Source organism: Plecotus auritus, assembly GCF_963455305.1.
Source record: "Plecotus auritus genome assembly, chromosome: 8".
Classification (NCBI taxonomy): domain Eukaryota; kingdom Metazoa; phylum Chordata; class Mammalia; order Chiroptera; family Vespertilionidae; genus Plecotus; species Plecotus auritus.
In genome coordinates, this window is record NC_137782.1 from 532,200 (window position 1) to 811,129 (window position 278,930).

The window sequence follows — 278,930 nt, forward strand, 5'->3', positions numbered from 1 at the left end:
GTGTGTGTGTGTGCACATGTGTGTGTGTGTGCAATGGTCATTCCTGGGTCCCACGCCTCATCACCTTTGGAAGGTGGAGCCTGGAAGTCTGCGTGCACAGGCCGGTGGCCGATGCTCGGCGCCCAGACCTCCTTACTCAGGGAGACGAGGCCCCGCCCTGCACCGCAGGAGCTTGTCCTCGGGCCCAGGTGGGCGCCCTCCTGGGGAGACACTGGGTTCCCCAGGGTTCTCTGGAGCCGATTCGGGGCATGGAAACTCGTGTCCTCCTTCAGAGACACGGGGGACGGAGAGACCTCGGATGGTGTGTTCGCCGACGTCCACACCATCTTCCAGGAGCCGCGCTCACAGATCAGCCCTGCTCTGGGTGGAGAGTAATCGCCTGTCGTCGTCAGTAACGGTCCTAATAACCACGGACACTTACAGACACCAGCTCTGGGCGAGGCTTCTTCCCCACGCCGGCTTCTTCATTCTGATGGCGGCTCAGAGCGAGGCTGTTCTGTTCCGCGTTTGCTTTCGGAACTCCCCTTAGGTTCGTCCTTGGTGACCCCCAGTTTTTATTAGTTTTAAAAGACGTACATGAAGCCCAGCCAGTGTGGCTCCGTGGTTGAGCGTCGACCTATGAACCAGGAGGTCACGGTTGGATTCCTGGTCAGGGCACAGGCCCAGGTTGCGGGCTCCATCCCCAGTGGGGGGCGTGCAGGAGGCAGCCGATCCATGATTCCCTCTCATCGTTGATGTTTCTCCCTCTCTCTCTCTCCCTTTCTCTCTGAAATCAATAAAATAGATATATATGCAAAAAACAATAAAAGGCCTATTTGAAAGTCATTTTAAAAAAGGAGCCCCACGCATTTACACACATGTTTACGTGGCTGTGAACGGCCTAACCAGGCCCCGCCTGCGTCCTGGACAAAGGCTCCGCGGAAGTTGCAGCTCCAGTCGCTCCTCAGATCCCCACCACACGGTGGACCGGGGAGGGGGGGGGGTCAGGCTGGTCCTGAGAGGAGGAGCTCCTGGGGGCACGGAGGCGGGGACTTAGGGGACAGCATTAAGAAATGACCACCCTGCCCGCAGGAAGCTGTGACTGTGGGAGAACAGCCCCACCCTTTAAAGGCACGCCTGCAGCCCGGCCCCTGTGCACACGGCCGCTTCCAGGCCTGCTCACGCGAAGGCCCTTGTTTCCAGCCGACGCCTGCGTCATCCTGGGTGCTCGCCGCGGCTCTCCGCATCCCTTTGACATGACTGATGGGTTCCTAACGGAGCCGGTCTCTCTGTCCATCCTCCCCGGCTGCCTGCCATGGGACGACTTGGGGCTCAGGTGAGTTGAGAGCTGAGGATTATGGCTCTGAGGCTCTGCTGTTGCCATGGTGACCTTCTTAGTACTGTTTAAACAAGAAGCCCCATGCTTTCGCCTTGCAGGGACCCCACGGAACACGTAGGTGTCGGGGCCCCTGGTTATCCCGGCCGTCCTAGGAGGTCAGCAGGGACTTCATGATCGTTTATGTTTGTTGATGATGAAACGGAAGCTGAAAGAGGTTAAGCAACGTGACCCAGGCTAACAGGACTGTCCAGAGCCGAGGCCAGGACTGAGGTTTCTCATGCCATGACCTCTGGGAAAGGTCAAAGTCGGTGGTGTGGGCGCGGGCAGGTAAGCAGCCATCTCAGACGGCGATGAAAGAAAATGGAGTTTATTTAGGGAAAAGGGGGTGGGGGTGGGATATCCAAAGGGAAGGGCTACACAGGACCGAGCCAGCGGGTACAGGGTCCATGATGGCAGCAGAAATATGCTTGGGACAGCGACACGCTGGGACGTCAGAGAAAAGGGGGCCTTGGGGACAGGGTCGGGGTGAGCCCGGGACAAGCTGCCACTGCCCATTGCTCCCCTGGTGGCAAGTCTCAGGGGGTCCCTGAGGGGTTGGGGACACGTGCCTGGGGGAAGGACCCGGGCGTGCTCCCTGCAGAGAGCTCGCGCGCGGGGTCCTTCATCCGGAGCGAATTTCTCTCCCTCTTGCGGGTGGGAAGCGTAGGGCCGGTCTCAGGGGAGGGTCTCCACAGAGTACCCACCAGCTCCCAGGGTGCTCGCTCAGCATCAGGGCCTCCACTGATGGGTCAGTGCCGGGGCTGGGGCCATCAGTCAATGCAGCTGGTCCTGGAGCCGAACTACACCTGAGGCCGCGACGTGATCTTTGGGGAGGAAAGGGCAGGGGTCTAAGCTGCAGGGCCGGTGACATGCTGGGGAGGAAGGCTACCCTGGGGCGAGGTGCTTGCTTTCCCGTTTTGCCCCTCGCTAGGCATCGGGCCTTTCTGCCTGTCCCTGGCCCATCGCCATCGCTCTGGGGCTGTCTACACTCTTACTGCCCCCAGTTTTGGGGGTTCTGCAGCTCTGGAACGCATCTAGACAGTGAGAGAACTTGGAGGCATGTTCCCTTTGGGTATCCCACCCCCACCCCCTTTTCCCTAAATAAACTCCATTTTCTTTTCTTTTTTAATATATATATTTTATTGATTTTTTTTTTACGGAGAGGAAGAGAGAGGGATAGAGAGTTAGAAACATCGATGAGAGAGAAACATCGATCAGCTGCCTCCTGCACACCACCTACTAGGGATGTGCCTGCAACCAAGGTACGTGCCCTTGACCGGATCGAACCTGGGACCCTTCAGTCCACAGGCTGACGCTCTATCCACTGAGCCAAACCGGTCAGGGCTAAACTCCATTTTCTTTCATCACCGTCTGAGATGGCTGTTTACCTGCCCACGCCCGCACCACCGACTTTGACCTTTCCCAGGGGTCATTGCATGAGAAACCTCAGTCCCGGACTCGGCCCGGGCAGTCCTGTTAGCCTTGCCTTCCCACGGTGTTCTGAACTGAAGTTTAACCGTGAAAGCAGGCTCCAGGTCTTGCATGAGGCTGATGGCCTGGCCTTCCGGCTAAGACGTTCCTCCACCAGCCTCACTGGCAATGCCGTGGTTTTACCAGCCCTCTCTGTGGTTTTACCAGCCCTTTCTGGTCCGCCTTCATCTGGGCTCGCCTAGCAGAGTCCTGGCCGGCCTGGCGCCCTGGTCCACCTGGCCTGGGTTCAGCTGGAAACTGCTGACCTCAGGCCCTGGGACCTGTCCCCCTCGGTCAAGGACCTTGAGAAAGGTCGTCAGGAATCAATGATGTAACCGACTCCTTGGATCTAGACAGTCTGCCTCCTCTTCTGGAATTATCTTCAAAATTTTATTCCCAGTGTTTTACCTGTTTTCAGTTACCATGGGTCTTTTGAAGGTAAATAGGAATGTGATCAACAAGAGTGACTAGCTCCCTTCGATGACTCAAACTGATGAATACTATTCTGGGGCTCAAAAATCAAGGACTGGCACTCTGGCTGGTGTGGCTCAGTGGATGGAGCGTCGGCCTGTGGACTGAAGGGTCCCAGGTTTGAATCCGGTCCGGGGCACATGCCCGGGTTGCAGGCTCGCTCCCCAATAGGGAGTGTGCAGGAGGCAGCCAATCAGTTGATGTTTCTCATCATTGATGTTTCTATCTCCCTCTCCCTTCCTCTCTGAAATCAATAAAAATATATATTTTAAAAACCAAGGACTGGCTGTAAATTAGTAACAGGCATTCTGGGTGGCCCATACGTTAACCCTGAAGGTGTGAAAAAACAACAACACATTCACAGAAAGCCAGTGACCGTCAGTCCCTAAGTGTTTCATTTGTTGTAGTCATTTACAGAGTCAATCCAAGGATGACACCGATTCCAAAACACTTTGAGTCAAGGTCACGTGGCCTTAATACCTACAGGAGAGCAGGGAGTGTGCATCTGGCTCCGTGTCTCATCGGCAGTAACTGGAGGCCTCGTGCTGTTTGTCCAAACATTGCCAGCACTTTGCATCCCCTGTCTGACCGTGGCAACGCTCAGCAAGCATCCTGGGAAAAGCAGGGTCCAGACCAGGGGTGGGCAAACTTTTTGACTCGAGGGCCACCATGGGTTCTTAAACTGGACCGGAGGGCCGGAACAAAAGCATGGAGGGAGTGTTTGTGTGAACTAATATAAATTCAAAGTAAAGGAGTGGAGGGGAGAGCAAGAGAACCCTCCGCTCTTTCGGCTCCACGGGCCGGATAGAACAGCCAAACGGGCCGGATCCGGCCCGCGGGCCGTAGTTTGCCCACCCCTGGTCCAGACACTCAGCTCGGCATGTCCGCGCGTGCGCACAGGCAGTACCTCTGTGCGTTCCCTGCACCGACAGGAACGTTCTCTTCAGCTAGTTCCCTAAGTGACTGGGGGTAGTTGAGTGGTGCTGAGTTCTGGTTGGAACATGGGCATTGCTAACTTATATGTTTATTGTTGTTGTTGTTTTGATTTCAGAAAGGAAGGGAGAGGGAGAGAGAGAGAAACATCCAGGATGAGAGAGAATCATGGATCGGCTGCCTCCTGCACGCCCCACACTGGGGATCGAGCCTGCAACCCGGGCATGTGCCCTTGACTAGAATCAAACCCAGGACCCTTCAATCCACAGGTCAGCGCTCTATCGACTGATCCAAACTGGGTAGGGCAGCATCGCTAACTTAAACCCGGATCAGAGCACAGGGTTTCTGAAGAAAGCGTTGTTTTATATGTGATACACCTCTCCTTGCAAAGACGGACAAGAGCTGACTGGGAAACACGTTACGCATGCAGGACATAGAAGATGCATTTTAAAAATCTTCATGCCAGCCCTAACCGGTTTGGCTCAGTGGATAGAGCGTCGGCCTGCGGACTGAAGGGTTCCGGGTTCGATTCCAGTCAAGGGCATGTACCTGGGTTGCGGGCACATCCCCAGTGGGGAGTGTGCAGGAGGCAGCTGATCGATGTTTCTCTCTCATCGATGTTTCTAACTCTCTCTCCCTCTCCCTTCCTCTCTGTAAAAAATCAATAAAATATATATAAAAAAAAATCTTCATGCCACAGGTTATCGATTTCCTTGTCCAGCCCTTCAGACCGTGTCAAAAACATAAAAATGGATTATTAAAGAGGAAGCAGGTTAGAACCGGACGAAGAACTCCAAAACCTGGGTATGCGTACTTTGACTTCTCTTCCACGTTCTGAAGGAAGTCTCCACTGCTTCCTCGGCTGGAGTGTAACAGCACACGTGTACTGCTGATGTTGGAAGTGGTTTAAGCTGATCATCCCCACATTGCCTGGACTCTCCCGTGGCTGATATCAGCTGAGATAGGCATGTGGACAGAGGGACCACTGGGTGAACGCTGTTAGAGAACTCACTGTACAGAAGCGGATCCTGCCTGCTATCACAGCCGTGAAGCACTTCCTCCTGCCCTGTAGGTGATACACGGGGTGGGGGCACGGAGGCTGAGGGAGGGGACGTAGCATCGCTGCAGGTCACAAAGTGAAGGCCGTGCAGAACCAGAACCGTAATCTACGGTCTGGACTCGGGGCCCAGTCTCCCTCGCCCCACTTCCTCCTCACCCGCTGGCAGCTCGCCCTCGCCACGCGGCGTACACACAGGCATGGAGCACCGACGGCACGCCCTACGCCGGCGACTTTCAACCCGGTGCCGCCAGCACGTCTGAAACACGCCGTGCCTGGCTGTTTACTCGGCACTGGCCTCTACGCCCCTCGATGGTCAAATAACAAAAAAGTCAACAGCCACTAGATCAACAGTGAGGAGATAAGCAGTATAGCTATTTCTTATTAGGTCGGCAAAACAAGGTACGCGTGGTGTGCGCCGAATGTTAGCAACAGCTGGTGTGCGCCCTGGGGCGGGAAGGGTTGGCTATGGCGCTCTGGGCAGCCCCAGGGAATCTGACTCCACTTTAAGGTTTGGAAACAGATCCACCTGGGCCGCCAAGGCCAAGGCTGCTGCTAGTTCCCCCCGAAACAGATCCACGTCGGTGGTGAGGTAACCAGCAAGGCGTCCTCCTCCTCCCCCCCCCAACCGGGTCGGGGAGAGCCTAGTGGTTAGAGCAGCCTTGGGCAAACTACGGCCTGCGGGCCGGATCCGGCTGTTCTATCCGGTTCTCTTGCTCTCCCCTCCGCTCCTTTACTTTGAATTTATATTGGTTCACACAAACACTCCATCCATGCTTTTGTTCCGGCCCTCCAAGTCCAGTTTAAGAACCCATTGTGGCCCTCGAGTCAAAAAGTTTGCCCACCCCTGTGTTAGATGCACGCCGAGAAAGGCCACAGCGCCCGGGACAGGATGGGACTTCCCGTGTCTCTGTCACCTCTCCCCAGACCGGAGCTCCGCGCCCCTCCCCGGGGACTGGGCAGGCCCAGACCTGAAAGGAGAGACGGCCTTGCCCTCAGAGCAACAGACCGCGAAGCGAGGACAGGGAGGGCCCCCGGAAGCTGCAGGGTGTGCTCACCCTGAGGAGGCCTGGGGGAGGGAGACGGTTCTTTCTGGAGGAAGGAGAAGGGTCAGTGGATCTGCCATGGGGAAGCAGAGGTGGGTTACAGGGAAGGGGTGCAGGAAGGAAGGCAAAGGGGATGGGAGGGGGCGGAGGAGCGTGAGAGAGAGAGAGACCCTCTGAGGCGGAGAGGCAGGGCCGCACTGCTCACTCCCCTGGGAGGCAGGTACCCCGAGGGGAGGAGGGCTGAGGCCGTCTCCCCAGTCGCACCCCTGGGTCCATGCAGCAGCGGAACAAAGAGCTCAACCCAAGCTTAGCCCCAAAGTCGCTGGGGCTCTGGTTTGGGGAAAGGCCGGCGGGAGGCGTCCTACCCAGAGGGAACGGTTTCCCGCCCCGAATAGAAACTTAAACCCGGACCCAAACACACGGGTGGGCAGTGAGTTTCCGTGGGGCCGTCGCTCCTGCTGGAGAAGAGCCAGGTGAACCCTGTGGGTCCCCACTCCCCCCGCCCCCCCCCCACCCTCCCAGGCCGGCTGGTGACCCACCGAGGAGAGCAGGGCGGACCAGCCGGGGTTGCTCAGCCTTGGACCCAGGTCCACCAGGAGCAGCTGACCTGCCCCCTCGCCCCCAGTGGGGTCGGAGGCTGGGTGGCTAGCAAAGCCCGTGAAACGTGAAAATCAGGGACCTCACGCCCCGCTCCCCCGCTTTAGGATCCAGGCCTTCTGGGAACCCGCGTTTGTGTCCCCTGATCGCGCAGGCAGTTCACGAAAGACACGGGAGGGCACGGCAATGGGCATCACTAACGTTTTCATGCAGCCTCGCCGCACCCGCAGGCTTGCCCGCAGGTCACACATTGTCTGAGGCGCCGCATTGTCACCCCCAAACTCAGGAGGCGGTCAGGAAGGCCAGCGCAGAGGGCATGGGGTCCCACACCCACTGCTGTTCCTCTTCCCACGGCCTGCAATTCCCAGCCTCGGCCTTTGCACCGAGTAGGTTCCGCCTCCCGATGCAGGCGCAGCTCCGATTGGCCGAGTCATCACCATGGGCCGCCTCCTAGCCACCTTGATTGGCTCAAGAGTGAGCACCTGGCGCGTCAAAGCCAATGAGACTCGACTCGGGGATCTTGGTTAAGATTTGAGAAGTGATGCCGGGGATAGAAAGGGGGTGGCCTGGGGGCTCCCGGCTGACCTGGGATGGGGCGGAGGGACCACCTATGGGGGCGGAGGGCCCACGTGGGATGAGGGGGTGGAGGGCCCACCTGGGATCCTGGATCGGGGGCGAGGGCCCACCTATGGGGGCAGAGGGCCCACGTGGGATGGGGCGGAGGGCCCACGTGGGATGAGGGGGCGGAGGGCCCACGTGGGATGAGGGGGCGGAGGGCCCACGTGGGATGAGGGGGCGGAGGGCCCACGTGGGATGAGGGGGCGGAGGGCCCACGTGGGATGAGGGGGCGGAGGGCCCACGTGGGATGAGGGGGCGGAGGGCCCGGGTGGGATGAGGGGGCGGAGGGCCCACGTGGGATGAGGGGGCGGAGGGCCCACGTGGGATGAGGGGGCGGAGGGCCCGGGTGGGATGGGGGGGCGGAGGGCCCACGTGGGATGAGGGGGCGGAGGGCCCACGTGGGATGAGGCCACCGCACCCCGTGGCAGCACTAGAGGCGGGAGGCGAGGCGGGGCCCTCCTGCTGCAGCCCCGGGCAGCCCCGTGTGGGGAAATGCCCTTCAAAGTAAACCAGGGGACTCTGAGACAGTGTGGGTTCGTGTTTCTGTGACTCGAACCAAAGCATTTCCGCTTACAAAAGTCTGCGCCTTTTCCCTGGTCATTTAGACGGGAGTTGTCTTCATGCTGAACTCTCACGGAGACCGCAGCACGCTGACCGTGCCCACCGGAGGGGTGTGGAAAGGAATGGGTTCTTCCCTTCACTCCAGCGTCGTCTCTTTTCTTCTCCTCCCTCCCCTCCCCCCTCCATCCCCCTCTTCTTTCCAGCCTCTCCCCTCTCCTTTCCTCCTCCTTTCCCTCTCCTTCCCCTTCCTCCCCCTCCCCCCTCCTCTCCTCCCCCCCTCTCCCTCCCCTCCTCCCCCCCTCCCCCTCCCCTTCCCCTTCCCTCCCCTCCTCCCCCCTCCCCCTCCCCTTCCCCTTCCCTCCCCTCCTCCCCCCTCTCCTTTCCCTCTTCCCCGTTTTCCTCTTTTCATCCAAAAGAAGCTCTTGGGTAAGGACTGCACTGGACTGGGGCCAAGTGCTTGCAGACAGCATTAGCCTGGGAGGCGCTGAGAAACTCGTGTGTGGTCGGCAAACTGCGGCGAGTGGTTGGCAAACTGCGGCTCACGAGCCACATGCGGCTCTTGGGCCCCTTGAGTGTGGCTCTTCCACAAAGTGCCACGTGCGGGCATTGAAACTTTGTGGCCCATGCGCAGGTGTCGGTTTTTGGCTCTCCAAAGAAATTTCAATCGTCGTCCTGTTGATATTTGGCTCTGCTGACGAATGAGTTTGCCCACCGCTGCCCTAATGTGTTCGCAAGTAGATTCACCTTCCTCTTGTCGGCAGTGCAGCCAGGGCCGCTTCAACATCCATCCTCATCTGCCATTATTATCTGGCGAAGCAAACACCACCAGCCTCACTCCCCATCGGCCAGGTGAGTCTGGGCCAAAGGTCAGTGCCCACCGCAGCTGTGGAGCATGAGTGTAATTCCTGGTTCCTGCGTGGTCTCTCCAGGATCCCCAGGCCCAAGGCCCACGTTCCAATCCTCTCTGTGTCCCTTATCACAGAGCAAATATTTGAAGCTGTCCCCGATGCTGTTGCTAATGCGATTGTTTTGGTGTCTGGTTAAAGCGGATCTGGCACATAGCTGGTGTACAGTTCCTGGCAGTGTTATCCTGTCCACATCACGCCCCCACTGCCCCCCACTGTCCCCCACCACCCCCACTGTCCCTCACTGTCCCCCACTACCCCCATAGCCCCCACTACCCCTCACCTCCCCCAACTTCCCCTCACCGCTCCCCACTATCCCCCACTGTCCCTCACCACCCCCCACTGCCCCTCACCACCCCCACTGTCCCTCACTGTCCCCCACTACCCCTCACTACCCCCACAGCCCCCCACTACCCCTCACCTCCCCCCACTTCCCCTCACCACCCCCACAGCCCCCACTGCCCCTCACCACCCCCCACTGCCCCTCACCACCCCCCCACTACCCCTCACTGCCCCCCACTGCCCATATATAGGGGTGCTGGGCAGTTGCACTGGACCTCACCCCAATCATTCAACAGTTAGATTTCAGTAAGTCTATGTAACCATAACCAACGGTGCTAGATTCTTTTTAAAAAATATATTTTTATTTTTAGAGAGAGAGAGAAACACCGATGAGAGAGGGACATGGATGGATTGGCTGCCTGCTGCACGCCCCCACTGGGGATCCAGCCAAAACCCGGGCCTGTGCCCTGACCGGGAACTGAACCTTCTATCCTTCGTGCGTGGGTGGACGCCCAACCACTGAGCCACACAGGCCAGCTGGGCGAAGGTGCTAGGTTCTGGAGACAAATCCAGGCCCACAAAGGTTGCTTTGATTTTGCGCACCCCTCCGGCCATTGTTAGCTGCAGGGCCCCAGGTACAACGTGTTAACACTGCCCCTGGCGCCCTCAATTTCTGGACATTTTTCTCCCTCTTCCCGGTAATAGGAACAGAGAGAACGGGCCCGGCTGCCTCCTCCTGGCCGGGGAGGGGGGTGGGGCTCCAGGGCTCCAGGCCATCGGCTAAGGTGGGTGCTGCTCTCTGTCTTCCCTCCCTCGTTGACTAGATTGTTTCACGATTTGGGGGTGGGTGGTTCCACAGATCCAAAGTTCAGGCAGCTGTGAGCGCCGGGCACGGGGCCAGCTCCTGTGACCAATGGCAGTGGTGGCCAGGGCCCCCTCACTGGCGTGGCCGGTACGGAGCCTGCATCAGCGGCCCGAGAAAACACACACGTAAACGCATTAAAGAACATGCGGCCCCCTGCCCCTCAGGGTCTGGCTCTCAGTGCCGCTCAGGGGCACCTAACCCACCCAGCACCCATTGCCATGTTGACCACTGCACACGCCCAGGGGCCTGCTTCTCCCCTCACGCTCCGCTCCCTAAAACCCACGTCACAGCCCTACCCGGTGTGGCTCAGTGGATAGAGCGTCGGCCTGCGGACTGAAGGGTCCCGGGTTCGATTCCGGTCAAGGGCATGTACCTTGGTAGCGGGCACATCCCCAGTAGGGGGTGTGCGGGAGGCAGCTGATCGATGTTTCTCTCTCATCGATATTTCCAACTCTCTATTCCTCTCCCTTCCTCTCTGTAAAAAATCAATAAAATATATTTAAAAAAAAAAAAAAACCCACGTCACAGCTTCTACTGCGGTGAAGGTCTGTGGCCACGAGGCTACTGGAAACTAACGCTATTTTAAACCCAAGAGTGCTTGGATAAAAAAAAAAAAAAAAGGTCAACATGTCAAATTCTTCTCAGATTGCAGGGATGCAATGGCTCCTGCATTTCCAGGGGCGAGAAGCATCCCTTTTGTTGCGTCTTCAGGTGATTTGTGGCTCCCGAAGCACAGGGCCTCAGCATGGATTTGTAGCAGCCACAGGGATGCTGAGAAGGGACCGCGATCCACGGGGCTTTTCAAGTTGAAGCTGAATGTGGGGACCACGGTGCGGGTTTGTGGGAGACGGCTCCAGTCACAGATGCTAGCAACGTCTGTGATAGGATTCTGTGCACGTGTCATCTCTCCCGTGTCCATTTGTTTTATTGATTGCTTTATAATGGTGGGCATATTTGAAACTCATGGCCTATCCCCTGAATATGGCTTTAAGTGTTAAAAACCATTTCAGTGGCAAATTTTCTCCAGATCGGCATGCATCAAGTCCGCCCTAAGAACTGCCATGATTTGCAAAAGGGGGTTAACATTTAAGGCCATCGTCGTCTTGATGGTAACACCACGTTAGCGCTATTGCTAAAATAAAGGCAAGAAACAACTTTAGAGAAAACCACAAATAATTTACGGGTTGTTTGTCTCCACGACGTTCCCCGCCCAGGAATCCTAGCAAGCGCGCCCTAGGGACGGCGTTCAGCCACCTTTGACCTGGGGTCACAGCCTCCCCGGGGTCTCTCCCCTCGGAAAGACAGTACAGCTGTCAGGGTGCGAGTCCAAGGCGCTTGGGCAGATTATGACTTTTACGCCTTTCGGTCCATGCCACACGGGTCTCCACCCATCCTCCTGTCCCCCTGCACCGACCAGAGAGGTGGGTGCAGCGGGACAGGAGCAGCTCCAGTTCCTCCGCGCTGGGCGCTGGGCAGCGATGGGCGGGCGTGGGGGGAGGGGTGTGTGTTGGGGACCCCGCCCCCCGCCTCCACGGGGATTGGCTGCCACCCGCTGGTGGGCTGCCCAGGAACAGGATCGGGTTAGGGGTCGCGGGCGCCGGCCGCGTGCGTTTCGGGCGGAGTTCCCCGCCCCCCCTGCAAAGCCGCTAGCCCTCTCCGGCTTGGGGACCCCGGGGTCCGGCCCTTGGGGAGGAAGGGGTCACGGTCTCGGCCTCGGGGTCTCGTGGGTGTCCGAGCGGGCTGGGCGCGGGGGGCGCCGGAAGGCAGGGGCGCCGGGCGCAGGAAGCGGCGGCGTTGGGACCCGGGCTCCAGGGTGACAGACACCCGGAAACGGATTCGGCTGCGGTGCCCCCGAGCCGGGCGGCTGCTGAGTAATCCCCGGCGGGAGGCGGCGGGCGCGCCCACGCTCCCCTGCGCCGCAGCCCCGCCCCCGCCCCGCCCCGCCGCCCGCCCGCCCGCCCGCCCGCTGCGCCCCCGGCAGGTGAAGCGCGGATCCGGGCGCTCGGGCCGCACGGCTGCACCACCTCCCGGCCAGCGCAGGCCCCGCGCCCATGGCCGGCGCCGAGCAGCAGCGGCCGCGCGGGCGGGAGGACGCGGACCCGGCGGCCGGGGCGCCCCTGCAGGACGCGGAGCTGGCCCTCGCCGGCATCAACATGCTGCTCAACAACGGCTTCCGGGAGTCGGACCAGCTCTTCAGACAATACAGGTGACGGCGCGCCCCCCGCCCGCCCGCCCGCCGCGCGCCCCGGTCCCGACGCGCCCCCTCCCCGCGCGCTCCTCCCCCCTCCGTCTTCACGGGATTCAGGCTGCGGCTGGCCCTCCCCTCCCGAGGGCCCCTAATCCTCGGCCCGGGCCCCGCTTCCTCCCCCTCGGCCTGGGCTGCAGCCGGCTCTGCGCCTTCGCCACACCGTCCCGTTCCACCCCCACCCGGTGCCCTTTCTCCCCGGGACCCGCGGCGCGACCTCCCCGCGCGCTCGCTCTCTCCCCTCGCTTCCCCGGCCTCGCCCTCCGAGAGGGGCGCCCTCTCCCCGGATCCTGGGCCTGGGGACCTGCGGCCGGAGCCGATTGGAGGCGGCGGGAGCCGGGGGCTTGCAGGGCTGTGACCCGGCTCGCGTGCGCCCGCGCAGCCTTTGTGGCCGGAGCGCCCCGACCGCCGGGGCCTCCCCTAGGCCGGTTGGCGTCCTGTGCGTTCCAGGCGCTTTTGCTGATGGATGGGCATCCTCGCCTGGCCGGGCAGCGATGGCGAAACTCGGCCAAACTCCCTGCCCGCCTCGGGTGCCCGTCTTCTCACGCTCCGCCCGCAGCCGCGCGCCCGTGCCTTCCCGCGAGCACAGTGGTCCTGGGTGTCTCTCACCTAAAGGAGGGGGAACATGGAGGGTTCTGAACACACGTGAGGGCGGAAGGGGCCACACGTGTGCGGGGTTGACTATTTTTTCTCCCGTCTTTTAATGGGGGAAGGAAGGGAAGAGCCGAGTCCTGGTCGCGTTCTCCCAGGGGGGGAGGGGCCTCGCGTGGGGGGAGGCGCATCTGCCTGGGCGGCTCCGGGAGCAGGTGGGTGGTTTGCCCTTTGCCCGGGGGCAGGCCTCCGGGATGTGGGTTAGCTGCTTCCTGTGCGCGGTTCAGGGGCACGTGGCTCACACTTCAGAGCCGCTGGTGGGGCAGGAACGAGAGGGAAGGTGTGCAAGTGTGATTGAGAGCCAGGCTGCGGGAAAACGAGAGAGGAGAGAGAGAGAGAGAGAGAGAGAGAGAGAGAGAGAGATGCAAGAGAGAGAGAGACAGAGAGAGAGAGACAGAGAGAGATGCATGCATGCATGCGGCTGCTGCAGATTTTCAGACTCATCCAGGGGTGTTCTCTGCGGGCTGGAGCGCTCACAGCCCTAAACCCCTCCCACGAAAGACACGTTTCCTCCAAGTACGTGTTTTAACCTGGAAATGAGAACTTCTCAGCTTTACGCAGAGCGTTTCCTTTGTAAAGCGTTCTCTCCAGGCTGCGCGGGCAGAGCAGATGTGGAGACTCAGGTTTCTCTCTCTCTCTCTCTCTCTCTCTCTCTCTCTCTCTCATAGATGTGTGGCCCCTGGGAATGCGCGTCATGAACCAAGAGCAAAATCTGAGTGTCCTACCGTGTGCTGACCTTTCTGTTCTCAACCCTCCCCCGAGGATATTCCCCACTGATTCTTAGAGAGTGGAAGGGAGCGGGGAAAGAGAGAGAAATATTGCAGACGTAGGTGGGTTGCCTCCTGCACGAGACCAGGGCCTTGGCAGGGAGGAGCCTGCAATCCAGGCACGTGCCCTTGACCGGAATCGAACCCGGGACCGTTCAGTCCACAGGCCGACGCTCTGTCCACTGAGCCACACCAGCGTGGGCTGTGCTTTTTTTGTGTGTGTGTGTGTGGTAGAGAGAGGGCTGGAGAAAGCCTCAGAGTCCAGCAGACGCTCTGTGGTTGCTGACCGAGATCCGTTGTTCGTGCGTCTCCATACCACTTGCTCTGAAATGGCCTCTGCTGCTTATTTTTAACTAGAGGCCTAGGGCAGGGATTCGTGCACCGGTGGGGTCCCTTGGTCTGGCCTGCACCCTCTGGTCATCCGGGGCCCCCTCAGGGGATGTTGGATAGCCGGTTTCGGCCCGATCCCCGCAGGCCCGATCCAGACAGGAGGGAGCCCCATCCCGTGCATTGAGCGTCTGTCCCCTGGTGGTCAGTGCGCGTCATGGTGACTGGTCGACCGGTCATTCGGTCGCTTAGGCCATTATATATAGAGATGGTCTTTTTTTTTCCTAAACCGCCGTAGTATCCTGCTTAGGTATGATCCCCTGGTTCTTGTCTCCTGAAAGCGTGAAATAACTGGTTTTTTTAAAAATATATTTTATTGATATTTTACAGAGAGGAAGGAAGAGGGAATAGAGAGTTAGAAACATCGATCAGCTGCCTCCTGCACACCCCCCACTGGGGATGTGCCCGCAACCAAGGTACATGCCCTTGACCGGACTTGAACCTGGGACCCTTCAGTCCGCAGGCCGACGCTCTGTCCACTGAGCCAAACCGATTAGGGCAAAATAACTGTTTTTGCTGTTAGGTTTTATCCAGACGATGGTATGCAGTGGTGATAAGGGCAGGGGGTGAGTTACAGGAAGACTTTTCCACAGCTCCCCGCCAAGAGACCCCCTTGAAAGGTGTTTCTGTGGGGCCGAATCTGTGGGGGGGCAGTGAGGGCGGGGGGAGGTGTCCAAGGAGGATTTGCGTTTTGTAGATAAGAGCTATCGGCTAGCGTTTTGTTATTCGGTCACCGTTGACGTATGATGTTTGGTGCACGGCGCGGCGGCCGGACGCTTGCGTACCTTGTGACGTGATCCCCCGTAAGCCCCGCGCCCCTCTGACACCTGGCGTGGTGATGGCGGTCCTGTCGCTGTGTCCCCCTGCTGTCCTTGTCTGCTTGTGTTTGGAAATGGGACCGGAAGACAAGGAAGGAACCAAGTATCGTGTGTGTTCTCTGCCAAGTGCGCTATTTTCCGTATGTTCCCAGCGTTCTGGGCATGGCTCTAGTGGGGTGCTGCTCTCGTGGGGTGCCTGACCCCATGAGTTTCCCTCAGGGACTCGTGTCCATGTTTGTCACGGGCCAGGATGCAGGCACGGTGGTTCCAGATCCAGGGCTCTCTTCTCGTTACCCCGTTCTGCGTGTCTCCCCAAGTTGGTCAGATTTTGTACTTTGCCCCGCGGCCTGGTTTCCCAGCGGCTACACTGCCTTTAGGGGGAGGACAGGCGCAACCGTATCCTCTCGGCACACCTGCCGTCCGGCCCGCAGCCCGCGTTCTGCCGCTTTTGTGGGGGCTGCTGGGGTGTCTCGGTGGCTTCCTGGCCGGTAGGACGGGCGTAGAGGCATCATGGGGTGTGGTTAGAGTGACAGGAAGAACCACGGGAGCTGGTGCAGTGGGAGAACCGGGCAAACACTGGCCTGCTTTGTACCCGGAGCCCGCCCTGCACTTCCTGTTCTCTCCTGACGATACAGTTTGCGGAGGAATAGAGTGTCCCGCGGAGGCTGCTTTGACGTTTATAAAGTTGGCCCGGCCGGCGGCGTGGCTCAGCTGGTTGAGCATCCACCCGTGCGTGCACCGGGAGATCGCTGGTTCGGTTCCCAGTCAAGGGCACAAGCCGGGGTTTCCGGGCCTGATCCCCAGGAGGGAGCGTGCAGGAGGCAGCTGATCTAGGATTCTCTCTTGTGTTGCTGTCTCTCCCTCTCCCTCCCTCTCTCTGAAATCAGTATTAAAACCTATTAAACAATACAGTTAGCGTCCCCTGTTGCCTTTGGAAGATTCAGATCCTGTTACGCATTAGGAGCTTGCTGTTCCCTCGATGAATGGCTGCTGCAGAACTCCGCGGGGACTTCCGGAGGGAGGTGGGGGTGGGGGTCTGGGAACCGGGAGAGCGAGCAGGGGTTACCCCCTTTCTTGGGCCGTTCTGTGACAGTCCACCCCCTTCCAGGATCCTCGTAAACCTTCCAGGATCTCACTGCTCAACTCGTAACAACAGGAACCCTTGTGTCTAGAGGGACAGTAACATTTTTATTAAAGGGTGAGGTTCCTTCTTTCTGCCACGTGACTAGGAAGGTAGAGGTTTCAGCGCTTCCTGGTGAGAAATGGTGCCTGCGTAGACGCCGGCTGTCCTGACGGCCGTTCTGAATTCGTGGGAGGTCCGAGCTGCCTGACTCGGACGTAATCCCCGCGGGAAGTAAACACGTGTGCCTAATGGAGGCGCTCATGCCATCGGAGGGATTTCAGGATGCAGCCGCCATCCCCAGGGTCCTCATGCGGCCGGCTGTGGATGCTGAACCCATCATGCACTGGGTCCCGGAGGTGGGACAGCTTGGGGCTGCCGGGGGCCCACGGACATGCACGCCTTCATAAGCTCATGCTGCCGAGCACCTGACCCAGCTCCTGGTCCCGGTCTTAGAGCTCAGAGCTCTAGTCCACGCTTACCTCCGACGTACACACTCTCACGCCTGCACGGCGGCGCCTGTGCTGGGAGGGCCGGGGCATACGCACAGCCAGGAGCAGGTGGGGAGGCTGGGAGACCTGTCCGGGGCCTGCAGCCGGCAGCAGTGGGGGAGCAGCGGGGGGCCCGCGAGCATCGTCCCGGGGTAGGAGTGAGTGAGCTTCATGGGAAGGAGGGGGGAGGGTGGGGAAGGGGGGGGAGGAGAACGGGGAGGGGGGGTGGATTCCCACTGATTCCTGGTGTAGATATCTTATATAATAAAGAGGTAATATGCAAATTGACCCTCACACCCTTGCACAAGATGGCTGCCCCATGTGGTCAAAGATGGCCAGCAGGGGAGGGCAGTTAGGGGTGATCGGGCCGGCAGGGGAGGGCAGTTAGGGGCGATTGGGCTGGCAGGGGAGGGCAGTTAGGGGCGATCGGGCCGGCAGGGGAGGGCAGTTAGGGGTGATCGGGCCGGCAGGGGAGGGCAGTTAGGGGTGATCGGGCTGGCAGGGGAGGGCAGTTAGGGGCGATCGGGCCGGCAGGGGAGGGCAGTTAGGGTCAATCGGGCTGGCAGGGGAGAGCAGTTGGGGGCGATTGGGCCGGCAGGGGAGTGGTTAGGGGCAATCAGGCAGGCAGGCAGGTGAGTGGTTAGGAGCCAGCAGGCCCGGGTTGTGAGAGGGATGTCCGACCACAGGGATCGGGCCTAAACCGGCAATCAGACATCCCCCGAGGGGTCCCAGATTGGAGAGGGTGCAGGCTGGGCTGAGGGACACCTCCCCCCTCCCCCCCCCCCACCCCCCCCCCCCCCCCCGCCGCATGAGTTTTGTGCACCGGGCCTCTAGTTATTAATAATGACGTGTCTTGTCCGTGTCAGCTGAAGCAAGAAGCATGTCGTGGTTGTAGTGAATGTTCGTTGAGGAGAAATGGCATGAAAGGATACAGAATTAGCACCTGGTTGGTGCTGTGAATTGTCATATTTTCCTTTTCCGCTGTACTTGACGAACATGGCAACAGTGTATTAAAAGCAAGAAAAATGGATGGTAAGCCGCGTGTGAATATTTAACATGAAGGCGTGGGTCCTCAATGGTTCAGCACTGTCCATGGCACATACAACCCAGCCGTGTGGCCAGGCCCTTCCCCCGGCACGTGAGGATGGAGCCAGCCTCTCGGGGAAGGCAGCCTGCGGCCAGCGGGCCAGAGCCAGCCTCTCGGGGAAGGCAGCCTGCGGCCAGCGGGCCAGATCCAGCCTGCCGGCTCCCGTAGAGCCGTGCTGGGACGCAGCCACCCTCGTGCGGGTGTGTGTGTTCAGTGGCCGCTTGCGCGCTGTGACAGCAGCCGTGAGGAGCTGTGACAGCAGCTGTGAGGAGCTGCGACAGCAGCCGTGAGGAGCTGCGACAGCAGCCGTGAGGAGCTGTGACAGAGACCTGTGCGCCGAGGCCTAGGATGCTTCCTCGCTGAAGAAGCTGCTGGACCCTGCTTCCGACAGTGGTTCTCCTGGAGGAACTGGGTGTGCGTGAGTGGCCGGGGCTGTGGTGTCTGTCGGAACCGCTCCCGTGGAGACCAGCTAGCAGCCGCTCACGATTTCTCCGTGACCTGGCCACTGGCCGCGTGTCCCCGGAGAGCCCGGAGGTGCAGGCACAGCAGGGAAGGAGGAGCTCGGAGAAGCAGAGGTGGCCTGAGGGAGCTGGCCGGGGAGTCTCTTTTCAACTCCGTCCTGGGTTTGGAAAAAAGGCTCAGCTGTTTTTTTCAACTACTGCCCTGTCTGAAAAGGTCCCGCTTAAATATTCATGAAGGACTCACGTGCCTGCCTGCGTGGGGAATCTTTTAAAAGGGCAGCTGCCGCCGAAACCGGTTTGGCTCAGTGGATAGAGCCTCGGCCTGCGGACGGAAAGGTCCCAGGTTCGATTCCGGTCAAGGGCATGTACCTTGGTTGCGGGCACATCCCCAGTTGGGGGTGTGCAGGAGGCAGCTGATTGATGTTTCTCTCTCATCGATGTTTCTAACTCTCTATCCCTCTCCCTTCCTCTTTGTAAAATATCAATAAAATATATTTTAAAAAAATAAAAAATAAAACGGCAGCTGCCTTGGAATAGTGGGAATGCAGGTACAGGAAATGGTCAGGAAAAAGGGGGAGCCTGTGCAGAGGGGGGTGCACGCAGAGTGGGGTGTGCGCGGGGGTGGGGAGGGGGACGCACGCAGAGGGGGCGCATGCGCAGAGGGGTTGTGTGTGCAGAGGAGGTGTGTGCGGGGGTTGTGTGCGTGCAGAGGGTGTGTGCAGAGGGGGGTGTGTGTGCAGAGGGGTGTGCGTGCAGAGGGGTGTGCATGCAGAGGGGTGCGTGTGCAGGGGGGGTGTGTGTGCAGAGGTTTGTGCGTGCAGAGGGGGTGTGTGCAGAGGGGTGCATGTGCAGGGGGTTGTGCAGAGTGGGGTGTGTGCAGGGCTTGTGTGTGCGCAGGAGGGAGTGCGCGCGCAGGGGGGTGTGCAGAGGGGGTGTGCGTGCAGAGGGGTATGCGTGCAGAGGGGTGCGTGTGCAGAGGTGGGGTGTGCAGAGAGGGGGGGTGAAGAGGGGTTGTGTGTGCAGTAACACGTTCAAGGTGTCGCCCTTAGAAACGGGGTTCCGGGCGTCGTGCGTGCTCGTTGACAAGAGATGGCATGTACCACCCTTCTCACGGGAGTTGTGAGCAGATGGGAGGGAAGTGGGTGTGGGTGAGGGTGAGGGTGAGAAAGGGCAGAGAAGGAGCATGAAGCCTGGGCCACTCTCTGCTCTGGTCACACGCCATGTGTCCAAGGTCTACCAGGCGTCCTCAAACTACGGCCCGCGGGCCACATGCGGCCCGCCGAGGACATGGATCCGGCCCGCCGGGGGCCGCTGCCTGTCCTGCTTAGCAGCCAACGCGTCCCGGGCCCGCAGTGCGCATAGGAATGTGTTCATAGTTTTTTTTTAAAACTATAGTCCGGCCCTCCCACGGTCTGAGGGACAGGGAGCTGGCCCCCTGTTTAAAAAGTTGGAGGACCCCTGGCTGCTGCAGGCCCTAAAGTACCATTTTCCCACCCAGGCTCCTGGGCCAGGGACCTTTCTCCGTTGCCATGGCAGCAGGGGGACTAGAGGGGCTGCTGGTGGGGAGGGCCGGAGCAGGGCGCAGAAGAGAGAGAGACAGGAATTCGGTGAAGGGGTCGCACAGAGGAGTTTCTCTGTTATTTCAAACCGCTGCCTGGCGCTCTATCCCCCGGGAGGGGCTGGGTTGGCGGGAGGAACTTGGCCCTGGTGTCTCTTCGCCTCTCGGTCTGCCCGGACGTAAGCCCCGGTGTGCCGTTCGCCAGCGTGCTCCCATCTGGGGCCCAGTAAGGTCGTCCGGGCTAACCCGGGGATCGGTCTGGTCCCCACTTAAACCCTTCTTGTTCCGGGGTGCCATTCATCCCAAGCTCTGAACGGCCCCCTTTGCCTGCCTGCGTGTTGCTTTGAATTGAGGGGTGGACGCGTAACGTTAATGCTCCGGTGTTTGTATCTGCTGTGAAACAGAGTAAGTCTCGTTAACGTCCATCCCACACACAGTTGCAAAAGCATGTTTTTGTGTGAATCCACTGGGACCTTTGCTTTGGGAGGAGAGACGTTGCCCTCGGCAACTGGATCTGAAGGTTGAGGTGTGGGCGGGGTGGCGGTTGGCACCCCAGCCCTTGCCCCAGCCAGGCGCTGTCCCCATGCCTTCCTTCTTGCTCAAGAATTTCAGAACCTCAGAGAGGGAGGGACACAGCGGTTCCTCCGTCCGACAGGAAAACGGTCCGTTATTACCGAGCGTCGGCCGTGGGCGGGACGCGGGTGAGGAGCAAGGTCCTTCCTTCCCGGAGGGGTTGCTTGCCGCATTTATTTTATTTTATTTTTTAATATATTTTATTGATTTTTTACAGAGAGGAAGGGAGAGGGATAGAGAGCTAGAAACATCGATGGGAGAGAAACATCGATCAGCTGCCTCCTGCACACCTCCTACTGGGGATGTGCCCGCAACCCAGGTACATGCCCTTGACCGGAATCGAACCTGGGACCCTTCAGTCCGCAGGCCGACGCTCCATCCACTGAGCCACACCGGCCAGGGCCGCATTTATTTCTTTATCTGTTTAATACATATTTTTATTGTTGATAGTATTGCAGCTATCTCCCACTTCCCCCTTTACCCCCCTCCTCCCGCCCCCCGCCCCCTCAGGCCTCCACCAGCTTATTGCCCGTGCCCATGGCCATGCCTATACGTATGTAAGCCCCCAACCCCACACCGAGGCATGTCCGTCTGTTCCATGCCTCCCTGCTTCCGGTCTTATTTATCGATGGATAATCCTCACCCGAGGATATTTTTCCATTGATTTTTAGAGAGAGAGTGGAAGAGCAGGGGTCCTCAGACTTTTTAAACAGGGGGCCAGTTCCCTGTCCCTCAGACCGTGGGAGGGCCGGACTATAGTTTTAAAAAAAACAACTATGAACAAATTCCTATGCGCACTGCGGGCCCGGGACATGTCGGCTGCTGAGCAGGACAGGCAGCGGCCCCCGGCGGGCCGGATCCATGTCCTCGGCGGGCCGCAGGTGGCCCGCGGGCCGTGGTTTGAGGACGCCTGGTGGAAGAGAGAGGGAAGGACCGAGAGAAACATGGAGGTGAGAGAAACACATCGATCAGCTGCCTCCTGCACGCCCCGGACTGGGGATCGAGCCCAGCACCTGGGCGTGGGCCCTGACTGTGAATAGAAGCAGTGACCTCCTGGCTGCTGGGTCCATGCTCAGCGGCTGAGCCACACGGGCGGGCGGGCGGGCGGGCGGGAAGGCTCGAGGTTGTCGATAGCGTGGTTCGGACGACCTCTGCGAGTTGCTCTCAGTGCTGTTCCACCTGCTGTTGGCATTTAATGGAGACGATGGAGGCGGTTTCTACGTGCACGGCTTCAGAGAAGGAACGGATGGAAATCTAGCCCTGGCCGGTGTGGCTCAGTGGATAGAGCGTCCGCCTGCGGACGGAAGGGTCCCAGGTTTGATTCCGGTCAAAGGCACAGGCCCAGGTTGCGGGCTCGATCCCCAGTGGGGGGCGTGCAGGAGTCAGCCGGTCATGGATTCTCATCATGGATGTTTCTGTCGCTCTTTCCCTCTCCCTTCCTCTCTGACATCAATAAAAAAATAATAATAATAATAATATTTTTTTTGCCCTGACTGGTGTGGCTCAGTGGATAGAGCATCGGCCTGCGGACTGAAGGGTCCCGGGTTCGATTCCAGTCAAAGGCATGTACCTTGGTTGCGGGCACATCCCCAGTAGGGGGTGTGCAGGAGGCAGCTGATGGATGTTTCTCTCTCATCGATGTTTCTAACTCTCTCTCTCCCTTCCTCTCTGTAAAAAATCAATAAAATATATATTTAAAAATATATATATTTATTAATGTAAATCTACTTCTGCCCACCCCTGCTTATACCGCCGTCTCTCTCCTCCGCCCTCTCGGGTTGCTCCGCCTTTTGGCTTTGGGGAACAGGGGTCTGTCCGTCCAGTGTTTAATGCCCCGGAGAAAGGTCGTTTTTCGTTTCCACGGGACGGTTAATACGTCTAGAAACAGGCCGTCAATTGCTTCTTCGTCTTCTCCGCAGCTTTTCCACCTCGGGAAAGACCTTACACGGAGAGAGTTAAAAACAGAGCCGTTTTATTACTGATGGTTCCTGGGCAAAAAGGAGAAATCAGAGGGCTCCAGAGACACATTGGGGGGCTTCTCTATTTATACGTTGGTTTTTTAACGGTTTATTCTGAAAAAGAGCCCGCACCTTCCAAAGTACGTGACATTGTTTAGGCCAGCGGTCGGCAAACTCGTTAGTCCACAGAGCCAAATATCCACAGGACAACGATGGACATTTCTTTGGAGAGCCACATTTTTTAAACTTAAACTTCTTCTAACGCCACTTCTTCAACATAGACGTGCCCAGGCCGTGGTATTTTGTGGAAGAGCCACACTCAAGGGGCCAAAGAGCCGCCTGTGGCTCGCGAGCCGCCGTTTGCCGACCACGGGTTTAGGCGATTCCCGGGTCCCGTGTTTCCACAGGACCCGTGCGTGACTTAGGTAATTCAGAGGCTGGTAAAATTATTTCCCTTTCCGAAGGCAGCGACAGCTTGCCTGCCCTTTCAGTGTAGGGATGTGGTTGTGAGGTTACAGCAGAGCGGGTGTGCGCCTTCCATGGAACGGGGAGGGGGGGGGTGGTTTGATTTGCTTTCCGATTTGGCTCACACGGGGAATGAGGAAATGGACGGGCGCTCCCGTGGGGGCCGGCTGACTCTGAGAGTTCTTTGGAAGGGAGCGTGGGTTGGCGGGGTGTGGACCTGTGGTAAAACCCTGCAGTCCGCTCGAAGAATGGTCCTTGTTTTTTCTTTAAATATATATTTTATTGATTTTTTACAGAGAGGAAGGGAGAGGGATAGAGAGCTAGAAACATCGATGAGAGAGAAACATCGATCAGCTGCCTCCTGCACACCCCCCACTGGGGATGTGCCCGCAACCAAGGTACATGCCCTTGACCGGAATCGAACCCGGGACCCTTCAGTCCACAGGCCGATGCTCTATCCACTGAGCCAAACCAGTTTTGGCAGCTGGTCCTTGTTTTATGTGTGTAAAGTTTTGAACACGTTTTGACTCTTTTTTTTTTTTTTTTTTACTTTAAAAAAAATATATTTTTTTTATTGACTTTTAGAGAGAGAGAGGAAAGGAGAGGGAGAGAGAGAGAGAAACATCGATGAGAGAGGAAGTCATGGATGGGCTGCCTCCTGCACACCCCCTGCTGGGGATGGAGCCCACATCCCGGGCATGTGCCCTGACCAGGAATTGAACCATGACCTCCTAGTTCCTGGGTCAACGCTCAACCACTGAGCCACGCCAGCCGGGCATTTTTGCATTTTTAAAATGAATGTTAATCACCTCGGTTTGGGCCCTGACCGGTGTGGCTCGGTGGATAGAGCGTCGGCCTGCGGACTGATGGGGTCCCGGGTTCGATTCCGGTCAAGGGCATGGACCTTGGTTGCGGGCACATCCCCAGTGGGAGGTGTGCAGGAGGCAGCTGATCGATGTTTCTCTCTCATCGATGTTTCTAGCTCTCTATCCCTCTCCCTTCCTCTCTGTAAAACATCAATAAAATATATATTTTTTTAAAAAATCACCTCTGTTTGGGCATGTATTTGCGGATGGTGGGTTGGCTCAGGAAGGCAACCTCTCTTAGGATTCGACTTTCTTGTCCCAGTCCCCCCCACTCCCCCCACCCCCGCTCTGAAGGAGGGGGCGGATGCGTCTCCACAGACCAACCAGGACCCCCCTGCGTCTCTCCCTTTCCTCTGCTAGAAGCCCTTCCCTTCTCTCCCGTCATCGGGACTGTGTCACGATCCCTGCCGAGCACATGTTGTTAATGATTCCTATTTTGTTTTTGTTTTTTTTGCAGAAATCATAGCCCCTTAATGAGCTTCGGAGCCAGCTTTGTCAGTTTTCTGGTAAGTCGGCGTGGGGAGAGAGACCGCGTGGGGCGGTGAACATGTAACGTATGTTTCCGTGGCTCCTGCCCGTGTGGGTTCACGCGGGTAAAGGACCCTTTAGAGCTCAAAACTGGAGTAAAGATTTTTGCCTGTTAACCAACACCTGGGAGAAACCGTCTTCTCGCCTAATTTTAAAAAGAGGTTGCTTGTAGGGCATTCTCGTTTGCCCAGCCCACATCCATTTTAAGTGAAAATGCGCAGTTACTGGAATATCCTCCCAACGATGAAACCTGCATTGGAATGGAAAAAAGCATCAGGCTTTGACTCGTTAAGGTCTGCTCTAAAATGACGGCATAAACGTGGGCTGGAAGGCAAGTGAGGCCAGCAGAGCTGGGGGGTGGGGGGTGCCGGGGCGGCCCCGAGTGTAACTTAATCTTCGGGCGGGGAGGGCCCAGGGCGGTCGCCGTGAGGTTTGAAAGCAAACCGGGCAATCTAGGCAATGCGATGCTTTTATTTTTCAGAATCATCCTATAAGCTGCTTTCAGACTTAATTTCTTTAAAAGCCATCATAGAATTGTAACAGAAAAAGACTAAAAAAAAAAAACCCCAAGTAGAGACCAATAGGAATGAAACAGAGGAAGCCTTTAGATCCGAGGTTTTAGGAAGACAGCACCCTCGGGCGCAGGGTGCGGGGCTGGGGCCTGGGTGGTGTTCGTGTGAGCGTTGTTTTCTCCTATTGCCAGGGAACACAGCCGTTCCCAAGGTCTTCTGGTTGTGAGAAAACAGAGTTGCCTTCTCGCAAACACCAGGAGCTCGGCGAGGGGGAGAGGGGGGCGGCCGAGGTGCGTGGAGGTTGGTTGGGAAGGGGCGTGGGGTGGGGACCCTCGGGCGCGGGAGGCAGTGTCTGGTTTGGCCGGATTTGGAAACGTGGGTTGGTCGTGCCGCGTTGGCCTGCGATGCCGGGCGGACTGGTGTGTGTGACCGGGACTGGAGAGCTCACGGATTCGCCTCCTTAGATCCTTCCAGAACCCTGTGCCTTGGCTCTGCCCCCGTGGCCCATTCATCTCGGGGACCTCAGCCCTACGGGGTGGAAAGAGCAGGTGTCCCATGGGGACGGGATCGCCCCCACCCGGTCACCGGTGGCCTAGAAACCTGTCCGGGGCGTGTTCGCCGAGGACAGGCCGAGTTCCGTCACGTGAGTCCGTCACGTTGGAACGGCTGTCCCTGGAAACCCTGCTTTTCACGGAACACCTGCTGGCGTGCTGCCTGCGATGGGGCCAGCGTCCCTGTGGGGGGGGGGGGGGGAGAAGGTGCTTCTCCGTGAGACTGAGACTCTGTGATCAAAACGGAGTTCAGTGGACCAGTCAGAAACGGTGCAGGGCCTCCGTTACCGCGTTTATAACTGAGAAGAAAACCGCAGGACAGCAGGTGCCGGGGCATTTATTCCCACGTACTTCTTCATGCCGGTGCCGCAGAGGCCTTTTCCTCCTTCATGCTGAGACGATGGTGGTGGTGCTGTTTCTGAACGCGTAGGGTATGACGCAGCGTTCCGATGGTTTTACTCGCGGCCAGCGATGCACGTGTTTCTGGGGTGTGGGGTATCGCCGCCGCCCGTGGGTGTGAATGTCCACGCGCGCACTGGTTCATCCGTGCTTTCCTCGTTTCTCTCGCAAGAATGCCATGATGACGTTCGAGGAGGAGAAGATGCAGTTGGCGTGTGACGACTTGCGGACGACGGAGAAGCTGTGCGAGAGCGAGGAGGCGGGCGTGATCGAGACGATCAAGAATAAGATCAAGAAGAATGTAAGCGCTGGGTCTGCAGTTGGGGGCGTCGCTCGCTTAACCTGGGTCTGGTATTTAGAACGTGACTGAATGCATTCATTGTTGCCCAAGGCTTTTGGTTGTTATAAAACGTATTCCTTGTTTTTTTGCTCTTTCCCCCCTTTATTGATTAAGGTATTACAGATGTGTGCTTATCCCAGCCGTGGGCAAACTACGGCCCGCGGGCCGGATCCGGCCCGTTAGGCTGTTCTATCCGGCCCACGGAGCCGAAAGAGCGGAGGGTTCTCTTGCTCTCCCCTCCGCTCCTTTACTTTGAATTTATATTAGTTCACACAAACACTCCATCCATGCTTTTGTTCCGGCCCTCCGGTCCAGTTTAAGAACCCATCGTGGCCCTCGAGTCAAAAAGTTTGCCCACTCCTGGCTTATCCCCTCATTGCCCCCACCCCCACCCCCCAATCCTGCCCTCACCCCCACCCCCTGTTGTCTGCGTCCATTGCTTATGCTTATATGCATACAAGTCCTTTGGTTGATGTTTTGTTTTGCAGGGTTTTTTTTTTTTGTGTGTATGTGTGTGTTTTAGGATATTGTTTCATTTATTTTGAGAGAGAGTGGAAGGAAAGGGGGGAGAGAGAGAGAGAAACATCGATGTGAGAGAGACACATCTGTTGGTTGCCTCCTGCACCCACCCCAACCTGGGGCCAGTGTGCATCCTTGCCCGGGAATCGGACCCGAGACTCTTCAGTGCGCGGGCCAGCGCTCTAACCACTGAGCCGCCGGCAGGCAGGGGCGTTCTCCTGCCTCTGAGCTGGTGTGTGCTCGTTCCTCCTCCGAGAAGTCGTTTCCTGCAAGGCCTCTTGCGCGAGCCCCAGGCCGTGCTGAGGGTGCCTTCTTCAGGCCCCACGGGTCCTGTGCTTCATGCACGGCAAAGCGGTCAGCGTCCCCTCGCGAGGCGGTACGCGGATTTGCAGGTCTGTCTGCATGCCTCGTACCATGCCTAGCGCACGTGTTAATAATGAACATCGGTGATGGCTCCTCGCAACCGAAGAAGCTTTTTCACACACACGGTAACTCCTTAGCCCTTCCAGCAACATGCAGAGGAGATGTTAGTACAAGCAAAGCAATAGACTGACCTTTGCCTGAGCAAACAAAAATAATGGATGCTGGGCCCGGCCGGCGTGGCTCCGTGCTTGAGCCTCGACCTATGAACCTGGAGGTCACGGTTCGATTCCTGGTCAGGGCACAGGCCCGGGTTGTGGGCTCGATCCCCTGTGTGGGGCGTGCAGGAGGCAGCTGATCCATGATTCTCTCTCATCATGGATGTTTCTATCGCTCTCTGTCCCTCTCCCTTCCTCTCTGACGTCAATAAAAATATGTTTTAAAAAAGTGGTTGCTGGGCCTAGATCAGGAACAGCTGTGGCCGGGATGAATTACGCTGATCCTGGAAAAGGGCCAACTGGTCGTTCTGTCAGGCACACTGTGTGCACCGTGGTCACATTTGGGAAAATTTCATCACCTCTTTTATCATTGTGAAAGCAGATGGAAGCTATTTTGCTTCTTTTGTTCCAAGTTTACTTTGTATTTAGAATGTCTTCATTTCAGAGTCATTTTTCTTCACTTAGAAACATTCTTTACTATAAAGAACAGGGTTTTCTGGTGTTACTCTTATTTCTTTCTAGGCCTGCAATTATCGAAGTGCTGAGCACACGTTTCCTGATACACTTAAACTAGAGGCCCAGTGCGTGGATTTGTGCACCGGTGGGGTCCCTCGGCCTGGCCTGCACCCTCTCGCAATCCGGGACCCCTCAGGGGGTGTCGGAGAGCCAGTTTCGGGCCGATCCCCCGCAGGACAGGCTGAGGGACCCCCACCAGTGCACAAATCCGCGCACCGGGCCTCTAGTATGGATGTAAGGTCTTTGGTTAATCTCTTCCCGCCCTCCCCCTCCCGCCTTGCCTCTGAGATTCATCAGGCTGTTCATGTTTCCATGCCTGTGGTTTCCGCTCCTGCGCTGCCTGCCTGCCTCCTGGTGGTCAGTGCGTGTCATAGCTACCAGACGGTCAGCTGGTCGCTTAGGGTTTTATATATATAGCTAATGTACAGTTTAGCAACTTTTAGCAAGGGACATAAACTATTATTTTATAGAGACAATCACCTTAGCGTATGACTTAAATTTCAGGTTCTATTTGTGATTCAGCCCAAGCTACTTTTTAATTCCAGGGCATTCTCTCCTTCACACATGTAGCCAGTTTCCATCCCATCTCGGTTACGGGCACCTAAGAAACGAACCCTAATATCAGTCCCATCTGACGGTGGGTAGCTACCTTCCGGCTTTCTACGTTGGGGAATGTTTTGTACCTTTAGTGATTTTTATTTTGGAAAAGTAGGAATTCACATCTACACTAAGAAAAGAGAAAGATGCAAATTGACCGTACCTCCGTGACACCCACCAGCCAATCAGGAGTGAGTATGCAAATCAACCCAACAAAGATGGGTTAATTTGCATACACAGGCGCCGAGCAGCCAGGGGCGGGACGTTTGCGTCATTGCCATGGTGACGACGCAGGCGTTCCGCACCGTCCCAGCCGCTCCGGGCCTCTGGGCAGCGTGGGAAGGCGGAAAGGCAGCTCCCACCCGCACGATGGCGGTGCCGGCAGCCAGGGGAAGGAAGGCCCATTCTTGCACGAATCTTCGTGCGTCGGGCCTCTAGTGGTTTTATACCAGGTAAAACCCTACCGTTCTGTGCTGGCTTCCCTTGTCCCCGTGAACTCGGGGTTTTTATCGGCTAGGGCAGTGATTGGCAAACTCATTCGTCAACAGAGCCAAATACCAACAGTACAACGATGGACATTTCTTTGGAGAGCCACATTTTTTAAACTTAAACCTCTTCTAACGCCACTTCTTCAAAATAGACTTGCCCAGGCCGTGGTATTTTGTGGAAGAGCCACACTCCAGGGGCCAAAGAGCCGCCTGTGGCTCGCGAGCCGCAGTTTGCCGACCACTGGGTTGGGGTGGCTGTCAGCTCGTCGCAGCTTGGAGGGAGTGTTCTTGGGGGAGTCTCACCCGTGCGCCTTCTTCCCTCCGCGCAGGCGGACGTCCGGAAGTCCGCGCCCTCGATGGTCGACCGGCTGCAGCGGCAGATCATCATCGCGGACTGCCAGGTGTACCTGGCCGTGCTCTCCTTCGTCAAGCAGGAGCTCTCAGGTACCGGAAGCACCTTGTGAACGGCTTTCGCTAGTCGGGGTGCACCATCCATGGAATTCTTGTTTTTTAGAATGCCTGCCTCGAAGTTCAGCCTTTGAAAGGATGTGGCACCTCCCTGTCGGGTGTGGCTCAGGGGATAGAGCGTCAGCCCGTGGACCAAAGGGTTCCGGGTTCGATTCTGGGTCCAGGGCACGTACGGCCCGTGTCTGAAGTTGCAGACTCCTCCCCGGCCCGGGCCCTGGTTGGGTGTGTGCAGGAGACAACCCCTCGATGTGTCTCGCTCACGTCGATGTTTCTCTCTGTCTTCCCCTCTCTCTTCCACTCTCTCTCTCAAACTCGGTGGAAACATATCCTCGGGTGAAGATTAACAAAAAGGAAAAGAGGGAGTCCGCCCTGGCCGGTTTGGCTCAGTGGCTAGAGCGTCGGCCTGCAGACTCAAGGGCCCCAGGTTCGATTCCGGTCAAGGGCACGTACCTTGGTTGCGGGCACATCCCCAGTGGGAGGTGTGCAGGAGGCAGCTGATGGATGTTTCTCTCTCATCGATGTTTCTAACTCTCTATCCCTCTCCCTTCCTCTCTGTAAAAAATTAATAAAATATGTTAAAAAAAAAAAAAAAAAGAAAAGGGAGTCCATGGCACCTCTTCGGGGCGTGATACCGGGTTATTCCTCGGGAAACTGGGACCACGGTTCTGAGTTGTGTTCCATGGGTCCTGTTAGTCTGCTCATCCTCTTGTCTCAAGAGAGTGGCCCTACTCGGGAACACCAGTGCCACCGACAGACGGGCATTTTCTTGGTGGGAACCTACCTGTGATAGCACCTTTACGGTGAAATAGAGCGGGTTTAATTTCAGTCGTGTGTTTTTGTTTTTTCCCAGGAAATGGTTATTGAAGGCCCGAGCACATACTAAGATTTTCTAGTAGTCTTGAATGGCCTACATTTTAACCTTTAGAGAGAGAGAGAAACTAATTTCTTAATTAGTCCAAGAGAAACGGTTTTTTAAAACTTTGTAGCTTTAACATGTTGAGTGGTAAATAATGGCATATTAGTTTATCACGAACATTCTGTAATTTAAAAAAACACACACATTTTTATTGATTTCAGAGAGGCAAGGAGAGAGAGAGAGAGAAACATCGATCAGCTGCCTGCTGCACACCTCCTCCTGGGGATGTGCCCGCAAATGCCCTTGACCAGAATCGAACCCGGGACCCTTCAGTCCGAAGGCTGACGCTCTATCCACTGAACCAAACCGGTTAGGGTGGCGAGTCTGTTTTGAAGAAGTGGCGTTAGAAGAAGTTTAAGTTTAAAAAATCTGGCTCTCCAAAGAAATGTCAATCGTATAGTTGTCCTGTTGATATTTGGCTCTGTTGACTCATGAGTTTGCCGACCACTGGCCTAAGATATCCTGCCTATCAGATATTTACATGATGATTCATAACAGCAGCAAAATGACAGTTATGAAGTAGCAACGAAAATAATTTTGTGGTTGGGGGTCCCCACAACATGAGGAGCCGTATTAAAGGGTCGCGGCATTAGGAAGGTTGAGAACCGCTGCTGTAAAGGGTTTACTTCCTGCTTTGCCGAGGCCCGTTTCTCAGGGAACATTTTTGTGGATCATTGTCTTGGGGGGAAACCTCCTTGGACGGTCTCCTGCGAGGGGGACCCGGGTCGACCAGATGTCCGCAGCCCGGACGGTCTCCCGCGAGGGGGACGCGGGTCGACAAGATGTCCACGGCTGACTTAGTCTCCTGTGAGGGGGACCCGGGTCGGCCAGATGTCCGCAGCCCGGTCGGTCTCCGCGAGGGGGACCCAGGTCGACCAGATGTCCGCAGCCCAGACTTAGTTTCCCGCGAGGGGGACGCGGGCAGGGTCTGTTATAGGCGTCCCCCCCCAGCCCTGCAGTGGTGGGCACAGAGTGAGGGGGGCCCGCGCCTGCCTGAGCTCCAGGTGACGTCAGTCTGTGAGTGTCGTTGGTGCCTCACCCGGCGGGCGTCCCGACCCGGAATCGAACAGCGACCTCCGGTTCGTGGGTTCCTCGCTGCCATCATGGACGGGGCCGGGAGAGTCTCAGTCCCCCCGGCCCGAGTACCTGGGATGGTTGGGTTTTCTCACCACCCTCCCCAGCGGGAGGGTCATTGTTAGGAGCTCTTGCTGATCAGTCCCTGAGTGTTGACGGTGGGCGAGCTGTGACAGTGATGAGGGTGACGTTCCCATTACACCCCACCCTCAACCGAGGTGCTGGTTCTCAGAGGCTTTCTCCCAAGCTTGTCCCATGTCCCCCGGGGGAGGGGCGGGCGTGCAGGAGTCAGCCGGTCAGTGATTCTCTCTCATCACTGATGTTTCCATCTCTCTCTGCCTCTCCCTTCCTCTCTGAAATCCATAACAACATATTTTTAAAAAAGGACTAAAGTATTTTTCACGTGATCTGCAGCCCTGTGTTGTAGAATGGCCGATATCAGTGGTTGGCAAACTCATTCGTCCACAGAGCCAAATATCAACAGGACAACGACTGACATTTCTTTTGAGAGCCAAATTTTTTTTTTTTAATATATTTTATTGATTTTTTACAGAGAGGAAGAGAGGGGGGGAGGGAGAGGGAGAGAGAGCTAGAAACATCCATCAGCTGCCTCCCACACACTCCCCACTGGGGACGTGCCCACAACCAAGGCACATGCCCCCGACCGGAATCGAACCCGGGACCCTTCAGTCCACAGGCCGATGCTCTATCCACTGAGCCAAACCGGTCAGGGCTGAGAGCCAAATTTTTTAAACGTAAACTTCGTCTAACGCCACTTCTTCAACATAGACTCGCCCAGGCCGTGGCATTTTGTGGAAGAGCCACACTCCAGGGGCCCAAGAGCCGCCTGTGGCTCGCGAGCCGCCGTTTGCCGACCACGGGCCTATATAAAGCCCTCCGAAAAGAGAAAGGATGCCGTGTTGCTCGGGGGTGAGGTTGCTCGCGCGCGCCCTCGGGGGTCCGCGCGGGCACGGGGCTCGGCGCTCACTGTCCGCTCTTCCCTGCCCAGCGTACATCCGAGGCGGCTGGATCCTCAGGAAAGCCTGGAAGATCTACAACAAGTGCTACCTGGACATCAACGCGCTGCAGGAGCTGCACCGGGGGACGCCGACGGGGCAGCCCTCGCCCGCCGATGCCGCCAACGACAACCACGTGGCGGCGGAGGGGGTGTCCGAGGAGACCCTGAGCAGGCTGAGAGGCGCCGTGAGCTTCGGCTACGGCCTGTTCCACCTCTGCATCTCCATGGTGCCCCCCAACCTGCTCAAAATCATCAACCTGCTGGGGTTCCCCGGAGACCGCCACCAGGGGCTGTCTTCACTGATGTATGCGAGCGAAAGTAAGGACATGAAGGCCCCTTTAGCTACGTGAGTAGCTGTGTTGCACTGCTTTGTAGATAACGTAGTGTTGAGAGTGAGGGGCCAGCAAGTCGGCCCGGGAAAGGAAGCGTCAGGTAAACACCCGGGTTTGGTGGACATGATGCTAGTGTCTTTTTTTCTTGTTTTTGTTTTTGTTTTTTTTTTTTTTTAATATGTTTTTTTTTTTTTAATATATTTTATTGATATTTCACAGAGAGGAAGGGAGAGGGATAGAGAGTTAGAAACATCGATGAGAGCGAAACATCGATCAGCTGCCTCCTGCACACCTCCCACTGGGGATGTGCCCGCCACCAAGGTCCATGCCCTTGACCGGAATCGAACCTGGGACCCTTTAGCCCGCAGTCCGACGCTCTATCCACTGAGCCAAACCGATCAGGGCTTTTTTTAATATGTTTTTATTGACTTCAGAGAGAAAGGGAGAAGGAGAGAGAGAGAGAAACATCCATGATGAGGAATTAGGGATCGGCCGCCTCCTGCACGCCCCATACAGGGCATCGACCCCCACCTCGGGCCTGTGCCCTGACCGGGAATCGGTGACCTCTGGGTCCCTGGGTCCATGCTCAACCGCTGAGCCACGCCCAGCTGGGCGAAGCTCATGACTTTCAACGCCAGGCCGACGACCGTGGTGCGGGGCTTTGTAGAAGCTGTCTTGGGGAGCCGAGCACGGTTCTGAGGTCTCACAGACGAGGCATGCGTGGAGACAGGAAAACGATCCTATTTCCCAGCCTTAAATGAGGGGGTAAGCAATGTTGGTGACCTTGACCTTGGCCACAGTCACCGAGATCCCAATTCTGGTTTTTATTTTTTAAATATATTTTATTGATTTTTACAGAGAGGAAGGGAGAGGGATAGAGAGTTAGAAACATCAGATGAGAGAGAGACATCGATCAGCTGCCTCCTGCACACCCCCCACTGGGGATGGGCCCGCAACCAAGGTCCATGCCCTTGGCCGGAATCGAACCTGGGACCCTTGAGTCCACAGGCCGACGCTCTATCCGCTGAGCCAAACCGGTTAGGGCCCAATTCTGGTTTTTAGATTTAAAGGATAAAAATCGGATAGGACATTTCTGTGATTATGAATTTTTATTCTTTTGTCCTCATCTTTTTTTTTTTTTTTTTAATATATTTTATTGATTTTTTACAGAGAGGAAGGGAGAGGGACAGAGAGTTAGAAACATCGATGGGAGAGAAACATCGATCAGCTGCCTCCTGCACACCTCCCACTGGGGATGTGCCCGCAACCAAGGTACATGCCCTTGACCGGCACCGAACCTGGGACCCTTCAGTCCACAGGCTGACTCTCTAGCCACTGAGCCAAACCGGTCAGGGCTTAACTGGCAATTATTTAAACATGAGAGCGCTGTTCAGAGCAGGGACCACTCCTTCCTCCATCAGTAAAAAATGGTGTGATTTTTTTTTCCCCCAATTTGGTAAATATCTGCCATTTGCGATTTGAATGCTTTTATCAGACACTCGATTTCCTTGGATGTCATACCGCTTGTCAGGATTCTTCCCAGTAATGTTGACATCACAGGGAGCGTTTGAGAGCTCTATTTCTACTCATGTCAGAATTGAGGCATTTGGAGATTTACTCTCAATATGTGGCGGCTATTAAAGAGATCGTTAATTTTCTTATTATATTTGATTGATTGATTTCAGAGAGGAAGGGAGAGAGAAACATCAATGATGAGAGAGAATCATGGATCGGCTGCCTCCTGCACGCCCCACATTGGGGATGGAGCCCTCAACAGGGCATGTGCCCTTGACCGGAATCGAACCCGGGTCCCTTCCGTCTGCAGGCCAACGCTCTATCCACTGAGCAAAACTGGCTAGGGTGAGGCTGTTAATTTTTCATTTCAAAAATGTGCCTCCCCAAACTCATTAAATGGCACAAACCGTGGTCCTTCGTTAATTTGACTTAACAGATTTGTAACTTGTGATAATTTGTCTGTTGACAGGTGAATACTGTTTTCTGAGAAAGGAATCGTTAGAATTATTAATGTACATTAGCCTGGTCTCTAAAAGGGAAACAGATGTATGAGCGTGCCAGGAGCACACGTTTGCATGAACGTATTGGTTGTGGGTTAAACATTTCTGTTCATTAAGGCAGATCCCAGTGCGTCTCTGGAGGGGCCTCCTTTAAGATGGCATTTTTCCTGGAAGGGATGGCTCTGCAGTGACAGAATGTTTAGTAATTTACTTCTTCGTTTTTGTAAATGGAGCCTTTTCAAGGCCTGAGAAAGGCCTTTATCTGGTCCTCTCGTTTATATAAAGCAGGGGTCCTCAAACTTTTTATTTTTATTTATTTATTTATTTATTTAATACATTTTATTGATATTTTACAGAGAGGAAGGGAGAGGGATAGAGAGCTAGAAACATTGATGAGAGAGAAACATCGATCAGCTGCCTCCTGCACGCCCCCCACTGGGGATGTGCCCGCAACCACAGTACATGCCCTTGACCGGAATCGAACCCGGGACCCTTGAGTCCGCAGGCCGACGCTCTATCCATTGAGCCAAACCGGTTTTGGCGGGTCCTCAAACTTTTTAAACGGGGCCAGTTCACTGTCCCTCAGACCGTTGGAGGGCCGGACTATAGTTTAAAAAAAAAAAATTATGAACAAATTCCTATGCGCACTGCGGGCCCGGGACGCGTCGGCTGCTAAGCAGGACAGGCAGCGGCACCCGGCGGGCTGGATCCATGTCCTCGGCGGGCCGAAGATGGCTCGCGGGCCGTAGTTTGAGGACCCCTGATAAAGTGTCGCTTTGCCTGTGGCTCCTGCACTTAAACCCTGACTCTGAGACCCACTCCCCAGTTTGTGAACACAGCGGAAAGCAATGTGTTCCTTTTTCAAAAAAGTAACGCCTTCCTCGGGAGGGACAGGACATCCTGGCCCCCAGTCCCTGTCTCTCGTTTGTGCATCGGTGAGCAAGGCGTGGCGTCACCTGGATGCCTCGAAGCTACATGCGTCACCTGGGGGCGTGGGCTGATCTGTGAGCTGGAGTTGCCGCTTTCCAAATACTGATAACGCTAAAACGGGGCGGCTGCTCTGACGAGGCAGCGAGCTTGGGGGGCGTGCACACGTGTGCCTGTGTTTGAGAGCGGGAGCCGGGGCGGAGGTCCAGGCTCAGCATCCTTCCCTCCTGCAGGTTGGCGCTGCTCTGGTACCACACCGTGGTCCGCCCCTTCTTCGCCCTGGACGGCAGCGACAACAGGGCGGGCCTGGAGGAGGCCAAGGAAATCCTGTGCAGAAAGGAAGCCGCCTACCCCAACTCCTCCCTCTTCATGTTCTTCAAGGGCCGTGTCCAGCGACTCGAGGTACCGTGCCTGCGTGTGATGGTCGGTAAAGCCTCCTGCGGGCCGCCTGGGATTCCCGCCTGGGGCCGCCTCTCCAGGAGCCGGTGTCCCGGGGCCGGGAACGGTTGGTGCCTTCCGGGTGTCGTTGCCGCGAAGCCACCGCTTCCAGGAGCCCAGGCCGTCAGCCCGCTGCCTGCTCCTGAGCCGGAGCCGTGGCGGCGCAGGGGAGGGTCTAGGCCAGCCGTGGGCAAACGACGGCCCGCGGGCCGGATCCGGCTGTTCTATCCGGTCCTCTTGCTCTCCCCTCCGCTCCTTTACTTTGAATTTATATTAGTTCACACAAACACTCCATCCATGCTTTTGTTCCGGCCCTCCGGTCCAGTTTAAGAACCCATGGTGGCCCTCGAGTCAGAAAGTTTGCCCGCCCCTGAGCTAGGCGGTGAGCCGAGATTGGCGCCTATGCTGCGGGCAGAGCGTTAGAAAGTCTCTTAGATGAAGACACAAAACACACACTTTAAAAACACACACGGGTGACAAGGAGAGCTCTCGTTTTAAAACGCAGACGGCATGGCTTCAGACACGGAGCCACTGCACGAAAACAGGCCAGCCATCTTTACGTTCCGTTTTACGTCACGTCATCTCATCATCTCGCTCTTCTACACACACGAGACGGGGGCAGTGGTGTGTACAGGTCGGATGCTGGCCTGTCGGCGCGTTGTGACGAATGAGGAGCACAGTTCATGTTCGTAACCCGACCCTTCCCTGTGAGAGCTCCGTGGCGTCGTCCCTAAAACCAGAGCGGACGGAGCTGTGTCTCCGTACGCCGTAACCATGGCATCGACAAAAACGGTGCAGCGAACTCTATTTACTGCTCAACGTTAGGGCCTCCGTGTGCAAGGTGGGAATAAAGCAACGACGCCTCGCGGCCGGCGTGGCTCGGGCTGAGCGTCCACCTAGGAGCCAGGAGGCCGTGGCTCGATTCCCGGTCAGGGCACAGGCCCGGGTTGCAGGCTTGATCCCCCGTGTGGGGCGTGCAGGAGGCGGCCGGTCCATGATTCTCTCTCACCCTGGATGTGTCTCTCTCTCCCTCTCCCTTCCTCTCTGACATCAATACACATAGAAAAGAAAAGCAAGATGCAGCCGTGCTTGCTGACACTCGCTATCCTATCTGGTGTTCCTAGCCGATTACGTGAGCCGGTCGTAAATTATTTTTAAACATTGTGAAGTAACGGATTCCTTACAAATGATGTGAACGTCTCCCTGGAAAACCCAAGGGTGAAGAGGACGCAGTGACGAGAATCCCTAAGCGTGTGATCACGTGACACGTGAAAATCGCTTAGCAAAAACCCAGTCCCCCTCCGCACCGGCGACGCCCACTTAGTCCCATGAAGGAGCCACTGCCTCCCTCCCACAGGGGCCACCCAGGGCCCGGGCCCCCGTCAAGGAAGAAGCCCCGATGACGACGGGAGAACGTGCTGGGTCTCCGCGGTAACGGTGTCCGTTACGCTGGTTTGAATTTGGCAGTAAGTTGGCTCCGTTGAACGGGGCGAGCACTGCGCCTGTGTTCGTAGCGCTTCCTCCAGAGCCGGTTAAACCAGCCAGCACTTGGCTTTTCGCGTTTCACCGGCGGGGAGACGGAGGCTGTAGGCGGTCGTCGTGACAGCCGGTCGGGGCCTCGCTCACGAGACGGCGTGTGTGTTGGAGGGTTCTCGACGTCACGGCTTAACTCGTGCAGGCCCCGGGGCATCATTCTCTAAGGGCCAGGGCGAGTCTATGTCTTTAAAAACTAAACTGGGGAACAAGTATCAAGTGGAGGATAATTCTCCTTTCTCTGCTGTGTCGTGGATATTTTATTAAAAACTCCCACAGATCATTTTTTTTTTAATATTTTTATTGATATTTTACAGAGAGGAAGGGAGAGGGAGAGAGAGTTAGAAACATCGATGAGAGAGAAACATCGATCAGCTCCCTCCTGCACACCTCCTACTGGGGATGTGCCCGCAACCAAGGTACATGCCCTTGACCGGAATCGAACCCGGGACCCTTGAGTCCGCAGGCCGACACCCTATCCACTGAGCCAAACCGGTTTCGGCCCACAGATCATTTTTAAAAAAATTTTTTTTTTTTTATTGATGGCAGGGAGGAGGGGAGAGGGAGAGAGAGAAACATCAATGATGCGAGGATCACCGATCGGCTGCCTCCTGCACGCCCCACCCTGGGGATCAAGCCTGCAACCTGGGCACAGGCCCTTGACTGGAATCGAACCCGGGACCCTTCAGTCCGCAGGCCAACGCTCTGTCTACGGAAGGCAAACCAGCCAGGGCTCCCCAAGATCGGTTGTGTTTTAAATGATTTGGGTGCGAAATAAGGGAGCCGTATTCCCCCCGTGGCCGTAACTGCTCAGGGTGATTCCTCAGGGAGCGATCGGAACGGAACTAGAACTGGTTTGGGAGCGATGCTCGCTCGTGGGATCATGTCCTTACGCCCTGATAATGGCCTCAGCACTTCCTGTTGGAGTGCCTCTCGCAGCAAAAGCGTGGTGCTTCTCCGTTTTTGAAGAAATACACCGTATTACCCTTCTAAAGCCGACTAACCAATTACCGCAACTCCGGTGGCTGAAAAGCAACGGGAACTAATTTTCTCCTAGTGCTGGGGCCAGGAGTCCAGCCAGCTCCCCGGGGATGACATCGGGGGTTCGGGCTCCGGGGAGAATCTTTCCTTGCCTCTTGCACGCACGGGTGGCCGCCTGCATTCCTGGGCTGTGGCCCCATCACTCAGTCTGTGCCTCTGGATTCACCTCCTCCTCTATAGTACGTGTGGCGACACTCTCTGCCTCCCCCCGCCTTTTTTGTTATTGCTTTTAAATATATTTTTATAGATTTCAGAGAGGAAGGGAGAGGGAGAGAGAGAAGCATCCATGATGAGAGAGAATCATGGATGGGCTGCCTCCTGCACGTCCCACATGGCATCAAGCCTGCAACCCTGACTGGGAATCGGACCGTGACCTCCCGGTTCACAGGTCGACGCTCAACCCCCGAGCCTCGCCGGCTGGGCTTCCCAGGAGCCTTTGAACCACGCTCGTCCATGCGCTCGGCCGGGTTTGATGGCTGTGTAGGAGACATTGGTGGCACGATGCACGTGTGGTGTGATGACGGGGTCAGCGGTGACTCACTTCCTGTCCTCTCCCCTCAGTGTCAGATCAACAGTGCCTTGGCCTCCTTCCACACGGCCCTGGAGCTCGCCGTGGACCAGAGGGAGATCCAGCACGTCTGTCTGTACGAAATCGGTGAGTCCGGGGCCGGGCCGGCTCCTGTCCCCCGAGTGACCCCGCTTTCCTGGGCGCGTCTCCTTTAAGGGCTGCTCCGCCTGTGTCTTTACCAAACGCCGCTGCCTCTTTGTCGTCAGAGGACGCAGCTAGCGTAGCACAAGCAGTGCCACTTGTCTCGGGGATTCGCGAGGTTTCTTTTTAAAGAAATACGTTTTATTGCTTTTAGAGAGAGAGAGAGGGCGAGGAGAGAGAGAGAGATCGATGAGAGAGAATCATGGATCGGCTGCCTCCTGCACGCCCCCCTGCTGGGGACGGAGCCCGCCACCCGGGCATGTGCCCTGGCTGGGAACGGAACCCGCGACCTCCTGGTTCATAGGTCGATGCCCGGCGGCCGAGCCCTTCCCGCCCCCCCCCCCCCCCCCCGCTGAGCTCATTATTTCTTTCTAATTGATTAGGAGATTCTGAGTTTAGGATAATGGGTGTTGTCGGGGTTCACTGCACGGACTGGCCCGCTTTGTAGATACCGTATTCGCTTGCACCTGAGAACTGGACACGGTTCCCTGCTCCTGCCGCCGGGCCCCTCTGTGACCTCGTGGCGTGGCTGTCCCTGTGCCCGGGTTCATCTCGCCCTGTCGGCGACACCCTGTTGGAGTGTTAGATAGAGATCTTTGCCTCACATTCCCTCTTTATTGCGTCACCGGCTGTGAAACCTTAAAATGGCACACTGAAAATATTTAAGAGAAAAAAGTTCATTTTTACTTATTTATCTTTTTCATCCTTGCATTGATTTTGAGAGAGAGGGAAAGACAGAGAAACATCGATGTGAGAGAAACACATCCATGGGCTGCCTCCCGCACACGCCCTGCTGAGAGGTACATGCCTTTGACCAGAATCAAACCTGGGACCCTTTGGCCTGCAGGCCGACGCTCTGCCCACTGAGCCAAACCGGCCAGGGCGAGAACAAAATAATTTTGAAAGAGTTTTCAGGCGGTGTGCACACAGCACTCAGGAGGCATCGACGGGACGGAGGGTGTCTCTGGGCCGGGCTGTGGGCGCACACGGAGCTGGCGGCTGCCCTGAGCCTGCTCTCCCAGGCGGTGCAGGGTGATCGAGCTACCCTGAGCCTGCTCTCCCAGGCGGTGCAGGGTGATCGAGCTGCCCTGAGCCTGCTCTCCCAGGCGGTGCAGGGTGATCGAGCTACCCTGAGCCTGCTCTCCCAGGCGGTGCAGGGTGATCGAGCTGCCCTGAGCCTGCTCTCCCAGGCGGTGCAGGGTGATCGAGCTGAAATGAGCCTGCTCTCCCAGGCGGTGCAGGGTGATCGAGCTGCCCTGAGCCTGCTCTCCCAGGCGGTGCAGGGTGATCGAGCTGAAATGAGCCTGCTCTCCCAGGCGGTGCAGGGTGATCGAGCTGCCCTGAGCCTGCTCTCCCAGGCGGTGCAGGATGATCGAGCTGCCCTGAGCCTGCTCTCCCAGGTGGTGCAGGATGATCGAGCTGCCCTGAGCCTGCTCTCCCAGGCGGTGCCGGGTGATCGAGCTGCCCTGAGCCTGCTCTCCCAGGCGGTGCAGGATGATCGAGCTGAGCCTGCTCTCCCAGGCTGTGCAGGGTGATCGAGCTGCCCTGAGCCTGCTCTCCCAGGCGGTGCAGGGTGATCGAGCTGCCCTGAGCCTGCTCTCCCAGGTGGTGCAGGATGATCGAGCTGCCCTGAGCCTGCTCTCCCAGGTGGTGCAGGATGATCGAGCTGCCCTGAGCCTGCTCTCCCAGGCGGTGCCGGGTGATCGAGCTGCCCTGAGCCTGCTCTCCCAGGCGGTGCAGGATGATCGAGCTGAGCCTGCTCTCCCAGGCTGTGCAGGGTGATCGAGCTGCCCTGAGCCTGCTCTCCCAGGCGGTGCAGGGTGATCGAGCTGCCCTGAGCCTGCTCTCCCAGGTGGTGCAGGGTGATCGAGCTGCCCTGAGCCTGCTCTCCCAGGTGGTGCAGGATGATCGAGCTGCCCTGAGCCTGCTCTCTCCCAGGCGGTGCAGGATGATCGAGCTGAGCCTGCTCTCCCAGGCGGTGCAGGATGATCGAGCTGAGCCTGCTCTCCCAGGCAGTGCAGGGTGATCGAGCTGCCCTGAGCCTGCTCTCCCAGGCGGTGCAAGATGATCGAGCTGCCCTGAGCCTGCTCTCCCAGGCGGTGCCGGGTGATCGAGCTGCCCTGAGCCTGCTCTCCCAGGCGGTGCAGGATGATCGAGCTGAGCCTGCTCTCCCAGGCGGTGCAGGATGATCGAGCTGAGCCTGCTCTCCCAGGCGGTGCAGGATGATCGAGCTGAGCCTGCTCTCCCAGGCTGTGCAGGGTGATGGAGCTGCCCTGAGCTTGCTCTCCCAGGCGGTGCAGGGTGATCGAGCTGAGCCTGCTCTCTCCCAGGCGGTGCAGGATGATCGAGCTGCCCTGAGCCTGCTCTCCCAGGCGGTGCAGGGTGATCGAGCTGCCCTGAGCCTGCTCTCTCCCAGGCGGTGCAGGATGATCGAGCTGCCCTGAGCCTGCTCTCCCAGGTGGTGCAGGGTGATCGAGCTGCCCTGAGCCTGCTCTCCCAGGCTGTGCAGGGTGATGGAGCTGCCCTGAGCCTGCTCTCCCAGGCGGTGCAGGGTGATCGAGCTGAGCCTGCTCTCTCCCAGGCGGTGCAGGATGATCGAGCTGCCCTGAGCCTGCTCTCCCAGGCGGTGCAGGATGATCGAGCTGCCCTGAGCCTGCTCTCCCAGGCGGTGCAGGGTGATCGAGCTGCCCTGAGCCTGCTCTCCCAGGCGGTGCAGGATGATCGAGCTGCCCTGAGCCTGCTCTCCCAGGCGGTGCAGGGTGATCGAGCTGCCCTGAGCCTGCTCTCCCAGGTGGTTCAGGGTGATCGAGCTGCCCTGAGCCTGCTCTCCCAGGCGGTGCAGGGTGATCGAGCTAATCTGAGCCTGTTCTCTCCCAGGCTGGTGCAGCATGATCGAGCTGAGCCTGCTCTCCCAGGCGGTGCAGGGTGATCGAGCTGCCCTGAGCCTGCTCTCCCAGGCGGTGCAGGGTGATCGAGCTGCCCTGAGCCTGCTCTCCCAGGCGGTGCAGGGTGATCGAGCTGCCCTGAGCCTGCTCTCCCAGGCGGTGCAGGATGATCGAGCTGCCCTGAGCCTGCTCTCCCAGGCGGTGCAGGGTGATCGAGCTGCCCTGAGCCTGCTCTCCCAGGCGGTGCAGGGTGATTGAGCTGCCCTGAGCCTGCTCTCCCAGGCGGTGCAGCCTGATCGAGCTGCCCTGAGCCTGCTCTCCCAGGCGGTGCAGGATGATCGAGCTGCCCTGAGCCTGCTCTCCCAGGCGGTGCAGGGTGATCGAGCTTATCTGAGCCTGTTCTCTCCCAGGCTGGTGCAGCATGATCGAGCTGAACTTCCAGGACGCGTTCAGCTCCTTCGAGAGGCTGAAGAACGAGTCCCGGTGGTCGCAGTGCTACTACGCGTACCTGACCGCCGGTGAGTGCGACTGCAGAACACGCGCTGTTTCAGGCGGCCTGTCCCTGCGGCAGCAGCGTCTCCTCCCCGACGCGCACGCTCACACTCACACCGTCCGCGGATGGAGAATCCCCGAGGGAGGAGGTGGGGCTCTGTCCTTCCTCGGTGTCCCCAGCGCGCCCCGCGGGACCAGCAGCCTAACGCCCGGCGCACTGACCATTTCAGCAGCACACGGCCCGCCTCCCTGGGGCTGGTCACGTCCGTGTCTTGGGAAGCTCGTTGCCCGGTTCGCCTGGTTCTGGTGTGTGTGGCCCTAAGCAGCCTCTGCTGACCTTACTCTCTGCTCTGTTTTTCTGAAATAGATTTGCTTGCTGGGGATTTAAATAATGTCAGGAATCCAGCACGTCTTTCTGGTCGCGTTTCTCCTTTAGGGGGCACCCGCTCGCTCCCACCTGTGTTTCCTGGGGACCCCGTTGCGTGTACAGTGTGACTTTGCAGAACGCACGCTGTTTCAGCACGGCTTGTCCCCATGGCAGACATGCCTGTCATTTCTGGAAGGACTGAGGCTCTCTGGCCTGAGGAGATAGATAGATAAATGATAGATAGATGGATAGATAGATGAGATAGATGATAGATAGATAGATAGATAGATAGATGATAGATAGTAGATTAGATAGATGATAGATAGATGATAGATGATAGATAGATATAGATAGATAGATGGTAGATAGATAGATGATAGTAGATTAGATAGATAGATAGATGATAGATTGATAGATGATAGATAGATGATGGATAGATGATGGATAGAAGATAGATGATAGTAGATTAGATAGATGATAGATAGATGATAGTTAGATAGTAGGTAGATAGATGATAAATAGATGATAGATGATAGTAGATACATAGATGATAGTAGATAGATGATAGATGGTAGATAGATGATAGATAGATAGTAGATAGATGATAGATTGATAGATGATAGAGTGATAGATAGATAGATGGATGATAGATGGATAATAGATAGATGATAAATAGATGATAGATAGTAGATAGGTGATAGATAGATGACAGATAGGTAGATAGATAGATGATAGATAGATGATAGATTGATAGATGATAGATAGACGATAGATTGATAGTAGATGATAGATGACAGATAGAGCTGTGCTGCCACCTGGTGGAGCCGCCTGGGAACAGCTGTTACAGCGAGGCCTGATGGCCTGCAGGATGGCGCATCCTCTGTGTCACCGTCTCTTAAACTGTCTGCGCCCGTTGGTTGATTTGGAAACATTTCCAAGTGTCGCCAGCCTAGGTCACCCTGAGGCATAAACGGCGGTTTCTCAGTCTGCCAGGGGGCCACCGGCGACGCGGACGGCGCCCAGGTCATCTTCAAGGAGGTGCAGAAGCTCTTCAAGAGGAAGAACAACCAGATCGAGCAGTTCTCGGTGAAGAAGGTGCGTGGGCCCGTGCACGGGGGTTGCTGGGAATGGGGCATGTGCAGCCGACACCACCTCTCGGGTCCTAGGGCATCAGATTGGCAGCGGGCCACCTCCCTGCCCAGCATAGCGCGGCTCGCCCCCGGGGGAGCTCACGGCCCGGCCGGACGCCTGCTCCGAATGCAGGGCGTGGTGTGCGGCGGGTCACGGAACAGCGGTGGGGGGTTGAGTGCGCGGAGATCTCGCGGACCCTCCCGAGCTGCCGAGCACACCTGGGGGAGAGCATCGTCTGGGGAGCTAGGTCAGAAGCCAGGTAGGCAGGCCCCGGCCAGAGGTGCAACCGTTGGTTCTCAGGACAGCGAACACATCACGTTCTTGTGGGGAAAAAATGTGTTTTTATTGATTTCAGAGAGGACGGGAAAGGGGGAGAAAGAGGGAAACATCCGTGATGAGAGAGAACCATCTATCGGCTGCCTCCTGCACGCCCCCCACTGGGGATGGAGCCCACAACCTGGGCCTGTGCCCTGATGGGAATCGAACCGTGACCTCCCGGTTCATAGGTTGATGCTCCTCACTGGCCAGATCACAATTTGACCTAATTAAAAAAAATTACGCACATCCCGTGTCAGACAGAAGGCCTAACGCACCCTGTCCCTTAAAGAGGAAGGTTTGGCTGAATGGCCGTGGGCCCCGTGACTCCTGGCCACGTCCCGAGTGTCCCGTGGTTTTCCTCGCGTGCGTTTTTGAATGAGCGTCCAGTGACTTGGTTTGATGATAAGCTACCAGCCGTGGGCAAACGACGGCCCGCGGGCCGGATCCGGCTGTTCTATCCGGTTCTCTTGCTCTCCCCTCCGCTCCTTTACTTTGAATTTATATCAGTTCACACAAACACTCCATCCATGCTTTTGTTCCGGCCCTCCGGTCCAGTTTAAGAACCCATGGTGGCCCTCGAGTCAGAAAGTTTGCCCACCCCTGGGTGTGCGAGGCCCCCAGAGCACTGAGATTGGTAGGAAACGAGAAATTCCACAAGCGTCACTAGCCAGCTCCCCGGCTCCCTCCCCGACACCCACCGAGCCCCCCTCCTCCAGGTCTGTACGTTTCCGGGGTCCCCCCCGGGTCACGATCGCGGAGTGAGGTGGAGGAGGAGTGAGAGAGGCACCGTCTGCCCGTAGATTTTGGAAACTGGAGAGCGAGCGTTTCTGACCGACGGGCTCGCCTTGCAGCCAGCTCTGTGGGAGGGGCGGGCCCACGCGAACCCGAGCGGCTCCGGGGAGATGTCTCCGAGGCGTGCGCTCCCTGCCTGAATCTGCTCGGGAGAGAAGCGTGGCCTGACCGTGCTGCCTCCTCGCAGGCGGAGCGGTTTCGGAAGCAGACGCCCACCCGCGTGCTGTGCGTGCTGGCCTCGGTGGAAGTGCTGTACCTCTGGAAAGCCCTCCCCAACTGCTCCTTCCCCAGCCTCCAGAGGATGAGCCAAGGTAAAAACAAACAAACAAAGCACACAAAAAACCAGCCCGCCCGCGGGGCTCGGGGGTGGAGAGTCGACCTAGGAACCAGGAGGTCACGGTTCGATTCCCGCTCAGGGCACAGGCCGGGGTGGCGGGCTCGATCCCCAGCGTGGGGCGTGCAGGAGGCGGCCGATCTGTGATTCTCTGTCATCATTGATGTTTCTCTATCTCTCCTCCCTTTCTCTCTCTCTAAAAAATCCATGAAAACATTTAAAAACCTCTTGCCGGTTTGGCTCAGTGGATAGAACGTCAGCCCGGGGACTGAAGGGTCCCAGGTTTGATTCAGTTACAGGCTCGACCCCTGGCCCTGATCTGGGCGCATGCAGGAGGCAACCAATCGATGTGTGTCTCTCTCCATCTCTCCCTCCTTCCCTCTCTCTCTAAAAATCAGTGGAAATGTATCCTCGGGTGAGAATCAGCAACAACAACAAAAGGTGGGTTTTTAAGGGCAGAAGGGTTGCTGTTTTTCGAGAGTTGCTGTATTTCGAGCAGTGGAACTTTCTAGCACATGGTGAGTGCTCAGGCAAGACTGCAGCCCCCTCTGCAGACCGCTGCCGCCTTAGGGTTAGTGAGTGTTTTTTTTTTTTTGTTTTTTTTTTTAAATAAATTTTATTGATTTTTTACAGAGAGGAAGGGAGAGGGATAGAGAGCCAGAAACATCGATGAGAGAGAAACATCGATCAGCTGCCTCCTGCACACCTCCCACCGGGGATGTGCCCGCAACCAAGGTACATGCCCTTGACCGGAATCGAACCCGGGACCTTTCAGTCCGCAGGCTGACGCTCTATCCACTGAGCCAAACCGGTTTCGGCGTGAGTGTTTTTTTTTATTTTTAAAGGGATTTTCCCCTATTTTTTAAAAATATATTTTTATTGATGTCAGAGGAAGGGAAAGGGAGAGAAGCATCCATGATGAGAGAGAACCATGGATCGGCTGCCTCCTGCAGGCCCCCCACCAGGGATGGAGCCCACAACCTGGGCGTGTGCCCCGATCGGGAATTGAACCCTGACCTCCTGGTTCATAGATCGACCGACGCTGAACCCCGCCGGCCGGCTCACCTGGAGCTGTTCCCAGCCTGGGGTTGGGAGGCAGCTGCTGCTTCTCTCGGCCCCGGTTCCCTTCTTCACGTTCATGCCCCGCTGTTGCACCCGACTCCCCCAGGGCCGTCCTGGTACTCGTATGGGCGAGGCCTAATCGTGCTGACGCCTTGCGTGTGTGCGGCTGTATATGCATGCGTGTGTGTGTGTATATATGTTTATAAAAGCTTCCCAGTCGCTGTCTCTTTATTGGTCCGTGGAAATAATTCCTTCTTGTCCTCCTCTGTTCGCTGCACTGTGTCCCCAGTCCCTCCTTTCTGGTGTCCTGGGAAACCGGCATCGCGCCTCCGCCGGTGCGCCCTCCCCCCCAGTGGGTGGCGAGGTTGTTGAGGTGGAGGGTCCTCGGTGACTAGGGCGGTGCCCACACAAGCATGGCCAGTGCCCACGGCAGGGGCAGGGTCACGAAGTCAAGATGGTGCCATTAAACACGTAACTGGGCTTTATGTTTTAGGGCCGTTTTAGGTTCGCGAGACCCGCATAGCTCCCCTCTCCCTCCCCCATGCAACCCCCCCCCCACCATCGGCCTCCCACCCGAGTGGAGCATTTGGGGCAGCTGATGAACCCACACCCACACGTCACTATCACCCAGTTTACGTGAGATCCACGCTCGGTGCCGTGCATTGCGTGGGTTTAGACACGCGTGTAATGGCGTGCATCCACTCTTAACAGGTGGTATCGTGCAGACAGTCACGGCCCTCAGATCCCCCGAGCCCCACGCCCCTCCCCCGGACCTGTGGAGGCCACGGGACTGGTCCTGCCCCCATGGTGTTCCTTTCCAGGTCACGCAGTTGGGGTCACAGTGCGTGGCCTTTCGGTGTCTCCTCCCGCGTAGTTTCAAAGCAGCACGTGTCGCCTCCCTGGCCCCCGCTCTGCGTCGCTGAGGATCTTCGCTGAACGGCGGAGGAGGGGACCCTCCGGGGGGTTGTTGTTTTTTTGTTCCTCACCCGGAGGACATGTTGCCGTTGATTTCAGGGAGAGGGAGAGACGGAGAGACACATCGCTGTGGGAGGGACACGTCCATGGGTTGCCTCCTGCACGCGCCCCGACCAGGACCCGGGCCGGGGAGGAGCCTGCATCCGAGGTCCGTGCCCTTGACTGGAATCGAACCCGGGACCTTTCGGTCCGCAGGCCGACGCTCTGTCCACTGAGCCACGCCGTCGAGGGCCCTTCTGGGTCTCGGGGAGGAACTGAACTGGGTGCGCGTAGACCGCGGAGGACGCTCTGGGTGGTGAGGGGGGAGCTGAGGGACGCGTCTCCGCCCCTGCTCCTCTCCAGCCTGCCAGGACGTGGACGACGCCTCGGCCGTGGGGCTGAAGCACCTGCTGCTGGGGGCCATCCACAAGTGTCTGGGGAACACGGAGGATGCCGCGCAGGTAAGCGGGCGGCGTGGCGGGGGCGGAGCCGGGGATCAGAAGAGGCACACGCACCCAACACACCCCGCCTCCCGCCGCTGGGCCTCCCCCTGCGCTGCCCGCCTGCGGGTTGGTGCCCGGTTCCGGGCAGCCCCGGGTTCCCGCACCGCCCTGGACACGCGGCCTCCTTCCCGCCCACGCCCTGACACGCGGCCTCCTTCCCGCCCACGCCCTGACACGCGGCCTCCTTCCCGCCCACGCCCTGACACGCGGCCTCCTTCCCGCCCACGCCCTGGACACGCGGCCTCCTTCCCGCCCACGCCCTGGACACGCGGCCTCCTTCCCGCCCACGCCCTGACACGCGGCCTCCTTCCCGCCCACGCCCTGACACGCGGCCTCCTTCCCGCCCACGCCCTGACACGCGGCCTCCTTCCCGCCCACGCCCTGGACACGCGACCTCCTTCCCGCCCACGCCCTGACACGCGACCTCCTTCCCGCCCACGCCCTGGACACGCGACCTCCTTCCCGCCCACGCCCTGGACACGCGGCCTCCTTCCCGCCCACGCCCTGGACACGCGACCTCCTTCCCGCCCACGCCCTGGACACGCGACCTCCTTCCCGCCCACGCCCTGGACACGCGGCCTCCTTCCCGCCCACGCCCTGGACACGCGGCCTCCTTCCCGCCCACGCCCTGGACACGCGGCCTCCTTCCCGCCCACGCCCTGGACACGCGACCTCCTTCCCGCCCACGCCCTGACACGCGGCCTCCTTCCCGCCCACGCCCTGACACGCGGCCTCCTTCCCGCCCACGCCCTGGACACGCGACCTCCTTCCCGCCCACGCCCTGGACACGCGGCCTCCTTCCCGCCCACGCCCTGGACACGCGACCTCCTTCCCGCCCACGCCCTGGACACGCGACCTCCTTCCCGCCCACGCCCTGGACACGCGGCCTCCTTCCCGCCCACGCCCTGGACACGCGGCCTCCTTCCCGCCCACGCCCTGGACACGCGGCCTCCTTCCCGCCCACGCCCTGGACACGCGGCCTCCTTCCTGGACACGCGACCTCCTTCCCGCCCACGCCCTGGACACGCGGCCTCCTTCCCGCCCACGCCCTGGACACGCGGCCTCCTTCCCGCCCACGCCCTGACACGCGGCCTCCTTCCCGCCCACGCCCTGACACGCGGCCTCCTTCCCGCCCACGCCCTGACACGCGGCCTCCTTCCCGCCCACGCCCTGGACACGCGGCCTCCTTCCCGCCCACGCTCTTTTTTTTTTTTTTTTTAATATATTTTATTGATATTTCACAGAGAGGAAGGGAGAGGGATAGAGAGTTAGAAACATCGATGAGAGAGAAACATCGATCAGCTGCCTCCTGCACACCTCCTACTGGGGATGTGCCCGCAACCAAGGTACATGCCCTTGACCGGAATCGAACCCGGGACCCTTCAGTCCACAGGCCGACGCTCTATCCACCGAGCCAAACCGGTTTCGGCTCCCACCAACGCTCTTGACACACGGCCTCCTTCCCGCCCGCGCCCTTGACACACGGCCTCCTTCCCGCCCACGCCCTGACACGCGGCCTCCTTCCCGCCCACAACGACACTCTCAGTTGGAAGAGGGGGAGTGTGAACACAGTGTTGAAGGAGCAGAGTGACTCTCATAGTTAGAGAAACACAAATGTGTGTTTATCAGCCCTGGGTGGTGCTGCTCAATGGTTAGAGCGTCGGCCCGCGTACCAGAGGGTCTTGGTTTGATTCCCGGTCAAGGGCACATGCCTGGCCGTGGCTGAGGTGCGTGTGGGAGGCAACCACTCCATGTGTGTCTCCCACATCGATGTTTCTCCTCTCTCCCCACCCCCCCTTTCTCCTTCCCTCCATCTCTCTCTAAAAAACCGACGGGAATAATGTTCTCGGGTGAGGATTAGCACAAAGTGAAAGTAAAAGGTATCGGTGTCAGCGTGCGTTCACTTTCCCCGCCTCTGTCCCTGCAGGTCCCGACGCACGGCCGTCCGGAAGCTGTGTGGGCGGGCCTGGAGGGGGGGAAGGGAGCCTCCTGGGGCCATCCATGGGTCCAGTGACGTCTGTCTTCCTCTCAGTTCTTCCAGCGCGCTGCCAAGGACGAGCTGTGTCGTCAGAACAACCTGTACATCCCGCCGTACGCTTGCTATGAGCTAGGCTGCCTCCTGTTGGACAAACCAGAGGTAAGATCACACGTGTTTTCTTAAAGGTCACACCGGGAGCGTGCAGGCGGCAGGCACACAGCGGCCTTCGTTTAAGGGAAACCGATGAACCGGGGTGGGGGGGGGCGGGGGGCTGCTTTTTATTTCCCATAAGGTGAGTCCAAGAAGCTACGAATTCTATCTGTTTAGGAGAAAATGTCTTCTCTGGAATGCGATTTTTGGGCAAAAACTTACTTGAGGGGGAATCCTGGCCGTCTTCGGGAAGGAATGTGGGTGGTGGTGGTGTGGCTTACGCAGAAGAACAGGGTTGCGTGAGGGTTCTCTGCCATCTACCTTCCTGTGTGCGCCTGGCTCGGCCCCTCGACCAGAACCTTCCTCCTCGTCTGTAAGTCAGGATTCAAAAAGTACCCGTCTTGCCAACTTAATGAAGATTGTGGCGAGAGTAAGTGAGGATGGAGCGTACGATTACTTTAAGAATGTTAGAACACTGTCTGTATTAACGTGATAAATTCCTGTGACGACCTTTATGGACATATAATGGGGCAGGTTTCTTTAAAAAAACAGGGTATCAGTGGTGCTGGATCTGCTTGCCGCCGCCTTTTGGGAGCTCAGTGACATAATATTGGCGTGAGGGTTAATTAGTAAAATTCTAGTTTTTAGCAAGTTCCACTCGGTTTCCAAATATGTGGGCTTCCTAAAAGTTGAGTTGTAAATCCACGGGAATCTGATTGTAGCATGACCCTTAAACATACAACGAGGTAGAACTTACTGACTTCAAATAAGCCTTCTGGTTACCACCACTTATGGGTTCTTTTAGGAAGACCTTACCCTGAACTATTACAACTCTTCTAAGTTGTTTTTGCTTATAGGATGACTAGAGGCCTGGTGCACGAAATTTGTGCAGGGTGGGGTGTGTCCCTCAGCCCAGCCTGCACCCAGATTGGAGAGGGTGAAGGCTGGGCTGAGGGACACCCCACCCCCCATGCACAAATTTCATGCACCAGGGATCGGGCCTAAAGGGGCAGTCGGACATCCCTCTCACAATCCAGGACTGCTGGCTCCCAACTGCTCGCCTGCCTGCCTGCCTTCCTGATTGCCCCTAACTGCTTCTGCCTGACAGCCTGATCACCCCCTAACCACTGCCCTGCCAGCCTGATTGATGCCTAACTGCTCCCCTGCCAGCCTGTTTGCCCCTAACTGCCCTCCCCTGCAGGCCTGGTCCCCCCCCTCCAACTGCCCTCCCCTGCAGGCCTGGTCCCCCCCCCAACTGCCTTCCCCTGCAGGCCTGGTCCCCGCCCAACTGCCCTCCCCTGCAGGCCTGGTCCCCCCCCCAACTGCCTTCCCCTGCAGGCCTGGTCAACCCTAACTGCCCTCCCCTGCAGGCCTGGTCCCCCCCCCCAACTGCTCTCCTCTGCAGGCCTGGGTCCCCCCCCAACTACCCTTCCCTGCAGGACCGGTCGCCCCCAACTTCCCTCCTCTGCCGGCCTGGTCACCCCTAACTGCCCTCCCTTGCAGGCCTGGGTCCCCCCCAACTACCCTTCCCTGCAGGACCGGTCGCCCCCAACTTCCCTCCTCTGCCAGCCTGGTCACCCCTAACTGCCCTCCCTTGCAGGCCTGGTCCCTCCCAACTGCCCTCCCCTGCTGGCCATCTTGTGTCCACATGGGGGCAGGATCTTTAACCACATGGGGGCAGCCATCTTGTGTGTTGGAGTGATGGTCAATCTGCATATTCCTCTTCTATTAGATAGGATAGTGAAGGCTATGGGAGATGATGTATGGAGTAACGTCTTGATGTAAACTCACTGACATCATTGGATTAAAGGAGCGTGGAGTCTACGCTGAGTGAGCGGTTGACTCCCCTCTGTGGCTGACTTGTCTGAATTAGCATCTCCTCCTGTCTTAACCTTTTCTGCTGGGGTAAGCGGAGGTGTGAACAGACGTGTGTGTTTTGTCTTCACAGACGGTAGCGAGAGGCCGAGCGCTCCTTCTTCAGGCAAAGGTAAACATCCCGAGCTTCCCGCGGCCTGTCCTCCGCGCACGGGCGTCTGAGTTCCCGAGATCTGGGGAAGCGATTGCCTGGTTGGCATTTCTGGGAAGGAAAAGTGGTGATGGTTGGATCAGCAAGCACTTGAGTTCTTTTTTTGTTGTTTTTTTTTTTTTTTTTAATAAATCCAGGAGCTTTTTTCATAGCAACATATATATATATTTTTAGTATATATTTTATTGATTTTTTTACAGAGAGGAAGGGAGAGGGATAGAGAGCTAGAAACATCGATGAGAGAGAAACATGGATCAGCTGCCTCCTCCACACCCCCTACCGGGGATGTGCCCGCAACCAAGGTCCATGCCCTTGACCAGAATCGAACCCGGGACCCTTCAGTCACAGGCCGACGCTCTATCCACTGAGCCAAAGTGGTCAGGGCAAGCATTTGAGTTTTAGGTGACGTTACCAGGGTCCTAAGACACTCCCGTGAGCGCGCTCCCTGCGTTACAAACCCTCCTCGTATGCGAGTGGGAAAGGAACTTGGTTATTTCATAACCACGTTCCCGAATAAAGCATTTCCCACAGCCGCTTACACACGGAGCTCACACGAGGAAAACATCACAGAGTCACAGTAATGACGTGCCGTTAGCATTCTTAAAAAAAAAAAAAGGCATGCCCTGGCCGGTGTGGCTCCGAGGACAGAGCGTTGGCCTGCGGACTGAAGGGTCCCAGGGTCGATTTCCGGTCGGGGCACGTGCCCGGGTTGCAGGCTCGATCCCCAGTGGGGGGGGGCGTGCAGGAGGAACCGATCCATGACTCATCATCAATGTTTCTATCTCTTTCTCTCCCTTCCTCTCTGAAATCAATAAAAGAATATTTTTTTAAAAAATCGCAAAGCTCAGCGATTGGGCAATAAAAGCAAGTGGGTGCAGAGCCTTTAGCGGGAGTGGGAGGGGTGTCCCTGGGGCCGGACAGACCTCAGGGGTTCACCCCGCGGTGCGGCCCTCAGTCCTTGCTTGTTCTTCCAGGAGGATTTCTCCGGCTACGACTTCGAGAACAGACTGCACGTGCGCATCCACGCGGCGCTGGCCTCCCTGCGGGAGCTGGTCCCGCAGTGACGGGCGGGGAGCCCCGACCGTCCCACCTCCGGGTTCTGCCCCTGGAGCTGGAAGCAGAGGACGTGGCGGCCACCGAGGACCCGCCTTCCCCGCCGCCACCTGCGCAGGGACGCTGCCCCCAGTTAGGCCGCCGTAGTGGAGATCAGCTCAGAGTCACAGTAACGCGATCGTAGTGCTTGTAACCACACCTGGGGGCGGGGCGGGGGCGCAGTGGCCTTGTTCAGACACTTTAGTTTTGTGATTTATTATTTTTAAAATAAAAAATCAAGCTACACGTTCAACCTGCGGTCTTGTGGGCACGCGCCTACCGTAAGCGCACGTCTGGCGGGGCGACGCGGGGAGGTGTCTGTGCAGCTGGTGACGGTGACAGCAGTCCCCCTGTGTTTTGAAGAAAAGAAAGTGCTTTCGGGTATTTTTCTTCGTCCTCCGTGCGGAGAACGTGGCACGGACGTTCTTACCCCCGCAGCCCAGACCACGACACTCAGGCACAACAGGTGAATCGGTTTTACCCCAATTAGCTCTTCCTGTTTCCAGTGTCCCGATGACTAGGGAGGCAGGTCTTCCGGGGCCAGGAAGCGAATATCCCTTTGTTGTAAAAAGCGTATGTGAAGAACCCAGGGGTCCTTGCTTTCCTTATTAAACGATTGCTCTTCAGCTGAAGTCGTGTGGTCACAATGTTTATCTCCAGGTTGTCCGCAGAACGTTTCCGAGGGATGGAGCTCTCGGAAGGCTCTGCCGGGCCACCTCCTGGCCGGGATGCCCTAACTCAGTGGTCGGCAAACGCGTTCGTCCACAGAGCCAAATAGCAACAGGACAACGATGGAAATCTCTTTGGAGAGCCAAATTTTTTAAACTTCTTCTAACGCCACTTCTTCAAAATAAGACTCGCCCAGGCCGTGGTATTTTGTGGAAGAGCCACACGCAAGGGGCCCAAGAGCCGCCTGTGGCTCGCCAGCCGCCGTTTGCCGACCACTGGCTCCTAACTTCCCCTTCACTCAGGTTAATTTGACACAACAGGAGTGCAGAGTTATTTTAAATCCTTGGTCGCTCGTTTTAATTGTCATTTCATTGCATCTTGTCCAGTGCTGCACACCGGTGGTTTTGAAGAATCAAAATACCTCAGTCCCACCCCTAGCTGGTTCGGCCGGCAGACCGAAGGGTCCCGGGTTCCATTCCCGGTCATGGGCACGTGCCCGGGTTGCGGGCTCGATCCCCAGGAGGGGGCGTGCAGGAGGCAGCCGATCCATGATTCTCTCTCATCCTTGATGCTTCTGTATCTCTCTTCCCTTCCTCTCCGAAATCAATAAAAATCTGTTTTGAAAAAATAACCTCAGTCCCTTAAGGGTTTCTGCCATGATGGTGTGGCGCAATCGTAACGTTCTATTTTTTAAAAGTTTATCCTGAGCTAGAAGTCTGTCATCTTGGAGTGTCATTTATTCACATATCCTTTTCCATGGGCGGGCAAAGTTTTTGACTCGAGGGCCACCATGGGTTCTTAAACTGGACCGGAGGGCCGGAACAAAAGCATGGATGGAGTGTTTGTGTGAACTAATATAAATTCAAAGTAAAGGAGCGGAGGGGAGAGCAAGAGAACCGGATAGAACAGCCGGATCCGGCCCGCGGGCCGTAGTTTGCCCACGGCTGTTAGCCGAAGCGTGATCCTGTGCAACGTTCACGCTTGATGCTTCTTTTCCAAATACAACAAGGGGAGCCGCGTGGACTGCTGTAGGCAGGTTTAATCCACATGATCGGGTGGCGAGGGGATGATAATTTCTTGCAAAGCAATGGGTGTTCTTCCCTGACCTGGGATCTCACCATCACGTTTCCTCGCTTCCAACACGTTTCTTCACGTTGGCGTCCTGGTGTGAGCCCTGCGTGGGCCGGTCACGCACAGCCGGGGGGAGAGGGGGCCGCTGCCCCCGCCCCCCGTCCGGAGGGAGTGGGCGCTGAGCCACCTGGATGCTTTCTGCAAAGAGGGCTTTGTGCCTGAACATCCTGGTCCCTGGTTCCAGCGGGTCTGAAGGGAGGAACGTCACGAATCTTTAGAACGTTCCGTTCTCTTCTCGGCTGCCGGATACGCCGCAAATTCCTCCATGCGCAGCGTTTCGGGATCGATCGCGGGTGCTTGCTGCGGCGTCCCCACTGGCATTTTCAGTTCCAATAGTGTTGGAGCTGCTACTCAGCAACGATTACAGACCCGTGCTTCGTAAGTTTTTAAAAAATGGTTCCTGCAGTAACTGCTTTAAAATAACGCTTCTCCAGAGAGGTTTCAAGATTTCGGTGAAGTTTGTGTGCCGTTGACCTCAAGAGACGACGTGGCCCCATCCAGGAGGCTGCCCTTTGGTCGTGAAAGCAGGTCTGCGTAGACACTGCCTGTCTTCGTTCAGGCCAGGGCAGCCCGAGGTGCTGGTCTCTCCCCTGGTGGTGGGGCACGGATATGGGGTGGGCCGTGACTCAAAACCTCAGCCAGAGCTGCACGTCAGATCACTGACGTCCGCAGGCATTTTTTTTAAAATCTTTATTGTTGAAAGTCTTACATGGGCCCTCCTTCCCCCCCCCCATTAACACCTTCCCCCCACCCCCAGGCACCCACCACCCCATTGTCCGTGTCCGTGGGTGATGCATATATGCAGACAAGTTCATTGGTGGATCTCTTCCCTCCCACCTTCCCCAGCCTTCCCCCCAGAGCTTCAACAGTCTGTTCATGCTTCTATGTCTCTGGGTCTGTTTTTGTTCTTTTATTTTTTTTAAAAAATATATTTCTTTATTGATTTCAGAGAGGAAGGGAGAAGGGGAGAGAGAGAGAAACACCAATGATGAGAGAGAATCACCGATCAGCTGCCTCCTGCACGCTCCCCACTGGGGAGCGAGCACGCAACCCAGGCATGTGCCCTTGGCCGGAATCGAACCCGGGACCCTTCAGTCCGCAGGCTGACGCTCTATCCACTGAGCCAAGCCAGCCAGGGCTGGGTCTGTTTTTGATCGCCAAAACATTTCTCTCCCGTTTATTTGGCTCATTAGATTCCACCTAGGAGTGAGATCCTGGGACACCTGTCTTTTCTGCCTGGCGTATTTGGCTCAGCATGAGACTCCCCAGGTCCATCCATGCGGTTGCAAATGGCTTAAGAGTTCTTTCCTTTTTTATTGTTGCATAGTATCCCATGGTATAGCTGTACCGTAGTTTGTTTTGTTTTTTTTTATCCACTCCTCTGCTGATGGGCGCTGGGGTGTTTTTTGAGTTGAGTAGTTCCAACGTTACTGGCCTGCGTACCGTGACCTGCCTGCCCGGCCTGGTGGCGGGTGACCTGCCTGGGAGCTCGGTGTAGTCACAGGTCCTCAAACTACGGCCCGCGGGCCACCTGCGGCCCGCCAAGGACATGGATCCGGCCCGCCAGGTGCCGCTGCCTGTCCTGCTCAGCAGCCGACACGTCCCGGGCCCGCGGTGCGCATAGGAATGTGTTCATAGTTTTTTTTTTTAAACTATAGTCCGGCCCTCCAATGGTCTGAGGGACAGTGAACTGGCCCCTGTTTAAAAAGTTTGAGGACTCCTGGTGTGGTGTAAAATGCTCTCGCCCCTCCCTGATGAAGGAAGTGGCTGTGCTAGTGGGACGTACGTGCGGTTTGTGCTGGCGTCCCTCCTGCCCCTTTGTATTTTGGAGGCCCTCCGATGGACCTGGTTTCTGACGTCCAATCTGGTTTTGTATTAATGATGCCTCTGACGAGAGAAGCCTGCACCGTCTATTTTATGGTCTCCTGCCACATGTGCAACCTGACACACTTGGAGGCATGAAGTCTAACCCAGCCGTGGGCAAACTACGGCCCGTTTGGCTGTTCTATCCGGCCCACAGAGCCGAAAGAGCGGAGGGTTCTCTTGCTCTCCCCTCCGCTCCTTTACTTTGAATTTATATTAGTTCACACAAACACTCCATCCATGCTTTTGTTCCGGCCCTCCGGTCCAGTTTAAGAACCCATGGTGGCCCTCGAGTCAAAAAGTTTGCCCACCCCTGGTCTAATTGTACGAATGCAACACGCACTTTTGTGGTGAGTGTACATCGGGTCTTCCTTTTACTGGGCTCGGGATCTTTTTTACTTTAGCACCTGGTAGTTAAGTAGTTGAGTGAAGAATTGTTCCTTGCGGGTGTCACCGGCGATTAGCATATTGGTTGAGGTATAACCAGTCATTGACGGAATTTAGGACAGTGCATGCCTTGTTTTTGAAATGCACGCACACACGGGCGTGTTCCTTTGCTGTGTGGATGTTCCCGGCTGATTGCTTCCTTAAGCAAATTGGGGTGGCGAGGACCCGCGTGGCTGTGTAGCTGTGGAGCTAAGCCTGTCCAGTCGCACAGTCACGGTCACTAGTTGGTGGGTTTTTTTTGTTTGTTTGTTTTTTAATATACTTTATTGATTTTTTACGGAGAGGAAAGGAGAGGGATGGAGAGTTAGAAACATCGATGAGAGAGAAACATCGATCAGCTGCCTCCTGCACACCTCCTACTGGGGATGTGCCCGCAACCAAGGTACATGCCCTTGACCGGAATCGAACCTGGGACCCTTCAGTCCGCAGGCCGACGCTCTATCCACTGAGCCACACCAGTCAGGGCTAGTTGGTGTTTCTTATATGTATTTTTTGGATCCTGTTGGTGCTATATTTCCTAGAAAACAATGCCAAGCCCAGATCATCCCAAGAAGATAATAGTAGGGGGAGGAGACTCGGAAGGTTGGGGGTGGGGGTGGGATAAAGGGTGAGGGGAACAAGAGGATGGTCCACAGAAATGTCTTTTCCAGCGTAGGGTGCACAGAAGTCACTCATGCACCGTGGGACTCCCCTCCCCGTGGGAACCAGCCCTGGGGTGAACTCCAGCTCCTCGTTGGCTGGGGCTTAAAAGAGAAGCAAGACACGTGGAACGCAGGTGAGCTGTGGGTCATCCTTCCTTTTTCCTCCCACAGGCCGGCAGCTCTCAGATTTCCGTTGTACGGAATGGTCCCCCCCGAGATTGGCATTCAGTGGGTTTGGGTAGAGTTTAGGAAGGCGTTATCCAGGTGGCCTCCCTGAGAGAAACCTTGCCCGACGTTATCTCTGGGTCAGTATTCGGTAAAACGGAGAGAAGATTCCAGCTCACACGGATTCACGCATGGAGCCCAGTCATGCCTCGTCATAGAGTGTGTCTCGTGGGGCCACCGAGGAAGTGCTTCTAGACCAGCCGTGGGCAAACTACGGCCCGCGGGCCGGATCCGGCTGTTCTATCCGGTTCTCTTGCTCTCCCCTCCGCTCCTTTACTTTGAATTTATATTAGTTCACACAAACACTCCATCCATGCTTTTGTTCCGGCCCTCCGGTCCAGTGTAAGAACCCACTGTGGCCCTGGAGTCAAAAAGTTTGCCCACCCCTGTAAATCTAGCCCATCAGCTTTGTAAACGGGGAGACTGCTGAGCAAGTTTTAAAGGAGACGCGGGGCACAACCAGGAGGACACACGAGGCCTGGGGCCTGACGAACGAAGTCACAGGTGATCACGTGTGTGCTCAGGACTAATTTCGAGAATCAAGTGGGAAGCAACTGGTGAGATGGGAGTTCCTCCAAGTCACAAGAAGAACCTTGGGCTTCTACTGCAGGCGTCCTCAAACGACGGCCTGTGGGCCACCTGCGGCCCGCCGAGGACATGGATCCGGCCCGCCGGGTGCCGCTGCCTGTCCTGCTTAGCAGCCGACACGTCCCGGGCCCGCAGTGCGCATAGGACTTTGTTCATAGTTTTTTTTTTAAACTATAGTCCGGCCCTCCAACGGTCTGAGGGACAGTGAACTGGCCCCCTGTTTAAAATGTTTGAGGACCCCTGGTCTACAGAGTAAGGATTTGGGGGAGGCAGGCAGGGAGCCATGTGCAATAGTGGGTTCACACTTTAGATCCCTGGCGTCTGAAAAGGAGATGAACTCAAGGACAAGGATTATACAACCACCTCAAATCATTAGCAACATCAGCTGGGGTGCCCTGATGCTGATGGGGAAAATAAGACATTTGTGTGGGGGGGCCCTAGCAATCTGAATTTGTGCCAATAACCTAATGTACATTCTTGATAACCTATAATTAAGTCACTGCCCCTTTCCCAGAAACTGGTCTTGCGAGACCTGTTACCTAAATGCTCACATCTCACAGAGGCCATAAACCATGACACGGCCCCCGGAGGGGGGTTATCAGCGCTGGCGCCAGGCCAGGCCCTAAGGTATGGTCTCAAGACCCCCAACACCTGGGGCTTTTTGCAAAGAAAGGTCTGGAAGTATAATCCATATTTAGGGAACAAAGACACCAAAGGAGATAAAAGAGGGGCTTCCACCATACTGGTTTGCTCAGAATTTGAGCGGCAACCTCTTTTGAGTCCGCCAGTGTAATAAAGCTGTGTAACTCCATTTCTCTAAGCGTTGTTTGGTTTTTCTCCGGTCTTCTATAACTATGCTATTTAACGTTTGATTTCTAGTGGTTCTTGTTGCTTTCTTTAAAAATATTTTTATTGATTTAAAAGAGGGAGAGAGACGGGGGGAGAGAGAGAAACATCAATGCTGAGAGAATCGTTGATCATCTGCCTCCTGCACAACCCGGGCATTGAGCCGGCAACCTGGGCGTGTACCCTGACCAGGAATTGAACTGTGACCTCCTGGTTCATAGGTCGACGCTCAACCACTGAGCCACGCCGGCCGGTCTCTTATTGCTTTTTTAAACATTTAAGTATGGATTGCGGAGGCCGCTTAGCACCTGGGACACGTGACCGTGGTGTTACTGAATGCCCGGCACCCATGTGAGCCTGAAAGGATGAGAGCATTTAAATGGGTCGATGCTGCTTTAGTTGGTAAAACAGCTGCTGCGACAAGCGCTCCCTGACCTGCAGCCTGCTGCTGGGGCGGTGTGGTTTAGGGAGGATAATGGGGCCCCGGTATTGCAAGAATCCGAATGATAGAGACACAGGAAGCCTCAGGATTGACGCCCCACCTCTTTCCCCGGGGCCAGTGTCTCCAGAGGAAAAGTACTGTGCCGCCTCCTGATCCATTGTCTGCGGGGTGAGCTGAGTGCACGTGGAGAGTGACCCAGGACAGGGGGGAGAGTAAGAGGGGAGGTGGTGGCGCGAGCCAGGAGCGCCATACATGCACTTCTCTTCTTTCCAAACCGGCGCTCATTGCAGGTCCAGACCCAACGCTCAGCGCCTCCCCCAGCGCCTCCCTGGCCCGCGGGCACCTGCACCCTCCTCCCCGGCCCGTGGGATTCCAGCCTTTGTCCCTTTCGGCTGCCCATTGGCTGGCGCCGCCGAGGCCCCGCCTCCTCCCGCGGGCGTCCCCAGCGCGAGGGCGGGGCTTTGTGACGCAGGTCCTGACGTCGCAGGGGGTATAAAAGGACGCCGGGCGCGCAGCGTCGGCCAGGAGCCGCCCGCAAGGAGGCGCGGAGGAAGCCGCCCCAACCCAGCCGAGGAGAAGGTGGGGCGGCCCCCTGCGCCCCGCGGCGGTTAGGCTCTCGCGTCGCGAGGTGGGGACGGCGGACGGTTCCTCCGGCGTCGGGGAGGCCGCTGCAGCGCCGGAGCGGGAGACCGGCGGCGGGGAGGGCCGCACCGTGCGGGGACCTGCGGGCGCCTCGCCGCCTCCCTCGCCTGAGCCAATTCCTGCAGATTCGGGGTACCCGCCCCCCTCCCCGTCAGCGTCCGCCCCACCAAGCAGGGGGCCCGGCGAGCCCAGACCCAGCGGGGCCCGGCGGGCGGAGGCCGTTGGGAGCGCGTGGTGCGCGCTGGGCCCGTCTCCGGGGCTGCCGGCCTCGCCGCTCCTCGGCCCCGGCCGCGTCCCCACGGGCGGCACCGGGCGGCGGGCGAACACGTGTGCTCAGGGTTTGGGGCTGTGAAATGCGTGTTTTTTGTTTAGTCCTCACCCAAGGATATTTTTTGATATTTTTTCGTTGATTTTTAGAGAGCGGAAGGGAGGAGGGAACTATTTTCTGTTTTGACTAGTCTTAAAAGAAATAGATGTTTTTACTGATTACAGCGAGGAAGGGAGGGAGAGAGAGAGATGTCCACGGTGAGAGTCACGGATGGCCGCCTCCTGCTCGCCCCCCGCGGGGATGGAGCCCGCTCGGGGCCGGGGCCGGGGCCGGTGCGGGGCCTTAAGCCGCCCCTGTAAGCAGCTGGTCGGGAGCCGTGTGCGGGACTGGGCCCCCGGATCCGCTCTGCTCGGGCGGGTGTTTCTCCGCCGGCCGTCAGCTCCCGGCTCCCGGCTCCCAGCTCCGGGGAGGGAGGGAGGGAGGCCGGTACTCACGGGCTCTGCCGGTCCCCCAGGGCGGGGGTGAGGGCGCGGGTGCGGGTTGAGATCCCGGCATAGGCGTTTGCCCAGCAGTCAGAGGCACCAGCTGCTAACCGCTTCAAGAAAGGGTCTTTTGTTAGCTTTCAGAAAATAGGTTTTTATTGATTTCAGAGAGGAGGAGAGGGAGAGAGAGAGAGAAACATCATGATGAGAGAACCATGGATCGTGATGAGAGAACCACGGGGGTCAAGCCCACACCTGAGCATGCCCTAGCTACTCACTGGGTGCAAAGGGTGTCCTTCCACAGAACTAGACACAGGCAGCCCCTGCGCGGGGCTCAGCGGTTGAGCATCCACCTGGGAACCAGGAGGTCACGGTTCTGGGGCTGGGGCTCCACCCCGGTGTGGGGCGTGCAGGAGGCAGCGGATCAATGATTCTCATCTGGATGCTTCTCTCTCTCTCCCCTCTCCCTTCCTCTCTGAAATCAACACAAATATATTTTTTATAAAACTACCCACATGCACATATACTAAGTATGTATGTACGTGTATCATACATGTAATTACTGCCTATGTCCCTAACATGCAGCCTGTGGGCCTGCCAAAGCTACACTCCTGGTTTCTTTTTTTTTTTAAATATGTTTTTATTGATTTCAGAGAGGACGGGAGAGGGAGAGAGAAACATGATAAGAATCATTGATCATCTGCCTCCTGCACACCCCCTGCTGGGGATCAAACCTGCAACCCCAGCCTGTGCCCTTGACTGGAATCAGTCCACAGGCCGATGCTCTATCCACTGTGCACACGGGCCAGGGCACTCCTGGTTTCTAAAGCTGGTTTAATTCAGCCAAGCTCCTGCTGGAGGAGATTCAGGTAGTAAGTTTTCATGAGGGGACTCAATACACTTACTCATATTCCCAAAGGGTTTGCTTTGGCCAATCCAGAATTATTTTTTTCCTGACCTTCGGGAAGATGAAATGTGCTTTTCTTTAAAAAAAAAAAAAAAAAAAGATTTTTAAATTAAAAAAAAAAATCCTTACCGGAGGATATGTTTTGATTGACTGGAGAGAGGCAGGGGAGAGAGACAGAGAGAGTCATCGATTGGCTGCCTCCCGCACACGCCCAGACGGGATCAAACCTGCACCTGGCAGGGGCGACCCAGGGTCAGGAAATGAGCTGCTGAATAGTCAGCGTTTTGCTCTGAGGTTGGAGGCTTTTTGTTAGCGGTCAGCACCTGTGTCGTTGCTGCAGCTAAACTGCCTCGTAACCCCTGCAGCTCGCCACTTCCTGGGGGGGTGTGGAGGACGCTTCCCTGTCACACGCGGCTCCCCTCCGCGCGAGGACCCCGGGTCCGGAATAGCTGGGGTTCTCCTAAGCGCCGACCTGCTTTTTATGTCAGGAAACCTGCACCATTGACCAGCTGGTTGTGTTTGGAATGGCTGCCTGGTGGCGGGGCTGACTTGACACCCTTGTCCTGGCACCCTAACCTGACCTGTAGCTCCATCCTGTTTCCATCCGGACGGATGTCCTTGCTAATTGTGTCCTTTATGTGTATTTGCAAGCTTCCTTAAATGTTCCTTTTGAATGACACAGAATGTACATACACGCTGACACCTCGGGTGGCGACCACGGCAGCTCTGAGAACTGCAGGTTACCGATGCAGCGCCCGTGGCCCCACTTACGATCCAGAAGGTGGGCGAGGGGGAGAGGAGAAACCTGGACAGAGGCTGAGGGAGGAGAGAGAGGAGAGAGGTGGACGGGCTGTGGGTGGTGTGATAGCACATGTGGCTTACGCCCCTCTGACTGTCTTAAAAAGTGACGTTTCGCCCTGGCCTGTACTGCTAGTGAACGTAGGCCCCAGCACTGAAGGGTTGTGCTGGCCTCCCTCCTGCACCCAGTCCATCTGGCGCTCTCACATTGATGGTTCTCCTCCCTTTCCTCCACTCTCTGAAAAAAAAAAAAAAAAAAAGGCAATGGAAAAATATCCTCAGGTGAGGATTAAAAATAATTTAATTTAAAGCTAAAAAAACGTACTTAAATACGATCCATGTGCCGGGGATGTATTTAGAAAAACGGGGGGGGGGGGTGTGGGGGGAGGGTCTTGTCCTGGGCAGGTGGCTCGGTTGGTTGGAGTGTCATCCCACACCAAAAGGCTTCGGGTCGATTCCCAACCAGGTCACATACCTGGGCTGCACATTCCAGTCCAGTCCCCAGTTGGGAGGAGTATGGGGGGCAACTGATGGATGGTTCTCACATCGTTTCTCTCCCGCCCCCCCCCTTCCATCCTCTTCCCTCCCTCTCTTCCTCTCTAAAATTACACATGCTCTCAGATGAGGCTTAAAAGAAGGCGGATAGTTTCTTGTAGAAACCCTGAATGTTCAGAAAAGCCGGTGCCCATGTGGTGGGAAGGATGTCTGGACACAGATAAATGAGCTAATAGCTTCCTCTTGAAATTTTCTCGCACAAAATATTTACTGAATTTCACAGGAGCAGGTTCCCTTTGTTTTGTTCTTTGTGTTTGACGTCCTGGAGCGCCGGCAGGGCTTCCCCAGGGCTTTCTGTCAACAGCACTAAATTGCTCACCTGCACGTGGAAAGCTGTTGGTAACTTGATTTTTAAAAAAAAACTATCATAAGAATGAGCCCATTTTTCCAGAATAAATACTGAGAGATTAGAACTAAAGCTAATCATCTTAGTGGAGATAGATTTGTACTTGGAAACTATAGTTAACTCATAAGAAATATCTGAAGAAGCACTAATAAACTGCACGACTTTGTTTCTCTTCGCTCTAGTTGAGATTACAGACATCCTGCCAAAATGTTTTCTACAAAGCCCAGACTTGTCGTACCTTATGGCCTCAAGACGCTGCTCGAGGGAGTTAGCAGAGCCGTCCTCAAGACCAACCCGTCCAACATCACCCAGTTTGCAGCATTTTATTTCAAAGAACTTATTGTGTTTAGAGAAGGCAGGTGCTACCATTTTTAGGTTGGAATAGATGATATTTCCTAATATAAAAACATCCTTTAGTTCTAGTTTTCCAATTCATTGAGTTAAACTTTATACACAGTTTCTTTAAATTGAGAAATGCGTTTATTAATATGACGGATATATCATAGACTAGAGGCCTGGTGCATGAAATTTGTGCACTCGGAGGGTCCCTCAGCCCGGCCTGCACCCTCTCGCAGTCCAGGAGCCCTCAGGATGCCCGACTGATGGCTTAGGCCCGCTTGGGGGGAGTGGGCCTAAGCCGTCAGTCACTCAGCGCTGCTGCAGAGGCGGGAGAGGCTCCTACCACCGCCTCAGCACTCGCCGGCCTTGAGCCCGGCGTCTGGCTGAGCGGCGCTCCCCCTATGGGGGCGCTCCTGCGTTGAGCGTCGCCCCTTGGTGATCAGTGTGTGTCATAGCGACTGGTCATTCTGCCGTTCAGTCGATTTGCATATTAGCCTTTTATTATATGGGACTAGAGGCCCAGTGCACAAAATTCGTGCACGGGGGTGTGTGTCCCTCAGCCCAGCTTGCACTCTCTCCAATCTGGGACCCCTTGAGGGATCGGGCCTAAACGGGCAGTCGGACATCCCTCTCACAATCCAGGACTGCTGGCTCCCAACTGCTCACCTACCTGCCTTCCTGATTGCCCCTAACCGCTTCTACCTGCCAGCCTGATCACCCCCTAACCACTGCCCTGCCAGCCTGATTGATGCCTAACTGCTCCCCTGCCAGCCTGTTTGCCCCTAACTGACCTCCCCTGCAGGCCTGGTCACCCCTAACTGCCCTCCCCTGCAGGCCTGGTCCCCTCAACTGCTCTCCCCTGCAGGCTTGATCGCCCCCAACTGCCCTCCCTTGCAGGCCTGGTCCCTCCCAACTGCCCTCCCCTGCTGGCCATCTTGTGGTGGCCATCTTGTGTCCACATGGGGGCAGGATCTTTGACCACAATGGGGGCAGCCATCTTGTGTTGGAGTGATGGTCAATCTGCATATTACTCTTTTATTAGATAGGATAGAGGCCTGGTGCATGGGTGGGGGCCAGCTGGTTTGCCCTGAAGGGTGTCCCGGATCAGGGTGGGGGTTCCCTTGGGGTGTGGGGCGGCCTGGGCAAGGGGCCTGTGGTGGTTTGCAGGCTGGCCATGCCCCCCGGGGACCCAAGCAGAGGCCCTGGTATCTGGGATTTATTTATCTTCTACAATTGAAACTTTGTAGCCTGGAGTGGAGCCAAGCCTTCTGCTCGCTCTGTGGTGGCAGCCATTTCTGTTGGGATTTATCTTCTATAATTGAAACTTTGTAGCCTTAAGTGGAGGTCAAGGCAGGCCAGGGCTTCAGAAGCTTGGCTTCCTCCATCGCCGGGGGCAACCCTAGCCTCCTCCTCTCTCCAGCTCTGTGGCTGCTGCCATTTTTGTTGGGATTTATTTATCTTCTATCATGGAAACTTTGTAGCATTTTGTGGAGGCCTAGGCCGGCAAGGGCAGGCGGAAAGCTTGGCTTCCTCCATAGCTGGGGAAACCCAAGCCTCCCTCCTGCTCTCTCCGTGGCTGCAGCCATCTTGGTTGGGTTAATTTGCATACTTGCTCCTGATAGGCTTGTGGGTGTAGTGGAGTGATGGTTAATTTGCATGTTGCTCTTTTTATTAGATAGGATTATATATATATGTTTCTGCAAAATATTTAAGTTGGGAATTTTTTGTTTCTGATTTTCTGTATTTATTCCTTCAGGGAATGTTCCTCTGGATATAAAAGATCTGGTTAGACAATTTCATCAGATTAAATGTAAGTACCACAAGTGGTAATAGCACAATAGTATTAGTTTTAAGTTTTTGCATCAGCAATAGCACACATTCAAACTTAAAATGCCCACAAATGTTTTCTCTTTAAATAATCGTACTTCATGTTTAAATAAACTGATGCTTTATTTTTTACTATTGGATCAGTTTTATTTTTTAAATCTAGGACTGACATTTTGGAAGGTTCTCAATCTTAAAAAGGCAAAAGTAGGAAACATATATTGCAAGCCATTTGGTACAGTGAGACTTAAAACAGTGTGTGAGCTGGGACTCAGACCCTCTCCAGCAGGTTCCACGGGCCTGTTGAGGAAGCACAGCTAACTCGAAGAGAACTGGTTTTGTAGTAAAAGGCTCAGCCCCATTGAAAACATAGGAAAGCTGCATAACCACTCTCCTCGGCAGATCCTTTCTATAAAGAAAAGCTTAACCACCTCCCCCCCCCCCCCGCCCCACCTCAGTGGTTTAACTGCAGTCCAGGCTGGAAGACAATTGGGAAACAAATTAGTTGTCACTGGCCATCTCTTCTAGCTGTCCTGAGTCTTAAGATAGTGAGTTCAGCCACTACGCAATGAGAAGATGGGTCCTAGAGGTTTCGTTCTAATACCAGGGACAGGCTTTCCCGGTGAAGGAAGTAGTTACAGCTCAGGTGATCACACAGGCATGTGTGTGACAAGCAGAAACGCCTTACAGTTGTGCAGCTGTAGGAGGTTTTTTTTTTTTCCAAATATATTTTATTGATTTTTTACAGAAAGGAAGGGAGAGGGATAGAGAGTTAGAAACATTGATGAGAGAGAAACATCGATCAGCTGCCTCCTGCACACCCCCTTCTGGGGATGTGCCCGCAACCAAGGTATGTGCCCTTGGCCGGAATCGAACTGGGACCTTTCAGTCCGCAGGCTGATGCTCTATCCACTGGGCCACACCGGTTGGGGCCAGCTGTAGGAGTTTCTAGGTCATCAGCTGCCTTGACGTCCTGGAATTTCCCTCATGCTGAGGGTTCCCCCAGTCCACACTAGGGATCCAGAAATCTCTTTTTTTGCTCCTTTTTGTCCGGGTCAGGAGGACTGGCTGCATTACCCCAGCTCACCAGCAGAGGCTGCTGTTTTAGGTTGGAATAGATGCTGTTTCCTAATAGAAAACCATCCTGTCGCCCCGGGTTTCCAGTTCATTAAGTTAAACCATATCCGCCAGTTTCTTTAACGTGAGGAATGCCTTGTTACTATGGGAGGCATTCCACAGACCGGCGGCGGCAGGCTGGGTGTGACTGGCCGGGGGAGTCTGTCCCCTCCCTCGTTGCGTGCGGCAGTTGGATGGGCAGCTGGTCCAGGGAGGTTTCAGCTTCCGCGTTTCCAGGCAGAGGGAGTGCTTTCCTGAGGTGCTGACCAGCTGAAGGGGCCGCTGGTCCATGTGCCGCCTGAGTCACTCGCTTCTCAGGAGGTGGCCCGAGGGAGGGAGAGTGTTGGAGTGGGCAGAGCAGGCAGCCACGCTCCTTTCCCCCCGAAATCGCAGATGCTGTAAGATCACAGCTCCCCCGTACCCGTGTTGATAGTGTTGACGTGTGAGTGTTCGCTGCTGCTTTAACGTGTGTCGTCTGGGGGATGTATGCTCACTAACCCCGGCTGCTGTTTCAGTTGAGAAATGGTGCGAAGAAAGGACAGAAGAGAAGAAGCCAGAGTTCACCAAAGAACCAGGAGAAGCAGCTGCCGTTGCCAAAGAGCCGACCCGGGTGGAGAAGTCCACCGACACGGAGGAGGACCACATCGCCGCACCCCAGTTCATCCACAAGACCACGCAGTTCCCGTCGGTGTACGCCGAGCAGCAGCCCGAGCCGGAGGACACAAGCAAGGCAGTCCGCTCTTCCCAGCCATGCCCCCCCCAGACCGCCCCCAGCTCGTCACCAGCCCCGGCCGACGCCCCACCAGAGTTGGCCTATGTCCCTGCCGACCCGGCTCAGTTTGCAGCTCAGATGCTAGGTAACGTTTCGTCTACTCATTCCGATCAGTCTGACGTGTTAATGGTGGATGTGGCAACGAGTTTGCCTGTTTTTGCCAACATGGTGCTGAGTTCAGAGGTCGCTGAAGACACTGTGGTGACCGCTTCTGTTGCGGATTCTGGAGAGGGGGTAGCAGTGCAGTTGGCGAGCCACTCCTCTGTCCGTGTAGCTTTGGGGTCTAAATCTGCCGACCATCAGGCTGAACCAGCAACGGCTCCCTCACCCCCCTTGCAGGATGAACAAGACCTCCCTGCCTTTGATCAAGCTCCTCGGGTGTCCTGGCAGGCTGGCACTGGGGGGACGGCCACCCCTCATATCTCATCTATCTTTAACGACAAGCCTGTGATTGAAGCAATTACTCATATGGAGCAAACATCAGAACAAGTAGTTATCGCTTTTTCCGATCACATTGTTAGCGTTAAAGAGATTGAGCAGTCACCAACAGATAGTGCCGTTCTCGTAAACAAGAGAGTCTCGGGCGGGTCTGAAACAGCTGCGGGTTCTGCACAGCTTGCCCCATTGGAGGATGCAAACCATCCCTCGGTCCAGGTGGAGGCAGAAGCAACCATTCTGATCTCCGACACCTCCCTGAAAGGCCTGCTTGCACAGTCCCTGAATCCCGAGGGCTCCGACCAGGCCATAGGCTCTCAGAGGTCTCTGCATCTGGAAGTGGAGATCATTGCGCTAGTGCCCGGGCAGGAGGAAGACTCCGCCCCCCAGGAGGCAGACTCCGCCCCCCAGGAGGCAGAGGTCAGACCCGTGGGCTCTGGGGAAGCTGCCCAAGCCGGGCAGGAGGAAGACTCCGCCCCCCCGGAGGCAGAGGTCAGACCCGTGGGCTCTGGGGAAGCTGCCCAAGCCGGGCAGGAGGAAGACTCCGCCCCCCCGGAGGCAGACTCCGCCCCCCCGGAGGCAGACTCCGCCCCCCCGGAGGCAGAGGTCAGACCTGTGGGCTCTGGGGAAGCTGCCGAAGCCGTGCACTCAGGTGCCTCAGTAACGTCACCTGGTGGCACCCCCAGTCCCGCTCCAGAGGGTCTCCCTGGACCAGAGACCGAACCCGAAGGGGAAGCAGCACCTGCACCAGGTTTGATGGAGCCAGGTAAGACATAGATACGTACACAGTAGACATTGCGTGGAGTACGTTTCAGGCGGCATCGTGTTTCAGGTAACCGTCTAGGAAGGGCCCCTGCAGATCGGTCAGACTTCATTTTAAATAGTTTTTAAAATGCCACACCCACGGAAAGGCACTGCTGTTGTGGAGACATTACTCTTCGGAGCGATTTTGGAGGGACGTGAAACCGGCCTGAGCTTGGTCCTCAGCACTTGCGTGGCCTCAGATCCGAGTGGACCGGAGCCTGTGGGCAGTGCCCGTGGATGGCCTGGTGGCCACGCCCACCTGCACGTGGGGCGCCTGACCTTGCGCTCGGAGGGTAAGGTCCCACGGCAGCCGTGTGCTACCCTGGGTGGTGGCATTGCACGTGAAGACATGGTGGTGTGTTCGCCTCTGCTCTCGCCCACGTCTGAGACTCTGCAGCCAGGTTTGGGGAGCTGGACCGAGCCCTGGTTCTTCCTGCCGTGGAGGGAAGACTGGTTAGGTCGGGCTCTGTCCCCAGGGGAGCAGGGAGGCGGCAGCAGCTGAAGGACAGGTGGCACTGAGCCGTGGGCACGGCTCCCTTCTCAGCATCCTTAGAGCCCACATCTGCCTTTGCCTGTGGAAGCCACTGCTTCCCTGGACACAGACCCGCCTGGCCGCCAGCTCCTCTGACGACGGCATTGGGTCTGCTCCCTCCTGCCCGTCCGCACGCGGTCAGGGCCCGTCTGCCTGTGGGCTGGACGGGACGAGCAGGAGCCAGCCTCTCCATGCCTTCTGCAGACTCTCAACGTTGACTCTTACGAAGCAGGTGTTTAGAGGTCAAATTCTGTCTGGCAGCGTCACAGGGACTCTGCGCAGCTGGGAAGGCAGCGGCCAGGACTGGGAGTGGCCGTCGGAGGCGGCGCACCTGTGGCGCAAGCGGCACTCCACACCGAGCCACTGCTCTCAGGCGCTGGGCTGTTCCCGTGAGCGCCGAGGGCTCTTGAACAGAGCACCGGAGACGTGGCTGATGCATGTTTTAAAGGAGCTCCGAGAAATAGCCAGGCGTCGGGAGCTGTGGGAGACACACCCGCGTGACCCTGTGCACGGTGGCGGTGGCTTCTTCTCTGGGGAAGAGAGCTGCACCAGGGACACGGCAGTGCCGCAGTGAGCTCGCACACCGGGCCGGGCAGCAGTCCCCCACGAGCCTCCCTCCGCCCCAGCTCCCAGGACTCGGCACCGCCTGCCATCGGCGAGTGGACCCCATGAGCGAGTCCTTGGCAGAAGCCGGTGGACAGCGCACCCAGACTCTCTCTCCTTTAAGAACCCTGTGGGACCGACAGCCTTAAGCCACTGAGGACCTGTGGGGTCAAGCCTTGCTTAAAAGGGGTGCTCCCCGGGGTCTGAGTCGTGGGTTGTGTGGTGACAAGTTAATGGGAGAGAACGGTGCCTGTGAAAAGCCAGAGATACTGGATTATGTGATCAAAAGACGACACCTCGTGAGACTTCTTTTTTTAAAAACATTTTTGTGGATTTCAGAGAGGAAGGGAGAGAGTGAAACATCAGTGATGAGAGAGAACCATGGATCGGCTGCCTCCTGCACACCCCACACTGGGGATCGAGCCCCAACCCAGGCCTGTGCTCTGACCGGGATCGAACCCTGACCTCCAGGTTCATAGGTTGATGCTCATCCACTGGGCCACGCCGGCTTAGGTGTTTTTAGTCGAGAAAATTGCTGTGCGGATGCAGTCCTTTTCTCAGAGGCTCACCCCTGTGTCCAGGGGTCCTCAACCCCACTTCCCCTCGAGGGCCCTGAGCAGCCACATCTGCAGCTGAAGCCCCTGCACAGCCACTGGGAAGGAGCCGCTTTGCCCACAGCGGGTGCCCCGCGCCCTCGCAGCCCTGCTCCGCCTCCCGCCGTGCAGACTCCCTTCACGCTGCCAAACACAATTTCCGGAGCCCTCTCTCTAGCATGCTTTATGGCACATGTTGCTACAGCTGTCCATCTCTACGTGAAACGCTTTTTACAAAGATAGTTCTGTGCGTAGCGCCTGATACAGAGACCAGACCTTTAACGCCTGCACGTTTTTGTTTTATAGCAATAGCAACAAGCGAAGCAGGACAGCCACCACCATATTCTAACACGTGGACCCTTTACTGTCTGACCGATATGAATCAGCCCAGCCGCCCATCACCGCCACCTGCACCCGGGCCTTACCCCCAGGCCACCCTCTATCTGCCCAATGCTAAGGACCTGCAGAGCCCACCGCAAGGCACTTCTCCGGCGTACGTGATGGTGGACGACAGCAAGAAGGCCGCTGCCCCGCCCTTTATCCTAGTAGGCGCCAGTGTCCCGGAAGCGCAGGACTGGAAGCCGCTTCCCGGGCACACGGTCGTGCCCCAGTCAGATACCCTGAAGAGATACGCGACCGTCCAAGTGCCCATCGCCGTTCCTGCAGATCAGAAATTCCAGAAACTGCCCCGACACGCCCAGAGTGCCAGTCCTCCTTCCAGTGGGCCGGAGGGGCCCCGGCCCCAGAGCCCCGTCTTCCTTTCTCTCGCCGTCCCGGTAGAAGATGTAGCCAGAACGTGTTCAGGGTCTGGGGACAAGCGCACCCCCTTTGGAAGTTACGGCATTGCCGGAGAGATTACCCTGACCACGGCCAGTGTCCGCAGAGCAGAACCCTAATGCCGCAGGTAATCCACGGGGCCTTCACACACTTGGTTCTCAGCGTTCTCCTTGGTCGACCTGGAGACCGAGAATTCCTAAAAAATGAATTGAATTGAGATGTGCCGAGAGTTGGAGATTGTCTGACTCGATGAGATTGTCTCCACTGACGGGGCACAGCCGTGCACGGCACCCCACGGCCCACTGGGGGTCAGGGCCGGGCACGGCCCTCAGCGCCCTCACTCCAAGTGCCTGTCGGTGTGTGTAGCTCCCGTGGAAGGCGCTCCAGGCGGGCATGGATGGTTTTTCAAAGGACAGCCTTCGCTGGCACCCTCCCAGTGGGGGTGTTTCAGGGGTGGGGACCAGCTCGGAGCAGCTGGAGAGCCAGACAGGGCTGGGGGGTGTGATGGAGCGTCCAGCCAGTGTGGTCAGAGTTGCTCCCTCGGAGAGGATAGTCACAGCAGAGGACAGGGTGGACCTACTCGTAGATGTGGGTTTTATCTGTCACTTAACATGCCAGTGCGAGCCCTCCCGCCACGGGCGTAGTAAGAGCAGCGCAGACAGAGCCGGTGCCGAGGGCTGAGCAGTTGGAGGAACCAGGCACCATCCAGGCTCCCTGCCGGGCTCATCAGCTGCCGCCTGGGGCTGAGGGAGCCAGCCCTGCAAAGGGCCGCAGACCGAGGCCTCGCGCTGGAAAGCGACAGAGGGTCCACCTCGCAAGGGCCCAGGGAGATGGCGGGTCACGAGGAAACGGGAGGAAACGGGAGCTTCGAGGCACCACGGTCAGGGCCCCACACCCAGCATGGAAGTCTGGATCGGAGGAGGAGCCAGCACAGCGATAGGGCCGCTGGCTGCCACGTGGGGAAGGGTTACCACCAGAGGCGACAGACGCAGGGAGGTGAGGGTGCCTGTTACAGTGTCACACCGGAACACCATGAGCTCAGCTACAGCCCGCGGGGGTCCCAGGCTCAGCATCTGATGGGCAAAAGCTGGGCTCGCGCACAGGGTCCGGAGCTGCAGTTCCTGTGTGTAGGGAGGGAGTCACCGTTACCGATACAGCCTAAAGCGGCGTGCATTCTCATTCACCCCGTTTCGAGGCTCTCAGTGGGATTGCCAAATTCTTCTAAAAGGCAGTGTTTCCAGCACGAAACATGAGGCCAGTCAGTGCCGACGCACAGGAAACGGGTTAGGCTAAGAGCTCGGCGACAGGGGGGGCCCTTGCGTTTCTGATCTCATGTCTTATGTTCAGTTCCTGATCGAACGTAAAAATTCACTCCTACATCATTCCTCACAGATGCTGAAGACCAGGCTGTCTGAGTCGACGTTCCAGGTGGAGTCTGCCACCACGCGTAATGTATCAGTAAACTTCATGCAGCATACGCCCGTGCCCCGCTTCTTTGTTCCCCAGGCGGCGTGCGAGCGGCGGACAGGGCTCCTGTAGACAGACAGAGCTCCTGTAGACAGAGCTCCTGTAGACAGAGCTCCTGTAGACAGACAGAGCTCCTGTAGACAGAGCTCCTGTAGACAGAGCTCCCGTAGACAGAGCTCCTGTAGACAGACAGAGCTCCTGTAGACAGAGCTCCTGTAGACAGACAGAGCTCCTGTAGACAGAGCTCCTGTAGACAGAGCTCCTGTAGACAGGGCTCCTGTAGACAGAGCTCCTGTAGACAGAGCTGCTGTAGACAGAGCTCCTGTGGACAGACAGAGCTCCTATAGACAGGGCTCCTGTAGACAGAACTCCTGTAGACAGAGCTCCTGTAGACAGACAGAGCTCCTGTAGACAGAGCTCCTGTAGACAGGGCTCCTGTAGACAGAGCTCCTGTAGACAGGGCTCCTGTAGACAGGGCTCCTGTAGACAGACAGGCCTCCTGTAGACAGAGCTCCGGTAGACAGAGCTCCCGTAGACAGACAGGCCTCCTGTAGACAGAGCTCCTGTAGACAGAGCTCCCGTAGACAGAGCTCCCGTAGACAGGGCTCCCGTAGACAGGGCTCCCGTAGACAGGGCTCCTGTAGACATGGCTCCTGTAGACAGGGCTCCTGTAGACAGGGCTCCTGTAGACAGGGCTCCTGTAGACAGGGCTCCTGTAGACAGGGCTCCTGTAGACAGGGCTCCTGTAGACAGGGCTCCTGTAGACAGACAGAGCTCCTGTAGACAGAGCTCCTGTAGACAGGGCTCCTGTAGACAGACAGAGCTCCTGTAGACAGAGCTCCTATAGACAGAGCTCCTGTAGACAGAGCTCCTGTAGACAGAGCTCCTGTAGACAGACAGAGCTCCTGTAGACAGAGCTCCTGTAGACAGGGCTCCTGTAGACAGAGCTCCTGTGGACAGAGCTCCTGTAGACAGGGCTCCCGTAGACAGGGCTCCCGTAGACAGGGCTCCCGTAGACAGGGCTCCTGTAGACAGAGCTCCTGTAGACAGGGCTCCTGTAGACAGAGCTCCTGTAGACAGAGCTCCTGTAGACAGAGCTCCTGTAGACAGGGCTCCTGTAGACAGGGCTCCTGTAGACAGACAGAGCTCCTGTAGACAGGGCTCCTGTAGACAGGGCTCCTGTAGACAGGGCTCCCGTAGACAGGGCTCCCGTAGACAGGGCTCCCGTAGACAGGGCTCCCGTAGACAGAGCTCCCGTAGACAGGGCTCCTGTAGACAGGGCTCCTGTAGACAGGGCTCCTGTAGACAGGGCTCCTGTAGACAGAGCTCCTGTAGACAGAGCTCCTGTAGACAGACAGAGCTCCTGTAGACAGGGCTCCTGTGGACAGACAGAGCTCCTGTGGACAGACAGAGCTCCTATAGACAGGGCTCCTGTAGACAGACAGAGCTCCTGTAGACAGAGCTCCTATAGACAGGGCTCCTGTAGACAGAGCTCCTGTAGACAGAGCTCCTGTAGACAGAGCTCCCGTAGACAGAACTCCCGTAGACAGAACTCCCGTAGACAGAGCTCCTGTAGACAGAGCTCCTGTGGACAGACAGAGCTCCTATAGACAGGGCTCCTGTAGACAGACAGAGCTCCTGTAGACAGAGCTCCTATAGACAGGGCTCCTGTAGACAGAGCTCCTGTAGACAGAGCTCCTGTAGACAGAGCTCCCGTAGACAGAACTCCCGTAGACAGAACTCCTGTAGACAGAGCTCCTGTAGACAGAGCTCCTGTGGACAGACAGAGCTCCTATAGACAGGGCTCCTGTAGACAGACAGAGCTCCTGTAGACAGAGCTCCTATAGACAGGGCTCCTGTAGACAGAGCTCCTGTAGACAGAGCTCCTGTAGACAGAGCTCCCGTAGACAGAACTCCCGTAGACAGAACTCCTGTAGACAGAGCTCCTGTAGACAGAGCTCCTGTGGACAGACAGAGCTCCTATAGACAGGGCTCCTGTAGACAGACAGAGCTCCTGTAGACAGACAGAGCTCCTATAGACAGGGCTCCTGTAGACAGACAGAGCTCCTGTAGACAGAGCTCCTGTAGACAGAGCTCCTGTGGACAGACAGAGCTCCTGTAGACAGAGCTCCTGTAGACAGAGCTCCTGTGGACAGACAGAGCTCCTGTAGACAGGGCTCCTGTAGACAGAGCTCCTGTAGACAGAGCTCCCGTAGACAGACAGGCCTCCTGTAGACAGAGCTCCTGTAGACAGAGCTCCTGTAGACAGAGCTCCTGTAGACAGGGCTCCCGTAGACAGGGCTCCTGTAGACAGGGCTCCTGTAGACAGAGCTCCTGTAGACAGAGCTCCTGTAGACAGGGCTCCCGTAGACAGGGCTCCCGTAGACAGGGCTCCCGTAGACAGGGCTCCTGTAGACAGACAGAGCTCCTGTAGACAGAGCTCCTGTAGACAGGGCTCCTGTAGACAGGGCTCCTGTAGACAGGGCTCCTGTAGACAGACAGAGCTCCTGTAGACAGAGCTCCTGTAGACAGGGCTCCTGTAGACAGGGCTCCTGTAGACAGGGCTCCTGTAGACAGACAGAGCTCCTGTAGACAGAGCTCCTATAGACAGGGCTCCTGTAGACAGAGCTCCTGTAGACAGAGCTCCTGTAGACAGACAGAGCTCCTGTAGACAGAGCTCCTGTAGACAGGGCTCCTGTAGACAGAGCTCCTGTGGACAGACAGAGCTCCTATAGACAGGGCTCCTGTAGACAGACAGAGCTCCTGTAGACAGAGCTCCTATAGACAGGGCTCCTGTAGACAGAGTTCCTGTAGACAGAGCTCCCGTAGACAGAACTCCCGTAGACAGAACTCCTGTAGACAGAGCTCCTGTAGACAGAGCTCCTGTGGACAGACAGAGCTCCTATAGACAGGGCTCCTGTAGACAGACAGAGCTCCTGTAGACAGACAGAGCTCCTATAGACAGGGCTCCTGTAGACAGACAGAGCTCCTGTAGACAGAGCTCCTGTGGACAGACAGAGCTCCTGTAGACAGGGCTCCTGTAGACAGAGCTCCTGTTGACAGAGCTGTAGACAGACAGAACTCCTGTAGACAGAGCTCCCGTAGACAGACAGGCCTCCTGTAGACAGAGCTCCTGTAGACAGAGCTCCTGTAGACAGGGCTCCTGTAGACAGGGCTCCTGTAGACAGACAGAGCTCCTGTAGACAGAGCTCCTATAGACAGGGCTCCTGTAGACAGAGCTCCTGTAGACAGAGCTCCTGTAGACAGAGCTCCTGTAGACAGAGCTCCTGTAGACAGGGCTCCTGTAGACAGAGCTCCTGTGGACAGACAGAGCTCCTATAGACAGGGCTCCTGTAGACAGACAGAGCTCCTGTAGACAGAGCTCCTATAGACAGGGCTCCTGTAGACAGAGCTCCTGTAGACAGAGCTCCCGTAGACAGAGCTCCCGTAGACAGAACTCCCGTAGACAGAGCTCCTGTAGACAGAGCTCCTGTGGACAGACAGAGCTCCTATAGACAGGGCTCCTGTAGACAGACAGAGCTCCTGTAGACAGACAGAGCTCCTATAGACAGGGCTCCTGTAGACAGACAGAGCTCCTGTAGACAGAGCTCCTGTAGACAGAGCTCCTGTGGACAGACAGAGCTCCTGTAGACAGGGCTCCTGTAGACAGAGCTCCTGTAGACAGGGCTCCTGTAGACAGAGCTCCTGTAGACAGAGCTCCTGTAGACAGAACTCCTGTAGACAGGGCTCCTGTAGACAGGGCTCCTGTAGACAGAGCTCCTGTAGACAGAACTCCTGTAGACAGAGCTCCTGTAGACAGAGCTCCTGTAGACAGAGCTCCCGTAGACAGGGCTCCCGTAGACAGAACTCCTATAGACAGAGCTCCTGTAGACAGAGCTCCTGTAGACAGACAGAGCTCCTGTAGACAGACAGAGCTCCCGTAGACAGAGCTCCCGTAGACAGAGCTCCCGTAGACAGGGCTCCCGTAGACAGGGCTCCCGTAGACAGGGCTCCCGTAGACAGGGCTCCCGTAGAAAGGGCTCCCGTAGACAGACAGAGCTCCCGTAGACAGACAGAGCTCCCGTAGACAGAACTCCCGTAGACAGAGCTCCCGTAGACAGAGCTCCCGTAGACAGAGCTCCCGTAGACAGAGCTCCCGTAGACAGACAGAGCTCCCGTAGACAGAGCTCCTGTAGACAGAACTCCTGTAGACAGAGCTCCCGTAGACAGACAGAGCTCCTGTAGACAGAGCTCCCGTAGACAGGGCTCCCGTAGACAGAGCCCCCGTAGACAGAGCTCCCGTAGACAGGGCTCCCGTAGACAGGGCTCCCGTGGACAGAACTCCTGTGGACAGGGCTCCTGTAGACAGAACTCCTGTAGACAGAGCTCCTGTAGACAGAGCTCCTGTAGACAGAACTCCTGTAGACAGAACTCCTGTAGATAGAGCTCCCGTAGACAGACAGAGCTCCTGTAGACAGAGCTCCTGTAGACAGAGCTCCTGTAGACAGAGCTCCTGTAGACAGGGCTCCCGTAGACAGAGCCCCCGTAGACAGAGCTCCCGTAGACAGGGCTCCCGTAGACAGAGCTCCCGTAGACAGAGCTCCTGTAGACAGAACTCCTGTAGACAGACAGAGCTCCTGTAGACAGGGCTCCTGTAGACAGAGCTCCTGTAGACAGAGCTCCTGTAGACAGAACTCCTGTAGACAGGGCTCCTATAGACAGAACTCCTGTAGACAGAGCTCCTGTAGACAGAGCTCCTGTAGACAGAGCTCCTGTGGACAGACAGAGCTCCTGTAGACAGGGCTCCTGTAGACAGAACTCCTGTAGACAGGGCTCCTGTAGACAGAGCTCCTGTGGACAGACAGAGCTCCTGTAGACAGAGCTCCTGTAGACAGAACTCCTGTAGACAGGGCTCCTGTAGACAGAACTCCTGTAGACAGAGCTCCTGTAGACAGAGCTCCTGTAGACAGAGCTCCCGTAGACAGAGCTCCTGTAGACAGGGCTCCCATAGACAGAGCTCCTGTAGACAGAACTCCTGTAGACAGGGCTCCTGTAGACAGAGCTCCTGTAGACGGGGCGGAAAGTTCTCGCCCAGCTTTTCCTCGTCCGGCTCCCGTGTGGTATTTCTGTTTGGCATTCGCACCACATGAAGTAGCTTCGCCACAGTCGTGGCCCAGAGAGCACGACTCAGTGCTGGCGGCTCTCCGGCCCGGGGCTGCAGCACCACCAGGCGACCAGGACCGCTTTGTAGGGACGTCCACTGAAAGGAATGGCTATTATTGCTTTTTTTTAGAGAGAAAGAGGGATGGGGGAGAGAAACACCACGCCCAACCGGAATCGAAACAGTGACCTCTTGGTGCGTGGTCAGCACCCAGCCGCTGAGTCACCCTGGCTGGGCTGTAAGGACGTTTCTTAAAAATACATTTTTATTGATTTCAGGGAGGAAGGAGAGAGAGAAACATCAATGATGAAAAAGAATCATTGATTGGCTGCCTCCTACACGCCCCCTACTGGGATTCGAGCCCACAACGTGAGCATATGCCCTGACCAGGTACATATGACCAGAAGTCCGTGCTCAACCACTAAGCCATGCTGATCGGGCTCATTAGCCAAAAAATGTAAATCATTTTGTGTCATTCCTTCCTTACCCCAATGCATACATTGCAGTGCCTTCGTGGTGAATTCTATCAGTTCCCTGATTGGAGACACCTCATCTAGCCACTTAATCCCTTACTCGAAAGGCCTTCTGTCCCCTCTGGCCTCGAGTCCCAACTGCTAAGCAGCCCTCCCTCTCAGGGGCCTTTCAAAGAGTTTCAACTCCCACCTGAAAACTACCCCAGTAAAATGTAACATAAAACAGTGCCCAGCAAAACAACCTTCTAAAAGCACAGTAGATCCCGCTCCTGGCACATAGCACCTTCTTTCTACCACATACCACAGCGTTAAAGAACCAAATTCAACCAGGTGCATCTGAAGATGTAATTGGCTTTATTAAGTGACTCAGGCATCCCATCTAACTAGAAGGTGCTGTGTTCTGAGAGCAAAGTGCACACTGGGTATCAGAATGGCGTGACCCGTCGGAGCATGAGGACCGGTCGGGGCATCTGGGAGTGAGTGCTGGTGGTCCGTAAGGGAGAGAGTGGCCCGGGGAAGGGAGTCAACGGACTCAGTTCAGCTCCACGTGGGGACCTGCAGGTGAGCGCCGCGGAGCCAGCCTTCGCCCCGAGGGGATCTGACGGCTGGCACGGCTGGGTGGTGGGCGGGGGGGGGGGGGGGGGGGAGTGTAGTGTAGTGGTTAGAGCTTACAAGGGCAGGAAACTGCCTCCTTCCCTTCCCGGGTCTTTGGCTGATTAAATTGACCAAGAGAAGAACACGTTTTGCACAAACCGGAGCCCCATGCAGATATGGGCTCACGGGCTCACCTGCCACCCTGTGCTAGGAGAGGGGCCGGGCCTGGGCTTCAGCGGGAGGGAGAGCGTTCACAGGAAGATGGGCGAGCAGAGGCTTACAGGTGCTGAACGATGGTGCCAGGCCGTGCAGGTGTCTCCACTCCGAGAAGTTGCCTCTCAGGAGCGCTGTCCTGGGAGAGGCCTCTATGTGAACTCGGGCGGTGAAGGGGGAGGGGGTTGTCTTTGGCCAAAATGATGTCCATGCCAAGTGGCCCCCCAGGGTGGTGTGTTCTGCCCCTCACCTGCGTGGGGAGGCAGAGGCCTGCCGGTCCGGACGTCCCAGCCTCGGAGGTGCTCTGAAGGGCACGGCAGGACAGGCTCTCCAGGGAAGGGCGGTGTAGCTGCCAGGCACATGGCTCGGCCGATGGTGATGGAGGGAAAAGCGGGGTGTACTGATGACGCGTGGAGCTAAGGGCTAAAGGGGACCCGTGCCTTCTGGGAAAAGCCACGACGGAAGGGCTCGATCGGAAACAACAAAGAGGCCGTAACGGGCGCTTTTGTGGTGGCGGCTGTCCACTGCCCCTGCCCCTGCTCTGGAAGTGGTGCTGCACCAGGCAGTGTGTGAGGTGCAGCTGCCTCTCTGCTCCCCCCTCTGCCTCTTCTGAAGGAAAACAAAAGTAATTACAACTAGCAGCCCGTGTGGCTCGGGGGTTGAGCATCAGCCTATGAATCACGAGGTCACAGTTCGATTCCTGGTCAGGTCAGGGCACAGGCCTGGGTTGCAGGCTCGATCCCTAGTGTGGGGTGTGCAGGAGGCAGCTGATCCATGATTCTCATCATTGATGTTTCTCTCCCTGAAGATATTTCTCATCCTGAGAGGATGTTTCTCTTCCTCTCTCTGAAGTCTGCAGAAATATACAAATAATAATGGCAACTTACCCTTTTCCAGCGTAGCACCCTAGGAAAATGACAGACTAGCTCCTTCCCTGACCCCTGATGCGCCCAGGCCTGCCCTGGCCAGGCCAGCTTCCCAGCCGTTCTCTGATCCCGTGCGTACCTCCCCTGTGGGCTGGAGTCAGCCAGGCCGGTGCTGGCTGCTTGCAGCCAGGAAACCACACAGACCTTTCTAAGCTTCGTGTGTGGGATCCAGCAAAGCCAGTCATTGGTGGGAGGCACAGAATTAAGTCCAGATAAAAACAGCATCCAAAAATACAGCAGTTAGTTATTAATAAACGGAGTGTAACGGCACCAATGACCCCAAGTTTACTCAGCTTTTATGAGAGAGCGCCCCATGACCTCATAGCTGTGATGGTATGGCGTTAACTACACTAAAGCCAGCGACCATAGCAACTATAACGACCGGCTGCTATGACACCCACTGTGGCCACTGAACTGGCCGGATCGGGGTGGGGCCAGCCAGCCAGCCAGCCTCGAGGCCCCTCCCCCCTGCCGGCCTGTCCCTGAAGGGACTCTCCCACCCCAATCAAGAGCGGGGCGGGCCAGCCAAACGCCCCCTCCCTCCCCCTCCCCCCACCCCCTGGCCAGCCCTGCCCCCAGTCAGCCCGCCCCACCACGATAGGCCCAGAGGCCCTCCCCCTGGCTGGCCTGCCCCTGATCCCACCTCTCACCCCAATAGGGGGCGGGGCCAGCTGGCCAACCTCCTGCAGCCCCTCCCCCCAGCGGGCCACAGCCCCCAATGGGCCTCCATCACCCATATCGGCCTGCGGCCCCTCCCCCTGGCCGGCCCTGCCCTGATTGCCCCCCCACCCCAATAGGGGGCAGGCCAGCATGATCCACCCTATTGGGGCCCGGCTGGCCGGACCCCACCCGTGCACGAATTGGTGCACTGGGGCCCTCGTGTTAATATCTAAGTGGGCTAATTCCCCCAACTCACCAATTTACCTGGATTTGCCTGATGACATCTGACCTACTTTTCAGCATTCCAGGCAGCAATGACTCACAGCCCTTCCCAGCCTCAGTCCATAAAGTCCTCCTTTTGGTAAATGTGACAAGCCTGAGTGCCTCCCCAAGCTCTCGGAAGGTGCACGGCACCAGGGGAGTATTTGTAACATGCAGCGCACTACGTGCATGCTGGGTGTTTCAGGCTTAAGTCCTAACAGGGACACAGCATCAGGCACTGCGATCGATCCTCGATCGGGAGGGCGTCGTATTCAGGGGAGAGTTGTTGGGAGGTGGGAGAGGAGCAGGTAGGCTGTGGGCTCCTGAGGGTCTGGAAACACGCAGACAAAAGAATCCGAGGCAGGTCCAGGCTGCAGCAGGCACAGGGCAAGTCTGACGAAGTGCATTGTGGTGGAAGGTCCATTTGCCCTGGTCCTGTTTCAGTTGGGTCGGCCAGGCATGGGAATGATGAGGCGAAGTTAGTTACTCCCAAGGCCTTTCTGTCCTCCCAGAGCTTCCACTCCACGACGATTCGTCCTGGGGGACAGGGATGACGGTGACTTGAACACGCTCCGTCCGCAAAGCTACAACACTGCCTGCTCATGAGTTCAGAGAAGACTTGGGGGAAATACCGTTTCCAGCGATTTCACGTCTGCCCAGAACTTCTTAAAATGGAGTAGGACATGCTTGGGGGCAATGGGGGAATTGCTTTGTTCTGGAACATCACTGTCCGTTGTGGTAGCTGCTGTCCACGTGTGGCTATCCAAAACAAATTAATCACAATGAAGTAAAATGAGAAATTCAAATCTGTAGGCAGATTTCAAGAGCTCGGCAGGCACGTGAGTCTCGTGACGACGGCACTGGACAGGCGGCTGTCGGACATCCCTCGGGGCAGGAAGTCCCACCGAGCAGCTGGGCTCCACGGCACCCGGCCTGGTTGTCGGACAGCGTCAGAGACTCTTCCTCACGGGGACGTCTGTGAATGCGGGGTGACGCCTGTGGAAACGGTCCACTTAGCTGTCCGCCAACCAGAGGGGCCTTCGGAGGGAGAGCAACAAAGGACAAGAGCTATTGGGGAACCACCGGCTCAGGCAGAAGCCCAAACTGCTCAGGTGAGGAGACCACGGCAACACGTGTTTACGGGGAAGGAAGGGGACAATGACCTCAGTGGGAGGAGGGCATGTCCATGGTCAGAGTGCGACAGTGATGATACTGCTAAACAGAGTTTTTAATTTCAGCCCAGTAGTCAGAATAACTGCTTTCCTGTGATGTCTGCAAACAGTTCTTTGGGATACAATGTTGTCCTAGGGTCCGGTCCAATCGTTATTTTACCCTATTTTATTTTTATTTTCTTAAAATATATTTTTATTGATTTCAGAGAGAAAGGGAGAGGGAGAGAGAGAGATAGAAACATCAATGATGAGAATTATGGATCGGCTGCCTCCTGCACACCCCACACTGGGGATCGAGCCTGCAACCCGGGCATGTGCCCTGACCAGGAATCAAACCATGACCTGCTGGTTCAGTGGTCACCGCTCAACCACTGAGCCATGCCAGCCAAGATTGTGGTACTCTATTTTATCATTATTATTACTAGTGGCCTGGTGCACGAAATTCGTGCGGGGGTGGGGGGGTGGTTGTTCCTCAGCCCGACCTGCACCCTCTCCAATCTGGGACCCTTCAAAGGATGTCCTACTGCCGGTTTACAGGGATCGGGCCTAAACCAGCAGTCAGACATCCCTCTCGCAATCCGGGACTGCTGGCTCCTAACTGCTCACCTGCCTGCCTGCCTGCCTGCCTGATTGCCTCTAACCACTCTGCCTGTGCCAGCCTGCTCGCCCCCAACTGCCCCCTGCCGCCGGCCTGCTTGCCCCCAAATGCCCCCCCCCGCCAGCCTGATCACCCCCAACTGCCCCCCGTGCTAGTGTGCTTGCCCCCAACTGTCCCCCCTGCTGGCCTGCTCACCCCCACCTTCCCTCCCCACTGGTTTGCTCGCCCCCAATTGTCCCCCTGCTGGCCTGCTCACTCCAAACTGCCCCCCCCACTGTCCTGATCACCTCCAACTGACCCCCACTGATGGCCTGCCTACTCCCAACTGGCCCCCCTGCTGGTCTGGTTACCCCCAACGGCCCCGCCCCCCACCAGCCTGATCACCCACAACTGCCTTCCCCTCTTGGCCTCTAACCACCTCTACCTCGGCTCCGCCACCATGGCTTTGTACAGAAGAATGTCCGGAAGGTCTCCTGGAAGGTCTCCCAGTCTAATTAGCATATTACCCTTTTATTAGTATAGATAGAGGCCTGGTGCATGGGTGGGGGCTGGCTGGTTTTCCCTGAAGGTTGTCCCTGATCAGGGTGGGGGTCCAGCTAGGGTGCCTGGCCAGCCTGGGTGAGGGGCTGAGGGCCGTTTTCAGGCTGGCCATACCCCCTTCAGGGTGGGGGGTCCCCACTGGGGGGCTTGGCCAGCCTGGGTGAGGGGCTGATGGCTGTTTGCAGGCTGGCCAAGCCCCCCAGTGAGGACCCTCACCCCATGGGGGTGTGGCCAGCCTGGGTGAGGGGCTGATGGCTATTTTCAGGCTGGCCACAGCCCCTTCAGGGTGGGGGGTCCCTCTAGGGTGCCTGGCCAGCCTGGGTGAGGGGCTGATGGCTGTTTGCAGGCTGGCCACGGCCCCTGGCAACCCAAGCTCCCAGCCCCTCCTTTTTTGCTTTTTTTTTTTTCTTTTCAGCACCTCCTTGAGCGGAGGCCAGGGCCGGCTGGAAGCAGGTGTCTGGGATTTATCTTCTATAATTGAAACTTTGTAGCCTTGAGTGGAGGCCAGGGCTGGCCAGGGTGGGTGGGAAGCTTGGCTTCCTTTATCAGCGGGGGTCAACCCAAGTCTCCTGCTTGCTCCAGCTCCGTGTCCGCCACCATTTTGGTTGGGTTAATTTGCATACTCACTCCTGATTGGCTGGTGGGCGTGGCTTGTGGGCATAGCAGAGGTACGGTCAATTTGCATGTTTCTCTTTTATTAGATAGGATTATTATTCAATACACTAGAGGCCCAGTGCACGAATTTGTGCACGGGTGAGGTCCCTCTGGGTGGCCTGCAGGGATCGGGCTGAAACCTGCAGTTCAGCGCCACCTGCAGCTCCTATCTGCCGCTCTTGCTAATCCCAGCCCCATTGTGCCTATCACGGGCTCGCGCCCAATCAGACCTGATCGGGAGAGGCTCGCACTACTGTAGCAGCGCTCGCCAGCCATGAGCCCTGTGTCTGGCACCCTCCCAAGGGGAGTGGCATGTGGGATGGGGCTGAAACCTGCTCTCCAACATCCCCCGAGGGGTGCCGGATTGCCAGAGGGTATAGGCCAGGCTGAGGGACCCCACTGGTGCACCATCAGCCTGGGGAGGGTCTGCGGGAGGGCTCCAGGGCGAGCCCGGCCCACCTGGCTCAGTCCCGATTGGCGGGACCCCAGCAGCAAGCTAACCTACCAGTTGGAGCATCTGCCCCCTAGTGGCCAGTGCACATCATAGCGACTGGTCAACCAGTTGACTGTCTGCCCCCTGGTGGTCAGTGTACGTCATAGCGAGCGGTTGAACAGCTTTAGCATACATTAGCATATTACGCTTTGATTGGTTATTTGGTTGTTCTTCTGCCTGGTCTATTTGCATATTACCCTTCTATTATATAGGATAATTGGATGGAGATGTGTCATTCTGCCCCGTTGGACAGTCCCCGGGGCTGAGGTGGAAGATGTGCAGGGCGACCCCTGGCCTGGCCGCCCAGCTCCGTCCGAAAGGGGCTCCGTTGACGTTGTTGTTCACATAGTGATCCTGTCAGGCCTGGGACTTCTCTTCGTGGGAATCACGTCCACCTCCCAGCCGCTCCATCCTCCTGTTGGCCAGGACCTGTTTTCATGTACAAAGATCAAGAAGGGCGTAGAGTCATCCCAAATATATTCTCCAATGGTTGAAAGCAGTGGTCGGCAAACTCATTCGTCCACAGAGCCAAATATCAACAGCACCACGATTGACATTTCTTTGGAGAGCCAAATTTTTTAAACTTAAACTTCTTCTAACGCCACTTCTTCAAAATAGACTCGCCCAGGCTGTGGTATTTTGTGGAAGAGCCACACTCAAGGGGCCAAAGAGCCGCATGTGGCTTGCGAGCCGCAGTTTGCCGACCACTGGTTTAAAGGATGGTTTTGGCTGTGTTTCATGCTTGAGACGGACCTGCAGTGGATAAACTTGCTCCTCGAAGGAGAGAGGGGGGCTGAGGAATTTAGTCAGTTATCAGTGAGAATGAAAGCTTTAGTGGGATCCCATGGAAAATTATTTCAATAGTTAACTTTCTTTTTGGCTCTTACGGCAATTCAGCCTCATGAGCAAACAAGCCCTGAGGGTTGGGCTGGTGAGCAGCCCCTGCTTTTTACTGATAGAGGAGACGCTGGCTAAGGCGCCCCGCAGGGCTGCTGGAGGTCCCCACTCACGCTAGGAGGTCTGCCACGTGACCCATCACTGACCAGCTGGCCTGTATGTTCTCAATATGTTTCTAGACTTAAATGGACTATAAAACTAGTCCCTTAAAGATGATACCTGTTTGTTGCCCTAGCTCAGTGGTCGGCAAACCGCGGCTCTTTGGCCCCTTGAGTGTGGCTCTTCCACAAAATACCACGGCCTGGGAGAGTCTATTTTGAAGAAGTGGTGTTAGAAGAAGTTTAAGTTTAAAAAATCTGGCTCTCCAAAGAAATTTCGATCGTTGTACTGTTGATATTTGGCTCTGTTGACTAATGAGTTTGCTGACCACTGCCCTAGCTGGTTTGGTTCAGTGGACAGAGCGCCAGCCTGCAGACTGAAGGGTCCTGGGTTCGATTCTGGTCAAGGGCACCTGCCTGGGTTGTGGGCTCAGTCCCCAGTAGAGGGCCTGCAGGAGGCAGCCGATCAATGATTCATCATTGATGTTTCTCTCTTCCTCTCTGAAATCAATAAAAAAACATTTTTAAAAAATGATACCTGTTTGTTAATTTTTCATTACAAAATAACATGTACATTTAGTACACTGGAAAGTTGAGAAATTGTCCATATGCTTAAAGTTTCTTTCTCTTTTAGTTTTGCACGTTTTTAAAAGTTGTAATTATACCAGCGCTGAAGCCTGCGCACACAGACTAACTCCCCCAGCGACCTGGTGCTGGAGGCTGAAGGGTGGACGCGGGAAGGCGGCGGGGCGCGGAGGGCGGAGAGACTTTGTGGCCAATTGTTCCAATTATGCCCCAGTTCATTGATGATCTGTCTAGACTTCGTGGGACAAACGCAGGTGACCAGGAGTCAGCAATAACGGCCTGTCCCCTGGTGCTTCAATGTCCAGCTGAGCCGACCGGAACACATGACACAGACAGAGTTAGATGCAATCACACGGGGTCTGTTTACCTGTTCCTAGTGGGTCCTGGGCTCCGGCAAAGGCCACCCGGCCATGCACACTGAAGGACAGAGGACGAAGACGGAAACAGACAGGCGGCCGCAGCTGGTTCAGGCTCACACAGCAGAGCTGTCAGGGGCTCATCTCTCGGGGTGACGTGGAGTCCCCCTCTGATCGGGCGGGAGACCTCAACTGAAGACGGTCCCGGGCTATACAGACCGAAGTAAACGACCTGTGTCCTTATCTGTGTGGGCCATTCGGTGTGCCTGATGCTGGGGGCAGGGCGTTTACACTTTAAGGGCTCAGGGTGTTCACAGCAAGATAGTGGGGTGTTCATTAGTTTTGGAAGTTACAGGGTATTGGGGTTTCCACCAGCAAACATTTCATACAATAGTTCATACATTGGAGAGGTTACATTATTGTAACACCACTTCCCTCCAAGCGCCTCAGGGCGGCGCGGAGGGCACCGCGGGGCCTTCCTCCGTCACGCGCGGAGCAGCGAGGTGAGGGTCGGGGAAGGCGGCGGCCGGAGCAGAAACAGCTGGGCAGCTGGGCGATGCGTTCGCTCGGTAACAACCTTCCAGAGCATCAGCTCAGCGTTCACGTTTGCTTCAGCGAGGGGGCGTCCTCTCCCGGCCGCAGCTCCTCCGCGGCCTCGGGGTGGGGTTCCCCCTAGTTTCGGGGTGGGGGTGTGTTGGGAGGAGCGAGCAGGCTTTGCCCCGCCTCTCACCCGTGGGCAGACGGGCGCTGACTCGGGGCTTCAGGCGGGACTGGAGCGGCCCGGGGCGGGGCGTGCGGCGCCGGGGGCGGGACTGGAGCGGCCCGGGGCGGGGCGTGCGTCGCCGGGGGCGGGACTGGAGCGTCCCGGGGCGGGGCGTGCGTCCCGGGGGCGGGACTGGAGCGTCCCGGGGGCGGGGCGTGCGGCGCCGGGGGCGGGACTGGAGCGTCCCGGGGCGGGGCGTGCGTCGCCGGGGGCGGGACTGGAGCGTCCCGGGGCGGGGCGTGCGTCCCGGGGGCGGGGCTGGAGCGGCCCGGAGGCGGGACTGGAGCGTCCCGGGGCGGGGCGTGCGGCGCCGGGGGCGGGACTGGAGCGTCCCGGGGCGGGGCGTGCGTCCCGGGGGCGGGGCTGGAGCGGCCCGGGGGCGGGACTGGGGCGGGGCGTGCGGTTCGGGGGCGGGGCGTGCGGCGCCGGGGGCGGGACTGGAGCGGGGCGTGCGGCCCGGGGGCGGGGCCTGGGGCCTCGCGCGCGCCGCTGGGCCCGCGAGCCGGTCACGTGCCGCACGATCCGGCGCCCAGGGTGGAGCGGGAGGCGCGGAGGGCGGAGCCACGCCTCGCGGGACGTGTCCTGCCCCCTCGCGCCCCGCAGGGTTCCCGCGCCGGGGTCCTGGGCAGTGCGCGCGGGTGACCTCCGCTTCATCGACGCAGGGCGAGCGGACGGGAAGCCTGCGGTCTCGGTCCTGGTTCCGGGAGCCCGGGAGCCGGGTGGCCGCCGAGGTCAGTTTGCGCGGCCGCCTCCCGCGCGCGGGCTGCGCTCTGCCCGGTGCCCGGTGCCCGGGGTCTGGGGAGGTCTGCGCGCGCCTGGCGGGGTGCGCGCTGCTCTCCCGCGTCCCCGCCGGTGGTCGGAGTCGCGGCGCGGCGATGCCCGGCTCCGAGCCCGTCACGCGGCCGCCGCTGCCGCTGCCGCTGCCCGCGAGGAAGTTGGTTGCTACTTGGCGAGGTGTTGGCACGTGTTGCCGCCGCCACCCGCGTCCCCTGCCCGGCCCGCCGCCGCGCTCTCGGGACTCGGTCGGGCGCATCGCAGGGTTGAGCTTCCTAGTCCCGTGGGAGGTGGGCTCGCGGGGGAAGTCACGCGCTGCTCACGTGACCGCGGTGCGCGGCGGGGCCAGCGGGCCAGCGCGGGGACTGGGGGGAAGAAAGCCCAGGGGCGGCCGCTGCGCGAGGGGAGGGGCAGCCGGCCTGGGGGTGGGCGGGGCCTTGGTCCGTGGTCTTGTTGCCCACTCCCCGCCGCCGCGGACTCGCGGGGAAACCCGTGGTCGGTTTTGTGTGAAAACGGCCTGGGCACTGCGGGCGGTGCCTGCCGCACACGGAGTGGGAGCGGCGTGGGGAGCGCTTGGCTGCGTGGCCGTGCGGGCGAGCCGCGTGGGCCTGACTATGCCCCAGTCCAGATCCTTTGTGCCGCCCGCGTGGAAGGGGCGCGTTCCGAACCCCCAGCTGAGAAGGTAAAGATCAGGTGTAACCGCAGAGCAGCTCCGAACGGTTCCGAGACCACCCTGTTCGTCTCCACCCAGTTTACATAGTCACCGGTCCGGGGCTGCAGGCGGGTCCGGGTCCGGGTCCGGGTCCGGGGCTGCAGGCGGGTCCGGGGCTGCAGGCGGGTCCGGGTCCGGGGCTGCAGGCGGGTCCGGGGCTGCAGGCGGGTCCGGGTCCGGGGCTGCAGGCGGGTCCGGGGCTGCAGGCGGGTCCGGGGCTGCAGGCGGGTCCGGGTCCGGGGCTGCAGGTGGGTCCGGGGCTGCAGGCGGGTCCGGGGCTGCAGGCGGGTCCCGGGCTGCAGGCGGGTCCGGGGCTGCAGGTGGGTCCAGGTCCGGGGCTGCAGGCGGGTCCGGGTCCGGGGCTTCAGGCGGGTCCGGGGCTGCAGGTGGGTCCGGGTCCAGGGCTTCAGGCGGGTCCGGGGCTGCAGGTGGGTCCGGTCCAGGGTTGCAGGCGGGTCCGGGTCCCGGGGCTGCAGGTGGCGGAGACCCACCGGAAACAGTTGTGTCTCAGGACAGGGTTTGCCAGCGCCCGCCTTTCAGGTGACCCCTCAGCACAGAACTCGGGTGTCTCCGGAGGCAGCTGCCTGCAGGGGTTGTTCCACCGTGTGCAGAGCTGGCAGCTGCTGCCTCTGAACTCATTGCTCCCCACGCTCCTGCCTCAGACAGAGGGACATGGTACCGTGTTTAGAACCAGCGACGAAGAACACAGCCCGGTTCTTTGGCCCTATAACACCGTGCAGGGTCTAGTAAATACATTTAAAAATTTCCCCTTGTGTCTGTATTCTACGTAGAGATACATCTGTAGCAGGTTTTTAAATCTTTACCCAAGGAGTGAGGCTGTTTATTCCATCGATGGTTATTTTTTAGAGAAAGAGAGGGGGAGAGACACATGGATTGGTTGTCTGACGGGGCCAGGGATTGAACCTGCAACTGAGATACGTGTCCTTGCCCGGGAACCGAACCCGAGACCCTTTGGTCGGAGGCCCGATGCTCTACCACTGAGAACCTGCCAGCGCCATCTGTAGCAGATTTTTAGGTTGGAACTCTGTTGTGGCGATTTTAAAATACATACATATATATATATATATATATACATATATATATATATATACACATATATATATATATATATTGATTTCAGAGAGGAAGGGAGAGGGAGAGAGAGAGAGAAACATCCACGGTGAGAAGGAATCATTGATCGGCTGCCTCCTGCATGTCCCCTACTAGGGATCAAGCCCGCAACCCGAGCATGTGCCCTTGACCGGAATCGAACCCGGGACCCTTCCATCTGCAGACTGTTGCTCTATCCACCGAGTCAAACCAGCTAGGGCTGTTGTGGCAATTTCTTGCCTCCAGATATCAATAGGAGGTGAGTTTTGTATATGATACATATTCACTGAGAAAAGTGGTCCGTAGAAGGTAGAAATCAGCTTAACTAACAGCACATGGAGGAGAGAGATTAAGGTAGCAAGTGTGTGTGAGACATCAGAAGTGGTTAGGAACCTTGTCGGGGTTTTTTTTTTTTTTTCAGGCCAAAACTGATGGTAATCAGAACTTGATTGGTGACTAGTAACACCTGTTCTAGAAAGAGGTCAGCTTATATCAACTCACCGGGATTCATGAATGAGGTGTCAAAAAAGATACTGTTGCCAGTCTGGGGTGGCGCAGTGGTTAGGGGTCGACCAATGATCCGGGAGATCACGGTTAGATTTCGAGCCAGGACACATGCCCGGGTTGCAGGCTCGATCCCCAGTAGGGAGCGTGCCGGAAGCATTTCTCATTATGGATGTTTCTGTCTCTCCCTCTCCGAAGTCAATAAAAAGAAAGATACTGTTATACATTCTGTACAGGATATGTTGATGATCATAATGTCATATAATTATAGGGTGTTCTTGGTTCCTAAAATGTTGGATTTTTTCCTTCCCTGACCTCACGCACTAAGACGGTGGACAAGTATGAGAAATCGTTTAATGCTTTTAGTAAGAGGTTACATTAGGTCACTTACTGTATCTGAGTTCTTGGAGTCATCAGCTGACAAATAATTGCTGTGTAGTGAAAGCACTCCTTAACCGTGCATTTCCTATCATAGGACGACGGAAAGTAACCACATGTTTTTACTTTAAAGTTTAAAGTTTTCCTTTAAAGAGAAGCTTCTGGATTTATGGTGTGCAACTGGTCAGTATTCGACATTAGCTTGGAAGACAGTTTTAAATGGGAAATCAAAATGGGAAACATTTTAAATACATTCTGTGTAAAGTTTAAGGGATTTTATCATTAAAAGGTGACATTCACCTTTCTTATTAGTATTTTCGGTATCAAAAACTGGACTTACCTAATGGTGGACTTCTCTGCCCTCGGGTTGGATGGCTCCAGCCTGTTTTGAAACCGTAGTGGATAGCTTTCGGAATCAGGTTGAAATTCAAATCGGGTGCATCTGAGTGTTCGCTCTTGGTTGTTGAAGCAGATAAAATGCATAGCAACGTAAGGTTAAAAGAGTTGCATAAAGCAAAGCCATGACACTTACTTAATTTTCACCAATTTTGATAAACACTGACGTTTCCAGCCGAGTAAAGATAAGGTAAATGTTCAGCAAGCAGGATGGTCCCTTCGTTATGTCCGTGTGGCATCCACGCCCCTGTGGGCAGGCCTGAGTCTGAACAGGAGGAGGGGACCGGGCGGTAGATGTCAGCGTTTGACGTTGGCCACAATGGCTTGCACCCTGTGCGGGGAGCCTCAGAGTGTGGCCCGGGGGAGAAGGTGCCCTTCGTCTGGGCGCCGACGCTCCTTGAGGAGGTGAGAGTACACGTTTCACGGAATCAAAGATGAAATGATTTTCAGTTTATTTTTTTATTTTTAAAAGAAGGAATGAGTGTTTCCTAAAATAGACTTTACAGTTTGCTGTGGTTGTCCTTAAATTGCTATGTTTGGGATATCTCATTTCAGTTAGTAAATAAAGCTTCTTAAAATGAGATCAGTTTATAATTCAGAGTCAACTTCCTCAAAGCTCACACATGAACATTTACTAGGACCAGTGGCATTTAATTTTATTTTTTGAAAAAAATCTTTATTGTTGAAAAGATTACGTATGTCCCCTGTTGCCCGCACTGACGCCCTCTAGCCCACCCCGCCCCCCGCATTTAATTTTAGAGGCTGATTTGAGTTTTATGACATCGAGAGCATTGCTATTATTTCACCTCCTGTTTAGAAGTTGTAGATTCTGGTTGTGGCTTTACTGGCATGCAATACTCAGAAGTGACTTTATCTTTGTACTTCTCAGCTCCTTCACCTCTGAAATCGGTGTTAAATATGAATTTGTCTACTAGTGTGCAATTTCTAAAACAAAAACGCATTATTTTTTTGTTAGCACAAATGTCATAGTTTTATATATACACATGTGTGTGTGTGTGTGTGTGTTATTTTTTCTGGCTTTTGGTTAATTTTATTATAAACAGTTATTCGTGAATATATAATACATCTTAATTTGGAGCAACACTTTTATATTTGCAAAGCTGTCTACACATACAGCTTATTCATAGCCCTCATGTCACATGATTTTTCATGTCATTCTAATGTAGTTATTTCTATCTTCATTGGTCATTTGAAAATACACCTCAATTTTTCACCCTACTATAAAGGAAGATACATTAAAATGAAAACAAATTAATGGTTGATTTATTATTGTTTCTTTAAAACCTTTCAAATTAAAATAGTGTTCAGATAGGTTTTCCTCTGGGGCTGTTATGGTGCTGTCTCACATCGATAAAGTAATACAAAACTTTAATGCATAAGAAGATTGCCATCTTTGCTTATTCTGATGCCACCTACCTCAGTTAGGAGTAAAAATGGTTATGTTACAGATATACACAAAAACTTTTTTCAAAATATATTCACATTATGAGAGTAACTTTTATATTAACCTTTTTATTTTATTTTTTTATTTTAGCTCCATCACCAGGTTCTCCCCTGGGATTTTTTTATTTTATTGTTCGAAGTATTACAAATAGTAGTACCTATGTCTCCTTTTTTTCCCCCATTGACCTCCCCCTGGCCTCCCCCACCCCCCAGTACATGCCTTTACCTGCCCCCCCCCCCCCCCCCCCGCAGTGTCTTGTATCCATTGGTTATGCTTGCATGCATGCGTACAAGTCCTTCGGTCGGTTGATCTCTTACAGCCCCCGCCAACCTCCCGGAGCTGCCTTCCCGCTACAAATATACCTATTTTAGAGAACTTACTGGTTGTTTGCTAGGAGCTAATATGATTGAGAGCAAAATTTATTTTCTTGCTGTTTTTACATAAGTACCTTAATTTTTAATATTTTCCTCATATTAACAGAATGTAATATTGGGAAATCCCCACACCATTGAGCAGCTAGCTGCTTTGGAATCTAGTGCTAATGAAGCACATTATAGATTTTTAAAAAATATATATTTTTATTGATATTTTACAGAGAGGAAGGGAGAGGGATAGAGAGTTAGAAACATCGATGAGAGAGAAACATCGATCAGCTGCCTCCTGCACACCTCCCACTGGGGATGTGCCCGCAACCAAGGTACGTGCCCTTGACCGGAATCGAACCCGTGACCCTTCAGTCGGCAGGCCGACGCTCTATCCACTGAGCCAAACCGGTTTCAGCACATTATAGATTTTTAAAAATGTTTTTAAGATTCAATTTGTAGCCCTGACCGGTTTGGCTCAGTGGATGGAGCATCGGCCTGTGGACTAAAGGGTCCCAGGTTTGATTCCGGTCAAGGGCACGTGCCTTAGTTGCGGGCACATCCCCAGTGGGGGGTGTGCAAGAGGCAGCTGATCGATGTTTCTCTCCCATCGATGTTTCTAACTCTTTATCCCTCTCCCTTCCTCTCTGTAAAAAATCAATAAAATATATTAAAAAAAAAGAAAAAGATTCAATTTGTAAAATATATATATCTACCTAATAAAAGAGTAACATGCTAATTGACCGTACATTCGTGACACCCACCAGACAGTCAGGAGTGAGTATGCAAATTAACCTGACAAAGATGGTGGGTCAATTTGCATACGCAGGTGCCAAGTGGCAGGGGGTGGGGCGGGACGCTTACATCATCGCCATGGTGATGACGCAGGTGTTCCACACCACCCCAGCCGCTCTGGGCTTCTGGGCAGTATGGGAAGGTGGAAAGGCGGCTCCGGGCTGAAGCGGAAAGGTGGTTCCGGCCGGAGCGAAGGCGGTGCCGGCAGCCAGGGGAAGGAAGGCCCATTCTTGCACGAATCTCTGTGCATCGGGCCTCTAGTTTGTTTACTAATGTTTCCTCTACTCAAATTCCAAGTATACAGTGTTCTCCTTAGCTCGTCTCTCTTTATTCATTCAGAAATAACCATCTTATTAGGGTAAACTATTTCTTTTTAACTTCTTTAAAACACACACACCTGTGTGTTTGTATGTACAGCTTTCCTTCCTTTGGCAATAGCATTTCTCTTAAATTTCAAAAGAGAAACGGTGTGAAGGGTGTTATCGCTGATACAAAAGTCACCTTACACACCGTCAGCGATTTTCAGCTTCGAGAGAAGCCTGCAGAACAAGCATGGTACTCATTACGAACGTCAGCCAACAGGTGAAGACAGACAGGGCCCAGCGTCCGTGTGTGGGCGCGCAGACTTGGTGGTGACGGGCACTGCCTGTCTTTGATGTGGTGCTTCTCGTTCGTCCCTGAGAGGTTTGATCTCCCCGGGGGCGGGGCGGGGGGCCGTGTCCGCCCGTGGTCAGGCTCCCGATGACGGGGTCCCTCCTGCAGCCCTTGACTGCCGTCTTTCTCCGGGGACAGACGCCTCCTGCGGGGAGCTGTGGTCTGTGACGTCCCGGGAGCGTGCTGTGAAACGCGCTCCTCATTCTCCCGTCTCTGAGCTGGTGAGGGAGCCTGGGTATCAATGCGGACGTCTCCTTGTCTTTGGAAATCAGAAAGGTTTTAAAAAAGCAACATTTTGAACAAAATTATAAGAATGAGCAGGGACGTGCCCTGCCTGGGAGCCCACCTGGGGCGACACGCCCGCCGGCGGAGCCACCTGCTGGGGCGCTAACCCTGTGTCCGCAGGTGCCGTCTAGAGCGCCTCCGGCTCCTCGGTGAGAGCGCTGTGCTTTTTGTTTTGTGAATTTTATCTGTAAAGTTTTACCAATGGTAGTACACACGTCTCCTTCCCCCCGTTCACCCCCTGCTGTGCTGTGTCCAACGCAGCGATGAATACAGAGGCCGAGCAGCAACTCCTGCATCACGCCCGGAACGGCCACGCCGAGGAGGTGAGGAAGCTGCTGGAGGCCGTGGGGAGGCACGCAGCCGTCGCGGACATCAACTGCAAAGGTGGGCGCTGGGCGGGCTGCGGCACCTGCTCTCGGGGCGCCCCTCTGCGTGCTCTGCGTCACGTGGCATTCCTTCCTGCGCTTGCTTGCGATGAACTTGCTTCTGGTGCCCGAGAAGGAGCCCCTTAGGGTGGCGATGTCTCCCCGAGTTCCCTGTAAGCCAGAGGGATTGAGATCCAGCCCTGAAACTGATGGATCCTAGACCTTCTGAACGACAGGGGTGCCCTGACCTCCGACCCAGAGATGCAGGCTGTGACCGTGTGCGCTCCCCGAGGACAGTGTCGTCGGACGGCGGCTCCAGGGCTGACTCTGCCCAGAGAGCCCGTGGGACCTCAGGGTGGTGCCCGTCCGCACCCCCTTCCGCACGGGGTCTGGTGCCCTGGAGCCAGATCAGACTAGCCTACCTTGGACAGATGCGCCAGAATGTGGATGCGCAGGGTGTCATGGGTGTCCAGGAGAGGCATGGACTTGGAAGGATTGGTGTCTTGGAGGAAGGGACTCTAAGATGATATAGTAGGAGTGGGTAGGCCGGCCAGTGTGGCTCAGTGGTTGAGCATTGACCTCTGAACCAGGAGGTCGCGGTTCGATTCCCGATTGGGGCTCATGCCCGGGTTGCGGGCTCGATCCCCAGTGAGGGGCGTGCAGGAGGCCGCCGACCAGTGATCCCTCTCATCATTGATGTTTCTGTCTCCCTCTCCCCTCTTCCCTGAAACCCATAAAAATACATTTAAAAAGAAAAGAGTGGGGGGGGTGGGGGTAATGGGGGAATAAGGACACATATGTAATAGCTTAATCAATAAAGAAATGTAAAAAAATACAAAAAAAAGAGTGTGTGGGACTTCACCAGGTGAAGATGGTGTAGAGGCAACAGCAGGTGTCAGGGCCCCGAGGTGAGAGGCCGCCCCGAGGGCCGCCTGCGGGCAGGAGGGAGCGGGGAGGCCGGTGGGGGAGGGCAGCGAGGCACAGTGGGTCCTGAGCCGTGGCACCTTCCCGGGCCTCCAGTGGCGAACCTGCCGGCCTGGCCCTCAGAGGAGCAGGAGGAAATGATGGTCGATGGTTGTTGGTGCGGCCTGAGATGCAGCCGCAAGAATCCCAAACGCCCGGTCCTGCCGGAAAGACGGGTTCTGGGTTCCCACATCGAAGGCCAGACGCTCCGATTTGTCGTCCTCGGTGACCTGGCCTTGCTGCCTCCCCTCCCCTCCCCATGCGGCCCTCAGGCCGGTGAGTGGACGTCCTGGACTGGGGAAGGGAAATCTGCGAAGAAATGTTCGCATCGGTCCCCGGCTCCCCCTCTGCCCGTCCGCCGTGTCCTGAGGGCCACACGCCAGGGGCCACACGCCAGGGGCCAGGGGCCAGGGGCCGAACGCTCACGGATGAGAGGAGAGCCGGGTCTGTGACATGCACATGGGTGGCCCTATGAGCCTCGGTCTCTTGGCGCTAAAGGGACACCCGGGACACCCAGGGGGACGTGCAAGCAACCCATCCCATGACCCACGTGTCTTGTCCCGGAGCCACCTTCTTGTAAAGGAGGTCAGCGTCTTAATGGCTTTTATTTTATTTTTTAATTAGTATTTTTATTGTTGACAGTATTACAGATGTCCCCCATTTCCACCTTTTACCCCTCCATCCTGCCCCCCCAGGCCTGCTCCACCCTTTCCCCTCCACCTGCCCCTCCCCCCCAGGCCTGCACCACCCTCCCCCCTCTGTCCTGCCCCTCCCCCCAGGCCTGCCCAACCCTCCCCCCTCCATTTTGCCCCCCCAGGCCTGCACCACCCTCCCCACTCCATTCTGCCCCCCCCAGGCCTGCACCACCCTCCCCACTCCATTCTGCCCCCCCAGGCCTGCACCACCCTCCTCCCTCCGTTCTGCCCCTCCCTCTGAAGCCTGCCCCACCCTCCCCCTTCCGTCCTGCCTCTCCCCCCAGGCCTGCACCACCCTCCCCCTCCATCTTGCGCCTCTCTCCCAGGCCTGCCCCACCCTCCCCCCTCCATCCTGCCCCTCCCCCAGGCCTGCCCCACCCTCCCCCCTTCATCCTGCCCCTCCAGGCCTGCACCACCCTCCCCCTCCATCCTGCCCCCCCTCCCTCCTCCATCCTGCCCCTCCCCCCCAGGCCTGCCCCACCCTGCTGTCTGGTCAGCGCTGGGCTGTGCTCACCACTGGCAGCTGGGCTTCCAGGAGGCTCCGCAGTAGCTTGCCCCTCCTGAGCAGGTGCCCGGAAGGCCGAGTGGAGGCCCGCGGTGAACCTGCAGCCTGTGGGCGGGCGGCCGGCGGGAGACAGGTGTGTAGGTGGATGCTGTGTCCTCCCTGTGAAGCCTCTTCTCACGACAGGTAGACGGCAGACGTGGCGAGGACAGGAGGAGCACCCGAAGGCTGAGGAGTGAGGTGCACGCCGAGCCTCTGGGTGCAGCTCCGAGCGTCTTGAAGGGGCTCCGCGTTCACATTCGTTTCGCGGTCAGCAGGGAAGTGCCGTGGTCGGGAGGAGTGCGCGGAGGCCCCGTCCAGAGCGAGAGAAGGAAGCGCTCGTGTGCCGTTGAGGGTCTGGTCAGCTCCTCCGGCTGGGCACCAGGGCGCCGCCTTCGTCAGCTTAGCGGTAGCTGTTGCCAGGGTACGAGTGTGGGCTCATGGTTTCCTGTTGCTCCTGGTGACAGGTTCTTGCAAATAAAACAGAAATGAAGATGCTCATGGGCGTAGCTACTTCATGTTCACATGAGCTGTGTCCCAGGAGGACGCTGACAGGCGTAGCTACTTCATATATGAGCTGTGTCCCAGGAGGACGCTGACAGGCGTAGCTACTTCATATTCACATGAGCTGTGTCCCAGGAGGACGCTGACGGGCGTAGCTACTTCATATATGAGCTGTGTCCCAGGAGGACGCTGACAGGCGTAGCTACTTCATGTTCACATGAGCTGTGTCCCAGGAGGACGCTGACAGGCGTAGCTACTTCATATTCACATGAGCTGTGTCCCAGGAGGACGCTGACAGGCGTAGCTACTTCATATTCACATGAGCTGTGTCCCAGGAGGACGCTGACAGGCGTAGCTACTTCATATTCATATGAGCTGTGTCCCAGGAGGACGCTGACAGGCGTAGCTACTTCATGTTCACATGAGCTGTGTCCCAGGAGGACGCTGACAGGCGTAGCTACTTCATATTCACATGAGCTGTGTCCCAGGAGGACGCTGACAGGCGTAGCTACTTCATATATGAGCTGTGTCCCAGGAGGACGCTGACAGGCATAGCTACTTCATATTCACATGAGCTGTGTCCCAGGAGGACGCTGACGGGCATAGCTACTTCATATTCACATGGGCTGTGTCCCAGGAGGACGCTGACAGGCATAGCTACTTCATATTCACATGAGCTGTGTCCCAGGAGGACGCTGACGGGCATAGCTACTTCATATTCACATGGGCTGTGTCCCAGGAGGACGCTGACAGGCGTAGCTACTTCATATTCACATGAGCTGTGTCCCAGGAGGATGCTGACAGGCGTAGCTACTTCATATATGAGCTGTGTCCCAGGAGGACGCTGACAGGCGTAGCTACTTCATATTCACATGAGCTGTGTCCCAGGAGGACGCTGACGGGCGTAGCTACTTCATATTCCTATGAGCTGTGTCCCAGGAGGATGCTCACAGGCATAGCTACTTCATATTCACATGAGCTGTGTCCCAGGAGGACGCTGACAGGCGTAGCTACTTCATATATGAGCTGTGTCCCAGGAGGACGCTGACAGGCATAGCTACTTCATATTCACATGAGCTGTGTCCCAGGAGGACGCTGACAGGCGTAGCTACTTCATATTCACATGAGCTGTGTCCCAGGAGGACGCTGACAGGCGTAGCTACTTCATATATGAGCTGTGTCCCAGGAGGACGCTGACAGGCATAGCTACTTCATATTCACATGAGCTGTGTCCCAGGAGGACGCTGACAGGCATAGCTACTTCATATATGAGCTGTGTCCCAGGAGGACGCTGACAGGCGTAGCTACTTCATATTCCTATGAGCTGTGTCCCAGGAGGACGCTGACAGGCGTAGCTACTTCATATATGAACTGTGTCCCAGGAGGACGCTGACAGGCATAGCTACTTCATATTCCTATGAGCTGTGTCCCAGGAGGACGCTGACAGGCATAGCTACTTCATATTCCTATGAGCTGTGTCCCAGGAGGACGCTGACAGGCATAGCTACTTCATATTCACATGAGCTGTGTCCCAGGAGGACGCTGACAGGCGTAGCTACTTCATATATGAGCTGTGTCCCAGGAGGACGCTGACAGGCGTAGCTACTTCATATTCACATGAGCTGTGTCCCAGGAGGACGCTGACAGGCGTAGCTACTTCATATATGAGCTGTGTCCCAGAAGGACACTGACGGGCGTAGCTACTTCATATTCATATGAGCTGTGTCCCAGGAGGACGCTGACAGGCGTAGCTACTTCATATATGAGCTGTGTCCCAGGAGGACGCTGACAGGCGTAGCTACTTCATATATGAGCTGTGTCCCAGGAGGACGCTGACGGGCGTAGCTACTTCATATTCACATGAGCTGTGTCCCAGGAGGACGCTGATAGGCGTAGCTACTTCATATTCACATGAGTTGTGTCCCAGGAGGACGCTGACAGGCGTAGCTACTTCATATATGAGCTGTGTCCCAGGAGGACGCTGACAGGCGTAGCTACTTCATATTCACGTGAGCTGTGTCCCAGGAGGACGCTGACAGGCGTAGCTACTTCATATTCACGTGAGCTGTGTCCCAGGAGGACGCTGACAGGCGTAGCTACTTCATATTCACATGAGCTGTGTCCCAGGAGGACGCTGACAGGCGTAGCTACTTCATATTCACATGAGCTGTGTCCCAGGAGGACGCTGACGGGCGTAGCTACTTCATATTCACATGAGCTGTGTCCCAGGAGGACGCTGACAGGCGTAGCTACTTCATATTCACATGAGCTGTGTCCCAGGAGGACGCTGACAGGCGTAGCTACTTCATATATGAGCTGTGTCCCAGGAGGACGCTGACAGGCGTAGCTACTTCATATTCACATGAGCTGTGTCCCAGGAGGACGCTGACAGGCGTAGCTACTTCATATATGAGCTGTGTCCCAGGAGGACGCTGACAGGCATAGCTACTTCATATTCACATGAGCTGTGTCCCAGGAGGACGCTGACAGGCGTAGCTACTTCATATTCCTATGAGCTGTGTCCCAGGAGGACGCTGACAGGCGTAGCTACTTCATATATGAGCTGTGTCCCAGGAGGACGCTGACAGGCATAGCTACTTCATATTCCTATGAGCTGTGTCCCAGGAGGACACTGACAGGCATAGCTACTTCATATATGAGCTGTGTCCCAGGAGGACGCTGACAGGCATAGCTACTTCATATTCACATGAGCTGTGTCCCAGGAGGACGCTGACAGGCGTAGCTACTTCATATATGAGCTGTGTCCCAGGAGGACGCTGACAGGCGTAGCTACTTCATATTCACATGAGCTGTGTCCCAGGAGAACGCTGACAGGCGTAGCTACTTCATATATGAGCTGTGTCCCAGGAGGACACTGACGGGCGTAGCTACTTCATATTCATATGAGCTGTGTCCCAGGAGGACGCTGACAGGCGTAGCTACTTCATATATGAGCTGTGTCCCAGGAGGACACTGACGGGCGTAGCTACTTCATATTCACATGAGCTGTGTCCCAGGAGGACGCTGATAGGCGTAGCTACTTCATATTCACATGAGTTGTGTCCCAGGAGGACGCTGACAGGCGTAGCTACTTCATATATGAGCTGTGTCCCAGGAGGACGCTGACAGGCGTAGCTACTTCATATTCACGTGAGCTGTGTCCCAGGAGGACGCTGACAGGCGTAGCTACTTCATATTCACATGAGCTGTGTCCCAGGAGGACGCTGACAGGCGTAGCTACTTCATATTCACATGAGCTGTGTCCCAGGAGGACGCTGACAGGCGTAGCTACTTCATATTCACATGAGCTGTGTCCCAGGAGGACGCTGACGGGCGTAGCTACTTCATATTCACATGAGCTGTGTCCCAGGAGGACGCTCACAGGCGTAGCTACTTCATGTTCACATGAGCTGTGTCCCAGGAGGACGCTGACAGGCGTAGCTACTTCATATTCACATGAGCTGTGTCCCAGGAGGACGCTGACAGGCGTAGCTACTTCATATTCACATGAGCTGTGTCCCAGGAGGACGCTGACAGGCATAGCTACTTCATGTTCACATGAGCTGTGTCCCAGGAGGACGCTGACAGGCATAGCTACTTCATATTCACATGAGCTGTGTCCCAGGACGACGCTGACGGGCGTAGCTACTTCATATTCATATGAGCTGTGTCCCAGGAGGACGCTGATAGGCGTAGCTACTTCATATTCACATGAGCTGTGTCCCAGGAGGACGCTGACGGGCGTAGCTACTTCATATTCATATGAGCTGTGTCCCAGGAGGACGCTGACAGGCATAGCTACTTCATATTCATATGAGCTGTGTCCCAGGAGGACGCTGACAGGCGTAGCTACTTCATATTCACGTGAGCTGTGTCCCAGGAGGACGCTGACAGGCGTAGCTACTTCATATTCACATGAGTTGTGTCCCAGGAGGACGCTGACAGGCGTAGCTACTTCATATATGAGCTGTGTCCCAGGAGGACGCTGACAGGCGTAGCTACTTCATATTCACGTGAGCTGTGTCCCAGGAGGACGCTGACAGGCGTAGCTACTTCATATTCACGTGAGCTGTGTCCCAGGAGGACACTGACAGGCGTAGCTACTTCATCTATGAGCTGTGTCCCAGGAGGACGCTGACAGGCGTAGCTACTTCATATATGAACTGTGTCCCAGGAGGACACTTACAGGTGTAGCTACTTCATATATGAGCTGTGTCCCAGGAGGACGCTCACAGGCATAGCTACTTCATATTCATATGAGCTGTGCCCAAGGAGGATGCTGACGGGCATAGCTACTTCATATATGAGCTGTGTCCCAGGAGGACGCTGACGGGCATAGCTCCTTCATATTCACATGAGCTGTGTCCCAGGAGGACGCTGACAGGCGTAGCTACTTCATATTCATATGAGCTGTGTCCCAGGAGGACGCTGACAGGCGTAGCTACTTCATATTCACATGAGCTGTGTCCCAGGAGGACGCTGACAGGCGTAGCTACTTCATATATGAGCTGTGTCCCAGGAGGACGCTGACAGGCGTAGCTACTTCATATTCACGTGAGCTGTGTCCCAGGAGGACGCTGACAGGCATAGCTACTTCATATTCATATTAGCTGTGTTCCAGGAGGACGCTGACAGGCATAGCTACTTCATATTCATATGAGCTGTGCCCAAGGAGGATGCTGACGGGCATAGCTACTTCATATATGAGCTGTGTCCCAGGAGGACGCTGACAGGCGTAGCTACTTCATATTCACATGAGCTGTGTCCCAGGAGGACGCTGACAGGCGTAGCTACTTCATATATGAGCTGTGTCCCAGGAGGACGCTGACAGGCATAGCTACTTCATATTCACATGAGCTGTGTCCCAGGAGGACGCTGACAGGCGTAGCTACTTCATATATGAGCTGTGTCCCAGGAGGACGCTGACAGGCATAGCTACTTCATATTCCTATGAGCTGTGTCCCAGGAGGACGCTGACAGGCATAGCTACTTCATATTCCTATGAGCGTGGGGTGTTCTGTACCATCGAACGGAGGTGTCTAGAAGAGTCGGAAACGCGAATGTGAATTTCAGAGTCATCAGCGTATGAGCAGTGGTGGGCCGGCTAGGAGGCGTGGTAGCTGGAGATGCCAATCATGAAGGACTCACCCTGGGAGGGCGTGGGCAGTGAGGGAGCCCCGGCGCCGGGCTGTGGGCGCCCGAGAGGCCTGAGCGGTGGTGATGCCGACCTTTCCCGCCGTGCGGTGGCCCTGGGCTTGGGGACAGCGTACACGTCGAGGACAGTTCTCATGCTGTGGCGGGAGGTGAGCTCGGACCAGGGGGCGAGCAAATGGGTGGGAGGCTCGGCCTGCGGTCAAGGAGCGTCGTGGTGGAGACGCTGGGCGTCAGGTGAGAACAGGGGCGCCGCTGCGGCGTGTGGTCCGGCTGTGGGTGAATGGCAGACAGTGCCGGGGCGGTCGCGGGTGGCAGTCCCTCGGGGCGTGCTGGGGCCATGCTGGGCGCGCTGAGGGGGTGAGGTTGGCTCAAACCCTGGACCCCAGGAGGCCAGGCGGGCACCGAAGCGCCAGCTCCTTCGAGGGACCCGGTGGCCCTGGGGGAGGGAGCTGGGAGTGGGGGTGGGTGGGTTCTGGGGAGCTTTGACGCCGTCTGAGCTCTCAGCATCGTGCCCCCTTTCTTAGCTAAACGGGCTCCGTTTCTGTTCTCACAACCCTCGCTTGGCCTCCCCCTTCCCAGCTGCACGCTGGGCCCTCGGTCACGGCCTCTCGTGGCTCCTGTTAGCGGGTTGGGCCCTGGGACCCAGTCGCCTCATGACGAGATGGCATCAGAGGTCGGGACGCGCCTCAGCCACTGCCTGCGCGCCCACAGCCTTGCACACGCTGCGGGAAGGCCTCTGTCCGGCCCCGCTCCCGTTACAGGCTTCCAGAGACACATGACACGTGGTGCCGGAGCACACGCCCGGGCCAGGTGACAAGGCGGGGGGGACCGGGCCGTGGAGCCGCAGCTGCCGAGACCCTCCGTCCCCTCCGCCTTCGGGAAGGAAGCGCTGACGGAGGACGTGGGCCAGAACCCGGGGGCCTGGGATCGGGCCGGTCCGCTCCCTCCCCTTCCTCCCCGGGCCTCCGCCCCCCCATCAGCAGCGGCCAGAAAGGGCCTGGGCCAGGGCCTCGGGGTGGCCTGTCCAGGCAAGTGCAGTTTCCTGTGAAGTGACTGAGTTACCCCTAAAATGCCTTCCTGGCCCCATTTTCAGGAAGAAGTAAGTCCAATCTGGGCTGGGCCCCCCTTCACCTGGCCTGCTACTTTGGACACAAACAGGTGGTCCAGGACCTGCTGCAGGTATGTTGACGCTTTACTTCCTTTTTTTTTTTTTTAAAAAAAATATATTTTACTGATTTTTTACAGAGAGGAAGGGAGAGGGATAGAGAGTTAGAAACATCGATGAGAGAGAAACATCGATCAGCTGCCTCCTGCACACCCCCCACTGGGGATGTGCCCGCAACCAAGGTACGTGCCCTTGACCGGAATCGAACCCGGGTCCCTTGAGTCCGCAGGCCGACGCTCTATCCACTGAGCCACACCGGTTAGGGTGATGCTTTACTTCTTACACAAATAGAGTAGGACCGGCATGGGCGTTATGGACGGCTTAGGGACCCACCTGAGCCAGAACGGCGTATGCGGAGCAGTGCTCCTCACTCAGGCCACGGGTGGTTCTGTCCTAAACACATGAAGAGGGTCAGTCCGAGTCACTAACATCCTATTTTTCTTAGTCATTTGATTTTCACAGTGCTGGCTTTTTGAAATTGCCAAAGTGGACGTATGAACGAATGGAGATATTGTATGTTTTCAGTTTTTTAGTGTAACAGCTAAGGGAAATAACCAAAGCACCTTCTGTGTAATCCTATATAATAAAAGGCTAATATGCAAATTGTCCCCTCTACCGGGAGTTCGACCAGGGGGCGGCCCCTCCACCTGGCCGGCCCCACCCCCGATCGGCCCCCCCCACCCCGATCTGGGGTGGGGCCAGCCCACCAGCTGCCTTCGGCCCCTCCCCCTGGCCAGCCTCACCCCCAATTGGCCCCCCTCACCTCGATTGGGGCTGGGGCCGCCCGACCAACCTCCTACATCCCCCTCCCCCGACCGCCTGGTCAGCCCGATTGAGCGGCAGCTGGACCCCACCTGTGCATGAATCCTGCACCAGGCCTCCAGTTAAAAAATAATTACGGAATTTCTTAATGAGCATCATATAATGGAAGACTTCAAACTTCTCAGTTCTGTGATTAACCATTTTTCACATACTGATATTTCTGAAGTTGGATTGCATCTTAAAATTGATGTGCACATTTAAATGGTGGCACCTTTCCCCCCTAAAAACTTACTAAATTGGTGGCAAAAGTACGGTATTGCATTCAGAGATGGTTTGCGGTTTTAAATATATTTTATTGATATTTTGCAGAGAGGAAGGGAGAGGGATAGAGAGAAACATCAATGAGAGAGAAACATCGATCAGCTGCCTCCTGCACACCTCCCACTGGGGATGTGCCCGCAACCAAGGTACATGCCCTTGACCGGAATCGAACCTGGGACCCTTCAGTCCGCAGGCCGACGCTCTATCCACTGAGCCAAACCGGTTTCGGCTGGTTTGTGGTTTTAAAATGTGGCTGTTTCTGAAGTTCAGTGGAGGGCCGAGATTTTTAAAGGAAAGTAGCTTTTCATTTTTCTGCCTACCAGCGGGGTTTACCTTGCACAAGTTCACTATTTACTTTTGGTGTGAAATGAACTTATTTTCACTGGTGACAACCGGTCAGCATTTAAAGAATTGAAGTTCTGAGATATTTAAGGTATTTTTGAGAAATTACTCCCACGTTGTGTGCTTCTTCACCCGTGATGCCGTTTAACGTTTTCGTGTTCCCCAGGCGGGAGCAGAAGTGAACGTCCTGAATGACATGGGCGACACGCCGCTCCACCGAGCGGCCTTCACGGGGAGAAAGGTGAGGACCTCCGTGTTCCGTGTTCGTGTTCCGTGTTCCGTGTTCCGTGTTCGTGTTCCAAAGTGAAGTGTCTGGAAGAGCGGTCACAGATGTTATCTCTTTTACAACCAGAGAAATTGCCGCTGGGAAGAGGCATACACGTGTATAAACCAGCGCTTGGGGTGGGAAGGTCCCATGTTGTTAGTTGGCGTTGGACAGTGAGGTCGAGTGTGAAGGTCATGAGCCTCCACTCCAGCGCCCCTGGTGGGAGCCTGCAGCCTCCCGTGTGCTGCAGGGAGGGGGACCCCGACTGTTCCTTTAAATATATTTTATTGATTTTTCACAGAGAGGAAGGGAGAGGGATAGAGAGTTAGAAACATCGATGAGAGAGAAACATCGATCAGCTGCCTCCTGCACACCCCCCACTGGGGATGTGCCTGCAACCAGGGTACATGCCCTTGACCGGAATCGAACCCGGGACTCCTCAGTCCCCAGGCCGACGCTCTAGCCACTGAGCCAAACTGGTTAGGGCCCGACTGTTCCTTTAAACAGCTTCTGAGGAAAGTGTGCACTGCATGACACGCATGACACGCCAGCTGTGGGGATTGTCGGTGCATTTACACGCCTGTGCGACCGTCCCCGTATCCGGCTCTGGAACGTTCCGTCCCCCACCAAGTTCCCTCCGGCTGTTTGCATTCACTTGCTGCCTCTAGTCCACGGTTAGGCTTCCACTGGTTTGCTTTCTGCCTCCAGATCAGGGGTGGGCAAACTTTTTGACTCGAGGGCCACAGTGGGTTCTTAAACTGGACCGGAGGGCCGGAACAAAAGCATGGATGGAGTGTTTGTGTGAACTAATATAAATTCAAAGTAAAGGAGCGGAGGGGAGAGCAAGAGAACCGGGTAGAACAGCCGGATCCGGCCCGCGGGCCGTAGTTTGCCCACGGCTGCTCTAGATAATTGCTGTTCGTGGAGATTTTTTACAAAAATGTTCATGATTCCGTTTATACCTGGCTTTTTTTTAGCCTAATATTGTTGGAGTTCCCCCATGCTGTAGCATGGATCGGTGCTTAGTTTTTTAAAAAATATTTTTATTGATTTCAGAGAGGAAGGGAGAGGGATAGAGAGGTAGAAACATCGATGAGAGAGAATCACTGATTGGCTGCCTCCTGCACGCCCCCTACTGGGGATCAAGCCCGCAACCCGGGCATGTGCCCTGACCGGAATCAAACCTGGACCCTTCCGTCCACAGGCCGACACTCTATCCACTGAGCCACACCGGCTAGGGCCTTAGTTTGTTTTTATGACTGAATCATATCTTGTTGTGTGGATGATACACCACATTTAAAAATATGTCTTTTTTTATTGATTCCAGAGAGGAAGGGAGAGGGAGAGAGAGATTGAGAAACATCAGTGAAGAGAGAGAATCACTGTTGGGCTGCCTCGTGCACACCCCACACTGAGGATCGAGCCCACAACCCGGGCCTGTGCCATGACCGGGAATCGCAGCAGCAACCTCTGGTGCATGGGACGATGCTCAACCCCTGAGCCACCCCGGCCGGGTGCACACCTACCACATTCTGATACTTAAATTACTTTACTCCCGGTTCTAAACGATGTAAACACAGAGCCGTCACGGATTCTAGTTTAATGTTTCTAAGAAATGAAACAGGAAAATGTGAACAAACGATGCACAGTAGAATGTAGGCCCTACATGAGGGCTTTGTAGGAGACCCGACGTCGAGCACGTAATCCACGCTGCCTCAGTTAGGACGACAGAGCACATGTCCCCCCCGCGCCTCCCGGGGGGCTGCACACCCCGTAAAACCAGCATCGACTCTCCCACGTCGCCCTGCACGCCCTCCGTTTCTGCTGCCTTGTGAGGCTGTGTAACTGAGCCCGGGGGTACTGGCCCTGTATATGGCAATACCAATGCATTTGGAATCCCCACCAGGACAGGTAGCCACTGGGAGTAAATGTGCGTTAGGTCGCTTTTTTCTGACGTCAGGAAATCCTTCGCTTTATCGTAAACCCTGCTTCCCTAGCGGTATATCCCAGCAGCTGCTGTCACTTACAGGCGTCCTCAACCTACAGCCCGCGGGCCACATGCGGCCCGCCGAGGACATGGATCCGACCCGCCGGGTGCCGCTGCCTGTCCTGCTTAGCAGCTGACGCGTCCCGGGCCCGCAGTGCGCATAGGAATTTGTTCATAGTTTTTTTTTTTTAAACTATAGTCGGGCCCTCCAATGGTCTGAGGGACAGTGAACTGGCCCCCTGTTTAAAAAGTTTGAGGACCCCTGCTCTAAGGAAATAATGCTCTGTGTCTTATAAACAGCAAAAGTGATTTTCAAAAATCTAGGTCTGTTGGGGAAATGACTTGTCAACAGGCTTTGGAAGAACAATGGTAAATGGATCTATCTGCTATAACTTAAATAATACCTTGTTAACATAGTTTGATCACATGAAATCAACTTGGTTAAAAAAAGATAACTTAAAAATTAGCCCTGGCTGGTTTGGCTCAGTGGATGGAGCATCAGCCTGCGGACTGAAGGGTCCCGGGTTCGATTCCGGTCAAGGGCATGTACCTTGGTTGCAGGCACATTCCCAGTGGGAGGTGTGCAGGAGGCAGCTGATCGATGTTTCTCTCTCATCGATGTTTCTAACTCTCTATCCCTGTCCCTTCCTCTCTGTAAAAAAAATCAATAAAATATATTTAAAAAAAAATTAAAAATAAAAATTAATTACAGACGTTAGAAGTTGTCTGTTCATGGTGGGCTGACAGTTGTTTAGGCAGTCATTAATTATGGTTACAACTGATTGGATTCTAGTGTTCAATGTATTGTAGTTAGTACTCACTCACTGTGGACAAGTCTGTTATAAAAATTCCTCCCCAGTGCTTTTCTCTGTGGTGGAAACTCGGCAGTACTTAGTACGTCGTAAAAGGGCTGTTGTACAACAACGTCCGGGTTTAGAAACAGCTAAAAGCACTTTTTCTTCTTTAGGAGTTGGTGATGCTGCTTTTGGAATATAACGCCGATCCCACGGTCGTTAATGGGAGTGGACAGAGAGCCAAGGAAGTCACTCACGACAAAGAGATCAGAAACATGCTCGAAGGTAAAGGTCACGACCTCACCCCAGCACTTCCTGTCAGACGGTCACCCCACGTGAGCAGCTTTTCTCTCATCGTGGTCAGGGCTCAGAAAAGGCGTAGCCGCTGCTGCTGACGTGACAAACGAGGACCCCAGCCTGTCCTCTAAGGGGTGCGGTCAGCGAGTCACTCATGATGAGACACACAATTATCTCCACCAAAGTTTCCGCAGAGCTTCCAGCTGTGAACTGGGTACCACGTCCTGGCAAGTTCTGAAAATCTGCTTATTCAGACCAGCTGGCGGGGCTCCGGGGTGGAGCATCAGCCTGTGAACCAGGAGGTCAGGGTTCAATTCCCGTTCAGGGCACAGGCCCGGGTTGTGTGGCTCCATCCCCAGTGGGGGGCGTGCAGGAGGCAGCCGATCCATGATTCTCTCTCCTCATTGATGTTTTTATCTCTCCCTCTCTCTTCCTCTCGGAAATCAATAAAAAAAAATATATATATTTTAAAAAGAAGTGAATTTGTATTCTTAGGTCAGGGGTGGGCAAACTTTTTGACTCGAGGGCCACAATGGGTTCTTAAACTGGACCGGAGGGCCGGAACAAAAGCATGGATGGAGTGTTTGTGTGAACTAATATAAATTCAAAGTAAAGGAGCGGAGGGGAGAGCAAGAGAACCCTCCGCTCTTTCGGCTCCGCGGGCCAGATAGAATAGCCGAACGGGCCGGATCCGGCCCGCGGGCCGTAGTTTGCCCACGGCTGTCTTAGGTGGAAGTGTGGAAGTATATGCAAACCTAAACGCACTCACGGTGGGTCCATTTTCCCACCAGTGCTCTTCCTTAACTGCTGTCCGTAGCTAAGGGCCTGGGAGGTGCGGACCCCTCTCCCCACGTGTCTGCCTTTCCGGGTGAGACACGTAACAGTGTTTCCGCTCAGAAAAGACTCCTAACTCCTTGTGAGGGAGCCGTGGTGAGGAACGGGCGAACGACCTCGGAACGGGAAACAAGTTCTGTGACCTGAGAGGAGGGGACCTCTGGATCTGACGTGAAGGCAGGAGAGGAGCAGTGCTGCCTGCCTGTCTGCATCGGGGTCACAGCCCGAGCGCCTCGTGGCTTCCCGCCGCCCGCCGCCATGTTCTCGTTCCTCATTGGCTTGTGATGGACGTGCTGCTGGTGTCCTGACTGAGACATACTGTGTTTCCCTTTTGCAGCCGTAGAAAGGACTCAGCAAAGAAAGCTTGAAGAATTACTTTTAGAAGCAGCAAGAGAAGGAAAAACAGCAGAACTCACAGCTCTGGTAAAAAAAAAACCAAAAACAAAAAAAACCCATTATTTCTTTACTGGAGGCCCGGTGCACGAATTCATGCACGGGTGGGGTCCCTTGGCCTGGCCAGTGATCGGGCTGATCGGGGCCGTCTCGCCCAGTCCTGATTGAGGCCATTCCGGGCCGGCCGGGGGAGGGACCGTGGGAGGTTGGCTGGCTGGCCGTCCTCAGGAGGTTGGCTGTGGGGGTGCACTGACCACCAGGGGGCAGCTCCTGTGTTGGGCGTCTGCCCCCTGGTGGTCAGTGCAGGTCATAGCGACTGGTCGTTCAGTCGTCCAGTCATTCAGTAGCTTAGGCTTTTATATATATAGACTAGAGGCCTGGTGCATGAAATTTGTGCACGGGAAGGGAAGGGGTCCCTCAACCCGGCCTGCACCCTCTTCAATCTAGGACCCCTTGGTGGATATTTGACTGCCAGTTTAGGCCCGATCCCTGTGGGACAATCCCTCTTGCAATCTGGGACCACTGGCTCCTAACAGCTATCCTGCCTGCCTTCCTGATAGCCCCTAACCACCTCTGCTTGCCGGCCTGATTTCCCTAACTGCTCCCCTGCCGGTCTGATCGCCCCCTAACTGCCCTCCCTGCCAGCCTGATCGCTCCCTAACTGCTTCCCCCTGCCGGCCTGATTGCCCCTAACTGCTCCCCCCTGCCGACCGGATTGCCCCTAACTGCTCCTTCCTGCCAGCCTGATTGCCCCTAACTGCTCCCCCCTGCTGACCGGATTGCCCCTAACTGCTCCTTCCTGCCAGCCTGATTGCCCCTAACTGCTCCCCCCTGCCAGCCTGATCACCCCCTAACTGCTCCCCCCTGCCAGCCTGATCATCCCCTAACTGCTCCCCCCTGCCAACCTGATCACCCCCTAACTGCTCCCCCCTGCCGGCCTGATCGCTCCCTAACTGCTCCCCCCTGCCGGCCTGATCGCCCCCTAACTGCTCCCCCATGCCGAGCTGATCACCCCTACCTGCCTCTGCCTTAGCCCCTGTCACCGTGGCTTTGTCTGGAAGGACTTCCGGAAGATGTCCTGTCTAATTAGCATATTACCCTTTTATAAGTATAGATTTTGCCCTTGAGGACACATTTCCTTAATGTTAACTTTATAACTTAGTAGCATCGTGGGGCTAAAATACTCAAGTTCATCATAACAGAACACAAGTCTGTAGTTTACTCAGGCTACGTGTGGAATGCTGTGTTTCCTCTGAATTCCTGACATGGGTCCCCACCTTACTGAAACCTGCTGGGCTGGGAGCCGGGGTTTTCCAGGCAAGAACTGAACGTGAGGGGGGTTGAAGGTGCAGCCTGGTGCAGGCCCTACACAGGCATGGAGCTCTCTCACTTTGACGGCCATTTCTTTTTTTTCTTTAAAAAAAAATATATATATTTTTATTGGTTTCAGAGAGAAAGGGAGAGAGATAGAGAAATAGAAACATCAATGATGAGAGAGAATCATTGGTTGGCTGTCTCCTGCACGCCCCCTACTGGGGGGGATTGAGCCCGCAACTTGGGCATGTGCCCTTGGCCGGAATTGAACCTGGGACCCTTTAGTCCGCAAGCATAAGCTCTATCCACTGAGCCAAACTGGCTAGAGCAGGGGTGGGCAAACTTTTTAACTCGAGGGCCACAATGGGTTCTTAAACTGGACCGGAGGGCCGGAACAAAAGCATGGATGGAGGGTTTGTGTGAACTAATATAAATTCAAAGTAAAGGAGCGGAGGGGAGAGCAAGAGAACCCTCCGCTCTTTCGGCTCCGTGGGCCGGATAGAACAGCCGAACGGGCCGGATCCGGCCTGCGGGCCGTAGTTTGCCCACGGCTGGGCTAGGGCATGACGGCCATTTCTGGAGGGTCTGCCCAATGTCTAGAAGGAAACCTGCGAAGGAGGGACAGTATTTCGGGATATTTGTATTGTGTTGGGACAGACGGACAGCTTTCCTGTTGGGATGGGGGCTGGGGCCTTCGTGGCCCCTGGAGGAGACAGCCTGGGGGTGACACGGGTGGCTGGTTTAGGGAGCAGCAGCCACTGGGAGCCAGGTGTGTGGTCTGTGGCTTCGCCTGACACTCACACCTGCTGGTGTTGCTGGGAGAGGTCAGCCTCTGAAACCTGATTCTGCATGTCCCTCCCCTCGGCAGCTCAACAGCCCCAACCCTCCTGACGTCAACTGCGCGGACCAGTTAGGGAACACGCCTCTGCACTGCGCGGCTTACCGGGCCCACAGGCACTGCGTGCTGGCGCTGCTGAAGAGCGGGGCGGACCCCAACCTGCGGAACAGGAACGGTGAGCAGGCACTGGGCAGGGAGGCTGTCCGGGGGAGTGTTCCGTGGGCGTCTGACTGTGCGCTGGCCCTCTGGGCATCGAGGGCTCTGCATTGGGCATGCAGCTCCCTGGCCGGAGACCAGCATTTCTTTTGGTGTGAGAGCAGGGTGCTGTGAACGAAACCCCACTGCCCTCTGCCCGAAGGGACCACGTCTCGGACGCCTGTGGGTGGGATGAAAGCAGGGGGCGGCGTGCCTTCTCCTGTGACGTCTCCTCCGAGTGACCTGGAAACCCAGCGTGATCACTGATTCCCCAGTCAGCAGTGTGGGCTCTTCCCCTCAAGCATGCACCGTCAGCCCAGCTCTACCCGTGGGCAGTCCTGGGACTCGACCTCTAAGATTGACCTTGAGCCCTGGCTGCTCCCCGCTGTCTGCTTCTCCAGTGCCGACCACCTGCTGTCCTTACGGCTGTGTGACTGTTGTTCTCGGTTTTCTCTTGCCCACGTTTAGCAGCCACGATCCACACAGCAGCCACGCGGTAGCTTAGAAAGTTTATTATAGAAATTATCAGGGCTCAAGGATAGACGCGTGTCACTGATTGACACATACCACATCCTCTTCCGGGAATCACCAATAACGACCCCTCCCGGACAGGTGTTTCTTTAGACACTCTTTACATTCAGGACGGACGAGTGCTCCTCCTCAGAACCACGCCCAGGGACGGTCGCGCGCCTCTGTGAGCGATACGCCGTCAGTGGGGGCTGGAAAGGTGTGTGCGCTACGTCCTGGTAGAGCTGTTACACGGCACAGCGGTGCAGCACCATCTGACTAGTAACCAGAGGCCCAGCACTCGAAGTCGCGTGCGGTAGCCCGCTGCTGCTCGTCCCGTTCGCCGCCCCGCCCACCTGCCCTCATGGTGACCGGTCGTACGGTCGTCATGGACACTGGCTTTTTATATCTATGGATGGCCAAAGCTCACGTTTCCTGTCATCCTTACAAAGGTGTGTTTTTTTAACAATTGGACAGAGTTTCAGAATAAGTCAGGTCATGTGACTCTTCGGGAAACCCTTCAGGGGCTTGGCACCCTTTTTAGACTAGACCTCAGGCTCCTGGCAGCAGCTCACAGAGTTCTGTTCGCACAGCCCCCGGATGTGCTGTCTGCCTCGCTGCCTCCCTCTCCTGCCCCCAGCAGCTCCTGTCCCCAGCAGCTCCCGCCCCCCCAGCAGCTCCTGTCCCCCAGCAGCTCCTGTTCCCCCACAGCTCCTGTCCCCCAGCAGCTCCTGTCCCCCCACAGCTCCTGTCCCCCAGCAGCTCCTGTCCCCCCACAGCTCCTGTCCCCCCACAGCTCCTGCCCCCCCACAGCTCCTGTCCCCCCACAGCTCCTGTCCCCCAGCAGCTCCTGTCCCCCCACAGCTCCTGCCCCCCCACAGCTCCTGTCCCCCCACAGCTCCTGTCCCCCAGCAGCTCCTGTCCCCCAGCAGCTCCTGTCCCCCCACAGCTCCTGTCCCCCAGCAGCTCCTGTCCCCCCACAGCTCCTGTCCCCCCACAGCTCCTGTCCCCCCACAGCTCCTGTCCCCCAGCAGCTCCTGTCCTCCAGCAGCTCCTGCCCCCCCAGCAGCTCCTGTCCCCCCACAGCTCCTGTCCCCCCACAGCTCCTGTCCCCCCACAGCTCCTGTCCCCCCACAGCTCCTGTCCTCCAGCAGCTCCTGTCCCCCCACAGCTCCTGTCCCCCCACAGCTCCTGTCCCCCCACAGCTCCTGTCCCCCAGCAGCTCCTGTCCCCCAGCAGCTCCTGTCCCCCCACAGCTCCTGCCCCCCCACAGCTCCTGTCCCCCCACAGCTCCTGTCCCCCCACAGCTCCTGTCCCCCCACAGCTCCTGCCCCCCCACAGCTCCTGCCCCCCCACAGCTCCTGTCCCCCCACAGCTCCTGTCCCCCCACAGCTCCTGCCCCCCCACAGCTCCTGTCCCCCCACAGCTCCTGTCCCCCCACAGCTCCTGCCCCCCCACAGCTCCTGTCCCCCCACAGCTCCTGTCCCCCCACAGCTCCTGTCCCCCAGCAGCTCCTGTCCCCCAGCAGCTCCTGTCCCCCCACAGCTCCTGTCCCCCCACAGCTCCTGTCCCCCCACAGCTCCTGTCCCCCCACAGCTCCTGTCCCCCCACAGCTCCTGCCCCCCCAGCAGCTCCTGTCCCCCCACAGCTCCTGTCCTCCAGCAGCTCCTGTCCCCCCACAGCTCCTGTCCCCCCACAGCTCCTGTCCCCCCACAGCTCCTGTCCCCCCACAGCTCCTGTCCCCCAGCAGCTCCTGTCCCCCCAGCAGCTCCTGCCCCCCACAGCTCCTGCCCCCAGCAGCTCCCGCCCCCCCACAGCTCCTGTCCCCCAGCAGCTCCCGCCCCCCCACAGCTCCTGTCCCCCAGCAGCTCCCGCCCCCCCACAGCTCCTGCCCCCAGCAGCTCCTGCCCAGGCCTCTGGCCACTTCCTTCCCATGTAAACACCACCCCCATCTCCAGGCTGAGCTGGTACCGGTCACTCACACACTTAACCCCTGGGCGTAGCATGGTTTATTCTCTGTTGTGTTTCCTGTTTGTTTACTTACCGTCTTTCTCCGTTTCCATAATTCCTACCCCATTGTTTCCTGTCATTTTCTCTGCTAACTCCCCGGGGCCTCAAGTAATAATGGGTGCATCATGGACTCTCGTTAGGAGATACTTATACAGAAACATTGACCAACACGTACCGGTGCGGTATTTAGCGAACGGTGTCTGTACCTGGAGGCCTGCGTGGTCCCAGCTGGGCTGTGGTTTGGGGTGTTACCTGCCTCATAAAGCGACGGAGGGGTCGTCTTCTTTCCTGGAAATGCCCCTCGCAGGGCCTCCAGCTGCCTTAGAGAGAGGACCCTGGTGGTGCCAGAAGGCCCGGGTGCAGCCCCCTGCAGACACGTGCCTGCCCCTGGCCGGCTTCCCGAGAGCTGAGAGCCGAGAGCCGAGAGCGTGCTTAGTAAGAACACAGTCCTGCAGGTTGAAACAGTTACTGTGGGCTCAGTCGCCTCCCTGCACAGGTCTCCGTCGGATACAGCGTCTCCTCCTGATATACTCTGTCGCTCCAGCAGACGCTCCCCCAGGTCCCAGGGGCCTGGCCGCGTCCTGCACGGGGTCCTGCTCTGTAGTCACGCTGGCCCGCGGAGGGCGGCTGGTGCCCTCTCCACTGCAGCTCCCCTCTGCCCCTCGCGGGGCCACCGCCCTCAGCTCGGGAGCTGCCTCCATGGCTGTTCTGGGGGCAGCTGGTGGCTGTGGGGACGGACGGGTGGAGTGCTGGCCCCAGAGATGGGAGGTCAGGGAGCCTGCGAAGGGAGAGGATGTGTCACCCAGGTGCCCGGTGGGCTCACGTGGCTCTTCGAGGGAGGCGGCAGGAGGACCATGGCAGGAGAGAGAATGTCAAGGTGGGGCAGAGGCTGGGCGATGCCCCCGTCCTGTCCCGTCACGGGAGCCTGTCAGTGGCCTGTGGAAGCTGGAGGAGGGAGGGAGCCGATCTGACCTCCTGAGCCGGAAGCTGCTGGTGCTGTTTAAGCCCTGGGTCCGGCAACTTCGGAGGCCGAGGGGCTGACTGGAGGCACAGCGCTCGCTCTGCAGCGTCCTGGCTGCCCTGTCGGCAGACTTGGCTCGGAAAGGAGACCCTGAGGACGGAGCTGGCCGCTGGGGGGCGGGGGGGAAGGGGGGACGCGGAGCCAGGCCTGGGCTGCACTCAGGGCGGATGTGCGCTGAGTCCTGACGTCGCCCTCCTTGCAGACCAGAAGCCGCTGCAGCTGGCCCAGGGCGCCGAGGTGAAGCAGCTCCTCGCGGGGAACAAGGTAGGTGCAGGGGTCACGGGGACAAGGGAGGTGCAGGGGTCACGGGAATAAGGGAGGCGCAGGGTCACGGGGACAAGGGGGCGCAGGGTCGCGGGGACAAGGAGGCACAGGGGTCACGGGAATAAGGGAGGTGCAGGGTCACGGGGACAAGGGGGCGCAGGGTCGCGGGAACAAGGGAGGCGCAGGGTCACGGGGACAAGGGAGGCGCAGGGTCACGGGGACAAGGGGACGCAGGGTCGCGGGAACAAGGGAGGCGCAGGGTCATGGGAACAAGGGGCAGGGTCACGGGAACAAGGGAGGCACAGGGGTCACAGGGACCAGGAGGCGCAGGGTCACGGGGACAAGGAGGCGCAGGGTCGCACGGGGACAAGGGGGCGCAGGGTCACGGGGACAAGGAGGCGCAGGGGTCGCGGGGACAAGGAGGCGCAGGGTCACGGGGACAAGGAGGCGCAGGGTCACGGGGACAAGGAGGCGCAGGGTCACGGGGACAAGGAGGCGCAGGGTCGCACGGGGACAAGGGGGCGTAGGGTCGCGCGGGGCAGGCGTGTCGCTGAGCGTCGGAAGTGCATTTCACGAGACTCGTTTCCCGCAGGCCCTGTACCGAGCGCTGAGGCGGTTCGAAGGCCCCCTCTGGAAGGTGGGTGCCGTGACCTGTGACCTGGCAGGAGGGCTCGGGGAGTGTGTGTGATGCCTTTTCCGGTTGTTTCTGAGGGGGTCCCGCCTCTCGGCCGGCCCTGGGTCCTGCTGCCCTGCGTCCTGGTCTCGCCCTGTCAGGTGGCCACGTCTGCGGGGGGCGGGGCCGTTTCTCATACGTGACCAGAGAATCAGAGTCACTGTTCGTCAGGAACCATGAACCCTGAACCCTGAACCCTGAACCCTGAGGGCTCGGGAAGAGGTGTCAGCGCACACCTGCGGGGTCTTTCTGTTGCTGACGTTTCTGCGCGTCTGACCCCGTGGTTTCCGTGCGAGGCCTGCCTCCATGGTCGGTGCGTGCGCTCACGCCGTGTGACTTACGTTCAGGATGGTTCTCTGTCGGGAAGTTCACTCAGGACGTGGGGAAATGCCTCGTTAGCCCACGTAAAGGGCCCAGAGCCGTCCGGTGGGAACAGAGCCATGGGCGCGGGTCCGTGGGTGGGTGTCTCCCCTCTGTTGCCCTTAGGGGTGCGCCCAGGCGGGAGCGTGTTGCGTGCTCACCGCCCGTCTCGCTCAGACGCGGGCCGCCCCGACCCAGCCGCTGGCAGCCGTGTCCGCGCCGGCTCAGCCTGGGCCCCTGCGTCCCCTAGAGCTCGCGGTTCTTCGGCTGGAGGCTGTTCTGGGTGGTGCTGGAGCACGGCGTCCTGTCCTGGTACCGGAAGCAGTGAGTGGCCGTTACCTTGTTCATTGTCACGGGCCAGGTGGGGCGACGGGACCTTTTCACTTAGCTCTTCTCCTTTCACCGTCGTCATTTAATGTTTATCTTGAAGGCCCGACGCCGCCCGTAAGATTTACCGCCAGGGATGCAAGCACCTCACGCAAGCCGTGTGCACGGTAGGACGACACGCATCTTGGCTCGCACCAGGGAGTCGGTTCGGCAAACGGTGGCCCGGCTGCATGTGTAAAAGCTGCCTCGGCAGGTCCGGGGTGGGACGTGCCGGAGGCCACGGAATGGGGGGGTCTCCGCTCTAAAAGCAACAGTTTTGGTTGATCCTCACATATTGCGGGACGAGAGATGAGTGATCCAGGAGCATGTGTAAGGCATACGTGTGCATGGAGCGGGTGGGGTTACAGCTGTTCGGTGGGGAACAAGCCAGTTAGTAAGTGATATTTAAGAATGAGCTGTTCCGTGTGCTCACAGCTGTAGACCTACTTCTGCCCGTGCTGTGTGTGTGTGTGGTCACGTGTGCATGTGCACATGTGTGTTTATGCATGGGTAGAGGAGGACATTGGGATGGGAGGTTTCCTGGTGCTGATAAGCCCGTGTCAGAGCAGGAAGCGCAGGCGCTGAGCTTAGGAGACAGCAGCTTGTCTGTGGAGGCGGGCCTGAGCCTGGACGCAGTCCCTGGTGTCCCCACCAGGTGTCCCCACCAGGTGTCCCCAGGTGTCAGCTGCCGCAGGGCCTGCCCACTCAATGTTGGCACCTCTCTCTCTCCCTCTTATTTTTTAAATGTGTTTCTGTTGCTTTCAGAGAGGAAGGGAGAGGGGGAGAGAGAACATCAATGAGGAGAGAGAACCATCAGCTGGCTGCCTCTCGCACGCCCCCCACTGGTGCTGAGCCCGAAACTGGGCATGTGCCCTGACTGGGCGTCGAGCCCTGACCTCGTGGGTCACAGGTCGCGGGTTGTCATGAAGCTTCTGTGTTACGTGCGCGAGTGGTGGTGTCTCACTGCCTTCTTGTCTCCAAGGTCAAGCCCGGTGACGGCGGCCTCTTCTCCGTTAAATGCTTTGACGACACCGTTCACGGCTTCCGGGTCCCTAAGAACAGCCCTCCGCAGGCAAGAGAGGTGATTTGTGGGTTCCTGTGTCTCCTAAGCCCGAGGGGCGATTAGAGACCAAGCACAGAAGCCCATAGCGACACCCCATGCCGCGCTGGGCCACCTTTCTAACGGGGGGGGGGGGGGGCGAGGGGGGCGGGGGGTGATGGACGCTTCTGAGGTTTGGCTGATGGGTCGGTGCTCCGCCCGCGTGGACCTGCAGGTAATTCTGTTCGCGGCGTTTCTCATTGACTCTGTGAAGGCAGAGGGCCTCCCGGGGTTGGCAAACAGCCTGAATGGGTGTGCAGTTTGCCCCCCACTTTGTGGGTGAGGAAGCGGAAGGCCATGGGATGGTGCCTCTGCCCACTCTCTCCAAGGTCACGGCCAAGGGCGGCGCCGACCCCACAGCTGTTCCGGTTCATGCCCCTGTGGGCTCAGGTCTTTTTGGTAAACTGAACAGCAGCAGCAGCAGCAGGAGAGTTACGGTTCCGGAGACAGGAACTCAGTGCGGTCCCTTCAGTGGAGAGGCGTGCTCCTTATTTTTTAAAATAGATTTTTATTGATTTCAGAGAGGGAGGGAGGGAGAGGCGGGGAGAGAGAGAGAGAAGCATCCATGATGAGAGAGAATCACGGATCGGCTGCCTCCTGCACGCCCCACACTGGGGATCGAGCCCACAACCCGGGCATGCGCCCTGGGAATTGAGCCATGACCTCCCGGTTCATAGGTCAAAGTTCAACCAGGGAGCCACGCTGGCTGGACGAGAGGCCATATTCTTTTAGATCAAAGCAGCATTCACAGGCCTCTTTTGTTTCTTGTAAATGGTGTGAGGGGTTGAGGGAAGCTCTCGTCCACCGTGGTTAACTGTGGCCTCAAAGAACCCTCAATAATTCAAATCATGACAGTCCCAACATTTCATAAGATGGAGGATACGGCCCCGAATAATACTATAATGAGGAATAAGTAAGACAGGTGTTTCAGGGCAAATATTCGGTCTTTTTGTAAAGTCACTGATTTTTTTAAAACATAGTCCAAGTTAAAGCATGAAGGTAATTGTTGGTGCTCTGAAAATGATCTGAGTTTCTTATGCTTATAATTTGATTGCAAGTTAGTAAAATTGTTTTTGGATATGTTATTATACAATAACTTATTTAACAGTTTTGAGAACCTAGTATTTTAAATGCAAAACTCTACCCATTACTTAGTTTTTGTGATGTGTTTGACTATTAATATCAATGAATATATAAACTTATAGATGATATTTTTAAAAAATATTGGGAATTTTTGGGAGTGCAAGTTATAAGTTGGTACATTTTATGTAAATTAATTTACACTTGAAATGAATAAGTTATGTACTATATAAACTATACCTCAATAAAGTTGCAGAAATATTATGAAAAGCAGTTTTTATGAACATTTTAAAAAATCATTTTCTCGTTTGATAATTGTTTCTAATTTTTTCCAATTATACACAGCTATTGGTCTGTTCTGCTGACCTGAAAAAAATCAATATTTTATTTATTATTATTACTGGTATATATTATAAGAAATTAATTTTTTATTTTACCTTTATTTTTTTCTCGGAATTAAAAAAAATCTAGATGTATTATGGATAAGAGATGTGTATCATTATTTCATTCTTGGGTTTTTTTTTTTTTTTTTTTTTAGGCCATATAAACTTGATGCTTTCCAGGTCATTGTCCTATTACCTCTTTTGAGTAAAAACGCATTTCCCTTTAATTTATTTTTTAGTTAAAAAATATTTTTATTGATTTCAGAGAGGAAGGGAGAGGGAGAGAGAGAGAAACATCAATGATGAGAGAGAATCATTGATCGGCTGCCTCCTGCACACCCCCCACTGGGGATTGAACCCGCAACCCAGGCCTGTGCCCCGACCGGCAATCGAACCGTGACCCCCAGGTTCATAGATGGATGCTCAGCCACGGCGCCTCCCCGGCCGGCACGTCTCCCGTTAAGTTACCTGTTTGGGTTCCTCAGGGCTGGCTGGCGGCGATCGAGGAGCACTCGGCCTACAGCACGCACTACTGCTCCCAGGACCAGGAGCCGGACGACGAGGAGGAGGCGGCGGGCTCTGCCGGGGACCTGCAGGAGTCCTTGCTGGTGAGTCGCAGCCTCACGGCCTCACAGCCCCTCTCCGTCAGGGTCACCAGGCGCTGACAGCATTTGTCAGTGAGACTGTGAGATGAGGCATTCCGGCCACGGACATAGCATTGCACTGTCCCGTATCGGCCTCCAATACGGTGCGTTGCGGTAACACTGCCCTGTGGCGCGGTGTCTAAGCATGTGACCCCGCGTCTTCCCTGTTGACGTGGACGTTGTGCCGATGGCTCCTCCCTTGGAGGACTGCCCCCAGCAGGGGGCGCCCGGCCCACTGCCCTTGGTGACCTCACTGCGCCTGCGGTTGAAACAGTGCAGCCAGGGTGCCCGCTGGCCCGCGGCTTACCCTTACTCGGTCGGTGGGACGGACGGACGGACGGACGGAGCCCCTGCAGTCTCTGCTCTCTTGGTCAGGCGAGGGGGGCGTCGGGCAGCGCGGGGCCTCGTCGGCAGGGACAGCGATGCCTCGTCCTCTGTCTGCCCGCAGAGGAGTAAGTAAGAAATCGCAGCACGTGTGTGTCATGAGGACGCCGTGGGCATTTTGTTCTTGGCTCTGCTGTTTAGTGAGAATGGGGTTGGAGGGATCACAGCCAAGAGAGGAACATGCGTTTCAGTCCAAATAATAGTGTCAGAGAATATGAATTTGCTTACTAAATGTTTTTATATATATACTAGAGGCCCGGTGCATGAAATTCGTGCACGGGGGGGGGGGGGGTGTCCCTCAGCCCAGCCTGCACCCTCTCCAATCTGGGACCCCTCTCACAATCCAGGACTGCTGTCTCCCAACTGCTCGCCTGCCTGCCTTCCTGATTGCCCCTAACCGCTTCTGCCTGCCAGCCTGATCACCCCCTAACCGCTCCCCTGCCAGCCTGATTGATGCCTAACTGCTCCCCTGCCAGCCTGTTTTCCCCTAACTGCCCTCCCCTGCAGGCCTGGTCACCCCTAACTGCCCTCCCCTGCAGGCCTGGTCCCCCCCAACTGCTCTCCCCTGCAGGCCTGGGTCCCTCCCAACTGCCTTTCCCTGCAGGCCTGGTTGACCCCAACTTCTCTCCTCTGCAGGCTTGATCGCCCCCAACTGCCCTCCCTTGCAGACCTGGTCCCTCCCAACTGCCCTCCCCTGCTGGCCTGATCGCCCACAACTGCCCTCCCTTGCAGGCCTGGTCCCTCCCAACTGCCCTCCCTTGCTGGCCATCTTGTGGTGGCCATCTTGTGTCCACACGGGGGCAGGATCTTTGACCACATGGGGGCAGCCATCTTGTGTGTTGGAGTGATGGTCAATCTGCATATTCCTCTTCTGTTAGATAGGATAGAGGCCTGGTGCATGGGTGGGGGCCAGCTGGTTTGCCCTGTAGGGTGTCCTGGATCAGGGTGGGGGTTCCCTTGGGGCGTGGGGCGGCCTGGGCGAGGGGCCTGTGGTGGTTTGCAGGCCGGCCATGCCCCCTGGCGACCCAAGCGGAGTCCCTGGTATCTGGGATTTATTTATCTTCTACAATTGAAACTTTGTAGCCTGGAGCGGAGCCAAGCCTTCTGCTTGCTCCATGGCGGCAGCCATTTCTATTGGGATTTATTTATCTTCTATAATTGAAACTTTGTAGCCTTAAGCGGAGGCCTGGGCCGGCCAGGGTGTGCGGAAAGCTTGGCTTCCTCCATCACCGGGGGCAACCCTAGCCTCCTGCTCTTTCCAGCTCTGTGGCTGCCGCCATTTCTGTTTGGGTTTATGTATCTTCTATCATTGAAACTTTGTAGCCTTGAGTGGAGGCCTAGGCCGGCAAGGGCAGGCGGAAAGCTTGGCTTCCTCCATTGCTGGGGAAACCCAAGCCTCCCTCCTGCTCTCTGTGGCTGTAGCCATCTTGGTTGGGTTTATTTGCATATTCTCTCCTGATTGGCTGATGGGCATGGCTTGTGGGTGTAGTGGAGTGATGGTTAATTTGCATATTACTCTTTTATTAGATAGGATATTTTTTTTATTGCTTTCAGAGAGGAAGGGGGAGAAAGAGAGATATAGAAATATCAATGATGAGGGAGAATCATGGATCGGCTCCCTCCTGCACGCCCCCTACTGGGGATGGAGCCCACAGCCCGGGCCTGTGCCCTGACCGGGAATCGAACCCTCATCTGGTTCATAGGTCGGTGCTCAGCCCCTGAGCCACACCCATCGGCTGCTTTCTAGATTTCATTGCCTGAGGCCAGTGAGCCCTTTAGCCGGTGGCAAGCACCTCCAGGTTTGGGGGGCTGTGGCCGTATCTCTGACCAACAGAATTTAAATGCTCGTTCTGTGACTCTTCACTCCACTGGGGCTACCGAAGGTCGGTCTCCGTGGGTGAACTCTGAAATGAGCGTGTGGGAGGCCGGCCCAGCAGGCCCTGGGGCTCCGGGTCTCAGGGCGCCAGGGCCTTCTGGGACCAGCTCTGGCGCCTGCCGGCTTCAGAAAGGAGGTCAGGGACCCGGACGGGACACCCTCCAACCCCCGATGGCCATCAGCGGACCCTCTTCCCTCAGCCTCCCTCTGCACTGGAAGGGGGCCTACAGGAACGGGGGCGGTGAGCTCAGGCTGGAACAGCTGACTGTGGTATGTGCTGCTTTGGGTCTCGATTTTCTCCCCTCAACACGAGGGCCTCCACGGCCCTACAGCGTGTCCCCCCAGCTGTGCGTCCGTCCCTGCCTGAGGCCAGGCCTCAGCGAGAGGGGATACGGCCGCCTGGAAATGTGGCTTCCTGCCACCGGGGAATATCTCGGGAATGACAATTGGGAGAGAAACCCACCCACGGTATTGGCGTAGAACTGGACAGCACCCACCAGACGGGCAAATAAATCAGGATCAGGTCAACCCAGTGCTTCCTTTTCTTTCTTTTTTTTAAAAATTTTTTATTATTAAGGTATTATATGTGTACATATCTTACCATTGCCCCCCCACCCCACTCCCATACATGCCCTCACCCCCCAATGTTTTGCATCCGTTGGTTACTCTTATATGCATGCATACAAGTCCTTCAGTTGATCTCTTATTTCCCCCACCTCTCCCTAACCTTACCACTGTAATTGGACAGTCTGTTTGATGCTTTACTGCCTCTGTATCTATCTTTTTGTTCATCAGTTTATACTGTTTTTCATTATCCCCAAATGAGTGAGATCATGTGGTATTTTTCTTTCATTGACTGGCTTATTTCACTCAGCATAATGTTCTCCAATTCCATCCAGGTGCCTACAAACGGTAGTAATTCCTTCTTTTCTATGGCAGCGTAGTATTCCATTGTGTAGAGGTACCATCGTTTTCTGATCCAGTCATCTGCTGACGGGCACCTAGGCTGTTTCCAAATCTTAGCTTCCTTTTCCCGGGCACCGTCGGCGCGCAGTGCCACCTGGGCCGCACTGCGGGCACTGAGACAGGGTTGCCATCATCGTGGGAGTCCTGTGGGCACGCGCCCGCCCTCGGACTCGGGGGACGCTCGCAACGCGGGGTTCTGTGTCGGACACGTCTTGGCTCTGCAGGATAAGGAGGAATGAGCAGATGCGGCTGCATTGTAACCGAACGAGCAAGTCCTGTCAAACTTTCCTGAGTTAAGAACAAATTATCCTAATTACAGTGAGCGTGGGAGAGAGGGCTGTGGTCGGCCGGGGCTGGGAGGTGCCGATGGCGTGTGCACGCCGGGACGAGGCGGTGTGCACGTGGCGAGTGGGAAGGGCGAGCTGTGAAACGCGCCGTCTGACGAGCTGCCGCTGGAGGAGAGAGGCAGGCCGCGCGCTTGGGTCTGCACAGGCCTCGTCCTCCCGGAAGACGGGGGTCAGCAGCAGCTGTTGCCTGGAGGCTGCGAAAGGGGGGCATCAGGTCTCGGGGCTGACGGTGTGTGAGGAGCTGGTCTGCATGTGCCTGTGTATGTGTCTGTCCCACAGCAACACGGGAAGGTGGGATCAGCCGTGCGATCCCCAGGCCGCAGCAAGGACCGGCGGAGGGGCTGGCGGCGACGGCGGGTGGTGGGGCCTCGGGGCCTCGGAGAGGAGTCGGGGTGCTGGCTGCGTTCCTCCAGGGGAGCTCCTCCGGGGTGCGGCCATGCGGTTCCGTGTTTAAAGTGACGCAGTCACGTTTCTGTAGTCAACGGCTCGCGTTTGATGTCTTCACCCGATGAGTTCGGACACACGTCCGCCCGCCTGGCAGCCGTCCTGGGGGATGGAGAGGCTCTTCTCCCTCGCAGAGCCCGTGCCCCTGCCCCACGCTGCCCCTGCCCGACGGTGCCCATCCCACGGTGCCCCTGCCCCACAGTGCCCCTGCCCGACGCTGCCCCTGCCCCACGGTGCCCCCGCCCCACACTGCCCCCGCCCGACGCTGCCCCTGCCCCACGGTGCCCCCGCCCCACACTGCCCCTGCCCGACGCTGCCCCTGCCCCACGCTGCCCCCGCCCCACACTGCCCCTGCCCGACGCTGCCCCCGCCCCACGGTGCCCCCGCCCCACACTGCCCCTGCCCGACGCTGCCCCCGCCCCACGCTGCCCCCGCCCCACACTGCCCCTGCCCGACGCTGCCCCCGCCCCACGGTGCCCCCGCCCCACACTGCCCCTGCCCGACGCTGCCCCCGCCCCACGCTGCCCCCGCCCCACACTGCCCCTGCCCCACGCTGCCCCCGCCCCACACTGCCCCCGCCCGACGCTGCCCCCGCCCCACGGTGCCCCCGCCCCACACTGCCCCTGCCCGACGCTGCCCCCGCCCCACGGTGCCCCCGCCCCACACTGCCCCTGCCCCACGCTGCCCCCGCCCGACGCTGCCCCCGCCCCACGCTGCCCCTGCCCCACACTGCCCCTGCCCCACGCTGCCCCCGCCCCACGCTGCCCCCGCCCCACGCTGCCCCTGCCCGACGCTGCCCCCGCCCCACGCTGCCCCCGCCCGACGCTGCCCCCGCCCCACGCTGCCCCCGCCCCACGCTGCCCCTGCCCCACGCTGCCCCTGCCCCACGCTGCCCCCGCCCCACGCTGCCCCCGCCCCACGCTGCCCCCGCCCGACGCTGCCCCCGCCCCACGCTGCCCCTGCCCGACGCTGCCCCCGCCCCACGCTGCCCCCGCCCCACGCTGCCCCCGCCCCACGCTGCCCCTGCCCCACGCTGCCCCCGCCCCACGCTGCCCCCGCCCCACGCTGCCCCCGCCCCACGCTGCCCCCGCCCGACGCTGCCCCCGCCCCACGCTGCCCCTGCCCGACGCTGCCCCCGCCCCACGCTGCCCCCGCCCCACGCTGCCCCCGCCCGACGGTGCCCCCGCCCCACGCTGCCCCCGCCCGACGGTGCCCCCGCCCCACGCTGCCCCCGCCCGACGGTGCCCCCGCCCCACGCTGCCCCCCGCCCGACGGTGCCCCCGCCCCACACTGCCCCTGCCCGACGCTGCCCCTGCCCCACGCTGCCCCCGCCCGACGGTGCCCCCGCCCCACGGTGCCCCTGCCCCACGCTGCCCCCGCCCCACGCTGCCCCCGCCCCACGGTGCCCCTGCCCCACGCTGCCCCTGCCCCACGCTGCCCCTGCCCCACGCTGCCCCTGCCCGACGGGGCCCCACAGATGCTTCCTGTGGCGAGAGGCAGCGTCCGTGTTGCCTGTTCCTGAGGGTCAGTCAGCGGAGTCATGTCTGCGCCCTTGGGTGCCGACCTCTCCTGCGCCGCCTGCGTCCGTCGTCTGCTGCCTTGGACGGAAGGGGCAGCGCTGCTCCCGCTGCTCACCCACAGGGGGCGCTCCCCGCCCCGCCGGCAGGAAGGACGCCTCCCCCTCTGTCCCACCTCCCGGAGGCCCCTCCTGGGGACACGTGATAAGCTGGCCTGTAGGGCAGGGACCCTAAAGTGCGTCAGCGTCAACTAAGTCAAACAAAGCCAACAGCTGGCACCTGGGTGGGCGGAGGGCGGGGCAGGAGGCCGGGCTGAGGGTGGGGCTCACTGCTCCCCTGGGCCCGTGGGCCCGTGTCCGTGGGCCCGTGTCCGTGGTGTGGGCCCGTGTCCGTGGGCCCGTGTCCGTGGGCCCGTGGGTGTGGTGCTGGCGCTGTGCTCTGTGCCCGGAGAACGTGGCTTTAAAGTACTGCCACGCCCGGGTTGGAACCTGGCTCCTCAGGGCCCGGCTGTGGGACCAATAGGATTAAAACCCAAAACAGCCCCGTAGTCGCCACCGGTGAACGGCATGGCCGGCGAGAATGCGGCTCCACGCTGGGCTCGCAGAGAGCGCCCAGGCCGGACGGAGCCTTCTAAACGGTTCTCGGGGTTCGGAACAGAACCGACAGCCGCGGAGGAGAAACGGCAGCTGGAGATGAAATGGCAGCTGGAGATGGCGCTCTGTCCCACCGACCGCTTCCCTCCTTTTCCGTGTCAGTCAGATGGCACTGGTCGTTGGTGGCAGGGCCCCCGGTCCCCCCTGGACCCGAGTGCGTGGGGGCGACCACCGCCAGCTGGCCTGGAGCCGGTGGTCACCAGGAACTGTCCGTGGCGTCCGGAGGCCGTGCGAGGGGAGGCAGAGAGGCAGGTGTCGAGGACGGGGCGTGGGAGTGGCTCTGGTCCTTGGTCATCAGCTCGGGGACCAGCGTGCTTACTCGGGGTTCGCCGTCTGCAAGTGGGGCCAGTTCTCGCTTTAGTGCACCTCGCTCTCCCACGGGAGGAAAGCGGAACGCCGACCTCGGTGTGTCTGGAGGGAGGGAGGTCGGAGCGAAGAAGGCGTGGTCTCCATGTGGTCACAGCGCAGGCCTCAGCCCCCAGATCCACTTGGCCCCCCCCTTCGCCCCGTGAGAGACCCTTCGCCCCGTGAGAGACCATTCGCCCCGTGAGAGACCCTTCGCCCCGTGAGAGACCCTCCGCCCCGTGAGAGACCATTCGCCCCGTGAGAGACCATTTGCCCCGTGAGAGACCCTTCGCCCCGTGAGAGACCATTCGCCCCGTGAGAGACCCTTCGCCCCGTGAGAGACCATTCGCCCCGTGAGAGATTGCCCACAAACCACGGCACTGGGGAGGGGTCTCGATGGGCCGTGCGGGGGGCTCTCTCAGAACAAGAGAACTTGACGTTGTTAGAACTCAAACAGAGTCAGGCAGGTTTCCCAGAGGACGCCCATCGCCCGTCACGCACGTGCTCCCAGGCCGACCCCTCCGAGGCCGAGCTGAGCAGCGCCAGCTTCCACAGGAGAAAAGGCCGCGTGTCCCCGGGGCTCACAGGTCCGGGTGGGGTCACGAAGCCGGTGGTTGGCGTGGAGATGAGCAGGGCGAAGGCAGGGAGAGCCACGAAGGGCAGGTTCTCCCCCCCCCCCCCCGCCCCGCCCAGCGGGCTCTAAGGAGGCCAAGGCTCTCAGCACAGACGTGTTCACTCCCATCACCACCCGCCATACAGCCACCGCTTTCTCGCTTAGTCTTCCCTCTTTAAAGGGAAACCATACATAAAATTTCCTCTGAAGTCACATTGTTCACCATGTGGGTGCACTTATCTGACCGCTCATTTTGGGCTCCGGATGCACACTCAGGCGGGTGCACACTCAGGCGGGTACACACTCGGGCGGATGCACACTCGGGCGGGTGCACACTCAGGCGGGTGCACACTCGGGCGGGTGCACACTCGGGCGGGTGCACACTCGGGCGGGTGCACACTCGGGCGGGTGCACACTCGGGCGGGTGCACACTCGGGCGGGTGCACACTCAGGGGTGCACACTCAGGCGGGTGCACACTCAGGCGGGTGCACACTCAGGCGGATACAGCGTCCGCGGGGCGCTCTGTCTGCGTGGCTGTTGGGACCAGGAAACGGAGCCCTCTCGCGTGGCCCGAAGGGTTCTGTGTGTCATTGACGTCACCTCCTTGTCACGAGCTTCTCGCTGAGAGCGTGTCCTTAGCGTGTCTGACTCTGGGGGCGGCGGCTGCAGTCAGCTGGCCGCGTGGGCTCAGCGTGTGGTTCCCAGTGCTGGCACCCTCTGGACCTTTTAATAGTTTTAAAGACACAGTCGGGGATGCACTTGGTAATTTCTCCATGAACGTAAGCCCATGAGCAGTGGTGCTGAGTCAGCTCCGGCCGCCTCGGACGTGCGTGGGGGGTGGTGTGGGGAGCGGCGTGCCTCGTCCCGTGTCCACACAGCAGGTGCTGACGGTGCTTGGAGTTCAGAAGCGTTTGCTTTCGTTAGCCGGTAGTGATTGGCTGTTACCTCCAGGCCGGAGCGCGTAGTCCCTGGCCATTTGCTCTGTGTCAGGCGTATGTGTGAGTTCCAGTGTATCAGCCTGTGAACTGGACGTTTTGACGGGACATCAGAGCACCTGTAAACAGAAGGCTTCTAATGGTTCATTCTCACGTTGTCGCTCTCTGTTTGTTTTTCCTTCCCCAGAAAGCGCAGGCATGCCGGCAGCGGCTCGAAGGGGAGCTCTCCAGCTTTCTCCAGATGATGAAGGAGTGTGACGTGGCTGAAGGTAAAAACCACCAAAAACCTAAAGCCAGCCCCGCCTCTGACACAGCCTTTCTGGTAGACGTCGGCCGCGGCCGTTCTGCTGACTGTACGTTTAGATAACCTTTGGTTGTGAAGCCCGTTCTCCGTTGGATCAAACCATTTTGAAGTTTTAAAGGGCTATTTAAAATTTCTCCTTAGGCAGGAGGCTTGCCCTTTAGGTTAAAGTGTTTTTATTCTTTTAAGAAAAAAAAAAAACACAAAAAAAACCAGAGTCAAAGTTACCATCTTGGGGCTGGGAACTCACTTTGGCTGTGTGGTCAGAATCCCGCATGTGGAGCCGCTGTGAGGGTCCTGGCTTGGCCCCTGCTCTGCCCCCCACGGGCTGTGCCCCCCAGGGCTCTGCCCCCCATGGGCTGTGCCCCCCAGGGCTCTGCCCCCCATGGGCTGTGCCCCCCAGGGTTCTGCCCCCCATGGGCTGTGCCCCCCAGGGTTCTGCCCCCCACGGGCTCTGCCCCCCACGGGCTGTGCCCCCCAGGGCTCTGCCCCCCACGGGCTCTGCCCACCACGGGCTGTGACCCCCAGGGCTCTGCCCCCCACGGGCTGTGCCCCCCACGGGCTCTGCCCCCCAGGGCTCTGCCCCGCACGGGCTCTGCCCCCCAGGGCTCTGCCCGAAGAGCCGTTTCCTCCCTGTGAGTGAGGCCGGAGGATTCCAGGGCTGGGCCTTCGATTCTGCGAGTGCATGAGCTTGTCTGCTGATGGCGATCCGCCTTTACCCCCGTGTTTCCCCTCTCCGCTAGTTATGAGTTATTAGGGGTTGACTACAGATCCTTCAGAAACCAAAACACAGCCCGACAGGAAATGCCGGGTCAGAGCCAACACCGCAGAGCAGAGTTGAAGGTACCACGGGACGTCGCACCGGAAGGAACTGTTTCTTGGACGGTGCGCTCTCCAGCGTGTGACTGCTTTGTTCTCCGAGGTGATTGCCGTCCGTGTGCAGCACGAACTGGTGTCCCTCTGAGCGCCCAGGCTCCGAGTGTACGTGCCCGAGACTGTGAGGAGATGTCGCCGTTAGAGTAACGGGTGTAGATGCTCTGTCTCCAGGTGTGCCTCGGGCATCCCTCCAGTGCCACAGAGCTGGTTATGTCAGCAGGGACCGCGGTGGGGAGGCAGCGGTGGGGAGACAGCGGTCAGGACGCTGTGGTGACGAATTTGCTGGAATAGTGTGTGAGCGCTGTCCATCGCAGTGGACTTCCAGAAGTCATCGCAGCTTCATCGGCTAGAATTCACCGCTGCAGCGGTCTGTGGTGTATGCGTAGAGTTATGCTCAGACCATCGGCCAGCAGTGGGCTCTTAAAACACCATCTTTGCCAAGAACCATCCAAGACAAGAAGAGATACAGCAACGTTTAAAAGATGTAGCCCTGGCCGGTTTGGCTCCGTGGATAGAGTGTCGGCCTGAGGACTGAAGGGTCCCGGGTTCGATTCCCGGTCAAGGGCACATGCCTGGGTTGCAGGCTCGATCCCCAGTAGGGAGCGTGCAGGAAGCAGCTGATCCATGATTCTCTCTCTTCATGGATGTTTCTGTCTCTCTATCCCTTTCCCTTCCTCTCTGAAATCAATAAAAAAAAAAAAAATTAGAAAAAAGATGTAGGACCACAGCGAGATGAAATATAAAGATTAACGCCCTTAACTTGCGCCAAAGAAAAAAATGACATCAGAACTACAACCCCATCAAGTGTTTGGTGAACCTGAGTCCGCTCTCGGCTCGGACCCTCTCTGTGCGCGCCTCTCACCGCGATGGCGTGCTCGTGGGGCCCCCGCGGTGACACGCTCAGACCTCCGAGACACTGCGTTCCGTGGTGCCTCTGGGAACTCGAGACGTTTGCCTGTGGCCTCGCAGCCTGGCTCACGGCCCGCAGTCGCCTTACAAACATGACGTCTGCAGGAAGGTGCAGTGTGCAAACCTCCTCTGGGAACATGCGTGAACATGCGTGGACGGGTGAGGGTGGTGGTGTCCGAAGCCCCGCCCCCTGCTCCAGGCGCCTCAAGATGCAAAACCACAACGTGAGTGGGCAGAGTCCAGGTGTCGGGGTCGAAATGGCTAATGTTTTAGTGCAAACCCCCCCTCAGCCCGCCCGCTGCTCCCAGCCCGCCCCCCCACGCCCCCCCCACACCCCCCTCCCGCCAGGAGGAAGCGAGTCGGAGGCTTTCAGGAACGCTTCCAGCCCGGTTCTGTGAAACGCTGCGTGTCGCTTGCAGGTTAATTTTGGAAAGATGCTCTTTGGGTCCTGCTTTTTCTGTTGGAAAACCTGTGGGGCCAGGAAGCAGGAGAAGGAGAGGCGGCTCCCTCCTGGCGTTTGGGGACTGGGAGCCTCAGCCTGGCTCTCCAGCTGCGTCCGTCCCCGCTCTCGCCCAGGGCCCCGTGGACACTGGACCGAATGCCTGTCTCTGGTCCGAAGTGTCCTCAGTGGGAAGGCTCCTTCCTCGTCCTCGTGAGTGGCCCGCGACAGCCTCCCGGGATGGAGCCAGTCGGGCTCCGGTCGGCACGGCCGCCGGAGGGTCCCAGGAGGCAGCGTCACAGCCTCTGCCCGTCTCTGCCCGCAGCCTGGCTGCGGATCGGCCAGCACCACGGCCAGCACCCCCGGCAGCGCAGCCTGGGGCCTTCCTGTCCTCCAGACGCCCCCCTCCCGCCCTCAGGAACGCCACGTCTGTGTGGGGGCATTTACCCTTGACCACGCGCTTCATCACCGGAGGGTTGTGGGGATTGGATCTGGGTGGACGCGTGTTCGTGTGGTTGAGCCCGTGGCTGCATGTTGCTGAGCTATACTCCACGTGCCCCTCACGCGCACACGTCACTGCACGCTAACTGCATGCTAATTGCACGCTAACTGCATGGGAGTGCATCCCTGGTTAGAAAGCAGGATCACTTCGCTCTGACTGAGACCTCGCGGGAGAGGCACCTCCGTCACTTACAGCCTTTCATCAGGACCCGAGGCTTCAGGCAGCCTCGTCCCCGCATCCGCCCTCCCCGCGTCCACCCTCCCCGCGTCCGCCCTCCCCGCGTCCGCCCTCCCCGCGTCCGCCCCCTCCCCGCGTCCGCCCTCCCCGTGTCCGCCCCCTCCCTGCAGCGGCCTCCGGACAGGCCCAGATCCCCCGCTGCCTGCCCTGCGGGGATCCTTCTAGAACACAGTGGGCCATGTCCTCTGCACGGAACACCCACTCGCTCATGGGTCTCGCTTAGATGGAGGCCAAGCCGTGCTGAGGACCACCAGCCCTGCGGTCCCTTCCCTCGTCCCTGCCGGCTCTGCCCCCCCAGGGAGACCCTGGCCTCGCCCAGACCTGGAGTCTCTGATGTCTCTGCGCGGTCCCTCCCCGCATCCCGCCAGGCGCTAAGCAGGCCAGCATTCTCCGTAAGGACAGCCACGGCCCTCGGCTGGCCGCCCTGCCCGGCTTTACCTTCCTCTGCTTGCTCCCGGAACGTTCCAGGCTGTGGCTGGGGGGTGGTTCCGGGGAAGCTTCCGAACATGAAGAATTATTTCCAGGCTCAGGGCGCGGAAGCACCCGGAACAAAGGTCTGGAGGCCCGTTTCTAGGAAAAGAAACCTTCGCAGGAAGCGCGGCCGCGGGGACCGGCGAGGTTGCGGAGCGAGGGTACGCCGGGCCGAGTGGCTTTTCACGTCGGAGCCCCGGGAGCCACCGGTGCCAGGGCTGGTTCGTTCACGTAACAAGGACCAAGTGTTTCCTGCTCAGTTTACCCAGATGGAAGTGACAGTGTCATGGAAACGGCACATGGGGAGCTTTCTACACGTCTCTGAAGGGAAGTGTTCCACATCGGATCGTCTGGCATCTTTCCCGAGTTCAAAAATAATCTTCGTATAAAAAATAACACGTTTCCTCAAAAGTAGCGGTCCACTTCTCTATGGTAGGCCAGATACGGTAGCCAGCCACCCGTGCACTCCGCACTTACTCATTACGGTTTCATCTCTGACCATTAATTGACTAAAACATATTTGCAAGTGACCCCCAGGGGTAACTTGTCTAGAAGCGTGGCCGTTTAGTCTCTGTATGACCACACGCAGACAACCTTCTAGAACAGCGGTCGGCAAACTCATTCGTCAACAGAGCCAAATATCAACAGTACCATGATTGAAATTTCTTTGGAGAGCCAAATTTTTTAAACGTAAACTTCTTCTAACGACACTTCTCCCAAATAGAGGCTATGGTATTTTGTGGAAGAGGCACACTCAAGGGGCCAAAGAGCCGCATGTGGCTCGCGAGCCGCAGTTTGCCGACCATGGTTCTAGAAGAAACGTGCCGTGTGACCCCCTCCCCCCGGGCACCGCAGACCCACCGGTTCCTACACCAAACCACTGGGCAAGTGAATACTAAGCTCAGAATCCCAGGTTTAAACACCAGGTTGCCAGAGAAATGAGGTAACTTTTGAGTCTGTTTGGACAGAAGAACTGGACACTCGGAATGGATTCTTACAGAGACGTAATGTGTATTTCTTGGGGTGTCTTTGAAACAAGCCTGCAGAATCACTTCTGTTTAGAGACGTGTAAGTGTTCTTAAACGTGTATTTGACCGTTAATGTTGGCTTTATGCGAATCAACGCGTGTCTGAAGTGTGAAACAGCTAAAACACAGACCCACCTGGACATGATGTAGCCAGGGGTGGGCAAACTTTCTGACTCGAGGGCCACCATGGATTCTTAAACTGGCCCGGAGGGCCGGAACAAAAGCATGGATGGAGTGTTTGTGTGAACTAATATAAATTCAAAGTAAAGGAGCGGAGGGGAGAGCAAGAGAACCGGATAGGACAGCCGGATCCGGCCCGCGGGCCGTAGTTTGCCCACGGCTGATGGTAGCCTGTGACGGTACTTCATGCAGGAATGACATCCACGGGGGCCACGCCTCCACGCCCTGGCACGTGCGCCCTGAGTGGAGAATCACCCAATAACCCCCCCCCCCCCCGCAGTGTGGAGCAGAGGCTGTGTCTTCCTGTACCTCCCTCCCCAGCCGCAGCGCTGACCCATCTGTGGAGGGACTGTCCACGTCGGATGGAACCCAGCACGTGGGACCCTCACCTGCTGTTCAGAGCCACGTACGGGAGAAATCTCACGTGTACCCCACAGGTTCCCAATGAAAAAGAAAGCACGGGAAGTCGGGTTTCTCTTAGAACGTAGTCGTTTCCAACAGGGAGCTGCGAAGGATGGCTCACGCGTGGACGCTGTTCCCGAGATGAAAAGTGGATCCGACGTCGTTCGGCCTTCGTATCCGGGTGCTGGGGAACGCTTGTGCATCCCTCCCTCCCTCTGACCGCGTCCTGCTGGTGCCCACGTCCGCCTTCGGAGTTTTCTTTGCTCAAATACGTCATGTTTTTATAGAAAATTTAGAAGATAAAAAGTCTGGATGAACACTATTCACAACATCACCACGTGGAAGACAGGGTCAGCGAGAATGTTACGTGTTCCTGTAGGTTCCGTTTATTTTTATCTCTTGTTGGAAGCTTTCTGTTTCCTGATTGGGGAACCGCTGTTTTGTGTCCTAATCGATGGAAATCGCTGGTGGTTGGCGACTTCTGCTCACTGGCCTGGCTTGCTTTGTTTGCAGAACGGCGTTCCAGGTGAGGCTATTGAAATACGAAGGATGCCGCGACCGTCATCGTCTTTCTCCTTTGATTTTTTCGCTGAAAAGCTTCCTCAGTGTTACGATTTTTATTTGATGGAAGAGACACACTTAAAGGACCCTAATGCACACTTAACATAAATTCCCAACGGCCTTAACGAAGCTGTGTCCCTGCCGGTCCCGAGGGGAAATGGCGTGTGCTTTGACGTGACGGGTGTGCGTTCTGTCTGGGTGTTCCTGTTCTCTGTGACGGTAAAGGGGGTGAGGTTAATGGGTAAATGGTTCAGGGTGCAGGGCACCTGGGGAAATGGCTCCCGCGGCCTTTCTGGGTCTGGGGGGGAACTGGGTCCAGGACCTCCTTGGCTACCAAGACCTGCAGATGCTCAAGTCCGTTGCGTACAGCGGCATGGTATTGGCATGTAACCTGCCCTGACGCTGTGCCCCTTGAATCTGCTCCAGGTCCTTATGATACCGGAAGCGAGTACACGCTGCCGGAGTGGTTGCCACACAGTATCGTCCCGGGAACAGGGAGGAGGAGGAAGGAAGTCTGTACACGTGGGCTTAGCATGGTCCATGCCAGCGACAACCGGCCATTTCTGTTCTGAATCGTCTCCATCTGCGCGTGGTGGCTCTCAGGCGTGGCCCCCGGGGATGTGGGGCCACAGCACTGCCGGTTCTTCCTTCCCAGCACAGACTCGTGCTAAGAAATAAGAAACTCTGTAGGGTCAAACCCACTCAAAGGCCCTGACACTCTACAGGGGCACAGGTTTGAGAGTGAGAAGACCTGTATATGCCAAACGTTAGTCCACGTAAGAACTAGAGGAGCCCTGGCTGGTGTGGCTCAGTGGATAGAGCGTCGGCCTGCGGGCTGAAGGGTCCCAGATTCGATTCCGGTCAAGGGCACGTGCCTGGGTTGTGGGCTCGATCCCCAGTGAGGGGTGTGCAGGAGGCAGCCGATCAGTGATTCTCTCATCATTGATATTTCTCTCTCTCTCTCCCTCTCCCTGCCTCTTTGAAATCAATACAAATGTATTAAAAAAAAAAAAAAGCAGCACTAGCGGAAGTTGGGTTAATGCCGCCGTCAGGTACGTTAGCCAGCGGGTGATTTCCGTGAGTCTAGGCAGCCGTGGGCAAACTACGGCCCGCGGGCCGGATCCGGCCCGTTCGGCTGTTCTATCCGGCCCGCGGAGCCGAAAGAGTGGAGGGTTCTCTTGCTCTCCCCTCCGCTCCTTTACTTTGAATTTATATGAGTTCACACAAACACTCCATCCATGCTTTTGTTCCGGCCCTCCGGTCCAGTTTAAGAACCCATTGTGGCCCTCGAGTCAGAAAGTTTGCCCACCCCTGGCTAGCGGGTGCGTTGAGGGGTAGTCCTGGAGCGCCACGCGAGGAGGTGTGACGTGTACACCGTGCCCTCGGCCCCTCTGAGCGGCCGCTGCTCTTAAACACGGCTGTCAGCATCCGCCGGCACGAGGCCGGCCTGCCTCTTCCGCAGGACGTCAGCCGTCCCCGGCCAGGCGGCCCCCTCCGTGCGCGGCGGTGCCCTGCGTGCGCAGCTGCCTGCGGGTGGGTGCCCACGGACCGGACGGTCTGCTCCCTTCGGGTGGCGGGAAGAAAGCACGGAGTTGGTGGCGGGAAGGACGTGGGTGGCCAGAGGTGACGCTGACGGCTCACGGCCCTGCTCACTGGCTGTGTTTGTTTCTAGAGCTGCTGCCGTCATTTCTTCAGAAGGTCGACGTGGTCTCCGAGGCGTCGCGGGAGGCCTGTGCGGCGCTGAGCCATTGCCTCGCGCTCCTCACGAAGCAGGAAGGGGTAGGTCCTGCGGCTCGCGTTTCCCGACAGTTGTTGGGCGTCACCTCCTGGCCGTCTGTCCGTCCGGGGGAGTCGTGGCTTTCAGAACACCTCCTGGCCGTCCGTCCGTCCGGGGAGTCGTGGCTTTCAGAACGGGCGCAGGCGGGAGCCTCGGTGCCAACAGGACACGAGCGCGTCCTTCTTCGCCAGCTCACGCAGCTACTGTTTGCGTTTTGTAAGAGTTTGTTTGAGCCGAGTGGGTGGCGTGTGCCACGGATCAGGATCTCACATGCTCCCAGGACTCATTCATTCTTCACGAGGCAGGACGATTCCTGTTCGTGCCATCCAGGTCACGGAGAGAGCCGTGTTGGTTCACAAGCGTGCTTTCAAGTCCTCCTTCCAGTGGAATGTTCCGGTAAGAGGGTTAGGAAGACAGTCTAGAAACCAGCGCCTTTCTGTGAAAACTATCTCACACTTTAATTGACCCGAGTGAACTGAACTCGGGGTGAAATGCATACTGCATTCACTCTACTATTTCCTTGATGACAGTTATTCTAAATGTTTGACATTTATTTTTCTTAATCATTGATTTTAGAGAGAGGAGCAGGGGCGGGGGTGGGGGAGAGAGAGAGAGAACATGAGTTTGTTGTTGCTCTTACGTATGCATTTACGGGTTGGTTCTTGTATGTGCCTTGACCTGGATTGAACCATCCACCTTGGTGCATCGGGGCGATGCTCTGACCACCTGAGCTGCCCAGCCAGGGCCTCACATTGGTTTCTTAAGTTGAATTTTTTTTTTTTTTTTTTTTACTATTTTTGTAAAGGCATTTTATTTATTTATTTATTTATTTATTTATTTATTTTAATAAGTTAAGCTGAATTTTTAAACTAACCCAGAAGTGCCTGTAGGGGACAGTGCTCACAGCACTCTGTCTTTTGACTAAATGGCCCAGTCCTGCTGGTACTTTTTTTTTTCTTTTCTGCAGATCCAATATATATCTATTTAATTATTTTAAATGGTACTGGGGCGACATTAGTCAACACGAACATGCGGGTTTCACGTGTGGATGACCAATTTGCAACATCGGTACGTAGGACCGTGCGCCCACCGCCCAAGGTCAAATCTGTCCCCTCTTGTTAGGACCCCTTCCTCCCCCAGCCCCTCCCTCTGGCAGCGACCACACTGCTGTTTGTGTCCATAACTTTCAGTTTCATATTCCACACACGAGTGACATCATGTAGTTCTTTGCTAAGACTTTTTGAATTCTCTTTTGTTCATTTGCCAAATTTTTATTATTATCGAGTTCATAATAGCCATAACTCCTTCTTTAAAATTTTTAATTGTAGTTGACATATAATATTAGTTTCAGCTTCAGGTGCACAACATCCTGATTCAGCGTTTGTATACCTCACGGTGTCATTATCACACCATCTGTCCCCAAACAAGATTAATTACAATATTATTAGCTCTTTTCTCTGTGGCTCCTTATGGTGTTTTGTTTTTGTTTTTTTTTTTAATTCGCTCTGATTTTTAGATTGACTGTGTGCCTGCCTCTAGCCCTGGAATACTGATCCCTTCTGATTTACTCTTTAAATCTGTTTATTAAAACAAGAACCAGGTAACCAAACGTGGTCAAGTGACGTCCGCAGGCAGAGTCCTCTGGCTGAGGGTTTCCCAGGAGCCCCGGCCCATGTGTCCGTGGCACGTGGGTGTCGCCGGCTTGTTGGGGAATGCTGCGACGTGACCCAGATCCCGAGGCTTCACACGGCCTCCACGTACAGGAGGCGTGACCGGGAATATTTTACTTGTCAGTGACGCGGCCTGGGTTGGAAGAAAAGCCGGAATAGAGCGAGCTGTCAAGTTTGTGATGGATGTGCTGACGGGAAACCTGCTGGATGCTTTAGGGCGAGGACGTGGGAGACGTACTAGAACGTTCCTGGGGTTTTTCTCTAACCTGGTGTTCAGGGGGCTGGGAACTGGGCTCCTGGATCCGCTCTGTTCTGTGTTTCCCTCAGCGGAGGGGGGTCACGGCGGGTAAATGTCCGACAGACGCCACTGGGCGTCGCCTCCCACGTGGGCCGAGCTCCCTCCCTATGAGTCAGACCCGCTCTTCCAGGTGGGGACCGGCCTCCTCAAAGCTGGCGTGAGCTCGCGGCGAGATGTTGACACTCCCACGCTGTCTCCCCCCCGCCGGAGCGTGCGGCCGGCGGTGTGATGGGAATGCGGTGCTGCGTGGGGAAGATTCGGGCCACGTCAGGGCCTGCGCTCGCACTGATGCTGTCTGGGGAGAAACCCTGCTTCGCTTGCTGTGCCGGTCACAGTCCTTGAGTCATTCATGGTCTCTGATCTCTTCCATCCCAACGTGAACGCCTTCCCGGCCTCGCCTCCGCCTCTCGTCTCCGCGGCGTCTTCTCCCCTTCTGCTCTGAGCGAAACTTGGTTGGGCGTTAGGCAAACATTGCCGGGCTGCCCCGCCCGCCGCGCCCTCTCCCGTTTCCGTCTCTCCTAGTGGAGTCTCTGCTCTCGTCCATTCTGCTCGAAACCGGCCCCCTCGCTCGCTCCCTGAGCTTCTGGCTCCCTTTCCAATTCCATTTAAGGAAGATCCTTTCTGTTTTTACTTCCTGACCCCTCAGCTAGCCCACGGGACCCGTTCTGGCCAGCACGGCTTACTGCCGAGCCAGGGGACAGCTCTGAGCCACCTTGCCTGTCCCGGCGGGCGCTGCCGGCCACTCCTGCTGCTCAGAAGCCTCTCCGTGGCCTGCAGGTGCCGCCCAGAGCTGCTCCTCCTCAGCAGCTCCCGCAGCTTTCCCTGAAGCTCCTTCTCCCGCCCCAGCCCTGACTCCTCGCATCCCTGAGTTGTGGGGGGGTGGGGGGGGCCTTCCCCTCAGCCTTCTTCCCCGAAGGCTCACCGCTCCAGCCAGCATCCGTGGTGGCTCAGGTGTCCGTCCTGAACATGAGCCAGCGTCTGGGGACATGTGCATGTGGCTGGATCAGGTCTTCCCAGCCACCACACCTGCAGCGAGGAACTCGGGGGTTCCGCCGTTTAGTGTCTCAGCCACAGACGTGAGCTGTCTGGGGTTCATCCTTCCTCCTCATCCCCCCATCGTTCTTCCTGTGTCTCAGTTGTCTGCCTCCCTTTCCTCCCTCCCCACACAGAGCCCCCAGGGCCACTCCGTGGGGTGAGGTCACAGGCAAGCTGTGGCATGCCTGCCCCCTCTGTCACCCAGGGTCCCCCTTGCACCTGGGTGAGACTCGCTCCTGTTCCCCCAGCTCCCTGCTACTGTAGCTCTCATCAGTGTAACATTGTGACATTGTGTAGTCCTCGCTCCCTGCTACTGTAGCTCTCATCAGTGTAACATTGTAACATGGTATAGTCCTCACTCTCTTCCCTGAACCAAGCAGCACTGCCTCGGAGTGACTGCTGTTGTCCTGGGCACGGGGTGGACAGACAGCTAGGGATTTGGGTGATGGAACATGAACGTACAAAGGAAAGACTAAAAGGTTTTGCGTTAGACCAGCCAACGCTGCCTTCTTGACCTTGAACAAACGGAAGATGTTTGGGAATTCCATCTCCAGATCGGAGACTCTCTTCCAGAGTGCCAGCCGGTTATTTCAGGCGGGGCCTCGGCCACCCGGCATCGCAGGTGACTGTGTGTTGGCTGTGGCGAGTTGGCTGCCTGGCACCGCTGTATACACGGATCCCGCTTTCAGGGCCCAGGGAGACTCTGAGCGAGGGCCCTTGTTGGTACCAAGTAAGACTTTTTGAAATGTGCTGTTTACTCTTTAAAAAGAGCAGAAAGCAAACTGGAGCCTCCTGGCTTTCGCATTTCCTGAGGACCGTGCCTGGGCGGGAGCTCACCTGGGAGCTGCCAACAGCTGCTCCGTTTTGTTCCGTGTGGCTCGTTCCGGAAGGTCGAGGGCAGCTTTGCACGCATTGGAAAGGGCTGAAGTTACTGTGGGGACAGAAAGTCCGTGCCTCACTCTTCACCGGGATTGCCACTGGCCGGAACCTCCCTGAGGCGCAGTGTGGGGGGTCTCCTGCCTCTGGCCTCTGTGTACCCCAAGCCTGGCTGCAGTGAACCCGCCTGTTCCCCACGCAGAGTTCCCAGGGCAGGTGAAGGCCGCTGTTCCTCCTCCTGCCCCAGTGGTGGCCCAGAAAGTACCAGGCAGTGAGTGAAGGGCCGCGCGGCCTTCCTTTAGACCAAGTGTCCCTTATCCCGGAGGTGGGGGCGCCGGGAGGGGTGGTGGGGGGCGCGCGGAGAGGGTTCCCGCTTCCCCCGGCAGGCTGCGTTTAAAAGTTGCAGGGCCGGCGTCTCCAGCAGAGGGCTCAGCGCGCCGCCTGGACCTGCGGCCTCTGCGGGATGCGTGCGGAGCGCGGGTAGCATTTCCTGCCTGCCTCCCCCCCCAAGTTCCCTGCCCCCCCCCAGTTCCCTGCCTGCTCCCCCAATTCCCGGAGCCGCCCGCTAGCAGCTCTGCCCCCTGGCAGGTCCTACCCGCGCCACCCGGACGCAGGGGGAGGCGGGAGGAGGGGCCGGAGGACCAGCAGCTGCGCCCGCTGCAGGCCGTGCCCGCGCCCGAGCTCCGCGCCCGGAGGCGGCCCTACGGCCCAGGCCGGGACCTCGGGGCCGAGTCAGCGCCCAGCGGGGCAGGGCCGCCTCCGCTGACCTCGCCCGGACGGGGCGGGCCGGCTGCACGAAGGTGACTTAGGGGACCTTGCGGGGCCACCCTGGGTGCGCCTGGCCGACTGCAGGGAGGCGGAGAGCAGGCCGAGCGCATTCGGCGGAGCCGGCGCCGGCGGAGGAGCACGGGCGGAGCGGAGCCCGGATCCCCAGACCCGGCCCAGGTGGGGGGGCGCGGGGCGCGGGGCGCGGGCGGCCTCGGAGGGCGGGGGAGCCGGGCAGGGAGCGGGGCCGCGGGACCAGGGGCTGCGAGTAGATCCGGAACGGTTGGAGGCAAGTGCGGCGGCCGGGCGGCGGCGGGGAGGGCGCGGGAGCGGGGACCCTGCCCACGGTCTCCCTGCGGCTCCGGTCACCGGTCCCAGCGGCAGCCCGGGAGCCCGGGACTCGCCCCTTGACCTGAGCGCGGGCAGCAGGGCGGGCGGCGGGCGGGTGAAGGGCGCGGTGTAACCTCCCGAGGGGGTGCCCGTCCGGCCTCGCGGCCCTCGGCGTGGACTCGCTCGCGGCTGAGCAGCCGCTGAAGGTCCCGGGAAACGCGCGGGGGCGGCGAGGAGGCCCGGGCCGGCGGGGGAGGGGGGGGGAGGCTCCCGACTTTGTTTTGCCGGAGGATGTTTATGACTCACAGGCGGCCTTTGTAGCCTAACCCGAACCCGAACCCGAACCCGCTGGTGTTTCTCTGGGTTTGGGGGGGGGGAGGGGGTGGGGAGGGGGAGGGCGAGACGCCGGGGAGCGGGCGCCTGGTTACCTCTGAGCTGCTGACAGATGGAAAGTTTCTGGGTGTGAAGGGGTCGGAGGACAGGCAGGGGGGAGGGGTCGGAGGACAGACAGGGAGTCGGGGGTCGGAGGACAGACGGGGGGAGGGGTCAGAGGACAGGCGTGGGGGAGGGGGGTGAGAGGACAGACAGGGGGGAGGGGGTCGGAGGACAGACGGGGGGAGGGGTCAGAGGACAGACAGGGGGGAGGGGGTCGGAGGACAGACAGGGGGGAGGGGTCGGAGGACAGAAAGGGGGGAGGGGGTGAGAGGACAGACAGGGGGGAGGGGGTCGGAGGACAGACGGGGGGAGGGGTCAGAGGACAGACAGGGGGGAGGGGGTCGGAGGACAGACAGGGGGAGGGGTGAGAGGACAGACAGGGGGGAGGGGGTCGGAGGACAGACGGGGGGAGGGGTCGGAGGACAGACGGGGGAGGGGTCGGAGGACAGGGGGGGAGTGGTCGGAGGACAGACAGGGGGAGGGGGTCGGAGCACAGACAGGGGGTCGGGGGTCGGAGCACAGACAGGGGGGAGGGGTCGAGAGGACAGAAAGGGGGGAGGGGGTGAGAGGACAGACAGGGGGGAGGGGGTCGGAGGACAGACGGGGGGAGGGGTGAGAGGACAGACAGGGGGGAGGGGGGTGAGAGGACAGACGGGGAGGAGGGGTCAGAGGACAGACAGGGGGGAGGGGTCGGAGGACAGACGTGGGGGAGGGGGTCGGAGGACAGACGGGGGAGGGGGTGAGAGGACAGACAGGGGGAGGGGGTCGGAGGACAGACGGGGGAGGGGTCGGAGGACAGACAGGGGGGAGGTGGTCGGAGGACAGACGGGGGAGGGGGTGAGAGGACAGACAGGGGGAGGGGGTCGGAGGACAGACGGGGGAGGGGTCGGAGGACAGAGGGGGGGAGTGGTCGGAGGACAGACAGGGGGAGGGGGTCGGAGCACAGACAGGGGGGAGGGGGTCGGAGCACAGACAGGGGGGAGGGGGTCGGAGGACAGACAGGGGGGAGGGGTCGGAGGACAGACAGGGGGGAGGGGGTCAGAGGACAGACGGGAGGGAGGGGTCGGAGGACAGACAGGCGGGAGGGGGTCGGAGCACAGACAGGGGGAGGGGGTCGGAGCACAGACAGGGGGGAGGGGGTCGGAGCACAGACAGGGGGGAGGGGGTCGGAGGACAGACAGGGGGGAGGGGGTGAGAGGACAGACAGGGGGGAGGGGGTCGGAGGACAGACAGTGGGAGGGGTCGGAGGACAGACGGGGGAGGGGGTCAGAGGACAGACAGGGGGAGGGGTCGGAGGACAGACAGGGGGGAGGGGGTCGGAGGACAGACAGGAGGGAAGCTTATCTTCGGGGACCTCGCTGCTCCGCTGGGCTGTTTCCCAAAAGGGAAAAATGCTGGAAATGCGCGTTGGCGGAGTCACGTGAGGGGGCGCTGGGAACCTCGATGTAAATTCCCCGGTTTGAGGCCACCGGGTCGCTCTCCGCCCCGTGATGTGTGATTTCGGCCCGGGAGGCGGCCTTGGCGAGGGGCCCCGTGTGCGTGCGCGGAGGGTTGACCGGGAGCCCCGGGGCCTCCACCCGCGCTGCTCCCGCCGGACACGGACCCCAGAGGCTCGCTGACCGCAGGCCGGAGCCCTAGAGGCCGGTTCAGGGGCGTCTTAGGTGGGAGGGACCCCGTGACCGCTCTCCCTTGCAGAACGGGGCGCACAGGCTCCTTGGGGTTCCCTGTTGAAAGCGAAGGCCCGTGCCTGCAGGTGGAGGTGAGCCGCCAGGGACGTGACCGGGAGGCCTTGCGCGCGGTTCGTGCCGTGTCCCCGCACACGCTTTGGCCAGCGGACCAGCGCCTCCGGCTCTCGGATGGGCCCTGGGGTGTCGGCGCCGTGGGGGTTGTAAGGAAGCCTTGGTTCCCTTCAGAGGTGGGATGGTCTGCATCGTTCAACACACATTCCCACGTTGTTAACTTGTACATCTCATCCAGAAATATATAAATTGATTTTGGAAACAGCTAGGTCGCAAGTTAAATAAAGATGATGTAAAATGAAGCTGGTTTTTATTTTTTTTTAATCTTTAGTTTTTATTTTATTTTTATTTTTTAAAGTTTCTTTATTGATTACGGTGTTACATATGCACCCTTAAGTCCCCTCTTACCCCCCCTCCTCATGCCCTCACCCCCTGGTGTCTGTGACCACTGGTTAGGCCCATATGCATGCATATAGGTCCTTTGGTTGATCTCTCCCTCTTACCCCCACCCTCCCCTGCCTTCCCTCTGAGGTTTAATGGTCTGATCGATGCTTCTCTGTCTCTGGATCTATTTTTGTTCATCAGTTTATGATGTTCATTATATCCCATAAGTGAATGAGATCATGTGATATTTATCTTTCTCCGACTGGCTTATTTCGCTTAGGATAATGCTCTCCAGATCCATCCATGTTGTTGCAAATGGTAGGAGTTCCTTCCCTTTTATAGCAGCGTAGTATTCCATTGTGTAGATGGACCACAGTTTTCTAATCCACTCATCTGCTGATGGTCACTTAGATTTTTTCCAAATCTTAGCTATGGTGAATTGTGCTGCTATGAACATAGGGGTGCATATATCCTTTCTGATTGGTGTTTCTACTTCTTGGGATATATTCCTAGGAGTGGGATTACTGGGTCAAATGGCAGTTCCATTTTTAGTTTTTTGAGGAAACTCCATACTGTTCTCCACAGTGGCTGCACCAGTCTGCATTCCCACCAGCAGTGCACGAGGGTCCCTTTTTCTCCGCATCCTCGCCAGCACTTGTCGTTTGTTGATTTGTTGATGATTGCCATTCTGACAGGTGCGAGATGGTACCGCATTGTCATTTTGATTTGCATCTCTCGGATGATTAGTGACTTTGAGCATGTTTTCATGTGTCCCTTGGCCTTCCTTCTGTCTTCTTTCTATTTAGGTCCGTTGCCCAGTTTTTGATTGGGTTGTTTATCTTCCTTTTGTTAAGTTGTATGAGTTCCCTGTAAATGTTGGAGATTAAGCCCTTATCGGTGATGAAGCTGGTTTTTATCTTGACAACTTTTGTGGCATTTTGAACAAAAAATACGTAAGGTTTTCATTAGCAGTGTGTGCGTGTGTGCATGTGCGTGTGTGCATGTGCGTGTGCATGTGCGTGTGCATGTGCGTGTGCATGTGTGTGTGTGCATGTGCGTGTGCATGTGTGTGTGTGTGTGCGTGTGTGTGTGTGTGTGGCTTCTCGTGCCCCACGTGACCCAGGGTCTATCCTGATGAGTTTGTAGCAGTTGTACCGTGGCTGTAGTGGGGGGAGGGGGGGTTTCGTTGCCATCAGCTTCCTCTCAGGGAGCCGGGAGCTGAGGCGTTGAGAGGGAGCTGAGGCAGATACTCTTCCCTCCTTCCGCCTGCCCCGTGTTAGGCCTGTGCCTCCTGTGCGTTCCCGTAGCGGGCCACCGTAGGTGGCCTCTGTCCGCGACGCCGCGTTTCCTGTGGTGGATCCGGGGGGCGTTTGAGGGTTTTTCCTTAGTTCAGTGTGCACCCACGCCAGCCTTGGGGGGCCCTGCGGTGCCCGCCTGCCTCGCCAGCGAGAGGTCTCCGTGGGAGCCAGGTGGCCAGGCCCGAAGCACGGCGCACCCTCGGAGCGGGGAGGGCCCAGCGAGCGGTCCCTAGGGCGGAGCTCGGGGTGTCCGGCTGGAGGAGCAGCAGCAGGGTCTTCCTGAAAGACTGTACGTCAGCCTGAGGAGTGAGGAGTCGGATCTTAACTGGGGCAGGTAGACTGGGGAGATGCAGTCAGCAGGGACTTAATCGGATTTGCTCCCTGTGAGGGGGAGGGGCAGGTCCGGAATTCCAGGTGACGGCGGAGAAGGAAGGGGAGACGGAGAAGGAAGGGGAGACGGAGAAGGAGGGGGAGACGGAGAAGGAAGGGGAGACGGCGCCGGGGCAGCCCTTGCCAGGCAAGGATGTGAAGGAGCGGATGCTGGAGGGACTGGGGGGCAGGAGGGAGGGAGGAGGGGGGGCGTCACCGATGACCCAGGTGTGGGCCCGAGTCCCTGGGTGAAGGTGATGGAGGGTGGTAAAGGGGGTGGGAGAGTGGGTTCCCCTTTGGACATGATGACACCCAAGTCAGGGCGTCCTGTCCCAGTGCAGTGTGGGCACCACTGGTTTTGGGAGTCACCTGAACAAGTGTTGGGGGGGGGGGTCTGGGAGGGAGGCAGGAGGAGAGGCTGGAGACACGGCCAGGGGTTAGATGGGAGCTGACCGGGGGTTAGATGGGAGCTGACCGGGGTTACGGGGGGGGGGGGGCAGCCAGCGGTCAGTGCCGTTCGCACACAGGATGCGCAGAAGCCAGATTGCAGCAGGCGAGGAGAGCGTGGGCAGTGAGAGCAGAAAGAGGGAAGCTGGCTCCAGCCTCGGTGGAGGGCAGCGCTGGTCCTGCCTCAGTCCTCCCACCGCGTCCCGCTTCCCTGGTTGCTGACGGCAGCGGGCGGCTGGGGCTCGGGACAGAGCTGCCTGAAGCTGAGGGGTCCAGACGGGTGGTCAGCACAGAGCTGCCTGAAGCTGAGGGGTCCAGACGGGGTGGTCAGGACAGAGCTGCCTGAAGCTGAGGGGTCCAGACGGGGTGGTCAGGACAGAGCTGCCTGAAGCTGAGGGGTCCAGGCGGGTGGTCAGGACAGAGCTGCCTGAAGCTGAGGGTCCAGACGGGGTGGTCAGGACAGAGCTGCCTGAAGCTGAGGGTCCAGACGGGGTGGTCAGGACACAGCTGCCTGAAGCTGAGGGGTCCAGACGGGGTGGTCAGGACAGAGCTGCCTGAAGCTGAGGGTCCAGACGGGGTGGTCAGCACAGAGCTGCCTGAAGCTGAGGGGTCCAGACGGGGTGGTCAGCACAGAGCTGCCTGAAGCTGAGGGGTCCAGACGGGGTGGTCAGGACAGAGCTGCCTGAAGCTGAGGGGTCCAGACGGGGTGGTCAGGATAGAGCTGCCTGAAGCTGAGGGGTCCAGACGGGGTGGTCAGGATAGAGCTGCCTGAAGCTGAGGGTCCAGACGGGTGGTCAGGACAGAGCTGCCTGAAGCTGAGGGGTCCAGACGGGTGGTCAGGACAGAGCTGCCTGAAGCTGAGGGTCCAGACGGGTGGTCAGGACAGAGCTGCCTGAAGCTGAGGGGTCCAGACGGGGTGGTCAGGACAGGGCTGTCTGAAGCTGAGGGGTCCAGACGGGGTGGTCAGAGGGGTCCAGACGGGGTGGTCAGGACAGAGCTGCCTGAAGCTGAGGGGTCGAGCTCACCCTGGTTTTCAAGGACGGCGTGCTTCTAGCTCTAGCTGTCGGGAATGATACTTAGTACATACCCTTCATCGGATGAACAAAGTTCCCGTTTGTCCTTACGTTGTTGATAAAGTTTTTTTTTTTTTTTTATTGTGAAAGGGGTGTTGAGTTTTGTCACATGTTCTTCCTGCTTCCGTTAAGCTTTTTAAAAAATGGCTCCAGCCGAAACCGGTGTGGCTCAGTGGATAGAGCGTCGGCCTGCAGACTGAAGGGTCCCGGGTTCGATTCCGGTCAAGGGCATGTACCTTGGTTGCGGGCACATCCCCAGTGGCAGGTGTGCAGGAGGCAGCTGGTCGATGTTTCTCTCTCATCGATGTTTCTAGCTCTCTATCCCTCTCCCTTTCTCTCTGTAAAATATCAATAAAATTTATAAAAAATAAAAATAAAAATAAAAAATGGCTCCGGTGCCCAGTGACACGTTGGCGTGCGCAGCCCCCTCGGGTGGACACGTTTCGGGCCGTCCTCCTCGGTTTGGTTTCTCGGGGTTTTAGCGTCTGTTCGTGGGGACGGGCTTCCTCCCGTTCCGTGTGACGGCGTCGTGGCCCCGGGACAGGCCGGGAGCGTCCCCCCTCGTTCTTTTGTGTCCATTTTCACAAGGTCTGTATTTCCCGGAACTTACTTCTTCGTTCAAGTTTCGAAATGTAAAGATGGTCGTAACAGCCAAAACCAGTTTGGCTCAGTGGATAGAGCGTCGGCCTGCGGACTGAAGGGTCCCGGGTTCGATTCCGGTCAAGGGCATGTACCTTGGTTGCGGGCACATCTCCAGTAGGAGGTGTGCAGGAGGCAGCTGATCGATGTTTCTCTCTCATCGATGTTTCTGACTCTCTATCACTCTCCTTTCCTCTCTGTAAAAAATCAATAAAATATATTAAAAAAAAAAAGATGGTCATAACATTTTAAAAGCCATCGTCGCAACTTTCGCTGCATCTGTAGTTACGTGTGCTGTACCTAATCTTTACCCTTTTCCCCGGGTGCGTATTTGGGTTTTCCCAAAGAAACCGCTCTCCCTCCTAAAAGCGAGGCTCCTTAGGCTTCGCGTGGTTGTTGTTTGAAGAACCGTCTGTAGCTTTGTGCTGTCTTTTAAGTTCGTCGTTCTCGTTACCTCTCTCACGTTTTAGTTCCTGCTTCCCCAGGACCTGCGCGTGCCTTATCCTTCGTCTCTTGAAAGAGGATCACGTGCTTAGACGTGTTCTTTTCCGGATTTCAGATTCTTAGTTCCCGTTTTGTCACGTAGCGAGCAGCCCCCGCCAGCGCTGCCCATGGCTTCCCGCCAGGCGTTCAGAGCGGGCGTCCTAGATGCTCTCCGGACCCGGACGAGGCCTCTGCGTGACGGACAGGCCCGCCCGCCTGGGGTTAACACTCCTGAGGCTGCGGAAGGTGTGGCTGCTCACATAGGTCACTTACCCAGCTCGTCCTTGTTCCCAATGCTGGGCTTTAAAAAAAAAAAAGTATATTTTTATTGATTTTAGAGAGGAAGGGAGAGGGAGAGAGAAAAGCATCAATGGTGAGAGAGAATCATGGATGGGCTGCCTCCTGCACGCCCCGCACCTGGGTGGAGCCCACAACCCGGGCCTGTGCCCTGACCCGCCGGCCGGCCATTGCTTGGTATTCTTATCGTCTTTTCCTCTTCCCACCTGCTGCGCACCTCCTCCTGCGTTCCCCCTCACCCTCACGGCTTCTTTCCTCTCCCTTGATCCTTGGCTGGTGGCAGAAGACGGGTCCTCTCTTCCCTCCTCCCCCGTTCTCCTTGCCTCCCAGGTTTCCGCCCCCTCCCGATCCTTGGAGGGTTTCCCAGTGGTCGGCAAACTCATTAGCCAACAGAGCCAAATACCAACAGGACAACGATGGAAATTTCTTTGGAGAGCCAAAATTTTTAAACTTCAACTTCTTCTGACTCCACTTCTTCAACATAGACTCGCCCAGGCCGTGGTATTTTGTGGAAGAGCCACACTCCAGGGGCCAAAGAGCCGCCTGTGGCTCGCGAGCCGCAGTTTGCCGACGATTGCGTGGTCTGATCCATGCATTCCACTGGCTCTTTCCTTCTCAGAACCTTGGCTCCAGCACTACGAGGAGACGGGTGAGCTGCTTCCGATTCTCCTTAGATGCTCAGAGGGGCACCTGTTCACCCCGGGCGGGATCTTTGCTGCTCCTCGTACAGCCCGGCGCCGTCCGGGAGAACGCGGGGAGCCCTGAGGGTTGGGCTCCAGGCCAGGGACCCCTTTCCTGCTCGGTGACACCAGGCCACGTGGCCCCAGGCCTCACGCTCCCGTGGGACACAGGCCTGGTGACACAGCCCTCCCTCCCTCTCCGGCAGGAGCTGCCCCGGGGCTCAAGGAGATCGGGACTCACTGTCCGTTTCTATAAGCGCGTTTCCCGGGCTTTATTTTCAGAAAAAATATTGTGAGAGGGTTTTGTGCTCAATTCAGGCAGAGCGAAGCGGAGGAAACGTGGTCTGTGGCGTGGGGGGTGGGGTCAGAAGCCCCCGACGGGAGAGCCTTGGGTGGGGTGGGCGTGGCAGGCTCCGCTCTGCTCAGGGGCCGAGCCAGGCCCGGGGGGCACCCTTCTCCCCAGGAGGGAGCAGCTCCCAGCCTCCCGGAGAGGCGGCGGCATCCGGCAGACGCCCCGGGGCCCGGCCCTTTGCCCGTGACCGGCTGCTGCCAGGGCTCCGCCTCCTGTGCTTGCTTGAGGCACCAGCCTTCCCTGTTAGTGATGTTTCTGGGGGAGACTGTGCTGTTCTGGGTTTTCACATTGCATAGAAATTAGGCTCGTGCATGTATGTAGTCACAGTTCTTCTGTGACGGAAGGATTTAATCCCGAGTGTTGTCCCTGCTCCCCTGCACGCTGCCCTGCACGTGGATTCGTGCTCACAGGCCCCGAGTCGCAGGCGCGGCCACCGATGGGGAGCGCCTGGCCTGGTCATCTGCATTTGGCGGCTCAGGTGGGCGCTAGTTCGTCCACGGCAAAGGACGGGCACCGCCTCACCCACGCGCCTGCACGGACACGTGTGAACGCGCCTTCGTCACCGAGGGGGAGGCGGCTGGGGGGGCGGCGCCGCCGAGGGCATGCCGCTGGGAGGGGACGTGGCGCTATCCCGGCGTCGGCCGCGTTCAAAGCTGGAGAGCACCCCGTGTCACCCGTGGCCTGGACGGGGACGGACCCGGGACAGAGCCGGGCCACTCGGTCAGAGCGCTGAGCCCAGAGAAGCGTGATGCCTCCTGGAGACGAGCGATGGCCAGGAGTCCCGCCTCAGGCTGCCCGCCCCGGGCCCGGCTCCCAGCGCCGTGCGTGCGTCCGCTGGGGCCGCTGCTTGGCAGAGGTCACGTTTCTGGGAGGCACGGGGTCGGACCGTTTCCCTGCCCCTTTCCAGTGTCGTCCTCAGATGGAACTAGACTCCCAGAATGCCACAGTGTGAGCCACGCTGTCTCGGTTTCCGGAAAGTGGCCCTCACTCAGGTGTGAATTCAAACCACACCCTCGAGTTTCAGGGCGGGCCGCTGACAACGTTGCGTTTGATGACATTACTGATGGTTTTGCTCCCAAATACTTGCATTTCCCCACGTACCACCGTGAGGAGTGAGAGCGAAGGGCAGAGGGGATTTGTTTTCCTAAAGACCCGATATTTTTTCCTCGTGGACCACTGAAAGGGCGTAGTTCTATTTCTCACTCTGTTGGCCTTCAGCGAGTTCACGCCAGGGTGTGTGGCTCGTCCGTCGCAGCATCTGCCCCGGATGGTCCTGCCCCGGAACCTGCACACGGTTCTGTGCTCATGGACACCTTTCCGGTGGGCAGGCCGCTGGCGGGCCGCGTTCCTGGTGACTGGGTGGAGCGAACTGTGACCCCGCGTGGCTTCAGGGAGGGTAATTCTATGTGGGGACTTCCTGCGAGTGGCGTCACACAGTATGTCTTCTGTGTGGCTCTCCGATCTCCCTAAGCATGATGCCTTCAGGCTTCATCCGTGTCGTGGCATGTGTCGGAATCGCTCTCCCTAAGCATGATGCCTTCGGGCTTCATCCGTGTCGTGGCATGTGTCGGAATCGCTCTCCCTAAGCATGATGCCTTCAGGCTTTATCCGTGTCGTGGCATGTGTCGGAATCGCTCTCCCTAAGCATGATGCCTTCAGGCTTCATCCGTGTCGTGGCATGTGTCGGAATCGCTGTTCTCCTAAGGCTCAATACCACCGTTCATGGCACGGCTGCACCCCGTGCTGCGTACGCATCATCCGTCGGCTGTTGTGAATCGTGCTGCTAGGAACACGCGTGTGCGCCTCTCCCGAGCTGTGCTCTCCGTGGAACTGCTGAGTCACGCGGGGATCTTGTAGTTGGTTTTTGAGGACTCGGCATGCTGTTCCCCAGTGGCTGCGTCCGCTCACATGCCCACCAGCAGGCACCGCGTTCCCGTTCCTCGCACCCTCGCCAGCACGCGTCATTTCTGTGTGTGTGTGTGTGTGTGTGTGTGTGTGTGGTTTTTGCAGTGGTCGTCCTGACGGGTGTGCGGTGTGGAGAAACGTGTTCAGAAGCGGAGGGTCACTTTTTCTGTCCAAATGCTAGCCCCGGGCTGCGAGACCGCCTTTTGCAGGGACCCTTGCCGTCTGCCGAGCGGGGACTTCCTGCCGCTTCTCCAGCCGCTCAGGAAGCTTCTCCGACCCCCGCCCTCCGCGGGCGAGAACCGCAGCACGAAGCAGGCGTGTGCCGTGAGGTCGCGTGGACCCACTCCGTGTGGGTCTGTGTCTGTGTTCCACTTTCACACGCACCATCATTCTGTACTTGCGGTACCAAAGGTGGGTTTGCGTTGTCCTTTGAGAGGTAATTCGTTATGTTGTTGAACATCTTCTCTTGTCTGCACGGGAAAAAGGAGATACGGCTGAATGGCCGCAGACGCAGAATACGCGTCGAGGACAGAGCAGAGGTGAGAGGTCACACCCGCGTGGACCTGTACGTGGGCTAATAAGCGAACTAGGCCACCCACAGCCGGAGAGCGGTTACCTGAGCGTCAAAGCCGACAGGGAATTGGACGTGTTCTGTAAGGAAGGGGTTCATTGAGGCTTAGCCGTACCTAAGAGTACAGGGTTTCTGGAAACAACGAAGTCGGAGGAAAATTGTGAAAACAAGATGGAAACGGGGGAAAACACAATCTCAAAATTCTAAAAGGAACATCGGAGGCCTCCTGGGTTTCTTCCATTTGCAAAAACCCCCTCCAGCTTCCGACGGCTGGACGGCCCCTGTATGCCCGTGAACATACAGACACGGGAGCGTGTGGGTCGGGAGCTGGGAGACCGAGGCAGCCGGGGGAGTACCGGCGCTGTCACGTGAGCCTGGGCAGGTCATGCGGGAGGGATGCTTGTTTCCGCCCCATAACCCGCGCCCACAGGACGTGGGAGGGGGTGGGCTGCCTTCCCCGCGCCTGTCGGAGCACCTGCCAGCGGGAAGCACACCTCGGTGCCACCCCGCCCCTCCTGCTGCGGTTCCGTCAGGAATTCCCTCCGGAGAACGACCAGCACGGACCAGCACGGAGCTACACGGGGCAGAGGGTCCCCTTTTCTGATGCCGCCGCTGCGTCTGCTCTGCGGCTTCACAGGGAAGAGTTTCCTCGTGGCATCCCTCAGCGCTGGGAGCCACAGCCACTCCCTCTGCCCAGCCAACCCCTCCGGTGCCTCCAGCCGTCACCGCGGGGAGCCTTCAGCTCTCCCTCTCCTCCCAGCTGCCCCTCTCCTCCCAGCACCCCCTCTCCTCCCAGCTCCCCCTCTCCTCCCAGCTCCCCCTCTCCTCCCAGCACCCCCTCTCCTCCCAGTTCCCCCTCTCCTCCCAGCTCCCCCTCTCCTCCCAGCTCCCCCTCTCCTCCCAGCTCCCCCTCTCCACCCAGCTCCCCCTCTCCTCCCAGCTCCCCCTCTCCTCCCAGCTCCCCCTCTCCTCCCAGCTCCCCCTCTCCTCACTCCCTGACCATCAACTCCCCCTCTCCTCCCAGCTCCCCCTCTCCTCCCAGCTCCCCCTCTCCTCACTCCCTGACCATCAGTTCTCCCTCTCTTCCCAGCTCCCCCTCTCCTCACTCCCTGACCATCAGCTCCCCCTCTCCTCACTCCCTGACCATCAGCTCCCCCTCTCCTCACTCCCTGACCATCAGCTCCCGCTCTCCTCACTCCCTGACCGTCAGCTCCCCCTCTCCTCCCTCCCTGACCGTCAGCTCTCCCTCTCCTCCCTCCCTGACCATCAGCTCTCCCTCTCCTCCCTCCCTGACCATCAGCTCCCCTCTCCTCACTCCCTGACCGTCAGCTCTCCCTCTCCTCACTCCCTGACCATCAGCTCCCCCTCTCCTCACCCCCTGACCATCAGCTCCCCCTCTCCTCCCTCCCTGACCATCAGGCTTCTTGTCAGAGTGTGTCACCCACAAGCGAGGCGAGTGTCCCGTGGAGCTCGTGTGGGAGCAGGCACCTCTCCGTGGGCGTGGCCGGCAGGAAGGAGCCTGGGTGCTGTGATGACCCTGCCTGCGCCGTGGGAAGCTCTGGCCCACCTCGGGGGCCTCTGCTCCCCCCTCACCTGCCGGCTGTTCTGGGAGCCTGGCCTGTGCTCCCGGGTGCGCCAGCCCACCCCCCTCAGGACGGCTGCTCTCTGGGGGTCACTCTCCCCCAGGTGCTGGCCTGGCGCTGCCCTCGCCTTCCTCCGCCTCCCATCCAGCGGCACCTGCTCAGCGAGTCCTCTGGCCGTCCTGTGTCCCCAACTCCTTCCCCGTGTGTGTGTACATGCACGTGTAAGCGTGCATACCATGCACATGCATATATGTACATGCATGTATTCATGTGCACACATGTATGCACATAGACATGCACGTGATGTGTGCCTGTGCTTGTGCATGAACACACACATGCATATGTGCACGGCTGTGCACACATGTACATGTGCTTGTGTATGCGTGCGAATGCCCGTGGGTATGTGTGTATTTACATGTATGTCCATGTGCGCGCACACATATGTGTATATGTGTGTGATGTTTTCCACCACCTAACCTTAAATATGTCCCTCCTCTACGTGTTTTGTTTCCCGCCCTAGGCTGCGGGCTCTCAGAGGACAGGGATCGTGTGTGTTCTGTTCACTGCTGACCCGCAGTCTGGTTGCCTGGCGCGTGTAGGAGCTGCAGTGTTTGTTGCGTGAAGAGCGTGGGGGAGGGACTGACTCCTGCTTGGAAGGTGTAACCTGCTGGGCCCGGAAGGCGTATGGGCACCAGCTCACAGGCATTGGGCATTTTCTTTCCTTTAAAAAATCAGAAAATACATTTCAGGTGCCTCCAACGGAGGAAAAGTAAGACCCATGTCCACTGCTTTGGGACATCGGAAATCTTCAAGTCACTTGTTTAATTTTATTTTACATACAATTTTATTTGCTCATAAGATCTGCATTTCTTAAAAAACATGTTTTCATTGATTTCAGAGAGGAAGGGAGAGGGAGAGAGAGAAACACCAATGATGAGAGAGAATCATTGAAGGGCTGCCTCCTGCACGCCCCCCACTGGGGATGGAGCCCACAACCGGGCCTGTGCTCTTGACCAGAATCGAACCTGGGACCCCTCAGTCCGTAGGCCGACGCTCCATCCACTGAGCCGCACCGGCCAGGGCGAGATTTATATTTTGTGAAGACAAGCACAGGCTGTCACAACAAGAACGCGTGCCTGCGGGGGTGTGTGCGCTCACAGAGCTTCCGGGAGGGGGCTCAGCTCAGCGGTGCTTCCGGCTGGGGTGGCTCACGCCCACGGGCGGTCTCGGGCCCCGGGGAGGGCACTCCTGGCCGTGACTGGCGAGGCCGGGACACCCGCTTTCCGGTGTCGGTGCTGTCCTCCCACAGAGTTTGTGATTCCAGCCTGTGGTCCTCCTCCCCCCCCCCCCCCACCCCTAGCTCGAGACTGAGAGCTCTGATCAAAATAGAATCAACGTCAGAACCGTGAACGCGAAGATGGTCCATCTGGGCTCCGCGCTCAGCAGCAGGAGGATATTCCCGGGGCCGGGTGGAGGCGTCAGGAAAGGGGGCTTGGAGTCTGTTGTGCGGGGCGGGCGGCGGGGGGGGGGGATCGCAGCGCGGAGAGAGACGTGCGCACACGAGTCTGAGCCACGGAAGGACGCCGGGTTGGCGCTGGGCCTGGTGCACGAGGTGGTCCCGCAGGGTTGCCATGGCGCCGAGAGGTCCTGTTGTCTGGGGGCCGCCGCCCTCCTCACGCCGGCGTACGTCGCGCCCGGGGCTCCTCACAGCTCGGTGGCTGGTCGTGTGTTGGCTTCTATGACTTTGGCCGGCACTGGTCCCGCGCACACAGCGCGTTTGCTGTAAGCAGTCCGTCCCCCGTCACCTACGCCCGCAGCAGCTGCGTCCCTCGTGTTTGCCTCGGCTCCTCATGGCACCATCTCCCGTGTTTGCTTCAACCTCACCTTGTTATCTGCAGTCACGTGCTGTGCAGACTCATAGCCCACGTGTGTGTAGGCGGTACCACAGAGCCCACGTGTGTGTAGGCGGTACCACAGAGCCCACGTGTGTGTAGGCGGTACCACAGAGCCCACGTGTGTAGTAGGCGGTACCACAGAGCCCACGTGTGTGGAAGGCGGTACCACAGAGCCCACGTGTGTGTAGGCGGTACCACAGAGCCCAGGTGTGTGTAGGCGGTACCACAGAGCCCAGGTGTGTGTAGGCGGTACCACAGAGCCCAGGTGTGTGTAGGCGGTACCACAGAGCCCACGTGTGTGTAGGCGGTACCACAGAGCCCACGTGTGTGGAAGGCGGTACCACAGAGCCCACGTGTGTGTAGGCGGTACCACAGAGCCCACGTGTGTAGTAGGCGGTACCACAGAGCCCACGTGTGTGGAAGGCGGTACCACAGAGCCCACGTGTGTGTAGGCGGTACCACAGAGCCCAGGTGTGTGTAGGCGGTACCACAGAGCCCAGGTGTGTGTAGGCGGTACCACAGAGCCCAGGTGTGTGTAGGCGGTACCACAGAGCCCACGTGTGTGTAGGCGGTACCACAGAGCCCACGTGTGTGGAAGGCGGTACCACAGAGCCCACGTGTGTGGTAGGCGGTACCACAGAGCCCACGTGTGTGGTAGGCGGTACCACAGAGCCCACGTGTGTGGTAGGCGGTACCACAGAGCCCAGGTGTGTGTAGGCGGTACCACAGAGCCCACGTGTGTGGAAGGCGGTACCACAGAGCCCACGTGTGTGGTAGGCGGTACCACAGAGCCCACGTGTGTGGTAGGCGGTACCACAGAGCCCAGGTGTGTGTAGGCGGTACCACAGAGCCCACGTGTGTGGAAGGCGGTACCACAGAGCCCGTGTGTGTGTAGGCGGTACCACAGAGCCCGTGTGTGTGTAGGCGGTACCACAGAGCCCACGTGTGTGGTAGGCGGTACCACAGAGCCCAGGTGTGTGGTAGGCGGTACCACAGAGCCCGTGTGTGGTAGGCGGTACCACAGAGCCCGTGTGTGGAAGGCGGTACCACAGAGCCCGTGTGTGGAAGGCGGTACCACAGAGCCCAGGTGTGTGGTAGGCGGTACCACAGAGCCCACGTGTGTGGAAGGCGGTACCACAGAGCCCGTGTGTGTGTAGGCGGTACCACAGAGCCCGTGTGTGGTAGGCGGTACCACAGAGCCCGTGTGTGGAAGGCGGTACCACAGAGCCCGTGTGTGGAAGGCGGTACCACAGAGCCCAGGTGTGTGGTAGGCGGTACCACAGAGCCCGTGTGTGGAAGGCGGTACCACAGAGCCCAGGTGTGTGGTAGGCGGTACCACAGAGCCCACGTGTGTGGTAGGCGGTACCACAGAGCCCACGTGTGTGGAAGGCGGTACCACAGAGCCCGTGTGTGTGTAGGCGGTACCACAGAGCCCGTGTGTGGTAGGCGGTACCACAGAGCCCACGTGTGTGGAAGGCGGTACCACAGAGCCCGTGTGTGTGTAGGCGGTACCACAGAGCCCGTGTGTGGTAGGCGGTACCACAGAGCCCGTGTGTGTGTAGGCGGTACCACAGAGCCCACGTGTGTGGTAGGCGGTACCACAGAGCCCACGTGTGTGGAAGGCGGTACCACAGAGCCCGTGTGTGTGTAGGCGGTACCACAGAGCCCGTGTGTGGTAGGCGGTACCACAGAGCCCACGTGTGTGGAAGGCGGTACCACAGAGCCCACGTGTGTGTAGGCGGTACCACAGAGCCCAGGTGTGTGTAGGCGGTACCACAGAGCCCAGGTGTGTGTAGGCGGTACCACAGAGCCCAGGTGTGTGTAGGCGGTACCACAGAGCCCACGTGTGTGTAGGCGGTACCACAGAGCCCACGTGTGTGGAAGGCGGTACCACAGAGCCCGTGTGTGGTAGGCGGTACCACAGAGCCCGTGTGTGGAAGGCGGTACCACAGAGCCCAGGTGTGTGTAGGCGGTACCACAGAGCCCAGGTGTGTGTAGGCGGTACCACAGAGCCCAGGTGTGGAAGGCGGTACCACAGAGCCCAGGTGTGTGTAGGCGGTACCACAGAGCCCAGGTGTGTGTAGGCGGTACCACAGAGCCCAGGTGTGTGTAGGCGGTACCACAGAGCCCGTGTGTGGAAGGCGGTACCACAGAGCCCAGGTGTGTGGTAGGCGGTACCACAGAGCCCGTGTGTGGAAGGCGGTACCACAGAGCCCAGGTGTGTATAGGCGGTACCACAGAGCCCGTGTGTGTGTAGGCGGTACCACAGAGCCCACGTGTGTGTAGGCGGTACCACAGAGCCCACGTGTGTGTGTGTAGGCGGTACCACAGAGCCCAGGTGTGTGTAGGCTGTACCACAGAGCCCACGTGTATGTGTGTAGGCGGTACCACAGAGCCCAGGTGTGTGCAGGCTGACCCATGTAGGTGTGCTCACACAGGCCGCAGCGCCTAGGGGTGCATTGCTGAGAACGTGTGTGCTGCTGGGTGGCTCGGGGCAGCAGTACGGATCCTCTGAAGAGCATCAGCCTTTGGAAGAAGTCAGACACAGAGAGCCCACCCCCAGGTCCCATGCTTGCCCTTTAGGACAGACGGCCCTCTCTCCTGGGGACAGATCAGGGCAGCGGCTGCGGGGTGGGGGTGCTGGGAGAGGGACGCGAAGGGACACGGCAGACTTAGGCAGAGGGGACTGGAGATGCGCTGATTCGTGCAGGACAGTGGTCGGCAAACCGCGGCTCGCGAGCCACAGGCGGCTCGTTGGCCCCTTGAGTGTGGCTCTTCCACAAAATACCACGGCCTGGTGAGTCTGTTTTGAAGAAGTGGTGTTAGAAGACGTTTACGTTTAAAAAATGTGGCTCTCCAAAGAAATTTCCATCGTGGTCCTGTTGGTATTTGGCTCTGTGGACGAATGAGTTTGCCGACCGCTGGTGCAGGGACGCCAGCTGCAGGGGTTACACATCCGTGAAGATTCACTGAACGGCGCACGTAACATGGAGGTGTTAATTGTGATGTAAACAACCTCCCGTTTCTTTAAAACGTTGGAGTTGGGAGGCTTCCCTGGGGTTTTACTTTTCTCCACAGAAATATCCACGACAGAGCCGAGGACCCCTGGGAATGGGGTGTGGTTAGCGGGTGATTAACCGTCTGCTTCTGAAGGTATTGTGCTCCTCCTCCGTGGCACGGAGCCGGTCCCGGGGGGGGCGGGGGGGGCAGATGGCAGCGGTCACATACCCCGACAAGGAACTTCACCTCCAGGTTCACACGCCGTAGACGCCCGTGTGCGTGATCCTGTAAGAGGAGGCTCTTCCGAGGCACACGCTCAGCCACCAGGGCGAGGCGAGGCGAGGCGAGGCCAGACGGGGTGCCACACCGAACCTCGGACCTCGGCCTGGGCTCCCACCGCGGCTGGAGGCCAGCGCCCTGCGGGGTCAGAGGAGAAGGGGGCGTGCAGGAGGTGCGGCCGCCGACACAGCCTCGCTTTCGGCGCCTCGCCAGCGCCCTTCCGGGTTCGATGCGAAGTTTTGGCAAACATCTGATCATGCAAACGTCGGCTCCTAAATAGACAGATTGAGTTCTGATTCCTCTGCTAACCTTTGGCAAGTAACACACTTGATATGACGTTCAGCTTGTGCAGAGACGTGTGTCCCTCCTGGGGCTGCTAGGAGGGCGCACCGGCCTGCCAGTGCGACAGGGTGCCTTGTACACTCACGGCGACGCGTGCACTCGGTCAGTCGTAGACGTGGAAATAGCCCTGTGTACCCAGAACCAGCGTCCTGTACACATCCTTGTGCGGTGCAGTCCTTTCCTTGCCAAATAGACTCGCACTGAAGTTGGAGGTGCGTTTGCTCAGGGTCCTGCGCGATGAAATTATTTCCCTTCTTGGTGAACTTGGAGGTGCTTGTTCGAGCTGGTTGAGGGTCTCACTTTAAAAAGTTGTTTTGCGTTGCCTCTACCTGCCCTGCTTCTCTGCACCTTGATGTTCATTCATTTGAAAATGTCATTTCGTACTCCCCCCCCACCCCAGGCAGTTCCAGGCACCATCCCTCACGGTGGGAAGGACAGTCGCGAATGACTATTGGATGGGGAGTTAAAGAGACGTGATAAAAAACAGACCTGTAAGAATTTCAGAATCTTGATTAAATTGGTTGGTTTAGAATTTTACCATTCTGATGTAGCCAAAAGTGATTTATTGCCTCACGTGGCAGTTTAACATTCAGGTCTCTAACTTACCTTTTGACACTTTTAATACATTACAATCTCCAGGCGTCCTCAAACTACGGCCCGCGGGCCACAGGCGGCCCGCCGAGGACATGGATCCGGCCCGCTGGGTGCCGCTGCCTGTCCTGCTTAGCAGCCGACGCGTCCCGGGCCCGCAGTGCGCATAGGAATGTGTTCATAGTTTTTTTTTTTAAACTATAGTCCGGCCCTCCCACGGTCTGAGGGACAGTGAACTGGCCCCCTGTTTAAAAAGTTTGAGGACCCCTGATTCTAGACGCTTACGCATTGGAAATGATCCATGGAGGTGCATGGTGCTTTTAGGAATATACACCTGTGAAGGGCTGTTTCTGGAGTGTAACAGGCGTGTAGATTTGGACATTTAACTTACTGTCGGCGTTCCTCGTGTGCGTGTCCTAGCCGGCAGTTACCGCGATCTCTTGCTCATGATCTGGAAGCGGCAGGCCCGTTCACGGGACACGGCTGCGGGGTGCGTGTGTGTGGAGTGACGGTCAGTAGCTTACGTGGACGTGAGCAGTACTTTCGTTTCAAAAGACATTTCTCTTTTCTGCCTTTTTTTTTTTTTTTTTAAGAAGCGTGAAACCTAAACTTACTTATTATGTTGTTTCTCTGGTACTCGTCTCCCGTTGACTGTATCGTCGTGAGGCGGTTTTCAGATCCGTCTGATGGATAAGCATCAGGCGGTCTGGTTTATGTTGGTTCCTCCAAGTACCACTTCCCCCTCCTTCCAGCGCCCTTTATTTTCCAGCTGTTTCTCCGCTGCCTGTGTACGGCTCCGTCCTGGATTCAGGCGTATCCGCTTACCCCCTGGTCCTTACTGGGTCTGAGTGTCTGAAGATAACCTTGGAGTCACCACCGGGTCACCAGCAGCCGTTGAGTTTAACAAGCTCCCTGGGGGCCCGTTACTCAGAGCCTGTCAGCGAGTCGGCACCGACACGGCCTGGTCTCGTGGGCAGGGCCTCGGGCGGAGGGGACCCGGAGCTCCCGGCGGATTGCCTTTCCCGTGGTGGGGCCGGATCGAGGACTGGGCAGGGCCAGTTAGCGGGGTCAGGAGCCAGCGGCCCTGCTGGGCGACCAGGCTAGTGCTCGGCTGCGGGGGGGCGGGGAGGGGGGGCTTGGGAGTGACCTCGTTTTCATCTCAGGGCAGCTCTCCGTCCTGTGTAACCCGAAGAGACGGGCTTCCTGTTACATGGCAGGCAGGGGCCGTGGGCCGGTGGCCTCATTGTCTGTTTCCTTTCTCCGTGTTTCTCACATGCACCGCGGCTGAAGGAGCGATGAGGTCAGGTAAGAATCCGGGGGTAACTGGATACGCCTGAATCCAGGACGGAACCCGGTACACGGGCACCTGAGAAATAGCTGGAAAATAAAGGGGGCGGGGCTGAAAGAGGTGGTAGTGATGCTTGGAAGAATCAATATAAACCCGGAATACTTGATGCTTGTTTTGTCTGACTGACTTAGAAACAACCTTCCTCTAGTTAGAGGGCTCTCCCTGCCCACCTGCCCTCCTGAGCAGTTAGAGGACCTCCCTGTCCACCTGAGCAGTTAGAGGACCTCCCTGCCCACCTGAGCAGTTAGAGGGCCCTCCCTGCCCACCTGAGCAGTTAGAGGGCTCTCCCTGCCCTCCTGAGCAGTTAGAGGGCTCTCCCTGCCCTCCTGAGCAGTTAGAGGGCTCTCCCTGCCCTCCTGAGCAGTTAGAGGGCTCTCCCTGCCCACCTGAGCAGTTAGAGGACCCTCCCTGCCCACCTGAGCAGTTAGAGGGCTCTCCCTGCCCACCTGAGCAGTTAGAGGGCTCTCCCTGCCCACCTGAGCAGTTAGAGGGCTCTCCCTGCCCACCAGCCCTCCTGAGCAGTTAGAGGACCTCCCTGCCCACCTGAGCAGTTAGAGGACCTCCCTGCCCTCCTGAGCAGTTAGAGGGCTCTCCCTGCCCTCCTGAGCAGTTAGAGGGCTCTCCCTGCCCTCCTGAGCAGTTAGAGGGCTCTCCCTGCCCTCCTGAGCAGTTAGAGGACCTCCCTGTCCACCTGAGCAGTTAGAGGACCTCCCTGCCCTCCTGAGCAGTTAGAGGACCTCCCTGCCCACCTGAGCAGTTAGAGGGCTCTCCCTGCCCACCTGCCCTCCTGAGCAGTTAGAGGGCTCTCCCTGCCCACCTGAGCAGTTAGAGGACCTCCCTGCCCACCTGCCCACCTGAGCAGTTAGAGGACCTCCCTGCCCTCCTGAGCAGTTAGAGGACCTCCCTGTCCACCTGAGCAGTTAGAGGGCTCTCCCTGCCCACCTGAGCAGTTAGAGGACCTCCCTGCCCACCTGAGCAGTTAGAGGGCTCTCCCTGCCCACCTGCCCACCTGAGCAGTTAGAGGACCTCCCTGCCCACCTGAGCAGTTAGAGGACCTCCCTGCCCACCTGAGCAGTTAGAGGGCTCTCCCTGCCCACCTGAGCAGTTAGAGGACCTCCCTGCCCACCTGAGCAGTTAGAGGGCTCTCCCTGCCCACCTGCCCACCTGAGCAGTTAGAGGGCTCTCCCTGCCCACCTGAGCAGTTAGAGGACCTCCCTGTCCACCTGAGCAGTTAGAGGACCTCCCTGTCCACCTGAGCAGTTAGAGGACCTCCCTGCCCACCTGCCCCCCTGAGCAGTTAGAGGGCTCTCCCTGCCCACCTGCCCCCCTGAGCAGTTAGAGGGCTCTCCCTGCCCACCTGCCCTCCTGAGCAGTTAGAGGGCTCTCCCTGCCCACCTGAGCAGTTAGAGGGCCCTCCCTGCCCACCTGCCCACCTGAGCAGTTAGAGGGCCCTCCCTGCCCACCTGAGCAGTTAGAGGACCCTCCCTGCCCACCTGAGCAGTTAGAGGGCTCTCCCTGCCCACCTGAGCAGTTAGAGGGCCCTCCCTGCCCACCTGAGCAGTTAGAGGACCTCCCTGCCCACCTGAGCAGTTAGAGGACCTCCCTGCCCACCTGAGCAGTTAGAGGGCTCTCCCTGCCCACCTGAGCAGTTAGAGGGCTCTCCCTGCCCACCTGAGCAGTTAGAGGGCTCTCCCTGCCCACCTGAGCAGTTAGAGGACCCTCCCTGCCCACCTGAGCAGTTAGAGGACCTCCCTGCCCACCTGAGCAGTTAGAGGGCTCTCCCTGCCCACCTGAGCAGTTAGAGGACCCTCCCTGCCCACCTGAGCAGTTAGAGGGCTCTCCCTGCCCACCTGAGCAGTTAGAGGGCCCTCCCTGCCCACCTGAGCAGTTAGAGGACCTCCCTGCCCACCTGAGCAGTTAGAGGACCTCCCTGCCCACCTGAGCAGTTAGAGGGCTCTCCCTGCCCACCTGAGCAGTTAGAGGGCTCTCCCTGCCCTCCTGAGCAGTTAGAGGACCTCCCTGCCCACCTGCCCTCCTGAGTCTGTGCCCACACCCTTCCCTCTCCCCTGCTGCTAAGGACGCCGTTTTGTGCCCTTAGCAAAGGCCGGCTGCACACGGGGGGGTGAGACCTCCAGCCCCCCATGGCAGGAGCTCCCCCCTCGCTCCTGCATCGGTCACCCCTCCCTGCGGAGTCTCCCCACAGTGGAAACACGTGGTTGTTGCCGCAGTAAAGCCTCTGCCCTCCCCCCGCCCCCCCCCCCCCCCCAGCCGCTGCCTCCGTTTCCTCCTCCCCTGCCAGCGAGGCTCCCAGGGACGGCCTCCCGCCCTCCAGCTTCCTTCTCTTACTTTCTGACCCACCGCAGCCGCTCTTTGCCTGGGACGTCTGCTCCGCACGCCCCCCGCGGACCCCTCACCGAACCCCAGTCTCTCAGGTCCCGCGTCGTGCGTCTGTCACTGAACCCGAGTCTCTCAGGTCCCGCGTCCTGCGTCTGTCACTGGCGTCGGGCCTGTCGATCCCTCTTCCTCCCGTTGCTCCTCCTCGAACCTCCCAGGCCCACTCGCCTGCGCTCTGTCCTCTCTCCTCTCCGACCCCGTCGCTGGCACTTTCTCGCTTCTCCCGTCAGGAGGAAATCGGCGCCTGGGTTTGGGCCACCTGGCGTCTCTCCGGAAGTCCGATGGCATCTCACACGTCCTGTTTATGAGCGTGTCCTGGCTGCCGTCCCTCCCGCGTCGTCACCGTGTTAGCTCATGAGTGACGGCTCTGTCTGCGGCGGCCCAGGCCGAACCCCGGGGTCACCCTCGGCGCCTCTCCTCCCGCACCCACCGTCAGCCTGCCCGGGCCTCGGCCTGCCTGCAGCACACCCAGACCTGGCCCCTCGCACCTCGCGGCTCTGGCCCGTCCCCCTGGGGGCTGCAGGGTCCTCGTAAGGAATCTTTTTTTCCCCAATTTTTTTATTGGTTTCAGAGAGGAAGAGAGGGAGAGAGAGAGAGAAACATCAGTGATGAGAGAGAACCATGGATCGGCTGCCTCCTGCACGCCCCCCATGGGGGATCCAGCCCACAACCCGGGCCTGTGCCCCGACCGGGAATCGAACTGTGACCTCCTGGTTTATAGGTGGACGCTCAGTCGCTGAGCCACGCTGTCTGGGCGGGATCTTTTTTCATTCTACTCCTGACCTCCCCGCAGGTTTCTTGTGCATCATGCCAGCCAGAGAGATGAGAGCGTAAACCGAATGGTATCCCTGCCTGCTCACCCTCGGGAGCCCCTCAGCACAGAGCCCCCCCAGCCTCGCTTCTAAACGCACAGGTTAGAAACCAGGCAAGAACGAGCTAGTGCGAGGACCCAGCCTTCTCTCCCTGCCCTCGCCCCTCCCCTCCCCCAAGGACAGCTGAGGACAGGTGTCCAGGAGGCAGAGGGGAAGGGCGGGTTTTAGATGGATGAGGGCTGCGTGGGATTTTGGAAAAGATTTTGTTGAGGCGACGCGATCCTTTGGGGCCTCGATCACGTATGTGGCCGCTTCTCCGCCGTCGGCTGGATGCAGTGAGGCGTGGAGATGCTTGTGTTGGCTAACGGGAGGGAGGAGCTGTGTGATCTTACACTGAGAGGCACATGTCAGCAACACGTGTGCATCTTGATGTTTGAGAAGCTGAAATGGTGAAGCTGAAGGGCGAGCGGGCGGCGGGGGGCGGGGGGGCTGGCTCCTCGCGGAGGGCGGGGGGGGGGGGGGCTGGCTCCTCCCGCGGGGGCGGTGCTGGTCTGCAAGTAGAACAGCTGGTAGCGCTTCCTTCACAGAAAGGACCGTTTTGGACATGGTGCTCCATTTGGCAGTTTTTTAAAATAGGTATTTGCATTATGTAACCCTGGAATGGAGCAAGAACAGTTAAGTTGACTCCAGCCATAGGAAAGGTGTCTGTGCTTCAGAGATAAAGATTAGATAAGGACATTCGCAAGTCTTTTGCAATTTATTTTTTAAAGACTTTTTAAAATGGATTTTTAGAGAGAGAAGGAGGGAGAGGGAGAGAGAGAAACACGGATATGAGAACAGAACATTGATGGGCGGCCTCCTGCACGCCCCCCACCCCCCGACTGGGGGCCGAGGCTGCAACCTGGGCCCGAGCCCTGAACGGGAATCGAACCAGCAGCCCTTTCCGCGCTCGGGACGATGCCCCACCCACTGGGCCACACCAGCCAGGCCAGGCTTTTGCAGTTTCTTAAGAATTGTAATTCCGTAAGGGTTCCTTTCTTTCCAAGTGTGGCCTGTCTTCTCTGCTCATTTCTTACCATTTATTGGTGTTTTTCCTGGTGATAACCTCATTTATAATAATAAAGCGATTCTCATGAAGGTGCCTGAGGACTGGAGGATTCCCCGGATAATAAAGGTTTAACCTTGCCTGGCTAGCGTGGCTCAGTGGTCAGTGTCGACCTCTGAACCAGGAGGTCCTGGGTTCGATTCCCGGTCAGGGCACAGGCCCGGGTTGCGGCTCCATCCCCAGGGTGGGGCGTGCAGGAGGCAGCCGATCCATGGTTCTCTCTCATCATTGATGTTTCTATCTCTCCCTTCTTCTCTGAAATCAATGAAAATACATTTAAAAGAAAATTTGTTAAAAAAAAAAAAAAAAGGAAGTTGGAAGGTTCTGAGTGGGAGAAGGCTGCCAGGGGTCCTCAAACTTTTTAAACGGGGGCCAGTTCCCTGTCCCTCAGACCGTGGGAGGGCCGAACTATAGTTTAAAAACAAACAAACTATGAACCAATTCCTATGCGCACTGCGGGCCCGGGACGCGTCGGCTGCTAAGCAGGACAGGCAGCGGCCCCCGGCGGGCCGGATCCATGTCCTCGGCGGGCCGCATGTGGCCCGCGGGCCGTCGTTTGAGGACGCCTGGTAGACTATCAGACGCCAGCGAGCCCTCTCAGTTCCCGGGTGAGGGGCTCGGCCATAGGAGCTTCTCGGCGCCCCGGTGGGCAACGGGAGACCCCACGTGTGGTCCCGCCCGAGTGCCAGGTGGCGGCTGGAGGTTGGCGGGGTTGCGGATCCGCTGGATTTGCAGCGACCTGAGACGGAAGCGCAGAAACGGGCGGGCGCCGTCGGCCCAGTCCAGCCGCTGCTGCTGGGGCGGCAGCTCCCTCTCAGGAGGTCGCGTGGACGGGAGGGTCCTGTCCTGGAATCGGGGGAGGGGGCGCTGCCTGCAGGGGTGGGACGGGAGGCGGCGCTGCCTTCTTGTACTTGACCGTTTCCTAGGGTCCTAAGTTCAGGGTGAGAGGAAATCAGCACCAGAACCTGGGATTTTTAAAGTGAAAATTAAGTTTTCGTTGCCTGCCCCTTCCTTCCTTCGCGGGGCGTGCCAGCGATGGTGGCGTGCACTGAGGGTCCGGAGCGGCTCCCGTCGTCACCTGGGATGGTTTCAGGTCTTTATTTTGTTCAAACACTTACTGATGGTTTTTTATCCCCCCCCCTCCCCACCCCCCCACCCCCCCCCGGCCCCAACCCGGCTTCTTAATGTCACGGTGATGCGGGGAGACGCTCTGTTTCTGCGGAGGCTGCGTGCTTCCTGCCCGGCTGATGCTCTCGCACGAGGACCCCGTCCTTGGAGCTGGTGGTCGGGCGGCTCTGATCCCCCTTCATTCGCTGGGCGAAGGCCGGGAGGAGCGGAACTCGCCGAGCGGTTTTCTCACTCACCCGTGTGCGCAGGGCAGGACTTTCCGTTTCCGACGTGCCATCGGCTGGAGCAAAAGCACGTGAGTGAGTCTGTCTCCTGCTTCCTTCCAGGTGAGGAACTGGAGGTTGGAGCAGGAGCAGGAGAAAACCAAGATCCTGTCCGAGGCCCTGGAGGCGCTGGCCACGGAGCACCATGAACTAGAGCAGTCGCTGGTGGCCGGCTCCCCGCCCAGCGCCCTCAGCGAGGACGAGTTCTACGATGCGCTGTCAGGTGGGTCGGAGCCCGGGACGCAGAGCCCGCCCCCGAGGGTGGCCGTCGCCCCGAGTCTCCGGGTTGGACAGGCAGACGGGTCACTCCCTGCGTGTCACGTGTGTGGTCGGCAGGAGCCCGTCGTTGCGGGGGTGGGGGGGAGTCACCGCTGGCTCCCTGCACGGGCGGCGTGGCCGGCTGGGGATGGAGGCCCTTGAACCCACATGAATCCCGGATCCCTTAGTCAGTGGCCATCGAGGACTCCTGGTGCCGGGGCGGGCGGAGTGTGTAAGGAGAGATGGCAGCTCGTGTCCTCGAGGAGCTCTGGTTCTGTGTTAGGGGTGCGATTCGGGAATGAGTTATTAACGGTGAACTTTTTGCGTTCCTTATGGTTCTAGGGGCCTCATCTACAGCATATAAACATATACACGGAGTGGCCAGATTATCATGATCTCTGAATGCTTAATAATCTGGTCCCAGCCTTGTTCAGCCACGCACCCCCTCAGCATCTCTACATCCTGATGCCCCTCCCCCGTGACATAGAATTCTTCCTATTCAAACAGTGAACCCCTCTTCACGCAGAGGAAGCCTAAAAGGCCATGAACTTGGTCTAAACAAGCTTCCCAAGAACATGGCGTCCACGAAAGAGAAGAATACAGGAACGAAAGGACAGTGGACGTCCTGAGGAGACATCACTAAGAAATTGTTAAAAAATAATATGAAGTGACATGAAAAAATAGCAGTTTCAAAATGTATAACAGAGAACTGAAATGCATAAAGATGCCACAATCTATATTGATATGCTGTAGATGAGGCCCCTAGAACCGTAAGAAATGCAGAGTTCACCGTTAATAACTCATTCTCGAATTGCCCCCCTTAAAAGTCTAACTGCCCCCCTGAGGGATGTGTGCCCACGTGGGGACCCCTGCCCAGGAGGAAAAGATACAAAGAAGTAACGTGGTGACAGGAAATACGTCACGTGCCAGAGTGAGGGCGGCCCTGGTGTCGCGGGAGCAGAGGTGGTGTTTCACGTTGCCCGGAGACACGTGGCAAGCTCATCAGCGTGCGGGGACCCTGAGGGGGACCCTGAGCATGAGCCTGGGGGGACCCTGAGTGGGATCGGGACCTCGCGCCTGGGTGAGCGTGCCTCTGTGCGAGCACACGGTGTAGAATCATTTCTCCGGCCCGTGGGCCCTCTTGATGATTTAAAAACTAGAGGTCCGGTGCATGGCATGCGTGCACTCAGGGTGGGGGCGTCCCTGAGGCCGGCCTGCGCCCTCTTGCCGTCGGACATCCTCGTGGGGAGCGGGCCTCAGCGTCCGTCGGACATCCTCGTGGGGAGCGGGCCTCAGCGTCCGTCAGACATCCTCGTGGGGAGCGGGCCTCAGCGTCCGTCAGACATCCTCGTGGGGAGCGGGCCTCAGCGTCCGTCAGACATCCTTTGAGCTGCCACGGAGGTGGGAGACACACACCACTGCGCTCGCCAGCCATGAGCCCAGATCCTCGCTGGGCGGAGCTCCCCCTGTGGGCGCGCACTGACCACCAGGGGCAGCTCCTGGGTTGAGCGTCTGCCCCCTGGTGGTCAGTGCGCGTCATAGCGACCGGTCGTTCCGCCGTTCGGTCGATTGCATGTGAGCCTTCTATTGTGGAGGAGGATTGTGTTTTCAGCGTGCTCAGTGACTGAGTCCCCCAGGGCGGTGACGTTTCACTGTGTAAGGGGACTTAGAGGAGGCGAATTAACGAGGCCTCACACCTGTCCTGTGTGTGCGTGTGCGTGTGCGTCTTGGTGTGTGCATGTGTGCATGCGTGTCTCTGTGTGCATGTGTCTCTGTGTGCATGTGCGTGTCTGTGTGTGTCTGTGTGTGCATGTGCGTGTGCCTGCGTGTGTGTGTAAGGAATGGGGACGTGGTTCTGTCGGTGAAACTTCGGGCATCACCGTCAGCCCCCCTGAGACACGGGCGAAGGCACGAACCAGCTCTGGGAGACTCCGTTCTGCCTGCGAGGAACGCAGGGGTGTGTGCGGGAGCCGCGCTGGGGAGGGGGCCCCTGTGTTCCTGGGTCTGCGTTCCTTTCAGTTTCTCCTCCCACAGCTCCCCTCCTCCTCAAGCTCAGAGCATCTCTAGGGCCGCCTGCCCGGGGCCCCCCCTCCCCGCAGAACAGAGCCCCTTCCTCCCTTTGTGCTCCCTCAGGCGCCCCCTGAGCCCTCCCTGCCTGTGCTGGCCCCTCTGGCGGTGGGACTGCACCCCCCGCTCCCTGCCGTGCTCAGCTCTCGGGTGGTTGGGCCAGGTGGCTGAGCCCGTGTCGCTGATCCTCCTGTGCCCCCTGGGAATGTCCTGGGGTTTAATCAAAGCACGAGAGCCCTCCTGCCTGCCGGTTTCCTACAATCTGCACACGCCACGCTCGCTGCCCGCGGGAGAGGGGATGTGACGGAGGAGTGAGCGGGGATGAGTGTTTAAAAAACATGTTTGTATTGGCTTCAGAGAGGAAGGGAGAGGGAGAGAGAGAGAGAAACATCAGTGAGGGGAGAGAATCACGGACCAGCTGCCTCCTGCACGCCCCACACTGGGGATAGAGCCCACAACCCGGGCCTGTGCCCTGACCGGGAATCGAACCGTGACCTCCTGGTTCATAGGCGACGCTCACCCCTGAGCCACGCCGGGTGGGCTGGGGTGAGAGTGTTAATGATAGAACTGTCCTCCAGGAGCTGACGACCGAGGAGGAGCTGTGAGCCGGAGCGCGCAGAGGGTGGCTGCAGGAGTGGGAGCGTGGGGAGGGTCACGGCTGGCGAGCCTCTGGTCACCCCTCGGGCAGGGCCTCAGCCCTCCAGGCGGGGCACACGCCCTAAGACTAACATCCTGCGCGCCCCCAAGCACACGCTTCGCCAGCCTGACAGGACAGCACGTAGACTGATCCACGCACCCGGGACGGCTGTGTGCGTGTTGGCTGCTGTTCCTTTGACAGCCGACGGGAGGCGTGCCCGACGGATCGTGCGTGTTTTCAAAGGGCCCGTGGCACGCCTGGGAACCGCTGTTCTAAGGAATCGCTTTTGAAACCTTTAGAAACAAAAGCAACGAGGTCATTTGTTCCCGGTGAGACGGCGCGTGGCCGTTCCTCGTTGGTACCGTGTGCGAGCGCAGGTCACGGAGTGCCGGCCTTTTTAGTGTCACGGCTCCACACGTGTGTCCTCCCTGCGCTCACTTCCCTCGGGGAGCGTGGCCGGCTCCGGCCCAGGGGCGCCTGTCTTGCTGGTTTTCCTCCTCGCGATGTGCCGGTCCGCGTGTGTGTGCACGGTGCCTGTGACCCGAGAGCGCGGGCTGGCAGAGCGCATCAGGTGCGTCATGAGGTTGAGACCAGGGCGGCGCTTCCCAGCAGCCTGCAAAGGTCTGTGTGCATGTCTTTTTTAAAGTTTATCTTTGCTGTTGAGTGTGTTACAGATGTTCCCTCCTTGTCCCCTGTGCCCCCCCCACCCAGTCCCCCCCCCCCCAGGCCTTCACCACCCGCGCCCGTGTCCGTGGGTCATGCACACGTGCATGCGAGGTCTCTGGTTGATGTCTCCCCTTCCCTCTGAGATTCGTCCGTCCGTCCCAGTATCCCTGCCTCAGGTCTGTTTCCGTCGTCAGCTCAGTTGATTCCCCAGGTGCGTGAGGTCACGTGACGCTGTCTTTCTCTGACTGGCTAGTGTCACTTAGCACAACACCCTCCAGGTCCCTCACGCGGTCTCAGAGCGCAAGAGATGTGCTTTTCACTGCTGCGTCGTGTCCCGTGTGTGGCTGCACCACGTCTGCGGAGGGGCACGTGGGCGGCCTCCAGATCGCAGCTGCTGCTCATTGTGCTGCTACGAACACAGGGGTGCATGTACCCTCTCTGGTTGGTGCTTCGGGTTGCTTGGGGTCTAGTCCTAGAAGTGGGATCCCTGGGTCAAACGGGAGCTCCATTTTTATTTTTTGAGGAAACTCCACACTGTTCTCCACAGTGGCTGCACCGGTCTGCATTCCCACCAGCAGTGCACGAGGGTTCCTTTTTCTCCACATCTCAGGGCCTGTGTGTGTCGGGGCCTGTGTCTGTCCTGTGTCTGTCAGGCCTGTGTCTGTCCTGTGTCGGGGTCTGTGTCTGTCCTGTGTCGGGGCCTGTGTCTGTCGGGGTCTGTGTCTGTCCTGTGTCAGGGCCTGTGTCTGTAGGGGTCTGTGTCGGGGTCTGTGTCTGTCGGGGGCTGTGTCTGTCGGGGTCTGTGTCGGGGCCTGTGTCTGTCGGGGCCTGTATTGGTCCTGTGTCTGTCCTGTGTCTGTCGGGGTCTGTGTCTGTCCTGTGTCGGGGCCTGTGTCTGTAGGGGTCTGTGTCGGGGTCTGTGTCTGTCGGGGGCTGTGTCTGTCGGGGTCTGTGTCGGGGCCTGTGTCTGTCGGGGTCTGTGTCGGGGCCTGTGTCTGTCGGGACCTGTGTCGGTCCTGTGTCTGTCCTGTGTCTGTCGGGGCCTGTGTCTGTCGGGGCCTGTATTGGTCCTGTGTCTGTCCTGTGTCTGTCGGGGTCTGTGTCGGTCCTGCGTCGGGCCTGTAAAAGCACTGGTAACACCGGGAGAAGTGGAGACACGCGTGCTGGCAGTGCACGCAGGAGATGGAGGAGGGACCCGTGGGCAGTGGGAGGGACAGCACGGGTGCCCGCTCCCGCCGTGCCCCGCACCCTCTCCGCTGTGTCTGCGTCCGCAATGGCCGCGCACCCCTCCGGGGCCGTTTCCGGGCGGACCGGCCGGTGTTGGTGGTTGCCCGCGCTGGGCATTCCCTGCTCTCGCTCCGCCCAGCCGCACGCGTGTTCCCTCGGGCAGAGTCCCGTGTGGCGACGTTAGCATTCCCTTCCTGCCCGGCCCGGCCCGGTAGCTGGTTGGTGTGACGCGCAGCCAGCTAAGTGGGACAGGACGTGACTAACAAACGCCTTCGAGACGTGAAGATGGCACAGCGCTCTGGAGAAGGCCCGGGGTGACCCGCATCCTCAATCTAAAGCGTGTTTGCAGTGTGACCCGAGATGACTCCTGCGGCACGTATGTGCCAGGCGCACACGGAGGGCGTGGTTTATCCTTTAGGTGTGGGGTTGACCTGGGCCACCATCCTTACTAAAATGATTGTATGTCCGGCTGGCGTGGCTCAGTGGTTGAGCATGACCCATGAACCAGGAGGTCAGGGTTCGATTCCCAGTCAGGGCACGTGCCCATGTGTGGGCTTGATCCCCAGGAGGGGGCGGGCAGGAGGCGGCTGATCAGTGGTTCTCTCTCATCATGGATGTCTCTCTCTCTCCTCCCTTTCTCTCTCTGAAACCAATTGAAAATATACTAAAAAAAGGATAAAATGATGAACTTTATAACTGCCCTTTCTCTTGATAAAAAATGGTAATTAAAACACAGAAAGGAGCTGACGTCGACCGGGGACGTCACTCGGAGGGCAGGCGGGAATGCGGCCGAGTCTGCTTCAGGCGTGTGCCTCTCCCCCGTGGATGGTGCCCCGCCCCCCCCCCCCCCGCCCCCCATCCTGAGTGTCCGTCCACAGGTGATTTCGGTCGGGCCGTTTAACTTATTCCTCGGTGCCTTCACATTTGTGAGTCGTTGTGGGGTCTGTGCACGCACAGTACCGAGCGCTGCCTGAACGTTAGGCACTGTGTTTGAAGCTGGGCTCACTCGGGTGACTGGACACTTTTAGAGCACGCCCAGCGTCCAGGAACCGTACGGACACGTGGCGGCGTTACATGGCGCGTGTGCGGCCACTTCCTGTGACCCGGCCTTCCACAGGCTCGGCTGGTTCCCGAAGGTCAGATTAGAAACACACACACGTCAGGACAACCTGTCAGACTCGCTGCCGTGCCCCCCCCGCCCCCCCCGGCCTCTTCTCTGCCTTTTCCCGGGGGGAGAACCCAGAACAGGAGGTGGAGGCACCGAGCCTCCGAATTCACAGGCTCTCAGCCTGTCCGGGAGGCGTGGTTGACAGACGGGGAGCTGTGCATGGGGAATGCACACGTTGACAAGCTCGTGTTCAGTCGTGTTGGCCGGTCACAGTCGCCGCTGTTGGCTCCGTCGGGTTGGATGGGGGAGAGGTTGCTGTCAGTCCGAAGTGTGTTCAGAGTGAAGATCTGGCCCGGCCGGCGCGGCTCGGTGGCTGCACGTCGACCTATGACTCAGGCGGCCTATTCCCGGTCGGGGCACAGGCCTGGGCGGCTGCTCCATCCCCGTTGGGGCGTGTGCAGGGGGCAGCCGATCAACAATGCTCGCCCATCATCAGCGTTTCTCTCTCTGCCTCTCCCTTCTTCTTTGAGATCAATAAAAACATTAAAAAAAATAAGATAAAAAACTAACCTCTTAAAAAAAATACAGACCTGTGCCATTAGAAATTGGTGAGGTTAAAATAAACTTTTTATTAATACTCGTGTTCTATTTATTTCCTTGGAGGTTAACATCTTTTGTTTTTTTAAACTACGGTTCACAGTCACTGCGATTCTGCGCTGGTTTTGGGGGTGCGGACTAGTGGTTATTGAGTCAGACACTTCACCAAGGATCCGCCCCCACCCCCCCCACCGCCCGGCACCACATAGAATTAGAGAGTATGATTGATCCCACGGCCTGTGCTGAACTTCACGTCCTGAGATGATCTTGTAACTACCCATCTGTACTAGACGGTTTTTTCTTGTTGTTTATGTTTTTATTTTATTTATTTATTTACTTATTCATTTTTTTAAATATATTTTATTGATATTTCACAGAGAGGAAGGGAGAGGGACAGAGAGCTAGAAACATCGATGAGAGAGAAACATCGATCAGCTGCCTCCTGCACACCCCCCACTGGGGATGTGCCCACAACCAAGGTACATGCCCTTGACCGGAATCGAACCCGGGACCCTTCAGTCCGCAGGCCGACGCTCTATCCACTGAGCCACACCCGTTTCGGCTGTTGTTTATGTTTTTATTGATTTCAGAGAGGAAGAGAGAGAGAGGAAGAGGAAGAGAAAGAGCACCTCGTTCGCCCTTGAAGCCTGAGTTTGGGGCCTCGTACTCTGTCGGAGCACCTGTGCCCCAGCGGGAGGCAGCGGACACTCCCCAGGATGTGGCTCCCACCAGGGCATGGGCCCTGCTCAGGAGTGCGGGACGGGGTGCCGTCGGCCCGTGTGGGGCTCACCGTTGAGGGCAAAATGGAAAGCCTGGAGCTGTGGGGTTGAAGGCCATTCAGAGGCGCTGAGCCCCGTTGCTGACGCGGCACCAGGCGACTTGGAAACGACGCCGTGGGCAGGCCTGGCCTTCGGCAGCCTCCGCGGCCGCGGCCCCGGGTCCCCAGGGGAGTGTGTGATGGCATCTGTGGAGAGCGCCGTCTTCCGGGGAAGCGGCTCTCCGTGCAGGGCAGCCGTGTGGCGGGCTGGGACGGCTGGGAGTACGGACGGCTCCCTCAGCCTGTCCACGGGTGCGTACCGGACCCTGTCCGCTCACAGCGTCAGAAGCGGCGAGCGTCTGCTCTCGGGTGAGCCGGGCTCCACCTCCCGTCACGGTGCCTTTGCCTCTGAGGCCGCAGGACGCCCGTGCGTGGGGGACCGACCCTCGCGGGTGACCGCCTCGGGGCAAGGTCTGGCATGGCTCAGGCCAGCTCCCTCCCTCCTTCGGCCGCAGCCGCCCGGGTGCTCCCTCATCCTGTGTGGCCAGCGTCACGGCCGGCTCGGCTTCCCCTCCATCCGGCCGCCTTGCCGCCACCCCCACGCTCGCTCCTGCTCCGTGTCGCTCGGCCGTCATCACCGCCCTTCCTGGCACCCGTCCTTCGCTGTGAGATCGGCCGGCCCCACCCTGGCGGCCCGCTGCCCCCCCCCCCCCCCCAGGCGTCTGTTACACACCTGGAAGCATTGTTGCCCCCGGTGTTCACAGCGTCCGCCTCTGCTGGCCTGTGACCCCAGCCTGCCCTGCCCCGGGCCAGGAGGGCCGGGGTGGGGCTGAGTCACGGCCCGGCTTGGGAAGGACATTGGACTTTGCAGCGTGGAGGTGATGGGTGCCGGTTGGCAGAGACCTTTGAGGGGTAGGGCGGGTCGGCCTGACTATTAAAGAGGAAGGAAGCCTGGGCAGGGAGAGGTGGTGGCCAGGGAGGAGAGGAGAGAAGGACCGAGGGAGCGACGGGGGGGGTGTGCGCCGCTCCAGGAGAGCGAGGTCATTTCCGCGTCAGACGGCGTGTCCCTGTGGGTGAGCGCGTGGCCCCACGTGGGGGGAGGCGGTGTGTCCCTGTGGGTGAGCGCGTGGCCCCACGTGGGGGAGGGGCACCTCCTTGGGGGTAGTCACTGAGGTGAAGGCTTGTTGAGAGACGTCTGTCTGCTCCGTGGCTGCCCTGGCCGCTCTGCCTCCTGTGGGGTCCACTCTGCACCTGCTTCTTGTTAAGTTTCTGTTGAAATGCAAAGGCCCTGTCTTGTGGGACCCTGAGCCAGGGCTGAGGTGATGCACCGGGGCTGCAGGCAGGAGGCAGAGGAGAGCCAGGTGCCATCGCCAGGGGCCCATCCATCGCCGGGTCCCCATCCATCGCCGGGTCCCCATCCATCGCCGGGTCCCCATCCATCGCCAGGGGCCCATCCATCGCCGAGTCCCCGTCCATCGCCGGGTCCCCGTCCATCGCCGGGTCCCCGTCCATCGCCGGGTCCCCGTCCATCGCCGGGTCCCCGTCCATCGCCGGGTCCCCGTCCATCGCCGGGTCCCCGTCCATCGCCAGGGGCCCGTCCATCGCGGGGTCCCCGTCCATCGCCGGGTCCCCGTCCATTGCCAGGTCCCCATCCATCGCCGGGTGTTTGCCTGCCCTAGGTCGGCCGCACAGCGCCATCTCTGTACCAGCTCTTCCTCGGGGCGAGGCCCCCAGCTACGTGTGCTGTGTAGCTAAAGGGGGGGGGGCGGAGTTTCCCCTGAGCCCGAGGGGTCTCTCTCCATCGCCTTCAGCTCAAAACAGTCCACCTGCTGACGCGGCACATCTCGGGGAGGCCCACACCCGTCGGTGACACCCCCGTTACACAGCGGTAACGCCCTCAGATAGTGCTGAGCGGTTCCGACGGGATCGTTCTGTTGGACTCTTTAAATTTTTCACGTGAATCAAATGTGACAACGCGGAGGTGACAGCCCCTCCCCCGACCCCAAGACCCCCCCTCCCCCGGCATCGCCGCCTCAGGTGTGGCTCACACGGCTCCTGCCCTCTCACCTACGGAGCTGATGGCCTCGGGGAGCCTCCTCGGCCTTCCCGACGCTCTCCCCCGGCCTGTCCCCTCCGGTCTCGGATTGTCCCCGTGGCCCAGACGGGCGTTCTCCGAGGAGCGTGCAAGGATCGCCGGCTCGTACTTAGGTGGTGAGGTGGTGTCGGTGGGTTTGGTCTTAGCGTTACGTTAGGAGCGTTTTCTCTATCTCGTGAACCCGTTTTGGGCGATGTAACCTCCGCACCTGCTGCTCCACGCGCGGCAGACTGTCCCGTGTGGGCTTCACGGCTTGTCGTACTCCCAGCAAAGCGTGGTGACTGACAGAATGACCGTGAAAAATACCTCTTCGGCGTATCCTTACGGCACCTGTCTGGTGTAAGACACGGGACAGACAAAGCCCTCTCTCCGGTCTGGCCGTGTCGTGGTGACAGACAGCAGCGCACCGTGGACGGCACTGTCCTCCTGTGAGGACCTCGCACCGTCCGAGTCCGGCGTCCACGCTCGGGGCGTGTGGCCGACCGTGCTGGTCCGCGGGGACCAAGGAGGCTGACGCACAGAAAGAAGGCTCCGCGGCTGGCTGAGCGCGTGCGGGGCAGAGGGGAGCACTGAAACAACGGTTTCCTGGACATCTTGGCGGCGACACGTCAAGGACACGCACGGAAACGCGTCGAAGGGAGTTCGCCTGAAGTGCCTGGGAGCTGGGCGACTGGGGCCGGGACAGCTGAGTGGGGGGCGACCTCCAGGGAAGGTCGATGCGACCTTGAGTTTGCGTTTTATAAACACTGAGGGCCCGTGACTTTGAGCTGAAATGTAGGAGGTTAAACAAGGAGTCAGACACGTAGGCTCACACACATCCTGTTCGTCCGGCTCAGAAACCAGGCGCCGTGAGCATTCTCGCTACCCCGTCACGTGCCTGAGAGCGACGCGGTCCTGCCCAGGACAATGGGTCCTGATTCCCGAGCAGGCGGATGGCTCCACGCTGAACACACAGCCCAGTGGGGACGTGGCATTTTCTTTTTTAAAAAATATATTTTATTGATATTTTACAGAGAGGAAGGGAGAGGGACAGAGAGTTAGAAACATCGATGGAGAGAAACATCCATCAGCTGCCTCCTGCACACCTCCTACTGGGGATGTGCCCGCAACCAAGGTCCATGCCCCTGACCGGAATCGAACCTGGGACCCTTCAGTCCGCAGGCTGACGCTCTATCCAGTGAGCCACACCGGTCAGGGCAGGACGTGGCATTTTCACCCTAAAAACGCCTGCCCGGGAACTGGGGTTTGTCTGGACACGCCTGGCTTCAGCGCTGGAGGCTTTAAGTAAAGTCCCTCTTAGTGGGCCCTGGTCAGTGTGGCTCCGCTGGCTGAGCGTCAGGGCCACATGCCTGGGTTGTGGGCTCGATCCTTGGCAGGCGGTGTGCAGGCGGCAGCCGATGGATGTTTCTCTCTCTCCCTTCCTCTCCCTAAAAGTCATAAACTATTCTTAAAAAAAAACAAAAAAAAACAAAACAAAAAACTAGCCTGGCTGTGCGGCTCAGGGGTTGAGCGTCGACCTAGGAACCAGGAGGTCGCAGTTGGATTCCCTGTCAGGGCACGTGCCCGGGTTGTGGGCTCCGTCCTCAGTAGGGGGTAGGGGAGTGCAGGAGGCAGCCGATGGATGATTGATTCTCTCTCATCATTAATGTCTCCCTCCCTCTTCCTTCCTCTCTGAAATCAACAAGAATGCATTTTTAAAGAAGTAATACCGCCCTAACTGGTTTGGCTCTGGATAGAGCGTCGGCCTGCGGACTCAAGGCTCCCAGGTTCGATTCCGGTCAAGGGCATGTACCTTGGTTGCGGGCACGTACCCGGTGGGGAGTGTGCAGGAGGCAGCTGATCGATGTTTCTCTCTCATCGATGTTTCTAACTCTCTATCCTTCTCCCTCTCCCTTCCTCTCTGTAAAAAAATCAATAAAATATATTAAAAAAAAAAGAAGTAATACCACAGCAGAGAAGTATTTATTTTTTCAATGTATTTTTTAAAAATATATTTTATTGATTTTTTTACAGAGAGGAAGGGAGAGGGAGGAGGATAGAGAGTTAGAAACATCGATGAGAGAGAAACATCCATCAGCTGCCTCCTGCACACCCCCCACTGGGGATGTGCCCGCAACCAAGGTCCATGCCCTTGACCGGAATCGAACCCGGGACCCTTCAGTCTGCAGGTGGACGCTCTATCCACTGGGCCAGACAGGTCAGGGCCAGAAAAGTATCTTTTAAAGTCTTTGGAGTCGCCTGTGCGCTGTGTCTGTCGGGTCCGTGTCGTTACTGCTTCTCACAGCTCAGCTACTCGAACGAACGTTTTCTTTACCACGAACTTTAAAAACGGGTGCTTTTTTGTAAGCGGTGCCTACGATGCTGTGCGAGGGAAGATGAAAGCAGAAATGTGGGGGGAGCTGCTGGGCTCGGCCCTCCGTGGAAACCTCTCCGAGGGCACAAACCCGTGTCACCGGGCGTCGGTGTAAGCCCGCGTCTGTCCCATAACCCCCTCCGGCGGGCGTGCCGGGGGCGCGGGCTCTGGGATCCCGGGAGGTGGCTCCGGGCGGTGGCGAAGGACAAGGGCTGCTTGGGTTTCACGGCGGATCCTCAGGGGAGGTGCACGGGCGCGGTCACCGAAGCCAGTTCCAGCCCCTGACATGAACCTGCTCTGCCACAGATTCCGAGTCCGAGCGGTCCCTGAGCCGGCTGGAGGCGGTGACCTCGCGCTCCCGTGAAGAGGAAGGGCAGCGTCGGATCCCCGGAGAACGCAGGATGTCGGAGGGGCAGGACTGCGGCGGGGGCGACGCGCTCTCCAACGGCATCAAGAAGCACAGGTAGGGACCTCGGGCCGCCCTGGTGCCGACCTGACGGTCACTGCATCTGCGCCTCCTCCCCGGCTCCGTGCTGGCTGCGCTGTGGCTGAGGCCTCCGAGAAGCAGGGCCGGTCAGCGTGTGTCCACTTACAGGAGACAGCATGCGGCCGGAGCGCGGAGCGGGGCTTCGCATCGGCTCGGGGGAACGTGAATCTTTCGTTGGCCGCGCGCAGAGCTGTGGGGACCTGCCAGGCTGGCTCCTGGCTCCGGGGCGTCCTGCATCTTTTATGACTGCCGCCCGCGCTGCCTGGTTTCCAGTCATTCGATCCCCGGTTGGTCTCGGGCAGGATGGACGCGCTGTCGCCTGCCCGTTGGTCCCGTTTAGCTACATCTTCGCAAAGGCCTTTGCTGAGAGCCGGCGGGGTAGGTCGAGCACGTCCACTCCGCGCTGCCTCAGAGCATTCGTGCCTTCTTACCCCCGGGATGATTCCGTCCAGGAGACGGTCCCCACGTAGCGAGACCCAACGGACGCCGGAGCTCTCCGGTTCCAGCCCGCGCGTGCCCGCCCGCCCGCGGAGGCGCCGGGCGCGGTGCACGGGGAAGCCGCTCAGCACGTTCCGGGGGACGTAGGCCGTCCTCGGAAACACGCTCTTGGAGGAAGGGGGATGAGAGGTCAGGTTCTGAAGGCGGTTTCCGTGGGCTGTTTGCAGAAAGCGTCACGTTATCCCCTTTTCTGCGCCGCGGTTCCGGCCAACGTCGGCCTCCGTTATGGTTCTGCCGGACACGAGCCCGCGGATCGCTTCTGATTCACGTGGGTTTGCCTCTTGTTAACAAAATGTCTCACTTTGTACTTGTTTGGACAAGATCAGGGGGTTTTAGGTAACAGACCAGATACAAGCAGTTCCTCCTGCCCAGGAAGAGGCCTCGCCCATAAGCACCCGACGGGCGACGGGTGGCGCGGTTGTCTTTTCTGGTTGAGTTCAGAGAGGAAGGGAGAGGGCCAGAGACGGCAATGCTGAGAGAATCACTGCCTCCCGCACGCCCCCTGCTGGGATCGAGCCCGCAGGACGCGGGGGACCTCCTGGTGCTGGGCCAGCCCCCGGAGCCACACCAGCCGGGAGGAGGAGTTTCATTTCACTTGCTTTTTTTTCTAAAGTTCTTCTCTAACCAGAGGCAGCAGATGCCACACGTAACTCACGAGTTGCATCCCAGAGCCGGAAAGTAGGTGGTGTGTCCAGCGTTACCTGTCCCCTCTGGCCCGTGAATTGCATCACGAGTAATTTGTGTTTACGATGGGCGGTTACTAATAGTGAGTCATTTGAATTAATAATGGTGTTGGTGCCCTGGCCGGTGTGGCTCAGCGGATAGAGCGCCGGCCTGCGATCGGAAAGGTCCCATGTTTGATTCCGGTCAGGGGCATGTGCCTGGGTTGTGGGCTCGATCCCCGGAGGGGGACTTGCAGGAGGCAGCCGATCTGTGATCCTCTTTCATCACGGATGTTTCTCTCTCTCTCCCTCTTCCTTCCTCTCTGAAATCAATAAAAAAAATATATATAAAATAATAGTGTTGGTGATGTTTTAGAGAAGCGGGGGGTCGGCCTGAGTGACCATGACATGCATTTGAGGTGTCATGGTGCAGCTTTCAGTGGCGTGAAGTTTGTGTGTGACCTGGGCATATATTTTTGTTTTTTTTTAATTTGAAAAACATGGTCAGGTTGGAGTTGACGGCTTCTTGCCCTCCTGGCGGGTCCTCAGGTCAGTTCTCTGTGCTCGGACCAATTCGTTCAGTTCGTTCCGAGCTGAGTCTTCCCGCTTGTTAGCATTTGACCCAGATGCTCCGTTTGGTAAAGAGCTCAGTGCTATGCCCTCTGTTCCTGGGTGGGGAGAAAGAGAAGCTGATACGGAACAGGTGCGTCAGAATGTGCACGGTGGGGTTCGGGTTCTGATCAGGGGTCCTCAAACTTTTTAAACAGGGGCCAGGTCCCTGTCCCTCAGACCGTGGGAGGGCCGGACTACAGTTTAAAAAAAAACTATGAACACATTCCTATGCGCACTGCGGGCCCGGGACGCGTCGGCTGCTAAGCAGGACAGGCAGCGGCACCCGGCGGGCCGGATCCATGTCCTCGGCGGGCCGCCTGTGGCCCGCGGGCCGTAGTTTGGGGACCCCTGCGTGTTGTTCCCTGTATCAATAGCACGAACGGGTTAGAGAAGGAAGCCATGTGGTCATCCTGATAGAGAAAGCAGACACGTGCCGTGAGGTTGTTTAAACAGCCGTTGGCGATGAGCACATGTCCGCAAACCGCCAGTGGACGAGAACCTCTCACCCGGTCCCCGTGCCGCCCCGATGCTCGCTGAGGAGGTGCCTACGGCGGCTCTGGTCACAGCTAGAGCTCGTCTGCTGGAAGCTTCCCCCCCCCCCCTGCCGTTCAGAAGGTGTTTCCTGACGCCCTCCGTGGGGCGTGTGAGGGCGGCGTGTCTGTGTCAGCTTGTCCCGCCGGCGGGTGGAGGACGGAGGCCCGAAGGGGAGCCCTTGGCGTTCCTTTGACAGCCCCGGTTCCGGTACGTTCAGGTGTAATTTGCCTATGGTAATCGGGTCAGCTTTGAAGCTGCCTCGCTTTCTGACACAGACGTGTCCGCACATCTGGCCGTTCCCGCCTGAGCGGCATCGCTGTCCCTCTGAAGAGCCCTTCGTCTCGTGGGAGGAACGTGCGGACACCACCGGCTAGTCCTGCTCCTGGCGGGCCCTGGTCTCAGGCCTGGTCCCCGGAGAGAAGCGGACCCCGGCCCCTCCCTTGTTGAAGGAAGAACGCCAGGAGTTTATGCCCGTTTATTCCCATGAACGTTTTGGGTAATAGCGTTTCCCCGTTGGCTTCAGTCTCGTGTGCAGACCTCAGTCGAGGTATAACTTCTTTGAAACAACTAGTTCCTCTGTAAAATGGGCGTAGCGTTGGCTTGTTACGATAATTACATGAGATGATCTATGCCAGTGGTCGGCAAACTCATTCGTCAACAGAGCCAAATACCAACAGCGCAACGACTGAAATTTCTTTGGAGAGCCACATTTTTTAAACGTAAACTTCTTCTAACGCCACTTCTTCAACATAGACTCGCCCAGGCCGTGGTATCTTGTGGAAGAGCCACACTCAAGGGGCCCGAGAGCCGCCTGTGGCTCGCGAGCCGCGGTTTGCCGACCACTGATCTATGCCCAACGCTCACGTGATGGTAGCTAACTACGAAATGTCAGGCGTTCGTGAAACATGCAAAGCCCTGAGCAGAGGTGGGCAACGGGGATTGCCGTCTGTCTGTCTGCTCACGCACGGGCGTGTCTGTGGGGCCCGAGGCGCATAGTGGCCCTGAAGCTGAGATGCGGGAGGGAGGACGCCGAAGGGCAGTGCTGGCCTTTGATAACGGTGCTTCTCTTAGTAAACGTGAGCTAAGGAGACTCGGCCCCACGTTTAGCGACGTCTGCGGTGGGTTCCCGTGGCGGTGAAATGGAGACGTGGCTGTTCCCCTATTGAAAGTGCCGGTGTGGCTGCCTCAGAAGCGGCCGTGAACTTGCCTGTCAGAGCGTACGCTCGCCTCCGTCCCCGAGAGCCGCTCCCCGCCAGGCCTCGGCTTTCTGAGTCCCATGGGGAATCCCAGTTCCTGGTTCACGTCTGCTTTCCACACTCACGCTCCTCGGCGTGCCCGAGGGGAGCTCAGTGTCTACTGACCGTGTCCGTGCTCGGCACCTGGCTCCACGCGGACGGACACAGGTCTCGGGTGCGGGGACAGAGGCCGTGGGACCGCCCCCAGCGCTGCCTTCTCCCCGGCCCTCCTCGTCGCAGCCTCCCCACGGCCCGGGGGGTTCGCCTTGACAGACAGGCCGTTGGGGCTGTGCCAGCCGAAACGTCACCTGCAGGGAACCGGCCGCGGCCAGAGCTCCTCGACGGCTTGCTCTGCGTGTTGGCTCGGGACGTCGCCCTCTTTCAGGAGCCGCGGCCTCTGCTCAGGATGCGTCAGGGAAATGGACGGGCCGGGCTGTTTGAAGGCACAGAGTCCTCTAAGCAGCGGCCGCCGACCTTTCGGACCGCACGGACCCCCGGTCGGCGACCGCTGCTCTACGGGGTGTCCTGTGTCTTTAAAACCTTCAGGAAAACTGTTGTTCGTGCTCAGTTCTTCCCAACACATTTATCATGTAACACGCTTCCTCCCTGTCACTGCTGCTGAGTCACACTGACACGGCCCTGTGAGCGAGGACTTAGACCTCGGGGCAAACTCCGGGTGCCACGTGAGTGTTGTTTTTTTTAAAGGTATAGGAGAGCATGAGCTCTTCTTTATATTTTTGTTGAGTTTTAAAATATATATATATATATTATTGATTTTTTACAGAGAGGAAGGGAGAGGGATAGAGAGCTAGAAACATCGATGAGAGAGAAACATCGATCAGCTGCCTCCTGCACACCTCCTACTGGGGATGTGCCCGCCACCAAGGTACATGCCCTTGACCGGAATTGAACCCGGGACCCTTCAGTCCGCAGGCCAATGCTCTATCTACTGAGCCAAACCGGTTAGGGCGACTGAGTGTTGTTTGTTTTTTTAAAAATATTTTTATTGATCTCAGAGAGGAAGGGAGAGGGAGAGAGAGGGATAGAAACATCCATGATGAGAGAGAATAATTGTTTGGCTGCCTCCTGCATGCCCCACACTGGGGATCGAGCCCAGAACCCGGACACGTGCCCTTGACTGGAATCGAACCCAGGACCCTTCAGTCCGCAGGCCGATGCTCTATCCACAGAGCCACACCGGCTGGGGCCACAGGATGTGTTTATTCTTCAGGCTGTTCCTGTCAGAGTGGCAGTGACTCTGTGGACCACACATCCTGGTCCTCAGCCAGGAAGCACGTCACTGCGTCTGACACGCGCAGGACACATACATGTCAAGTGCAGGAAACATACATGTCAAGTGCAGGATACGTACATGCCAAGTGCAGGACACGTACATGCCAAGTGCAGGCCACATGCCTGACTAGCCAGGGTGGATGCCAAGACATGGACCTAAGCGGCGACGTGGCCCATGGAGCGGGAGGAGCGGCGCGAGGAGAACGGAGAGGTGTTGGGGCACTGGGGGCACAGCCGGGGCCGCCACGGTTCTCAGCAGAACAGGTTTCTGTGGGTGAGTGAGTGGGCGGCTCAACATGGACCCTCACAGGGCGGGTGTCCCCGTGGTCCGCGTCTTGGGTGGGGAGCGCCTTGATGTGCTGTGCGGACGCGGTAGGTGAGGGCCGAGAGCGTCAGCGTGAGTGTCCCTGGGCTCGGCGGCCGCGGTGAGCCGAGGATAAAGCTCTGAGCATTTGCTCTGCCCCCCGCCCGCTGCTCCCCCGCGGGGCTGCCCCACGGCCCACCGGGCGGCTGGGCGTGGGTCCGGCCGCGAGGCCGCGTGGCGGACGGTGCTGTTCGCAGCGTTGATTGTGCCTCCCAGGCCACGGCTCACCCGGATCGGATCGTGCGTCGGTGCGGGGGAAGCACCGGCTCCGTGGCGTTGGGTTCTCAGACCCGGGAGCCACGGGAGGGTCAGCATTGCCCGTCCTCCGTCCTAGGAGCTGCGCTGGCCCCAGGTCGCTCAGCCGCAGGGCAGGGCGCATCCAGCCCGGTTTTCCAACTCAGAGCCTCCTACCTTCCCTTAAACTGCGGTCTTTATCGATGTTCCCCGTCACGGGCCCACCTGGACGCGGGCTCCCTAGGGTGCCGTGGGAGGCCCCCGTCCCAGCCTTTGCTTTCTGCAGTTCTGTGTGGGGTTCTATGCAGCGATTTAGAGAATGAGCATTGTGGTCCCGCGTCCCTGCTGAGCCCCGTCTGCCCGGCCCAGCGCCGGGCACGGTGGCGGGTTCCGTGGACGTGAGCACGCCCCCGGGGCTGGGTGAGTCTCCGCTCGTCCGGGTCGGGGCCACAGATGCTCAGCGAAGCCGCCTGGAGGACGTGTCTCCCCGTGGCCCCCGCCCACCAGCTTGTGTGCGCAGCAGGGTGTCCGAGGGGCGGGGAGACAGGCGTCGGCTCCCCTGGGGACGGGGCTCCCAGGGCGACGCCCGCTCATTGTCAGTGGAGACGGGCTGCGTGGCGCTCTCCTTCAGGGGGTGACGGCGGCACCTGTCTCGCCGGAAGGACAGCTGCCTCGGAGGCCGGGCGCGCGGTCGGCCTGAGGAGCCGTCGGAGCTGCCGTCTTCCAGGCAGAAGAAACCTCCCGGGAAAGACGCTCTTGTCGGCTCAGCAGCCAGGAAGGACCCGAAGGGAAACACACACACACACACACACACACACGTCAGGAACACGTGGGAGGGGCGTGGGACCGGCGGGAGGGCCGTGGGACCGGCGGGAGGACCGGAAACTCAGGTCCTCCTAAAACGCCCTCGATGGGGGCAGGCGGACACACCAGGTCCGCGGGAAGGAGTGGGAGCGGCGGGCGCTGCTGGGACAGGTCGCCGCCAGTGCTCCCGTGTTCTCTCTCCTGTGCGGCTCCTGTGCCCACCCTGCGTTTCACCACGGCCTGCCCTCGCCTGTCACCGGCCGGGCTGCTCCGCCGGGCTCTTTTCGCGAGAATAACACGACGTTTTCCCAGTACGTTCTCCGTGGCAGATGGCCTTTTCGAGGTTGGTGTTACGGGAACGTTACTTTATCCAGTACGTGCACGGGGGGATGGCTGACTCAGCCTCGATCCCAATGAACGGAACACCAGTGGCCGTTACCCCCCAGCAGCTGCGGAGCCGCGGGGACACAGGCTTCACCGGATAGAGTGCCGGTGTGAGCCCCTCTGGCGGGGCCTGCGGGCTCTCGGTGGGAGGAGGTGGGGAGGGCTGTGCTCTCTCCCAGGAGGAAGCAGGGGGAGAGGAGGGTGACTTTCCAGGTGGAACCTGATGCTTTCCACGTGACGGTTCCCCCTCAGGGGTGAGACTGCTAGGCGTCTCTGCGCATCACTTCCTGTTCACCCTTTTTAAGGGCAGATTTGCAAACTATTCCTGATGGACTGTGGGGAGATGGTTTCTAGTGAGATTATGCGTAATGTGTGAAGGTGAAACGCGACTTTTTATCACTACCATAACCTATTGCAGCATCATTTTAAAGCTCTAGTCTTCCATTTTGTGAATATAATTCAGTAGTTAATTCTAATGGCTTCATAATTGGGAATCCTGGTTCCTTTTGAGTGTGTATTGAACAGCAGTAGTGCAGTCGAAATGAAAGATGATCAGATTCGAATACAAGCTGTTCGTTGGGGTGATAGTTAAAGTGGGGTTTGTGGGAGAACAGACTTGAGGGGGAGAGAATTCCTTCTGAAACTTGCAAAGAGCGGTGATAAGTATCTAATAACTACAGATAGACACACACAAGTACAAAGCATGATGTCACGCATGCACATGCCCGTTCCAGTACTGGAGTTACATATTACATGGCGTACTGAAGTCTGCTTCTCTGTGACATTATTTTCATAGATTTTCAGTTCGTTCTTTTGATCAGAGGTTAAAATTAGGTTGTTTCCCCCCCCCAAATATGCAAATGAGTATCTTGCTACTTAAAATTATGATCCCTTCAGAATATGTAATACCACGAGCAGATGTTTAATTGTGAAGTGCAGGTGAAAGTGTGTGTTAAGGAGTTTGGTTTTGGAAATGTTTTAAAGAAGTGATTTAGAGACAGACTTGATTATTGATGTTTTCGTATCGTACTTGCCACTTATCCGTGTCCCCCCCCCCACTCATTTCAACCTAAATGGACATTAGTTGAGCCCCTGCTCCATGCAGAGCACTGGGCCGGGTGGGGGATGCAGCGGAGAACAGACACAGTCCCTCCCTGACCTCGGGGAGGTACAGCCGTGCGTGCCTGTGCGCGGGTCGGGAGGGGACAGGCAGGGAAAAGGATGGTGAGGCTGAGAGCCGTCAGCCATTCGGAAGGGATTTGGGATAGGAGTGCCCGCAGGTCCGTTCTGACACCATTTAATAACGTCAGTGGAATGTTTGAAGCACAAGAAAATTGAATTTGGGATTTTTTCTTTCATCGTTTCAATTAAATGAAACATGTGCCCGGGCGGCACGGCTCCGTGGGTGAGCGTCCACTTGTGAACCAAGAGGTCAGGGTTCGACTCCCGGTCGGGGCACAGGCCCGGGTTGCGGGCTCCATCCCCAGTGGGGGGCGTGCAGGAGGCAGCCGATCCATGATTCTCTCTCATCGTGGATGTTTCTATCTCTCTCCCTTTCCCTTCCTTTCTGAAGTCGATAAAAAATATATAAATTTCTTTTTCCATGTTATTCGGACCGAATCGTTCTGGCACTTTCTCCCAGGTCATGTGACATTGAAACGACGAAGAATACCAAGAGTTATTAAATGACAAGACAAAAAGGGCTTTCCCATCGCGTCTTCACCGCCATCGGACTGAGACTCCCTGGGCTCCTAGCTGGAGGTCTGGGCCAGGGTCCGAGTGGCAAAAGCTGCCCAGGGCCTCGCCCTTGTCTGACCCGGAGGCGCTGCAGCAGGGGCAGGGGCTGGGGGTCCCGCAGGCGGATTGAGGAGCTGCGGCTCGGGCCCCACCGGGACGAGCCGCACGTAGTGTCCGCCACCCCATACGTAGCACCGCCCAGACCTGCAGTTGCACGTCCGGCGGGCGCCCTTCACGGATGAGCTGGGCTCAGCCGGGTCTGTCTCCAGCTCGGGGGCCGGGAGCCCTGTGGGACCGCACGGAGCCGTGTCACGTGGGAAAACAGCGGGGATGGGCTTGGTGCTAAAAGCCAGCGATTGTGCGGTCGAGGGGCCGGCCCGCGCCATCTGTCCGGCTGAAAGCAGAGCCAGGACAGCGCCCGTCCCTGGTACGGCGAGTGTCCTCCGTGCAGAGAAAGGGCGCCTACAACCAGGATAATGGCCCTCAGAGAGGTCCCGGGGCCGAGAAGAATCCGTCCTCAGTCTGGCCGGGCGGCCTGTGCTCGCCGCTCTCCCGGCTCGTTTCTCCCGAGGGCCGCCTCCCGCAGCAGGAGGGATGGCAAGAGATGGAAACGGATCCTGTTCCGTTTAAATAATTAAAAAACGTTGAATCTGCTACCTGATGTAAGAACGTGCCTTCCCTCCGCCTCTTTAAAATAAACGGGCAGGAGATTATCATTGTCTCGATGACGACGACGAGGTGACGGACCGTTTCGTCTCACGGACTCCGTTCATCTGTTTATTTTGGCAGGGCATTTGGTTTCAGTTCTTTTTTTCCTTTTTCTTGAATTCACTGGGGTGACCGATGAGCAAAATTAGACAGGTTTCAGGTGCACAATTCTGTCTTCAACCAAACGCGGGTCCGCAGCGCCCGTGGCTGTGGGCACGGCGCCCCCTGAGGGGGCCCGGGCGGCGGACCCTGCGGGAGAACCCAGGCATCACCAACGGAAGCTCAGGGACCGGGTCCGGGGGGGACCCCTCGGGGTCGGGATGGCAGGGAGAAGGGCTCCGCCCAGACCCACCCCGTTTCCCCGTCGGTGACCCACTTGGTTCTTTTTAAAGTTTATCTTTGTTGTCGAAAGCATCACAGACGCCCCCCTTTTCCCATTGGCCCCCCTGCCCCCCCCGACATCGTGCAGCCCCTTTCCTTCCCGCGTCAGTGCCATTACATCGGAGTCTCCGTTTTCTTCTCTTTTTCAGAACGAGCTTGCCGTCCCCCATGTTCTCCAGAAACGACTTCAGCATCTGGAGCATTCTCCGGAAGTGCATCGGCATGGTAAGCGCCTGGGATGGTCACGGCCTGTGTCCCGGTGACAGGGAGCCGCGTGCTTCCTGCGGAAGAGAGTGGGGCGGGGGGCACAGCCGTGCCGACGGAGCTGCCCAGATTCCAGCGGGACCAGCTTGCAGCTTCCTGACCGCACGAGCCACTCTGTGCCCGTCCGCGTGGCTCTGCTGCGACTTCTCGGTGGGAAATCGGGAAGGAGGTGACCGTTCCCCACAGACTTGGCCCGGTTACCCAGAACCCTCTTGGAGAGGGCAGACCCCCTGGGGCAAGAGCATCTGTCCACGCGGACGCCTGTGCACAGAGCAGGCTCCCGCACGGCGCTGGATGGGCGTGACCTCGCTGGGCTCGGCTGCTCTGCAGGTGGCCTGGTGCTGGGGCGGCTGCAGACCGAGGTTCTGTCTGCGCGTCTGTGGGACAGCCACCCCCAGCCCGCCAGTCGGGCTGCCGTTCTGGGTCAAGTCCTCTCCCTGCTTCTTGCATGACCTTGGACCCACGAGAACGGTGAACATGTCAAACCTGCATGTGCTGAGCTGTGGGCCTGCGTGCGGTTCCGGGCGCGTCCCCGTGCTGGGCGGTGTCCTCCCTCCAAACCCCTCCGTGGTGGCCCTCGCGACCCTGCTCCCGGGACTGCGCTCCCCTCGGCATTTCCTGCTGCCCCTGCTCTCTGCCCTGTGAGACCTGGACCTGCGTGTGAGGCCCGGGGGTGGACCTGGGGGCGGGCACTTTGAACGAATGTTTTCTGACCCCACGCCTGGAGGGCCGGCCAGCTGCGCTCGGCCGCTGGGGCCGGCCACGGTCTGCGAGGACGCGTTGGGGGATACGTGCAGGTGGGGGCACATGGAGAGGTCGAGGGGTCATTTATGAGACTGGCCGGGAGGTCTTCGGAGAGAGCTCGGTCTCAGGACCAACACCGAGGAGGGGGAGGGCCGGGCGCGAACCCGCCTCAGGCCGTGAAGACGCGTCAGACCCCCTCCTGTTGGTGCTAAACGAGGCATTCATGACAACTCCGGTCCCTTTGGAAATGACGGTGTCGGGACCAAGTTAATATTCGTTTACTCCTCAGCGTCGTGTTCCCGAAACCCTGGTGAAGGCGTTGTGGCCGGGACCGCGTTGGTCCCAGCAGGCGATGCCCTCCGTGGCGTTCAGGGGAAGGGAGTCCAGGTCGCCCAGTCGGCTCACACCGCGGGCGAGTGGACCCCACAGCTGGAATTGGTGCCGCGTCCTCTCAGCTGGGCGGGCGGCCGTGCCTGCGAGCTCGCCCCGTGGCTCTGTGCTCTGGCCGCGGGGGAGGGCTGCCGGGCCGCCTCCCGCATCCGTCACTTCCCGGGTCAGCCAGGGGAGGTGTCGGGACTCGGTGCGGACGAGTGCCCGCCAGCCTGGCTGCTGTGTGTCTGAGGCCAGCGCCTGCCTCCACGGCGCTGACCAGCTGGTTCCCTCCGGTGTCAGCTGCAGAGCATCCTCCTCGCCCAGCCTGCTGCTTTGAAGGCCTTTGTCGCTTACCCTCCCAGACTGTGCTGTCCCCAGAGCTCGTAACGGTGGCCGTTGACGATGTCCGTCCGGCGACCGTGAGACTTTACGTGCTAAACGTTCCTTTGCATCAAGTATGTTAGCATATGAGTGAGAAAACAGCCAACAGGACAACACGTGTGAAAATATTAACCGAACAGGCGAAACGTCATTTGTAAAACGGGGTTTTCTGCATTGGGTTTAGCTATCTGAGAAGGAAAACCACCCGTTGCTAAAATGAGACTGGATCTTCAGCAACAATTACGTTCTGACGGAACAGGCTGAGGGGCTAACACGGCCTTGGGCAAACTACGGCCCGCGGGCCGGATCCGGCTGTTCTATCCGGTTCTCTTGCTCTCCCCTCCGCTCCTTTACTTTGAATTTATATTAGTTCACACAAACACTCCATCCATGTTCTTGTTCCGGCCCTCCGGTCCAGTTTAAGAACCCATGGTGGCCCTCGAGTCAAAAAGTTTGCCCACCCCCTGGGCTAACACATTCGCTCGTGTTCATAGAACAGATGGGAGTAGACGTGGTGTGTTTTTGTCTAGAAATATCGTTCAGTTCTTTGACTCTTTCCCAACGATATGCCCGAGTCGGAGCGTAATTGTCACCAGAGATGGTTTTTGTGATCCAGAAGCCGACAGCCTAACGAGGGCTCCCCTCGGGTCTGACAGCAAGCATTCGGGGAGACCGAACCTGCAGAGGTCTCGTCGCCTCGCGGGCCGTAGGCATCTCGGTTGCTAGGAGACGAGCGGGTAAGCTTGGCCAGGACCCGGCCCTGGTTCACGAGCTGCTTCCCCTCCCTCTGCGGACCGCCAGGCTGAGGAGGAAATTGGAATGTTTTTCACTGAAACACACCTTTGCCGATCTAGTTTTGGTGAAATGCTTTTATCTTGGCACGAGCTTTAACACTTCCCCCTCAGATCCTCAGTTAGCCAATTCCCTCCATGCAGACGCCTGCCCCCTCCCCCCAGGCCGGCACCCCGCACCCCCGCCAGCTGACCCTCGGGTGGACGGTGCCTGGGAGTCAGACAGGCTCGCGAGGTCTCTGTGACCACGGCCCCTCCTGAAGTCCACGTCTTAGGGAGGGTCTCGGTCGGACAGGGCCGGGATGACTCGAGAGATGGGACAGAAGAAGCAAGTAGTTCACGTTGAGCGCCTCTGCCACCTGCCTCTGCGCTGACCTGAAATACGCGTCCCAGGTGGGGGCGCGGCTGGGAGACCCTGATTCTAATGTGTGTCTCCATCTGAGCGGGCCTCCCCCACTGAGCTGGGCCTCCCCCACCGAGCGGGGCCTCCCCCACCAAGCAGGGCTCCCCCACCGAGCGGGGCCTCCCCCACCGAGCGGGGCCTCCCCCACCGAGCGGGGCCTCCCCCACCGAGCGGGGCCCCCCCACCCGAGCGGGGCTCCCCCACATGAGCTGGGCCTCCCCCACCCGAGCGGGGCCTCCCCCACATGAGTGGGGCCTCCCCCACCCGAGCGGGGCCTCCCCCACCCGAGCAGGGCTCCCCCACATGAGTGGGGCCTCCCCCACCGAGCGGGGCCTCCCCCACCGAGCGGGGCCTCCCCCACCGAGCGGGGCCTCCCCCACCGAGCGGGGCCTCCCCCACCGAGCGGGGCTCCCCCACATGAGCTGGGCCTCCCCCACCCGAGCGGGGCCTCCCCCACCCGAGCAGGGCCTCCCCCAGATGAGCTGGGCCTCCCCCACCCGAGCGGGGCCTCCCCCACCCGAGCGGGGCTCCCCCACCGAGCGGGGCCTCCCCCACCTGGGTGGGGCCCTGTGCGCGCGGAAGGGGTCTTAGTAGGTGTCACAGGGGTCCAAGCTGTCTTTCGCTGCCCCAGGCGCTCACACTTCAGGGAGACTCCTGGCGGGGTGCAGCTGGCACAGGGGTGTCTACGTTAGGTGGCGGGTGGCCCGCGCGGGCCGGGGCTCCGGGTAAGGAGCCCGTGGGGACGTGGGTTCCCGGAGCTCTCTGCCCGGGACCCTGCTGGGCCGTCGGCGCCCGGAGTGAGTGGAGACTATCGGCCAGGCGCCCAGCCGGTGCGTCCCTGTCACCCGCGTCCCAGTGGGTGGCCAGGCAGGGGACCAGGGGGCAGGGGACCAGGGGGAGGAGAGGAAGGGAACCTCCCCTCCCGTTTTCCTGCTGGCCCCTCCCTCGTTTGCCACAGCTGCACCCAGGCGCCCGCGGGGGTCACACACAAGCGCCCCCTTCCCCCCTCCATCGCCCTTCCTTCCTGGGGTGCCTCTTCCATACCTGCCCCTGCCCTGGGAGTGAGGGCAGCGGGGTCACTGCGTAAGGGTGGGGGGCCGGGACATCTCGGGGTGCCCAGAGGGCAGGGACCTCGGGGGAGGGAGGAGGTGACGGTGGACACGCTGTGAAGGGGGAGCCACTGAGGAGCACCAGCTGCGAGACCTTGGGCCCCGAGGCCCTTGGATGTGAGCGGTGACCTCACGTCCCCGGAAGCTGTGGGAGGTGGGGTGTCGCGGGCTGGGGGGCGGGGAAAGACTCCCCAGCTTCCTCCTCCCCGGGGGCACATCGCGGGAGCAGCCTGGCCGCTGAGGCCCGAGGAGCCCCCTCGCTCACGTCCCCATGAGGACCTGCCGGGACTCAGCCCGGGAGCCGAGTTCCTGCCTAGAACCCAGCCCTCAGCGTTCGCGCCTTTGGGCATTGCGACGCTGGACGCTGTCCTCCTGTCGGTCGAGGCCACCGGGGCCTGCCTTTGTGCTGCTTACGGTGGTCCTCACGTGAGGAAGCAGCGTGCGCGCTCTCCCCTCTCTCCCGGGTTCATCAGCTGAGAGCGTTCGCAGTTAAGGCTTCCCGCCGCGTCAGCACTGGTGGCTGTGCGTTGGGCGGATGCATTGAGACGCGGCTCCTAGCTGGGTCACGGGGTGGAATGGCGCGGCGTGAATATTTAATTTCCCCGCCGCCTGAGCTCAGAGGCACGGGCACTCCAGCCGATGTTTCTCCCGGAACCCGGCCTCCACGCTGCTCACGGGTGCCTTTCCCACGGGGGCACGCACGGGGCTGACGAGCGGGACGCGACATCGCACAAACGCGATAGCGGACGCCATTGCACGAGAAGGAGCGGTGTCTCCGTGCATCTCCAGGAGGGAACGGCGTGTGGCTGTGTCACCGAGTTTCTCCTTGCACATCGAGGAGCGGGAGGTGCTAGCAACTAGATAACGTGAGGTTATTTAGAAACCCGAGGCCCGATGCACGAAATTCAGGCAAGGGACTTGGCCCGCTCAGCCCCTCGCAGCCCCGGCTTCGTCCGGAAGGTTGTCCGGAAGGACGTCCGGAAGGTCGTTCGGCTGTTGGTCTAATTAGCATATTAGTTCTTTACTATGTAGATAACCACAGACGAGTAGAGGGAATGACACGCAAGCCCCTGGCGTGTCTGAAACGGCACGTGCTGCTCTCGGGGAGGGGGGCTGCTCCCCGCGCCTGGGTTGCCTGCGTTTCTTCTCGGGTCTTCTCTCTCCCTTCCACCCCCGTTGCGTTTTGCCAGACGCGTGCCTTCCCATTTCCATACCTGCCCCTGCCCTGGGGGTGCGGGCAGCGGGGTCACACTGAGAGCTGACCCACGAGTCACGGAAGGAAACGGGTTGGGGTTTAAGAACCTTTTAGAATTCCTGGTGATTAGAAATAATCTACTCATTGCCCTAACCGGTGTGGCTCAGTGGATAGAGCGTCGGCCTGGGGACTGAGGGGTCCCGGGTTCGATTCCGGTCGAGGGCATGTACCTTGGTTGCGGGCACATCCCCAGTTGGGGGTGTGCAGGAGGCAGCTGATCGATGTCTCTCTCTCATCGATGTTTCTAGCTCTCTATCCCTCTCTCTTCCTCTCTGTAAAATATCAAAAAAAAAAAAAAAAAAAAGAATCTACTCGTTGAATAGGATCAAACCATGTCCTTCGTGTGTTGGTCTCCGGAGTTGGTACCACACTCTTTTTTAAAATGTTTTTATTGATTTCAGAGAAGAAGGGAGAGAGAGGGAGGGAGAAACATCCATGATGAGAGAGAACGATGGATCGGCTGCCTCCTGCACGCCCCCCACTGGGGATGGAGTCCGCCACCCAGGCCTGTGCCCTGACCGGGAATGGAACCGTGACCTCTGGGTTCACAGGTCGATGCTCCGTCGCCGAGCCACGTGGCCGGGCCGTGCACGCTTCGTTGCCCTGCTGACTCAGCTGGTGCTGACCCGCCGGGAGCGCGGAGACACTCGGCTGCCCATTCTGCGCATGCCCACCTTTCCCAGGGAGACGCATGTGGGAAAGGGCGCAGACCCGGGGTGGCTGTGGGGTGGGGAGGGGTCCCTGGCCGGGATGCCCCTCTGACCCGCACATCGCCCCAACAGTGTCTCCCCTCTCAGTGAGCACTTTACGGCCCTCGTGATAGTTTTAGGGGAAAACGTCTTTGTTTCTTGAACGAATAAATCCTTCACATTTCTAAGTGAGCTCCCTGCTGCTGTGCACAGCAATGCGACCCAAGGAGAGAGCTGAGCCCAGTCCCAGCTCCTCGGGGGGCGGGCTGGGCACCCCTGCCGGGAGCTGTGGTCTGGGATGGAGGGCACCCAGCCAGCCTGCAGCGACCCCTGCCGGCCGGACGCCAGGAGGAGCCGTCCTCCCTCCCCGCTGACGGCGCGCTGGGAAGCCAGGTGCTCAGTGGCTTCTTTAGAGCTCGGCTGCCCGGCTGCCCGTCCAGGGGGCGCAGCCCAGCCTCGCAGCCTCTTTGCCTCCGGGTCATGGAGGACGCGGCGCGCTCGCTCCCGTGTGTGAGGAGGAGGAGGGTGGCCGGCGTTGGTTGCTCACGTCACGTGTGCCTGGCACGATGCTAAGTGGTTGTATGTGAACGAATCTAACCTTCACGGGCCTGTGAGGTGGGCAGCGAAGTCCCCACTTGGGGAGAGTGAGGGGCTCCTGGGAGCACGCAGTGGGCAGCGAGGGCACTGGGTCTCAGCCCATCCCTTCTCCTTTTTGAAAAGTGGGGTGCGATGCCCGTGACGTGCGGTCTGCCATCTTGCCTGTTTTCATGTGAGTTCAGTGGCGTGAACCGCATGAACGCAGCTCTGCCACCACCACCCTCTGCCCCCGGGAGTCTCTCCATCTGGCAGGACTCAGAGTCCGCGCCCTCCCCACCAGCCCCCCCCCCCTGCCTCCCCACCCTCGGGCCACCTTCCCACCGTCTGTTTACAGCCGAGTCTTAGCTTGGGGCTGGGCAAGCCTGCGCACACGTCCTCGATCTGCTTTTTCTGTGCCACGCACACTGTTTTCTCTTGCCTGCTGTATGATCGACGTGTGTGTGCGTGTGCAGGTGCAGGTGTCTGTGTATGTGCATATGTGTGTGCGTGTGTGCATGTGCGTGTGCATGCATATGTGTGTGCACGTGTCTCTGCGTGTGTGTGCACACATGTATCTCTGTGTGTACGTGCATGTGCATGTGTGTGCACATCTGTGTGTGCATGTGCACGTGCCTGCGTGCATGTGTCTGTGTGTACGTGTCTGTGTACGTGTGCACGTGTCTGTGTGCACGTCTGTATGTGCATGTGTGTGCATGTGTGTGCATGTGTGTGCACGTGTCTGTGTGCACGTCTGTATGTGCATGTGTGTGCGTGTGTGTGCGTGTGTGTGCACGTGTCTGTGTGTGCGTGGGTGTGCGGGCACCCGTTGCTGTGGTGCGAGGTTAGCTTCCGTCCTGTCGGTGCCCCAGGTGGAAAGTGCTAGGTTTGAAATGACCTCTGGTTGACCCTGGTGGGAAGATGATAGATGTTCACTGCGGGGAGCTCGGGGGAGACAGCAGAACTCCAGGAAGACGGTCACGTGACTGTGCCGCGGGCTCCCAGGGACACCACCTGCGAGTTGGTGCTGTGACGTCTGATGCCTGTTCCGTGTCCACAAACAACGTGTTCCTAAAACCAGACTGTGTCCCGAGCGTGTGCTTCGTACCCACGTGTTTGCCGTCTCGCCGGGGGAACGGGTGTGGCTCGGTAGAGAGGAGGCTTGGCATTCAGGGAGCTCGCCTCCGTGACGGGGCGGGGAAGCGCAGCTGTGCTCCGTGCCCGACTGGGAGCGAGCTCGTGGCCGGGGACCCAGGGGAGGACCGGGGGAGGGGGCTGGCCGTGGGCTCCCCGGTCCGGTGCCGTGGGCGATGCCAGGATGACCGCCCTCCAGGGATGTCGCCGGGTGGTTCGTTAGCAGGAGGACCCGCTGACCCGTGACCCCGCGGCGGGCACACAGGCCTCGCGTGAGCAGGCGGTGCGGGAAGCAGCCAGCGGTGGAGCCGTGAGCACGGGAGGGATGGCTCCGGAGATGGCCGTCTGTTCCCGGGGCTGTAGCCCGGCCTGGGGTCGCTGGGTCCCACGGTGGCTCTAGCTTCCTCTTCCCAGGAGCCTGCACGCTGTCTCCCCCAGGCTGCGCCGTTCCCGCCATTGCTCTCCGCAGCTGAGCTGCCGCAGGCCTGATCCTGGGTCCGCTCGTGGCACCGAACGAGGGGTGGTTCCTCCCGGGCTCCGGGTCCAGTTCTGTGAAGGCTGTGCTGTCTTGGATGGTGGAGGTCGGTAAAGACGGGAATGTTCACGGGGAAAACCTCAGAGCTGGGACAGTCACTCAGATGGTCGCCTTGCGGAGGTCCCCTGACCGTCTGTCTGCAGTCCGCAGGCTCAGGAGAGACCTGACTCCCAGGAAAAGGGAAAGAGGGTAGGTGGAAAGCTGGGAAGGTACCAGAACATTCCAGAACATTCCAGAGAATACCAGGATAAGTTTGTTGCCTAGTGAGTTGTTAAAGGACCTCCCTGTGCGTGCTGGCCGCCTGCGGTGAACAGGTTGTAATTCAGGTCAGAGAACCCTGCCCAGTTATCGAGTTACCTGTGGACATGGACTGTGTGTGTAATTCTGCAGACAGAGGTGAAACCTGTCCTGTAGGATGTGCAGGGGCCTTCCGGTCCCTGTCCACAGCGAACAGTGGATCGATGTGCGCACAAAACCTCCCTGTGGTCCGTCAAGCGTCGCCTGACGTTTATTCTGGAAAATCATTCGCAGCAGACGGTGTGTGATAATCCCGAGTCCGCCGCACAGCCCGTGTCCTAACCCCGACCCAAGGCAGACTCCCCGGGAGTCGGGTCTCGGGCTGCGGGGGCGCGCTCCCTGGGACAGCAGGCTCCACGCGCGGGTGCTCGGGGAGACCGGTGGTTGAGCTGGTGTTCGCTCCAGGAGGCGCTCCTTCCCGATGCTTCCTCTCCAGGGGACGCTGTGCGCACAGCGGGCGCTGGCTGTGTGCGCAGCGGGTGACGCTTCTCTCCGCACAGGAGCTCTCCAAGATCACCATGCCCGTCATCTTCAATGAGCCCTTGAGCTTCCTGCAGCGACTCACCGAGTACATGGAGCACACGTACCTCATCCAGAAGGCCAGCTCGCTCTCCGACCCCGCCGAGAGGATGCAGGTGGGTGGCGGAGCGAGCCCTGGAGGGCGAGTGAGGCCCCAGAGACTTCCCTGCCTCCCACCTCCCCCGCCCCGCCCCAGAGACAGGGACAGAGTCCTGTGACGTCAGCAGGTGGCGGGGGAATGTCATGGAACCGACGTCAGCGTGTCTGGTGTCCTCTGCGTCTTCCCGCCATCCCCGGTCAGAGCACCACGGGGTGGGAGGACCCTTGAGGGCCGCGGGGAAGCAGTAGGGTCCAGGGCACAACCGTTCTGAGTCTTCCTTTTATTTCATAAAACGTATTTTTATTGATGTCAGAGAGGAAGGGAGAGGGAGAGAGATGGAAACATCAATGTGAGAGAGAACCGTGGATCGGCTGCCTCCTGCACGCCCCCCACTGGGGACCGAGCCCGCACCCCGGGCCTGTGCCCCGACCGGGAACCGAACCGTGACCTCCTAGTTCAGAGGTCGTCGTTCAACCCCTGAGCCACGCCGGCCGGGCGGTAAATTACAGCCCGAAGCAGAGCTGAGTGCCTGACGGAGCAGGCGAGGCTGTTCTAACCCCGATGCCCGTCCCGTCCCGTCCCGTCCCACAGTGTGTGGCCGCCTTCGCCGTGTCCGCCGTGGCCTCGCAGTGGGAGCGCACGGGAAAGCCCTTCAACCCGCTGCTGGGAGAGACGTACGAGCTGGTCCGGTAAGGTCCCCCCCCCCCCCCCGCCCCTGAGCGACTGTGCACGACCGGACAGCCTTTAAAATGAACCGGACAGCCTTTAAAACGAACCGGACAGCCTTTAAAACGAAAGAGGAAAACAGATGCTCCGAGCATCGCCGACAGCGAGGTTGTGTGACTGGAGCCCGTTAGCAGTTTGGATGCTTGTTTCTACGACGCTTCCTGTTTCAGGGATGATGCAAACATTGAAACTTTTAGTTGTGGGGTTTTACGATTCTGTTCCCGTGGGGTTGTCGTCCTGTTCTTACGTCGATCATAGGCATGTTGGGGGTTTATAATCCATGAGACGAATTTGGGTGAATGTGTCCAGTGGGCGTAACGGCAGCGAGTGTGTCTGCACTGCAGGGTGTGCTGGCCGCCGCCCGCTTCGTGCTTACGTGCGATCAGGGATGCCTTTGGCTTTAATTTTCTGAGTGCTCCCCTTCTTCTCCGCACAGTTTTGGTCTCATCCATCCCCTCGATATTCGATAGTAGACACACTAGCCAGGGGTCCTCAAACGTTTTAAACAGGGGGCCCGTTCCCTGTCCCTCAGACCGTGGGAGGGCCGGACTATAGTTAAAAAAAAAAAAACTATGAACAAATTCCTATGCGCACTGCGGGCCCGGGACGCGTCAGCTGCTAAGCAGGACAGGCAGCGGCACCCGGCGGGCCGGATCCATGTCCTCGGCGGGCCGCATGTGGCCCGCGGGCCGTAGTTTGAGGACGCCTGCCTAGACCCTCTATCTGAATAGGAAGGAATGAAACGTTTTAGACTTCCGTTGCTAATGTTATCAGTTTGTGCAGCTCACTGAAATTCACGTGGTGTTCTTAATTTTAATATGTTTAAATGGCTGGAGTTAGAGTAACAGAGGACTTAGTGGTTGGGTGCATTGGTACAGTTCTATTAACTTGTTCTTTCATCGGGTTAATAAGTTTAGATTTACTTACTTGGTTGAGTCTGTAATATGTTTTAACTGAAATGACAATAATGTACACAGTCCGTGATGAGAATTAATGACGATGTTACTTTTTTCTTAATCTTCAGAGATGACCTTGGCTTCAGACTCATCTCTGAGCAGGTCAGCCATCATCCGCCCATCAGCGCCTTCCATGCCGAGGGGCTGAACAACGACTTCGTCTTCCACGGCTCCATCTACCCCAAACTCAAGTTCTGGGGCAAGAGCGTCGAGGCAGAGCCCAAAGGGACCATCACCCTCGAGCTTCTCCAGTAAGCTGGGCCAAGCCATTTGTATAGACACGTGCACACGAGCATGCACATCACGCATGAGCATACACATCACGCACGAGCATACGCATCACAGGAGTCTATACATTAGCATATACATTGACACATAAGTCTATACATTCACACATTAGTATTGATATTCATACATAAGTCTATATGCTCACACATGAGTGTATTCACACATAAGTATACACTCACATCTAAGTCTATACATTCACACATTATCATAAACATTCACACATGAGTATGTACATTCACACATACGTCTATACATTCACACCTAAGTATATACATCACGTGAGTATACACATCACACATGAGTATACACATCACACACGAGTATACACATCACACACGAGTATACACATCGCACATGAGTATACACATTCACACATGAGTATACACATTCACACATGAGTATACACGTTCACACATGAGTGTACACATCACACATGAGTATATACGTTCACACATGAGTAAACACATCACACATGAGTGTATACATTCACACATGAGTATACACATCACACACGAGTATACACATTGCACATGAGTATACACATTCACACATGAGTAGACACATCACACATGAGTGTATACATTCACACATGAATATACACATCACATATGAGTAGACACATCACACATGAGTATACATGTTCACACACAGACCTGATCCTGTTCAGAAGCTGGAGAAGGAGTGTCGGCTACCTACCTGCAGGTAGAACTGAGGACGGGTAATGGCCGTTGTCGATGGATCTGGGGGTCTGAATTGATGTTCGGATCTGTTTGGAGTTAGCAAGCAGTTGACCACGTGAGGCGGTTGTTAGGAAACATGCTTTCTGTAGACCGCGGCGATCACGCTTTGTTTAACCGCCTTTCAGACTGGATTCGCTCTGGGTCGCCGAGCTAGCAGCGTGGGGCCCGCCCAGACGTCGGGTCAGCTGGGGGCTCTCTTTCCCGTAGAGAAAGCGGGAGCTCCAGCTCCAGGGAAGACAGACTCCGCCCACGTGAGCCTGTCCCTCCTGCTGGCGAGGAAAGACCTGGACGTTGTCAATGTCCAAGTGGCCCCTGCTCTGGAGACACGAAGACTCCTCTTCTCACATCGACCCGTGCACAGATATGTGCAGATTCTTATTCGTAGTCCCCAGACCTGGAAGCAGCTTAGATCTCAGTGACTGCATGGTTAACCCGTACAAGGGGCCACTCCTCAGGAATGGGGAAGAAGAAATTACTCACCTACAGAATTTAAAATGCGTTGTACACACCGAAGAAGCTGACCTCAGAGGCTGTTAGGGCACCACCCCACTGCTAGGATGCCCTGGGCAGAGGTACAGCTGGTGGGCAGGGACGGGAACACGAGGTCGCAGGTCCGATCCCTGTTCAGGGCGTGCACGGGAGGGAGGCAACCGGTTGGTGTTCCTCTCTCACATCAGCCCCTCCCTCCCTCTCTCCCTCCCTCCCCCTTCCTCTTTCTCTCAAATCAGTCAACATGTCCTCAGGTGAGGACTGAAAAACAATGGAGCTTATTCACATACATGACTTTTTCCCTTCGATGAGCAGAGGGTACTTGCTCTGGAAAGTGCTAAGTAATCGGCCTTCATTTTTATGTTCTGCCTCTAATTTTATTTTTTACATACGGTCTCACCTAACTGTTATACTGCTTTGCCGGGAGCCAACTCCGAAGGGCTGTCCTCAGAGGGGCGTTGGACACAAATGCGCTTTTTTAGACAAAACAACACTTCTCGCTTACGATTCTGGGTTTGGCTCTGCCTTGTTTTCAGACACAACGAGGCGTATACGTGGACAAACCCGACCTGCTGCGTGCACAACATCATCGTGGGGAAGCTCTGGATCGAGCAGTACGGCACCATGGAGATCACCAACCACAGGCAAGGCCCCCGGGCGCCCGGCTCCCTCCATGTCACCATCGCGCTCAGCGGCCTCGTTAAAAAAAAAAAAAAAGCTCTAGATACGTGCAGAACAAGCTCTGTCACTGTTAGACAAGGAGACGTCCGTTCATTCGATGAACAGAACTCATGGCTGTTTCTGACGAGTGTGAACTCGCCGACGGCTGAGCTGCCCCGGCCTCGGCGAATCTTAATACAGCCGCTCGCTGTGCTTATGTTGAGTTCGTATTATTCGCGCAGAGGGTGGGGCTGGGGACATCACAGGAAGAGCTGGGTCCAGGCCTTGTTGGTGACCTTAGGCAAGGGTCCTGCGAGCTTGGCCGTAACAGTGGGACTTCACTTCCCACGGCGCGGAGGGCGGCACATCCCCGATGAGGGGGCGCAGGGGTGATGTCTGGGTAGACCTCTTCCGGTTTGCAGGTGGCCACGTTGTGTGTCTTCCCCTGGCAGCGAGAGAGAGAGAGAGAGAGAGAGAGAGAGAAAGAATGAGAGAGAATCTCTCCTGTCCCTTCTGAGGGCACTAACCCTCTTCGCGAGGGCTCCACCCTTGTGACCTGAGAACCTCCAAACTCCATCTCGTCGGGGGCTAGGGCTTTAACATGGATTTGGGGGGACACAGATGCTCATCCCATAGCAACAAGCCCCTTACTCTTTAGGGCCTCGCTTCACTTTTCCGTGGGGTGGGCCCGGTAGCTGCTGCTGCTAGGAACGGCACCATAGTCCTCACTCTCTGCTGCCTCTGCCGTGCTGAGTGCTAACCTGGGCTCCACGTCTCCTTCGTAGGACCGGGGACAAATGTGTGTTGAATTTCAAGCCATGTGGCCTTTTTGGGAAGGAGTTACACAAAGTCGAAGGCTACATTCAAGATAAAAGGTAAAGCGTCCATTGAAAATGCTTGACTATATTAGGTGGTGTTTGCTGAATAGCATTGAAACCTGCTGCCGTAACCTCAGAAGGAGGCTTTTCAATACGTTGGAAAAATCTTTCTTACAGGCACTCTTTGTTTCTTTAAAAAATCTATACTAATAATAGAGGAATATGCAAATTTTCTAGGACGCAGTCCCAGTAACAGTAACGACCAGCAGGCTTCGTGGGGTGACAGGTCGGCAGGGGGGTTAGTGAGGGACAACCAAATAACTAAACAGCAGGTTGCGTGGGGCGACCAGGCCAGCAGGGGGGGGGCAATTGGGGGCCACCAGGTCGGCAGGGGGGGCAGTTGGGGGTAACCAGGCTGGCGGGGGCGGCCAGGCCAGCAGGGGGGCAGTTAAGGGTGACCAGGTAGGCACGGGGGGCAGTTGGGGGTAACCAGGCCGGCGGGGGGTGGGGTGGGGAAGTTGGGGGTGATCAGGCTGGCAGGCAGAGTCAGTTAGGGGTGATCAGGCTGGCACGGGGGGCAGTTAGGGGCGATCAGGCAGGCAGGCGAGCAGTTAGGAGCCAGCAGTCCCGGATTGTGAGAAGGATGTCCGAGTTTAGGCTTGGGATCGGGCCTAAACTGGCAGTCGGACATCCCCTGAGGGGTCCCGGATTGGAGAGGGTGCAGGCTGGGCTGAGGGCCCCCCCCCCCCATGCATGAATTTCGTGCACTGGGCCTCTGGTCTATGATAAGCCTCTGTATAACAGCAGTCAGGGTAGGGGAGCTGGTCTGACTGCCGGCTGAGCCTCGGTGTCCCGGCAGCAAAAAGAAGCTCTGCGCCCTCTACGGGAAGTGGACCGAATGTCTGTACAGTGTCGACCCCGCCACGTTCGACGCCTTCAAGAAAAACGATAAGAAAAACACGGAAGAGAAGAAGCACAGCAAACAGGTGAGCCTCCTGGAAGGTGGCATCGGGGGGCGGCCTGCTACTAGGTCACAGTCTGACCTCGCCCCCGTCCTGCTCACGCGCGCATGTCATTTTCTCCCTGAGCCTTGTTTTAACGGGCGGGTAAATGCCACAGTCCTCGAACCCTTTTCACGAACAGATGCCCACCTCCAGGGCTCTCTTTAAGCGCTTCCATCGCAGGATTCCTTTCCGTCCCACGCACTCGGGACGCCTGCTGGTGTAGAGTCCGTGGTCGTTGTGTTAACTGCCCCGGGAACGTAACCTCTCACGAAGGTCTCATCGTGCTCCAGGAAATACTCAGCTGAGTTATCCTGCCTTAAAAACACACACAACTTCGAAAACACAAACACGATGGTGAGAGGTGGTGACAGTAAAGCCTCGAATGCAGACGCCACTCAGGCTGCAAACACCAAGCTCCCGGCGCTCGATCGCTGTGGCTTTACCGACGCCCGAGGCTGAGGGCCTGGCGCGGAGATGAGGAGAGTCAGGGTCCGGCCAGGCGGGTGCACCCTGGTGGGTGCAGTGTGTAAATGGTGCCGTTTTCCAATTTGTGAGTGACTCTTTTTAAAGCGTTTTAATTCTGCTCGTCGGCTGGTTCTTCCAGATGAGTGCATCTGAGGAGTCGGACGAGATGCCGATGCCCGATTCTGAGAGCGTGTTTGTCATCCCCGGAAGCGTCCTCCTGTGGCGGATAGCCCCCCGGCCCCCCAATTCGGACACGGCCAAGCTGTCCACGTTCGGCCCCGCGGCTGCTCCTCCTGCGTGTGCAGGCCCTGCAGGCGGGATGTGGGAGCGGCGGGGTCCCGACAGGCCCCAGCTGTCCCTTCCTGGGCTCGGGGGGCAGTTCCCGCTCCCCCTGAGCCTGAGAGCCGGGACTCTGTGCGGGGCACCCCGGTGCCTGGCTCGGGCAGAGGTGTTGGGGTGGGGGCTGGTGATCCCTTAGGAGCGACCCTGGCTTCATTCCGTGCAAAGTGGATGCAGCCTCTTGAGGTCCCGCAAGGAATGATTTCCATGAGAGAGGAGCGGGAATGGGACTGCGCTGACAGTTCTACTTAAAGTGGCCGCGACACGGCTGCGCATTCCGTGAGGCCTGCTTCCAGATGCCTTTGGGCCGATACCCCCGGGGGGCCCAGACACCAGTGGGGACAGTGAGGTGCCCCGTCCTGCCTTCCACGGGGCGGGTCCCTGTCCGCTCAGACCCCCTCCGCCGTCAGCGGGTTCCCTGGAGCCGTGTCCCGGCACCTGCTCACGGGGGCGCCCTGCTTCCCGCAGATGTACAACTTCACCAGCTTCGCCATGGTGCTGAACGAGGTCGACAAGGACATGGAGAGCGTGATCCCCAAGACGGACTGCCGGTTACGGCCCGACATCAGGGCCATGGAGAACGGGGAAATCGGTACCTCGCGGGCGGTGCTGCTGGGAGGGCCGTTTCCGTGGGGCGATGGTCGGTTCTGTTCCTGCGGCTGATGCGGGCGTCCGTGGAGGACAGCGTTGTAGTCTGGGGCGTTGGTTACGTCACAGGAAAGGCGAGCGCGGCCGGCGGTCAGTCCCTCCCTGGCTCCCGCCCACACTCGGGGGTCGCACGGAGACAGCGGCCCTTGGAGACGGGCCGTCGTGGACATGTTTGAGTTAAAACGTGATTTACACTCGGCAGCTTTTGTTTCACGTTTGGAACGCTGCCGTGGCTGTGCGCGCTCCCAGTCGTCACGTCCGAGGTGCCCCGGTAACTGCGTGTCCTCTGTTACCCGAGGTGTACCCCCCTTTCTTCCCCCTCCGTTAGCCCGGACGCTCACCACTCCGTTAGCTGCAGGTGGCGCAGAGTGGTCAGACGTTGATGTAACTTAGGGGTCCCCTGGGGGCCAGCACCCCAGCCGCACGCAGCAGTGACAGCGTCACTGACTGCTCCGGTGCCTGCTCCACACCCCGTGCGGACTCTGTGGCTGCCCGTGTCTGTTCCTCCCTTCACCTCTTCCCCCCCCCCCCCCCCCGGCCCACCCTTCCCCCCAGCAACCAGCAGCCTGTTCTAACCAAAAGCCTCTCTTCAGTGCCGGGGAGGAAGTTGAAAAGATGACAGTTTTACCAACTGTAAAGTGCCTCCTGACTGTTTTGCTGTATATTTTAGAATTAAGTATCGCCTGCTAAGCCTCAAAGAGCTTCGCCGCCCAGTGGGCGGCCACAACTTTTCTATCTCCTGGCGTTGCACTTCCTCTTGGTCATGGGGTCTCAGAGGGGGGCCTGGGGCGGGGCCTGGGGACTGACTGTCTCAGCGGGGAGCTCCTGGCTGGTGGGCAGGCCAGCCCCCCACGGGGACACATGTGGCCAGGCCGCTCCCCCCCACGCATGTGGCCAGGCCGCCCCCCCACGCATGTGGCCAGCCCCCCCCCCAAGGACGCACGTGGGCAGCCCCCCACGGGGACACACGTGGCCAGCCCCCCCAAGGATGCATGTGGCCAGCCCCCCCCCCGCGAAGGACGCTCGCGGGCAGCCCCCCACGGGGACACACGTGGCCAGTCCGCAGTGCCCGCTGGAGGCACTTGGCTGAGTTTTCAGGGCCTCGGTGCACAGTGTTTCTGAAAATCGTTTGAATCCGCCAGGAAGGAAGGAAGGGAGGGAGGGAGGGAGGGAGGGAGGAAGGAAGGAAGAGAGGAAGGAAGGCCGGCGCTCTGTGAGGTCTCAGTAAGAACTGAGGAACATCCCCATGTGTTGGGTGTCTCTGCCCAGCTTTTCAGGGAAGCGACATCATTCCTGTGGCCTTGGCCTAAGCAGGCTCCTTCGGGTGAAGGCGGGCCTCCTCAGCCTGGGCTGTGCCTCCCGCCCACCTGGGTGCAGGTCACCGGTTAACAGAGGGCGGCTGGGGCGCGTCTGATACAGGGGAGGTCGTGCCAACACCAGGGGATGTGCTTCCCCGCTGCCCCCCGTAACCGGTTCCCGTCGGGGTTCATTTCAGATCTCGCCAGTGAAGAGAAGAAGCGCCTGGAGGAGAAGCAGAGAGCCGCGCGCAAAAGCAGGTCCAGGTCGGAGGAGGACTGGAGGACCAGGTGCGCCCTGGGGCCTGGGAGCTGGGCGGGGGGCGGGGCCTCCGCGGGGGCGGGGCCTCAGTGGGCGGGGCTGCAGTGGGGGCGGGGCCTCAGTGGGCGGGGCGGGCTCTGTCGTGGGGGGGCGGGGCTGCCGTGGGGGCGCAGGTGTGGGCCAGGGGAACTGCAGAGCAGCCCCAGGTGGGCCCTGCCAGGCTGCTCCTGGGCCCCAGAGGAGTTCTCTCCACCGAGCGCTCAGCCGCCCAGAAAAGGGCTGTTTGGAGATGAAGGTAGGAACATCCACGCAGCCATCCCAGGTAAATGCCGATTGAAAAAGCCTTCCCCAGGAGGGCGCTGCCTCCCCAGGAGAGGGAGAGAAGCGCGGCCGCAGGCACATCACAGGACCTGTGCCAGGTGTCAGGGACAGGTAGACAGCACCTCTGCTCTTCCAGGCGCGAGGGACTGGGCGTGTGTGGAAATAGGATTCGTGGAAAGGACACTCTGGACTCCACTCAGAAGTGGAAAGTGGACAATGAGTTTCTGAGTTTTGAAAGTTGTTTTTTTTTAAGACTCAGGAGCTGAACGGAAGGAAGCCTAACCCTTTGCATCAGACCATCCACCCCAAGGTCCAAGTCTCCTCCCCAATGCCCAGTCAGGCCCCCCGCCCCCCACAAGCAGCCTGGGAGGCCTGAAGGCATGACATGGTCTTTAGAGAAAATATCCTTTGCTACTAAGTCCACCCATTTGTGAAATGTCTCCCGGCAACGTCCTCCTCCCCGATCCGTGTGGGAGAACGTGGCCACGCGGGCCGCGGCTGGTGAATGTTTGAAGTTCCTTGTCGCTCCCTGACTGGGACCTGCCAGCTTCTCTGGAGCTCTGCTCTGCAGGCCTGACCACGGAAGTGCTGCTGCTGCTCAGGTTTTGGAGACCCAGAAGAGCATAACTGTATTCTTCGAGTTAGACAGCAGTTCTGTGACTCTGGCCAGGTCACGGCTCCTTCCTATATATCTAGTTGGGTTACCCAAGTCTGAATAATAGATATTTTGATCACCTACAGGAGGCTTTTACATTTTCTAATTAGGAAAAAGTCCACAAAGCTAAATAATGTATGTAATATTATTCTAGAAAATTTGGTCTAATGGGCATTTACTAAAGGATCCCTCAAGGAATTGGCCTGGCCTGAAGTGGTTTTTCTCAGGGTTTTTTTTTTTTTTAATATATATTTTATTGATTTTTTACAGAGAGGAAGGGAGAGGGATAGAGAGTTAGAAACATTGATGAGAGAGAAACATCAACCAGCTGCCTCCTGCACACCTCCTACTGGGGATGTGCCCACAACCAAGGTACATGCCCTTGGCCGGAATCGAACCTGGGACCTCTCAGTCCACAGGCTGATGCTCTATCCACTGAGCCAAACCAGTCAGGGCTTTCTCGGGGTTTTTAATGCTTCTGTAGTAATAGAAACATTTGGGACTTAGCAAACAAATCAAACCTCACTTTTTAAAAAAATATATATTTTTATTGATTTCAGAGAGGAAGGGAGAGGGAGAGAGAGAGAGAGAAACATCAACAATGAGAATCATTGATCGGCTGCCCCCTGCACGCCCCCTACTGGGGATCAAGCTGATAATCCTGGCATGTGCCCTGACTGGGAATCAAACCCTGACCTCCTGGTTCATAGGCTGACGCTCAACCACTGAGCCACACCAGCCGGGCTTACCTCACTTTTAATTGCTAAATATTATTAGAAGCTATTTATTTGGAGAGAATGGCAAAGAAAGTTAAGACTGTTCGTAAGTGTTACTCTGAAAACGAAATCATGTTTAGAAGACTTGGCCCTCACTGAGCCTCTGGGCAAGTAGGTCTGCATTCCCATCACCCAGAGGAAGCTGGGGCCGTGGGAGAGGGGCCACCGGGTTTTTAAAGGGCAAGGCAATGACTAGAGCAGATTGGAAGGCAGGTTAGGATCTTAGAAGCCGGTATATAGCCTAGGAGTCCATGTTAGCATGGAGGAGATGGAGGCCCGGGGGCATTCGGGTGGGGACGCCTTCCCGTGAGCCATGTGTAGTGTAATATATTTGAAAAACCACGGCCTTTAAAATCAAACAACTTCGACATCAGTTATTAGCTTGGACAAGTTATTCATCTCCAACATCCAGCTGTTTTGTACAACGGAGCTTTAAGGTTTTTTTGGGGGGGCGGGCGGGGAGAAGGGGGCATCTACTCTGAACCGGGCAAAAACATGACTGCCGTTAAATTGTGAAAGTTCATTTTACCCCAATTCCCTATTTCTAATTGCTTTTCAAAGAAGGCCTTCTAGTGGAAGTCCTTTGCCTACTTCCCAGCGTAGTCTCTGTCCTTCTATCCAATATGAGCAGCTGGCTGATGGTGGGGGGCAGAGCGGACTTCGGTGGGTGCCCTGCTGCTCTCCCAGCTGCCAGCAGGATTGGGATAAATGCTCATACAGGATTCGACCTTGTCTCTGCTGAACTGGCTGCAGTAGTGCCAGGCAGCACGGACCCACTGATGGTCCGATTACAGCATGTATGAAGAAAATAATCCTTATTTCTGATGGCTTTCAAAAGAGGGACTTGTAGTGGAAGGTAACGGGCCTAGAGCAGTGGCCGCGGTTTGCCGCTCTGCTGACGAATGAGTTTGCCGACCACTGGCCTGGAGGATGAACAATTAGACAGAAACGTTGGTGCTAACAGCCCTTCGAGAGAGAAGACCCTAATTCTGTTCAGCACCGTGGCTAGGTGCCGTGGGAAGTCCGCAAGCCCTTTGCGTGGTCTCAGTACGCATTCTGGGTCTACGTGTGTGTTCCCTGAAGGGGCGGCACCTCACCCTCCGGGCGAACTGCTGCCGAGGGAGGTGCTGAGGCTCCAGGCTGCAGCCACTGCCCCTTCAGTCCCCCTGAAGCTTGGCCTCTCTCCCCACAGGTGGTTCCATCAAGGCCCCAACCCGCACAACGGGGTGCAGGACTGGCTCTACTCCGGCAGCTACTGGGACAGAAACTACTCCAACTTGCCCGACATTTATTAAAGGGCAGACCAGTCAGGGCGCGGGCTTCATCTACAGATCCGTCTTCAACCTGTGTTTTTAAATGTTTTTCTTTGGTTTCTACTCATCTTAAAAAAAAAAAAAAAAAAAGAAAAAATAAGAAAAACCCTGCTCATCACTTGCATTTCACCCCCCCAAAAACAGGGCACAAGGTGATCTCGGTGGTGGAAGTCTTACAGAAAATGGGTACTTTTGCTACTGAACGGGCTGACTTGGGGTACTGTTGTCTACAGAGGTCAGAGGGACTACAGGCGGGGCGGGCGTGCTTTCTGGAGGCTTCGCCGCAGTTGCGGGAGGTGGATACCTGAATGTAATTCAGCTTTATGAAATTATATACCTACATGTAACTTAGCTTTATAAAATTATAGAGTTATTTTGGCTACTTGATGCTGTTGGGCTTGAATGTTTTAGAAGTGACTTCGAGATGCGTCGACCTCTCCGTACACGGCTCGCTGCTCAGATGCAGAGAAAGACATGGGTGAGAGGGCCTTCCCAGTGGGCCGTCCCAGCCCCTCCCTCCACCCAGGCCCGGCCTGCGGGGTCAGAAGGGCGTCCCTGCCTTGAGAATTGGAATGAACTGAACTGAAAGGCCTTCCGTTTGCTTATTGTAATGCTGCGTTTACTCTTACAATTCTGTAACAACCCGTTAGGATTAAGAAGTGTTTAATGGTCCATGTTCCAATTGAAAATATGTATGAACTCTAGCAATTCACAAACATGCCCTAGAAATAGATTTTAATCACCGTTATTACATAATGACTCGACTTCGTGGCGTGCCGCCGGGGAAATTAAGTTGCACTCGTGTATTACACGCATCTATCTATGGAGCAGGCGGGCCTGTGCATTCAGGTTTGCAGGCCCCTGTGTACTTAGGACACGTATGGAGACCTGCTGTACAGGAGCCTGGCCCCTTTAATTGGGGCACATTAACCTTATATTTATCCACCAACCCCAGGCTGAGCTATTGCTCCGGGGGGTCTTAGGTAGCTGCCAGTAAATTATTTTCGTTGCTGTCTTGAAGTTAACAAGTGTTATAATGAAATAATCTACCTGATGCAAAAATAAAGGCTTTAGAATGTTCAAAGAGTGTGGTTTCTTTTATTAAACTGTCCAGGGTGCGAACGTTGCCAACTCCCTGCTGTCCTGAATGATCAAGGACGTCCTTGCAGCCCGGCCTGGGCGGCTCAGTGGCTGAGCGTGGACCCAGGAGCCAGGAGGTCAGGGCACAGGCCCGGCCGTGGCTGGATCCCTGGTTCTCATCACTGATGTTTCTCTCTGAAATCAGTAAAAGTATATTTTAAAAATACATTTTTTTGGATGTTGAAACAAGTTGGGGGGCGGGGGGCGGGGGGCTTTTCTGCAGCTTCCTCGCCCAAATCAGACAAAACGTCTTAAAATCCCTTCTGACCCCGCAGGCCGGGCCTGTGTGGAGGGAGGACGAGTGGGCCCCTGGACTGCGGTCCAGCCCCGTCCAGGGAAGGGCGGTGAAGCGACGCCCCCATCTTTCCTGGGGTCCGGCTCCCCGGCGTTTCCTGGGGCTCCGCGGGCGGGGCCACGTGGGCGGCAGAGCCGCAGCCCGGCGGGCTCCCAGGGGGAGGCGCGGGAGGGCCTGCTCGCCCCTCGGGAGGGTCTGCTCGCCCGCCACGGGGGAGGGGGGAACGGGAGGGGGCGGGCCCCAGACCCGGCGGGACCCCGACCACCGGGAACCCGGACGCAACCCGGAAGCAGATGCGGCTGCGGTTCCGGTCGGGCCCCCGCACCGGCTCCGTCCGCGCTCGCTCTGCGCCCCGGACCCGCGTTGTGGCCGTATGGCGGAGGGGGACGCCGGCAGCGACCAGAGGCAGGTGAGCCCGCGGGGCGCCCCCTCCAGGCCGCTCGGCCTCGCCCGCACCGCCCCCGGTTCTGCCCGCACCGACCAGGCCGCCCCCGGTTCCGCCCGCACCGACCAGGCCGCCCTCGGTTCCGCCCGCACCGACCAGGCCGCCCCCGGTTCCACCCGCGCTGTCCGCGCCGCCCAGGCCGCCTGCTCCGCCGCGGCCCTTCCCCCCGGGTCCCGGCCGCACGGCGCCCTCCCAGCCTCACCCCGCGACCGGGCAGCCGGGCCCGGGACGGAAACGCCGTTCTGCTTCCCTTCCCGTCGCCGCCGTGTCCCCGGGGACCGGCCGCTCTGAGAAGCGGTGTCGGCCCCTGCACCACGGGTCGCAGTGACCCCATCCTGGCGCCCAGGCCCGGCGACCCCCCCCCCCCCCACCACCGGTCCCGGTCCCGGTCCCGGTCCCGGTCCCGATGCCGCCCGCGCCCTTCCGCTGAGCGCCGCCGCCTCTCTCCACCGCGGGGCGCCGCTGCTTGATCTTTGACCCCAAACCAGGAAGGTGATTCCTGGCCATTTGATGATTTTGATGCCCCCCCACACCCCCTCGCGCCCCAATCCAACACGAAAACAAGGCCAGAGAGCAGGAGCCCCGGGAAGGGCTGGCCGGCGGAGGGCGCTCACGCGGAGAGTGGGAAGGTGGTGCCAGAGGTGCGGTAGCCTCCCACGCGTGACTCGCCCGCGCCCGGCCACCCTGAGTGGAAGGCGGTGACCGGCGCTGAGAAGGGCTGTCAGAGTTCACACCCGCCCTTCATCCACCCCAGCACCCACCCCCGCACCCACCCCTCACCACCCCTTCACCCACCCCCTCACCCACACCTTCATCCACCCCCACATCCACCCCTTCACCCACCCCCGCACCCACCCTTCATCCACACCTCATCCACCCCTTCACCCACCCCTGCATCCACCCCCGCATCCACCCCTTCACCCACCCCCGCACCCACCCTTCATCCACACCTCATCCACCCCTTCACCCACACCTTCATCCACCCCCACATCCACCCCTTCACCCACCCCCGCACCCACCCTTCATCCACCCCTCATCCACCCCTTCACCCACCCCCGCACCCACCCTTCATCCACCCCTCATCCACCCCTTCACCCACCCCTGCATCCACCCCCACATCTACCCCTTCACCCACCCCCACACCCACCCTTCATCCACCCCTCATCCACCCCTTCACCCACTCCTTCACCCACCCCCGCATCCACCCCCGCATCCACCCCTGCACCCACCCCCGCACCCACCCTTCATCCACACCTCATCCACCCCTTCACCCACCCCTTCACCCACCCCCGCATCCACCCACACTGTGTGTTCTTTTAAAAATGTGTTCTGTTTATTGTTGATTGTGTGACAGACGTCAGGCTGGTACCGTGGAAGGCAGACGCCTTAGCCACCAATGGGGGAAACGTGGGGTTCTAGCCTTGGGGTGCTTGCTGATGGCCCCCCTTCCCCACTTCCCGCAGAATGAGGAAATCGAGGCGATGGCGGCCATCTACGGCGAGGAGTGGTGTGTCATCGACGATGGCGCCAAGATCTTCTGTATCAGGATCAGCGACGACATAGACGACCCCAAGTGGACGCTCTGCCTGCAGGTACCCCCTCTCCTCCTCCTGCACCTCCTCCTGCAGGTACCCCATCTCTTCCTCCTCCTGCTGTAGGTACCCCTTCTCTCCTCCTCCTCCTCCTGTAGGTACCCCTTCTCCTCCTCCTCCTCCTCCTCCTCCTCCTCCTCATCCTCCTGCAGGTACCCCCTCTCCTCCTCCTCCTCCTGTAGGTACCCCTTCTCCTCCTCCTCCTCCTCCTGCAGGTACCCCCTCTCCTCCTCCTCCTGCTGTAGGTACCCCTTCTCTCCTCCTCCTGCTCCTCCTGCAGGTACCCCCTCTCCTCCTCCTCCTCCTCCTCCTGCAGGTACCCCTTCTCCTCCTCCTCCTCCTCCTCCTCCTCCTCCTGCAGGTACCCCTTCTCCTCCTCCTCCTCCTCCTCCTGCAGGTACCCCTTCTCCTCCTCCTCCTCCTCCTGCAGGTACCCCCTCTCCTCCTCCTCCTCCTCCTCCTCCTCCTCCTCCTCCTCCTCCTGCAGGTACCCCTTCTCCTCCTCCTCCTGCTCCTGCAGGTACCCCTTCTCCTCCTCCTCCTCCTCCTCCTGCAGGTACCCCTTCTCCTCCTCCTCCTCCTCCTCCTCCTCCTCCTCCTTCTCCTGCAGGTACCCCTTCTCCTCCTCCTCCTCCTCCTCCTCCTCCTTCTCCTCCTGCTCCTGCAGGTACCCCTTCTCCTCCTCCTCCTGCTCCTGCAGGTACCCCCTCTCCTCCTCCTCCTCCTCCTCCTGCAGGTACCCCTTCTCCTCCTCCTCCTCCTCCTCCTGCAGGTACCCCTTCTCCTCCTCCTCCTCCTCCTCCTGCAGGTACCCCTTCTCCTCCTCCTCCTCCTCCTGCAGGTACCCCTTCTCCTCCTCCTCCTCCTCCTCCTCCTCCTGCAGGTACCCCTTCTCCTCCTCCTCCTCCTCCTCCTGCAGGTACCCCTTCTCCTCCTCCTCCTCCTCCTGCAGGTACCCCTTCTCCTCCTCCTCCTCCTCCTCCTCCTGCAGGTACCCCCTCTCCTCCTCCTCCTCCTGTAGGTACCCCTTCTCCTCCTCCTCCTGCAGGTACCCCCTCTCCTCCTCCTCCTCCTGCAGGTACCCCTTCTCCTCCTCCTCCTCCTGTAGGTACCCCTTCTCCTCCTCCTCCTCCTCCTGCAGGTACCCCCTCTCCTCCTCCTCCTCCTGTAGGTACCCCTTCTCCTCCTCCTCCTGCAGGTACCCCCTCTCCTCCTCCTCCTCCTGCAGGTACCCCTTCTCCTCCTCCTCCTCCTCCTCCTCCTGCAGGTACCCCTTCTCCTCCTCCTCCTCCACCTCCTCCTGCAGGTACCCCTTCTCCTCCTCCTCCTCCTCCTCCTCCTCCTGCAGGTACCCCTTCTCCTCCTCCTCCTCCTCCTCCTCCTGCAGGTACCCCTTCTCCTCCTCCTCCTCCACCTCCTCCTGCAGGTACCCCTTCTCCTCCTCCTCCTCCTCCTCCTCCTGCAGGTACCCCTTCTCCTCCTCCTCCTCCACCTCCTCCCCCTCCCCAACATGGACTCCAGGACCCGCTGCTGCTGGGTTCCCGCACTGACCCTGCTTGTGTGACTTCTTCAAATTGTCTTTTTGTGTTGGGTTTTGTTAACGATTGATGATCTAAACCTGTGAGTCATCACATCTCAGCTCACTCTGAAGTCGGCTTGGATGGATGGTCCCAGCTTTCTCTCAGTTCCTAAGTTATGTGAGTGTCCTCCGTGCGCCCTGACGCTGCGTCTCACCGCCTCGTGCCCGTTGGTGGGCGAGGGGTGAAGCTGGGAGAGAGCGGACGTTTAGGAGGCCGAGGAGGTTGGTGATGTGGGCGGTGCCCAGCGCAGGCCCTCATTTCTGTGTTAACGAGCCGTTGGGTCAGGATCAATCAGTGAACAGGTCGGCAGGTTTCTGCTTTAAGGCTTACCCTTTGCTGCCTGTGCTTCGCCACGTAAGAGATGCCAAGTGAGTGTTCGGTGTTTGTCTTTATAATAATTCCGTGTTGAAAGAGATCTGTGTGGTTCTCTAAGTGTTACCTGATAATGTAGTTAGCAGGGTATAGTAGGGTTAACTTTTTTTTTAGTATTTCAGAAAAAATCTCTGGAATGAGTTATAATGCCACTCCATTCACTTAGGGTTACTGTATAATGACCCTATTTCAGTTTTTCTTTCGTCTTTATTTTCTAACTTTGGTTGCTTTTAAACTTTCTCTTCAAATTGTAAATTCCTTCTTAAAAATTCGGCATCATCATTAGCAACATCTTCAAAGTGGAGGCATGAACCTGAGGCAGGAGCCTCGAGATTTAACAGAGCAGGGGTTTGGGTTTTAGACTGTCGAGTGACCGGCTGTAAAATACTTCTTTTGAGCCGTGACATGGAAGCATTTGTGTCTGCACTGCCCACAGGTGATGCTGCCGAGCGAGTATCCGGGTTCCGCGCCCCCCGTGTACCAGCTGAAGTAAGTAAGCTCTGTTTCCGTTGTGGTTTTTCAGTCGCTGTGTATTTTGTTTTAACGTCTCTGAAGTCAGCATAGTTTTTCTTTACTTCAAACAGTTGTTGTGTTTGTGAGTTTCTTTAGTTCATTAGATTGCACGTATATGTAAAATCATATGGTGCTTGTCTGTCTCTGACTGTTTATTTCACTTAGGTCAGTGGTCGGCAAACTCATTAGTCAACAGAGCCGCAGTTTGCTGACCACTGGCTTAGTGTGATACGCTCTCCAGGTCCCTCCGAGGTGAGAAGCCCTTCCTTACGGCTGAGTAGTATTCCATCTGTAAAGCTAGCTCTGTTTTCTACGTTACATTTTTATGAAAATCATGCTTTCCAGGATTGTTGGTGCTGTGCATTGTGCGCATAAAGTATCTTATCAAAACGTACGTGGAAATTAGTGCCTTTTGGGCGCGGTATAGAGCATTTAAATACATTTAATTACATAAAACAGTGGTGTACGTCACTTAATATTGTCCTAGAGATGGGGGAGGAGCTTAGGACAAACGTATCTACAAACCCGACCACAGAGCTCCTCCAGCCTGGCTCTGCGCCCGTCCAGCCCCAGGGCCTCGGCGTGCCTCTGCCTACGCCTGCCTGCCTCCAGGAAGTGCCCCGGTGCCCCCAGGAAGTGCCCCGGTGCCCCCAGGAAGTGCCCCGGTGCCCCCAGGAAGTGCCCTGGTGCCTCCAGGAAGTCCCCTGGTGCCTCCAGGAAGTACCCCTGGTGCCTCCAGGAAGTACCCCTGGTGCCTCCAGGAAGTCCCCTGGTGCCCCCAGGAAGTGCCCTGGTGCCTGCAGGAAGTGCCCTGGTGCCTCCAGGAAGTGCCCTGGTGCCTCCAGGAAGTGCCCTGGTGCCCCCAGGAAGTGCCCTGGTGCCTCCAGGAAGTACCCCTGGTGCCTCCAGGAAGTGCCCTGGTGCCTCCAGGAAGTGCCCTGGTGCCTCCAGGAAGTCCCCCTGGTGCCTCCAGGAAGTGCCCTGGTGCCTCCAGGAAGTGCCCCTGGTGCCTCCAGGAAGTGCCCTGGTGTCTCCAGGAAGTACACCTGCCACTAGGAAGTGCCCTGGTGCCTCCAGGAAGTACACCTGCCTCTAGGAAGTGCCCTGGTTCCTCCAGGAAGTACACCTGCCTCCAGGAAGTGCCCTGGTGCGCCTGGGGCTCCTTCCTGCCCTGCGTTGCTGAGGACCCGTCTTCTCCGCAGCCAGAGCGTCACCTTTGAGGGCCGTGAGCTGCTGAGGCGCGTCACCTTGGCTTGACCTTGGCTTGACCGTGCCTGCTGGACCTACTGGGAAGTTTAAACCCTGGGAACAGAGTTGCAGTGAATCTCAATGACTCAATATGTTTTATTTTTTTGGTCCTCACCTGAGGATGTGTTTCCATTGATTTTAGAGAGAGTGCAAGAGAGAGGGCGAGACAGAGAGAAACATCGCTGTGAGAGAGACACGTCGATGGGTTGCCTCCTGCATGTGCCCTGACCAGGGCCCGGGCCGGGGAGGAACCTGCATCCGAGGTACGTGCCCTTGACCGGCATCGAACCCGGGACCCTTCGGTCCGCAGGCCGCGCTCTGTGTGCTGAGCCACACCTGCCAGGGCTCAGTGACTAGGTTTTTACCTGCCGGGGGGTTGTGTTTCCTATGAGTGTTTTGAAACCACAGCTATAACATTTGCTGTTAGTAATGGCCTGCACTGTTAAGCTTTTTTATTTATTAAAAACGACAGGTCTAATTATAGAAGGCTAGTGAACGTAAGTGCCCTTTTCAGTCACGTGGCGCCCGCCTTGCTTGTGACAGCAGCTGTTTTGAGACGCCCGTTAGAGAAAGCTGGAGACTCCGAGAGGGCGGCAGATCCCGGGTTCCGGCAGCTTAGACGCCGGGACGTGTTCTGCCACTGGCGTGCACGTGGGCAGTCCCATGGTGTCCCATGAGCTCACCCGTTTTTTAAAGCACATTCTAATGGAATAACATTGGTATTGGTCTCCTCAGGGCTTCCTGGGAGGACTAAACAGGTTAAGGCCAAGGAAGCATTTTCGAACTGTTTTAATTTAAGACGACATTTTAATGCAGATAATTTTTGAAAGTTAAATGAAACTAAGTTGGGGTGTAAGCCCTGGTTTATGTGTGAGATGTAAACATAAGCCTTGAATAACCTACTTTCTTTCTTTAACCGCAGTGCTCCTTGGCTTAAAGGGCAGGAACGGGCAGATTTGTCGAACAGCCTGGAGGAAATATACATGTAAGTGGCGGCGATGGAACAGGTTCCCTGAGTGGCTGTGTGGGCTTTTGTGGCTGTGACAGGGGGGCCTTTTCCAGACGGTTAGGCGCCTTTTCATGAGCAAAGAATGCGCTTGAAGAGTCCTCGGAAGATTGCGCACATAACTTTAATGTACGTCTGATGTCAGGCTATGTTGAGTGAGACGTGTAACACCGAATCCTAAGCATAATTACTTACTAAACTAGTAATTTTAATAGGAATTTTCTTGTATTATGCCATAAGACTTAGAGTCTATTAAATATACTGTATTTTATTGTTGTTGTTGTTCATTCTCACCCAAGGGTATTTTTCCATTGATTTTTAGAGAGAATGGAAGGGAGAGGGAGAGGCAGAGAGAAACATTGATGTGAGAGAGACACATCGATTGGTTGCCTCCTGCATGCACCCCAACCAGGGCCAGGGAACCTGCAACCAAGGTACGTGCCCTTGACTGGAATCGAACCCGGGACCCTTCAGTCTGCGGGCCCACACTGTACACTGAGCCAGCTGGCGAGGGCTGCTGTGTACTTTACTGTTCCAGTCACTCAGCCAATAGCTCACGGCAGGCACTGTGCTAGACCCTGGACGCACATAGCAAAGCCAGGCGTCTGGAATTCGCTGGTAGAAATACTACTTACAGCATCGTACAAGTTCATGTACAACTGCAGCTGTGATAGAGGAGGGTACCGATGTGCAGCGCTGAGGAGGGCTACAGGAGACCGGTCCTGTCGTGGGAGGTGAGGGACCGCTGGCGTGACTCACCAGCCGCGTTACGTGGGGGGAGGTACTCCAGGGAAGGGCCACACGTGTGCAGCGGCTCCATGTCACGAGCTTGCACATCTCCAGACACAACGTGATGGTGGCATGAAGGGGAGAGGCGGGGGGAGGGGCCTGCTGGGGGAGGCGTGGTCCCGCGGGTCCGTGGGCCCAGTTCCAGCTTGCTGTCCTCGTCCCGGTTCCCGGGAGCGGAGAAGGGTCAGTGTGGTGGATGCAGGACAAGGTTTTCTGTTTCCGCGTGGAGGTCGGTTGGCAGGGAGCAAGCGGAGATGCGGTCCGGGGGAGATGCGATGCGGTTTGGGTTAGTTTGAATAAGATGCGTTCAGTGAGTAGGACAGGTGATGCTCGGGGTGTCAGTCTGCGGACACCGCACGTTGGGAGGTTGTCCCCTGTTCCAGGGCTGCCCCGTGCTCAGCGCGAGCGCCCTCCCTTTGTGCTCCGGGGTCCTGGCCAGGCTTCCTCCTCCCGAAATCTTTCATGGGAAAGGTGTGATCCTGGTGGTTTCTTCCTGGAGCTCTCAGACTCACACGTGACTCGGGAAGCGATGAAGCCTGGACGTACGATGGGGCGCCTCGCTCAGGGGTTCCGGCTGCTCAGCACTTACATGTCGGTCGTTTCCTCAGTGAAATGGCCCCCTCCCCCGGCCACTTCCCCACCGGTGCCCCGGCCCCCTGCTCCCCGCAGCGTGCGTGATGCCGTGGCCCCTCCACCGAAGGGGACCGAGTCAGACGTGTTGCGATTTGTCCACAGGACGACGTCACTGCGTTTCCCTTGTCCGTGTGTGCTCGGCCTCTGCCTTGGGTGGGGTGAACACTCCTCTCTCTGCAAAATTCCCACACGTGGCTCTTGTCATGCTCGTCATATCAGCCACACGCTTATCCCGTGCACAGTGCCATGCACTCTGCCTCCTCCACCCACAAAGCACCCCGTTATCAGAGACACCCCGCAGGGCGCAGCTCGCTGCTCTCCCTCACGCGTCGCGGGCTGTCCACGGGTTGGGCAGCATCAGAAACGACAGGGCAGCTTGTCCTCTGGATGGAACACGCTCAGACTGTCTTCGTGACTCAAAGCGCTCGAATAACCCGGGTTCGATGGCAGTGTTTGCACACGTGTGGCCAAAATAGAAAGACGATTCTGTTAAAAGTTTTGTGGGACAACTTTTAACCATCTTTTTCCATAAAAATTCCAGCAGGGGGCAGCAAGTGAAAAGCATTGGTCTTTGGGAAGTGGAACATGAGATAAATGTATGAATATAGTTATTTAGTGTTCATATTCTCATTGTGCTCTAAATAGGGTAAACGCTCTACGTTTTTCATTGATTTAGCAGCACTTTGAATGCCAAGGCTGAGTTTGCCTGGACGGGAAGATGGATTCTAGTTTAGGGAGGTGAGAAGTCGGGAACTAGCAGTTCCTCGTAGCATTTATGGACGGTCTCCTGCGTGCTGGCGCTCCGTTAGGAGTTTGGAAATTAAAACCTAAGAAAGAAGAGCCGCAGGACACTGTTGTGACATAACCTCGAGAGGTCTGGGTCGGGCGCTGGAACAGCGTGTTAGCGGGGAGCTCAGTGTTTGCCAGGTAACCAGAGGGGGGGTTTCCTGAGAGACAGACGGGGCGGCATCAGCGGCATCGTGCAGGTGTGAGGCCACCGGCATCTGCGGGTCAGCAGCCCTTCCGGTGGGGCAGGTGTAAGTGGGGCAGGTGGAGGGGGAAGCGCCCGTGAGCTGGGTGGGCGTGGGCTGAGCCGGAGGCTGGAGGATGTCGGCGGGGAGAGGTTGCGTGAGCTTTGTGTCGCGGTGCGCAGGGTGGCGTGGAGGGCTGGAAGGAAGAAACCGCCGGAGGAGCAGTCAGTGTCCTGGGAGGGAGGTGGCGGCGGCCGTTGGTAAGGAGCAGGGTGTGGGGAGAAGAATGGCCCTAAAGAAATACCGAAGGCCGTCAGCAGGCTTCGGTGCTGATTAATCTGCTTACATTTCTCTCTAAGTATTGTGCATGTGGATATTTTGAACATATGAAAACAATTGTTCTAATAAAGCCAAAAGTAAGTGACGTTTAAAAATACCGAACAGCCCTGGCGCTGCGGCTCGGCTGGTTGGGTGCCGTCTGTGCACCAAAGAGGCTGCCGTCTGATTTCCGGTCGGGCACATGCCGGGCGTGCGGGCTGGATCCCGGGCGGGGCGTGCAGGAGGCGCCCATCGGTGTTTGATGTTTCCCTCTCTCTCCCTCTCCCTTTTTCCTTAAAAATCAATTAAAAATACTTGGAACCATTGGTGTTAAGAGAAAATAAAAGGGCTTAGGTTTTTTTTGCTAGTATTTGAATTTATGATGGTCTGTTTCAACAGCGTTTAATTTAAAATTCAGTGAAAGGATTATTTAGAATCCCACAGCTCTTCTCATTAGGATGTGCCATCGAGTTAGATTGGACCCAGCTCGCTCTGTGTCCATTGTGAAGCGTTGTGTCCCAGACTTTCTGTTGAGCTGCTTTCCCGTCCTGAACCTCGTGAGTGAAAGCGGACGCCTCGCTCTGGGCCTCACGGAGCTTCGGGACCAGCTGGCCCCCCGGAACCGTCGGGTGGAGGAGCCGCAGGACCGAGGGCGCCAGCTTTTGTTTGTACTGATTTGTTTCTAATTCCGCCAGAGGCTTCCTGGCAGCAGTCTGAGAACCAAACCCTCGTGGGTAGTTAGGAGACGAGAACAAACTGTTGTCACAGAGAAAGCCCCGATGCCGCGTGGTGGCAGTTAAAGCCACGCCGCCCCCCGGCGGCCGGCTGGTCCAGGGCAGGGGTAGCCTTCGTTGTCCTGGGAAACCCTTAGCCCCGGACAGCGCCCTCCCGCGGGCCTGGTGGGTCTGGCACACGCATTGGGCCTTCGCTCTGTGCTGTTGCCATTCGCTGACCTGCTCGTGGACACGGCGTGACACGCCTCTCCTCAGGGGGCCGTGGAGATGGACTTCCTGATCTGAGGCAGCCAGACAGTGTTTGGAACCAAATGAATCACCTTGGGCAGCGGGACGTTTCGTCAGAAACAAAATCTGTATCTGTAAAAGGCTGATGGGCGTAGTGTCCCCTTGGGAGCTTGGCTGGGGGACCAGGAGTTCAGTGGCTCACTGTGATGTGTGCTGACCACCAGGGGGCGGCGCAGAATGAAGGAAGGCCCCGGCCGGCAGCCGGAAGGCCCCCGATCGGCCCTGATCGCCGGCCAGGCCAGGGACCCTACCCGTGCTTGAATTTCGTGCACCGGGCCTCTAGTGTGAATATAAAACTGTTGCACTGATTTGCTGTTCAGGCTTGTGAATTGGCTCCCTGAGGGAGTTCTCGAATGCTTTGCATCCTTGGCTGAAATCAGCATGCCAATGAGAAGCGTACCAGGCGTGGTTTCACACTGTTCAGAAAGTGTGGAAAGGCCAGCAGTGATTGGACATTAATAATGAGGAATTAAACCGCATTTACATCTAACTCACTCATCAGCGCAAGTTCGTAAATTTTCTTTCTCTTCTCTGGGTGCCACAGTTCTGCTTGTTTTAAGTAAGCAATGTTGATTTTGGAGCCAGTGGGAACTTATAATGTTGGTATAAACTATATTAAATATTTATCCATAAATGTTACTGAATCTCATGTCTTTATAAATCCCTTTTTAAAAGGCATGGCTCGCCGCCCTGACCGGTTTGGCTCAGTGGATAGAGCGTCGGCCTGCAGACTGAAGGGTCCCGGGTTCGATTCTGGTCGAGGGCAGGTACCTTGGTTGCGGGCACATCCCCAGTAGGGGGTGTGCAGGAGGCAGCTGATCGATGTTTCTCTCTCATCGATGTTTCTAACTCTCTCTCCCTGCCCCTTCCTCTCTGTAAAAAATCAATAAAATATATTAAAAAAATAAAATTAAAGGCATGGCTCGATGCGTATAATTTCTTAGGTTGTAAAGATGTCTGTGTTTTTTGAATTTGAGAAGGAAATACTTTTAAATAACGTTTTCCCCCCTGAATTTTGTTTAGACAGAATATTGGTGAAAGTATTCTTTACCTGTGGGTGGAGAAAATAAGAGATGTCCTAATACAAAAATCTCAGATGGCAGAACCAGGTAGGATGGAAACATATTATCAGTGCCGTTGTTCTTACAGTCTTACGTTTTCACATGGATGTTCTATTTGAAGTTTTTAATTAAAATCTGTATTCTGTTCTGTGGTTTACATACAATAAAAGATAAGTTTTCTGGAAAGTTCATTCATTCATATAGTTACGGTTCTTTGGATTGATATTATAGTCTTATAGAAATATAATTTTATGGTTAAATAACTCGGATCAAAAAAATCTCTTCCTTGATTATTGTTAAGGTAACATGTACCATGTAACATTCTTCACGAATTATTAGACAGTATAAGCTAGACATTATGTTTATAGAAATGCTTATGGGAAAAAAACCTTGAAACATACTGACGGATATTAAGTATATAAAAATTGACTTTGAAGATTGATTTTAAAAATTCAGTTGTAATTCACATACCATATTATTCATCCTTCAAAACTGTGTAATTGAGTGGTTTTTGGTATGTTTCATGGCTGTGCAGCCATCAGCACTGTCTAATTCCAGGACATGGGAAAAAGTGTCTGCTCTGCGCTCGCTGTTACCCTTTTACTGGGTCGTTAAGTCCATGACCACGTGGGCGTCCTCACGCTTCCTGCGTGCTCTGCTCATCTTTGTGTCACTTTCCAGAGACCTTCTCGGGAGGAAGGTAACGACCTAACCCGACTTTTATTTCCAAACGGAGTTTTAATGTTATCGTTGATGGAATGGTTCTCAGTTTGGAAAAATAGGGATTAAAAACACACACATTAGTTTATTGACAGAGAACGCGTTATTGGGCCTCCTTAGGAAAGTCAGTGTACATTTAAAGTCGACAGGATGTCTTTTTCAGGGCATTTTACTGTGTTTCTGTAGAAGCAAATGGTTTTCCTGCTTCCTTTACCATCAGAGAGATGAGCGGTGTGAGGCGATTTTGTCCACGTGACAGTCGTCTCTGAAGCACTTTCCGCAACGTTCTATGCTCCGTCAGTGAATTTGCAGCATTTCAGGGCGTCTAAGGGAAAAGTCGTCTCAAAACAACGTTGGTTTTGCCAGCGCCCCATCCTAGAGGTGCGAGGGTTGCAGAACAGGGATGCCTGCCAGTGAAAATGGAGGGATCACTCAACTCAGGAAGTTTAAAAAATTACTGATCTTAACCATATTTCCCCTTTCCCATCTATTCATACTTTAGGTTAGCCACGCCTCCAGTTTGAAAGCTGTCGGTGTGTTCTGTGTACGTGACAGTTCGTAGGCATTTGTTTGGGATGTTTGACCAGGAACTGTGGACGGAGTGAAGGGGAGGGTCCCGCAGAGCTGGGCCACACGGGGTCAGAAGGGCTTTCCGGCCCCCCCCTCCCTCCCCCCGACAAGGAGTGTGGTTGACTTCAGTGTTGGTCTGCGGTAGAAATTTATCATTTATTATCTCATATTTTCGTCTCTACTGTAGAAACATTAAATTTTGAAATAATGGTATGCATCTGTTAACAATTTTTAAAAATTTGAGCTAATTTGAGATGCACAAGAAAATTGCAGAAATGATGCAAAGAGCATGCACCGCCCACCCGGCTTCCCCCATAACCTCAGACGCCACCACGCGTCATCGTCCGGACTCGCGCGGCGGAGTGAGAGCTAAGGAGCCGAGTCAGCCTCACTGGTTCCTGCGCGAATGTCCTCCGGCTCTGAGGGCCCCGACAGGACTCTGTGGTCCTGGTTCTTCTCACTCTCCCGCTCTCAGCGCTTCCTCCATCTTCCTTTGGCTTTTGTGACGTTGTGACTTGACACTTTTGAAGAGAAGTGATTGGCCATTTTGTAGAATGTCCCTCACCTTGGGTTTGTTTGTTACTTTCCCGATTGGAGTAGGTTAGGCATTGTGGCAGTCATACCACAGAAGCGATATGGTGTCCGTCCCAGCACATCATATCAAGGAGCTCATGACATCAGCATGCTTATTATTGGTGATCTTGACCTTGACCCCTTGCCAGAGGTCAGCACTGCAGAGTCCCTGCTTTAGTCAAGGTTCTCTGGAGACACAGAACGATAGGAGGTGTGTGAGTGTGTGAATGTGTGTGTGTGTGTGTATGGGTGTGTGTGTGTGTGTGTGTGAGTGTGTGTGTGTGTGACTATGGGTGTGTGTGACTATGGGTGTGTGTGTGAGTGTGTGAATGTGTGTGTGAGTGTGTGTGTGAGTATGGGTGTGTGTGAGTGTGTGTGTGTGAGTGTGTGAGACTATGGGTGTGTGTGTGTATGAGTGTGTGTGTGTGAATGTGTGTGTGTGTGTGAGTATGGGTGTGTGTGAGTGTGTGTGAGTATGGGTGTGAGTGTGAGTGTATGGGTGTGAATGTGTGTGTGTGTGGGTGTGAGTGTGTGTGTGAGTGTGTGTATGTGAGTATGGGTGTGTGTGAGTGTGTGTGTGTGAGTATGGGTGTGAGTGTGAGTGTATGGGTGTGAGTGTGTGTGGGTGTGTGAGTGTGTGAGTGTGTGTGAGTATGGGTGTGAGTGTGAGTGTATGGGTGTGAGTGTGTGAGTGTGTGTGGGTGTGAGTGTGTGTGTGAGTGTGTGTGTGTGTGTGTGTGAGTGTGTGTGTGTGTGTGTGTGTGTGTGAGTGTTTGTGTGTTTAAAAACGAGAGAGGGAAGGAGAAAGGTGGGGGAGGGAGAGTGGTTTATTTTAAGGACTTGGCTCACCAGGCCGTGGAGTCTGGCAAGTGCAGCTCAAGTCTGAAGGCCTGCTCCCAGAATCCCCTTTAGGGGGGGGGTCAGCCCCTTCCCGCCGACACCGTAACACTGTTGGGCACAACCCGCCTTCCTCAGAGGCGTCTGGTTTGAGTGAGGATTCCTCCCGGAAGCGGTCCCAGACACAGCCGGAGAGAGCTTGGCCGATTCTGGTCCTGGGGCCGAGCCGGATGGGCATCACCCTCAGCGTCAACGGGACCGTCTTCCCTGGTTTCACCAGGGCCGGGGGGCGCCTGTGGGGTGCTGCTGCCTCTTAAGCGCCCCTCACGGACCGAGCGTTCCCGGGCGTCCTGTCGGCGGAGGCTCTGGTTTCCCTCCGGCCTCCTGCGTTCTCCCTCGGACCGTGAGGCGGAGAGTCCCGTCCCCGCTCGCTGCTTTGCTGTTCACGGCACCACGAGCTCATGTGCTGTCCCCGGGGGTGAAGTTCTCGCGGCCATTGCTGCTGCTCCGACGGCCCAAGGTGGGCGCCTGGGCTCCTGGGCTCCTGGGCGCCTGGGCGCCCGGAGAAGCTCCGCTGAGCGTCTTCCATCAGGAGTCGCCATGGGCCAGTCCCGCCCTGCGTCCGCGGCTCTTGTGGAAGCGATTCCTTCTGAGGACCGTGTTCAGAGCCAGGAGGACAGTTTTTAATGGCATTTCAGACTGTCTTCGTGATCACTCACATGTCTCCTGCCCCACAGGCATCACTCACATGTCTCCACAGGCATCACTCACATGTCTCCTGTCCCACAGGCATCACTCACATGTCTACTGTCCCACAGGCATCACTCACATGTCTCCTGTCCCACAGGCATCACTCACATGTCTACTGTCCCACAGACATCACTCACATGTCTCCTGCCCACAGGCATCACTCACATGTCTCCTGTCCCACAGGCATCACTCACATGTCTACTGTCCCACAGACATCACTCACATGTCTCCTGTCCCACAGGCATCACTCACATGTCTACTGTCCCACAGACATCACTCACATGTCTCCTGCCCACAGGCATCACTCACATGTCTCCTGTCCCACAGGCATCACTCACATGTCTCCTGCCCACAGACATCACTCACATGTCTCCTGCCCCACAGGCATCACTCACATGTCTCCTGTCCCACAGGCATCACTCACATGTCTCCACAGACATCACTCACATGTCTCCTGCCCACAGGCATCACTCACATGTCTCCTGTCCCACAGGCATCACTCACATGTCTCCTGCCCCGCAGACATCACTCACATGTCTCCTTTCCCATAGACATCACTCACATGTCTCCTGTCCCACAGACATCACTCACATGTCTCCTGTCCCACAGACATCACTCACATGTCTCCTGCCCCACAGACATCACTCACATGTCTCCTGTCCCACAGACATCACTCACATGTCTCCTGTCCCACAGGCATCACTCACATGTCTCCTGTCCCACAGACATCACTCACATGTCTCCACAGACATCACTCACATGTCTCCACAGACATCACTCACATGTCTCCTGCCCCACAGACATCACTCACATGTCTCCACAGGCATCACTCACATGTCTCCTGTCCCACAGGCATCACTCACATGTCTCCTGCCCCACAGACATCACTCACATGTCTCCTGTCCCACAGACATCACTCACATGTCTCCTGTCCCGCAGGCATCACTCACATGTCTCCACAGACATCACTCACATGTCTCCTGTCCGCAGGCATCACTCACATGTCTCCACAGACATCACTCACATGTCTCCTGTCCGCAGGCATCACTCACATGTCTCCACAGACATCACTCACATGTCTCCTGTCCGCAGGCATCACTCACATGTCTCCTGTCCCGCAGGCATCACTCACATGTCTCCACAGACATCACTCACATGTCTCCTGTCCCACAGACATCACTCACATGTCTCCACAGGCATCACATGTCTCCACAGACATCACTCACATGTCTCCTGTCCCACAGACATCACTCACATGTCTCCTGTCCCACAGGCATCACTCACATGTCTCCTGCCCGCCGGCATCACTCACATGTCTCCTGTCCCACAGGCATCACTCACATGTCTCCACAGACATCACTCACATGTCTCCTGCCCCACAGACATCACTCACATGTCTCCTGTCCGCAGGCATCACTCACATGTCTCCTGTCCCACAGGCATCACTCACATGTCTCCACAGACATCACTCACATGTCTCCTGTCCCACAGACATCACTCACATGTCTCCTGTCCCGCAGGCATCACTCACATGTCTCCACAGACATCACTCACATGTCTCCTGCCCGCAGGCATCACTCACATGTCTCCTTTCCCACAGGCATCACTCACATGTCTCCTGCCCCACAGACATCACTCACATGTCTCCTGCCCGCAGGCATCACTCACATGTCTCCTTTCCCACAGACATCACTCACATGTCTCCACAGACATCACTCACATGTCTCCTGCCCGCAGGCCGGGAGGTGAAGAAGACGGAAGAGGAAGACGTGGGAAGTGAAGATGAAGTCCTCGTGGCGTGCCAGCCCGAGACTCCAGGGCGAGCGCTGGGTTTCGACGTCAGTGCCAGTCAGCCAGGTACCGGGTCGCTGATGGCTGTGGTTCTGGGACGTGGGTGGGACACCATGTGTTATTTTGGGAATGGGTTAGCAGCGCAGTGAGCGCGCCCACGTTAGGAAACAGTTACTGACCTGCAGGAAAATGCGTCTTGTTTGTCGGCCTGCTGCTCACTTGGCGTTGGTGGGCTGTCAGACGGTGAGGAAAAGGTAGAAAGTTCTTCTCTCTCCTGGAGTTTTGTATATTGATGGGAGAAATGGAACTAAGAAAAGCTGTGTTTTCAATTCACGTTTCAGTTCACACACGTTTTTCTGTTTGGAAGTTCTCAGCGGCCTCCTGACATCTCTGAGTTAAATTTTGGTAAAACTCAGAATAAATGTCCTAATTGGAAGTGCAGCCACTGAATTAAGGCCAGTAAATGCCTTTAAGATTGTAGTTTCTGCGTAAGCAAATTTGTCCCATAATCTAGTATGAAAGGTAAATCAGCTGTATGTTAATATCAGAAAGTATCTTCCCTTTTAGTATTTTAAAATATATTTGTATTGATTTCAGAGCGGTAGGGAGAGGGAGAGAGAGAGACATCCATGATGAGAGAGAATCATGGATCGGCTGCCTCCTGCACGCCCCACACTGAGGATCAAGCCCGCAACCTGGGCCTGTGCCCCGACCGGGAATCGAACTGTGACCTCCAGGTTCATAGGTCAACACTCAACCTCTGGGTCACGCTGGCCAGGCCCTTTCAGTATTTTACATTTCTGAGCAAATGGTCCGTTTCCTCGAGTCCCTTATGGAAACACGTAGACCAAGGGAGCATCGTTCTCTGAAGGCCAGGCGCGTCCTGTGCCGACACCGCGGCCTTGAACCCGTGCCGGGAGGGTCTCGGTTCTCCCCGGTGTCTCGGGACGAGTAGGAGGGACGGAGAGGAAGGGAGAGTGGGAGGGGCCGGGACTCCACCCCTCCGACCCGAGTAGCTCCTGTTTGTTCCTTCCCGTCTTCGTGAATTTGGCGTCCGATTTCTTTTGGGAAACAGGACCCCAGGAGAGGAGGGACAGGCACAGGCATAGCGCGCAGCCAGGGCCCGGGACCTGAGTGCGGTGCGAGGACAGACGGGTCGCCCTCCGCGGACGGCCCTCGGGGCGGCAGGCAGCCTGGGAACCTGGCTGTGGCTGTCCTGCCGCAGACCAGCGCGGGGGTTTCCGGGGAGGTACCGCCGCCCCGGAACCTGTTGACGGGCGCTAGTTGAAGCGGTTCGTCAGCTGTAAGGCCCGCGGAGGTGGTGAGCTTCAGCCAGGTGACGAGAAGGGGCACACGTTTTATTCTTTTTCCTGGGTAACTTTCCGTCCTGCATGCAGCCGGTACGGCAGCCGGGATGGTTGGTGAGTTTCTCTGTCTCTCTCTTTTAATTGAGTTTATTGGGGTGACTTGGTTAATAACATTGGACCGGTTTCGGGGTACAGTTCTGTAAGCGTCATCTCTATGTTGTATTGTGTGTTCTCCACCCCAAGCCAAGTCCCCTCCCATCACCACTGTCCCCCTTTGCCCTCTCTGCCCTCCCCATCTCATCAGATGTGGGTAGGTTAGTGGCCTTAAACTTGTCTAAGAGGCAGAAGAACTGGAAGTTAGGACACCCTGTGGAACACCAGTTTGCACCTTCCTGATATACTAGAGGCCCGGTGCACCAATTCAGCACCTGGCCCGGGATTGGGGCCCGTCCGGGCTGTCTCGCCCAGTCCTGATTGGGGCCGATTGGGGTCGGTGGCCAGGGAGGGACCGCGGGAGGGACTGTGGGTCAGCTCCAGGACGTGTCTGGCCCCATCTCGCCCAGTCCCAATCAGCCAGACCCCAGCAGCAAGCTAACCTACCGGTAGGAGCATCTGCCCCCTGGTGGTCAGTGCACATCATAGCAACCAGTCGGTCAACGGCTTGGTTGGACACTTAACATATTAGACCTTTATATATAGACTAGAGGCCCGTTACAGGAAGATTCCCGCAATAGGGCCTCCTGTGGCGGTCTGCTTCCCTCCCTCCTCCCCCGCCCCGCCCGCTTCCCTCCCTCCTCCCCCGCCCCGCCCGCTTCCCTCCCTTCTCCCCCACCCCGCCCGCTTCCCTCCCTCCTCCCCCGCCCCTCCTGTTTCCCTCCCTCCTCCCCCGCCCCTCCTGCTTCCCTCCCTCCTCCCCCGCCCCTCCTGCTTCCCTCCCTCCTCCCCCGCCCCGCCTGCTTCCCTCCCTCCTCCCCCGCCCCGCCTGCTTCCCTCCCTCCTCCCCCACCCCGCCTGCTTCCCTCCCTTCTCCCCCGCCCCGCCTGCTTCCCTCCCTTCTCCCCCGCCCCGCCTGCTTCCCTTCCTTCTCCACAGCCCTGCTTGCTTGCTTCTCCGCACTTTGCTCCCTTCTGCAACGCTTGGCTTCCTTCTACGCTGTCTTCAGTCTTCGCTCTACTCCTGGATATGTAAATTAACCGCCACCTTGGTTGGGTTAATTTGCATACTCCCTCTTGATTGGCTGGTGGGCATGGCTTGTGAGTGTAGCAGAGTGATGGTTAATTTGCATATTACTCTTTTATTAGATAGGATTTAATTCAACCCTATGAAGTAGGAACACTTATATTAGCAGAAGACATTACATTATAGCTATAAAGCAATGTCATAGGTTTCCCAACCAATGTCCTAGGTCCACCAACAGTAGAAGAGATAAATAAATTACGGTATATTAGCAGCTGTCAGTGTTTTTGGTCTCAAGACCCCTTTTAAACTCTTAAAAATTAGTCGTGTCAACTTATGCTGCCACCACAGTCCAGGGTTAGAGTCCCAGCCCCCACTCTCACTGGTGACCTCTGGGTTCGATTCCCGGCAGGTGAAGGTCATCAGACAGGTGGGTTTATGTGCAATATATTGGGAACCTTTTTACTTAAAATTATAGCTGAATTTTAATGGGCAACTATGAATTGCTGTTTGGGTTGATTTGCCGTATAATGTGCATTTCTTTCCCAACTCTCCCCTCCACCCACACCAGAGCCAGTTGTTCTAGATTTTGGATGTATGAACTTTAAAGTAAAAGCAGTCTCCTTCTTTAACTCACAGAAATGGAGGAGCTGCCCCCGATCGACCACGGCGTGCCCGTCACCGACCGACGGAGCACCTTCCAGGCGCACCTGGCTCCGGTCGTCTGTCCCAAGCAGGTGAGCTGTTCGCAGCCCTCGGGACGGGGACGCTGTTAGCCGGAGGAATCCAGCGAATGGCTTTGCGGGAACAGCCTTACTTGTACTGCTGTTACTTCCACATAAGATACACGGTTTGCTCACTTTCCTGCCCTAAGTGCGGGAATCTGGGGAGAGGTGTTGGGCTTCCTCTGCGTGACGCTGCTTTTAAATTTTATCTGAACTCTGAGTGGGTGGACCCTCGTCATGGATTTTCAAACGAGGAGCACCCGTGGGGGAGCTGCAGGAATTACGACGTTTTATAGTGAGCCCTGGCCCAGGGCTCCGCCGGTGGGAGCCTGCACCAGCAGGTTGTGGGTTCAGGTGCGATCCGGGCCCGTGTGGGGCAGCACTCCGGCCAGCAGAGCCACACCAGCCGGGGCGGAACCGTCTCTTCAGTGCCTCTCTCTGCGGGGGTTGCCGGGGGAAACGCAGGAAGCCCAGTTAAACCGGGATTTCAGAGAAACATTATTACGTGGGACCTCCTTACAATAAACGATTGTTTCTGATTGACCTGAAGCTGCAGTGAACTAAGCATCTTTAGTTTTATTTGCCAACCTGGCCCCTCTGCACACGCGTTTCCTCCGAGCGGGTGGCTCCTTCCTGCCCCTTCTTCCCTTTGGTCCCAGAAATGCCACGTCCCTCTCACGTCTCGGCCCACGTTACTCCCCCGTGGCCTTGCAGGAACCCCAGAGAGCATTGTGGTGTGTAAAACGTGGGACACACCACTGTGCACCTGTCATCCTAGAGGCATACATCTGGTCAATCTTTGGAACTCATTCTCGTGTTTACATGTAGAATTCTCTACACGGGGACGTTCCTGTGTAAGTACCCGAGGCAAGGCTAGTGCTCAGGTGTTTTTTTGATAATTGGTGTTTAGAAACCCGGCCTGTCATCTTCATCCCGGTCGTGAGCACCGGTCTGCCCCTGAGCGGGGCGGGAGCTGTGGCCGTGGCCTCTCAGCATGTAGGAGGCTCTGGACGTCACTCCCAGGCTCCCTGCAGCACTGTATCAGCGCGCTTTAAGATGTCTTCTAGTGTTTACTTACAGAGAAAGTGAATGTGCACGTTTGTTTGTTTATGCCACTGCTGTTTTTAAGGTGAAAATGGTTCTTGCCAAATTGTATGAGAACAAGAAAATCGCTAGTGCCACCCACAACATCTACGCGTACCGGTGAGTGAGAGCACAGCCCCAGGGGCGTGCAGTTCGTAAAGATGGGAGGAGCTGGGGCAGGACTGTGAACAGTGATACCTACTGTGTATTCTTCCCGTTACCAAAGTAACCACTTGTAGAATATTCAGAAACTGCAGAAAAGAAAAGAAAATCAGAGGGAAAATCAGCCATTTACTACCACTAAACGCAACCAATAATACTTGATACGTTTTCTGTGCAAAGTTTATCTTTTCAATGCTTTGCCCTAGTACTCTGTTTTTTTTCTTAATGTACAAAATTTCCATGTTGTTATAACTACTTTGTGAACATTATTTTAATGCTTGACTAATAGTTGTCTGAGGTTCCAAACTATAGTTTACTTAACCATTTCCTGTGGGTTTTGGTTTTTCCTGTTTCATTGTTATAAAGAAGAGCCGTGAACATAACAGATGGTAAATGATCGTGAACACGTACCTAGGGTAGTTCGAGAAAGATTTTCAAAAACAGATATGCTGATTTTGGAAGTCAATTGCAACTCGTACGAAGCGTTTTGAGGGTTCGAGGTGTGAACGCTGTTGTGTGTGTTTCTAGAATATTCTGTGAGGACAAGCAGACCTTCTTGCAGGACTACGATGACGACGGGGAGACGGCGGCCGGCGGGCGCCTGCTGCACCTCATGGAGGTGGGTCCGTAGTCCCGCATCCCGTCCCGGGGCCTGCGTTCCTCAGCAGCACGGAGCTCCCTCCGTTAGGGTTAGGAACAAGCCCTCGTCAGCTCTGTGGCGCAGACGGGTGTGGGCTCCTTGGGAGCTAGTGTTGAGACAGTGACGAGAAAATGCCACCCGGTGAGGGCAGACAGCAAAGGCTTAGAACAGGCCTCGTGCTCCCAGCTCTTCCCTCGTGGCCACGGAAGGTTGTCTTCAGCTGTGGGACCTTCTTGTTTTGTTTTCTGACAATTTCCCCCCCTTTATTTTCGCGTTCTGTCTGTGAAATTCCTGTGAGTTGGGTATCAGAGCTTCTGAATGGATCTGGGATCTTTCTTATTAAGTTGTCCATCTCATTGCCTCATGTGCTGAGACATTTTCTTGATGGTCTCCTAAAATTTTTTTTTTAGCAACCATGTATTTAATTGTTACATAGTTCTAGAGGCCTGGTGCACAAAATTAGTGCACGGGGTGAGGGGTCCTCTCAACCCAGCCTGCACCCTCTCCAATCCGGGACCCCTCGGGGAATGTCCAACTGCCGGTTTAGGCCCGATCCCAGCAATTGGACATCCCTCTCACAATCTGGGACCGCTGGCTTCTAACTGCTCACCTGCCTGCCTGCCTGATCGCCCCTAACTGCCCCCCCCCCCCCGCCAGCCTGATCACCCCTAACCACCTCTACCTGCAGGCCTGATTGCCCCTAACTGCCTCCCTGCCAGTCTGATCACCTCTAACTGCCTCTGCCTGCTGGCTGGATTGCCCTTAACTGCCCCCCCTGCCAGCCTGGTCTCCCCCAATTGCCCCCCTCTGACGGCCTGGTCACCCCTTACTGCCCCCACTGCTGGCCTGGTCACTCCCAACTGCCCCCCATCGGCCTGGTCGCCCCCAACTTCCCCCCCCGCCCCGCTGGCCTGGTCGCCCCTTACTGCCTCCCCGTTGGCCTGGTAACACCCAACTGTCCCCCTGCCAGCCTGGTCGCCCCCAACTGCCCTCCCTGCTGGCCTGGTCGTCCCCAACTGCCCGTCCTGCCAGCCTGGTCGCCCCATGCAGCTTGCTATTCGGTCGTTACTGTTACTGTGACTGCGTCCTGGACAATTTGTATATTCCTCTATTATTACTATAGACTAGAGGCCTGGTGCACGAATTCGTGCATAGGTGGGGTCCCTCTGGGTGGCCTGCAGGGATCAGGCTGAAACCTGCAGTCCAACGCCGCCTGCAGCTCCTGCCGGCTGCTACCACTCATCCTGGCCCCACTGTGCCTGCCCTGGGCTTGCGCCCACTCAGTCCTGATTGGGAGAGGCTTGCGCTACAGCAGGAGTGGCCTGTGGGATCGGCTGGCTCTCCGACATTCCCCGACGGGTCCTGGATTGCAAGAGGGTGCAGGCCAGGCTGAGGGACCCCACCGGTGCACAATTGGGCCAGGGAGGGATCATGGGAGGGCTCCAGGGTGTGTCCGGCCCATCTCGCTCAGTCCCGATAGGCTGGACCCCAGCAGCAAGCTAACCTACAGGTTGGAGCATCTGCCCCCTGGTGGTCAGTACACATCATAGCAACTGGTCGACCAGTTGACTGTCTGCCCCCTGGTGGTCAGTGCACATCATAGCGAGTGGTTGAGCAGCCTTAGCATGTCATTAGTATATTACGCTTTGATTGTTTGGCTGTTCTGCCATTCAGTCTATTTGCGTATCACCCTTTTATTATGTAGGAGGATAACAATTTTCCTGTTTTTCCTTTTTCTGTAGTGTGCTGTTCTTGTTTTATGGATGCAGTAGCTCCTAACATTTCCTGAGTGCGAATTAATACTTGTTTTTCTTTAAGACGGCCTCTCAGACCGTTTCTGGTCCATTTCAGTTGTTTATCTTGCCCCTCCTTGTCCTTGCGGCTGGGTGACCGCTGACGCCCACTCGTTTTGAGAGGGGGGCTCTCTCCCGAGGTGGCTGCTGTCGTGTCTTCCGCTCTTGTGTGTGAGGTTTGCTCACGTCCCTGGATGGGACTCTGTGTGGTCAGGCCTGTGGGCCAGCGGGCCTCCCCTTAGGGCGTGTTGGACACACGTCAGGCCGAGGAAGACGTGTGGGCAGCACCAGTGAGGCCTCTGGAGCCCGTGCCCTCTGGCCGCTGTTTAGAAGCAGGTCCGTGTTTGGCCCAGGGGTAAAGGCCGCCCAGCTAGCTGTTCTGGTTGATGTCGCCAAGAACTGGGACCCACCTGCCGTCTCCCCTTCACTCCCTGGGCCCCGCGGTTGGAAGCTGAAGGCCCTGTGGAGCACGGGGCTCCTTTTCTGAACCCCCTCTCTGTCCCCTCCTGTCCCCTGGACTATCAGTCTCACTCGCCCCCTCCGTGCTTCCGCCACGGAAGTCGGGGGGCGTTTCTGCAGCGTCAGTGCCGCGGCGCTCACGTCGCACCTTCTCTGTGTCCGATCGGCTGAGACGCAGGTCCTGGACGTGAGGAACGTGCTGGTGGTGGTGTCGCGCTGGTACGGCGGCATCCTGCTGGGTCCCGACCGCTTCAAGCACATCAACAACTGCGCCCGGAGCATCCTGGTGGCGAGGAGCTACGTGGGCGCGCCGGTGAGCTGGGGACGGCACAGCGCCCTCCGCCGGGGCTCGGGGACCAGAGAACGTGCTGAGCGGTCAGATCCGTGTGTGTGTGAGCAAACCTGGCCTGGAGCCTGGGGACAGGTTCCAGGCAGAGCCCTGTGGCTTCCGGCATGGGGCCTTGGCGGTGACCTGCCTCCTGGACCCCCAGGTCAGACGCTCCTGGGGTTTATGGGGCCCTCAGGCCAGGGGCCTCATTCCCCGGGGCCGGGGCCTGGGCGGTGACTTGCCTCCTGGACCCTCAGGTCAGATGCTCCTGGGGTTTATGGGGCCCTCAGGCCAGGGGCCTCATTCCCCGGGGCCGGGGCCGGGCGGTGCAGTGACCGGGCCTCCATAAGCGGCTGCGAAGTCCCGTGTTCTCTGTCGCTGCCGGGCAGGCCTTGCCTGCCTCCTCCCTTTACGTTGGAGGGTTTTTGTTTCATGTTTTGTAACTACGTCCACTTCCGTGGTTTTTAAACTCCGCGGCCGTACTTTTGAGAGCGGACACCGGCGCCTGGCCACTGGCCCCAGGGTGAGCGTCGACCCAGGCACCAGGAGGTCACGATTCGATTCCCGGTCAGGAGGTCAGGGTTCGATTCCCGGTCAGGGCACGTGCCTGGGTGGTGGGCTCCATCCCCAGCAGGGGGCGTGCAGGAGGCAGCCTGTCGATGTGGATGTTTATCTCATCGATGTTCCTATCTCCCTCTTCCTTTCTCTCTAAAATCAATAAAAACTATTTTTTTAAAAAGTGGACATAGAATGATATTGACATTACTTAAACATAAGTCTGTTAGGTAAAGGAGAGTTTTCCTTGTTATTCCCGGTCATTTTGTGAATGGTCACACAGCCGGTACACGGCCGTGCCGTACAATCGGAGCTGGTTCGTGTGGGAGTAGCTTGCCCCGCTGTCACACAGACGCGAGGGGGTAGGTTCCGGCTCCCAGGCCAGTGTCTTCACATAAATGGGGGAGACTGCATTGAACTCTATCCTTTTTCCAGGAGGAATCGTCGAAGGCTTTGGGGAAGAACAAGAAAGTGAGGAAGGACAAGAAGAGGAGTGAACATTAACACCCGACACCACTCAAAGGTCAGCTGTAATCAGATGCCAGTTCCACACTCCCCAGACCGGCCGTGCAGGGAGGGCCCCCGCCCGCAGCCATTCATCACGGCACCAGCATCGTCTCCGCTCCCTGGTCATGTCATCCGCCAGCACTAGAACCTGCGATGTGTCCCCGGGGCTTCAGGCTGCTCGGAAGACGTCGCTGGAGCCTCAGCACCACTCCCCCGGTTGAGGAAGGGGGCAGCTGCCCAGGGCCGCGCCCAGACTGTCCGTGTCAGCCCGTGTCAAGTGCCTTTGGCGGTGGAAGCGCGGTCTCCGGGGAGCGTCAGCGCCTGGCTCCTGCGGTCGGGACTCGTTCGGCTGAGCGATGCGGCCTCTCACTGCTGTTTGCGGCTCATGGAACAGGACCCGCTGAGGACGGACCTGGGAGTTTGTTCTTGTGGTTTTAGTTCTCGGTGTGTCATCCCTGATGCGGGACGAGGCGGGAGTGCAGGTGTGTCCACCGGCCGCGACGGGCTGGCGTGACTCGTTCTCACCCGTGTTGGCCTAAGCGTTGTGCCTCGATTTCTGCTGCAGTTGGTGACCGAGTTTCAAAAAGTGATTTTCTAGCCTCTGCCCTTTTGGCTTAATCCTCGTGATGTGAAGCAGTGAAGGTGGTGTCAGTAGCTCCGTCCCGCCCTGACGTATGTCTATTCAGTTTCTCCAACCAGGAGGTACCTTTCCTGTGACCTCCACTGAGGAACAAGGGCTGTGCTGGGCGCAGGGCTGTGGCTGACGAGGAGAGGGGGAGGGAGAGGGAGAAACATCAGTGATGAGAGAGGATCACTGATCGGCTCCTCCCGCAGGACCCCCACTGGGCATTGAGCCCACAGCCCAGGCATGTGCCCTTGACCGGAATCGAACCCACGACCCTTCAGTCCACAGGCCAACGCGCTATCCACTGAGCCAAACCGGCTAGGATGGATTCTGAGAAATAAGATCTAAATTATGTTTGTTGTACATGTTTAATGTTGCCAGTTGTCAATTGTCATCAGAGGGTGACAAGTATTTAGGCAGGACACAGCAAGTGCCATGGAAAGCTAAGTATGTCCTATATTAACTTAAAAAAAACGAAGTTAAAACCTACCAATTAGCATGAACTTAATGTCACAATTGGCACATCAAGCCTGTGGTGGGAGCTATAAAACAGCAGTAGGAATTTGGTGCTGCAGAAAAGTAAATGTGAGTTCATTTTTCTGTGCCACCAAATTTGAATTTATTTCTTGCTGATTTATCTAATATTTACTTAGAAAACCTTTATTTCTGGGATCTCATTTTTCTTTAAAAGCAATCTTATTTTTGCTTCTTTCTACAGAATTATTAGCCACATTTTCCTGACTAAGACACCTTATTTCCTTTGCCCCAGGCAGCTAGTTAATGAGGAGAATCTCAAAGTCTCCGATTCTGGAGCCTGAGTTATTTCATTCTCTATTTGTATGGACCCCTCTCCAATAATCGTATCTGTTTTTCTCTATTTAAAAATTTATCTCGAGTCCAGGCCAGTGTAGCTCATTGGATAGAGCGTCTGCCTGTGGACCGAAGGGCCCCAGGTTCGATTCTGGTCAAGGGCACATGCCCGGGTTGTGGGCTACGTCCAACGTGCAGGAGGCAGCCAATCAGTGATTTCCTCTCATCATTGATGTTTCTCTTCCTCTCCCTTCCTCACTGAAATAAATAAGAATATATATTTTTAAAAGATTTTATCTCGAGTCCAGGCCGGTTTGGCTCAGTGGTCCTCGCACCGAAGGGTCAAGGGTTCGATTCCAGTCCAGGACACGTACCTGCGTTGCAGGTTCAGTCCCCACCAGTATTGGGGCCCGTGCAGGAGGCAACCAATTGATGTCCCACGTCAATGTTTCTTTCCCTCTCCCTCCTCCCCTCCCTTCCGTTCTCTCTGAAAATCAATGGAAACAATGTCCTCGGGTATTTAACAAAAAAAACTACTGCGATTAGATTTTCAAATTCTCCCAGTGATTTTCTCTAGCCAGTCTACGCCGCGCCATATGTTGTGGTGCGTTGTACTGGTTGAACATGTTCCCCACGTGCCAGAGCACAGGAGCAGGCGGCATCTGCATTTTAAATGGGACGGATGGCTGGTTTGGAGGCGTGGACCACGAAACAGCCGTGTGGAGAGACGTGCATCGAAGTGCGCTGGCGGGAAGACGGCAGGAGGCGGGGCTGTGCGTGGGGGGAAGCTCCTGGTGCAGCTGTGTCCTCCCCTCCGCTCCACGGGCTAGCCGGCCGCCTCGCATTCTATTTTTCCCTCTGCGTGGTTTTGTACATAGGCTATTTTTCTTCCCATAGAGTGGTATGAACTGTACATACTGTTTTGTATCTTGATATTTCACATAGAAGTATATTGTTAACATCCTCCCATTTCAATAAAGACGACGCTGTGGCTTAGTTTCTTATGCCGCATCCTCCTCTGCCTTCTGGGTTGATGGGCACGCACTGGATAGCCACTGCTGGCTCTGATGTCGGCGTCCTTTCCGGTTTCAGCCGAGGGGAGCCCTGGCGTGCAGGTTCGTGGACCCGCTCCTCTCCTGCGGCGTGTGGGCGCTCGGCCCTCCGGGGGCCCTGGCGTGGGGACTGAGGCCCCCCTGGCGGTCATCGGGACGGGAGGCCGTGTGGACCTGACCGACCGCCTTCTCTCTGGTTCTGCACAGAAGTGTCATGTCCGCCTGACGGAACCACTTCCCGTTTCTCTGCAGAGGGTCCTGCCCCGACGCCCGGCTCAGCCCTCTGTCCCCCCCCCCCTCCCCCCCCGGGGCCTTCCCCTCTCTGTGGCTGGAAACAGCGACGGGAGCTCAATGTGGAAAGTGAGCAGGAGCCGGGGCGGGCACGGCCCTTAAAGGATGAGTGCGGGTCGTCCGAGCTTGTCGATGACACACGTGGGTTTGAGGCAGCGTCACGCCACTGCTGGTCAAGTCGGATACGTCACGGGGCCGTGGACGACGCCTCTTGGTTCTCCTCGGTAGGCGCCGTTTTTAACCTTGTCCCGCCTCCTGTGTGGGCGTGGTCTCCGTTCCTCTGCGCCCGCAGGTGCCGTTCAGGTGGGACCCCGGAGTGAAACCTGTGCATCGGCTCGTTACGGACTCCGCCGTGCAAAGTCGTGGCGCATCGCTGTGATGGACACAGTCAGACGCACGCGGTAAGTCCCGCCGTTCCTTGGTCTTCGTCCGAGAGTCCGTGTTGCACGCTTGGGGTTCCCCAGCCAGCACCCCTCAGGTCAGGTTTCTGGTCGTTGACAAGCCTCAGAGGAGCCCGACGGTCCCTTCGGCGCCCGGCACTGACGCCGCTCGCTGGGGCGCACGCCCTGCCTGGGGTTTGCGGAGTCGGTCCCCGGGGCCGCCAGCCTGGGAAGGTGTCGCGGGAAATGCAGGGCGCGTCGTCGTCGGAAGCGGTGCAGGAGCCCACCGCTTGGTTTATTTAACTTATTTTTTATTAAATGTGTTGGGGTGACTTCGGTTCATACGATCACACAGGTTTCAGGGGTGGGTTTCTATGATGCCGGGTCTGTATGTTGCTCGGCGCGTGTGTATGTCGCTGACGTGTCCCACAGAGGAGTGAAATCCGTGGTTCTTGGCTGTTTCTGACGGCTTCTCTCTCCCCGCATGGGAGCCTCAGGTCCTCCACGTGGCTGCAGACGGCGCGTTCCATCCTTGCTCGTGGCTGAGTGGTGTTCCGTGCGTCATGGCCCAGTCGTCTCTGTCCGGCCCTCCATCGCGGGACACCGCTGTCTCCACGCCCCGGCCCCGTGAACGATGCTGCGGTGAACGGGTGCCTACATCTTTGCGGGTGAGTGACTTGGGTGTAAGCCCGGGAGAGGACCGGCTGGGTCGGATGGTAGCCCTGCTCTTAGTTTTCGGAGGGACCACCAGACGGCCTTCCGCGGGAGCTGTGCCGGCTGCGTTCCCACCAGCAGGGACGAGGGTTCCCTTTTCTCACGGCCTCTCGGACACTCGGACACTCGCTGCTTGTCTTGGTGATGCGGCCACCCTGCCTCTGAGGGAAGCGCCCGGCGTTTGTCTTTTCCGTCTGACGTGTCTCACTCGGCACAGGACCCCCTGGACCCATGGGGCTGTTGCAGGCGGAAGCCGGAAGGGGCGGGGAAGCCGGAAGGGGCGGGGAAGCCGGAAGGGGCGGGGAAGCCGGAAGGGGCGGGGAAGCCGAGCAGTGGAGCTGGAGGAGTGGAGAGTAAATCGTGTGTGTGTGTGTGTGTGTGTGTGTGTGTGTGTGGGGGGGGGGGGGGTCGAGATGGGGGAGGGAGGATTTCTTTATCTGCAGGTGAAAACGAAGCCTGATGGCCACGTCACGGCCACGGTTGCTGGGGAGGCGGCAGCGCCCTGAGGAACAGGCACCTCCACGTGGGGAGGGCGGGCCTGGTGGACATGAGGGCGTCGCTCGGCTGCCCCGGCCCTGGGCACAGGCAGCACTCTGTCCCCTCTGCAGCAGGCCACGCACACGCGGGAGCCCGCACCGGCTCTCGGTCCCTTCCATTCCATCGTCCCGCTGGACCCGCACGACAGAAAGGTGACCGCGCTCCGGCACGTGCATCCGCTCGCTGCACAGGGCAGAGCATGGGAGGAGCTCCGTGCGGCCTCGGGACCACGGGGTGGGGGCCGCTGCACACCCCTCGGGCCAGTGCGGGCGACGCCTTCCTCAGGCGGGAGGGGCCGAAGGCACAGCCCGCCTGACCTGGGCCCTTGCTCTCAGCACCGTGTGCGTGTTCGCTGAGCCTCAGAAATGCCATAACTTGGGAAAACACCCCAAACCCACTTTCCTGCAGTTTTTAAAAATAACTCAGTTTGAAAAGGAAAGAAAGCCCGCTTTCTGTTACTTCTTGCCTTCCCAGCACGTCCCTGCCATCACAGAGGCCCCTGCTTGGCCGTGCTGCCCCTTTAATGCACATGATGGGATGTGACAGGACGAGACTTAAACATTCGGAGAAAGGGCAGCGGGGGCCGGTGGGAAGGAAGGCGTGTAGCCATTCCACTCCTCCTGCAGGTGAGGGATCAGGAAAACGTGGGACATTTTAGCTGGAGAAAGCCTTCTGGCCTCACGCAGGTCCTTGTGTGGAATCCTTGGCTCCTACTCCCCCCCCCACCCCCCCTCCCCAAGAGCAGCGCTGGGTCCCGGGTGCAGATTTCGTGCGGGAGACATTCGTGAACATTTCAGGGTCGAAGGTCATGGGTCCGTGACCCGAGCGCATCCTGACCCAGACAGTCTCATTTTCCCTCACGAAGCTGGTCGTTGTGCACACGTAGACCCGGAACATTCACCCTTCCCACGGACAGTGGACCTGGCCACGCCTCTCACCGCGTGTCACCGTGGCGTCAGGTGGAACCCTTCCTGGAGGAAATGGTTGGGTAGCGCCCAGCAGCACCGGCATCGCTCGCAGCTCGGACCCTCCCTTCTTCCCACGTGCCATCCTCCTGGAAGTGATGTTCTCCTTCCTCTCTCTCCCTTTTAAAAAATGCGTTTTTATGGACTTTTTGGACGGAGAGGAGGGGAGCAGGGAGAGAAATGTCCATCAGCTGCCTCCTGCTCGCCCCCTCCTGGGGATCAGGCCACCACCCAGGCCTGTGCCCCGACTGGGAATCGAACCGTGACCTCCGGGTGCAGGGACGAGGCTCCGCCCCTGGGCCGCGCTGGCTGGCCGGGCTCCCACCTTAGAGCCCGCGTGAACTGCAGAGCGGATTCTGCCTCTAGGAGAGTCAGGGAGGCTGGTTGCTTGCAAACGTTTGTTGACTGTGACTTCAGTGAGGAACACATGTGACTTACTTATTTATGATTGAACTAGAGGCCCGGTGCATGGATTCGTGCACGGGTGGGGTCCGGCCAGCCCGCCCCCGTGGGGGCCAGTCGAACCAGGCAGGCAGGGGCTAGGGGACTGGGGAGGTTGGCTGGCCGGCCCCGCCCCTGATCGGGGTGGGGGGGCCGATTGGGGGCGGGGCCGCAGGCGGTTGGGGCCGCAGTGCGCGTCATAGTGACCGGTCCTCGTGGTCGTTGGGGTCGATCCGGTCACTTGGCTTTTATACGTACAGGCTGAACGGGCTGACTGGCCCACTGACCTCCCCAGGCCTCCAGCTGTTGCCTAAACTGCTCGATGACGAAGGGCTGCGTGGGCCTCGCTCGGGTGCTCCTCTGTCCTGATCCTCAGGCAGGCGAGCGGGGAGTGAGGTGGCAGCGGGGGGGAGGGAAGAGGGAGGGAGGGAGAGCAGGGCGGGCCCCCATCGGAGAGCAGAGTGCCCGTGACAAGGCCAGCTCACCACGCCGGCCACGGGCGTTGGCAGCGGGAAGGCCGTGGGGCCTCGAGCTCTGCGATGGGTCTTTGTGGCTCTTGCAGTCGGCTGGTGAGTGATGCTCCCGTGGCCCTGGCATCTCCCCTCCCCGGCGAGGTTGGCTTCACGCGTTAGTCCTCGTGGTTCATAGGGAGGCTCTGGCCCATTCCTGCTTAGAAACTGGAGGACAAATGGCTTCGAAGTTATTACCCTCCCTCCCTGCGCCCTCGCCCCGTCTGGGCATCTGGGCCATGGCCCCCGGGGGGGGGGGGGGGGGCGGGGCAGCGGGTCAGGCGGCCGGCCTTCCCGGCTGCGTTCCTGGAGCCCAGCTGTTCAGGGTTCAGTACTGGTTTGGGGGTTTGGTTCCTCGGGCTGAGCCTAAGGTGCCTGTTTTACCGAGCGGACACCGTGGTCTTCTCATATTCCTTCTCCCCCTCTCCCCTCCCCCCTCTCCCCCTCCCCCCCTTCCCCTCCCCTCCCCCCCCCCCCCCCCCCTGTGTCCCGGAGGACCAGGAGCAGGCGGTCTGGGGCTGAAGGCCGGGCTGCTCTGCCTCGCTGTGAGCTGTGCTGCCCTGAGGCACGGGCCCTACATGCAGCGTCCCCGCCAGGCCGTGGGGCCGGGACACGCTGGGCGGAGCCCTTGCCCGTAAAGTTACATCCTCCGGCGTGGGAGCCTCAGGGACACCCAAAGGCAGGGAGGTGACAGCGTAAGAAACTTCCCGTTTTTTTTTGGTAAAAAATACATTTTTATTGATTTCAGAGAAGAAGGGAGAGGGAGAGAGAGAAAGAAACATCCGTGATGAGAGAGAATCACTGATTGGCTCCCTCCCTGAGGGCCCGTGGCTCCCTCCCTGCGGGCCCGTGGCTGGTCCCTCCCTGCGGGCCGTGGCTGGTCCCTCCCTGCGGGCCCGTGGCTCCCTCCCTGCGGGCCCGTGGCTGGTCCCTCCCTGAGGGCCCGTGGCTCCCTCCCTGTGGGCCCGTGGCTCTCTCCCTGTGGACCGTGGCTGGTCCCTCCCTGCGGGCCCATGGCTCCCTCCCTGCGGGCCCGTGGCTGGTCCCTCCCTGCGGGCCCGTGGCTGGTCCCTCCCTGCGGGCCCGTGGCTCCCTCCCTGCGGGCCCGTGGCTGGTCCCTCCCTGCGGGCCCGTGGCTCCCTCCCTGCGGGCCCGTGGCTCTCTCCCTGTGGACCGTGGCTGGTCCCTCCCTGCGGGCCCATGGCTCCCTCCCTGCGGGCCCGTGGCTGGTCCCTCCCTGCGGGCCCGTGGCTGGTCCCTCCCTGCGGGCCCGTGGCTGGTCCCTCCCTGCGGGCCCGTGGCTCCCTCCCTGCGGGCCCGTGGCTGGTCCCTCCCTGCGGGCCCGTGGCTGGTCCCTCCCTGCGGGCCCGTGGCTCCCTCCCTGCGGGCCCGTGGCTCTCTCCCTGTGGACCGTGGCTGGTCCCTCCCTGCGGGCCCGTGGCTGGTCCCTCCCTGCGGGCCCGTGGCTGGTCCCTCCCTGCGGGCCCGTGGCTCCCTCCCTGCGGGCCCGTGGCTCTCTCCCTGTGGACCGTGGCTGGTCCCTCCCTGCGGGCCCATGGCTCCCTCCCTGCGGGCCCGTGGCTGGTCCCTCCCTGCGGGCCCGTGGCTCCCTCCCTGCGGGCCCGTGGCTGGTCCCTCCCTGCGGACCGTGGCTCCCTCCCTGCGGGCCCGTGGCTGGTCCCTCCCTGCAGACCGTGGCTCCCTCCCTGTGGACCGTGGCTGGGCCGGGCCAGCGCAGACAGGGCTGTCCGGAGAAGGCTGTGGGATCTGCGTGGATAACGATGTGCGGAAAGGGATGTCGGGGGCTGCTCTGCGAGAACACGGGTGAGACGGAGCCCTGGGGGTTCCTAGTCCGCAGCCTGGGAAGCGAAGGGATAGGGCGAGGAGGGGCCTGGCCCGCAGCTGGATCCGCAGGCAGGACGCTGACCTTGCGCTCGGCCCGCCGCAGTCCGGATGCTGAACCCCGTCGCCCTGCCCTCCCCGGAGCGCCGCTCCCCTCCTCCTCGGGGAAGAGGGTGGGGCAGGAGGTGGCAGAGGCGAGGGGGCCACCAGCCTGAGCCAAGTCAGACCAGCTCCATCCAAGGCAGGTGCCCGCCCTCCCAGCCCAATGGACGGCTCTCCCTCCCGCTCCGCCGCCGTCTCCACCTTCCCCACCAGGGGGCGGGCTCCTCGGCTCCTCCCCGCAGGCCTGTGGGCCGAGCAGAGGAAGGGGTGGCGGGTGCTGCCACGTGAAGGAGCTGGCAGCAGCCCGCCACGGGCCAACACTTACATCGAACTGGACTCAAATGCGCGACGGTTCCCTCACTGTGAGAACGACACAGTGGCTGCTTTCCCCTCGAGACGGTGCTCACAGAAGGGCACGCACACATGTGTGCACACACACCTCCTCACACACCTCCCCACAGTCCCCTGCACACTCATCCACGGACACATGCCCGCCCCTGCACCCACACCAACCACACACGTCCACATGCTACACACATTTACACCCCACATCCACACACACACACACACGTGTGCACACACACCTCACACACCTCCCCACAGCCCACTGCACACTCATCCACGGACACATGCCCGCCCCTGCACCCACACCAACCACACACGTCCACATGCTACACACATTTACACCGCACATCCACACACACACACACACGTGTGCACACACCTCCTCACACACCTTCCCACAGCCCCCTGCACACTCATCCACGGACACATGCCCGCCCTTGCACCCACACCAACCACACATGTCCACATGCTACACACATTTACACCGCACATCCACACACACACACACGTGTGCACACACCTCCTCACACACCTTCCCACAGCCCCCTGCACACTCATCCACGGACACATACCTGCCCCTGCACCCACACCAACCACACACATTCACATGCTACACACATTTACACCGCACATCCACACACACACACATACACACTCCACGACACGGGAACTGTTCTCAGGGAATCTCTAAGTCCTGCAGAACCGCAGGAAAGTGTGACAGTTTTTGCGCCTATTTCATCAGAGTCGTTTGCCGATTTTTTCTTTGTAAAAACACCACGAGTTACGGCTCTCCCGAACCAGTGCATCCAGGGCCTCGCCCCCAGCACACGCCCAGGCCCAAGTGGGCCGCAGCCGCTCTGCGCCGGAGCGGTTCTGACCGGCCTGGTGCCTCTGATAATCAGCTAAGCTCTCAGGCCTCTGCCCTCCCCTCTTGGGGAGCCCCCTCCCCCGCACCACCCGCTGGGTCTGCAGACGGGACCCTCCCTTCCCGGGGACCCAGCCCAGCGGTGGGACCCGAGCAGCCTGCCCGGCCACCCGACCTTGTGCCTGACCTTGCAGGAGGCAGGCCCTTCCCAGCCTGCATTTCCTTCCTGTCCGCCTCGGGCCGCCCTGCTGGCCGCCTCCCCTCTGACCGCCCGGAATACATCCTCCCTGCATCGCTGGCAGCTGCTGGTTTGCTCGCTCGCTCTCTCTCTCTCCTCTCCTCTTCTCTCTCTCTCTTTCTCCTCTCCTCTCCCCGCCCCCCCTCCTTTTTAAATGGAAAGTAAACCTTCAAGGCGGCCCAGCCACCTGAGAGGCCGGCTGAGCCTGGGCCTCAGAGCAGCCAGCCTGCGGCCTCCTGCTGGGCCGGCCGGGGAGGGCCGCTGGCCTTGTGGGCTCCAGGCCGCTGGCTTTCAGCTCAGCTTTTGCCTCAGAAGGAGTTGTCCCCGGAAAGGCAGTTGTGGGAGGTTTGAGAAGTGCCCGCTAACCTGAGAGGTGGACGGAGAGGGAAGCAAAGGAAGGGAGGAGGGGCAGGGAGGGAGCAAGGAGGGAGAGGGCGGGAGGGGAAGAGGGAAGGATGGAAGGGCGAGGCCTGTGAAGGCGGTGTGGCTCACGTAGAATGGTAGAATGCCAGGAGTCTTGGTGCTGCTGGTTAGGGACGGGGAATGTTGACAAGCACGTGCCAGTTCAGCCGTCAGTCTAACAGAAAGCCCAGCCCGGGAGGGGGGGGAAGCGGGGGGGGGGGTGAGTAAGGAGATGAGAAATAACGGGAAACACCTTCATATTCACCATCTGGATTCAGCCGTGGCCAACATCTCCCCTATTTGTTTTATCTTTCACTCTGTGTGTATATGTTCACACACGGACACACACACACACACACACACACACACACACACGTCTCTGCTGACCCATTAGGGACATTACCCTCACCCCTAAGTGCTCCAGCATGATTTCCTGATACCGACACTCTCTGACGTCACCACAAAACAATCCTGACACCTGGGAAAGCTGAAAATTATCTATAAAAGGCTAACATGGAGTGTCCCCACGGGAGTTCGACCGGGAGACTGGGAGTTCGATTGCTCGCTATGACGTGGCTGACCACCAGGGGGCGGCGTGGAACATGGCGGGTGACCAGCGGTGGTGGCGGGGTGCTGAGGGAGCGAGGGAAGGAGGAGGTGGGAGGCAGGGAGGCGGGGAATCTGATGGGCCCTGATCGCCGGCCAGGCCTAGGGACCCTACCTGTGCACGAATTTCATGCACCGGGCCTCTAGCTCCCTCAAACGTTTAGCGTTCAGTCCCTATTAAAGCGTCTCCAGTCAACTTCAAACTTTGTTGTTGTTACTCCATAGAGTTTTAGAGAGAGTGGGAGGGAGGGGGAGAGGTGGAGAGACACATCTACATCGATGGGTTGCCTCCCGCATGGGCCCACAGCCAGGACTGGGGGTCGAGCCACTGGCATGTGCCCGTGGCCAGAATCGAACCCGGGACCCTTCAGCCCTCGGGCTAACACTCTGTCCCCCAAGCCCAACCGTCCAGGGCTGACTTGGCACTGCGGTAACTGGTCTTCGTGTTGAACCCGTAAACGTGGTGGCGTCTCCTTCGTCTCCTGCCCCCTCCTCTCACTGAGACGGAGCTGACTGACGTTCAGGGCACAGCCTTCCATGCACTTCTGACCCAGGGCACGTCCTATCGGAATCCGAGGGCCGAATGCGAGATGGTGGTTTGAGGAGGAGCCGTAGGTTTCCGGGAGACTCTGGGGTAGGTTCTGGGGAGACTGAGAGGGTGGGTTTCCAGGGAGACTCTGGGGGTGGGTTTCCGGGGAGACTCTGGGGGTAGGTTTCTGGGGAGACTGAGAGGGTGGGTTTCCAGGGAGACTCTGGGGTTGGGTTTCCGGGGAGACTCTGGGGGTAGGTTTCTGGGGAGACTGAGAGGGTGGGTTTCCGGGGAGACTGAGAGGGTGGGTTTCTGGGAGACTGAGAGGGTGGGTTTCTGGGGAGACTGAGAGGGTGGGTTTCTGGGGAGACTCTGGGGTGGGTTTCTGGGGAGACTAAGGGGGTGGGTTTCCGGGAAGACTGAGAGGTGGGTTTCTGGGGAGACTGAGAGGGTGGGTTTCCAGGGAGACTCTGGGGGTGGGTTTCCGGGGAGACTCTGGGGGTAGGTTTCTGGGGAGACTGAGAGGGTGGGTTTCCGGGGAGACTGAGAGGGTGGGTTTCTGGGAGACTGAGAGGGTGGGTTTCTGGGGAGACTGAGAGGGTGGGTTTCTGGGGAGACTCTGGGGTGGGTTTCTGGGGAGACTAAGGGGGTGGGTTTCCGGGAAGACTGAGAGGTGGGTTTCTGGGGAGACTGAGAGGGTAGGTTTCTGGGGAGACTGAGAGGGTGGGTTTCTGGGGAGACTCTGAGGGTAGGTTTCCGGGGAGACTGAGAGGGTGGGTTTCTGGGGAGACTGAGAGGGTGGGTTTCCGGGGAGACTGAGAGGGTGGGTTTCTGGGGAGACTGAGAGGGTAGGTTTCTGGGGAGACTGAGAGGGTGGGTTTCTGGGGAGACTGAGAGGGTAGGTTTCTGGGGAGACTGAGAGGGTGGGTTTCTGGGGAGACTCTGAGGGTAGGTTTCCGGGGAGACTGAGAGGGTGGGTTTCTGGGGAGACTGAGAGGGTGGGTTTCCGGGGAGACTGAGAGGGTGGGTTTCTGGGGAGACTGAGAGGGTGGGTTTCTGGGGAGACTGAGAGGGTGGGTTTCCGGGGAGACTCTGGGGGTGGGTTTCCGGGGAGACTCTGGGGGTGGGTTTCTGGGGAGACGGAGAGGGTGGGTTTCTGGGGAGACTCTGGGGGTAGGTTTCTGGGGAGACTGAGAGGGTGGGTTTCTGGGGAGACTCTGGGGGTAGGTTTTTGGGGAGACTGAGAGGGTAGGTTTCCGGGAAGACTGAGAGGGTGGGTTTCCGGGGAGACTCGGGGGGTAGGTTTCTGGGGAGACTGAGAGGGTAGGTTTCCGGGAAGACTGAGAGGGTGGGTTTCCGGGGAGACTGAGAGGGTGGGTTTCTGGGGAGACTCTGGGGGTAGGTTTCTGGGGAGACTGAGAGGGTGGGTTTCTGGGGAGACCGAGAGGGTGGGTTTCTGGGGAGACTGAGAGAGTGGGTTTCCGGGGAGACTGAGAGGGTGGGTTTCCGGGGAGACTCTGGGGGTGGGTTTCCGGGGAGACTCTGGGGGTGGGTTTCCGGGGAGACTCTGGGGGTGGGTTTCTGGGGAGACTCTGGGGGTAGGTTTCTGGGGAGACAGGGTAGGTTTCTGGGGAGACTCTGGGGGTAGGTTTCCGGGAAGACTGAGAGGGTGGGTTTCCGGGGAGACTGAGAGGGTGGGTTTCTGGGGAGACTCTGGGGGTAGGTTTCTGGGGAGACTGAGAGGGTGGGTTTCTGGGGAGACAGAGAGGGTAGGTTTCTGGGGAGACTCTGGGGGTGGGTTTCTGGGGAGACTCTGGGGGTGGGTTTCCGGGGAGACTCTGGGGGTAGGTTTCTGGGGAGACTGAGAGGGTGGGTTTCTGGGGAGACTGAGAGGGTGGGTTTCTGGGGAGACTCTGGGGGTAGGTTTTTGGGGAGACTGAGAGGGTGGGTTTCTGGGGAGACTCTGGGGGTGGGTTTCCGGGGAGACTGAGAGGGTGGGTTTCTGGGGAGACTGAGAGGGTGGGTTTCTGGGGAGACTCTGGGGGTAGGTTTTTGGGGAGACTGAGAGGGTGGGTTTCTGGGGAGACTCTGGGGGTAGGTTTTTGGGGAGACTGAGAGGGTGGGTTTCTGGGGAGACTCTGGGGGTGGGTTTCCGGGGAGACTCTGGGGGTAGCTTTCTGGGGAGACTCAGGGTGGGTTTCTGGGGAGACTCTGGTGGAAGGTTTCTGGGGAGACTGAGAGGGTGGGTTTCCGGGGAGACCCTGAGGGTAGGTTTCTGGGGAGACCGTGAGGGGTAGGAGAGCCACCTGGTCCCCTGGACTCAGCGCGAGGCCTGTCCCGGAGTGACCGTGTGCGCTGGGGTGGCCGGAAAGCAGACGAGTTGGTACGGCGTCTGCTGAGCCCTTGGTCCTGCTCATCCGTGGGGGCGCGTCTGGGATGGAGGGTGGCCGGGTTCCCTGGGCTGTGCATTGGGGGACAGGAGGCATCCCTGGAGGACACAGCGGCGCCCTCTCTGCGCCCCGCCGCCTCCTGCACCAAGGACGCAGCCAGCCACCCAGCGCATCCCGCAGCCGCGCCCAATTCCGTCCCCCGCGGCCGGAGCAGGAGGGGGGCTGGGCCCACGGTGACCGGGACTCGTAGGCGCCATTCTCAGCTGGCTTTCTCCAGAAGGCAGCGCTCCGAGCGGGGCAGGGGGTGGGGGGGTGGGGGGGTGGGGGGGTGGTGGGGGGGTCCGGAGCGGAAGCAGAGCCGCCTGGTCCTCTCTCTCTCTCTCTCTCTCTCTCTCTCTCTCTCACACACACACACACACACACACACACACACAGCCTACATCTGGGAAAGCACCTGCAGGTGATGGAGAGCCCATGGGAACTCAGGCTCTAGTTCCCCCATTTGCTTAAAAAAATGTGTAGCGCGCACTCACGCGCACACACACACACACACACATTTTTAGTCCTCACCCGAGGACATGTTTCCATTGATTTTAGGGAGAGTGGAAGAGAGAGGGAGAGAGAGAGGAACATCGATGGGAGAGAAGCACATCCAGGGGCTGCCTCCTGCGCACACCGGACCGGGCCCAGGCCGGGGAGGAGCCTGCAACTGAGGCACGTGCCCCTGATGGAATCGAACCCGGGACCCTTTGGTCTGCCGGCCCACACTCTACCCACTGAGCACACGGGCCAGGGCTTTACATCACACACGTTACGATTCATCGCAGTAACGATGGCGATTGAAACGGTGCTCTTGAACCCACGCCCCCACGCCCCCACGCCAACCGCACGTCTAGGTTTGTGCTGACGGCGGCCGACACATGGCTGGCTGCTGAGCGGAAAGAAGTCGAACAGGTGCTGGGCCGAGGGGGAGCCGGGCCGAGGGGGAGCCGGGCCGAGGGGGTGCCGGGATGGCCCGGCCCGGAAGGACGAGTAACAATAGGATCGCCCTGAGAGTTTACAGTCTGGAGGGAGAGTCAGAGGACAGTGCACCCCCGAATCCACGGGGGGCCGAAGGGGGGTGATGGGGGCGTCCTGAGAGAGGTGGGGGCGCCCAGGGCTAGGAAGGGGCCCAGCGTGGGCTGTGAGGACACAGGCCTCGTTTCACACCTGCAGGGTCTCCGGCGAGTCGCGTGGTCGAGTTCCCTCCCCGTTGGCGCAGCTGGGTCACCTCCCCGTCCTTCCCGTTTGCTCTCCTCTCGAAGCAGGACGTGGTCGGGCCTTGCTCAGCCGGGGCCCGGGAGTGGAAACGCACCTGCCCTCCTGGAGGAAGCTAGAAGGAGCCCCATGTCCTCCTCTCCTCCCCCATCAGGGGGCTATGAAGTGCGAGCCGGGGTGATGCCTGTGGGCCCGGACTCCTGAGGGACCCCATTTGGCCCCTGACTCCCATCCCAGCCAATCAGGCCAGCCCCTGGGAGGCACGGTCTAACCCACGCCGTCCTTGGGGAACCCCAGACCTCCCATCTGGGCCCACGGGGGGGCAGGTTTGGAAGACACGGCCTGTGGGCCAATCCAACCGGCTTTTGTAAATAAAGTTTGATGGAAACTCAGGGAGCACGCTGCGCCTTCCCCCCACCCCCGCCGCCCCCGTCCCGCCTTCCCCTCCCCGCCCCCCCCGCCCCCGTCCCCATCCTGCCTTCCCCGCCCCCCCCCGCCCCCGTCCCGCCTTCCCCTCCCAGCGTCCTCACTCCCAAGCTCCAACAGCCCTTCCTTGACCTCCATAACGTGTTTCCTGAGCCCATTTCTTCTAGGAATTAACTTTTCCTACCCTGTGATTCACCCAATAAATGTTCTTTTACAGAAAAAAGGATGGCCTGGGAGGGTGGTCGCCCCAGGAGGAGAGGGTACACTTCGATCCACATCCCAGTGGGTCCATGAGCTCCGTCCCCGCCACAGTGCATCACAGGGGAGGCTGGGATACGTACTGAGCTCTGTGTCTAGGGGGAAGGCAACAACCTACCTCTCCTGCCTCTCCTGCCTGCACCTGCCTGCACCTGCCTACACCTGCCTGCACCTACCTACACCTGCCTACACCTACCTATACCTGCCTGCACCTGCCTGCACCTACCTACACCTGCCTGCACCTGCCTGTACCTGCCTGCACCTGCCTACACCTGCCTGCCCTGCCTGCACCTGCCTGCACCTACCTGTACCTACCTATACCTGCCCGCACCTGCCTGTACCTACCTATACCTGCCCGCACCTACCTGTACCTACCTATACCTGCCCGCACCTGCCTGTACCTACCTATACCTGCCCGCACCTGCCTGTACCTGCCCACACCTGCCTGTACCTACCTACACCTGCCTGCACCTACCTACACCTACCTGCACCTGCCTGTACCTACCTACACCTGCCTACACCTGCCTGTACCTACCTACACCTGCCTGTACCTACCTACACCTGCCTGCACCTGCCTGTACCTACCTACACCTGCCTGCACCTGCCTGTACCTACCTACACCTGCCTGCACCTGCTTGTACCTACCTACACCTGCCTACACCTGCCCACACCTGCCTGCACCTACCTATACCTGCCTACACCTGCCTACACCTGCCTACACCTGCCTGCACCTGCTTGTACCTACCTACACCTGCCTACACCTGCCCACACCTGCCTGCACCTACCTATACCTGCCTACACCTGCCTACACCTGCCTACACCTGCCTGCACCTACCTATACCTGCCTACACCTGCCTGCACCTGCCTGCCCTGCCTGCCCTGCCTGCACCTGCCTACACCTGCCTGCACCTGCCTGCAGCTACCTACACCTGCCTACACCTACCTACACCTGCCTACACCTGCCTGCACCTGCCTGCAGCTACCTACACCTGCCTACACCTGCCTGCACCTGCCTGCCCTACCTACACCCACTTGCCCATGCACACACTTGCCTACACCTGCCTGCCCTGCCTACACCTGCCCACATCAGCCCCAGCAGGGACAGTAGCTCTTAAGAATCAGGAGACTCCTCAGCTCTCACACTCAGCGTCCTGGCTCTGGTCGGCTCTGGGGATGGACCCGTCCTCGCTCTGGGATGACCCCCCGACCCGTCCACAGTGAGTAGAGTTGGGGGGTCTGCTCTGGGGTGACGGTGGCTCGAGCGCTTCTGCGTCGCAGGGCGTGACACGGCCGCCTGTGCCGGGAGCACGTTGCTCTCCTGTTGGCACGCAGCGCATCATCGTGTCGATCTCCGCAAATCCCGGGCAGTCTGGCGGGAGCCGGGCCGGGCCAATGAGTGCAATTACATAAAACAATTTCATACGTGACATTTACCGAGAGGGCTTAGCTCTTCCTGCGCCGTTGCTCTGCTCGGCGGGCATGACTTATTCATGTCTCCGTCCCCATTCGGTCTGCAATCTATCTTCTGGCGGCGCAGAATTAAACGGTGAAAATGTGTGTGCGCCGGGCCCTGCCTTACGTCCTGTCAGCGGAGAAGTCACGGAGCTCTGTCACGGGGTGAGACCCAGCTCGTTACAGGGCCGATTTCGCGGAAATGAGACGTAACGTCTCACTCGGAGAAGCTGGGGAAGGGAGAGCGAGGAGCACGGAATTGAACCATCCGTCGGCGAAATGACAGTGCCTTCCTCGTCAATCTCCAGCGGAAGGAGAATTCGGACATCGAGGTTCGGACTGGCCAGGAGGATGCAGGATCTGCCGGCCGGACACGTTTCCAAGGATAACAGATTGTTCTGGCCCTGGCGGGGTTAGAGCCAGGCAGTTCGGCGCGCTGGGCCGTGCCATTTCGCTGCACCCTCACTCTTAGTGGCAGGGAAGGAGTTCATGAACCGTGAATTTTTTTTAAAAAAAACCAACGTCCCCAGGAAACAGGGCAGTTTCCGACACAGACCACTGGGACTAAACGTTTCCTCGGAGGAAGGTGCGGAGTCGGGCCAGGGTCACCAGAACCGACGCCAGGCTCCGTGCTCTCCGAAGGACGTGTATTCAAGGCGCCTGGGCGCAGGGGACGGAGGCTGAGGAAGGCGGCGTACCGGGCGGGGACGGGCAGGCGTGTGCGTGCCGGGAAAGCCGCAGGCGGCCTCGGCGGGGCCTGCATCTGGGCTGCGCGCGAGCTGTGATCGCAGAAGCTCCTGTGAGATGTGTCTACAAGGCTCAGGCTCACAGGATGGGTGTCCCTCTGACACTGGTTAGCTTCCTGTGAGGCTCACGCCCTGTCTTCTCCAGGTAACCCTCCCACTGAGATCTCCTCGAAGATGAAGGGAAGTCCATGCGCAGAAACATGAAAGAGAGACTTTGGTTTTTTTTTTGGGGGGGGGGCGGGGGGTGTTGAGAAGAAAAACCCACAGGGCGAATGTGAAGAGCAAGTGACGTGGCTCGAAACAACCGAAATGTGCGCTCTCAGTTCTGGGCCCCGAGGCCTGATGGCCACGATGGCTCGAGGGCGGGGCCTCCTGGCTTTTCTGGCTCCCGGTGGCTGCAGGCTGTGGCTGGGGGCACGGAACGCTGACTTGACATGGACGTCCGGCGTTTCTTGCTGTTCATTCCTAGGTATTTTAGGGCTTTGTCGTTGTTGTTGAGATTGCCCGCGGGGCTGCTTCCGTTCGGAAGCACAGCGGGTAGCTGTCCACAGAGATGGTGGCGTCGCATCTGCGGAATACTTCTGTTGCTTGTCGAACTACGACTTGTCCTTGGTTTCATCATTGCTTTGCAATTGATTCTGCTGGCTTTTCTGGATAAACTAGGAGACCATTTCAAATAATAATCTTACTTCCTCTTTTCTCACTTTTATGTCTCATTTTTTCCCTTGTGTTTGTTATATTGGCTATATTTTGAAAGATATACCTTTCCAAACTAACGTTAAACAGTAGTTGATATAATGGACATCTTTGTTTTCCTCATTTTACTGAAAAAAATAGATAGTATTGTCCTATCCTATCTAATAAAGTGGGGATATGCTAATTGAGCCTCATGCCATCGCAAAGATGGAGGTGCCCATAGCCAATAAGGAGAGAATATGCTAATTGACTGCCCCGCCCTCAAAGATGGCAGCACCCACAGCCAATAAGGGGGGAATATGCTAATTGACTGCCATGCCCTCAAAGATGGCAGCGCCCAGTCCACTCAGCCCCACCCCCCCCGCCATCCAGGGCCAGCCCAAGGTGCAGGTAAGCCTTGGATGTCAGCTGCCCGGCCGCCCAGGGCTGCCCGAGGCTCAGGTAACCAGGGCCGGCCGAGGCTTGCGCTGCCGGCAGTGGCAGCAGCAGAGGTGTGATGGGGCATCGCCTTTCCCTGATCACCAGGTTGCCTCCCGCCCCTGAGCCTCCCGGACTGTGAGAGGGGGCAGGCCGGGCTGAGGGACCCCCACCCCGCTCCAGTGCATGAATGTTCATGCACCGGGCCTCTAGTTAAATATAATGAGGATTGAGGGGGTCAGAGAGACATATCCCATCGTGCTAAGGAGAATCCATCTTCCCCCACTGTCTTCTTTGTGTTTTGTTGATCCTCACCCGAAGATATTTTTTTCCCATTGATTTTTTTTTTGTTTTAGAGCGTGGAAGGGAGGGGGCGAGAGAGAGAAACATGGTTTTGCGAGAGATCCATAGATTGGTTGCCTCCCGAATGCACCCCACCTGGGGCCCGATCGAGCCTGCAACCCAGGTACGTGCCTGGACCGGAACCGAACACCTGAGCTGTGCTCTAACCACTGAGCAACCGGCCAGGGCTTCGCCCCGTTTGGATGGAAGTAAATATCTTCTGTTCAAGTCAGGCAAGAGACTCTGATACTGTAAATGGCCGGGACAGCCTGGGACACTGGAATGCTATCTTCTCTGAGCCAGATCACGGGGGCCAGCGTCCTGCCCACAGAGATGCCTGGATATCATGAAAAGCTCATTCAACGTAACATACAAAACCTCGGCAGCGCGGGACCGCCACGCATTCGGCTGTTTATCTGCAAAGTGTCAGGGAACAGTTTGTGATGTTTCCCTCCACCCCGACAAAGGAAACGGGTGGAAATTAATTCTTTTTAGTTGATTAGCTTCCTGGCGATACGCGTCTACCGTGGAGGGCAAGGATCCTGGGAGAAGAGGCGTCGGCGGAAGAGGAAATGGATGGGGAGGTGGAGGAGGAGGACTCGCCGCTACAGGCAGCGCCGTCTCGACAGTCACGGGGTGTCGACAGTCACGGGGGTGTCGGGGCTGCGCCCGCCCCTGCCTGGTGCTCATTAAGTGCGTGTGTTTCTTGGAGGCTTATGAAGACCCTGGAGAGGAGACGAACCATTTCAACACAGAGAAATAAGGAAACTCATTTAGGACGGTAGCCGGTCTCCCCCGAGTTGTTTTAAATGTTATTTTTGACACCGTTTTCTGGCATTTTGACACGTTGCTGCTACAGATCCAGTCACAGCCAATGCTTCCAGTCGACACAAACAATGGCTTTTGTGTTTTTTTGTTTGTTTTGTTTTGTTTCTCTCTGGGAGAAGAGAGTTTACGCTGAGCTTTGAATTGACTTTCAAGAACTCTGCAGCGAAGGGAAAGGGGGGAGACCGGGTGGGGGATTATCCGGGAGGAGCGGAGGCTGGGTTCCCCCCCTCCCCGGTGGGGGATTACCCGGGAGGAGCCCAGCGTCTCCCAGCGGCGCTGTGGGCAGGGGACCTGGGGCGGCGCGTCCCTGACCTCGTCCTTGGCATCGGGAGGCGGACAGGCTGTGTGTTTGCCAGGCTCGGGGGGAGCTGGGCTCTTTGCCAGAGAAGAAGCTGGCGCGGAGGCTGCCTCCCAGGGCTGCGGCGACCTCTGCGTCCGAGTCTCTGAGGGGACCTCAGGCCGCAGGAGGCCCGGGCGGAGCAGTTTCTCGGGGTCTCAGGGATGCTGAGCTCGGAGCCGCTCGCTCCCCCCTGCTCCTCGGCTCTTCCCTTCCTCCCCCCACCCCCCTCTCTGCCCGCCTTGTCCGGGTAAGGCTCTGAGGTACCAGGACCTACACGCACCCGCCCGGTCCTGGGGAAGGGGGGTCACGGTGCGCTCTGCCCTGACGTCCTTTCTCTGCTACTCCCCACCTCCCCCGAGGGCGTTTCCCCGTGGATCAGGAGAGAGTGGAAGGAAGAGGGAGGGAGAGGAGAGAGAGAGCGCGAGCGGCTGCCTCTGCACGCTCCCTGACCTGCCGGGGGTTGAACCTGCACCCCAGGTGCTGTGCGTGCCCTTGACTAGGACTCGAACCCTCTACCCTTCGGTGCTGGGGCTCTAACCATTGGGTGTACTGGCCAGGGCCGCCCTTAACTTTCCTGAGCTTCCGTCTCCCTGTTTATAAAACGGGGATCATTGTACTCACTCATGGGGTCCCACGGGACTCAGTGCCCCCAGCGCCATGTGTAGAAGGCAGGGCAGTGGGTGTCCAGTCGACGTGGCTTCCTCTTCCTCCTTCATCTGGGGGAAATGGGATGTAAAGCTGTGCACATGTGATTAGCATAAATGAAAGATCCGCGGAGACAAGCTTCTCACCGGGACCCTGTTCATGGCTGTGGTCCTGGCCGGTGTGGCTCGGTGGATGGAGCGTCGGCCTGCGGACCAAAGGGTCCCGGGTTCGATTCCGGTCAAGGGCATGGACCTTGGTTGCGGGCTCCTCCCTGGCCTGGGCCCTGGTTGGGCACGTGCAGGAGGCGACCCATCGATGTGTTTCCCTCACGTCCATGTTCTGTCTGTCTGTCCCTCCATCTCTCTAAAAACAATGGAAAACTATCCCCAGGTGAGGGTTAGCAAGACAAACAATAACAAGACAGCTGTGACTCTGGAAGACAGAAGCACGTTCTCTGGGGCGCCCCCTCCTTCCTGGGCGGGGCAGAGCTGGTGTCGCGCAGCCCGTGGCAGTGAGAGGGCACAGGCCAGGCGCTGACGCAGCTGACGGAGGAGAACCGCGGGGAGCAGCGGGAGGGCAGGGCCGGCGGTCAGAGCGCCTGCTGTGCTCCGACCTGCGAGCCCGTAACCTCTGCGCCTCAGTCTGCTCATCCGTGTAGGGCGGTGGTCGGCTCGCGAGCCGCGGTCTGCCGCTCTGTTGACTAATGAGTTTGCCGACCACTGTCATCTACTGCCCTTTACCTCTTTGCACACGATACGCCACAATTGCCTAATCCTCGCAGCTTCCAACGACACGGTAACGTTTAGTCTAGTCCAGTGGTCGGCAAACTCATCAGTCAACAGAGCGGCAGACCGTGGCTCGCGAGCCGCAGTTGGCCGACCACTGGTGTAGGGGGTGGCAACGGGCGACATGCTGAGGGCTAGGTGAAGTAGTGACTGTAAAGCGTGAAGCAGTGACTGTAAAGCGTGAAGCAGTGACTGTAAAGCATGAAGCAGTGACTGTAAAGCATGAAGCAGTGACTGTGAAGCATGAAGCAGTGACTGTGAAGCATGAAGCAGTGACTGTAAAGCATGAAGTAATGAATGTAAAGCATGAAGTAATGATTGTAAAGCATGAAGCAGTGACTGTAAAGCATGAAGCAGTGACTGTAAAGCATGAAGCAGTGAATGTGTAAAGCATGAAGTAGTGACTGTAAAGCATGAAGCAGTGAATGTGTAAAGCATGAAGTAATGACTGTAAAGCATGAAGCAGTGAATATAAAGCATGAAGTAGTGACTATGAAGCATGAAGCAGTGAATATAAAGCATGAAGTAATGACTATAAAGCATGAAGCAGTGACTGTAAAGCATGAAGCAGTGAATGTAAAGCGTGAAGCAGTGACTGTAAAGCGTGAAGTAATGATTGTAAAGCTTGAAGAAAGGGCTGGCGTGGTCATGGACATTGAATGTTGGCTTTTACTCACATACAAAATACAAATGGGCGTAAAGTTGGCCGTTGGCACGTTTGTGAGGGACGGGAAGGAGATGATTCCTAACACAATTCCGAGTGCTTCTCCATTCCAGTCCGGCTCGTTCCGGAACGTGCTGGGCCTCGGGAGGTTGCCGTGGGGAGGGGTTTAGCCAGGACCACGTCCCTGCCCCCCGCCTCACGCCGCAGCTGTGCCAGCGCGGACACTGGGCATTGTTCCTGCCGCCGCCCGCCCCGCAGCTAACCTCGCTGTGGCTGCTCCCGGCCGGGGGCGGGGGAGAGCGAGAGCACTGAGGTCGTGGAGGTGGCGCCATAAATCACGGCCACTTCCCGACGCGGCAGACCAGCAGCTGGGAGAGCCGCCGATGTCAGCTCCAAGTTGAAACGCGAAGTTGTAACATCTTCATTTCCTTCCATTGTCAGCCTGATTGTCCCTCCCCCCCCCCCCCGTGACTCAGAGGAGCGCGGGGGTCGGTCTTGGCAGCTGGGAGGGTAACCACCCGCCTGTGCCTTCCTCTCCGGCGATGACGGATGAAATAACGGAGCGAACCTCACTCGAGGTCGTGAAGGAACCTTCGCCCGGGACAGCTCACGTTTAGTGTCGCTTTCTAAGCCCGCCCCCTCGGGCTGTCCCAGCAGGACCAGCCACGCGCTGGGGGCCGCGGGCACTTGCCAGGTGTTTGGGGGAGGCATGCGGGGCGGCCGGGCCTCCAGCCCCTCCCGTTTCTCCTGTTCGTTACCGAGATCTCACCTGGCCCTCGGGTGTGTCCTGCACGGCGACGGGTTACACCAAGACGGCCTCCTGTGGCCGGTTCCTCTCCTGCCCCACCAGGACCAAGGCCTTGACTTGAACCATCTCCCTGCCCTGGGACGGGACCCTGACCATCGCCTCCCGTGACCTGTTCCCTTGGCTCCTGAGAGAGGACCAGGGCTTCCTGAAAGCCATGGATCCCCCGGGACGTGGGCAGAGCACACAAAGCGCTGGCCACGGTTTTGGGGGGACTTGGAGACACACTCACGGGTCCCAGATAAAGACCATGCCGTTGGCCCCGGCTGTGCACCGAGAGGCTGCGGGTTCGACTCCCGGTCAGGGCACGTGTCCAGGTTGCAGGCTCGATCCCGGTGGGAGGCGTGCAGGAGGCAGCTGATCCGTGTTTCACGGTCACATCGGTGTTTCTCTCTTTCTCCCGCTCCCTTCCTCTTTATCTAGAAATCAACAACAAATCTTAAACGACAGGGGAACATCTGCCTCTTGCTCTTGCTGTTTCAATAGCGACGGCTGCTGCGGGCTCCCTTCCCGAGGGCCGGGAGCAAGGCCTTTCTCAGCGTCTACTCAGTCCTTCACACACGACAGACAGCAGGGCTCCTGACCACGAGCCCCGAACTCGCTCTGCAGGAGGGCCGAACCCCGAAGGCTGCGTTCCCCCCCCCCCCCCCCCCCCCCCGTCCACGCTCCTGCAGCGGGCATCCCCCGGCTTCTGCAGCACCATCTCCGCCTCCTTCTCCCTCCCTTCCTGGCCCCCCTCTGCCTGCTCTGCCCTAGATGCTCGGCGCCCTGCGAGCTCTCCCCCCACCCCTGCCCCCTCCTCACTCTCAGCCTCTCTGAGGAGCGACGTCAGCTTCTACAATTGAACAAATGCACGCAAGCTTTCTCCGACCCGTTACAGATAAAGTGAATTTAAAACCCAGACCAGTAAACTGCTACTCAGAATTTCTCCTTCTTTAACCAAGACGGAAACATACCCTCTGGATCGCAGGGACTTAATAATTTACGTGAAAAAGACCACGTTTTCCCCGCGTCCGAGCCAGCCCAGCGCGTTGCGAGAGGCGCACCGGCCGCCGATCCCGTCAGCAACGCCAGCGGCCCGAGGTCCTTGTCCCTTCTCCCTCCGCACAGGTGCTCCGTGCCGGGTGCCCCACGGCCCCGCGTGCAACTCGGACCAGGACGAAGGTCCCGCGTGCAACTCGGACCAGGACGAAGGCCCCGCGTGCAACTCGGACCAGGACGAAGAGGAGGCTGGGGCTGGGGCTGGGGCTGGCGACTCGGCCTGTCAGCTCTAATCTGCCTTTCATGACACGCTAATACTTTGGGTTTCTCTGTTTTTAAACAAGAGCAGAAGTAGGGCCTTCGTCCCCTCTCCCGGGAGGCTCCCGGCTCGGCCTGCGTCCCAGTGCGCGCCCGGCCGCTCCCGGCACCGAGGAGGTGAGGCGAACCCCGTCTCCGGAGGCCGAGTCTGCGTGTGGGAGATGCCCAGAGAGGGAGCCGGGAGCGCGTGTCCCGCCGGCGGGACTATGGCTCGGGGTCCAGGCGGGGCCGTGTGGAGCCTTAGCCCCCAGGCGCGGGCCTCTGGGCGCCTGCCCGGTGCAGCTCTGTCCCGGGCAGTGCCAGGCAGCGCTCGGCGGCACAGCCTCTGAGCACCAGCAGGGACGGCCTCGGTCCCAGTCCCCGCGCCCGGATCTTCAGGGACGTGCGTGCGTGAAGCGCTGCTAAGGGCACGCAGTCCAGCCGCCGGGAGTGGAGCGAGACTGAGCCCACAGGAGGGCAGGTGGGGGCGACCGAGCTGGTCTGGGGGTCATCGCTGTCGCCAGACTTCCTCTCTTTGATCCGGAGCAGCCGGGGGAGAGCAGGAGGCGGGCATCTGCGAGGTTCTTGTTTGGACGCCGTAGTCACGCCCGCCCGACCTGAGGCCACTGCCCGGGAGCAGCGGGAAGGGACCGGTCCTTCTCTCCCGGTCCGGCCGGTACCTACCAGCTCCTGGTCGTCTCCTTGGCAACCGTGTTAGATGTCCGACAGGAGCGGAGCAGAGGTTAAGGAGAAAACGAAACTAAAATGGCACGTCAATGCCAGCAGGAGCGCTCCGGGCCCTCACCGGCCTGGCCTTGCTCGCGGCCCCGTGGGAGCGGAGCAGCCGGTTCCCTGATGGCACGTGATGTGCAAGGAGAGCCGGAAGCCCACACGCCAGAGCGGCCAGGGGCCGTGCGTCTCAAGGACGGTTTTGCAGGCGTCCTCAAACTGCGGCCCGCGGGCCACATGCGGCCCGCCGAGGACATGGATCCGGCCCGCCGGGGGCCGCTGCCTGTCCTGCTTAGCAGCCGACGCGTCCCGGGCCCGCAGTGCGCATAGGAATTTGTTCATAGTTTTTTTTTTAAACTATAGTCCGGCCCTCCCACGGTCTGAGGGACAGGGAACTGGCCCCTGTTTAAAAAGTTTGAGGATGGTTTAGGGCATCCCGTCGGCGGGAGGGACGCGCCCCACGGGGGACCTGTGTCTGGGCACGTGTCAGAGGTCACATCGGGGGGAGGAGTGTTCCCGGCATCTGCCGTGCCGAGCCAGGGAGGAGGGCGGCCCTCGCACCGGAGCCGTCCGCCTCGATGGAGACGGGGCTGCGGGAGGGCCTGGCCGGTGGGACGTCCCGTCCCTTTCCTCACACGTGGCGCTCACTGAACGAGGCGGCGAGAGAGGAACGAGGCGTGTCTCATGTTTCTGAATCAGTGCCCGTCATGGGGTGACGGGGGACCAGGATTCCAGATGCGCCGGCGACACACCTCCCGGACTCTTCCCATCACATCGCCGAGCAGCCACGCCAACGCCTTATTCCGAGGGCGCCGAGCACACAGCTCTCTGATGGCCGAAAGAGAGAGGAAGAAAGAGAGAGAGAGGGAGAGAGAGAGAGAGAGAGAGGGAGAGAGAGAGAGGGGAGGAGAGAGAGAGAGGGAGAGAGAGAGAGAGAGAGAGAGAAGGAGAATAATAATAACGATAATCGTCTTCCAGAGGCCTGTCCAGGGCCCGAGGCAGCCACACCCGCCGTGTTCCGCGGCAGCACCTGTAACCGGGGCCCGGGTGCAGCTTTGGGGACAGTGACAGCAGCTGCCCCGTTGTGGCCGTGCTCACCGGGACATCCCTGTGCTTCCTCTCCGGCGCCGCAGAGGGCCGTCCTCAGGCTGGGGGTGCCCAGGGCGTGGCTGCCTGGGAGAGGGGTCGCGTCACAAAGCAGGGCTGTAGTTTCACATCGGTGCCCCCCGTCTCGGTCGGCAGACCCTGCCTTTGCAGGCACCCCATTTCCCGCGGGCCCTGCCTCCACGGGCACCCCCATTTCCCGCGGGCCCTGCCTCCGCAGGCACCCCCATTTCCCGCGGGCCCTGCCTCCGCAGGCACCCCATTTCCCGCGGGGCCCTGCCTCCGCAGGCACCCCCATTTCCTGCGGGCCCGGCCTCCGCAGGCACCCCATTTCCCGCGGGCCCGGCCTCCGCAGGCACCCCCATTTCCCGCGGGCCCGGCCTCCACAGGCACCCCCCATTTCCTGCGGGCCCGGCCTCTGCGGGAACCGCCTGCCCTGGGAAGGGTGTCCACGTGGCGGGCAGAGCCACCCCGTGGCAGCGAGAGGCCGAGGCAGCTCCCCGCACGCGTGGCCGTCGTGGGCGACTGGCTCTAAGGGAAGGGCTTCTGGTTCCTTTTCGTGCACTTTCGTCGGCAGTTCGGTTTTAAGAGACGTTGCTGTGCGTGTAAGCCGGCCACGCGGCACATGGTTGCGGGCGGCGCTGAGCTTTCCGGCGGTCGTTCTGTCCTGCCGTGGCCCTGGCCCCTGCTGCTCTTTGAGCCCTAACCGCTGAGCGCACAGTCAGCCTGCAGCTCCCCGAGGGCACGGCCGGTAGGACCTCGTGTGGGGACGGCGTGTCCGCTGTGGGCTTAGTCCGCGGGACTCACGTGGGCGGCACCGCGTGGGGATGGGAGAAAGGCGCGGCTGTGAGCTTGGCGCCACCCCCGGTGCCTGACGTGGGTGCGGGACCAGCCACGGCACCGAGGGGCCGGCTGGCTCTCCGTGTGCGGGAGGGAAGGGAGCCTGCAGGCTGCGGCGGTGGCCGGAGGGTGAACAGGGCCGATGGGTGGCAGCGCTGAGAAGTGAGGGTGCAAGATCCGCGCCTGGGCGAACACTCCTCCGTGACCCTCCGTCCTCGCCTTGACCGGGAATCCCGGTCGCTGCTCGGCTGCCCTTTCCGATGCCCACCGAGGGGCGGGTCAGCGGGCACGGTTCCTCTGCTGTCCGCACGTTCTTAAAACCGACGCTCGGTCACGGGCAACACCCTCACCTCTTCCACTCCGCAGAGCTGCTCCTCCTTCCTCCTTCCTGCCTCCTTCCTGCCTCCTTCCTTCTCTCTTTCTTTCTTCCTTTCATTTATTTATATTCAAATATATTTGTATTGATTTCAGAGAGGACGGGAGAGGGAGAAGGAGAGACAGAGACATCCGTGATGAGAGAGAATCATGGATCGGCTGCCTCCTGCACCCCCCACACTGGGCATCGAACCCGCAATCTGGGCCTGTGCCCCGACCGAGAATCGAACCCGTGACCTCCTGGTTCCTAGGTCGACGCTCAGCCCCTGCGCCACGCCGGCCGGGCAGACCTGCTCTTCCTCACGCTCCAGTTCCCCGTGACCTGAATGACCTCTGCGAGCTTAACTCTGACACTGTCCTCTCCTCGCCTTCCGCGTCCCCAGGTTCCACCTCCGCGGCCCTGCCCACACCCTCTCGGCCCGACCCCCGTGCTCGTTCGGCCAGGTGCTGCCTGCTCCGCTCTCGCACGGCCCGAAACCGGGTCCTGCAAGAGCTGCCCGCACGTCGCGATGCTCCCCGGCCCCGCGCCCGAGCCAGTGTCCGTCTCCTCCTGGGGGTGGGCCCGGCTCGGCCCGTGTTGGGCCGGGATCGGGGTCTGCCGCGGCGTCCCTCACGGGAGGCGATGCTGACAGTGTGACCCTGCCTCGTCCCTAGGGCCTCGGCCTCTTCCCTCCGGGGGGTTGAGCGACGGGGCGTGTCCCGCTTCCTTCGTGTGAGAGATGGAGGCAACGGTCACGCGTGACAGCCGCCTCCCTGGACACGTGTTTTGGGGAGGAACAGCGTCTGGCCCCTCACCTCCTCCTCGGAGCCCCCCACGCGGAGCCTGGCCAGATGTTTGCAGTGAGTGCAGGGACGTGTGGGCCTCGCTCGGGTCCTTCGTTGGTTTTGGGCTTCTCTGGGGAGCCGAGGGCTCTTGGAGGGCGGCGTGGACGAGGCGGGCTCCTGAGGGGATGGCAGGAGGGGGACAACGGCCAGAACACTGGGCCTGGGTGCTGGGGAGGCAGGTAGAACCGTAGATCGGCCCGTCACAGCATTTTGGAGGGTTCCTGGCGGTCATCAGACGTACGCAGAGAAGGCTTTCATGTCCATGGATTATTTCTGTGCACTGCCTTTCCCCGATGGGAGGGGTCGGGGGGGCAGGTAAGCGGCTGGCGCACATCAGGGGGGAAGCAGGAGCCTCTGTGTTGGGCCCAGATGGCGCCTGCCTCTTCCTCTGACCCGAGAGGCGTCACCTGTGCGGACGGACGGCTGGGTCCTTCCAGGTGCGCGTCCCTCAGGGTGCCGTGGGGGCATGCGTCGTCCACGTGCCACGCACACTGCAGCCAGGCCGTGCGCGGGAAGGGGGTGTGTCCTGACACCCCGCTCAGCAATGCCCAACCCCCCGAGGCTGTGTGCTGTCTAGACTGCGGCCCATCCGCACAGAGGACGGGGTCGTTCACGGATTCGCACGCACACGCTTCCACCTGCGACGGGCTGTAACACGGACACCCCCCACGGCACGCAGGGAGAGGGTGGATATCACACGAATGCTGTGTGACACGCGTCTCCTGAAGACGTGGCAGTTTGCTGGGCGTGGCCGACGACGATCGGAACACACGGGTATTGTAGTCGCTGTAAGGCTCATGACAGTTTCAGGAGGAACGCGGCGTGGAGGTCTCGGGTCTCCACGTAATTAGAATCGCAAACCTGTGACATGTACCGAGAACATCGTATTTTACTGCATTCGGTGTTTTTCGGCAAGGCTGCAGGACGATAAACAGTTACATGAATTGGAAATAGTCATTTTTGGACCTTTTTTACAGGCTATGCCAAAATGCCATTTTATGTGGTTTAAAGACTGTTTTACACCCCCCTTACCCCCAATAGTGGATCCAGGGGATCCAGAGGAGAGGAGGATAATATTGTTTAGACGGTAGCTTTACATATTTTGCGTTGTTTGCTAGCACTGTATCAATATTTTATAGCCAAAGCTTCTAAATAACGTATTTTTTTCTTAGGTAACTGGTTCCTAAAATGAAATTCAAGAACATTATTTCCATTGAATACCAGTTTCTTGTTGCAAATGTTTTATTTAAAATGAATAAGCAATTCCAACTACAGCATATGCAAAGCCATTGAGCAAGATTATACCAAAGGCCCTTAAGCCTGACCTCTGAGCCTGGCTGCCAGGCCCCAGGGGGCAAAGGGAGTGGCGTATAGGGAATGGCGTATGAACCGTGACCTTGGGGGCTGCCGCGACCTTGGGGGCTGCCAGGCGTCCCAGGCCCCTGATCCTTCTCCCGGCCACTCGGTGGCCACTCGGTGGCCACTCGGCGACGGGCGCCCGCCACAGCTCAGTCGGCGCCGTCGATAGCCACACACGGGGCTTCCAGGGTTAACCACACGGATGTGGAGCCTACGATGATTTGGTCCCAGACACGGCGGGGCTCTGCCTGCTTTGCTCTCCGACCCACGGCCCTGCTGAGCCTCCTCCTGCCGGTGGCAGGTGCGACCTGGAGGGGCACCGTCAGGTCTCAATGGCCGAGCGGACACACCTCACCCTTCCCTGCAGGCCTAGAAATCCCCGTTCCTTCCCTCGCTTATTCCTTTACTTTTAAAATGTTTTTATTGATGTCAGAGAGGAAGGGAGAGGGAGAGAGAGATAGAAACATCCATGGTGAGAGAGCATCATGGACCGGCTGCCTCCTGCACGCCCCCACCTGGGGAGGAGCCCAGAACCCGGGCCTGTGTCCTGACCGGGAATCGAACCCCGACCTCCTGGTTCACAGGCCGACGCTCAACCCGCCGGCTGTTCATTTACTCGCAGAGCTGGCCTGGCCTCATCCTCTCCACCCCCCCCGATTCCCGTCTGGCGCATGAAATGCCCCCTCCTCCTCGCCGAGCTCTCGGCCCCTCGCAGGCTCTGCGCCCCCACCTCCTCGCTGTTCCGTGGACGAGGCAGGAGAGCTCCCTTCCCTGCGTTTGGGCAAAGGCCGTCTGCAGCCATGAGAGCCAGGAGCTGGGAGGCCGGGGAGGCCGGGAAACGCCACTGCCTGCCTCTGAGGCCACAAAATCCAGGCCTTTGGCGAGGTTCCCAAGAGCCCAGATGGAGGCGCTCAGCAATGGCCTCCTGGCTGGTCCGAGCTGGGCCGGGCCATCACCAGCCTCGGCGGTGTAACCGGGGCCCACCGGGGGGCGCTGCTGCTCCACAGAACACGGCTCTGCCCTGGGCTCTGGGAGGCCGGTCTCTGTGTGTACGACACCCGTTCTTTGTCCGATTTGCCTCACTGGCGCCCAGACTTCTTTGAAGGAGGGTTGTGGCTTCTGAATAAGCAGCTCAACCGAGAAAGAAAACGCATCTCACCCGGGAGCGGCCCCGGCGGACGCTCGGAAGCAGGTGCCCCGGAGCCACGTGGGCGCTGACCGGCTGCCCGAGTGACGGAGGGACGGCGTCATTTCCCCCGGGACACCGCGGTGGCTGAGGGTCCCCACCCCGGGCTTACCACAGCACGCAGGGAACTGAAGGACCACATTTTATTTTAAACATATTTTATCGATTTCAGAGAGGAAGGGAGAGGGAGAGGGAGATGGAAGCACTGATGGTAAGAGAGAATCATGGACCAGCTGCCTCCTGCACGCCCCCCTCCTGGGGATCGAGCCCACAACCCGGGCCTGTGCCCTCGATCGGAATCGAACCCAGGACCCTTCCGTCCGCAGGCGGGCGCTCTATCCACGGAGCCACACCAGCCAGGGCGTGCTAGGATTTTTAAAATTAAAACCACCGATATGGAAAGGCATACCGTCTACATAAATCCAAGGTGGAAATACTACAAAACAGCGTACGTTTAAAAAGGCAAGCTGAGGACGTGCACACGCGATCCTTTGTTTGAAAGTGCGTGCGTGCGTGCGTGTGTGTGTGCGTGTGCGTGTGTGTGTGTGTGACTGGACTCGCACACAAGCCCACGCAGCTCTGTAAAAGTCGCAGGAAAACCTCGCTACGCGGGAGGCTCGTTATCACTGTCTGCCTCTCGCCTTGTAGGAAATCGCTTCCATAATGAATATGCATTCCTTTTATTAGTAAAAAAAAAACCCTGAAAATACAGACACGACAGCAAAAAGCATCTAAAGGATTTGAGAGACCATAAACAGATCAAAGATAAAAAGGAATGAGAGGAAGCTGACGGAGAAGGATTCAGGGTAAGACAGTAGAGGGGCCAGAACATGAAGAAAAAGTGGGAAATTGGGAAACACCCCCCAGAGGTCACATGGATGTGGCTCCTGCTCCGCTCCTGTGACCTGGCAAAGGCTCTCCTGTTCGCCGGCTGGTCCGTGCCCGAGCCCTAGGTTTCTCCACAGCCACCGAGGCCGCGCCGGGAGGGAGAGGTCAGGCTGCTGGGCTCCGGTGATTTTAACGGCAGTTCTTCGCTCCTGGAAGCTTAACTCCTCAGGTGCCAACCCGAGCGAGGGCCGCGCCTTCCCCTGGGCCCACGGCACCCTCGCAGCCTCACCCGCACCCCCACCCTCGCAGCCTCACCCACACCCCCACCCACGGAGCCTCACCCGCACCCCCACCCACGGAGCCTCACCCGCACTCCCATCCACGGAGCCTCACCCGCACTCCCACCCACGGAGCCTCACCCGCACCCCCACCCACGGAGCCCTCATGGCTTCCCGGGGTCTCCGCCTCGATGTGCCGGGGTCTCCTGCAGCTTTGCTGTTTCCGGAGAGAACGCTGCCCGGGGACACCACTCGTCCCTCTTAGGGCTGGTGAGCATCGGGACGGGACGCCGGTTTCCCAACGGCCACGCCGTTCCCAGCTTTAAGAGCCTCCAGAGGCAGCTGCTGATCAGAGCGACGGCGACAACGATGGGGCTCCAGGCACCGGCTCAATCCTGAGGTCAAAGCCGTGGCCCCCAGACGTGAGAACGAGGAAACAGGCAGGAAGGAAGGCGTGACGCCTGTAAACCCCGTTGGCCACCAGGGTGTGGCTAAGAAAAGCAACGGGAGAGAAACAGAGGTGCCGCCCGTCCTGCCGAGCGGGCAGCGGGCTCGGAACCGTCCTGCGAGGGCGCTTTCGGGAGATCGGGTCGCAGATTCGTTACTGAGGTCTCGGAGGGAAATCGGAGCTGACGGAGGGCGACTGGAGACGGAGCCCGCTCCCATCCTCAGCGCATGAGGAGCAACGCGGTCCCCACTGCAGGCCTCCCCCACGGCGCTCGGACGGTGCAGTTCCCGGGTCTCCAGCGCCGGGGCCCTTGGCCGCAGTGCGTAGCCGTCCCCCACATATCAGGCTATTTCTGTTTGCTCCGCGGGGCACGGAGTAGCCACCCTTATGCATTACGTGTGTGTTATTAAGCATATGTGAAGCATATGCATGTATACACATGTGATTGACATTGTACACCTGGGCGGTTGTATGTGGTCGTGGTAGTTTCAGGTAGAAAGTCCCTGATCGGGGTGATGGGAGGAGCTGACGCTGAGAAGGCACTGCGGGGGGGAGGGGGGGTGTAGGGGGATGGCCCTGGGGGTAACGTCTGAGCCGAGCCCGTGTCAACGATGCGGAAACGACGCAGCTCTCTCTGGGGGACGAGCTTGGCATGAAGGGGAACAGCGAGGACAGGAATCTGAGGAAGGATTAGTTTGAGTAATTCTCTAAATCCCGTCAGAGAAACCTCAAATCCAAGTGGTGCAGCCTGAGGAATGTTCACGTTGGTGTGCGAGACCCCTTTAAGGAGGCCTTTATGGGATAAAAGTAGCCGACCAGGCATTTAAATCAACAGCAACCGCTTTTCAAAGCTGACATCATTAGCCTTTCCCGCCCCCGAGCCGTCCCTCCGGGCAACGGGAGCGACTTGGTTCACGCCTTGCTCGAGGGCGCGTGCGGGTAACAGGCGAGGTGCGAGGGCTGCGCGGTTTTGCTTAAGACGTCACAGCAATGCCTAAACGTGAACAGCGTGGCGCGTGGATAGAGTGTTGTACGCCCTTTGTGGAGGTCAGGTGTCTCGAGTAGTTGGAGAATCTGAACTGATTTCCAGTTTGTGGGTATCACTCAACTTCACCCCAAAACTGCAAAACCATCACCTCCTTTTTATACGGCACTGGAGGCCCGGTGCATGAAATCCGTGCACGGGGAGGGTCCCTAGGCCTGGCCGGCGATCAGGCCCGAGCGGGGCCTTCCGGCTGCCGGCTGGGGCCTTCCTTCGTTCCACACCGCCCCCCGGTGGTCAGCGCATGTCATAGGGAGCGATCGAACGAACTCCCGGTCTCCCAGTTGAACTCCCGAGGGGACACTTTGCATATTAGCCTTTTATATATATAGACGAGAGGCCTGATGCATGAAATTCATGCAAGAGGAGGCCTTCCTTCCTGCGGCTGCCAGCACCGGCTTCCCAACCGGCACCCAGGACCCAGGCTTCCCTCCAGCCTCCGGCTTCATCCGGAAGGATGTCCGGTCTAATTAGCATATACGCTGTTATTATTATAGATGAGTGGAAGTCACAGGAATAATCAGAGAGAGAGAGAGAGAGAGAGAGAGAGAGGAGAGAAACATCGACCTGCCAGCTCAGATTTTCTTCTGTTGGGAACCACGACCACCCCTGGATACGCTCACACCGTGCGTTCCTGGTTTATCTGCTGCCAACCAGCGCCCGCTCCTCTGCCCACGGCTGCTGCTCTGTCCTGAAGGCCACGGCAGGTATTTTAAACTCCCTCCTGCCTCTGTGCGCAGAGGGAGGCTGATCACGCCGCCCTTGGTCTAGGGCAGCCGTGGGCAAACTACGGCCCGCGGGCCGGATCCGGCTGTTCTATCCGGTTCTCTTGCTCTCCCCTCCGCTCCTTTACTTTGAATTTATATTAGTTCACACCAACACTCCATCCATGCTTTTGTTCCGGCCCTCCGGTCCAGTTTAAGAACCCATGGTGGCCCTCGAGTCAGAAAGTTTGCCCACCCCTGGTCTGGGGGAACTTGGACGTGGCCACGGTGCCCGACCAGGGACAAGCAGGTCCCGTAATTACTTCATTTCCTCCCAGCGTGGAGCGGTGACCCGGGGGCGGGCGATTCCCGTCAGATGGGCTGGCCCTCGCGCTGGTGTTCGGGCCACCGTCCCTGTGCCGGGAGCTGCACTTGGTTAGGCACCCGGGCACGGGAGCGGGCATGTGCCTCAGCGGGGCTGAAACAGCTCCCTGACCGTGTGCCCACCTGCTCGCCGAGTCACGGCTGGGGCTCACGTAAAACCGGGAAGTGGTCTCAGGTGGTGTGGCTCAGTGGACAGAGCCTCGGCCTGCGGACTGAAGGGTCCTGGGTTCCATCCAGCCAGGCACATGCCCGGGTGGCGGGCTTGGTCCCCGGTAGGGGCTGTGCATGCAGGATGCAGCCGATCAACGATTCTCGTCATTGAGGTTTCTATCTCTCTCCCTCTCCCTTCCTCTCTGAAATCAGTAAAAATAAAACAGCAAGAACCAGGAAATTAAAAGAAAGAAGAAAATGCCAGTTGAGGCTCCAGGAGGAGGGATGACAGAGGCCGACAACAGGAGACTGTGGAAAAAGCAAGCCCACAACAAAGCCATCTCCCTTTTAGGTCTGACCCCTCCCCGTCCCCCCAAACAGGTGCACTCGAGACTCGAACGATTAAGTGTTAAAACAGGAATTCTTTACATTTACACAGTGACACAGACACACATGGAGCCTACCTCCACATTAATGAAGGGGCCTCCCCCTCCCCGTCAAAACACGCACATCACGGGGTGCGCCTGGTGGGCACGGGACGGCGTGCGCCTGGTAGGCACGGGATGGCGTGCGCCCGGTGGACAGGACGGCGTGCACCCGGTGGACAGGACGGCGTGCGCCTGGTGGACAGGACGGCGTGCGCCTGGTGGACACGGGACGGCGTGTGCCCGGTGGACAGGACGGCGTGTAGTTGCTGGACCAATTATTTAAAAAGCTGCGATCCAAGGGGAAGGCTCTCGGGCAGCCCCCTCCCCAGCGGATGCAAACCGTCCGGAGGATTGCTAACCGCCCCCACGGCAGCAGCGTGCGCCCGCCGCGCAATAATTCGTTTGGAAGGATGACCCCGAGACCCCGTTTAGAAGCCCTGGATGAACTCCAGCCTCACACTCACCCCAAGGCGGCTGCAAACACCCCTGAGAGAGTGAGAACCGGGTGATCCAACTGGTCGGATGTGAGCGGACCGTGGAGAGGCCCACGGGCCGGGGCAGTTCCCTCGTCCCCCCCGGCATCCGCATCCCAGCGCGAACCAGCGACTGGCTGCAGCCATCACGGCCCTACGGGCTCCGGAAAGGGGAGCCTGCGCTGCCAGCCAGGTGGACGGGACACAGTCTCAAGGCCCTTTAAACCCAGCTGGCAGCTCCTCTGCCCATTACGGGTCCGGTGGGAAAGGGTGTGCGAGGGCTCAGGGCTAAACGATTCATGTCAGGCGTGGGGGCGGGGGGCGAGTGTGGGAGGAGGGGCCGCGCTCATTATTTCTCCTACGGATCCTGGGCCAGGCATGGGCGCTCCAGGAGGGGCCGCAGGCAGGCGGGGGACAGGCAGGCGGAGGGGCCGCAGGCAGGTGGAGGGGCCACAGGCAGGTGGGGACAGGCAGGCGGAGGGGCCACAGGCAGGTGGGGACAGGCAGGTGGAGGGGCCACAGGCAGGTGGGGACAGGCAGGCGGAGGGAAGGCAGGTGGAGGGGCTGCAGGCAGGCGGAGGGGCCACAGGCAGGTGGGGACAGGCAGGTGGAGGGGCCACAGGCAGGTGGGGACAGGCAGGCGGAGGGAAGGCAGGTGGAGGGGCTGCAGGCAGGCGGAGGGGCCACAGGCAGGTGGGGACAGGCAGGCGGAGGGGCCACAGGCAGGTGGGGACAGGCAGGCGGAGGGGCCACAGGCAGGTGGGGACAGGCAGGCGGAGGGGCCACAGGCAGGTGGAGGGGCTGCAGGCAGGCGGAGGGGCCACAGGCAGGTGGGGACAGGCAGGCGGAGGGGCCGCAGGCAGGCGGGGGAAGGCCCGCCTGTCATTTGTGTGGCCACTGATTTCCAACAGAGTCCCTGGCAGAGGACATGCGTGTCACTCACGGGCCGTGTGGACCGGGGCTCCCCGGGGAGACGGCTGTCTCTGAGCCCCACTTGCTGCGAGGCCTCCGGCGGTGGGGGGGGAGGGCCTGTGTTCCCTGCTGGAGAGGGCGGCCCGTTCTCCGGGGCTAACGCATGTGGCTCACTGTCCGGCGGGAAATGGTTCTGAAAGTTACCCCAGAAGGAGGGTCCCCGCCCCAAATCCCAATCACAGAGGACAGACCCTGCTGTGACGTCGGCCGGGCTCACAGGTCACCGAGCAGCCTGTCCAGACCCTTGCATTACGTGAAGGGCTTGAGTTTTTAAAATATTTTTTCGTTGATTCCAGAGAAGACGGGAGAGGGAGAGGGAGAAGCATCAATGAGGAGAGAGAATCCTGGCTCGGCCGCCTCCTGCACGCCCCACAACCGGGCGAGTGCCCCGACCGGGAGTTGAACTGTGACCTCCTGGCTCAGAGGTCGACACTCACCACTGAGCCGGGCGTGAAGGGCCTAAGGCTTTTGGGAAGCTGGCAGCCATGACTCACGCTGGGACCACACTAGCCCAGCACGGGGCCCTGCTCCCCCTCACGCCAGGCGTGGGCTCAGGGCCGGCACCCTCTCACTTCCTCTCTTCCCTCTCACAAGGACAGGGCCCTCACAGGGCGCCGGCTGGGCCCTGGGCATCCGTTCTTCCCTTCTCCCAGGCCCAGCCCATTGTCAGGCCCCACTGACTCTGCCTTCAGGACAAATAAAAAAACAAGTTTTTATTGATTTTTAGAGAGAAAGGAAGGGAGGAGAGAGAAATAAACATCGATCAGCTGCTTCCTGCACGCCCCCTGCTGGGGATTGATCCCACAACCTGGGCATGTGCACATTGACCATCACGCCCTCACACAAGATGGCTGCCCCCAGGTGGTCACAAGATGGCTGCGCCTCTGTCGTCACAAGATGGCTGGCAGGGGAGGGCAATTAGAGGCAACTAGGCCAGCAGGGGAGGGCAGTTAGGGGGGACCAGGCCTGCAGGGGAGGGCAGTTAGGGGTGATCAGGCCAGCAGGGGAGCGCAGTTAGGGGGGACCAGGCCTGCAGGGGAGGGCAGTTAGGGGTGATCAGGCCAGCAGGGGAGCGCAGTTAGGGGGGACCAGGCCAGCAGGGGAGCGCAGTTAGGGGGGACCAGGCCAGCAGGGGAGCGCAGTTAGGGGGGACCAGGCCAGCAGGAGAGCGCAGTTAGGGGGGACCAGGCCAGCAGGAGAGCGCAGTTAGGGGGGACCAGGCCAGCAGGGGAGCGCAGTTAGGGGGGACCAGGCCAGCAGGAGAGCGCAGTTAGGGGGGACCAGGCCTGCAGGGGAGGGCAGTTAGGGGCGACCAGGCCTGCAGGGGAGGGCAGTTAGAGGCAACCAGGCCAGCAGGGGAGCGCAGTTAGGGGTGACCAGGCCTGCAGGGGAGGGCAGTTAGGGGCGACCAGGCCTGCAGGGGAGGGCAGTTAGGGGCAACCAGGCCAGCAGGGGAGCGCAGTTAGGGGTGACCAGGCCTGCAGGGGAGGGCAGTTAGGGGCGACCAGGCCAGCAGGGGAGGGCAGTTAGGGGTGACCAGGCCTGCATGGGAGGGCAGTTAGGGGCGACCAGGCCAGCAGGGGAGGGCAGTTAGGGGTGACCGGGCCAGCAGGGGAGGGCAGTTAGGGGTGACCGGGCCAGCAGGGGAAGGCAGTTAGGGGTGACCGGGCCAGCAGGGGAGGGCAGTTAGGGGTGACCAGGCCTGCAGGGGAGGGCAGTTAGGGGCGACCAGGCCTGCAGGGGAGGGCAGTTAGGGGCGACCAGGCCTGCAGGGGAGGGCAATTAGAGGCAACCAGGCCAGCAGGGGAGCGCAGTTAGGGGTGACCAGGCCTGCAGGGGAGGGCAGTTAGGGGCGACCAGGCCTGCAGGGGAGGGCAGTTAGGGGCGACCAGGCCAGCAGGAGAGGGTAGTTGGGGGGGACCAGGCCTGCAGGGGAGGGCAGTTAGGGGCAACCAGGCCAGCAGGGGAGCGCAGTTAGGGGTGACCAGGCCTGCAGGGGAGGGCAGTTAGGGGCGACCAGGCCAGCAGGGGAGGGCAGTTAGGGGCGACCAGGCCTGCATGGGAGGGCAGTTAGGGGCGACCAGGCCAGCAGGGGAGGGCAGTTAGGGGCGACCAGGCCAGCAGGGGAGGGCAGTTAGGGGTGACCGGGCCAGCAGGGGAAGGCAGTTAGGGGTGACCAGGCCAGCAGGGGAGGGCAGTTAGGGGTGACCAGGCCTGCAGGGGAGGGCAGTTAGGGGCGACCAGGCCTGCAGGGGAGGGCAATTAGAGGCAACCAGGCCAGCAGGGGAGCGCAGTTAGGGGTGACCAGGCCTGCAGGGGAGGGCAGTTAGGGGCGACCAGGCCTGCAGGGGAGGGCAGTTAGGGGCGACCAGGCCAGCAGGAGAGGGTAGTTGGGGGGGACCAGGCCTGCAGGGGAGGGCAGTTAGGGGCAACCAGGCCAGCAGGGGAGCGCAGTTAGGGGTGACCAGGCCTGCAGGGGAGGGCAGTTAGGGGCGACCAGGCCAGCAGGGGAGGGCAGTTAGGGGTGACCAGGCCTGCATGGGAGGGCAGTTAGGGGCGACCAGGCCAGCAGGGGAGGGCAGTTAGGGGTGACCAGGCCAGCAGGGGAGGGCAGTTAGGGGTGACCGGGCCAGCAGGGGAAGGCAGTTAGGGGTGACCAGGCCAGCAGGGGAGGGCAGTTAGGGGTGACCAGGCCTGCAGGGGAGGGCAGTTAGGGGCGACCAGGCCTGCAGGGGAGGGCAATTAGAGGCAACCAGGCCAGCAGGGGAGCGCAGTTAGGGGCGACCAGGCCTGCAGGGGAGGGCAGTTAGGGGCGACCAGGCCAGCAGGAGAGGGTAGTTGGGGGGGACCAGGCCTGCAGGGGAGGGCAGTTAGGGGCAACCAGGCCAGCAGGGGAGCGCAGTTAGGGGCGACCAGGTCTGCAGGGGAGGGCAGTTAGGGGCGACCAGGCCAGCAGGGGAGGGCAGTTAGGGGTGACCAGGCCTGCATGGGAGGGCAGTTAGGGGCGACCAGGCCAGCAGGGGAGGGCAGTTAGGGGCGACCAGGCCTGCAGGGGAAGGCAGTTAGGGGTGACCGGGCCAGCAGGGGAAGGCAGTTAGGGGTGACCAGGCCAGCAGGGGAGGGCAGTTAGGGGTGACCAGGCCTGCAGGGGAGGGCAGTTAGGGGTGACCAGGCCTGCAGGGGAGGGCAGTTAGGGGTGACCAGGCCAGCAGGGGAGGGCAATTGGGGGCGATCAGGCCAGCAGGGGAGCAGTTAGGCATCAATCAGGCTATCAGGGGAGTGTTTAGGGGGTGATCAGGCTGGCAGGCAGGTGAGTGGTTAGGAGCCAGCAGTCTCGGATTGTGAGAGGGATGTCTGACTGCCAGTTAAACCAGCAGTCGGACATCCCCCGAGGAGTCCCAGATTGGAATGGGTGCAGGCTGGGCTGAGGGACCCCCCTCCAGAGCATGAATTCCGTGCACCGGGCCTCTAGTGTTTTAATAAAGAGTCATCTCACACCCCTTTGTGCTCACCGGCTCTCTGGAGAGCTTCTCTCCCTTTCTATCAGAAATACACGAGGTCAAGTGTCTACACCTCGGCGGGGGGTTGAGGTGACGGGTTCACTCACCTCCTAGGCCCCGCGTGTCCAGGTGCTGGGGCACCACGACAGGCAGGGTGGGGCCTGTCCCCCGTGAGGGGACATCACAGGGTTACCCGGTGATGGGGTTCATCCACGGAACAGCTCACGGCCGAGCCTCTCCGTCCCTTCGCTGGGAGGCAGGCCCCCCTCCACCCCGAGGAGGCCCTAACGAGGCTGTCTCCGTCCATTAAACAGAAGAGGTGCAGAAACACGGCAAGGAGCGGTGTTTGAAAAGGAGGTTAAAAGACCAGGCTCTGAAATACCCAGAATGCACTGCACGCACAGCCTGTCGTCATTCCAGGGGGAGACGTACTGGCAAGGGACCCTCCTTTCCAGCTCCTTCCAGGAGAACAGCACGGAGCAGCTGCGCATCGTGTGCTTAGCAGCCGTGGGCAAACTACGGCCCGCGGGCCGGATCCGGCCCGTTCGGCTGTTCTATCCGGCCCGCGGAGCCGAAAGAGCGGAGGGTTCTCTTGCTCTCCCCTCCGCTCCTTTACTTTGAATGTATATCAGTTCACACACACACTCCATCCATGCTTTTGTTCCGGCCCTCCGGTCCAGTTTAAGAACCCATGGTGGCCCTCGAGTCAAAAACTTTGCCCACCCCTGGCTTAGAGGGAGCAGCGCGCCCGGCACCTGAGCGCTAAGGCGTGTGACTGGGGGGCGGGGAGGGGGGGGCGAGGAGATGTGGATGAATGCGCACACCCGAGCGTCTGACGGAGATGGTGAAACACTTGGATGAGGAAACACTTTTAAAGACGGTTTGAGCCCACGATGAATCGCAGCTCACCCACTTCACGCAGGGAAATGGGCTTGAGGGCGATGGCTGTCCGAACGCCATCGGCTCTCAGTGCCTGACGTCCCTCGTGCGTTTGGAAATCTAAACGAAACAGAGAAGGGCATAAGGCCCCCCCCACCCCGTTTTGGGCAGCTGATTAAAACCAGCATCACCTCAACGTGCGGCTGCACAGCGGTGCCGTCGGCGCCACGGAGCCCTTCATTACATAGCTGACGCGCCCAGCATTTCCAAGAACTGATCGTAAGCCGATCGGAAGACGTACTGACCTCCAGTAAGTCCGGCAGAATCAGGGTCTGCTGCCTGTAAGCGGTACCGGTGAGATAAATCAGGACGGTGGACACGAGCGTCTCTCTCTCTCTCTCTCTCTCTCTCTCTCTCTCTCTCTCTCTCTAAATTGTGTGGTCACGAGCCGAACTCATCCTTCCTCCACGTAGAATCCGTGGGGCTGATTCCACCTCCGACTCCTCGGCGTGCCCGACTCAGGGAAACCATCTGATGAACAGATCCAAAAGACTCTTTTTTTTTTTTTTCAAAAAGAAAATAATATAAACGTGAAAATGAAGGGACCGATGAATACCTGGATGCGATGGTAGCAGTGCCGACACGGCCAATGTTTCTATTAAAGAGCTTTGATTTCCCGTAAGCGTCTGTTCGTGTAGGTGTGCTAGGTGCTCGGTAAGAAGAGTTTCTCCGTTTTTCAAAGAAAAAAATTCTTGCACACGCATTGTACAGGCAGCGCCCTCTCCCACAGGTGCTT

General features: G+C 58.2%; 4 protein-coding genes across 20 annotated transcripts; all 4 read left to right on the forward strand.

Annotated features, from left to right (window-relative positions):
* The first annotated feature begins 12,092 nt into the window (after nucleotides 1-12,092).
* TTC39C (tetratricopeptide repeat domain 39C) lies at nucleotides 12,093-54,483 on the forward strand. 3 transcript variants are annotated; one of them, XM_080686796.1, is made up of 14 exons: nucleotides 12,093-12,368; nucleotides 24,067-24,115; nucleotides 25,772-25,900; nucleotides 28,967-29,081; nucleotides 32,105-32,459; nucleotides 35,621-35,789; nucleotides 38,961-39,054; nucleotides 42,404-42,511; nucleotides 43,838-43,947; nucleotides 45,281-45,404; nucleotides 47,807-47,904; nucleotides 49,979-50,083; nucleotides 52,023-52,061; nucleotides 53,075-54,483. In XM_080686796.1, the coding sequence occupies exons 1-14, from the start codon at nucleotides 12,214-12,216 to the stop codon at nucleotides 53,162-53,164; spliced, it is 1,740 nt and encodes a 579-aa protein (XP_080542922.1). In that variant the 5' UTR covers nucleotides 12,093-12,213; the 3' UTR covers nucleotides 53,165-54,483. The 3 variants fall into 3 exon arrangements, with proteins under 3 accessions (XP_080542922.1, XP_080542923.1, XP_080542924.1); XM_080686797.1 differs by having other exon boundaries at nucleotides 12,146-12,368; nucleotides 32,105-32,431; XM_080686798.1 differs by lacking the exon at nucleotides 12,093-12,368 and adding an exon at nucleotides 23,808-23,822 and having other exon boundaries at nucleotides 23,904-24,115; nucleotides 32,105-32,431.
* Nucleotides 54,484-60,548: 6,065 nt separating this feature from the next.
* CABYR (calcium binding tyrosine phosphorylation regulated) lies at nucleotides 60,549-73,314 on the forward strand. Of its 7 annotated transcripts, none has more exons than XM_080683431.1 (6): nucleotides 60,549-60,623; nucleotides 64,225-64,397; nucleotides 66,138-66,191; nucleotides 67,837-69,294; nucleotides 71,367-71,964; nucleotides 73,230-73,314. In XM_080683431.1, the coding sequence occupies exons 2-5, from the start codon at nucleotides 64,250-64,252 to the stop codon at nucleotides 71,954-71,956; spliced, it is 2,250 nt and encodes a 749-aa protein (XP_080539557.1). In that variant the 5' UTR covers nucleotides 60,549-60,623; nucleotides 64,225-64,249; the 3' UTR covers nucleotides 71,957-71,964; nucleotides 73,230-73,314. The 7 variants fall into 7 exon arrangements, with proteins under 7 accessions (XP_080539557.1, XP_080539562.1, XP_080539560.1 ...); XM_080683436.1 differs by having other exon boundaries at nucleotides 67,837-68,178; XM_080683430.1 differs by having other exon boundaries at nucleotides 60,568-60,818.
* Nucleotides 73,315-88,296: 14,982 nt separating this feature from the next.
* Nucleotides 88,297-211,171, forward strand: OSBPL1A (oxysterol binding protein like 1A). Of its 8 annotated transcripts, none has more exons than XM_080686800.1 (28): nucleotides 88,297-88,479; nucleotides 95,445-95,567; nucleotides 104,499-104,584; nucleotides 106,162-106,236; nucleotides 109,215-109,326; nucleotides 110,510-110,595; nucleotides 112,748-112,892; nucleotides 116,653-116,714; nucleotides 117,307-117,351; nucleotides 117,998-118,071; nucleotides 118,178-118,241; nucleotides 119,096-119,194; nucleotides 121,161-121,283; nucleotides 129,588-129,669; nucleotides 136,978-137,084; nucleotides 167,532-167,691; nucleotides 179,540-179,696; nucleotides 189,316-189,391; nucleotides 198,214-198,348; nucleotides 198,924-199,021; nucleotides 200,083-200,265; nucleotides 202,068-202,175; nucleotides 202,977-203,066; nucleotides 203,869-203,995; nucleotides 204,618-204,734; nucleotides 205,286-205,409; nucleotides 206,961-207,051; nucleotides 209,967-211,171. In XM_080686800.1, the coding sequence occupies exons 2-28, from the start codon at nucleotides 95,447-95,449 to the stop codon at nucleotides 210,067-210,069; spliced, it is 2,850 nt and encodes a 949-aa protein (XP_080542926.1). In that variant the 5' UTR covers nucleotides 88,297-88,479; nucleotides 95,445-95,446; the 3' UTR covers nucleotides 210,070-211,171. The 8 variants fall into 8 exon arrangements, with proteins under 8 accessions (XP_080542926.1, XP_080542925.1, XP_080542928.1 ...); XM_080686799.1 differs by lacking the exon at nucleotides 88,297-88,479 and adding an exon at nucleotides 88,890-89,204; XM_080686802.1 differs by lacking the exons at nucleotides 88,297-88,479; nucleotides 95,445-95,567; nucleotides 104,499-104,584; ... (10 more) ...; nucleotides 129,588-129,669; nucleotides 136,978-137,084 and adding exons at nucleotides 141,334-141,641; nucleotides 141,713-141,906.
* A 597-nt stretch (nucleotides 211,172-211,768) lies between these two features.
* Nucleotides 211,769-239,487, forward strand: IMPACT (impact RWD domain protein). Of its 2 annotated transcripts, none has more exons than XM_080686807.1 (11): nucleotides 211,769-211,931; nucleotides 213,431-213,559; nucleotides 215,948-216,000; nucleotides 218,195-218,257; nucleotides 223,035-223,120; nucleotides 228,260-228,379; nucleotides 231,436-231,533; nucleotides 232,651-232,724; nucleotides 233,295-233,385; nucleotides 235,837-235,971; nucleotides 236,977-239,487. In XM_080686807.1, the coding sequence occupies exons 1-11, from the start codon at nucleotides 211,896-211,898 to the stop codon at nucleotides 237,043-237,045; spliced, it is 954 nt and encodes a 317-aa protein (XP_080542933.1). In that variant the 5' UTR covers nucleotides 211,769-211,895; the 3' UTR covers nucleotides 237,046-239,487. The 2 variants fall into 2 exon arrangements, with proteins under 2 accessions (XP_080542933.1, XP_080542934.1); XM_080686808.1 differs by having other exon boundaries at nucleotides 211,855-211,927.
* The last annotated feature ends 39,443 nt before the right edge of the window (nucleotides 239,488-278,930 follow it).

Excerpts from the sequence above, each read along its gene's own strand:
- TTC39C (XM_080686796.1), top strand. The coding sequence starts at position 12,214 with ATGGCCGGCGCCGAGCAGCAGCGGCCGCGCGGGCGGGAGGACGCGGAC. Across the intron at positions 29,082-32,104 it reads CGTCAAGCAGGAGCTCTCAG|CGTACATCCGAGGCGGCTGG; the intron begins GTACCGGAAGCA and ends TTCCCTGCCCAG. Across the intron at positions 42,512-43,837 it reads CTACGCGTACCTGACCGCCG|TCTGCCAGGGGGCCACCGGC; the intron begins GTGAGTGCGACT and ends GCGGTTTCTCAG.
- CABYR (XM_080683431.1), top strand. The coding sequence starts at position 64,250 with ATGTTTTCTACAAAGCCCAGACTTGTCGTACCTTATGGCCTCAAGACG. Across the intron at positions 64,398-66,137 it reads ACTTATTGTGTTTAGAGAAG|GGAATGTTCCTCTGGATATA; the intron begins GCAGGTGCTACC and ends TTATTCCTTCAG. Across the intron at positions 69,295-71,366 it reads ACCAGGTTTGATGGAGCCAG|CAATAGCAACAAGCGAAGCA; the intron begins GTAAGACATAGA and ends TTTGTTTTATAG.
- OSBPL1A (XM_080686800.1), top strand. The coding sequence starts at position 95,447 with ATGAATACAGAGGCCGAGCAGCAACTCCTGCATCACGCCCGGAACGGC. Across the intron at positions 129,670-136,977 it reads GGAGTGTGACGTGGCTGAAG|AGCTGCTGCCGTCATTTCTT; the intron begins GTAAAAACCACC and ends GTTTGTTTCTAG. Across the intron at positions 189,392-198,213 it reads TCCGGAAGTGCATCGGCATG|GAGCTCTCCAAGATCACCAT; the intron begins GTAAGCGCCTGG and ends CTCTCCGCACAG.
- IMPACT (XM_080686807.1), top strand. The coding sequence starts at position 211,896 with ATGGCGGAGGGGGACGCCGGCAGCGACCAGAGGCAG. Across the intron at positions 218,258-223,034 it reads AGCCTGGAGGAAATATACAT|ACAGAATATTGGTGAAAGTA; the intron begins GTAAGTGGCGGC and ends AATTTTGTTTAG. Across the intron at positions 223,121-228,259 it reads ATCTCAGATGGCAGAACCAG|GCCGGGAGGTGAAGAAGACG; the intron begins GTAGGATGGAAA and ends TCCTGCCCGCAG.